At 38.1% G+C, this 288,358-nt stretch overlaps 2 protein-coding genes across 3 annotated transcripts; one reads left to right on the forward strand and one right to left on the reverse strand.

Annotated features, from left to right (window-relative positions):
* Positions 1 to 3,835: 3,835 nt before the first annotated feature.
* On the reverse strand, positions 3,836 to 17,299 carry LOC128608274 (uncharacterized). Its single transcript, XM_053625910.1, has 12 exons — positions 17,267 to 17,299; positions 17,115 to 17,176; positions 15,565 to 15,897; positions 13,899 to 14,117; positions 12,666 to 12,995; positions 12,381 to 12,587; positions 10,568 to 10,691; positions 8,964 to 9,000; positions 8,806 to 8,883; positions 8,637 to 8,725; positions 5,339 to 5,375; positions 3,836 to 5,054 (listed from the first exon to the last, which is right to left on the reverse strand). The coding sequence occupies exons 2-12, from the start codon at positions 17,164 to 17,166 to the stop codon at positions 4,971 to 4,973; spliced, it is 1,590 nt and encodes a 529-aa protein (XP_053481885.1). The 5' UTR covers positions 17,167 to 17,176; positions 17,267 to 17,299; the 3' UTR covers positions 3,836 to 4,970.
* A 6,744-nt stretch (positions 17,300 to 24,043) lies between these two features.
* On the forward strand, positions 24,044 to 233,035 carry nphp4 (nephronophthisis 4). Of its 2 annotated transcripts, none has more exons than XM_053625420.1 (29): positions 24,044 to 24,636; positions 28,962 to 29,111; positions 54,077 to 54,231; positions 54,726 to 54,790; positions 68,900 to 69,055; positions 79,226 to 79,362; positions 97,266 to 97,426; positions 101,553 to 101,667; positions 135,793 to 135,963; positions 137,255 to 137,384; positions 143,911 to 143,966; positions 155,185 to 155,319; positions 163,031 to 163,182; positions 170,734 to 170,925; positions 177,745 to 177,923; positions 184,947 to 185,107; positions 191,438 to 191,618; positions 197,499 to 197,633; positions 198,387 to 198,604; positions 199,981 to 200,207; positions 205,630 to 205,819; positions 210,443 to 210,517; positions 216,905 to 217,064; positions 217,301 to 217,365; positions 217,572 to 217,657; positions 219,708 to 219,879; positions 222,790 to 222,969; positions 225,054 to 225,197; positions 231,516 to 233,035. In XM_053625420.1, exons 1-29 carry the CDS (start codon positions 24,502 to 24,504, stop codon positions 231,654 to 231,656), a joined length of 4,224 nt encoding a protein of 1,407 aa, XP_053481395.1. In that variant the 5' UTR covers positions 24,044 to 24,501; the 3' UTR covers positions 231,657 to 233,035. The 2 variants fall into 2 exon arrangements, with proteins under 2 accessions (XP_053481395.1, XP_053481396.1); XM_053625421.1 differs by having other exon boundaries at positions 198,393 to 198,604.
* Positions 233,036 to 288,358: the final 55,323 nt, after the last annotated feature.

The raw sequence follows: 288,358 nt of genomic DNA on the forward strand, positions 1-288,358 counted from the left end.
GTGTTATAAAGAGCTCCCTGAAAGGAGGACAAGACGGGGAGTGGGAGTCAACAAAAACGCTCACAGCTTTAAAGATGATGTGAAAAAAAAATCAAAGCCACTATGGACACTATTGTATATGAATATGTGTACCAGTAAGTCCGTCTCTCAGTCCTTTAGACAGCTGCAGGATTGTCTATTTTTGCCCATTTTTTATGCTTAGATTTACACTCAGATTTTTATTAATATATAAACTGTCATGTTTCTTTCAGCTCCACAAAGCACTATATTGATCTCAGACTATGTTTATCATAGTGCTGTGCTAATGGCTGTCCATTTGTTTGTTTACATTTTTATCTGATCTTATCTTTATACGTATCTCTCCAAAAGATCACTCATTTTATTGGCTTATAAGAGAATGTGCTACTTGGACTCCTCCTACACCACTTAATTGGAGAAAATTATTAGAAGTGAGTGAGAGAGAGAGAGAGAGAGAGAGAGAGAGAGAGAGAGAGAGAGAGAGAGAAGGAGCGGGGAGTATGCAAGGTGAGCGATCAAATCAGCTGAAGATCATGAGAAGTTTGTTTCTATCCTAAGTAGTGTTTGCTAGCATAGATATTTCTATCTCGCTAAGACATGAGTGTAACTAGATAGTGCTAGGCTGCTTTATGTCCAGTGCCCAAAACATAATGTCTTCCAAGTATTTGGCTGGTTGAGTTTATCAGTTGCTGAATCACAACTCTCTGGTTCAAGCAAAAGTACTAGCAGAGATTTGTGTTCTATTTAGTACCTGGTACAAATTCATCACCTAGATTAGTAGGCTAGCTAGTTAGCACTTGCAAATGCATAATGCTGTTGTCGAACACCACCAGCAGATTATATACAGTAAATCAGTAGAAACTACAGGGACAATTTTGAAAAATCCAACTCCTGCCCGCTCCCACGGAAAGTGTGACTAATCCCACTCACTCCTGCAGCTATTATTTTCTATGTACTTGCCCAAGATCTTTTCTAGTTCTAAAAGATAAACAAATATGTATTTTAAAAAGCAGATCTGGATAAAGCATAAACTGAAGATGAATGAATGAATGAACATAGCCAATGCATGGTGCAGCACTAAGCAAGTGATTTGCTGCTTTCAGTGCACTCCTTTATTAATGAACATCATACAGTGGATATAGGAAGTCTACACACCGATGTTAAAATGGCAAGTTTTTGTGATGAAAAAAATAAATAAATAAACCAAGATAAATCGTCAGAACTTTTCCCACCCTCAGTGTGAAATTACAATGTATAAAAATCAAGTGAAAAAAAAAATTAGAAACATTTTATGGGGGAAAAAAAGGAAGAATAAAAAATGTACAAATAACCTGGTTGGACAAGTGTGTACACCCTTTTATATTTGGGGATTGCTGTTCAGAATGAACCGATCACAATCAATCTCATGTTCAAAAGTAATTATCATACAGCTGTCATCAATGAAATTATTCTGATTAACCCTAAATATATATCATCTGTTTCTGTAGGATTTTCGTGACATATTCTTGGTTTCATCTGACTGCTGAAGCCATGGTCTGCAAAGAGCTTACAAAGCCTGTACAGGATCTCTCTGTCGGAAGGAATCCAAAATTTACTAAAGGACAAGACAAAAACTTACCAGGGAGGCTGCCAAGAGACCAACAGCAACATTAAAGGATCTGCAGGAATATCTGAAAGGTACTATACTGTCTGCATCTGACAAATCTCTCTGACATGATTTATCTTAGTGTCATTCTTTTACTTCACAAAAAGCCTGGGGGTGTGAAAAATTTTTATATCTAGTGTATATGACTGCTTGCTCCCAAGACTTACCAGATACACACCTCTAGTAAAACCAAACACACAAGATGACGGAGAAGCTGAAGGAATGCTGCAGATTCTCAGGTGAGGTTTTTATAATACTGTAGCGAACTGGACTCTAGATGCTAGACTTTTTTGGTATTTGTGTATTTTTAATACTACTGTATTACTTAATACACAGAACAGATGAAATGGCATTTTTCTATTTCGACTTAGTCTTACCTGCTATTTGGCCCGTTTTACCAGAAGATGCCTAGTGTAAAGTGTGAAACAGAGCAGATGTGGCCATTAAGTACTATTAAGCTGTGGAAATGTTGAAACCAAACCCAAAACAGCCAAGCGATGCAAGACTACATGAAACAACGGCTCACAACAGCCCTTTGTGTCCTATTGAAAGATTGAGCGAGAGAGAGAGCGAGAGAGAGAGAGAGAGAGAGAGAGAGAGAGAGAGAGACTTCAACTGCCCATAGTGTACTTGGTCTGAAGTCACCCTTCTTAGACAGAACATTGGCTAATGCCATGACCTCACACCAACCTACGCACACACACCATCACAGAGCTCCCTCTGGAAAGTGTACGAAGAGACACAAAATGTTGTGCCCACAGTCCAGAAAATGTCACACCATGACTCTGTCTGCAATTTCCATTCTTTTCTCTCTGTTCTCTCTTTCTTCTCCATAGATGACTTACTGGTGAGTTGACAATGATGACAAACAGTCTGTAATGATAATAAGGAAAAGCAGAGCACAAGGCCTTATACAGGGAAAGACAGAGAGGTTTTAACTGGGAATGTTCGAGCGTTTTTCTTATGAGATCATTTATACTGCTTAAGAAATTAAGATATTTAACAATAACCTAAAGCCTGAAAGACAAACCAGAACAGATTATACTGTGCACGCAGTAGCCTCATCCTGTCTGGAATCTTATTTGAAAAAACATCGCCATCTAGTGGACAAGAGTCACATTACTTCAAGTTCATACTGTACTACCTTATAGGGATTTTATTCTCTCTCGACATAAATAAATGGCTAAAAGTTTTGTGTAATTTCCTCTGATCAGACATTTATTATACTTGTTTACTCAGTACATTAAGTCAGTAGCCAGTTAAAGTTTCAGAGATAACTACGCAGAATAATTTGCCATTTCAAGGTGGTGAAAATATGCAACTTTAACCATCAGTTGTTAAATGTTAAAATACTTTGGTATGTACATTTTAGTCTTGTAACCATGTGGGAAGTAATCCTCTCTAGTGCTTTTATGATTGACCATATATCACAGGAATGTATCCATGTAGATAATTTTAAATTTTATTGGTTTTCTGTATTTTGATAACTTATGAAAAGACCAACGAGATCAGATACTATTCCTTACTTAATTGCCCAAGTTGTGGTCCAAGTGGTGCAGAGAGATTAAAACAAACAAACAAATAAATACAAGAACAACAACACCCCTGGCAAGAAGAAGAAGAAGAAGAAGAAGAAGAAGAAGAAGAAGAAGAAGAAGAAAAAGGAGAAGAATAATAATAATAAGAAGAAGATGAAGCATTAAAGGAGAAGAAGAAGAAGAAGAAGAAGAAGAAGAAGAAGAAGAGGAGGAGGAGGAGGAGGAGATGAATTAGGAAAAGAAAAGCATATGACTATTTAAATATTTGTTTTTAAACTGTATGCCTGAAAGTTTGCAATCATGTTTCATGTTTCATCATGCTGAGTTTTCACACTTAATTTCATACAGCTGTGAATTTTGAATATATATTTTGTTTTCCAAGTGAAATGTTAGTGCATTAGCATTGCTTCATTGCCTCAATTGATCAGTAATGTCTCCCAAAAAATCAACTCCTGCTACATCATCTAAATAAATTCCCCTTTCAAGTTCAAAATCTGTATTAAACTGTAGTAAATTAAGTGAGAAGACACTTTGCTTGGAGTAATTGAAGTAATACCCGAGTCTGGAGCTGGATTTCTCAAGAATGGTACGAATCTACATTAAATAAAATAAAAGGCACAAACTCCAGAGCCAAAAAGCTGAACGTTGTTTTATTTCACTGTGACTGTACCAACTGTATATGGTTGAAATGACAATAAAATCACTTGAACTGAACTCAACTGAACTGAAGTAGACGGCTAAAGTAGTTCCGGTCACATTTTGACCGCATTACAGTCCCATATCACTTCGCCAAGTTAACTGAAATAATGGAAAAGTTAGCCTATTGTCCACCACAGCACACACAGCTAACAACAAACAAAACGACAGACAACTGAGATTTTACAGAAATATATAAGGAACAATTGACGACAGGCCGTTGAATTATTAGAAAATACTGCACACCCGAGGTGGTAATGCGGCCATGACACGAACACCGTTACACCTCAATGCATTATTTTCTAATAATTCCACGGCCCGTCGTCAATTATTACTGAGACTTGAGCCACAGATATGCAGTTATTGGGGTGAGACAAAGAGAGAGAGAGAGAGAGAGAGAGAGAGAGAGAGAGAGAGAGATAGAGAGGGAGAGTTCACAGTTTTTTGTTTTTTGTTTCATCCTGATAATATAAAAATAGAACAAATATATATAAATAAATTAATAAATATCGACAGGCCTACTTGTTCACAGGGTTTTTGAGACTAGCTAACCGGCTTTTCTGCCTTAGTACTGCAATCATGCATGCTCTCTCTGGCTCTCTTTCTTTTTTTCTTGCTCTCTTTCTCTCCAATAACTGCACATCAATGGCTCAAGCCTCTGCTTTGCCTCATGGCCGCATTACCACCTCGGGTGTGCATTATTTATCTAATAATTAAACGGCCCGTCGTCAATTATTCCTTACTTGTTTATCTATCTATCTATCTATCCATCCATCCATCCATGTATGTATGTATGTGTATGTATGTATGTATGTATGTATGTATATGTATGTGTATGTATATGTGTATGTATATGTATATGTATATATGTATGTATGTATGTATGTATATATATATGTATGTATGTATGTATGTATGTATGTATGTATATGTATGTGTATGTATATGTATATGTATATATGTATGTATGTATGTGTATGTATGTATATGTATGTATGTATGTATGTATGTATGTATGTATGTATGTATGTATGTATATGTATGTATGTTGAATGTATGTATGTTTTAATGTTTTAAATTTTGCATTCTACATTTTCATACACATTTCCGTAGTCTGAGGCTTCTCTCTGTACTGTACTGGCTGAAGACTTTGCAACCTAAAAGAGAGAAAAAAATTATAATAGTACTAATATAATTTAACAAACTACGACAATAACTCCCAGCAATCAGTTTAACACATGCACACTTTCTCTCTCTCTCTCTCTCTCTCTCTTTCTCTCTCACCACACACACCACACGCACAACACACACCACACACAGACACACACATGAAGGTGTTATGCATAGACAACAAATCATTTTATGCCTAGACAATAATAGCACATACATAATAAATGCACAAAAAAAATTACAGCATATTGCTAATAAATAAGGTCGCTACCTGACTGTGTGCATCTCTCTTTGTTCTGCTCATCATCCTGAACACACAAAATCAGCAACATTGCAGCTATGTAAATTTTACAGTTTATCTATTTGTTTATCTAAGTTTCTTATTTTTATCCCATTTAAGTCAGTATAAAATAATTTCATTACACCTGTAAAAAGATGAATGCATGAGTTTCTAGTTATCTGAGATTAACATCATGGTTAAAATGTATAAAAAATACAATGCAAAAGTGTTCAATTAATATTTTTATTGCTGCAAATACTTTGCAGGTATACCGTAAGAATTCATGTGTGTATCATTCATCTTCAGTAATCACTTTATCCTGGTCAGGGTCTTAATTAATGATGTATGGACGTTATACACTCCGTAATCCCCCTTTCACCTCTATCAATCTTTGCAATATATCTTACAATAGAAATAGATCAGTACATCATAGACACACTGTTTGTATTTACACTTTGCCTTTTTTTCAGAATCTATTAGATTTAATTTCAATGATTTGCTATAAAACAAGATCTTGGTGGCTGTGGAGTATTTTTAAACCAGCCCAAATTGTCCTGTACTCTGCTCCTCCCCTGAGCATGGGGAGGGCAAGAGTACAAGTGATTCCTGCCCCAATGGGCCTATATTAGCACTTTTTGCATCTGACATTTTTCTAGAAAGGCGAGGAAATCAATGGAACATTGGCTTACCACATACAGTTGAGGTCATTAGTTTACATACACCTTGCAGAATCCACTAAATGTTAATAATAATAATAATAATAATAATAATAATAATAATAAGAGGGATCATGCAAATTGCATTTAGTTTTTCATTTAGTACCGCCCTGAATAAGCTATTTCATTTTTTATTTTGTCCTCTGGGAAATATGTAAATATCTTATGTAGCCTCTGAAGGGCTGTACTAAATGAAAAAAAAAATCTTTACACATAATAATAACAATTTACACTGATCATCCAGCTCTTAATGTATCACGTTGTCTTCTTGAGCATTAGTGAATGTGCCTCAGTTGTCCTCCGTGTGAAAAGATGGATCTCAATATCATATAGCCGCCGTTGGAAAGGGGTCAAATATGCAGAAGATGCTGGAAAAGTGAAGAATGTGCAGGACCTGGAGGATTTTTCTGAAGGCAGTTTAACTGCTCAGGACAAACAAGGGACTCATGAACAACTATCACATTCATCATTGATCCTCCAGGTAACAACACACAGTTTTAAGAATCAAGAGTATGTAAACTTTTGCACGGGTTCATTTGTGTAAATTCAGTTATTATTGTGTCTTGTGGACTATATGGAAACATCTGTTATCTGAAACAGCTTATTCCGGGAAGCACTAAATAAACAACAAAATAACATTTATATGGTCCCTCTTATTTATTTATTTATTTATTTATTTATTTATTTATTTATTTATTTAAAATTATTAACATTTTGCAGATTCTTCAAGACTTATTGTATTTAAACATATGACCTCAACTTTATCTGTCAAATAACACCCTTTTCTTAAATGTTTGGTCACTCAAAAGAGGTAATTAATATTTAAACAGAAGTTCAAAGGTATAGAGTTGTGAATGAAGACTTCATGGAATTTAACATTTGTTGAATGGCTGATTTAATTGACACCATGATCACACATTCACACACTCATTCACAAACTCATTCAGGGGCAAGTTAGCATAGCAATCCACTCATTAGCTTGTTTTAGGAGACTGGAGGAAATTAGAGAACCTGCAGTAAACTCCACACAGACAGTAAGCCGAGTTCAGAAATGAGGGATGCTGAAGCTTAAACCTGCTTTCCTGCTATGCCACCCTTGTCTGTAGCATGTGTTTTAGCTTCTAACAAACATCCAAATTGGACCTTTAAACTCTTTAAACTCTCCCAAATAATCCCAAAAGTTATTAGAAGCTTTATTTAACAATATCTCAAATCAACAATCAGCGTTATGTCTACATTATGTTATTCATATAGTAGACTGACGCTGGGAAGAGGAGATTTCCCAATTCTCAAAAGGAGAATTATGTGCAAAAAGAGCCCAAATAGAGGATGTAGGTTTAGCCTTCCTCTTTTCTCATGGCAACTGCACATTTCTTGCATAATATTTTACATACATCTGCAATAACAATGTCAGAGAATACAGCTTCAGTGTGAGTAACAGGATGTGTGTGTCTGTGTGTGTCTCAGTGGAACATTTTAATGATGTGGCATTAAATATGCTTTAAAAATTAGCTTCCTGTCAATACACATCTTTGACACAGAATCTAACAAATATGTATTTTTTTTTTTTAGAATTACCCAAATATGAAACAATCTCTAATAGTTATTCACAAAAAAAAAATTAATTGAGGGGGGAAAAAAACCCAATACATTTTGTTATAGAAAAATAATCAACAATGATGCAGCTTGATCTCTCGTATTCTTCACATATCTGGGCTGTGAGGTCCAGTGGCTAGACAGAAGCCCTTTCACATGAAAAAATATCCAAGTCTGCCTGCATTTTACCAAACCATGTGGCAAAATGTGTTATGGTCTTTTTTGGGCATCATTTTAAAGGATTTTTTACTGCAAAAACAAGACAGCTTATTGCCTAAAGAACACCATACATGGTGGAGGCAACATCATGCTATGGGGCTGCTTCTCTTTAGGTGAGACTGGGGCTCTATTCCAGATCAACGGAATCATAGATCGCTCCAAGCTAACAACCCAAAGCACACATCCACGCCCACAAAAGAATGGCTTCAGAAGAAGAAGATCAAAGTTTTGGAATGGCCCAGTCAGAGCTCAGATCTAAATCCTATCGAATACCTGTGGTATGACTTATTGAGGCCTGTGTACAGGAGATCCCTTCACAATTTGATAGGTTTGGATAATTTTTGCAAAGAGGACTGGAATAAAATTGTCAAACCAAGATGTGCAAAGGGGTGCACACATTTGTTCAACCAGGTTATTGTTGTAAGTTTTTGGGGGGTTTTTTCCCCCTGAAACATATCTATTTGAAACATTTTGCTATATATTAACAGTGGGGAAAATTATTTGATGACATGATCTATCTTGGGTTCGTTTTTTTTTTTTACACAACAAAATCCTGCAATTTTAACAGCTAGACTTTTTATACTGTATCTTCGGTGCTTGGACCCCTATAATTATAGACTGAAGAAGAACAGACTGGCAGGAAAAGGTTAAAGGTACAGCAGTGGTAATTTTTTCTCTCTCTGTAGGATCTAGCTCCATGGATATTAAAGTTATGCGTGTTCCAGTGTGTTGTGTGTGGGTGGCTGAGAACATCATACCTTGAATAAGCAAACAGTGTGCTGTACTCAGCGGACCGGTTTGCAGGACTCAGAGAAGTGTAGGTGTCTGTTAGTGAAACCTCTACAGCCTGAAAATTTAAATATGTAGAGAAAAACTTAAACCAATGTAATACACATAGCATTTGCACACATTAAAAAAAATACTTACTCTGAGAGTATCATAAGTCGGAGACATGGTCATAGGGTCCAGACCTGTGTATATGCCATCTACAAGGTTTGAAATACCCTAGGAGTGCAGGGGGAACATACTTTTAAGAGCAGAAAGAGAACGAGAAGGACAAATTCTAGTTTAGAGAAAGTTCATACCTGAGTATCTGTATCATTCTTTGTTCGTCTTGCCCTCCTAAACACACAAGTAAATCATTTCTGTAACAATATACTGCAGTGACAAGGACTTTATTTAAAGCTCATGTCAGCTCGTTTTCATAATTAGATTCTTATTGTTATCTATGGCTTGTTGTTTTTAGACTGCACCTTCATGCAGTTCAGAGATTTCTGATTTTCTTTTTTCTTCAAATTGGATGAGACTATATTTGGTACAACTGACATCAATGCTTCCAAAGTACAAATCATAATTAGACATCTGCTTACCTCAGCTCCCTGTTTATACTGACTTCAACAAGTAAAGTGACTTCTTTCTTGCTGACTCTGCCCCTTTGTGCCTAACTGTGAGCAAAACTGTATATTTCTCCATTTCATATACACTTTTAGTGTAATAGTTTGTGTGTGGAAATTAATTTGATTTTTTATTTATTTATTTTTTTTTACAGTGAAAGGACTAAGAATTAGGATTATGGTTGAGGTAATCATGATCTACTATTAGTGTAGAAATGTAGGCAAGCTGTACTTTTTATCTAATTAACACATTTCTAATACACACTACGTACACAGTGGCACATTGAAATGGTTGTCATGTTTGTATAATAAATTCTTAATTCTTAAGAAATTATTAATGGAACAAATCCATCAGATCAGGCTGAGCTTCACCAGCAAAACTCACAACACTAAACAGTTAATAAGTCTGTAATATATATATATATATATATATATATATATATATATATATATATATATATATATATATGTTGCATCTATATGTTACAGTTCCATGCTCAGCTCATCCATATAATATCATGCTGCTAAAAATATGCACAAAATACACCAACACACCACACAACGTCCATGATTCATGTGTTTTTAAAAAAAAAAAAAAAAAGGAGAAAAAAGCATTGTTTTTCACATGCTTTTCTAGCACTAGCACTTTTAAATGTATGCTTCTGTGTACTGGACTAGAATTTAGCATCAGATCTATTTAAACAAGGGCAAACGTGCATAAAGATTGCAAGGTGCTTTAAGAAGTAACAACATTACATATGCACACTTTATGGCCAAACATTTGTAGACATCTGACCATCATACCCATATGTGCGTGTGGTTCCAGATTTATTCCACCTTTGCTGTTATAATAACATCCACTCTTCTGGGAAGGCTTTCCGCTAGATTTTGGAACGTGACTGTGAGGACTTGCCCATTCAGTGACAAGAGCATTAGTGAGGTCAGGCATTGATGTCAGACGAGGAGACCTGGTGTGTAATCTGTGTTTCAGTTCATCCCAAAGGTGTTCACTGGGGTTGAGGTCAGGGCTCTGTGCAGGCCACTCGAGTTCTTCCATATCAACCTTAGCAAACCATGTGTTTATGGATCTTTCTTTATGCACAGGCGCATTGTCATGTTGGAACAGGTTTTGGCCAGGTCACTTAGTTCCAGTGAGGGAAGTCTGAATGCTACAGTATTCAATGACATTCTAGACAATGATGTGCATATGTGTGGAAGGCCAACATATGGGTTTGATGGTCGGATGTCCACAAACTTTTGGTCATATAGTGTAAAGTATTTCTTCCCTCACTCACCTGATAAGCTGAATGGCAATAAGTAGAGTTAATACAGCCATGAATACTCCTGCTGCCCATATAGCATGCTGAATCCACCACCAATCACCTCCGGAAGCTGCTGAGTAGCTCTCTGCTTCAATGACTTTACAGAGAAACAAACACATAAAACACATAATGTTACACTCAGTGTGCAAGCCATACAGTATTTAGTAATACTGTCACACTCTGCTATAACCATGCTCATCTTTGCTTGTATATCATTGTTCTTTTGGTATCTAGTCATGATCTAGCCAGCCTGTTTTCAGTCCCAGAAAGACCAGATAACTGATCACTGCCTTTGCATCCTACCACATCTGGCTCCATATTGTTTCAAATGCAGTCTTTGCTTCGATAAATGTTGCGTGCTGTGTCTTTAGTGACTAACATGTTCTATGACAGAGGTTCCAAATATTTTACATGACCAATCATGGCTCACAACAATTTAGACGTCACTTATAGAAGATTTGTGACTGGGCAGTTTCTTCCCTAAACATAGCCTATTCTTTCTATCTGCCAAATGCAGTAAATGTCTGTCTGTCTGTCTGTCTATCTATCTATCTATCTACCTACCTATCTATCTACCTACCTATCTACCTATCTATCTATCTATCTATCCATACTGTACAAGAGTCTTAGGCACATGCAACGAAATGCTGTTGAGTAAAGATGCCTGCAAAAATAATGAAATTAAATGTTTCTTCATTTAAAAAGAACACTATATAAAGCAGTAAACAGTAATAAATGAAACAAAGGCAATATGTGGTGTGATGACCCTTTGCTGTAAATATAAAAAAAAGTAGTCAAAGGTACAATTTGTGAAGTTTTGTAAGAAAATTAGCTGTTAAGTTTTACTGAGCATCTTGCAGAACCACCCACAGTTCTTTTGGAGACTTTGACCATCATACTTGCTTCTTATTTTTGCAGTAAAACCCACCAGCCTTCATTATGGTCTTTTGTTTGTTTGTTTGTTTTGCTTCACTAAAAGTGATCTCTTACATACTGTAATATGCTTCTTTCTTTAACTATCTGCAGTCTGTTTTTTTTGTAAAACTGCAACTGTTAATTAAGATATTTTAATGCCTGCTTGTTTTAATACACTGTCATTTCTACAGTAACAGCTTACACAGGAACTTGTGTGGTGTACCCTCAAAATAAACACATTGAACACAAAAATAGCTATTGATGTGTAATTGATGATAAAGTGAACATTTCTTTCTTTTGGATGTAGTCTGCATTGTTAGCACTTTATAACAGTCAGAGAGGTAAAGCTGTATTCTCACACAGGACAGTCTTCCAGGTGTTTAAACCACACCTTCTGACCAATCAGATTCATGAATTCAACCTCGCTGTGATATAAGTGAAATTAAACACTTTGGGATGGGCTGTTATTAGAAAATAACCGACTTCAACATAGTAATTACACCACACTATCATTATTTGTTCTACTCTGTCATGTTTTATGCACTTTGTAGGTGTAGAGACTAGAGTTAATAGGAGGACTTTATCCTATGAAGAAACATTTCTATCCTCATGGATGTGGTCTTTCCAAGGATGATCCCACCCCCAATGAGGGCTCAATGAATGGTTTGATGACCATTGATGGCCTCAACCTGCTTGAACACCTATGGGGGGTTTTGGAGTGATGTGTAAGAGATCTCCCTTCACCGCCATCATCAAAACACTAACTGAGGTGTTTTATTTAATTGAGATGACATAAATCCTACTTGACTTGGGGTTGCTGAAGCTATTTTGGATGCTTAATGAAAAAACATGCATATAGATGGAATATTACCTCTCGCAGCACATGTATATTTGTCTCTATCCTTGTAGCTAGGTACATCCAGATTAAGATGGTTGTGTTTGGTGAGTTTGTTCATTATGCGTTGGCCGTTCTGGTACCAGCTAAACGTATGGTAAGGGAGAGTACAGCTGGTGATACAGCTCAGTGTTACTGTCTGTCCCTCGGACACGTTGGCAGAACTCACCCTGACCTGAACATCTACAATAGAAATAAATGATCAGAAATGCTATTTGGGCAATATTTACATTTAAATATTCACAAATGTCATTTATTCACCTGTAACAATCAACTGGACCCTGAGTGAGCTACTGAAAACTGGCTGTGTGGTATCATTGGTGAAGAGAAAGCGATAATCTCCAGAGTCGTTCTCTTTAAGGTCAGTCAGTCTTAGAGTGCAATTACTCTCTTTAGCTCCAACAAACTCCACACGGCCTGCAAACTGCTCCAAGAGTCTCATGTCAGTCCAATTGAATGTCCAGTAGCTTTCATGGAATTTTTCTCCACTGGGATACGAGTAAGTGCAGGGGATGTTCACTGATGAACCTTTTAAAGCACACACACTTCTCTGTGCGTAAGTCACATTCCAACAGCTCTTTTCCCAGATACCTGCAAGAGTCACAGATTTGAGATTAGTTTGAAAAACAAGCCTACACAATACAGTGCAAGCTCAGAGGATAAGGCAGTGGACTGCTGATTAGAAGGTTCTGAGTTCAAATCCCAGCAATGCCAAACTGCTCAGTTATAACAAATAAGATAAATATAAGGTCCTCCACGTCTCTAAATAGCTCGGGGTACGGGTGGAAGCCAAAATGCTGTAAATGTAATTCAGAAAACAGACTTTTTATATATTAGACTTTTAATATACAAGAGTGACTCTAATGAAACCCTTTTTTATTATTACATTGCATTGTTTATTGTAAAATATTTATTATAATAATATTCTGTACTAAAACTGGGACTACTCCATCATACATGCATCCCATTAAGATTTGAAACTCAAGTCCTTGTTATGGCGATATGAGAGACACCTAAAACATTTTGTTTTTTCCCAGCTAAAACAAATAAAAGTTGTCAAGGATGAGGGACCTGAAAGATGCATGTTTATTTTCACTTTGTGAAGTTTGACCTCGGTCTTGAGAGGCAGTAGAAAATGAGGGTGTAAAAAATGGCCGAGGTGCTGGACTTCTCGCCCTGTTTTTTTTTTTTTTTAACTTCTTATTGTTGTTTGGCACACATCTGGAAAAATATAGGCAACTCATCCACTTCATACACAAAGTTTTTGCAGCAATTTATTCTCTCTGCCTGCTAGAATTTCCTTTTGCAACGTCAGTGCACATCTGCTACTCAGAAGCATTTAAAGGGTGTGTCTTTGATTCACATATAGACACGCCCATTTTTACTACCCAAAGATCTATCCACCGATGTATTACTTTGCAGGCAGACCTTTCTTTTTTTGTGCAGTCTAGCATACAGTAACGCATTAGAAATGGAAACAGATTTCATACTCACATACTGCAGGGGAATGGATCACCTTAGCTTTGGTTTTGACTGAGCAGAAGTATCTGCCTCCATCGCCAGCAGATAAGATAAGCGGCTCGGTATATTGGTTAGCTTTTATACGTTTTCCATTCTTCCACCAGCTGTTCCAGTTTGCAGTCAGTCTGCACTGGGTGCTACAGGTGAGATTTAGCTGCTTCATGGTGCCAGGATGTATCCTCACCTGCAGATCTGAACACACTTACAGCATTTGTACAGCATTACGTTTTGTTTGGGTCAGAAGATTAGAATGGCACACAAAGTGGAACACTACGAATAATAAATTTGGCAGCAATTTTTATGCAGTAGGCTCAATTTTTTAAACAAAGGGAAGATCTTTAAGAATTGCACTTTTTTATAATATACAATAATATTCAGATTAGTTTAAAGTGCAATACAGGTTTTAATGGTTGGTTTTTGGTAACACTTTAACAACTAATACATGAGAACTAAAATAATCCTACGTAAACATTTACTGTATAAAGAGATATTCCAGCAGGTAAAAGCTGCCATAAAGACTTCTTTCATTAAATGCGGATTTTGGGATTTTTATTAAATTTGTGAAAATACATGGATGTATACATGCATGTCATTTTTAGGACACGATTTTGAACTTCCATAATCCTGACTACTCAAGCTAGTCAGGAGCCTATCCCAGGGAACCCAAGGCACAAGGTGGACGGGGTGCCAACCCATCGTCAAGCACAATCACACACATATTCACACACCCATTCACACACTACGGACAATTTAGAATTGCCAATCAGCCTACAATGCATGTCTTTGGACTGGGGGAGGAAACTGGAGTACCTGTAAGAAACCCCCGAAGCATGGAGAGAACAAGCAAACTCCACACACGCAGGGCGGAGGCAGGATTCGAACCCCCAACCCCGGAGGTGCGAGGCAAACATGCTAACCACTAACCAACATTTACACTTTAATCTTTTTTTTTTATCACTTGCTACAGCGATATGGGAGGCACCTTGAAAACTGTGCTTTTCTACTTTGTCAGGTAAAGCAGTGGTCAAAACCAAATGCTAATAAAAATCTGTCCAGCAGATAAAGCAGTTCCCTGAAGAGCAAAAGATGTGGAAAGTAAAAGACACACATTTACAATACGTACCTGTCTGTCTTTCCAGTGTCATGATTTTGTTATTGTTTTTTTCTCTTTAAAAAAAAATCTGGTAAATAGTGAAATTTGACTTACTGTACAAAGAAAATACATAATTTTGTCATTATGATGTAATTTTCTTGTACATAGGACATAAAATACTAGTTTATAAGCCTTATAAAATTCTGAGAAAAAGTAAATTAAGGAACTAACAAAATATACACAACACAACACAATACACAGCATTATGGTTTACAACCTCAAAAGCTTTCATTAGAAAAGAAGAAGAGGAATAAGAAGAAGAAGAAGTAGCAAAGCGGAACACACTTCCTTAAGACTACTGCCATTTTTGCATGGCTAAAAGAAAAACGTTTCTTCCATCATACTCAAGAACATACTATAAAAGAAAAAAGAAAAAATCAAATAATAAGCAGACACACATGATCAGAAGGAAAACTAGTAGAAAAACAGGTGAGGTTCTGAATAAATCCTCTTATCGATCAGAATGTTATTTAAATAACCTATCACCTGTCACTGTTAAATTCACGGCTATTGAGCTGAGATATTTCTCTCCGTTTGCTGTAACGAGCATGAAGTGATATTCTCCAGAGTCTCTCAGTCTCACGTCTCTTATTGACAGAGTGCTGGAGTTTAGGGTCTCTGTGTGACTCACTCGGCCAGCGAACTCTGAGTCTAAAGCCAGATCCTTGGGATATTGTTCCCTGGGATATTGGTTAGGACTGAACCAGATCACAGTGTGGATGTTGGTGTGTGTGTAAGAGCACTTAATGAGCACATGTGACGTTTCCAATGTACAGATGCTTTCATCATCACACGTCACAGTTTTCTGATTAGGAGAACCTGCAAAACACACACACACACACACACACTATAAAGTTATAGCAGTAACACTTTATAATAACAGAACATGAATAATTATTCATGTACAGAATACTCACTTAAATATGAACTAATGATGAGTTAAGGCATGTACTAATCATGAATTAATACGGAGCTAACCTTAACTATGGTGTGACTCTTATGAATTCATCCGTGAATAACGACCACCTTAAATAGTTAGTTAGTACGTGTTTGTTAGGTAATGTATGAATTCATTAATATGTACGGGTAACCTAAGTCAAACATGCTCTATAAGAAAGAATATGAATTAAACGTGCATAAGTGTTTATATAATTTTCCATATGCAGCTGTGTACAAAAATATCATTGGATGGCGCTTTTATAATTTACACTGATCCTCCTTATCGAACGTAGAAAGAAGCACTAATAATAAACACCAATAATTTCATCTCAACCTGTTTTGTGTCATTCTCCATCTATTTCTCTTTAAATCCCACTGTATTACTAGTACATGCTCTGGGTGGCTAGGGCCCAGGGCATTGCTCCTTTGCCCACAAGGGTGAAATTTGATTTAGTTTACCTGTTAATTAATACATTAACTAACAAGCATGTACTAACATGTACTTAAGGTGGTCGTTATTTACACATAGTTAGGTCATAGTTAAGGTTAGCTCTTCATTAATTCATGATTAGTACATGCCTTAACTTATCATTAGTTCATATTTAAATAAGTATTAATTCAGTTATTAGTGAATGATTATTCATGTACTGTTATTGTAAAGTGCTACTGCTATAGCTATAAATACAATTACTGATTCAGATTAAAAAAAAAAAAAGTTAAAAACGGTGTATGTAAAAATGGCTTATAACTTATTAAATATGTTACATTAAATATACAGTAAATATACAGTAAATATACACAATAATATTCTGTTCTTCCATCAACTCATAAAGGTGCTTATACAAAAACCAACAACAACATGTCTGCAGGTTTTACAACATAATGCAATTATAACAGCAAATGTTTCAGTAAAAGTGATCATTCCTCTCTGTGTCACGTTTTTATGAATATACCAGCTAATATAGTTGATAAAACATTTATCGATAATAAATGATTTTGAAACTTCTTTCTATTTTGGTATCATACAGTATATAATACAAGAATAGGTATATACAGTGCAATATGGCTTGAGAAATAAAGGACGAAAGAGACAGTACCTTGCACATGTATCAGAAAGATGAAGTACAGAACACCAGCAAATTCCAACATTTTAACTTTTCTGAGGTAAATACAAAATAGATTTTTGTAAAATTGTTGCTTTAATGTTAAGAAAAACAAAAGCATAAGTCTTGAGATTATAATTACTTACAGAGTTATCTTATGGACAGAGCAGAAGTGGACAAAGCAGAGTGTGTGTCAGTGTAATATAGACAAAGTGGCCACCCTTTTTTTTTATATTTAAAGGAGACTGTTTCCTTCCTGTTTTTGTTCACACTTCATGAAAGCGGTGTAGTAAAGTCAAGAGGTCAGCTATGGGAAAAATACAAAGATTTGCAATTAGTTTAAATTAAAACACTAGCAGCAAACACACTAGATTTGTTTATCGATAAGATAAAAACAACAACAAAAACTTGTACATATGAGTATATAATATAATATATATTTTCTGGCTGTGCTCATAAAGAAACACTGACTTGAGTAAAAGTACTGCTACTGCAGTAATAATAGCGAGTAAGAAAACTACTAAGTGTGATTAAATAAGTCGTCTGGTGAAACATTACTTTATAATTGATTTTTTAAAATTACATTTGAAACACTAATCTGCAAATATTCTCTTTTTGTTTCTGGACTTTTTTTTTTTTAAGAATAATGATGATCAAAAACATGCTCGATGTTCAAATTATGCACTTCTTCATTATGTGGTAAATGGTACAATTATTTTCAGTAGGCTTCATCTCTATTATTTAAATTTTACTGGGTATGACCAGAGCCCTTGGGAGAGAGAGTTTTGCGTCAACAGAAGTTCAAAATGCTTGATTGTCATGTGATTCATGTAGACTTCAAATAGTTCCAGGAAGTTCTTAGCAGGTCGTTTGAATCTATAGAGTTAGAGAGACAGAACTGTGATTTTTAGTGATTAGTAGCCAGTAGATGCATTGATTTAAAAAAATTATTCAACACACCAACATTTCTATGTAGTATGAATATATAGTTACATCAGTGTTGTTTCTTCAATCATCTAATGATCATCGAATTATTAACTAATCATCAAAGAGAACAAAATTGCCACAAAAAAACCCCCCACATATTTCAGCTAAGTCACATAAAACCAGGTAGATCTACCATATCTCAGGAATGCAATTTAGAATAATTATGTTAACCAACCAAGTGAGCTATGGTGAAGTGAACACCACTTTGAATATCAACAGAAAGGTAATGTTAGCTGGCTAGCTAACCTAACCCAATGCTGGTGGGGTTTCTGTAGCTTGATAGGTTTGTATTTTAATTCTTACATGGTACTAGCTACTTGTTAGCTACTGTATCTATAAAATCACTCCTAACACATTATCCTACAATTAGCAGGAAATTACTACTGAACATGGAAGTGACATCTTAAGTTTAATACAGAACTTTCATATTGTATTTAACTTAATGGACCCAGAGTGAATTCTCCCACCTTGTGTCCAGTATTCCCTGGATAGACTCCATGACTCTGAGCAGGGTAAAGTGGAGATTTAATAAATAATTGACTTTTTCCCATTAGCCGTGGAACTACTGGAATAAGTCTCCAGGATTAATAAAATTTATAAGCCCTGGAGCTGTGAGGATTCTGAGGATTTGACTCTTTGAACCGATTCCATCGATTGTTCGGCTGGTTAGCTAGCTAGGTCATGTTAATTCTACTGCTTCTGCTACTGAACATTGAATTAACAAGTTTAATAAAGAACTTTCATATTATAAAACATCAAAAGATCTGGCTAGCTGGTCTAGCTCGCTCAGCTAGCTAATGGTTTTCCTGTACGTTTCCACTGGTTGGATGTTAAGCTGTGAAATGCTGATATCTTTGCAGATCGATATCATGCTGTTTTCTTTGAAGCATTAAAACTGAAGAAAGCTGGTGAATTGGGCCAGCGATGTTCCTCTGCCTTCACTGTCTCAGACACTGCTGCTCAAGCATTTAGTACAAGAAGTCTAGACTTTCAGCAGGTAACTGCTTTATTTTTATTGGCTATCAAAATTGAATTGGTTGAAAAATTGGCACATACTTCCTTTTAATTGGCTTACAGTCTTCCAGGGTTAAATGAATTACTTTTATTTTACTCGGTAATGGTGAAAAATAATTATAGCAAAACTGAATATTTGATTGAAAAACCTCAAGCAATATCAAAGTATTTTGATTCATTGAACCATGAACCATGTACACAGATACTGTAATGAGAGTACATATAGTTTGTTACTGTCCACCCCTGCTCTAAATCATATGTGATCGACTCTTTTTTCTAATTTTAATAACCTGTTTTGATCAGTTTTGTTTGTCCATATTTGCTATTTGTATACATGTTGTATCCTATGATTATCTTATGATAATAATGTCCTACAGCTTAAAATGTTTTTTCTGTAATTTTACTATAGCAGGTCACAGTGTGTGCATTTTCCTAGAAGATGTTCACAGTTGTCATCTGCATGTTGAGTTACTGGAATATTCTTAGTGTAAATATATATCCACAATGTTAGCATTTATTAATGACTGTCGTAATTGTTGTCAACAGTCTTGAGCAATGGCCTTATCTTCGTGTTGATAATAGAATGTTAAGCATGCATAGATACATAATTAAAAGCAGCAAAAAACCTACTCGAACATACACCAACAAGTCGTTAGTATCTGACATACAGTACACCCACCACACTAATTACACACCAACTAGCCTATTTCTACACAAAGTGTTCTGCATGTTTTGACATAATTTGTCAAACTGATCATTATAGTACTTTAAAATGTAAAGAAGAAGGGAAAAAAAGGTAAGTGCATTTCATATTAAATTAGCAAAAGCAAGTACAATTTTATAGATTATACACTGTATGTTCAAAAGTAGGCTATGTGAACCCCAGACCATCACACCCATATGTGGGAATGCTGAGTACACACCAGACCTCATCACTTATCACCCAATCTCATTAATGCTCTTGTGGCTGAATGAGCACAAATCTAAAATTTAGTGGAAATCCTTCCCAGAAGAGTGGCGCTGTTATAAAAGCAAAGTGGGGACCAATTCTGTGTTAATGCCCTTGGTTTTTGGAATGGGAACATATGGGTGTGATAGTCAGGTATATCCACAAACTTTTGGTGTATATAATTAACCTTAAAACATTAAACATAATAAAAATTTAGTAGATTTTGTGGACTCATTTGACATCTTTGTGCATTTTTCAACACACTCCTTACTTAGGTAGTGTGATTACATTTTTTTTGTCATTAGATCACAAAAATAGTTGATTCTCCGATTCCAGGCACTGGGAATTGTGAGTCAACCTCAAAGCCACAGTGTATAGTATCATATTATAATTTTCTAGCGTGTTAATAATTGAGATTCAAGTTTTCTAGTACTACCATTAACATTTTTGGTCCTTAATGGTATCCAAATTACTAGTAGAAAGTATACAAGTCAACGTATACACACACACAAACTAATGTTCAGGCTTGCCACTCATCACGTTAATACAGGATTGTCACACATTGAAAAAATGCACTGTCCCGTAATCAATATAAGATGCAATTGATTTGTCCTGTATTTTGGTGCACAGAACAGAACTGTTGGTATAAGGATGGTGTGTTCCTCACGTACCGGTAGCTTGCATGATGTGCATCTAGTTGACGGAGCTTTGGCGCTTCGTACAACCAGATGTAGCTACAGCCTCTGACATGTTCGCAAGAAACAGCAAAGCCAATCCTATTAGCAATGTGGGTTAGGGAGGCAGGACTCGAGATCTGATCTGATCTGGAGAACGAGATCTGTTAACTGTTTGAGTACCACAAATTGTGCTGCTGCCAGTCTTGGCCAGGACGGTCTTGCAAAAGAGATTCTTAATCTCAATAAGCCTTTTCTTGGTTAAATAAAAAATAATAAAATCCGCAAGACACTGATACACAATAGTGGTTATATATAACTTTATTTTAATTGTTTGATCAAAATTATTGCTAGGGACAATTCAGTAGTTGCTGGATATTTGTAGGGACATGTCCCTAGCGTCCCTATTAAATTAGATGCCCCTGGGTGGACTGGCGACTAAACCGCTTCTAGGTGTGAATGAGTGTGTGAATGTGTGTGTGCATGGAGCTCTGTAATGGAGTGTCCCACTCAGCATGACTTCTCCCACCCTGCGTTCAGTGCTCCCTGGATAGGCTCCATGAGTCTGAGCAGTGGAAAGTGGAGATTAATAAATAATTGACTTTTTCCATTAGCAGTGGAGCTAATGGAATATGTCTTATTATATAATGGAATAAGTCTCCAGGGTTAATAAATCTTATAAGCCCTGGAGCTGTGAGGATTCTGAGGATCTGACTCTTTGAACCGAGTCCATCGAATTCTAGCGCATAGAATCTGAATCGACTCCAAAATTTTTGGAATCGAACATCTCTATTACTGCATCCCAATTCGCCTACTTACAGTATATTATGCACTAAAAGTATGTACTCTTTTTGTGAAGAAAAAGTGCATACTTGTTAATGTGTAGCTAAAGAGTATGCAAGTACTGGAATATACGCTGTCTCAAATGACGTGCTATACCATATACACTTGCACTATGCATTATATACTCTACCGTTTAGTCTATGAATTTGAGAAGGGTAGTATTTGTCTCAAATGGAACACTACCAGTTTTTTACTAACCGGAAGTATAAACTGATTCCCAGTCAATGGCAAATGACGTCAAACACACATAATGCTACGGTGCTACCTTCAGCAGAATACCCAGAGTTGACGTAAATTAATTTCTTTATTTTACTGTTTAAATCAATGTTACGGTTTATGCCCAACATGACCTTTTTTGATTCTGAGCAAATTTGAGCTGGCATCAGCGCCTTGTAGCCCCTCCCCTTTTCCGCTACATAAGCAAAGCTGCGACAGTTGAGTGCATGAAGTGTCCGACATTTCTCAATTCGTTTTTTCGGTTGAATAAGTGCATCATCTGGGTACTTGACGTGCACTTCTTTTTGTTGGAATTGTGTGAGTAGTGAACACACTACTCACACAATTTATACTACAAAATGGCATACAATAGTGCATAAGCCTTGAGCTACTCAGCATGGCTCAAGGTCCCTCTCCAGAACCTTCACACTAACTGTCCTTCAGTGGTTGAATGAACTTCCAACCTCAATCCGGACAGCAGAATCTGTCACTATCTTCAAAAAACTCCTCTGCACACTTTGCTTTTCTAAAACTCAATAAAAAAAATAAAAAAAACCTTGAATGGTAGTACTACTTGTACTGTTCTCCACTTTGCTTGTATTTCCTCATTTGTAAATCGCTTTGGATAAGAGCATCTGCTAAATGATAAAATGTAAATGTAAATGTAAGTATGTAATTTGGGATGCATCTAGTACATGATACTAACATGTCATGTAACGGAAGAGAGCGTTGTTGTCTAGTTACACACACTGTCACTGTAAACAAACTCCTCCTTGCATTTCAGCTTTTCTTCATTCATTATTCCTCATGTAATTTATACTACATCATTTAATGTACCATTCCCTTGATTTATTTTTCCACATTTAATTTACACCTCTCTAAAATACGCATCACAGACATTAGGCTACACTCGTCTATGGAAATATTTTCCAGACAATATTCAAAAGTAGTAGCAAACTGTATTTGCAATTGCATATATCATTAATAATTATTAATAAAATATATGCTATAAAACTAAATAAATACTGTATTATAATACTGCAATATGTTAGATATCATGTGAAGTAGATGACTCTAATATTGGTAGAATTTTACACAGTTGCCCAGGTCATGAATTTTTTACACGGCCCCTTACTGACTTTATTACTATAAAGCACTGGTGAGCTGCGTTTCTGAGAGATTAGCTTCAGGGGGATTTAATGTTAGAAAAATAAAAAATATATTCAATTGTACTTGGTTCTCATTCCACTTCAGAGTAAGACAATGCACATTTTTGCCCATTCTGTGTGTTTACTGTTTGAGAAACTTGTGACTGTGCAGTGACTCTCCAGTGACCGTGAGCCAGTCTAAAATGTGGTCGACTGTAAGTGACATCACTTCCAAATACAAACACGCCCTGTAGTATACTCCTACCCCAACACTGATAGGCAGGTTTCTGTGCAAGACATCGGAAATGCAAATGCAAAGGGATTTGCCGTTCCGTTTGAATATTGGCAGGCTCCATACGCCACACTGAGGAAATGAAATAGCAAACGTGGTGTGCTGCTATTGCTATTTCAATATGACCGGATCATAAGGCGTAACACATGGAAATTGCAATTGCAAATGACCTTTGCGTTTCCACTTGAGATTTGGCAGACACTGTACGTAATGAAAATTCAAACAGTAATTTTTATCGATTTGCGTTTTCATTTGGCACAATTTATGCGTCCACAAATAGGAAATGCAACTGCAAATACAGTTTGCAATCGCTTTTTAATATTGTCCGCAAAACCCTGTCCAGGGTGTACCCCGCCTTGTGCCCCATGCTCCCTGGGATAGGCTCCCGTGACCCTGTAGGATAAGCGGCAAAGAAAATGGAAAATGGATGGATATTGCCGGCAAAATACTTCCATACTCGTCTGCAGGTTGAATTCGGCGAAGCAAACCGTCAAAAAAATCCTCTTTGATTTGCCCTTTGCGCAAGAACTTGTAGGTAATATTAGCTGAAAAAGTGTCTACGGATCTGCACTGCAAAAATCTACCAGAAATAGTAGACCATACGGGAACCTTTGGGATACTCGTTTCAACATACTACGATTTGGGACGTACAAATTCTCATCTCGGATACTATTTAGGACGGATGGTACGCGAATTGGGACGTAGTTTTTGTCATTTCAGAGCCACAACACAAGATGGCGGCGCCTCGTCCGGCGAATACAAGTGAGGAAGAACGGCCCACACTGGTCACCCTGGTAACAGCTGCTAAGCGCTAACGGTAAACAACATGGCGGCGATGATATGATGGAGAGCTAGCTTTGGCCATTTCCCCCCCTTCTCTAAATTTCAGGGATTTTTAATGACGATTTTGTAGTGAAGTACTTTCGATAAGAGGATACGTTTGTGTTATAAATCTACTGAAGCTGAGATTACAGTATATAAAAGCCGAATACACAGTTAAAGGAGCTAGCTAGCAGGCTTGGCTAAGCACAAGTCATAGCAGAAGAGGTTGTGAAAAGCAGAGATTGGAAAGCGGTATCAGGAAAGACGATGGATTCGTTGCTGTGATGTTGATTTCTGATTTAAAATCAACAGAATGAGATGCTCATGGTGACTTTTCGGTTTAGGTTCAGGTTTCCAGGAAGATGTTGCAGGTTTGATTTTCTGTCATTGATCACTGCAGTCTAATGAGAGGAGAGATATAACGCATGCCGTCCAAATGTCGGAGTGGAAACGCATTTTCGATGAAAACCGAGTGATTCCTCCTCCTCAGCAAACATCCCGGGTAGCACAGGGTCCGAGCCAGGCTTTCCAGCTCGTGCTCAAACGATTGGATGGGCTTCACTTAAACCAGGTGAAACATACATACATACATACACACACACACACACACACACACACACACACATACACACACACACACACACACACACACATACACATACACACAATTAACCATTTAGTGCCATTATTACTCTATTAACATTAACACTGATACACTTGAGTGTTCATCCATGCCATTTTGTTAGGTACATACTAAAAAGTATGAGTAGCCAATAATATTGATAATAATAATAATAATAATAATAATAATAATAATAATAATAAGAGAAGTATCAATACCATTTCTGACAGCCTGAGTATGAGTTTTTCAGTACTCATCAATACCTGTGTTGTAAATCTTTCAGAAACTAGAATCAGGAACCAGGAGACCACCCGAGAGCCAGGTTGTAGAAGTGTAGGAAATGTATTAACTGTGCACGGAAAGTGAAATAAAGAAAAAGGAAGTGTAATAAGGTTCTGGTGTTTTCACACTTGAATCCTCTTTAAAAGAACCGAACTCAGACTCCTTAAAGTGGACTCTTTACGTTCACACTGTCCCTGCTCCTGAAAAGATCAAAACGTACCCAAATGTGTTTATGTAAGTCACGTGTGAGTAAACTGTCCTCTCATTAATCAGAGTGCGCCTGTGTATGTTCTGGGCTTCCGCTCATAGCGGTCATCCATCAAGATGGATAGACGGCAGCTCTGCGAGCTTATTGTGGCTTTCTTTTTAGCTATAGTTATCATAATTGATCTAATTTATATGTTCCACAGAGCGATTTAAAGCCCATCTCATTGAGACGCTCACTAAACACCTTGTGTTTTTATGCGTTTTTGAAAGTTGTTCAGAAATATGTTCATCAGACCAAATTTCAATGAGGCGTTTTACCTCGTCTTTGGTCCAAATTAAACCATGATTCATGATGCGAGCCATTAGTGAAACAAAAAGGCTTTTTACAAAACGCTTTTCCCATCATGCATTGCTATACAGGTTGGTTCGTTGGTCCATTGAATTGGAATGCTTTCTCACCACAAGCGAACCGCTGCAGAGTTTGTTTGCTATCAGGCCCGATTGTTTTGGTGTGGATCCGAGCGCTATTGCCGTGTTCATATTTGTCTAAACCAGGGGTGTCCAATCTTATCCGGAAAGGGCCGGTGTGGGTGCAGGTTTTCATTCCAACCAAGCAGGAGCCACACCTGATTCCACCTATTTAATCAGTCAATCTTGGCTTTCAATAGACTCAGGTGTGGCTTCTGCTTGGTTGGAATGAAAACCTGCACCCACACCGGCCCTTTCCGGATATGATTGGACACCTCTGGTCTAAACTAACCAAGCCAATGGACAAAATGCACCAGATTCTGAAACAAACGCTCCAAATGGGCCAAGGATAAAAACGCCCCAAGCGTCTGGTCTGGTCTCAAAAAACACAGCTTAAATACAAAAATCTTTAGGTACATTTCCATATATCATCACCCCCTTGTGTCAGGCAAACCTTTTCCTAAGCATAGCAAGAGAGCTTAAAGGACAATAAGAAAGCCCAAACAAAATAATAGGTCACCTTTGTAGCGCTTCTTCACACACCAAGGTCATCATACATATTCTCACAATAACATGTTTACATGTCACACAATGTGCAAGTCATCATGATCGTATTGATTTGGGTTAAAATGAAAAATTTACATAATCAGATAAAAAGGAAAACATCCCACATCTGTACTGATATGAGCAACCTACATACAGTAGCTTGACGAAATCTGGGGCATCGTGGATGGTTTTATTTAGATCTGTTTATGTTGGTTGCTGCCATGTGCTGCTACGTTTTATTTTTAAAGGTGCAGTAATCAATATTTTTCATTTCTTACTAGTGCAAATAATGTGGAAAATTATGTAGAAATGACAAGGCTCTACGGTAACAATTTTTTTAGGAGCACTTGTGCTTCTAATTGCAAAAATTTAGGAGCACAGTCAAAAATTTAGGAGCACAGTTGAAGTTTAGTTTTTTAAGAGATGGTAACGTTAACGTGCCACAATATAAAGCTTGGCATGAGGAAACTTGAGCTGGTCAATTATGACAGAATTTAGAAATATAGGTTGAGCCATGAGAAATTAATTCATTAATATTTCAGTTCATTTTACCTTGTAAACAAATACAAAAAACCTCAATGTTCAGTCTTAAATATATTTAAAGCTACAGTAGCCATTTTCCAAATTCTCCAAAGCTGATTCTTGAACCGCTCTGTGTATATTGTGTATATGTCTTAATTACTTTCATATAGGATGTGATTGTGTGAGTTCATTTATCCGCCAGATGCAAAGCGCTATTGTTTAACAGTATTCATTACTGATGCTCCGATCAGGATTTTTACAGCCGATACCGATTTCTTGTCATCTTGATCGACTGAAACCGATCCAGATATCACTGTTAATTGAATTAAAATAATAGTAGTGACAAATACTGTTGGTTAATTGATAAATAAACAAGCATAACATATTTATTTTTAAATATCTTAAACAATAAAGAGTCATAACTAAAAGTAAACTAATATAAAAATGATCCATATTAGGAAAAAGGCTAATAGCCTTCTAAGGAAATAGCCTACTAAGATATTCAAATTGATATTAAGTGCAACCTATAGTAATTAAAACATTTTAATTTCTCATTTTATTTATAATAAATTTATTTATAAAATAAATTTATTATAGTATCTATTTTGTATATTAAATGATTTATTTATAATTAAGCACATTTTCTGTCTTTACATTTTAGTAGTTTTTATTTTTGTTTGTTTATTAGTTGTTCCTTTTAGATCGGTTCCTCAGTACAGTGTTGCCATGTCTGCTGATAATATTTGTGTATTTTGGGGGATTAGATAGAAACATGGAAAGGGAAGTTGATTTTTCTAGTGATATCTGGCAACCCTGAGTTTAAATGAAGTGAATGCGCTGTCTATTAGAGTTGATGAAGGGAGTGAAGAGAGTGCAGCAGTGTACTGTATGTTTACAGACTGAACCGTTGCTACTCTTGTTTATGATTGGTGTGGAATTATTTAATAAAGAAGTTTGAATTAAACCCAATCTTGTAGAGTTAGCATTATTATTAATTTACTCGCTGTGTCTACATGAGCGGGTCACAGTTGCAGGTTCAGGTCATTTTGTGGGATCAATAAAAGATGGCGGTTTGTGATTCCGGCAAGTTGAGAGAAACAGATGATGTACAGTGTTACTCGTCTTCATAATGGCGTCTTTGCAGTATTTACACACTTGTTCGGTTGAGTGAGGTGATGAAAAGCAGTGTGAAAGTAACTTGCGCATTTTCTACTTCCTGTAGTTTTTATTCCGATTGTATTATACAACTCTGAACAGGTCACTTGCACTGGTGCAAATAAATATTTATTCACAGTCGCACAAAGTACTTCACAGTCGCAAATGCGAGTGGAATGGTCGCACTGTAGAGCCCTGAATGATGAGAAATAATAGTTTAAGCCACTGTCTCAGAACAAGTGTATTTCATAGTGAAAAAGGCAGGTTTCCAAACCTGGGCGGAAATGTTTTTGTATTTGGATTGGCATCTTGTCAGTCATTTTATAGACACGCCCCCATGCCCCTTCACATCCTCATAAATCATTATGAGGAGAGGTTGCATGTTTACAGAGTCGAAACGTGGCTTTCAAACATTATCTGAGTAGCTTGAAAGTGATGTGATGATAGTCCTTGCTAATGGTGACTATAGTTAGCATGCTAACACTAGTTGAACCATCATCATCATCATCAAGTTTTGGGAACAGAGCTTTGTGTACACAGGTGGAAATGTGGGCGGGCTCATTCAAATCTTATTCAACTCCAATCGTTTAACCTTAATGACATGTTTTATTAATGAAATTTTTTTTTAAAACAAATATTCTCTAATGTACCTTTAAGATGTTGTGGTGTTTAAACAGTATCACTGAGCATGGTCACTGAAAGTGAGTGGAATTACACCTTGACTTCCAAGCAACATGTAGACCCTGGTGAGCGAGGGGACAGGAAGCGTGTATGTCTCAGTGCTCAGTGCTCGCAGAACTGAAGTGCTCTCACATTCGACTCTCTGCATGTTCAGGAATACCATTGTGTCCGCACAATACATGGCACCGTGTGCTCATTTTAATAACGTGTCTGATACTGCTCTGTGTGATCAGGTTGGCAGCTCTACATCTATTTATTACAACTACTAATGAAGCACTAAAGGAATGTTTGATCAGATTACTTGTGTTTTAGGAAGATGCTGTTGCACCTCACTCACTCATTATCACTTGTCTATCCTGGAAAAAAAAAAAGCACAGTAATGGCTGAGTCTTGTGTGTTTTCATTGTGTGCAGGCAGAGGAGGTGAGATCAGACAGGTACGAGCTGCGCGTCTCTCTGTTTGATAACAGTCTGCAGCGTTTCTTTGGAAGGACATGGAAAAGTGAACCACGTGAGGCCACTAAGCGAAATCAAGAACAACCCAGCAAAGTGCATTTTAATGAGGTAGGAGACCTTTCATATCTACAGGTAGTCAGGTTGTAGCTTATTATTTAAGTGCATGAGCTAATGAGCTAATGTACATGTTATATAAAGCTTTAGGTATTTGATGGAACATATAGTAGATCAGCCTTTTCCAATTACATCCAGATTCCAATTAGATGTAGATGTTTTTTTTCCCTGAGTAAAATAAAAAGCCAAACATTTCTCATGTTACTTCTCACTGTTTCGTCCTTAGACTTTCTAATACTAGAGTACTGACCTGAACCCGTTTCTTGAAGTTGAACCAAAATAATGGTTTTACAGGGTGTTCAAATGCTTTCTAAAATAAATGTAAAAAAAATTTACTTGCTTGTGATGCTTAGTCAAAATAAACCTTTTTAAAACTAGTCTTTAGTACAGATGATTTATTAATAAGCTAATACAGTGGTGTCAGACTGCTGTCTTGCACTGTCACATCAAGAACTGGTTAAATAAATCTTGGAAAGCAACATTCATACATTTTTAATGACAATAACACATATCCAAACTAAAGATGGAGCCAATTCTGGCCATGCCATCATTTTTAAAGTCTAACAGATGATGTATGGATCATTAACTAATGCACAGCAAAGTAGTAAGGCCTGTTTATTAAAGATAAAGTTACATTTTCCATTTTATTTTAGCATACGATAAAAAATTACTTGATCGTTTATAACGGAATGTAAAAAGCTGTTATTTGTATTAAGTCTGAGATAATTTCATGGAACAGTGACGATGCTTGGTTGTTTTTTTGTGCTGCAACTTTAATAAATAAATTTATGCCACAACACTGTTGAATTCTCAAAACTGATTGGTCAAAAGGTGTTCATTCATTTTCTATACCAGCCTTTCTGAACGTAGTTCTGCCTGCAAGGCAAATCACAGGTTTATATGAATGTCCTTATTCTAATACATGATCGTTTCTATAGTAACAGCTTTCCCGGGGACTTGCATGGTGGCCGCGGAATTTAAATGGTTTTAAATAAGTATAATAGTTGATAAATGGATTTAAATAAGTATAATTATTGACGTGATGAAGTTTATTGAACGTTTTTGGAAGGAGTCTCCACTGTCAGTGCTTTGTAAGAGAGGTACAGCTGTAACTTTCTGACTTGGAGGAGGGCTTGGTGGTTTTTCGGTAACATGACGAGATGCATTTTTTTTGTCTGGTTAACTTTAGGAGAAATTAAAAATCCTAAACAATCCCATTGACTATTCAATCCATGACTAAAAATGAATTATTCTCAATTCCAGAACTTTTTGTGGCTCAATTCTGTATTTCTTTGCAAATTCCAATCTGGCTTTCCAGTTCTTACTGCTGATGAGTGGTTTGCATCTTGTATTCTGACCTCTATGTTTCTGCACTCAAAGTCTTCATTGAACAGTGTTTTGTGCTACCCTCACCCCTGCCCTGTGGGGGTTGTTAATGATGTCATTGACTGTTGTTTTGGGGTTTATCTTCACAGCTCTCATAATGTTTGTCAGCAACTGCTGTTGTTTTCCTTGGCCAACTTGTTCAGTGTTTGGTTGTTAGTACACCAGTGTTTTGTTTTTTTTTCTTTTCTTTTTCAGGACATTTCAAATGGTTGTACTGCCCAATGTCTTTGCAATTGCTCTGATACATTTTCCCTCTTTTCTCAGCTTCAAAATGTTTTGCTTTTCTCCCATAGATAACTCTCTGGTATTCATGTTGGTTTATCCTTTTTAACAACAAATGCTGACTTCACAGGTGAAACCCAGGGCTTAAACCAAGAGTAGATATTCAGAGTTATTCATTGTTTAAACAATCCGTCTACACCTGGGCGATAAGAAACACCTATCAGTCATATTTTCCAATATTTTTGATCAATTAAAAAAGGGGTGGGCTCAAACAAAAGGTGCCGTGCTCTAAGTTGTTTAACACATCTAGAGGTAAATATCAGGAGATGAAAGCTGAAATTCTGATCTATCATCTTATATTCATCTTTTGATCTCAAACCCAAATTTCTTAGCAAAGTGTATAGCCAAAAAAAAAAAAAGAATTGACTTTGCCATTCCAATATGTTCGGAGACGCCTGTGTATATATAAATCATGTCAGCTACTTTGTTAATGCTATTTATGGTTTATTAATGCGGTAGTTCATGGTTTGTTCATGTTAATGTGTTAAATAGTCTCAGTTAAGCGCCTCAGAAAGAGTGTAATAAATAAAAGTCTCCCATTTAAGTTTGAAGATTTTTCAATCCTGATATTAGGCGCAAAACCCGAGAATTCGTGTGAGGTTTAACCAAATCATGGTCCGAGGGTGAAATCATGTCTAATCAGAACTACATGCGCCCATCCATTTGCTGCATATCTTCATCTCTGTGCTTGTAGACTCCGAGCTGAAATCAGAACGCAGCAGCGGTTCTGCTACGAGTAACCGAGGCAGCGGGGGGACGACTGCGTGAGATTGCAGAAGAGCTGTCAGCCATGATGGATGTGTTTTAATATACGCCTCGCAGAAAGACTCCCAACAGAAAGAGTGATTAGGCAAGAAAAAGAGATAGTATTAAAGCAGTGCTTTCCCTCTGGCCTGCCTCTAAGCAAGGAAGACTATGACAAAACAAATGTTTGCGAGACACATTAGAGTTGGTGGATGAAAGTTAATTACCAAACCTCACTGTGATACAAGCTTGTTTTGCCACAACGGAGGTTTCGGAGAACTAAGTGTGGATTGAACATATTCAATTCACACACCTTGCACAGGATTTGCATGTGCTAATTTAATTCCCTGTTCAAAGTGCTCATGAGCATGCTAAGCAATGCTGGTTTGCAGGTTTCCCCCACATTGCTAAATTCCAATTCATCCGTAATGTAATACATTTGCTGCGAGTTTGCCGCTTCGGCCTGAGCTGTCTCTGTGAGGTCCAATCCATCTATGCTCCTGATGATTTAACGTCTAAAGCCCTGTCTAAGGAGAAGCTGGCGGTTTGCAGAGACCACTCATGTTTCCAGAATGTGACACACTGGCTGCATGTGTATTGATTCCACCTTTTAGACCCTCATGAATCACTGGTTTTCCTAACAAGCTCTTGGAAAAGGTGCTTCATTTTGCGCTCGTTCTTCATTCCTTCCTGACCAACAGAGGGCACTGTGGTATCACAGCACAGCTTGTTATGTGTTTGTATTTCACATTGCTGTGGATTACAGAGGGGCTGAACTCCTTCCCTTTGCTCCTTTATGTGTGAAAATAAGCACAGTAATTCAGCTCAGCCGCCTTTAGGCAAACTGCATAATGGCCGCTTCAATAGAAAGCAGACCATTCCTAGAAGCCTGCTGTTTTAAAAAAAAAAAAAAAAAAAAAAAAAGGTTGTAACTTCCGGTGGAGAGCTGCAAGTGGTCGATGTTTTCCACATGCGTTTGTCCTCCTTAGGCTTCTCACACAGGGTTGATTCATATCACCTGATAAAGTATGTGCACTCACCGAAGTGTTTCTCAGTTTTCAGTCACGTCTTTTCCAGCCTGATCTCTATCAAGCGTTTACCACTGATTACCACAATCAGGAAATGTCCACACGTCTCTGTCTACAATGAAAATGTCAAGTCAGATAACATAGTGATAATGAGTCTTTATTGGTCACAGTTACATTACAGCACAGTGAAATTCTTTTCTTCGCCTAACCCATCATGTCAGGAACTTGGGGTCAGCCATGATACAGCGCCCCTGGAGCAGAGAGGGTTAAAGGACTTGCTTAGGGGCCCAACAGTGGCAGCCTGGCAGTGCTGGGGCTTGAACCCCTGACCTTCCGATCAGTAACCCAGAGCCTTAACCACCAAGCCACCGCTTGTGTGGTTTTTGCACACAAAAAAATTAAGTTTCTCATCAAAATGTGATTTCATTGCTTATACTAAACTTAATTTAAAGAAGTTTCTAGATTACTAGAATTAATTATGTAGCGTGAGCATGATCAATTCATATAGCATTAATGTAAACCAATTACATTAGGAAATCTTATGAGGATGTTGGCACTGATGTAAACTACAACTATTGTATTAAATTACCATGATTAAAATGTGCTGTAAAATAGTGCAGGGGTAATGTCAGTGCTGCAGGGTTCGGTCTTCAGTTCGGATGAGAGTGTGAATTTGGGCTTTGTGCAGGATTTATATTTGATGTACAAAAACAGATTCAATCGCATGGAACTGAGGCACGCATTTGCTTTAAGTAAATTGAATTGAAGGGAAACCCACTGACTTGAAACTTACTTTTAATGGAATCTTAAGGGCAGTCTTAATGTTGAATTGTGTCAAGAAAAGTTTAAAATGTGCAACTATATCATGCAAATCCGACTTTACAAACTTAACATTCTAACAGTAAAGATTTCTGGATGAGCGAGACTTCCTGCACTTCAAATGACAGTGCTAAATACTATGTACTGGGGATGTAACCAAATACGAATACATTATTCAGAATGAATGTATAATGCATCCTGAACAGATACAAAGAGGAGGCACACTCGTTGAGAGTCTAGTTGAGACTAGAGACGTGTGTGAGACACGTGAGTGGAGGTTTTTACTTTCATACAGTGACAAATGAGTGCTCACATATGGAGCACACAGGACAAACCAAGTCCAGCGTACATTCATTCATCATCAGTAACTACCTGGTCAAGTTCTTGGTGGATTAAATTAGATTAAATTATTAGTTTTGTATATATTTTGAGGACTGTAACCAAGTAAATTTGCTAGAAAATATCACAGCCGGAAAAGAATAACAGCATGAGCAGGATTGTACAAAGTCCAATGCACTTACAGTCAGAGCCAGAATTCATGGATCATGCTGACAGTGCTGGCATTGTGTGTTTTCCAGTGTTTGTAGGGGGATAGTTGTAAGGTTCATATTTAATAAAATAGAATGAGTGAATGAAAGAAATACAGATATTCGGAGCACTAAGCAGATACAGATATTAGAGACTGACCAATTTATCAGTTTTGCAGATTAATTGGAACCGACAACCAGGTGCTGGAACTATCAGTTATCTGCAAAAATCTACACTGATCGTTTTTCCCAGCTGCGTCTGTTGCGGGAGTGGCTGAGAAGGGTCTGCTGTCATTATTATACAGTATGAGAGTGACCTCTAGTGGCGAAATAAAAACTATCGCTGACAAATTTTGCTGTGTTATTTGAAGTGTTTTTTTTTTATATTTTTTTTCATTCATTTTGGATGTCTCTATTTTTATTTGTTATTTGGATTGTTACTTTTTGGTTCAGTTTGGATGTATATCTTTTTATTTACGTTAATATATTCATATTTATATATTTATTTAATTAAATAAATTACAGTACATTTTCATGGTACTGTTTATTTTTGTAAAAAAGTTCAGCAGTATTTTGGTTTCAATGTCATGTTTTCATTCAGTATTTATTTTAAAAACTAACAGTTGATTAATCGGTTATTGGTACCGGTATAATCCACTATCGGTTGACCTTTAAAAGACATTGTGGCATTGTGTTTTACCCCTACGATATACTAAGCCCTAGTTACGCAGGGAACGTTCTCCATCATGCTAAGCCAGGGAATACTTCACACATTCATTCACACTGGGGAAGGAATATAAGGAAACTGGGGAACCCCATGTGGAAATGCAAAACTCCACACAAGCAGTAACCTGAGCTCAGAATCTAATTGTGGACCCTAACTGTGGACAAATGCATACTATGTGGTAAATTGTATACCTTTGACTGACAAAATCAGACATTTTGACTTCCATTATAAAGAAGTTTTGAGTTATTTGATCATTTTTTCAGCACAGGAATGTGGAAATTCATGTTCACACACAAATTCTACATTTCTGGTACATATAGTCTGGGCTGAAAAACACTGGAGTATCGCTTTAAACACAAATTGCCATTATGTTGTGCGGAGCCCCGCATGTTTGTCTGACGCTGATCCTTTCATGTTCTTCCCCTTTCCTTCTGTCAATACACACTTGGACAGCGGAGCTTAACCCACATGACATAATCCATACATGTCTCTCGTGTGCTGTTGAGCACTTTGTGACTACAGTAAATCCCCGTCTTCCTCCATGCAAGCTGGAAGACTAACTTCAATTATATATGTGCTGGACCGGCACACTTCTGACACGATCAATAATTCAGCTCCCAGGAGAGTAAACATCCCTGAGAGCAGCTGCTCCATAAAGTTTTTCTCTTGGACAGACACCACGGAATCAAGCTGCAGAAATCTCCACAGGATTTCGAGTTCAACGTTGGAGGAAAGAGAATCCGGAAAGAGAAGGAAGGATTAAGAAGGTGGAATCTGCATCTCAAGTACTGCTTCATCTCTGGTTGACATTCACCTTTTTTCTGTCCTCATGCGTGTCTGTCTCCTTCTTGTTTGTCTCACCCGTGCATCGTTTGACTTTTGTATGGGTGTGTTAGTCCTTATCTGAATATAAATGTAATTGCACTCCTGCTGAAACTGGGAAGAATAGAGGATAACGTGCATTGGCCGGAGAGCGCACGTTGCACTCCACTTTCCTTCCTCAGCCATCAGGTGGCCCCATCTAAGGATTATGGGATCGAGAGAGTTTATGACTCTCTGTATTTGCTTCCTCCATTCCATATTGTAATGTTTAGGGAAAATAAGGAGGAGCACGTTTTCACTTAATGGCTTCCCACACAGTCGAAGGTGCCAATACTTTATTCTTGATTGAAAATACAGAAGCGTTTGAGTGCAAACCTTACCAGATGGCGTTAAAAAGGCATTTTTATATACAGTGGCAAGAAAAAGTATGTGAACCTTTTGGAATTTCATGGTTTTCTGCATAAATTTGTCATAAAATGTAATCTGATCTTCATCTAAGTCAAGGGTATTGACAAATATAATGTGTCTAAAATAAGAACACAAAAAAAAATTCTGATCCCTCATGTCTTTATTGAACACACTCATTCAACATTCAAAATGGCAGTGGAAAAAGTAAGTGAACCCTTAGACTTAATAACTGGTTGACCCCCCCCTTGGCAGCAATAACCTCAACCAGGCGCTTCCTGTAGCTGTGGATCAGACCTGCACATCATTCAGGAGGAATTTTAGCCCATTCTTCCTGGCAGAACTGCTTTAGCTCTGTCGTATTTTTTGGACGTCTCATGTGTATGGCTCTCTTCAAGTCCTTCCATAGCATCTCTATTGGGTTGAGGTCTGGGCTCTGACTTGGCCACTCCAAAAGGCGGATTTTGTTTTTCTGAAGCCATTCTGTTGTGGACTTGCTCCGGTGTTTTGGGTCGTTGTCCTGTTGCATCACCCAACTTCTACACAGTTTCAACTGACATACAGACATTCTCACGTTATCCTGAAGAATTGTCTGATATACTTGGGAATTCATCTTCCCCTCAATGATTGCAAGCTGGCCAGGCCCTGATGCAGCAAAGCAGGCCCAAATCATGATGTTTCCTCCACCATACTTTACGGTTGGGATGATGTTTTCATGATGATATGCTGTACCCTTTCTACGCCAGATGTAGTGCTGTGTGGTTTTTCCAAATAGTTCAATCTTAGATTCATCAGTCCACAAAACATTTTGCCGATACCACTGTGGAGTGTCAGTGTGCTCTTTTGCAAACTTCAGGCGTGCAGCAGTGTTCTTTTTAGTAAGCAGTGGCTTCCTTCATGGTGACCTGCCGTAGATACCCTGCTTGTTCAATGTTTTACGTATTGTAGACTCATGAACAGAGATGTTAGCCAGTTCCAATGATGCCTTCAAATCTTTGGCTGTCATTCGGGTTGTTTCTTTACCTCATTGATGAACTTCGTTGTGCTCTTGGTATCATTTTGACTGGGCGCCCAATTCTTGGTAGAGTAGCAACAGTCCCAAAGTGTCTCCATTTGTAGAATGTTTGCCTAACTGTAGACTAGTGAAAGTCTTTGAGATCACTTTGTAACCCTTGCCAGCTTTATGTAAATAAACAATTCTTGATCGTAGATCCTCTGAAAGCTCTTTTTGGCGAGGCATGGCTCACATAAGCGTGTATTTCTTGTGCAGAGCAAACTCAAAATGTTTGAGGGGTTTTTATCAGTCAAAGTAGCTGTCCACACCTCCAAACTCATTTTCTTAATGAGATTCCAGGTATGCTAAAACCTGACTCCAATGAGCTTTTTTGAGGTCATTAACTCAAGGGTTCACATACCTTTTCCACAAGCACTATGAGGTTTTTTTGGTTGTTCTCAATAAAGACATGAAAGATCAGAATTTTTTTTGTGTTCTTATTTTAGACACATTATATTTGTCAATACCCTTGACTTAGATGAAGATCAGATCACATTTTATGACAAATTTATGCAGAAAACCATGAAATTCCAAAAGGTTCACATACTTTTTCTTGCCACTGTAGCTAGGGTGTTTGGTTCCATTATGTTAAAGCCTATTTAGAGTGCAATAGGAAGTGAATAGGAAGCCATTTGGGAGTTGCCTAGAAGAACTAGAAGATGGAGCACTTTAATTGGATCATGCAGGAGAAATGTACGATCTACGCTAAATAGTGATAAGAAAACATTACTCTTGGTAAATAGATAAAGATGAATCTGAGCCATTAAATCACTGTTTAACACAGCTTCAATTATTTAAATAGCTGGCTAGTTTAAAAGGACTTTTGGGAAGACTGAGACACTTTGACAGAGAAGCAATTCCCACGAAAGACGTAAATCAAGATGTTTCTGTGATGGCTGTGTTTGACCAGTCAGTGCACTATTTTTAACTCCATGTGGTTCATGTTGTATCATGGGCAAGAAGTGCAACCAAATTCAACAAGGGTGTTTAATAGAGATGAACCGGTACTAAATGTCTCAGCTGATAATGATAATCGATTATTTAGAGTGATATCAGCCAATACCGATAGTTCTGCCTTTTATGGCTTCTTTTAAATTAATAATAATTAATTCCACAATTCTGAAAGACATATAAATAAAAACTTTATTCTCTCCATTTCAACAAGTTGTTTCACAGTAACTGGTCTCATAAACAGAAAACACATCACTCACATTAACATTAACACATGAACTAAATTCTGAAGATTAAAGTAAGATTATTAACTTATTGAATGTTATTAATTCATATTAACATTGACTGAATTCTAAAAAAACAAAAAACAAAAAAAAACTCCTGTTAGTCTCACATTCACTCACCACAAACAAAAGCATTTCTAATTCATCACTGAACATCAAACTGGTAATATATAATATAAACTTTTTTATATATTAACATTAACTGGATATGAAATGCACTACTCTACAAATGTATTTTTCTGTGCTATATATATATATATATATATATATATATATATATATATATATATATATATATATATATATATATATATATATATACACTACTTTTTTGTAAACTCCCCTTTCATTTAAATCATTCAACGGTGTACTGGCCCTTTAATTCAGCTTGAGCAGTGCAGGGGGAAAAAATGGACCCGACGCTGAAACTCCCGCTTCACTGCTGCTCGTGTCCTCTGTAAAATTTTATCAGTTCAGAGCTTACAGAGATTACAAACCTCAGTTTTGCCGTCATTCCACACAAGAGACATCTTCTTTACATACAGCACGAATTCTATGTGTTTTCCCGCCCTCTTTTGATTGACAGGATATAATCGGCCCTGATCATCGGATTTCTAAATTATCGGCCTATGGCTGATAGCGTGAAAAATTGCCTACATCAGTGCATCTCTAGTGTTTAAGTATGTCACAGCTTACTTGGCGGTGGGAATAGCGACAAACATGGAGGAGTGTTTTGGTCAATTTGCAATTCATGTCGAACCACACATGGCATCGTAATATTAGAGTAGCTGATCCATTTACTGGCATATTTTCCAGAGATGGGAGGAAACTGGAAATCCTGGTGGAAATCTACATGAACACAAAGAGAACAGCAGATCGACCACATATTCCCTTTTCTCAGTGTAGCCAGAGGTCAGAAATCATGAGTCATGTGCTTTAATTGAATGTGACATTAGGTCCTGTAACTGTAGGCAGTTGATACAAACCCATAATAATAATAATGTTAAACTTTAATACAGATGTGGGTTATAAATTATAACACTATTTATGGTGATGCTAGCAGTAATGAAAAACAATTTTTAAACCTTGTTTAGTTACCTAATGTTAGCTATATGGGCCAGTAGCTTGCTAGGTTTGCTAACCAGCAAAGAAGAGTTTTAATGAACTATCTGGGCTAATGTTATCTAAAACAAGTAGGTAATATTAGATATTGGACAGAAGTTCCACAGGGGTAAATTTGCTGGCTCCATTCACAACATATGACATATGTACCCGAGTATATAAATCTCAGAATGCCTTTCAGTACTGCACACACATACACACACATCCAGGATGTCTGTTATCGGTGAAAGTGAAACACGTGACAGTGTTTTGTTCCTCTAATAGTACTATATCTTTCATTTCTTAACAAAACAGACCTGTAGCTTGGGAAGATTGGCATGTTTACAATTTTCCCATCTAGTAAGCTTAATGAAACAGTTACCTCCTGTCAATGTAGATGAGGCACCAGGTGTGTGTGTGTGTGTGTTTGAATGTGTGCGAGAGTGCTGACGCTTAGTAATGGCCTGAGTTCGTGCCATGTGCACAGGCAGTCAGCAGTTTTTCTGTATCATTAACCTGGGGCTTCATCTGACTTTACCGCCTCCAGCATTCACTCTCAGGCTATCAGTGGACCAAAACTGCATCACATATTATTGTTTAAGAGGTAGTGACTCATTTTCAAAAGTCCTAACACTCACATACATTAAAACGCCATTTAGACTACTTAGGCTACGTCTGGATTACATCTGGAACGCCCTCAAAAGAGAATCGGATGCAGTTTCTCAGCATTCATGTACGTGCCATATTAGCTGTAGTACGTATTTGACCTGAAAGAGGTTAGTGAGGGCTCATGTTATAAAAGTTTAAAGCTATTTTTGGAAATTTAGCTAGTCTTTAACTAATCAGTTCAAAATTGGACTGGTTTTGTGCATTGTTTTTCTCTTGGAAGTCTGCAATGAGCATTTTTTTTCATGAGCATGGCTTAATCGTAATCTATAAAAACCCACTGTTATTTCAGATGTGTTTTTATTTATTTATTTATTTATTTTCTTATGAAACCCTGCTGTCTTCTGAATAGAGCTGTTGCGGATGTAATGCGCTTCATGTAGCACGCCAGGTTGTTGATTTATCATATCTAAAATTCTTTAGCGTTTGGAATGCCGTAGCATCGACAGGAAGTGCTGTGTGTTTGTTTGCACAACTGAATTGACCCGAAGCGCGTATGTTATTGTCTGATGTACAGGACAAGGCCACGTTTTTGATTTGAACACCATGGAGCGCAAACCTCTTCAATTCCTGCTAAAATAAACAAAACCTAGTTCTAAGATTTCAAGGCCTCGGGCACACGAACAGAAATACCAAAGGCAGGGTAAATACGAGCCCGCAGCAGTCAACAGAGTTCCTCACAAAGCAAATCCGAGCCAAGCTGCTCGCAAACACACACACGAACACCCAAAACGTGGAATTTATGCAGTTTGCTGTGTGCGTCTGTGTGTTTGATAATGTAATATGTGTCTGTGTTCAGTTCTGTATTAACCATTGCAGCATAATGACTGCTTTTAGTTCCTGGTTTGGTTCTAGAATTTAAACATGGTGAATTGGTGCATTGAATACAATTAATGAGACCAAAATGATTTACAAGTATAACAATAACCATAATCGTTATGTATTCATCAGGTAAGGAATAAAATGTGATGGGACATGCTGTTACAAGAAAATAATCAATGACCCAGTGGTGGGATGCAGCCTTTTCTACCCTGAAGTTGATTCTTTTTCTATAGTGTGTTTTATTCCCCTTATTCGACAGCAGTTTGTCAGCAATTCAATTTATTTTCTTAATTCATGAACAACAATTTGTACTTTATATCCATTTTATAGTTACGTCTAATCTTGTGAAACAAGTTCATTCTTATTCTAACGTTTGTTATAGCAGCTCGTCATGTAACAGAGAAGCGGGAAAACCCTCTGCCCTGAAGACTTTCTTGTGAACGTTTGAAACATTTACCAAATGTTACATTTCTGCAAAAGGTAAATAAATAAATCATTAAGAAAAGAATTAGTCTAGATAGAAATTTGAAACATTTCTATCCTGATGGGAGTGGTCTCATCCAGGGTGACCCAGCCCCTATCCATACGGCTCGATGGCTCACTGAATGGTTTGCTGAGGATGGAAATGATGTAATCATATGCCATGACCCACACAGTCACCAGATTTCAACCCAATTTCAATCCAATCAACTGTATGAGAGCTTGGACCAAAGTGTTAAACGGTGTTCTCTACTTCCATCATCAAAACACACACATGTACAGGTGGATGAACTGCCATGTAGTGTTGTCTCCCCTTTACACAACATGAACGCACTGTTACTACAGCTCAGCTCAGACACACTGTAGTCCAACATGCCCTTTTTTGCTTTAATTACCCTGTCACCAACATTACAGCTTTCCAATAATCCCCCTCTCTCTCTTTCTCTCTCCATGATGGCAAAACTGCCTCTGCTGCACTAGATGACATTTTAATGTGTCCCCATTAGTATGCTGTGCTGCAACCTTTTTAATGCTTTCTCCCATTGAATGATTTGTTATGGCATTGTTATGAGAAGTCTTTTCATTTAAGACAAAGCATATGCTGTCATTGGCAGTAGGTTTCTAAGCCACTTGTTTACCTTTGATTAGAGATCAACCGATATTATATTATATTTTTTATAACAGATACCGATTATTTGCACGTTTATGTCCCCGATAACCGATTTGCAGAACCGATATTTATTCATTGTTTTACTTCTGTTTTTGACACAATGATAAAAACAGCACTGAACTAAACAAACCGTTTTATTTATTAAACTTTTGTCAATTTCACATCGTCCTTGCATTCAAAACAACTCTTATTTATGCATCAATAAATAGAGGGGTCTGAAAAGTGCAAAAAAGAAATCAAATAAGTGTACTGTTACTGAAGTGGCTTCTTTTGTTTTTTTTAAAAAGCTTCGATGAGATAACAAATCTTTAAAAAAAAAATGCAGTGCTGCAATGGTGGTCGTGCGCACAATTCTCAATTATCGGTAGATCCGTTATTACAAAACCGATATCCGATTATGTGAAAATGCTTAAATATCAGGAAAAATATCGGTAAAATTGATTATCGGTTGATCTCTACCTGTGATGGATGAGTTAGTGGCATTAAAAAGTCACACTTAGATTTATAATGATGATACAAGCATGATTTAGGATTGGAATAAAGGGTGTTGCATTTTTTTTTTTTGGAAAGCATCATTACACTGGAACCCAAAAGAAAGGAAAGATACGCCTTTCCGACTCAGTAGCTATGTTTATCATGCAGCCTAATAATCCATTAATAATCTGACTGATAGCACCTGTAAGAAAACAGTTCATGTTACAGATTTCATTTACTGTTTGTGGATAATTGTGAGGTTGGCTGGATGGTAGGATGGACATCAAACTAACCTTTGGAAGCTGATGCAGGGCAGGAACTGGTCTAAGTAAATTTCAGTGTTTAATATTGGCCCGACCTTTAGCGAAGATGCAGAAGATTTTGGTAAAAAAAAAAGATGAGTATAAGTAAAGGCATTTTACCAATGGATAATATGTGCATTTGATGTAATTTTCAACAAACAGAGTCCAAACAGGTCCACAATATCGAGCAGATGAAACTCTGAGCAACCTTATTGCTGTCACAAGCTCCTTTTCTCGCTGTCCACTCTGTAATCACACTTGAAGGACAATTTGCCTGGACGGAAATAATTTAAAACTTGTTTAAACCACATGAAGCATGATTAAAAAGCAGAGGGACTGGTCTCGCAAGCTCCTTATTAGGGTAGACAATTATCATAAACACTTGTCATAAACTTATTATCGTAGACACTTCACTCTGCATATGCACATCTTGTTGGATCAGATTACATGTAACCTGCATGTAAAGTGCTTATAAATGAAGACTGCAGTCTACAGAGTCTCCAATTTTGTCCAATTTCACCAATCAAATGGGTGAAAATCCCGGCAGCCAGTGTAACCTAGCAGATCGATATCAGGGGCACACCTGATTTGTATACAGTATTTGACCCAGTGTAGTATCGTAGCAGCTGTTCCAATTGTGCATCTGTGTCAGTGCATCTGTATGCCATAGGCACTTTCATTTGAAGCCGTAGGTGGCACAGATGCTGGGACTGAAGTTTGAAGCTTTAGTTTGTGTGTTGGATATCTACCCCAAGCTAGATCAGCTTGAAGGAGCCTGCTTTGAGGATAAAACATAGCAGCTAGTTGGTATTAATATTATGTTAACACACACACACAGGCTTGTTACAGCATATAGCAAAACATGATGCAAAAGCCGAGAGAGGTTAAATTTGTTTTTTTTTTTTAAATGAGCAAATCTAAAGCAGATCGCGGATCCCTGCGGTCGACATTTGGAGTTCCACAATAGCTCAATTGCTGAGTCTAATTCCATGTCATGTTGAGTTAAAATCAGTTTTAATTTCGTTAAAAGGCGATTCAATTTACTAGAAAGAAAAGCGATGTACTCCCGCTCTTGCTTCAGTAGTGCTGTTATTCTTCAGCCTGTTTGACATTCATTCATTCATTTATGTATTTATTCATTCATTCTGAATGGTTACATTTGACAAGTCCAATCACCTAATTCAAAGTTTGGCAGTGACACACACGCACCACCTAATTTCTCAACTCTAGAAAGTAGAGAGATGGATAAGAAGGAAATTCAGCTCCAGATAAAGAAGTCAAATGGTGAAAGAAATGAAGCTTGTTTCAGAAAATACTCATGCAATACAAACCTTAAAATAAGTTTTAAAGTTAAAGTACAACATCGTCTTTCAACTAGAAAACCTTAGACCTAAAAACAAACAAACACAAAAATGTTTTATGAGAGTGTATTAAATATATTTCTTTGGTCTGTTTTATTCATAACTGTACATTTGCCTGTTTTAAAGACTTCTCTTCTTCTGCTACTCAACAATCCATGAGAAAACTATACTAGCAGCTAATCATCATAAGCTAACACTAACTAGCCCTCAAAACTCCCGCTGTCTCATACTTAATAAACTCAACAGGTTGTTGTAATTGTTACTAATTTGAAATAATAGAATACAATACTTACACACTTATCTTGTAGACTCTTTATGAACATTATTAAAAGTGAGTGCCATTTAAAAAAAACCAAACAAACAAACAAAAAAAAAAACTGTAATCTTAATTACAGAATAATCACTGCAGTTATTATTTGCTAACACTTCAACATGGCAGCTAATTATAACCGCTGCTGTAGTGACCGTGACTCTGACTTGAGAAAGCTGTAAAGAGGTGAATAATAGATATCGCTGTATGTAGTCATTTGTGGGAAAATTCTATTTATACCACCGTGATGTTGAATTCTGAATCTGATTGGTCAGAAGGTGATTCATTTTCGGTAACAGCGCAGCTTTCACAAATGGATCTGCTTGTGTCATTGTGCTTGTTCTAATGTGTTATCATTACTATAGCAACATTCATGGAAGGAGTCTACAGTGTCAGCTGGATACATTGCTCACTTCAGGAAATGCTTACTCCATATCGGGCTGCATCGTTGATTATTTTCCTATAACATCATGCCCCGTTGTATTTTATTCCTTACATATCGTATCTGTATTAGAATAGTGTTTGAGTTTTCTCCTGCGCAATAAACCCTAGTCTTGAGAGAGCTTTTTTCAGCACTGCTTGTTTACACTGTCTAGCAAAATCTTCAAAGGAGCTTACACACACACACACACACACACACACACACAGACAGACAGACACACAGGATTAGAAAGTGCTGAGCAAAGCACTGATGTTTTGAGAGGAAGGTGGGAGGGTTAAGTATTTCCTTCTTAAATTGGAGATCAAATTGCAAAGTCTTGATGGCTAGCAAGAATCCGTAACTTTATTGCACTCTTGTGGCTATTGAGCTACAGCCTATAAACAGGCAATATATAATTAATAAGAAACTAAAAAGAATGAGCACACGTTTAAAAATAAAAATAAAAACAAGAAAACTAAAAACAAACTCACTATATCAAACCTTTGACCATTTTTTTTTACATTTGAGAACCTATGGAAATTCGGTGTTGATAACATCACTGGGGCGGCTCTGGTTCAGGTGGTAGAGCGGGTTGTCCACTAATCATAGGGTTCGATTCCCGGCCTACATGACTCCACATGCCAAAGTGACCTTGGGCAAGGCACTGAACCCCAAGTTGCTCCTGATAGCAGGCTAGCACCTTGCATGGGTGTGTGTGTGTGTATGTGTGCGTGTGTGAATGGATGAATGAGAAACAGTGTAAAGTGTTTTGTAGAACTGCTAAGGTTAAAAAGCACTATATAAGTGCAGACCATCCTAGGATTTCTGATTGGTCCATTTTTTTATAATAATTTTATTTTTTTCATATGGCGCAGACGAGTCACTTAGTTTTGTTTTTTTTTTTTACAATTTGATGGATGCAAAAATCATGTTTAAAATGCATATTTATAATGAATTTCTTTCTCTATTTACTTATTTATTTATCTTTTGCAGAATAGCTCTTTACAAATGCAACATGGTGTGTGTGTGTGTGTGTGTGTGTAGCTACATGCGAGTTCTTAAATGTGAAGGATTTAGAAAAAAAGCTATAGTGAAACTATTGTGCCAAAATAAAAATAAAAAGTGGATGTACATAAGTGAAGGTTGTGTCCATGAAATGTCCATATGTAAATGTACTGAAGTATTTAAAAGTAAAAAGTTCTGGGGGGGGAATCATTCATTCATTGGTTTTTCTGTTGCTTCTACTGATGATGGTTGTAAATGGTACAAATGAGCGTTTCTATTCTATTTAATAATCCTTAAAACACTGTATTGAAATCAGATTATATTGAATGCTGTGATTAGAGAGTGCAGTAACTCGTGTGTAATTTTGAAAAACACTTTCAAAAACAGCATGTAGTCTCATGATATATGTACTGTACACATAACATATAGCAAAGTGTTAACATGCTAGCATGTGCCGTTTTGGGCTTAACTCAATAACATCTCTATCTATTTAAGTAATGTCAATTAGATAATAATGTGAAAATACAAGGTGACCTAATGGAAACGTACCGGTTAGTGGTTTATTTCCAGCACATTACGGTGTGGGAAAGTACACCTGTGAGCGAGCCTTTTATTGTTTTGGTCTAAGAACCAAGATTTGTGTATTGATTTCTGGCTGTACGAGGAACACCTTACAGATAATTAAACTGCTGGCATAGTAGTTTAGTTGTTTGGCAGCATTATTCAGTCACTTTAAGATGAATAACACGACACCAGTGATACGACGTTTGAGGATTCGTACATCGTTTGTACAATAATCTTGTTCTGCATCACCGGGAAACATTTATACGTTTCAATGATTAGGAATATTATTAGGTGATGGATGAGCGTGCAGGAGAGACAGCATTTCTGTGCTATGAGCTTTTACGCTGCCAAACATTTTCCATTGGGGATGATTAAACTTTTTTTTTTCTTTTCTTTTTTTTCCCCCTCCTTTACTGATCTGCTTTTGGTTAAAAACTTCCCCAGTGAACACTCTAGCCCATAATCTTCACATCAAGCCTAATGATGCTTCATTTTTTAAGGATGAAATCTCAGCACAGGTTGCGTAATTACAAACCTGCAAAGCTTATTAATCAATTATTAATAAGCAGAAAACATCAGCCATGTCCAAGAGTACTTTATGTACAGTCAGGTCAGTGTCAGAGCAGCTGTTCCACTTGTGCATCCATGCCAGTACATCTGTAAGCTGTGGGCCATTTCATTTGAAGCCATTCCCAATAGGAGGCTCAGGCACTGGATCTGAAGTTTGAAGCTTTCGTTTGTATGTTAGGTATATGCAGGAGAAAAGTGTATCGATTCACTTTTTTGCTTCAAACTAAATAGACCTGAAGGAGTCTATGGGGTAATTCTTTGCTTTGAGGATAAAACATTGCAGCTTACTTACAGACTTATTACAGCGTATAACAAAACATGATGCAAATGCGGAGAGAGTCTTTGAAATGTGAAAATCTTGAGCAGATCCCTGTGGTGGACGTTTGGGGCTCCACAATAGCTCATTATTCCGAATAGGAAATGAAGTGAATACAAGGAGCTTAGCATATTTTTATGCAGTATGTTGAAGAGAGTGTAACTCTCCATCGTGTTGAGATTTCAAGTCCTTGAGTCAGTTCAGAGTAAGTGATTCATTTTGCTTAAACAGTTTGAATGAATCATTACCATTAGTAGTTTTAGCTAAGAGTAAAAGTAAAAAATTTTCCAACATAGTCTCAGACTTGCAAACTCATTAGGTTACAAGTGTTAAATGGTATGGACCTTTATAACGGCTGTGGTTCGGTTAAGGAGTGGGGCTGTCATTTATAACTTTTCTAATGGTATCGTTTTCTTAAGAAATCGAACGAAAACAACCACATCACACACATCAATCGTTTGAATTCTTACAAATTTTACAGTACCTTTCATGTATGAAGATGATTGGTTCAAGTATACAGGGGTGTAAATCATACGACCCATGGCTGGGCTTGACCCGATAAACGGTTCTAATCCTGGTCACCAAATTTAAATGTGCTGCCCCCTATCTGTGGCCTGAGGAGGTTCCCCATTGGACATAAAACACACACGTACGCAACATTTATTAACTCTTTGGCATTTATTTGCCGTGTAGAAATGAATAACATTTGATTATTTCATTACAATGGCATCTATCAAGGGGTAGGATATTTTAGGCAGTAAGTGAACAGTCAGTTCTTGAAGTTGATGTGTGGGAAGCAGGAAACATGGGCAGGCGTAAAGATCTGAGCGACTTTGACAAGGGCCAAGTTGTGATGGCTAGACGACTGGGTCAGAGCATTTCTTATCTGCCACACTGGAAACATTGCTCAGGAATGGTTTGAGGAACAAGTCAAATGTTCCAGGTGGTGACTTGGCCTCCAAATTCCTCAGATCTCAATCCAATCGAGCATTAGTTTGATGTGCTGGACACTGGACAAACAAGTCTGATCTAAGGATCTGCTGCTAACATCTTGATGCCAGATACCACAGCACACCTTCAGAGGTCTTGTGGAGTCCACACCTCAATGAGTCAGATCTGTTTTAGTGGCACAAGGGGAACCTGCACAATATTGGGCAGGTGGTATTAATGTTATTGATTATTGGTGAAATTAGCTAATAAGGAACTTTTTATTTATTTTTTTAATCCAGTGTTATTGTTCATTGTGGTTAGTGGTGCCAGGGAATAGTTGGCTTTTGTGTTAGCTAGCTAAATGTGTATGATCCTCACGATTGGAAAACAATGAAATAAACTTTCAAAGAGAAATTTCCCAGAAATATTGTATTGGGTGTTGTGTTATTGTTTAAACTAGCCTATTACAGTGAGCGCTACCAAGTGGTTCAGTTTTGCATTGCTCACTGTGGACCACACTGGCTAATAATAATAATTAACCAATTTTTTGGTCTGACCCACTTGACATTGGATTAAGTGTAATCATGATCTTTGAGATTTATTTATTTATTTAAGGTCTATATGAAAACATCCAACTTTTATTTATTTTTTTTCATGGAAATGTAATTGGGTGCAATATCTATTTTCAGGTTTGCTCAGGTAAAGTAAAATTCACAAAAATTATGATGTATAAAAATTATTATGTGTAAAAATTTCCAACAATGGGTAGAGGTGCCTAACTTGTACTCTCAGAGGGCCAGAGTCCAGCTCAGTTTGATGACTTCTCAGCTCAAATTGTATGAAATTGGAAAGAGAGTTAGAGGCTGTTGAAATCTGACTGGTTCAGCCAAGGTCTAGGTTTGATTGATGCGTCTTGTTTACGTGTATGCTGGGTAAAAAAAAAAAAAAAAAACCTGAAACAAAGTACTCTGTGCTAATTTCAGAACGGGCTGACTCTATAGCGTCTAGATCAAAGTTGTGTGCAGAAAGGGTATTTAGAGATCGAGTAACAAAAATAGATGTCCTCAAAACATTCTTTTATAGTTCATATTTCCAGAATAGCTCTCATTTTTGTAACTTTTGTGTAGACTGGTGAAACGAAAGAGAAGTAAACAAGAACGCAACATGCTGGTAATCAAAGACTAGCGAATGAAATGACCCTCGGAGCAGGATGAAGGGGATATTTTCTACCTGTCAGGCTTCTTTAGTGAAAGGCATCATTCAGGTTCATGCCACTTTACTTTCCCAGTGAAAATATATAACATATAATCCCTGAATCACCGAGTCCGCAGCTGAGACTATACACATATCCTCTGTGGAATATTGCAAGGTCTTTCAACAAGGCCTTTACCCAAGTGATGTTTGTGAAACGAGAATCAGATGGAAAAGATGCTCAATCTGAGAGCACTGCGTTTATCTGGGTCCGTCCAGCTGAAATGGAAAGTGTCAGAACGGAGGAGAGCAGAGGCAGCATCTGAATAGGAAATGTGTTTGTAGACGATTGACCTCAAGGCAGAGACTTGGTGAGAGAGGAACAGGGAGGCACTCCGAAAGAGACAGCGTCGATATATCAGCCATGCAATGTAAAATGTTATCTGCAGTCAGGAGTTAGCTCAGGGTGGATGTGGGCGTATTCTGTAAAAATTGCTTTATTTAATCCACAGAGGTACAGCTCAATGTGTTTCGCATGTTTGTTTTAAAACTAGAATGATAAAGTAGATATACGAAGATGCATATGATCTCAAGTGCTCTGAATATCTTTGAATGCAATTTTATTGTTGTAATCTAATTTATTTATTTATTTTTTTAAAATGATTGTCCTTGGTGTGAATTTTAGTCGCTAAGAAAGAGTGAAATGGCAAATCAGACTTCTGAGTGGCACAGCAGAAAAGCATTTGTCCTGTCATCCAGTCTAGACACGGTGAGTTTGACTCCTGGATATGCCACATCCATAAATGGCCAGGGCTCCAAGAGAGCAAAATTGACTGTGCTTTCTTTGTGTGTGGGAAGGATGGTGTTGATCTTTATTCCCTGTCAATCACAGCAACATCGACCAATCGAGGTCATCTGTGAGCTCATGTATGTGGAAGAGGGCTTTCCTCTGAGTGTGTTATGCTGCCCTGTGAGTTTGAAAAGCTGCAGTTGGCTGGCTCTATGCATCTCTGAAGATATAGATGCTTGCCTTCCCTCTCTCAGGTTGGTAGCTGTTGCTTGATAGAGGAGAGCTGGCTGTGGGTGGGAATTGGCTATGACCAAATTAGGCGGGGGGGGAATGGAAAATCAGTCACTGAAACAGAGTCAAGACACTGCTGTCATGCTGTCCACCATAGACAATATATACGGGCCATGAAACCAATGCAATTCAAAAACTAGTGGAAGTCATTGCAGGGTGTGTGTGTGTGTGTGTGTGTGTGTGTGTGTGTGTGTGTGTGTGTGTTGTGCGTTATGCGTTATGTGCAGTAAGGTGTGCTATAATAGTGCTCAGAAGTGCATCCCAATGGAATCCTTAGTTGTTATTTGGGGAAATAATTGGAATTGGTTTAGTTAGCATTATACGACCGGGCTCTTGAATTCTTGAATCTGATTGGCTGATTCATTTTCTTGTTTTGACACTACAGTAGTTCTGGCTGAAAGACAAATCCCAGGTTTATATTAACGCGCTCGCCAACTTACACATGGACTTGTACAATTGACGCTCCGCGTACACTGAAACAGAAAAGTGTGTAATTGTTGATATGGTAACATTTTCTGTGAGGGGATGTTTGTTCAGTATTTATTGAAGGAGCCTCAAATGACGGTGCTTTGCAAATTTCCGAAGTAAAGCTGTAAATTTAGGTTGCCAGGTATGGGAGAGTCTTGTCTATAATATGACAAGCTGAGTAATTTTGTCTTATTCACTTCCAGTGAGAGAAAACTGTAGGCTTTTTGGGAAATGAATGTTTATAGCTGCTATAAGGTAAGTGGGAACAGAAACTTGTTTCATAAATGTTCCAAGACATTAAACTTCACGATAAATGGATAAAAATATGACCTTTTTATTACTAAAATGAAAATTTGCATCTGCAAATTGCTGTGTGTAAGAGGAATACTGCGGGACTTGCTGTTGTTGGAAAAGTGGTGGCTCAGTGGTTAAAAGCTCTGGGTTACTGATCAGAAGGTCCGGAGTTCAAGCCCCAGCACTACCAAGCTACCGCTGGTGGGCCCTTGAACAAGACCCTTAACCCTGAATTGCTCAGTTGTATGAATGAGATAAATGTAAGTTGCTCTGGATAAGGGCATCTGCCAAATGCCATAAATGTAAATATAAAATAATCAGCTTTGCTGTGGTAATAGTTCACTCCGTTTCTCACGGAGCAACATCACACCACCCCATCGTTGATTATTTTCTTCTGTATATGTTAAAACTAAAGTGTTACTTAACTTTGCCATTCTTAGTTGGATCTAATGGTTTGTTGTGGTGCGTGTTGTCGTCGCCTCGCTCATTTGGATCTGAAGCATTCAAAACGACTTCCAATTTTCATCAGGAAAGAAGAAATATTTCACGGCTTGTATGCGGCTTGAACATCTGTGCTGTTCCGTGTAGAGATTTTTGGCTTTCTGTTCAATCATTGTGAAGATAGGACCTGTGCTTCATTCGACATGCCCAAGGAGACACCCGCCTTGCAGATATGGGGAATGAGACGCGCTTTACCTCTTTCCTTCAGGACTGAATAATTAGCTCCGAAATCTGCTCTCATCTCTGTGGCGCAGCTGCACCGCCGCAGAATTTGAGGACACGCTGTTTACCTCTGTGAACTCACTGCTGATTTTAGATAAGCTTGTTAATTAGAGGTGTCTTCTCCCTTTTTTTTTTCACGTTTCCGTCTACTTTTATAGACGTGCTATTTCATGTTGTTTCCCCCTCATTTCACAACTGCTCTCTTAAAAGTCACTAGTTTCTTCTTTTCATCTCCCTCTCAGGCTTTGCTATTCTCATTATCTCATTTCTAATTGACTTGATCTCAGATCAGATACAAATGTCAGCCCTTTATATGCAATTTATATCAGCAACATATGATGGGAGCGCATCACTACACATGAGACAGGACTGAATATTTATCAGTTGTTACCTATAGACAGTTGTTTCTGTTGAAGGTCCTGGCTCATGAAGGTAACCTGAGGTCAATCTGTTATTGCATGATGAGAGTATAGAAATGTAACAAATTGCCCAGAGATCAGGTGACTGAGCAGGAAATCTGTCTAAGGTCACTAAGAATGAGCACATGATCCAAAAAAAAAAAAAAAAAAAAAACACTCCAAGTTACTTTGTTATATTTATTCAGTACAGTTTGGTCTGGGTAAGATTTCCAGACATGCAATATATCTGTTAAGTAATGTTACCAAAGGTAAGCTTCAAACGAAATACAACATAAAACAAAGGCAACCTGAGTAAACACACAATATCGTTTTTATTTATGTATTTATTTTTTAATTGAAGCAAAAAAAAAAAAAAAGTTGTCCAACACCTATCGCCCATGTAAAAAACTTTTTGCCCCCTTAAAATATTGGAGATCATTTTGAGATAATGGCTCTCACTGGGGTCTTTTGGACTCTCGGAGCCTTTGAAATAGCTTTGTAACCCTTCCCAGACTGATGCATTTCAATCACCTTCTTCCTCATAATTTCTGGAATTTATTTCAACTTTGACATAGTGTGTTACTGGGTAAGACCTTTTAACCAACTTCATGCTGTAGAAAAAGTTGTATTTAAGTGTTGATTTGTTTGAACAGGGTTTGCAGTAATCAGGCCTGGTTGTGTCTAGTCCAGATGAACCCCATTATGAATGCAGTTTCATAGATTTTTGGAATTAGTAACTACAGGGGGCAAATACATTTTCACACAGGCCCAGTTGGTATTGGATAACTTTTTTTGCTTCAATAAATAACATTATCACTTAAAAACTGTATTTTGTGCTTACTCAGGTTGCCTTTGTTTTATCTAAGATTTTGTTTTTCATTTCTGAAACAGTTTAGCGTGAGATATACACAAGAACAGAGGAAACTGAATAGTTTTTCACAGCACTGTACACCTCATTTCAATACAAACTGATTGATTGTTTTGACCTTTATTATAAGCGTTTGTTGTAGGGCTTGTGGCCATGCTTGATTATTAGTAGGTCACATGACCTGTAGGCTGTACATGTGCTAAGAGCTTACCTAAACCTTGTCACTTTTAGACGCATATAATTCAAATTTATACAAAATTCCTCTTGAAATACTTTTTTCAGCTTCCAAGTGCCATTAAAACTGATCAATACTTAGTTTTGTTTTGTTTTTAGTGAAAGATGATGTACAAGAGTGAGTACCTCCTGTCTTTATACTTATAAGTGTAAGTGTAATACTACTTTTTTGTCCCAATGGATATAATGTAATTTTTTTTTTTTTTGGAATTGCATTAAGTAATAGTAATTACATTTCCACAGCTCTTCATATAAAAATAGTCCAATTCAAATGGTGGCTTTAGAAGATGGCAAAAGATGAAAATGAATTCTCATTGAAAGAAAACATATAAGTAATACAGTTTAAATCCAGGGTTGGGGGTTCATATCGAATTCTGTGTGTTCTCCCAGTGCTTCAGGGGTTTCCTCCTGGTACTTGGGTTTCCTCCCTCCAGTCCAAAGATATGTGTTGTAGGTTGATTGGCATTTCTAAATTGTCTGTAGTGTGTATGGGTGTGTGAACGTGTGCCCCGAGTCTCCTGGGATAGGCTCCAGGATTCCTGCAACCTTGTATCGGATAAGCGGTACAGTAAATAGAAGGATTGATGGATTATGTTACACCACAGAAGCTTTTGAACGTAACTATAGTATAATAATGACACGAGCAACAACAGAAATCTCTTTCTCTCTTGTTCTCTGTAGGTTGTATACTTCCACACGTCTCTGTGTTTGGCCTCAGTGGTGGCTGTTGTGGAGCTGGCCTCTCTCTCTCCTGGGGCAGACACTTCCCAGAATGCAGTGGGGCAGGGCTTTGGCATCCTGCATCTCTTCTCTGGACAAGCGCAGGGAGAGGGCAGGTAATGGACAGTGCTGTCCTTCAGAGCAGCAATGTGTGGTTGTGTCTGTGTGTTCGTGTGTGTGTGTGTGTTCGTGTGTGTGTGTGTGTGTGTGTGTGTGTGTGTGTGTGTATGGCAACTTCACACCTTTGTCTGACCGATAATGGGCCTCTTTTATCAAGCTGGATATGAATGGATTTATGCGTAAATCATTCATATGAGCATTTACACAAGAAATTTGGTATTGATGAAAATCCTGTAAGTTCGGAAAAATGTTCGTATCCTGCTGTGTGAGTAAATTTACGCATTAAGAAGAATAATTAATGTAAACCTTGACTTGATTGACTTTAAATAATATAATTTTCATGGATTACTCCACATTTATATATGGAATATATACGGTCATGTTTTAATTGCTTAGTTTTATTATGCTTACAGTGTGTGTTTGTGTGTGTGTGTGTGTGTGTGTGTGTGTGTGTGTGTGTGTGTGTGTATTTCTGTCTCTTCATTTGAAGGTTGAGTCTGTTCCATGGTACTCCTCGAGCTCTGCTACATCCAACACTGAGGGACCCACTGCAGAGTGAGTATACACACACACACACACACACACACACACACACACACACATATACAAACACACACTGGCTGCTCCTCAGGCAAAAAAAAAGGTTTCCCATTCAGCAGTACATTGTATTATATTGGCTATATATTTACACTGAGTGTGTGTTCCAGCTCCTGGTGGGTGGGTAATCAATAAAGAATGATTTTTATAAAGTGTTTTAGTTCACTTCTTCATGCATTATAAATCATGTTTTATGGCAGCTCAAGTATACCATTAGTAAGACCCTGGCCCTTTGGCGCTGTGGGTGCTTGCATATATGCATAGTTCTTTTTAAATATAAAAGCAAAGGGATGTACTTGTGACTCTCATGTAAGTAGCTGGCAAAGACAAAATACATGCATTACTCTACATCCAATCACCACCCACTTGAACAGGAACATCAGAACACCAGGTCTTTCATGAAATTATCCAGCCAGCCAATCATTTGGCAGCAGCTCAGTGCATAAAATTATGCCGATACAGCTCGAGAGCTTCAGTTCATCAGAATCAAACTTCAGAATGAGGGAAAAAAAAACATCTCAGTGACTTTGGCCATGGCATGGTAGTTGGTGCAAGATGGGGTCGTGTGTTTCAGAAACTGCTGATCTCCTGGGATTTTCACGCACAACCGTTTCTAGAGTTTACACAGAATGATGCGACAAACAAAACGGCTTGTTGATGTGAGAGGTCAGAGGAGAATAGCCAGAATGGTTGGAAGTGACAGGAAGGCTACGCTAACTCAAATAACTACTCTTTACAAACTCATGGAGCAGAAAAGCATCTCAGAATCCAGAATTCTTCTTCTTCGTCTTCTTCTTCTTCTCCCCCTCCTTCTTCTTCTCCTCCTTCTCCTCCTCATCTTCCTCCTCTTTCTTCTGCTACTTCTTCTCCTCCTTCTCCTCTTTCTCCTCCTCCTCCTACTTCTCCTCCTCCTCCTTCTTCTTCTTCTCCTCCTCCTTCTTCTTCTTCTCCTCCTCCTCCTTCTTCTTCTTCTCCTCCTTCTTCTTCTCCTTCTTCTTCTTCTTCTCCTCATTCTTTGTCTTCTCCTCCTCCTCCTTCTTTGCCTTCTCCTCCTCCTACTTCTCCTCCTCCTTCTTCTTCTTCTTCTCCTCCTCCTCCTCCTTCTTCTTCTTCTCCTCCTCCTCGTCCTCCTCCTTCTTCTTCTCTTCCTTCTTCTCCTTCTCCTCATTCTTCTTCTCCTCCTTCTCCTCGTTCTTCTCCTCCTTCTTCTTCTTCTCCTCATTCTTTTTCTTCTCCTCCTCCCCCTTCTTCTTCGCCTCCTCGTTCTTCTTCTTCTCCTCCTTCTTCTTCTCCTCCTCCTCCTTCTTCTTCTTCTCCTCCTTCTTCCTCTTCTTCTTCTTCTTCTCCTCCTCCTCCTTTTCCTCTGCCTTCTTCTTCTTCTTAGTGTGTAACAATGTAAGCACAGTAGCATAATTGCTAGTGAAACAATACCTCTATAAGTCACCAACACTGCTTACTTTGTTGGTGAACCACATGACCCCACGGGCAAACATCAATCTCTCCCAATGTATGTTTTGGTTCTTATCTACAATATTAAGGACAGCAAGTCTCAAGTTATTTAATCATTAATCTGACTTGGACCACTTTGTTTTCACAAGGACCAATAGTGCGGACTGCAAATCAAACCATACAGTTTGTGGGCAGTTTTTGATAGGTCTGATTTAATTTTTGTGTTTTCATGTGACAAAAATAGCTGAAACAGAGATCTGAGACCATCTGTGGAATGCTAAACTGCCTCAAGTGGGAAAACATCTTGCTACTTTGGAAATTTTTGCGCAACTTCCTTTTTTAACAAGCTGTATGTTGTTGTTGTTGTTGTTGTTGTTTTTTCTTTTAATCAGTCTCTATTGCACAGGTAATGTAACTCATGCATATTTTTATGCAGCCCACATCTTGCAAGATACATAGTAGAGGTAGTATAGTATATTGGTTTGTATAAACAGTGAAAGAGCACCAAAAGCACGGAGTGTATTTAAGGCTCAACTTGATGTGTATGCAAAATGGCTGCCACTCATGTCCTCCTGTCATTTGGAGCTTTGCTTGAATGCTACATGTCCACATGATGTAATACCAACATAAGTCATAGGGAGCGGTACAGCACCATGTGACACAGTGTCTGTGACTGACTAAACAAACTAGCTTTGAGTCTCAAATCACGTACTTGTCTACAATTCTAGACTGTTATTGAGTACCAACACTAACCAATTTCTTATAATGTTTAATGTTTGAATTTTAAAAAACTCTCGCAGTATCTTCAAAACCACTGAAAGGTCTATTTTGCGTACCATGAGATGCAGCTCATTACACAGTCACAATGACAGCAAAACAATTGAACAGGGACAGAGAGCTTCATTGTGTTTAACATCACTATGCATGAAACCACTCTACATTTTAAGAGTGTAATGATGCATGGTGACACAATGCATAAATGTGATGATGAGGTGCACCATGGGAAGGTGCGATTCACGTAATGAAAATCTGAATTTTTGTAAGTATTCCTCTAATGCAGTCGCATGGTTTGAACTCCAAAAGTCCCATTTTGCACATCCTGTAGATTTAAAATATATAGAGAGCACACTGGTCACATGACCACGTTCTTTTGCGTTCTTTCCTGTGCCGTAACAATTTATTTATTTATTTTTTTTAAGTAAACTAAACTGAGATACAGTATGATGAGATATTAAGATATGGGGAACCATTTTTATGTTTTGTTTACATTATAAAGTCTCTGTTCTTAGCAATTTTTTGGTTTCTTTAGTTTTATACACACAAAACATGCAGACATGCAGGCTCAGAAATACAAAAAGGAGTCTTTTCAGTCATAATTGTTCTTCATCAAACTTTTGTTCAAAATATTCTGAGAATAGAATCGAAGCGAGCCGTGAAGCCAGTGTTGTGATTCAAAAGGAATCTAGTCTTAGTCATCTGTATTGGTGGAATTATTTTTAATCGCTGTCTTTCAAATGATTAATATGAAACAACTGGATTTTATATATATCCATCCATCCATCCATCCATCTTCTACCGCTTACTCCTTCTTCAGGGTTGCGGGGGAACCTGGAGCCTATCCCAGAGAACATCGGGCACAGGGCAGGGTACACCCTGGACAGGGTGCCAGTCCATCGCAGGGCACAATCACATACACACTCACATACCCATTCATACACTACGGACACTTTAGATACGCCAGTCAGCCTACCATGCATGTCTTTGGACTGGGGAGGAAACCAGAGTACCCGGAGGAAACCCCCGCAGCACGGGGAGAACATGCAAACTCCGCACACACATGGCCCCAGCGGGAATCGAACCCCGAACCCTGGAGGTGTGAGGCGAACGTGCTATTTTATGTATATTATATGCTATATTTTATTTAAACTTGACATCAACGAATCATGCCAATTATACACATTCTGCACATGCTTAGGAGTACTTGTAGGAAGACAACCCTACTGTCTTCGTTGCGTCTATCCGTAATAGTCATCTTCCATTAGAATGCATCACAAATATTGGAAAGCCACTGTGATAAAGTAGCATAGTTAAAATGATCTGTATAAACAGTCCAGCATTTTTTGCTCCAGCTAACAAGTTGATTCTGTGGTCTTATTAAACTTGTGGCCAAAAGGTGAAGACTGACTTGGCTTATAACCACGCATATACAGTATAAGTCTTGTTGGCAAATTCGGCCGCTGGATTCATAGCGTAGTCTTGTGGAATGATTAAATCGGGATGCCGCTCTGAACACAGTCCTCAGGCAGTGTCCATTATGGAAAAAAGTGCTCACTTTTATATTAAATGACTTAAGGATTTGCGTGTGCTCTATTATGTGGTGGAGTTAATCGGGACTCTGCTGCTATCTTCTGCAAGCAGCACTGTGGCTGGGAGCAATGCCTCATCAGCAGCTGGGAGAAGTACAGAGCTTTTTTGTTTTTGGGATGGTAGAAAAGTGGAACATTTTGTCATCTACTGTTAGTACTGGGTTAAAATTCATTTGGACCTTAACCCAAAAAAAGAGTGTCATAGGAATGTCTGTTTCTTCTTGTGTGAGCACCAGTGGTACGGTATTGTACCTTAAGAAGGCAAACAGATTGACCTGTGTGTGGTTGTGTGTGGTTGTGTGTGTGTGTGTGAGTGAGTGTGCGTATGTGTGAGTGAGTGTGTATGTGTGAGTGAGTGTGTATGTGAGTGAGTGTGTATGTATGTGGGTGTGTATGTGAATGTGTGAGTGTGTATGCGAGTGTGTATGCGAGTGTGTATGCGAGTGTGTATGCGAGTGTGAATGTGTGAGTGTGAATGTGTGAGTGTGAATGTGTATGCGAGTGAGTGTGTATGCGAGTGTGTGTGTATGTAATCAACAATAGATAATCAACAGTTATTTTCAGCATGTTCTGAGTTGTTTTATTCCTCTTATATCACAGCAATTTGTCAATGATTACATTTTTAAAAATGTATTAATGAATGATGTATTTTTATAGCATTTTTTAGTTACAGTTAATGTTGTGGAACAAAGCTGGTTCCTGTTAACACTCAGTACTTTACAACAGCTATAAACAGTCATTTCCTCACCAGCATTTCAGGGATGAGAATGATATATCCGTGTACTGTTATTTGCCTGAATACACACTAAAACCGAGTGTGTACGTGTCCTGTACGCTGATCCGTCAGGGTTCAGGTTAGAGAATTGATTTGCATTGGGTGCAGTACTCTGCGTTTATGGCAGATCTCTAAAATGGAATAATACTTCACGTGAACGACGCTGCGTGCTTGTTAATTCATTGTAAACAACGAAACACCTTCGGAGCTGCTGTTGTACGTGACACATATAGGTTAAGTCCCTTTCACCTTAAAGAAAGGAAGAATGGACTTTAAAGGGAGGAAGTGGAGGAGATGAGAGGAATGGGATTGGGAGCGCCCCTTTACTCCCCGCGTGAAGAGGAAGTGTTTTAGAGAATGAGCGTGTGCCCTCTGAGACACTCACGAGTGGAGTGTTAATGTAGTGCTGCTGCTGTGCTCTCAGTGCTGCTAATCTTACCACTAATTCCCTGTGTCCCTGTGACCCTCCGACACACACGCACACACACACGCACACAGGCACACACACATACTCACTCACTCACGCACACACACTCACATACTCACTCACTCACTCACTCACTCTCTCTCACACTCACATACTCACTCACTCACTCACTCACCCTTTATCTCTCACACGCACACACAAACACTCACATACTCACACACTCACTCACTCTCTCGCTCTCTCTCACATGCACACACACACTCACTCTCTCTCTCTCACACACACACAGTCACACTCAAGCATGCACACACACTCACTCACTCACTCACTCACTCTCTCACAGACACACACACTCACATACTCACTCACTCTCTCTCTCTCTCTCTCTCTCTCACACACACACACACGCTCACATACTCACTCACTCACTCACTCACCCTCTCTCTCTCACACACACAGTCACACTCAAGCATGCACACTCACTCACTCACTCACTCTCTCTCTCTCTCTCTCTCTCTCTCTCTCTCACACACACACACTCACACTCACTCTCTCTCTCTCTCTCTCTCTCTCTCTCTCTCTCTCTCTCACACACACACACGCACGCTCACATACTCTCTCTCTCTCTCTCACACACACACACACACACACTCACTCACTCACACACACACACACACACACACACACACACACACACACACACACACACACACAGTAGTATTTAAGCCAGGGTCCTGTGTTCCACAGGCTGATGCCAGGCAGCACTGTGTGGGTTCCTTTGCCCACTGGGCCACCGGCCACTAAGGAACACAACCTAATGCTTTCTACTGGACGGACCTGACACTCTCTGGGCTAACACTATCCACAGAGCGTGTGTGTGTGTGTGTGTAGGAGGAGCGTGGGGAGGTTAGAAGATTTCAATAGCGCCAGGCTAGCCTAATCATTCTCAATCAAATCCACTCATCTGTTAATGAATCATCTGTTTGTCTGGGCCGAGTGTGGATGTGACCAGCATGTTAGAGAGAACTACACAGAGAAAAGGACAAGGTCTTTGAATTTCTATTATGATATATGTGAAATGTGGCAAAAAAAAAAACCGAACAGAACGAACACTCTGTTTCTCTTTGAAGGTTGGTCTGGATGTCTGAACTGCTCGTTATGTATGTGTCCAGAACTCTGCTGTTCAAAAGAAGGCAGGATAAGAGTGCTAGATTGAATTGATTCAGCAGTTCTTAAAAGCTGGGTGTAATTGTATCTGATTCAGTGGAGACGAGCGGTGAAGTTCTCTCCACGTCCGTTCGCTTTTCACCCAGATGGAGAGGTGTAATTAGTTGCGGCATTTATTGAGTCATTGGAGTGAGCTGAGATGAGCTAACTGAATTTACATTCAGTGGAAATCCCCCCCATTAGCTGTGTAAAGGAAGCCAAGAACGCGCCGTAGTCATTGTGCATGCTTTGTTGACGAGCACGCCCGCGTTATTCTGCCGCACCTCTCCGCAATTAAGATGTCAGTGTTGCTTATTTTATATGAGTGTAGCTAATTTAACCAGGCTGCTAGAGTTGGGTTTCCAGAAAAAAGCACACAGACACACACACACACACACACACACGTGTGTGTGTGTATATGTGTGTGTGTGTATATATGTATATATATATATATATATATATACACATACACACACGACCTAGAGAGACACTGGACCTCGCAGATGTTATATGGAAGTGTAGCAGAAGCTATTACTGCTGCTGTGATGGCTTGCTGCTACCAATTGTGTTCTTGTTTTGGGCATGCGTGCAACTCATTTGTTTCTTGAATGAAAAAGTGTTTGGTGGCACCTGGTTTGTGTTTGTGTGTGTGTGTGTGTGTGTGTTTGTGTGCGTGTGTGTGTGTGTGTGTGTATGTTTCCTCGCCTATGAGCTAAGGTGTTTTAGTCCAGGCAAGTGACTGATTTCTTGCTCAGTGGGATCCAGACAGAGTAAAGAATTGCTGTGTGTGTTTGTGTTTTTGTGTGTGCGTATGTTAAAGCTCCCTTTAAATCAGGCTTATGTGAAACTGTGATGTGTTAACAGCCAACAGAGCAGGTGATGCCTATTTAATGTCCAGTTTTACACACACACACACACACACACACACACACACACACACACACACACACATGCACACATACATGTCTTCATATCTCTGTGAGGACCTTTAATGTAATTATTACTGTACAGTTTCTTATTTTTTAATTTTTTTACAGTTACATTTTTATAGTGCTTTTCTAGACACCATCACCACTAGTGTGTAGCATCCACCTGGATGATGTGACGGCAGCCATAGTGCCGTCACCGGCTGTTAGTGGAGAGGAGAGAGTGATGTAGCCAATTCAGGGATGGGGATTATTATGGGGAAATTTCACAGGACACCAGGGTTATACCTCTACTCTTTTACCATAAGTGTCCTGGGATTTTTAATGACGCACAGAGAGTCAGGACCTCTGTTTCATGTCTCATCCGAAAGGCCATGCTGTTTTTACAGTGTAGTGTCCTTGTCACTATATTGGGGCATTGGGCCACACACAGACCACATGGTGAGCGCCCCGCCCCCTGCTGGCCTCACTAATACCACTTCCAGCAGCAACCTTAGTTTTCCCCAGGAGGTACTGGCCAGGCTCAACCCTGCTCCGCTTCAGTGGGAAACCAGGCACGAACTGCAGGGAGATATGGCTCTGGCAAATTTAGCTAATAAATGACTAGCTGACCTTAACCCCAGAAACCAAACGCAAACATTTTTCAGTTTTCTTTCTGAGGACCAATCACATGACCTTTTCTTCCTTTCTTCCCCCTCCTCTCTCTCTCTCTCTCTCTCTCTCTCTCTCCCATTTTTTCCCCCATCCTTTTGTTCTTTCTTTCTTTTTTCTTTCTTTCTTTCTTTCTGCTCTCTGCTTCTTTTTTCTCCCTTCCTCCTTTCCTTCCTATCTTCATACCTTCCTCTCTGCTTCTTTCTTTCTTTCTTTCCTACCTACCTTCATACCTTCCTCTCTGCTTCTTTCTTTCTTTCTCTCTTTCCTACCTTCATACCGTCCTCTCTGCTTCTTTCTCTTTCTTTCTTTCTTTTGTTCTTTCTTTCCTTCCTACCTTCATACCTTCCTCTCTGCCTCATTAATTTATTTCACTCTCTCTCTCTCTCTCTCTCTCCTTCTTTGTCCTTCTTTCCTTCCTTCCTTCCTACCTTTTATTCCTTCCTTCACTCATTCCTTAATTCTTCCTTCCTGTTTCTTTTTCTTTCTTTCTTTTGTTCTTTCTTTCCTTCCTACCTTCATACCTTCCTCTTTGCCTCATTAATTTCTTTCGCTCTCTCTCTCTCTCTCTCTCTCTCTCCTTCTTTGTCCTTCCTTCCTTCCTTCCTTCCTTCCTTCCTACCTTTTATTCCTTCCTTCACTCATTCCTTAATTCTTCCTCCCTGTTTCTTTTTCTTTCTTTCTTTCTTTCTTTCTCTCTCTCTCTATCTCACACACACACACACACACACACACACACACACACACATGCATACAGCAGTGAGCTTTCTGACATTAGTCTGTAATGGAATAGGTTGTGAGGTCGGTCTCTGTTTATATAACAGTTGAAAGTCTTGCATCAGACTTATGCAAGATGTGGTGGTGGGTGGTGTTGTGGTAGAACTGAGACACCGGTACAAATTTGTCAACCAGTAAAGATTTTCACTACACCGTGGGTGAGTAAACTTCCAAAGGCAATGATGCTCTTCATCCCGATGCTCTACCTCTGCTCCGAGCTTCTGCACTCATGACTCACCTTCTGCTGCTCTGGATAGTCCCACATGGATACACTAAAGTTCTGCATTTCCCAAAAACACTTTATGTCCAAGTCTCATGCTTGCTTCAGTGGATAATCTCACCTGAAAACCTACTGGTGTAATCTTCGAGACTTTGTTGTGCTCAACCCAGTTCTCAATATGCTCACACGAACATGCTTTCAAAACACTTAGTGCTGTTTGCCTTTACTCCTCTGCAGCTGCAATGATTTATAATCCCACTATCCAGTGTCACCCTTTTGAGTCTGCTTCCTCTAAGCATTCCTCTCAAGATTTCTTTGGGGAATTTTTCCTTGCCATGGTCACCTCTGATCTAAATCCACAGCTTTCTGTAAAGCTGCCTTGCCTATTGTTAAACCTGCTAAAATAGCCGAGGTCTATTGTTAAAAGTGCTATGGAAATCAAGTTGGGTTGAACTGAACGGATATTTTTACCTTAAAACTTTACTTGAAAAACTGCAGCATATCCAGTTATGGATTTGCAAATAGTGGATGTTTTATGGGTACATTTAGACTGTTCGATACTTTCTGCAGTGAGTTTTACGTGAACAAATGTGTCCAGGTATGCATGTTATTGTTACCTGTAAGCAAAATATTTTTATGAGGGAAATAATTATGTCAGCCACATGGAATATCTATAATTACCAAAACTGTTTTCCACTCTGACAATATCTGCGTTTCAGTAGCCACATCCTTCAAACGTAAACGCCTCGCTGCGTAACATTTGAACCGGACAGGAACCTTGGCTGTTATTGCATTCAGGCTGATTTTCAAATGTCATAGTACATTAAAAACATAACCAGAAAATCCATCCATCCTTTTTCTATACCACTTATGCTACACTCAAGAAACCTGGAGCCTATCCAAATTATGGTCTGGGACACCCTGGACTGCGTGCCAACCCATCACAGGGCATAATTGCACACACATTCAAACACTATGGACAATTTGGAAATGCCAATCAGCCTACAATGCATGTATTTGGACTGGGGAAGGAAGTCGGATTACCTGGAGGAAACCCCCGAGGCATGTGGAGAACATGCAAGCTCCAGGCGCAGTGGGCGGAGGAGGGATTCGAACCTCCAACCCCGGAGGTGTGAGGCAAATGTACTAACCGACCAGAAAATCTTGCTTACTAAAGCTAACTATAAGTCAACCACACAAGTTAGCTACATAAGCAGAACATTTAATATATATGTTATGCTAGCTAGTTAATTTTATCCACAGAATGACTTCTGTTGATCTAGGACAATCGACATATTAATCTGGAATGATTGACGGTTGCACACGTGTTTTGAACTGTCCTGTGTTAACTGACCCCCTGGGAGCCCTGTCCCCTTCCCTCATTTCATATTAGGACTCTCATTCTCCATTTACCTTGACAGATCGCAAGGGCACATATTTCAAATGGGGAAATTGAGTTAATTCATGTAAAATAAATTCTATTGTTGTACATTATATGGCCTAAAGTATGTGATCACCAGATCATCACACCTATATGTATTTGTTGAACATGCCATTCCAAATTTGGTCTCCACTTTACTTTTTTGGGCAGGCTTTCTACTAGGTTTTGGAACGTGGCTGGGGGAATTTCCCATTCAGCCACAAGAGCATTCGTAAAATCAGGTACTGATGTCGAGTGAGGAGGCCTGGGGTGCTGTCAGTGTTAGAGTTCATACCAAAAGTGTGCAGTGGGGTTGAGGTCAGGACTCTGTGCAGGTCACTCGAGTTGTTCCACACCAACCTTGGCAAACCATGTCTTCATGGAGCTCGCTTTGTGCACAGGGGCATTGTCATGCTGGAACATGTTTGGGCCTCTTAGTTTCAGTCAAGGGAAATCTTAATGCTACAGAATACAAATACTGTACATTCTAGACAGTTGTGTGGTTTCAACATTGTGGCTACAATTTGGGGAAGAACCACATATGGGTGTGATGGTCAGGTGACCACATACTTTTGGCCATACAGTCTATGTTCAACTCGGCTTTGACTTAACCATAGACAAATACATAGTTAATGTCAGTTAGCTATATATATATATATATATATATATATATATATATATATATATATATATATATATATATATATAACCAATACCAATTAAAATACATGGAAAACTATTGGATCAAGTAAACAGTTACATATATCTTGGACAAAACATATCAATGGAACTGAATGGCCTTGACGAAGTCAACAGGAGGGCAAGATCAGGATGGCAAACTTTTGGCCGCCTCAATTTCATCTTCAAACACAACTTTCCTCTATGTCTCAAAAGAAAAGTGTTTGATCATTGTGTTCTCCCTGCTCTTACCTATGGATGTGAAACCTGGACCTCAAATACTAAAATAATTCAAAAATTAAGGGTCACTCAACGAAGCATGGAACGCCACATGCTAAACATATCGCTATTAGACCACAAGACTAATGTGTGGGTGCGAAGTCAAGCCAAAGTAATGGACATAATCAAAAGGGTGAAAACATTAAAATGGAAGTGGGCAGGACACGTAGCAAGAATGAAAGACCAAAAATGGACATCTGCAGTCCTAAATTGGACTCCACTGGAAGCCAAACGCCCAAGAAGAAGACCTAAGGCCAGGTGGGCTGATGACATCAGAAAGTTCGCTGGAATCAATTGGCAACAAAGGGCACAGGATCGTAGTTGGTGGCGGCATTCAACAGAGACCTACGCTCTGCAGTGGGCCGAGAACGGCTGAAGAGAAGATATATATATATATATATATATATATATATATATATATATATATATATATATATATATATATATATATATATATATATATATATATATACATTTCTACTGTAAACTTGTCTAATTTTCTGCAAGTAAACTTTTCTAGCCTCTGCATCTTAACTAAAAGAGATAAGAGTTTTTGTGTTGTGGTTATCGTGAAACCCTGCATATACACACACTACAGTTTCTACCTTAGACCTTACCTTAGTGAAGTCTTTGAAGTACTAAGGGAAATACCTTCTTGCCTACCTACCTAAGAAACTGCCTTCTTATTGAAATGCACTGCATGCTTCTGCCATTTTGACTATGCACCCTGCATCAAGCATAAATTAAGCATTATGTTCAGTGACTACTTGATAAAACAGAGCCGTTGTAAGTCTCGCAAATCCACTTCACAAAATGAAAACGAGGAGCTGCTAGGAACTTGGTTTGAAGTGCTGGACTTTTAGTCGTAGCTGTTTTTTTTGTTTTGTTTTTTTTGCATTGCAGCAGGACTGGTCTGTGGCTCGGGGACTCTTGATTGCTCATTATGAAGATTTATAGCCAGCATTTAAAGAGGTGCACATGTTCGAATGCATTCTTGACACACGTACACAGCTTGAGTATTCATTCCTACTTTATAAAGTTGCATAGAAATGAGCACAGATTCAAGCACGACATACGAATGTGGACTGCTCTTTTCTTCTTGCAAAGCTCTTCTTTTTTCTTATACTGATAGCCTAGCAGTTTTATTCATAACATGGATTTTCTTTCAAAATAGTATGACTTAATAACGAAACGTTTTTGTTTGTTTGTATTGACTTGTATTTTGTTTTTCAATGCAATTTACATGCAACACTTGAATGCACCAACCATTTCGAAACTTCTAGTTTGAAATATTATATGTGTAAAATATATGTACAAATGTGCAGATAAAATATGTCCCACATTTCCTCTTGGGGATCAATAAAGTACATCTATCTATCTATCTATCTAGATCAGCCATAATATTAAAAGCCAAGTGAATAACATCGATTATCTCGTTACAACGGCACCTGTCAAGGGGTGGGGTATATTAAGCAGCAAGGGAACAGTCGATGTGTTGGAAGCAGGAAAAATGGGCAAGTGTAAGGAGCTGTAACTTTTCTACATGGTCAGGTTTAAATAGCCAATTTATTTTAATTGAGCAACCTAAATCCAAAAATTAAGAGAAATAAGAGTAGTCATTCAATTAAGAAGAAATGTTGTAAAAATGGAGGTGTACAAGGTTCCATTTCCCATGGCATCTTTTTTAATTCTGTGCAACACTTTATTAGAGCCAGCACTAAGTGACTGATGCAGTAAGTGACAGATCTGGTATGTCTCAAGCTGCAGTGTGTCATATACTCCCTAGTGTGCTGCATGTCAACTTCTTATGACACATGGCTTTCTGTTGTTAGGGGGGATTTTGTCCTACTCAAGAGGTTATGCTGTTAAATAATTTATATTTTTATTGCCAAATGCAAGTCAAACAACTTTAGCCTGTTTTAACCTGTAAAGGTTTTTTTTTTGGCCATTTACTTTTAATTTAAGATCTGTGAGGGTTGCCTTTTATGGAGTTTTGTGGGTATTACCAAATGCAAATCAGCCGTGCCATGCTGGGTGACTGGCATTCATCGCTGTATATATATATATATATATATATATATATATATATATATATATATATATATATATATATATATATATATTTGGAGATACTGAATTTTTGATTTCCATGAGCTGTAATCATGAAGATTACAACAAAAAATGGCTTGAAATATTTCACTTTATCTGTAATGAATCTGGAATATATGAAAGTTCACCTTATTGTATTAAATTCAGGAAAAAAATTTTTTTCGACAATATTCAAATTCAGTATTCAAATATTCGAAGAAAATTAGTTTTTGTAAACCTGAAGGAAATTTTTTGTTTGGATTGTGCAAGTTATTGTACTTTTAAAGTTTGTATTGTTGTAACTGTAAACTTAAGGCGCATATTCACTCAACGCTTATTTTTGTGCCTTGAAAACATATGGTATCGATCCACCACGGTATTTAAATCATATTGAATTTTAATTTTCTGTGTCATTACACTCCTAAGACTGTCGATTCTCAGTTGTTGTTTTGTCATTAGTTTTCGTAACTGGTTTGCTATGTTCAATAAAAGCATGTTTTTTTGCTTAGCAGTAAATTTTGTTATTGTCTAAGATGGAGAAATGTTTGGAGGAAAGGGAGAGAACAAATCTATTTTAGAGGTCACAGGGCAATGCTGTCTGTGCTGGTGTTAAGCGTTTCAGCAAAAGCATGGACAATTCATTCAATTATACAGTGCTTTGGCAAAAATGTGTATTTTATGGTGAATTATTGTGGTTATGATACACTGTCAGAAAGTGATACTGAACTTAATATCAGGAGGAAAAGCGCTTATGTTCAAGGTCAGATTTCTGATTAATCCTTGCTATGTGCATTTTACTTTACAGTGAATGCAGTGCTGTCAGTGATAGAAGGAACTCAGCTGCTGTATTCTCTCCAGCCACACCCTGCCCTCAATCCCATCATGCACCTACTCCCACCCAATATCATGGTCTCTGGCCATGAGCTCATCCCTGGAGTCCTTCCTCCAACTGACAGCACAGGTAAGATTACCCATAATGCTATGGCTCTCAAATCGCTACTAATCCAGGCAGCAAATGATTTTAAGGTTTTCATGTAGTCCCCAAAGTGGCTTAAAGGATGATATTGCTCAGAACCATCAGGGGGAAAAAAAAAGATCAAATTAGATCCATAACTGCTTGGCTGAAGCAGGACACCCTTTGTTGTCATGGGGACAGCTCGTGATATCTTGGCAGGGAATAGACTCTGACAGAATTTTGCTGAGTCGAAAGTCAAGCTTCGGGCATAATCAGATGCTCTTTAGTCGTCTTGTATATTTCTTGCGTTTGCTGCTAGGGGATTTGTGATTCATCTCCGCTGAAGCTCGATCATAGGAATTATCTGCACTGAATAAAACCTGAGTTGTTGGGAGTGTGTAATGGATGGTGGTGGGTTTGACAGAGCAGAGGAAAATATGCAAAAAAGAGCTGATCGTGATGCCAGGCTAATCCGCCAACACTCCAGACTGGAGTTTCAAAAGGACGACTCTGTTCCCTCAGTCTGCCTTTCCCTTTTTTACCTCCCAGCTTGCACTTTCTACAGCTGCACTTCAGCCTCCTCACTGCACCTCATAATTCCTGAATTGCTAGTAAGAAATGTAAAATTCATGCTAAATATCAGTGACAAAAAAAAAAAAAAGGATAACTGTGGGTTCATTGACCTGAATCATTAATTATGTACGTGATACTTCTTTGGTATGGAATAAAATTTTTTTTGCCAAATGTATTGAACGTAACTTTTCAAGAAATGAATAAAAATATACAGAGAAGAAAAACACTCTGAAACTGAAACTGTGAACTCAGTGGCAAACGTTTAACAGCCAATGAGAGTAAATCACTTTTAAGTTAAGCCCACCCACATGAGAGGTTTTTGCCAGAATGGCGAACGTAAACTTGCGGAGTGTAAGCAAAAATTTAAATAAAAGCGTAAATGAAAACTCTGACAGCGCATTCATAAACCATAATTCGTGAAAAGGAATCTTGCAAATCTGTTAACAAAGAATGATTATTTAACACCATGTTAATTTTTTTTTTAAGTTCACTGTTTTCAGTCTTCAGAGTGTTTTTTTTTTTTTCTTTCTCACTGTATATATTTGTTCATTTCTTGAAATGTTACATTCAATACTTTTGGCACAAATTTAATTCCGTAATTTAGGAAGTCAGTGAGATCTCAATATATCATGAATGAAGGAAAAGTTAGCTAATATTTCTCATTTTAAGGTCATTATATAACAAATATAAGATCATTTTATAAGCCTTTTTTCGAGACATTTTTACTCATTATTCTATTGCCAGATAATTTTGCTTCTTTCTTGAAAGGCAATTTGAAGCTTGAACTGAGTACTTATCTAGAAATAGGCTTACTTTTCACTTAAAGAGTATTTCACTTAAATATTAGCTGAAGTTGATTTATATTTAAGATGCTTTTACTTGCTAAGATAGTCTTTTTGCAGTTTAGGATAATTTTACTTAACATTATTTAAACAAAACATCAATTCAATAAAAAATATATATATTTAATAAAAATAATAATGTAAGTACACTCCAAAAAGTGCCTTTCTTGAAAAAATCAAGACTCACTTAAATATAGTTAACATGTAATAAAATAAAAATATAATAATACTAATAATAAATAAATAAATCTGCCAGTGGGGTAAGCAAAATTGATTTGGCAATAATTCTTGAAAATAGTATAAATATCTTGTCACTAAAACTGCTATTGGATCTTAAAACTAGACAAAAATGCCAAATTTAAGCATGTTGTGCTTATTACAAGCATTGAACATCTAGTTATTCAAGACAGACTTACTTAAAATGAGTATTTTGGTTTCTTGATTGAGCTGACTTTAAGAATTCATCCCTTAATCTAAAAGAGAAAAAAAAAAAAAAAAACTTGCAATAAGACACAATTTCTTCAAAGTGCATAATAAAAACAAATGACTGTCGTAAATTAAGGCACCAGGGGGGTATTCTAGAAAGCAGGTTATGCGACTTACCTAGGTAAGTTCAGTCAGAGTAAACAGATAACCTCAACTTTCGGTTCCAAAAACAGAGGTAACTTTCAGGCTATCTAACTAGCCATGGCAACTTACTCTCTGAACATAACCTGAAGCAGGTTATGTTCCAGGGTTAGTTTGTTTCAGAGAGCTGACAGAGCGTAGCGTGCCCTGTGGACGAGGAAGCCCGGATTACACAAAATCTTTTTCACTGTGAGAGGGTGATAAGACCATGTATAGATGTGTTTTCATATCTGGATGAATATTTCGGGAGTGTTACCATTATTCACATAAATCATTAATTTATTTAACAAACCTTTCGAAACCTCACATCGCCAACGTGACACATCGTGGATCAGCGTTTAACACCGAGCACATTTTATGCATTGTCCTTCGTTTTTCTGCCAGAGGGAGCTTTCTGTATAACGTGGGTGATGCAGAGCATGTGGGAAAGGCAACTGTGTGTAGGGCCGTTCGTACAGTACTCCTTGCACTCACACGGTGTTGTTGAGATGTGATCTGCCAGAATCACTCCTAATTAAATGACTAATGCACAAAGTGAACAGTTGAGTGTGGTAAATTGTTTCTTGATTTTCTGTCATTGAAAAAGACATTTGAATTCATTGCTTTACCATTCAACAGTAATTGACAGAATAATAATAATCACTAGCAAATACTGTGACCACCTTTAACCAGTGCTTTAGCAGTTCAACTTCAACTGGTCTTTATGTTCAACATTTTCCCCCCTCATTTGAAGTTGTAGAAGGTCCATCTCCATGTCACTTTTTCTAACTTGCATTTGAAGATGGACCTTATACGGCTCCATTGCAGGAAGACAGAATGGCAATTCAATATAATTGATATTATAAATGTCTGTAATGCATACACAGACGAATACATACATCAGACAACTGCAAAGGATTTTGTACACTGCCAAGATTCAGTGTGGACGTAGATGGACCCTCCTCTGTACAGGAATCCTCAGCCATAATCTTTAAGGGGACATTGACAAAGTTTTCATAATCATACATTTTTAAAAAAGGGACTGTATTATATATGTTATACCTCTGTGGGCCTCCCAGCATCTTCATTTTGTACCCCTGTCACAGCAGAGGTGGTCTCCTCATCTTCATCCTGCAGTGCAAATTACTAATGATGTTTGGTCTAGCAAACAGAAACAATACCTGAAGACAATAATCACTTACCATTGTGGCAGGACGTGTTGCAGGAGGGTCAGTTCATGCAATGTTTCCATCAGCAATGTAAGAAAACAAAATCATGATGTACATTCTCAAGCAAGTACAACTAATATTCACCGACATAAGGAACATCTAGACGGGGCACTGCAAGTAAGATTACAGTACACACGAACATACCCAAGTGAAACATTGCCAATGAAGAGCTATTTTAAAATTCCTTTTTTAGACTGTGTCAGTGTTTATTGTCATCTTGATTGTTTAAGGATAAATCACTTAAAGCACTGGAAACTTAAAATAAAAGTGTTAATATGCTACACATACAATTTACCAAGCCACTTATCATGGGAGGTACTGTAGCTGACGCTGATGAACTGCCCCCTTGATTAAGGGACAGTGGCAGCCCCTCAGCCGGAGTGAGTGAAGTGCTGGTGGTCCCCCAGGCCTCTGTCTTCTTCCTGCGGCTATATAGAACAGAGAGAATGGTTATTATAGATGATTGGGCCAATTAGTCAGGTTACACTTTACAAAGTTTTATGAAATATGATCTTTTTTGTGTTTCATTTTGACTTGGCTCCAAGTTCTTCTAGGTCCAGAAGGATTACACCTGCTAAAATATAAAGCCTATTGTATTATTAGTACTCTGTACAATGTTAAGAAATTTCAGGAGGGCTAAAAGTAAAGGCATATCTATTAAATGTTACGGCACGGGTCTAATAGGATCAGTGTTCAATTTTGTGTCATAATGAAAGGAAACTTATAAATTCAAGCATTTACTCGATCCGTTACTTTATTCCAAGCCAACTCTCTGTCCGATGCAGCAGTTACTTTTTTTTTTTTTTGTTATAAATGGCTTATATTCCTCATAATCATGCATTAAAACCTCTAACTCTGCTTCTCTGAAGTATGCAGCTCGTTTTTTTTCTGCCCTGGGTTTCCATAGTGACTCCTGAAATAGACGATCCATTGACATGTACTCACCGTGTGCGCGCATTACCTCTGAGTTACCAACTGGAGGTTGATTGAACTAACTCCTAACTGACTACGTTTACATGGACAGCGGTAATCTAATTATTGACCTTATTCTGAATAAGACAATATTGTAATTAAGGTGTTTACGCGAGTTGCCTTTAGAATATTCCTTTCATGTTCCTGTTTTACATGTTATAGAACGGAAATCGATTAACGGCTATATATATATATATATATATATATATATATATATATATATATATATATATATATAATGATATTTAAAATATATTTAAAGATGGTGCTGTTAGACACAATTCTTTAAACACATCCACATGAATTTTGGTAGAGACACCAGTCGCTATAAAATGTTACTTCCTGTATGGCAGTGTTCCTGTTTGTTTTGTTTATAAATGAGATGAACCTATTATCACCTTTATTCCACCCTATCCTTTTTTGTTGATTTGATTAAGGAAAGGATTAAAAGCAATTAGAACTAATTAGCAGTGTTTACATGCAGCCTACTAATCTATTAAAAATCCAACTGATGGTTCACACACCTCAATCAGAATAGAGTAACGCGATTTAGGGCAATTTGAATTAAATTTCTATCTGACTGAATGTGGTAATCATTTAAATAATCTGTTAAATAGAAGAACAATGGCCACATAAACCTTATTGTGTTTGTGATTGCTCTCACTCTCACTCTCTCATGGCCCTCAAGCTTCCTCTTCAACCCCATTTTTTTATTTATTATTTTTTTTGCTACACTGCTTCAAGGAGTGTGTTTTGTTGGATGGCTCTGTGTGTGTGTGTGTGTGTGTGTGTGTGTGTGTGTGTAAACCAAAGCTCGAGTTCTGGCTGTAACTGAGATAGACCGACTGATCCTTGAGAGTGAAGCACCACTGGCTGTGACTCACACAAATATCCCAGCTTATAGTATCTGTCTATCATGACAGTCCACTCTTCTATACACACACACACACACAGAATACACACTCACGTTATACACAGACAGACTTACACACAGTGTGTCAAGCTTCACCTCACCACCATGAAACATGTCTCACATGACTCACATGTCTTACATCTCATGTTACATTTAAACATCTAGGTATTTGTTTATGTTTATAGGTTGCAGTGTGTGTGAGAGTGTGTGTATGTATATGTATGTGTGTATATATATAATATAGGTTAAAATGTTGGACGTTGGTCGCTCTGGACAAGGGCGTCTGCAAAATGCCATAAATTTAAATATCAAATGCATTGATTAAGATGTTGGCTTTATATTCAGCTCTTTAAAGCTGAACATTATGTGCTCTTCAACAGTGTCTCTGAACATTTTCATCCATCAGTGTGTGTATTAATGCAGCTTGTTGCCTTCAGGGTGAGCCTCTATCTGGCCTTTCAGAGAGAATTTTAAATTAAACCGCAACAATGGGTTATAAAGTGAACACTTTGGCTGGTGGTTTTGGCATTGCTGTGGAATAGCTTTGTTCAAGAGTGCTGTGAACAGCAGGAAATTAATGATAGCCAAAAGGACTGACAAACAAAAGTCTAAAATTAGGTTCAAAATAAGGTTCACCTAGTTTGTGAAGTTGAAACAGATTTTTTCAAGATAACATACTTGTTAAATTCCCATTTTTGTATGATCGCTCATTCTGAATAAGACGATATCGTGATTAAGGACTTTACGTTGCTTTTAGAGTATTCCTTTCATGTTCCTGTTTTACATGTTATAGAACGTAGATTGGTTAACGGCACACGTCATTACGTCCCCACCCAACACCGTCCGTTGTCTCAACATACGGTTCGTCTTCGTTATGGTACCATATAGACTTCTGGATGTTTCATTTTTGCTTCAAGCTTCAAGTGCAGTTAATTATCTGTCATGCTATTCGTGCAAATGGACGACTTCTTGAAGCCATGGGCTGCGTCCGAAACCGCATACTTACCGGCTATATAGTATGTAGAAATACATTTATTTCACCTACTATGTAGTAGCTAAGTACTTTCGGCGGTTTCAGACGGAGCCATGCTCTCTTGTTTGCTGCCAAACGGTTGAGCACTGCAGTGTGTGTACATGTCCTGTCACAAAATGCGGTGAAAACTCCCAAACGACGTTAATAGTGTTATTAAGGTGTGTACATGTCTATCAGTGCGTTTACATGGACAACAATAATCCGATTAAATGTCTATAATGCACTTCGTTAATGCGACTAAAACAGGAATACTCCACATGTCTTAGTTTGATTTGTGTTTACTTCAAGTATGACTTTAAGATTAAGGTAATCAATAATTGCTGTTTACATGGTAGTTTCTTAGAGTATTGTCTTAATCGGGTTAATATCGGATTATTGTTATCCATGTAAATGTACACTGTACACTAGAACTGTCTGGTTTTTACTAGAACCTCATCTATTTCAGGAAAAGTCGCAAGTGCCAAAATTTATTGGATTCTCTTGAACAAGACATTATGTGAGGAATAACACACAACATTCTGTAAAATATGCACGCACGACACCCAAGCATAGTGCCGTTTCCCTGGAGTGTGTCTTTCCATTTATATCTCAGGGATTTGGTAACAATTACAATACTTAATTTTTAAATAAATGGCCCATCACACATTTGAATGATTTTATAGTTACATTTTGTCATTTTACCAAGAACCAGACTCCTCTGTCCTGAACACTTTCCTGAGCTGGGAACCTTTGAATGCTTACATCAGTGATTTATATGTTTTATTTAAACAACAATACATTTTTAAAATCCATATATTATTAGTCTTAGATTATGTGGGGCGTCTGTCATACAAGTCTGTTCGTATGAGCTGTTACTATAGAAACAATAACATTAGAACGAGTGCTTTAATATAAATCTATCATTCATGTTACAGCCAGAACTACTGTCCGAGTTGTGCTGTTGTATGAAAATAATGCACACCTTCTGACCATTCAGATTCAAGCAACAGTATAATATTTGTTACTTAATATCATATCTGATCGATCAGCTCTAATGGCAGTCCTGGCTGTAATTCAAAACACAGGTTTATATTAATGCGCTGATTGTAATGCATATCGTTTCTATAGTAGCAGCTCATTCACAGGGGGTTTATTCACATAATCTAATGCTATAACTATCAGATGTATTTATTTTCTTTTTTAAGAAAAGAGCACACTGAAGGAAAATGTATAATTGTTGAAATAACATTTTCTGTTATGAGACATTTTTTTTTTTACATTTATAGAAGGAGTCTCTAGTGTCTATTCTCCAGTTTTCTGCCATGAAAGAGGAGATCTGCGTATCCCACGACTGTTTATAGCTGCCATAACTTTTGTGATTCAGGAACTAGCTTGTCTTGTTGATGTTCCTCAACGTTACTTGCAACTATAAACAGTGAAAAAGGTGCAACATGACATAATTGAATAATTGTTGTAGTATTTAAGAAATAAAACACTTCAGAACACTCTGTTATAGGAAAATAATCAACGTTGGGGTCACAAGAGAAACTCTGCTTCATGTTGGGCTGTAGCACACAACCCAGGCATGGATTATGCTCCTGTAACAGAACTCCCCACTGAGTGTCATTTCTTACTTCATTCGGAGTAGCTTTAGTGGTCCAAGTGATTCCCATAATGCATTGCGGGTGATGGTTTCAACATTGGTTTACAAGTCTTACATTCGAATTATTGTGTAATGCTTTAAAGCACAGTGGTCTAGACCTGCAGATGTACTTTATTAATCCCAAAAAATAAACCAACCTGTTGTTAGCATTCTTGTCTTAGCTGTAGATGAGTGATCCCCAACCCTGTTCCTGGAGATCTACCTTCCTGAAGATTTTAGCTCCAGCCATTATCGTGCCCACAGGACCATCTCATCATTGCCTTAAGATGTTCTTGTTGGCTGTGGCTCAGGTGGTAGAGCGGGTTGTCCACTAATCGTAGGGTTGGCGGTTCGATTCCCGGCCCACATGACTCCACATGCTGAAGTGTCCTTGGGCAAGACACTGAACCCCAAGTTGCTCCCGATGGCAAGTTAGCGCCTTGCATGGCAGCTCTGCTACCATTGGTGTGTGAGTGTGTGTGTGTGAATGGGTGAATGAGAGACAGTGTAAAGCGCTTTGGATAAAAGCGCTATATAAGTGTGCCATTTACCATTTAACTAAAACAGGTGTGTTCGATTTTTGGTTGGAGATGAAACCTACAGGAAGGTAGATCTCAAGGAAGGGTGTTACATGTAGCTGGTGGTTGTATTAGCATAGTGTCTTTGTGCTCTTACAAACTGCTACATAGACAATTAGCAAGCCATCTATTAGATCGCTGAGCAGTAGGCTGTTATGGTGTAAGGGCACTCATTTCTTAGTGACTATGTGCTACCCCTTTTACATTTTCTTGATGACCCAGTCTTGTTAAAATGAATTCTAATAAGAAGTCCTCTCTCAGAAACTACCCTAATATTTCTTACCTCATCCTGAACAATGAAGTTTGACTCATTCATTTTCATGTCTGATTAAACTGCGAAATGCTAAGAGCCCCAGTGTTCTCGGGTGCCGGTTAACAGCATATCTGCCCCGCTAATCAAATCACTCGTTTAAGTGGTCTAAAAGAAGAGCAGCTGTCTCATTGTAAAGGAACTGTATATACATTTTAGATGGGCAGATTGGGCTTGATGAGAAGATGTTCAGATTAGTAGCAAGACAGACATTATAGGTCTAGGACTTGAGTAAATTCTGTGCTGCTAAGCTGAATAGCTGACAGTGTAGAGTCTTAATGTGCAACCGTCCAAAAAGCAGACACTGGCTTTCACCTACCGTGAATGAATACCCTACCTTACTAATGAAAACAATCATTAGGAGATGGTAGATTGTTCATTCAGGCTAGTTAAAAGCCTGATAAACAACCAGCTATTAGGAAAACCTATACATTTAAATTTCCTGTGAAACTCTCTCCACTAGCAGTGGTGCTGTTCTGATTAAACTGTTGGTGGCTCACTTGACCTCGTGATTACATAATGTACTTTTTCCTGTTTCAAGATTATTATTATTATTATTATTTTTTTTTTTTACAATTTTGTTTCCAGCCAAAATAGAAAAATCATGATTATACTCAAAACTAAAAACCAGAAATGTGTGATGCTTTGGGGAGCGCATTTTTGGTTTTAGTATTTTGGGTTCATTTGCTATTTGGTTTGGTTTAGTTTCACACCATACGTAATTTTGAATTTAAATAATTATTTATATATCATTTATTTACCCTCTCTGGTCTGATTAATGGCAAAGCACATTAACTACTAATCAGGAGTGCCTTGCACCTCCAGGGTTGGGGGTTCAAATTCCGCCTACACCCTGTGTGTGCAGAGTTTGCATGTTCTTCCTGTGCTTTGGAGGTTTCCTCCGGGTACTCCGGTTTCCTCCCTCAGTCCAAAGACATGTATTGTAGGCTGATTGGCATTTCCCAATTGTCCGTAGTGTGTGAATGTGTGCGCGATTGTGCCCTACGATTGGTTGGCACCCCATCCAGGGTGTCCCCTGCCTTGTGCCCCGAGTTCCCTGGGATAGGCTTCAGGCTCCCCCATGACCCTGTGTAAGATAATCGGTATGGAAGATGGATGGATGTACTGCATCCTGTGTTTTATTTATTTGTTTGTTTGTTTGTTTGTTTGTTTGTTTGTTTATTTATTCCTGTTTTTGTATATATTGGTCCAATATCCAGAACATGTGCAATTTCTGCAGTATTACAGCTCTGTCCTTTGGTTTACAGCGTCTACAAAATCTACAAAAACCCCAAAGACATGCACTGTTTGGCTGGTTTTACTGGGCTGATTCAGAGTGGAATTGCCTTTTCACTACTATTGAAAAGACCCTTTTATTCAGACTGTCTCCACACCCATGTGCGATTGTTGTGTTTCGCACCTGCCAAACATACCAAAGTTCCATCAATTCCCCTTTTATTGAAACTCTTCTTTTTTTTGGTTTGTTTGTGCGTATCCAGCAGATGCTCTGCAGAGACCTCGGCTGTTGCCGGCATTCTCATGTGCACTGGAGAGGGTGTGTGTGTGCCTCGCTCCCTCCATACAGGCCTTCGAGGCAGACTTGCTCGAGAGGCTGAACAATGAGCGCAACAACACGGTAACACACCCATCACCATAATCTCATAATGCACTCCAAGGGTATTTTATCTGCTCATATGGGTCACTTTGCATGCTACAAAAGAAATGAAGATGATTTTATTTCTGGAAACCAATAGAAATGATCTGCTAGTAAAACAATAGAATTTGTGTTGAGGATGCAAACACGATGTGCTACTATGTAAATCGTTGTTCTACAATGATAATCATACAGATACTGAGTCATAGGTGCATTTAACTTGCTTGTTATATGGTATTACATTACTTTAGCTACTACTTTACCTTTTAGCCTAGTCGGTTAGGGCAACCAAAACATGAGACTGGGCAGCACACTGGAGCTTTTACTTGCTTGATGGGCTAGCTAATAGATTTTTGATTTCCCAAGCCCTGAATTAGACCATCTCTTTCTATACACAATTTATACTGTATTTTCTATACTGTTAATTAGTAGAAGCAGATATTTACCAGATATTGGATGGTGAATGATAACTCATTGACCCAGGAGTGTCATGTTGCCATTTTCTGTGACAATTTGATACATATTTGATTCAGGAACGTTACTAATATGTATGGTGGTCTGAGGCTACGTCCACGTTAATCCAGATAGATCCGGATAGTTTTAAAACGCTCTCCGTCTACACTGGCATTTTCGAACGTTTTCCAAAAATTGCTCGTCCACACATCAGATACGTGTGAAATCGCTCACTTCCCTATACTGTGCGTGTGTAAAAATGTAAGAAGCATTGGTATCAGGCTTACAAGCTTTACTTACGTCTCTTTGACTTGACGCGGCAATGTCAAGGAAAAGCACCATGTTATTTTTTTTTTATTATTATTTATTATTTTTTTTAAAAGGTTATACAAAGTGACATTAATCTTTTAACAAAACTATCAAACTGTAGAGATTACAAATGGATTAATTGTTGATGATGTAAGCACTAGTATACAAACAAACAGTGATCAGTGGAACGATAATGCTGGTCAGTGTACGTAATTATTTATGTTGTTTTTTTTTTTTAATTATTATTTATATATTTTAGTTACTACATATTAAATGAAATGAAAATTTAATTAATAATTGCTTTTGGATATCGGAATCGTAACTTTAGTTCTATAAGTTTACTTCCGGTTGAGATTCATGTGAAATTGTTGCGACCCTTTCATGATTCAGGATTCATTTTGATCCATGGATGTTCCTAATATGCCTTCGTCGTCCTCTTGTAACGATGAGCATGATATTGCCTCGGTTATACGTTATCGTTTTCAGTTATTAGTAACAATACATTTTTGATTTATGAGATTTGGTGAGCATGAGCATGCCTTACTCATATTTCACACACTTCTCTAACTCGGTTCTCATAATCACCATCCACTCACAAATTCTCTGGACAGATGTAATGATCTAACGTGGGCTAAACCAGCCAAGCCGTCATTGCTGTGTGTGTGTGTGTGTGTGTGTGTGTGTGTGTGTGTTTGTGTGTATGTATGTTGCTGTCTCATTGTTCACTGCTTTCTCACTCAGTGTTAGTGCTGTCATTATCACACCCACGTGGGGAACAGTCTGTATGTCTTATATTGAATACAACGCAGCATTATCATTACTCACTCTGCACTGGGCCCCGTCGTCACAAAGTTCTCATAAAGAGTAATTACAGAGGCACATTTGTTCGTTCTGTCGTTCGGGAGGTGAGAGGAGCTGCACCGAGCGCTGATGCATTTACACGCTTGCACTTATTCACTCATTTGAGACGGGGAGAGAGAGAGAGGGCGGGAAAGAGGACGGATGGATGAAAGTGAGAATCGATATCACTGTCACGATAAAGCTCTCATTCCTTCTCTCACTCTCATGTGCATGTGGGTGTGTCTGCATCAGCTAGCTTGCACATCAGAAGGTGTGTACCTATGTGTAGTGCTTTTCATTTAACTCTCTCTCTCTCTCTCTCTCTCTCTCCCTCTCTTTCTCTCTCTCTCACACACACACACACACACACACACACACACGCACACACATACAGAGATGCACTGTCTCAGTTTAAGTTAGACTGTTCATACCACTACGTTACATGCAGCATTCCTTTTTCGATTCACTACCAATCAATAATATCTGAGTATTGTAAATGGAATTGAAAATGAGTACCATCCCGTACTCAGTTAATTCTGACACAGGTATGTTGGCTGTGGTCTTCTTGATAATTTATGTCCGGTGTTCATGTGCATGATCCATGTGTCAGTCAACATTACAGGCTTTGACGGTATTAACATCAGAGGATTAGATAAGAAAATATGTGAAATTTGATCTGATGATAGAGTTACAGACCTGAATCTGCCCTGATACAATACTCAGTATTAGATTGGTACTTAACTAAATATTGCATCATCATCATCATCATCATCATAATCATCATCATCAAAGCCGCAAGCAACATTTGCAGGGGCCAAGCACCTAGACCCGGTGAGCCGCACGTTCACGGATGCGCTACAATTGTTGACTAAGCAATCACAGGAAGGCGTGCCATACCGTTAAGCAAAAGGATTTATAGAGTGATTTGTAGTTTCACTCATGATGTGCTAATAATAATAATGTTGATAATAATAATAATAATACCCATTATGCAGAGGGGTCACGGTGCCTTAGTTATTAGCAAGTTTGGCTCGCACCTCTGGTGTTGGGGGTTCAAATCCCTCCTCTGCCCTTTGTACACGGAGTTTCTTCTGCTTTGGGGGGGGTTTCCTCTGGACATGCATTGTAGGCTGATTGGCATTTTCAGATTGTCCATGCTGTGTGAATGTGTGTGCGATTGTGCCCTGCGATGGGTTGCCACCATGTCCAGGGAGTCCCCCGCCTTGTGAGTTCCCTGGGATGGGCTCCAGGCTCCCCTATGACCCTGTGTAAAATAAGCAATACAGAAAATGGATGGATGGATGGACGTTATGCAGAAACAGGGATCAAATTTTTATTGTGGATGATCAGATCAGATGAGACATATTCAAGCCATTTTTAAACTCCAATTTAAACCACAATTTGCCAGTTCCTAACCATTATCTCCATCCTATCATGCGACAGCTACCAACCAAGAAGAATGAAATCTAACATGTGCTACCTCCAAGACATGTGAAGCCAGCCCCCACACCTTTTTGAACTGCTGCTCATGCAACATCACACACTCAGAGGAAAGTGCTATCCGCCCTCTTCCGCATACAGTACATGAGCTCACAGACGCCCACGACTGGTTAGTGTCACTTGGCAGTTGAGAGAATAACTCTCCTCCCACCCAGACAGCACAGCCAGTTTCGCTCTCGTGGACTCCCGGCCACGGATGACTGTGGCATAGTTGAGATTCAAGCTCAGTTATTCCGATGATGAGGGTGAACGCAGAGAGAGTTCAGAGAGTTGCCTTGGTAACTAAGAGGATGTCAGGATCAGATATCAGCAGATAATAAAAGTGTTGGTATCTCTGTTTTTGTGTGTCTCTATCAAAATTGGGGAAAATGGGATGGATGCATATGTAATGAAAAGAATATAATATAGAAGTATTATAGATGTCCCTCTCTCTATCATTTTCTCTCTCTCTCTCTCTCACCCTCACTCTCTCTGTCTTTCTTTTTTATTTTCTCTCGATCACACTTGTCTCTGCATGCACACAAGCATGCACATAATCCCAGTGGGTAAAGCCCCATGAACATCACTGTGATTAGCAGTGTTAAAGTGAGTTTCACCAGCTGTTGTGTGTGTGTGTGTGTGTGTGTGTGTGTGTGTGTGTGTGTGTGTGTGTGTGTGTGTGTGTGTGCACATGCATGCTGGTGTTCTATTCCACACCAGTTTAATTGTGCTGTTCTTTCCATCTCCCCCGTGTCCACAGTCTGTCCACATCATCACTATCAGACCAGCACTAAACCTGTTAGCAGATAAGCCTGTTCTCACAGCACATTGCTAATGCATGATGGGAAACAACCTGCTGCAAGTGGTAGCAGGGGACCAAATCTACACATCAGTAGTTTTTGAGCAATTTCCAGTCATATGTGTTTTATAGAATTTCTCAGTAGGACATCATGGTCCAGAAAATGTGGTTCAGATGTGTTTTTGATGGCTACTTTGGATGCTGTGATGTGGGGTTCCCCCCCCCTTCTAATCAAGTAATTAACTCAGGCCTGGAGAAAGGCCATCAACACCAACTGCAGAAAATTCATTTGTCTGTTGTAGTTTGGACATTTCTAATCTTTGAGTATCAATATTCCATTAGCATCTTTCTCGATCACCATCTCACACATGAGCATTCATCATTCAGAAAGTGGGTGGAAACGATGAAGAAGAAGAAATAGAAAAGAAGAACCACAACCACCACCACCACAGTAACCATCACAACAACAGCAACCACCACAACAATAGCAACAGCAACCACCACAACAGCAACCACCAGCACCACAACAACAGTGACCACCAGCATCACAACAACAGCAACCACCACCACCACCACAACAGTAACCACCACAACAGTCACAACCATCACCACCACAACAGTAACCACCACAACAGTAACCACCATCACCACCACGACAGCAACCACCACCACAACATTAACCACCACCACAAATAAATGTTAAATGTGATAAATAAATAAAGTGTTAAATAAACATCTCCTTACAGAGAAAAATTCACCATAGCAACTATTATACATTTTTATACAGCTTTGTTAAATAATGTGCTTTAATATGTTTATTATTAGGATTGGTTTCGGAGTTAGTTGTTACTATAGAAACAACAGCATATTAATAAAGAGCACATTACTACAAGCCTGTTTTAGGAACACGTTTTGACCAATCAGAATCGAGAATTCAACAAGGATTTAATGCTAATGTATCATTCCTGCAGCTAGCCTCTTTTGAGAATGTTCAGATCTAGAGATCTGAAGTTTGTTGTTTTTATTTTTGTCCCTCCGCCAGCTTAATGATTGCATAATAGCCTAATGGCTCAATAAATCTACATCATCAAGTAGCCACATGAGCCTCTTAGAGTATGTGAGATCTGTGAATGACACTCAGAGCCCTACAGGTGCCTCTGGTCTCTGTAAAATCCTAATGAGAGATACAGAGGCAGACAAAGGGAGTGAGATCGAGAAGGAGAGATTGATAATCAATCTTCCCTGGCGCTTGTCTTTCGCTTCTTGCCTGACGTGACCTCCGCGCCGCCACCTTTTGGAGGCGGTAATTCAGCTGTGATTGCGGTTGACGGGAGTCTCTAATTGGCCCTCATGTGGGAGGGTGACCTTTTCAAGGGGGTGACTCCTGATGCATTGTCTCTTCATCTAGCCGAGCATCTTCTCACAACGTGCTCACACACACACTTGCATTCCAAAAACAATAGCCGGGTTTTTGACTTCTGAGAAGGCGTAGTGGAAAGAGTCAAGGCAAGTTATTTTCTTTATTGAATAAAAATGAATAGATCCGGATTCCATGAAACGCACTGCTTCACAATGCTTCTTTCTCATGCCTTTTTTTTTCTTTTTTTTTTTTTTTGGTAGATTGATCGTCTCTTCCTTGTCTCCCATTCATGCTCGTCCTCATTATAAAAACTAGAGCATCCCTGTCTGCCAGAGGCTGTAGAAAACGGAGGAAACACTTTGAAGACTTTCATCCTAATTAGAGTGGGTAGCCAATTAATACTCTCTTGGAAAGAACTAGGATGTGCTCTAAAATACCAATCACTTTGTTTGCTCATTCAAATTGTCTTTCTGCTGTCTCTCTCAGCCCCTACAGCTCCTTTGAGCTGTAACATTCCACCTAGCACCCTGCTTTATTTTATCTTGTTTTCTGGCTTCTGTGGAAATAATTTACTTCTAACTTCTAACACACCATGTCACTTTTAGCACACTGAGACCTAATTTGTGTCTGCTTTGGAATAATTGTGTGCACTTAGTGGGCATGTTGTGGGAGATTTACAAAAATAACTGCATGAGTGATGTCGCATGGAAAGTTAGGTAGAACACATTAGGCAAATGATATATATATATATATATATATATATATATATATATATATATATATATATATATATATATATGTATATATATATATAATATGCATGTGGTAATTGTTCTTCATAGTCACAGCTAGCTCAAATCTCAAGAAGACTCCTGGACAAGTAAAACAGAACTGAAATCATTATATGTGGTGAGAAATGTGATGTGAATGTAAAATAAAGGTGGGCAGAAGTGATAGAAGTGTGAAGTGCGAACGTTCGGTGCATTTCTAATGCAGTGAGTCATTTTGAGAAAAAAATTCGGATTCCTTACTTTAAGACGTAATCTCGATAACCTATCTGGTTATTAAGGCTTAAATGGTATCGTTTTGTTTTCAACTTGCTGAAATGGGCTCCTGCAAATATAATACCTGCTCATCAGTGAAAGTATTTTGCACGTGTTTCGAAAAATGACTTCCAACATTAGCAAATCGCGATTGAAAGTTTTAAATTGATTCACGTAATCACTGCCCTTTACTATGTCTTTAGGTAGAAATGACCTAAATACTGAGTGGTGCAACGGTAAAGCGTTCACCCCATCATTATGAGATCACAAGTTCAAATCTGAGTGTAACCCAGAAACGCTAGCCAATTGTGTCTGAGAGCTCATGGATATGGAAGAGGGCAGTTAGTGCTTTCCTCTGAGGGTGTTACCCCCTAAAAAAAAAAAATCAACAATATGCACCACAAGGCACAGAAACTGGTAAGGACAAAGTGGCATTGTCCCTACATCTCAAATAGTTTAAACCATGTCCAATGGCCTACAGTTTTAATTGTGTACGAGATCTCTTTGTACTATTAATGAGAGTAGTGTATTCATACTGTGAAATTCACACATTTTAGGTCTGCTATTGGTATTTTAAGGTCAGGGTCTCCCACACCCAGCTGAAGTTCTGGGTTCTGATTGGCTGGAGGGAATTAGACTTCTTAAGGTAGCCATTTGAGGAACTCCAGGAACTAATGGAAGAGACCAAAGTACAGAAAACAAGAAAATCCATAAAGGCATGTGAGCACTCCACTTTTGAACAGTTTTGCACTGTGGAAGCAGGAGCAGGTAAAGTACGTGGGCAGAATCTAGTTGCAAGAAAGAATGGAAGACGTGCCAGAAACCAACACGAGCAATCTTTTTTAACAAACAAGCTATATATGCCTTGTTGAATTTCAGCACAGATTTAAACTGAGCTATGCATTTACATCGACGACTAAAATATGGTACTCCAGGACGGCAGTTGGGAACCTGTGGAATGCATTGTTCTGGAAATCTGATTACAAGTAGTCAGTCAAGGCAATAAATAGAGGTGTGAAGGGCCATCCATCTCTGCTTGTGATCAGATCATTTGCTGAATGGATCAAAATTCAGCCCAATCTCTTGGCCAACTGAAACACTTCAGCCAATAGTAGTACAATGCCGAAACCAGAGAGCACTGGCATGCACGCATACCACCATACTGCAAACAGCAATGTTAGCATTCAATTTTACATACAACATACAAGTAGATAACTATCTTCACCATTAGACACAACATGGACCATGTTCTTATCAAGTCTTCATATCAAGTCCTTATTCTGATCCTTCCTAATTATGCAAGCATGTTTTGCAGCAACCATTCAGTATTAACTTCTAATACTTGTTGTTGTTTGTTGTTTAGTTTTTTTTGTCCCCCTTAGGGGAAACTAGTTTTGCTGCAAAAGGTAACAGACATACAGACAATACATAATATATAATACAGACAATTCATAATACATAATACTAACGTTAGATTTAAATTTCATCAGATCCATTACCTTTTTCGGACCATCATTTCCATTTGAAATTGCAATGAGGTGAGTGCTTTTGAACATTGATTTATGTTTTATTCAATTCATTATTGTATTACTTTCTTCCTAAGTGCTTCAGGCGGGCCTATTTAAGATATATTTTTTTTAATAATCATAGACGTACTGGCAAAGGAACTCTTTGGCATCAGAGTTTATGGAAGTGACCCAAGCCTTTCTTCATCTTCTGCCTTCCCTAGTCCATGAATACAATCTATCTGAAGTTCAATACTGTAGTATTGTAATGTAATCGCCTATTGAACGGATGACGACGAGTCATGGTCAGTGGTAGGGCTGGTTAGTGCTCTGGTGTTATAGCTATAGCTCAGTATGTCCTCGGAAATTAGAATTGCAAGGTTGTGCCACCTTTTTAGCTTTGTGATCCGAGTCTAGAGCTTATGAATGAGCAATTGCTGCCACGGGTTGTAATGAAGCCATCGCCTCTGGATTAAAAGCAAAGCTGACAGTGTGTCACTCGGTCTAACCTTTAAATAAGAGATCGCATTCAGTTCTTTCTTGCCGACATTTCTATATTTTCAGGCGCGCAAGGGTGAAAACTGCTTCAGATCAGTGATAATCAATGCACAGTTTCATTCATTCTGCAGTGCCATTTGCTTTATTATTCATCTTTAACTTCATTCACAGTAGTGGAGAACTAAAGCATCAAAGCAGGTTAGGGTTCAAAGCAATGGCACTGAGAAGAGGATTTTCTCTCATGCACTTCCTGGCCCTGTAAAAACACACGGGATACATTTCGCTGAGAAATGACAAACCCCAGTAATGTCGTGAAAGACCCATTTTCCTTGACATCAAAGCTGTTTTGGACTAAGGCAACAATTTTCACTTTTAATGGGAACATGTTCTAAACTAAACTATACAGTACCTTGTATTGGGGTGGTATCCTCAAGGGTACATTTATATGTATGTAACTTTCACCTAGAAACATGAATATTAAATACCTTTAAAATTGATTTAAATTACATAACTGAACCTTAAGTATCACTGGTATAGCTTGAATTAGTTTTAATAGTAAAGCTTTAAAGATACACTACATTCTTGGGTGGAAAAATAAAAGGCTTTTAAGAGTTCATTGGATAATGACAGTACACAGAACCTTTCAAGCCCCTGGTAGTATGATTTCAAATGTTAGAAACAAAAAAAGCACCTCATTAAAGACTTTTATACCAGTAAGAGATTTAATAACTATATATCTCCAACTTAATTATGACTAACAGCTACTAACAGGACTTTTCTATCTGATCAGAACTCTGTGGGTGTGCATAATGAATGACGGTACTTTTTTAGTACTAGAACATTTGTAAGCATGATGCAAACAACAGTGCCTTGGCTTTTCAGTGCAAAATTTTAAGTAAAGAGTTTTTCTTACATACATTTTTACAGATCACAGTACCTCTTGACTCTGCTAATTCTCGTTCTCATTAAAAAAGAAACTAACAAACACTAGGAAATTATTCAGCATTGCCACACAAACTGTTGAACTAAATTAGTGTGTATAAAATGGTACAAATTCTAACTAGACACAGATTTTCTGAGGTGCAAAGAAAACGTGCAAGCAGGAATGAAGTCATCTTAGTGGTTGGGGAAGTCATCATTAACAGATATAGAAATACCAATTTTCAAGAAATCTGTAAAAAAAAAAAAAATCCTTCTTCTTCTTTCGTTTGCAATCTGTTGTAAATTCTTTAAGCTGTAGCTAACTTATTAAAAAATGTGTTACAAAAATGAGTTGACATGGACTTTAAAGGCTGAAGAACCTTTAAGATTTGAATTTTTTTCTAAGACTGCACATGCACCTTCCCAAATAAAGGATAGTAAAGGTACAGATGTGGCCATCGAAAATGCGCGTCAAAGGATAAAGGATCCTGCGATTTCTTGGGGAATCATGCGCAAGAAAGACGAGACCAGTAGGGGGCAGTCATGTTTCATTTGTATAAACACGGCTTGCTAGTAGATACAATAGTTCTGCCAGGACATATACTGTATACAGCATACATTCTTTTACCGACCAAACGGTGCTGTTTCTTGGGCATGATCTGCTTGTGGTTGGCCTGCGGATCTGTGAAACTCTCTCAGAACCGTTTTCAACAAGCAGCAGAGCACGTTAAGCGTTGTCGAATAGAATGTGTCGGTTAGATTTAAGAAAAAAAAATTACGTATGGTTTACATAAAAAATATTACATTTCTCATCAAAACTTATGCTTAAGCCTAATTTAAACAGGTTTCTTATGACAAGATTCAGTTATACAAAGTAGATGTTCCCATAACATAAGATGTTCCCTTAATGGTACCACCCCAGTAACAGAAGGAAATAAAAAATTAAAAACCCACAGTTTGGGACCTTTTTTTTACGGAGAGTGTTCATGTGGGGTCTGAAGTATCTTGACACATTCTCCATGACCGAACACCATTACACTTATTTGATAAAATGAACTCTTTGGGCTCCTTCCTGAATGCTTTCTCTTTTGCCATTGTTATGTGAGGGCACTTGTCTACTTTTCATCTTCATGTAATGTCTGAACTGTGGCTCAAGCAGTGGGCTGGTGGCTGTCTAGTCAGACGACCTTTGCTACAGCAGCTGGGCTAAATGACGTGTAACCCTTCGGGATGAGACATTTCACAGTGGAGAGGCTGAAACCACAAAGGGAGGATGAGCGTCATCACGACTCTGTATTCAGTCAAGACTACTTTTCTGCTCTCTTTCCTAATATTGTTAAATTTGATTCCATTCATGCCCCCCCCCCCCCCCCCGTCTGTCTCTCTCTCTCTCTCTAACTGTCTGTCTGTCTCTCTTTCTCTCTCTCTCTCTCGCTCTCTCTAACTGTCTCTCTCTCTCGCTCTCTCTCTCTCTCTCTCTCTCTCTCTCTCTCTCTCTGTCTCTCTCTCTCGCTCTCTCTCTCTCTCTCTCTCTCTCTGTCTCTCTCTTTCTCTGTATTGCTCTCATACTCCCACTCTCTCTGCTCTGTGGCTATGAAAATAGGGTATAATTTAACTGCAGGCCATTTCATTGTTCCCTTTAAGCTTCTTAGCTGTAAAATATTCATATTTTTGGGGCAGGAAACAAAAATCGTGACAGCACAAAGAGAGCACGCATGAGAGAGAAGCAGAGAACAGCAGCTGAGACGAAAGGAACAGAAATAAAAAGATGTAACAGATGTGCCAGGTTAAGCTACTGACATCAAACTTCCTTTCTATTTTTCCCCTCTCTATATCTCTCTCTAGCTCTCTAACTCCCTGTCTTTTCTGTGACTGACTCACATCGGTGTTTAGGTACGAACAATATGACCAAAGTATCATATAAAGATGCCCGAAAGCCATTTTGCGAAGTTATGCTGCTTATCGGATTGTTTAGATTTACTAACACCTTGGCTGCTAAATGCACAGCTGTGACATCCTGTTAAACCTGTGAAGTCTACAAAAAATAGTTAACAAGAAAATATAAGAAAAAATAAACTGGTGTGAATGTATACACTGAGTGTAACACAATGCCATTATCTGTATTTGGATTTAAACATGAAGGGGGTGTGGCCACTATGTATATATGTATTTTTTTAATAGACTAAATATGTTTCTACCTGCCCACAAAAAAAAAAATCCACCCCCAATTTTCTCACTAATTTACCAGTAGTCTTGTCCAATTCCCACCCACCTATCATATGACAGCTACCAACCAGGGAGGGCAAGGAATGTGAAACCAGCTGATCAGGGACTGGTATAACACTCTTGGAAGAAAAGACGCCCGTGATTGGCTAGTGTTGCTGTGATTGATGAGGGAGAGAAAGTATGCCACCCCTCCCACCCAGACAGCATTGACAATTTTGCTAACTGTGGCATAGTCGGGATTCGAGCTCACACTATCTGGATGATCGGGCGAATGCTTTTCTGTTGCGCCCCTTGGGAGCCCCAATATAAAACCAGCCTAATTTAAACCCGTCCTGACCAGTCAGTTACTAAAGATGAATGAAAGAACAGTGTAAATGCATCACTTTAAATGCACTGCTCAGATTCACCTTAATGAACTTGGTCTTTCCTTGTCCTGCAAGCTTCATGTTTGACCACTTACTGGCATGAAACTAAAAATATCCTGCTTAGATAACTTTTAATTGCGTCCCATGGGTCCCCGGTCTCGATGCATGCCTCTAGTCCCGACTAGATATCCAATAAACCTTTCTGGCAAGCTTTATTTAAAAAATGCCTGTTACATACAGTTACAAGCTACATAATATATTTACTTTTTTCCCAGAAGACAAAATAACAATTTTCAAAGATCATTCTGTTCAAAAGTTTACACCCCCCTGGGTGTGTTGCCTTCTTGAGCATCAGTGTAAATCTGCACCTTTGGTAATAGTTGTGTACGAGTCCCTCAGTTGTCCTCAGTGTGCAACGATGGATCTCAAAATCATATAGCCACTGTTGGAAAGGGGTCAAATATGCAGAAAATTCTGGAAAAGTGAAGAATGTGCAGGACCTGGAGGATTTTTCTGAAGAACAGTGTGGAGTTTAACTGATCAGGACAAACAAGGGACTCACGAACAACTATCACAAAACATAAAAACAGTCGTATTAAGAATCAAGCGTATGTAAACTTTTGAGCGGGTTCATTTGTGTAAATTCAGTTATTATTGTGTCTTGTGGATATATGCAAACATCTGTAATGTGAAATAGCTTATTCAGGGCAGTACTAAATAAAAAAAAACTACTACTTTTTTTTTAAAAAATTATTAACATCTTGCAGCTTCTGCAAGGGGTATGCAAATTTATCAGCACAACTCACAACTGTATGTAGTAGACGTGCAATAAGTTGGTATGTATTATAAAAGTGAAATGATTATCCCAATGCTCTTTTAATACTCCCATAAAAGAGTATAATAATATAATGTAGTTAAATATTAATATTATATCTTCATATTGTTTCTTGTCACCTGGTTCTGGTTTGTGTTGTTAGAACTGGAAAACTTTTGAAACTTATACCACACCCAGTCATAATGGTTTTACGGATGAAAGGAAGAGTTTGGGTTGTGTGTCTTGTCCCACTTGATCCCTGGTGTCTGGAGACCTCTGAGTGAAGCCCTCCTGTAGGGAGGAAATTGCCTGTGATAAATGGAGGAAGCAGTGCATAACAACCTGGAAATGTAAGCTGCTATGAGCATGTCAGCATCTTATGCTGAAACTATGACTCTATGACTGTCCTTAAATAGCTACAGACAACAATTTAAAGTTGTCTATTCTTAAATTAAAGCATTCACTAAACATGGACCGTGTTCTTCTTCTGGTTTGAGAAGGGAAAATAATGGTAAGGCTGTCCACTGAAGTGTGTGCCCTTTTCTATCTTTCTTTTCTCATGATTTATTGAGAAATCCCACAAAATGAAGAGGAAGATCCAACTCAGTCATGAAGAAAGCCAAATACAACAGCATCTTGAATTCTAATGAGTTTATTAATGCAATTGAGTCTCCGCTGCTCTTTTAAATTGCTGGCATTCGTGGCAGGCATTTGCTGAAGCCAGTCACAACACTTCCTGATTTAATTACTTGATGCGTCTCCTCGAATACCTTAATGTCCCAGAGATCAGAGTGTAAAATATCAGAAACGCTTGTTTGATGGCAAACCAAAGTGCTACATTAAATATTAAGCAAAGTATTTCAATTAAAACGAAAGATAAATCTGTCAAAATACTCGGGTGTAATGGTGGTGCAGAGGGTTAACGTCACCTCCTCATGGCTTCAGGATCCTGGGTTTGTTCCTGAGCCCAGGTTACTGTCTATGTGGAGTTTCTCATGTTCTCCGATGTAGGTTTAGGTTGATTGGGTATGTTAAATTGCCCCTGAGTGTGTGCATGGTGCCCTGCGATGGACTAGCATCCCATCTTACACCCGGTGTTCCCGGGATAGGCTCCGGATCCGTTGCGACCCTGACCCTGTTAAAGCAGCCACTGAAAAGTCGCTCAAAAAATACCATGGAATTCCATATTGTGGCAGCATTAAATACAAAAATATGACACTATTAATTCAGTTAAAGTCATGGGAGACATGGATCTGAGGCAGCATCTTAACTGGAGGCATTGCTTATCTCGAGGACTGAATATTTTATGGATGAAAGTATGAGTTCCACTTATATAAAGTGAGCTATAAGTGTAGCAAATGGCTACTCGTTCAACTTATCTTTCAAACCGTGGGCACATTTTCTTATCAGGAGTGCTCATCAAATTTACAAGAGTGGCACTATTTTATGCATCTGACAACTTAAAACAAAAAGTTAACAGTGTGATACATAGCCTATATCCTTTGCACACATTACTATTCCATGACCTCAATTTAGTATTTCGTAGCCACATTAAGTTGTGTATACAAATAACTGTTGGTACATGATGTAGTTTGTATTTTCTATTGTGTTAAATGCGAGTGTTTAAATACTACTGAAAAAAGTCACCGACTCTGTGGATTGTGTGCCGGTTCTACCTAAATGTACCTACATTGCACACCTTCACTTTACAAAGCTGCATCAGTCACTTTTTATTATGGAGCTTGTTTTTGCTGCCAATATTGCTGTTATACTTATTGCTGCTACGCTACAAAATAGTTTACAGTTTACAGCCCATGTTCTATGTATTTATTGTCCTGTGCGTCTATTGATCTGTTCTGTGTATTTATTGTCCTGCACTCGTGTCACACTGTTGTGTATTTGCACTATATATATATATATATAATATAATATAGTCTTGTGTATATTGTCCAGGGTTGCACCATGGTCTTGGAGAAACGGTATACAAGATATATAGAGGAATGACTATAAAAGCCCATTTGGCTAGACTTGTATCAACTTGCCGAGTTATAAAATAATCACAGGAGGCTAGGTTGCTCTGATTCAAATAGACTGTTCAATCAAAGGCATGATTTTGTAAATCATAGGATTTAATAAACGCTATGAAGGACAGAGCTCGTCCTTTCCCCATACCTTTAAGCACGTTTTCTGGGATTGCTTGCTTGCTTGCTTTCTTGCTTGCTTAAGCCAAAGCCATGGTTTCATAATACCTTGTGAGTCACATGTCCCATTCTCCCTTAACTAAACCAAGGTCTAAATTGCATTATGTCTACTTGATGAGAGGTTTTGGCGCTCTTCTTGCTGACTGCTGCTTCTGCTGTATGAATCATAGTTTAGAGTAGGGTGTGTTCGTTCGCTTTCTCTGTAGCCCTGCATATAAACCCTTAGCACAATTGATATACTAATTGGAGAAGCGAGTGCGTGGGAGGCCTGGGTAGAAAGCAGCCAGAGGAAAAGTGTTCGAGAAACGCTGTTCATCTTGAACGCAGGCTCACATAAACCCACCACTGTGATAAACAACTTCTGACTGCTTCTGCCACCGAGCTTAGCAGTTAATACATCTTAGCAGCAGCAGGTGTCTGACTGTAGAGCCATGCTGCGGTGGTGCTGGTGTCCTCTTTCACAAATATGTTTGGTAAACATGGAGGGATTTTGATTAATGGACAAGTGCAAGAGCTCAGACAATTGATGTTTAGTGTTTTAGCCAGGTTTTCTGTTTAACATCCTTTGATAGAAGGTAGTATTCATGGAAGAAAATATCCAAAACCATAGAGCAGACATTTTGAAATAAATACTCTCTCTTTCTTTCTCTTTATTTTTTTGGCTGGTACAGAAAATAGGCATCCTTAAAAACCTATTAAAGCTCCTCACACATACATTTTATCCAGCCAATGGAACAATGGAGGTCTTTTTGATTTCTATCTTGTATTACAGTCCTGTTGAATTCTCAATTCTGATTGGTCAGAAGGTGTGATAGCATGGCTCTGACAGTAGTTCCAGCTGTAATTCATCCATTACACAGGTTTATGTTAATTTACTCCTTCTAATATATTGGAGTTTTTTTGATAGATGCGTCACACAAATTGGTAAAAATGTACGTAATTGTTGATATGGGGAACTTTTCTGTGAGGAGACATTTATTTAACTTTGTTGGAAGGGGTCTCCAAATTCAGCGCCTTGTAACAATCAGAGGTAAACCAATAATTATGACGAAGTTTTCCGACATGGGAAAATCTTCAATTTGGAGGGCTTTGTGGATTCTCTGTAACATGACAAGCTGCGTTTTTTGGGTTTGGTGTCTTTTTTTGGCTTATTATCATCACAAGAGAACACAAAAGGCTGGTGAGGAAATGACTACTGTTATAAATGGCATAAATTATATCAGGAACTAACTTGTTTCATGGATGTTCCACAGCACTGTATGTAACTATGAATTAGATAAAAAAAAGGACAGTAGGTCATTTTTTAATATAATTTCAAGAGTTACATGTTGAGTACAGGCCAAGGTCAATAACTAATATGTGGGGCTACTAAATGGTGCAACAGAAAAAGACCTCGGAGTTCAAGAGAGCAAAATTGGTTGTTTTCTCTGGGTGTGAGGAGCAATACTCTCTCACCCCTGTCAATGACAGCAACACTAACCAATCGTTGGTGTCTGTAAACTCATGTATGCAGAAGAGGGCAGATAGCACTTTCCTCTGAGTGCTCAGCTTCCCTGTGACGCAGCATGAGTAACAGGTCGAAACATGTGGTGGCTGGCCTCACGTGTCTCAGATGAAGCATGTTCTTGCCTTTAATCTACTTAGTTGTTAGATGTTGTGTGATAGGTGGGAATATCAGGAATATAATCAGGAAGAAAAGGGGTTAAAAAAATTTAGACTAAGTCAGTTGTTTTTGTTTTGACAGCTTTAACAGCTGCAGGTATTATAGCATAAACTTCTTACTATGAACAAGATCTGAATTATTTCTTAACACAGGATATAACTAATTTTTACTGCTGGGGAAAAGGGGGAGAAATAATCATTGTTTTTTTTTTTGTTTTTTTTTTTGGTTCTTCTGAAGGTTTTCCTTTTCTACTTGAAATCCTTCTTTGAAACAAGACATTCAACACAGTTTTATTAACTTAATTAGCGTGGGCTAAACCAAAGAAAACCAAAGTCTTTATATAAGTACTTATTTACCAGTATATTTATTAACCAATAACAGTTTTGAATTAAGAATCTTTCGGTCAGTCAGTAAGTCTGGGAATCATGGTGTAGCAAAGTAGTGTAATTCTTGAGATTAGTCCGTGCAGACTCGCTTTGTTTAAATCTGGTTTACATAAATATGCAAATGGCTCGGTTTTTCTTCTGGCTGTTTTCCGCACCGCTTCTTTCTCTTCGGTCAGTGCTACAACATGCACTTCTTTTAAAAGAAAATAAGTCCTGCTTTGATTAGAAGCAGAGGAGAGAGCTGATCGATAAAGCACAGAGAACCCCAGAGGACAGAACTGACAGGATCTCAACACAATCATGTGGCCATGACAAGCGCACATTGCTCCATTCTCCTCTGAGATTTAAACACAAACAAGGCTTGCCAAAGGAGATGCTCCTGCTCGCTAAACACGCATATAATTGATGTGGAATGTGTGTGTGACTCATTGGGTGTGTTGTGTCGAGTTGAATCTGTCACATGTGCTCCGCACGTGTTTATTATTTCTACACACTTACCATCACGAGAAACGAGAAACCAGTCAGACATACTATCAAAGAGCATCCCAAGACCTCTATAGTGCCTTGCATAAATATTAAATATTTTTATAATATAATGTAATATGATATATAATGTAATATAATATAATATCATGTAATATAATGTAATATGATGTGACATGATATGTAAAAATATATAAAATATTTTTCTGTATGAAACTGTCATCTTTAGCACTACATATGTGCATTAAGCCTACAAGCATTAATTTAACATTAACCGTATAAATGAATAACAATACGATAAATAGAGATGATGAAAAGGTTGTGCGTAGGTCACTGGCAGTAACGCACTTGTTTTTGTGTTGTTGTAGCTGCAGTCATCACTAATGAGAAACGTTTTAATGTGTCTCTCAATATAGTATGCTTTTTCTATAGTGCTAGCACTTGAGATGGAGATTAGTTTAGTTTTACTATGTTGTGAACCTAAAGAGATAAGGTCATCATGTTTGCTCATACGTGTCGGTGTGTGGGTTCACTCTTTAGAGAGTGGGTGCGGAGGTGCGGTCGGTGGTGGTGCAAGAGAGAAGGCTGCACATCGGTGTCCATAATGGCCTGTGCTGGGTGGATGGACCTCAGGTGATGGTGCTAGAGCACATGGCTGGGGGAAGCGGTGGCCTTAAACAGAGTTCTACAGAGACACACAGGTGGGTCAATTTTCCAGATAAAATTCTGAAATTAATTTCCCCATAAAACATGTCTGTTAATATCGTGTAATTCAGAACTATTAGACTGGTAGTATAATCCCAACTGTGTAGGTTTTGGAAGGGTTTTCAATATTCGAAAAATTCATGGATGGACCTTCATAGACAAATGTTTCAAAGAGGAATGCCATTACTTTTTTTTCCCCTCCAATGTTTTCCCATATTAGTTATCAAGTTTGTACATGCTAGCTACGTGAGACCTATCATATGGCAGCTACCATTTCTGTTCAGTAAGAACTAACAAAAATATGTGAAGCCATCCACCAGAGCTTCTTCCAAGGGACCAAGTCCAGACTTCCCACCAGTAGAAGATTCTCTTTTGAGTGTTGTATAGAACTTTTTTCTTTTTTACATTCTTGAACAAAACACTACTGCATCTGAAATTTTCAGTGTCAAATATAAATACTGACCTGACCTCACTCAGTTCTCTCCACTTATCACTATTCCTAAGGTCTTACGTCTTCTGGTATTCATCTTTACAGTAGATTTATACTAGTTGACTTCTTATCACAGCAGAATCCTTAAACTTTTTTTTTTAAAACTTTTTTTTCCCCTCCACTCCCCTCATGCTCTACCTTCCCTGCACCTGAGTTACCTTTGCCTCAATCTTTTCATTCATCACACCTTCTAATTGATAGCAGATATGAATTCTTCTGTGTGAGCCATAAATAATGTATGGCACAAACCTAATCTGATTTCAGAAATGCATTTTCAGACGTTTTCACTTTGGCCAGATGAGGATCCCCTCTGCGGCCACTTTTGCTTTAAGCTTTGCTTCATTAGCTCGTGCTGGATGTCAGCCCAGCAGAAATGCCACGAGGTGAAAAAGTCAAGAACAGAGTGCCGAACTTTCATACAGCTCGTGTGCACCAACATGCCTGGAAACAGGGCTATATTTAAATCCTGACGAGCATGAGGAGAAGACGAACAGTAGAGAGAGAGTGAACTGACATCTCCCTTATGTTGTCTCTCACGACTTCCTTTCAGCTCTTCGCCTCTGACGTGCAAGATCTCGAAGTTCACACCAGAACGTGTTGCAGCTACGTGCTAACGGGAGACCAACCGCAGCTTCCTGTCATTTACGGCTAGTTTAGGGTGCAGGAGTCTGGCATGGAGGAGCCGACGCAGTTCTCGGGGTGTCGAACAGAGAATGTGATTAATTAACAATACGTTTACAGCTCGACACTGCCACCATCTTGATGACTGGGTGTGTATGTGTGAGAGAGAGCATGAAAGAAAGGTGAAAGCAGACTGTTGGGATCAAATTAGCCATGCCAGACTGTCATGCATGACGAAAACATGACAGGTGTTTTGGGGGAATTAATAGATTTCTACACTGCAGATGTATAGTAGCACTAATTGTGCCAAACTTTAATATGGCAGTCTTCTAATTGTTTTTCCTCATTATCTTTCTTCTAGCACATCTGTGCCCATTCATGTACCCAGTTTGGAAACCAGTAGGTTGTTTGTATGGTCTATTGCAGAGCCCTGGCAGATTGAAACGGTGTTCATTTTGAGTATTTCAAATCCTTCTGCTTGTTTTTTTTTTTTTTCTCTTTTTCCCCTTTCCCTAGAGGGACTGTAACATAGCCCTCCAAATAAAAGAAAAAGCTCTATCAATTTCTATGTCTGAGTGTGTAGATGTCCAGCTTTGGATTGCACAAATGCATAAAAAATAAATTCCCTTAACCTCACGACACTTTCCAGGGAGCTCCAAGACCCGCTTTAATATATTTACTTACACTAATTAAATGTATATTAAATTTTGACTCCTTAAGACCCCTGAGATCTACTGTATGCCTCTCTTTAGAAATTTATTCCACTAAAGTCACACACACACACACACACACACACACACACACAAATACAAATTATTCTCTCACTGTAATGTATTTCCACTGATGTGCTACTATATTTAAATAATGCAATGCCTATACCCAACCGTAACCTCAGAAGCTTAAAACAAATCTGTTGGCTGTTTTAGGTTTTCTTTTTCAATAAAAACAGCACCAAAATAAGCTATTTTCCTAGTGGGGAATCAGCCCAGGTCAAAACTGTGACATATTCTTATCATTACTGGGACTCCATAAAGAGATGAGGAGGGGATTTTTTTTTTTTTTTACATGTATATTTACCTCATTTGATTGCTGTTTCCTATCCAAAGGGACTTAATTGGCACAGGAAACAACTGAGGCTAGGTTTTAACTCATGACCTTTTAATCAGTAGGCCAACAGCCCAAATCCTTACCCATCGAGTCACCACTGCCCTATTTTATTCCCCTAATAATTATATGCACAGTGATACCACTACACAAGCTTACCGGCTTACACATGTAGTTATTTCAGCACACTTCCTGCTTATTCATGAGTCAATTATTTCCCTCATTAGTGCCAAGTGGTTGTTTAAGGGTGGGATCCTAGCCCCGTACACAACTGTAATCTCTCATCGCTCTTTCCACGCTGGGCTCGATTGGCCACTAATGAGTTTGGTTCTCTCTGCAGCTATTTAATTTGTTAAAGCCATGTTTAGTGTACATGCTTTAACAGGATAGATTAGCAAAAATAGTGTCTTTATAAACTACAGCTGAATTAAAAAAAAAAAAAAAAAAAAAAAAAACATTTTAAATAGTAAGTTAGTTGCACTCCTACATTGCTTTACATTGCTACTTTACTTAAAAAAAAAAAAAAAAAAAAAAAAAAAACCTAATCTCTCATGTATAGTGCATTTAGAAAGTATTCAGCTTCCAAATGGTACAGCAGTAATATGTTTTTGAAATCGTCTGTAGATGACCAGGGAGTCCAACAGCAAATTTATTTGTGCTGTCTTTATTCAAGTGTTACTATGTCGTCTGCCAATTAGAGCGACACATCTGTGGGCCTTGTGATATAGCACGAACAGTAGTAGTTCAAAAAGGTGCAGTGGCTGGCTTCACATGTCTCTGAGGACACATGTGCTAGCCTTTAACCTTCCTGGTTGGTAGTTGTCATGGCAGGGAAGAGTTAGTAGGTGGGTGGGAATTTGAAAATAACTAAATTGTGAGAAAATGGGCTTTAAAAAAACCTTAAGTCATGACTTTAGTATTATAAGTTTTTGAATGTTGATGTCTTTTAGAGCTTTCTGATTAAAGTTTACATGTGATAAGTTCAGTTGATCAGATTTGATTTGGAAGCCACACCTCTGCTTATATAAAGTGACCAAGGTAATTGTTTACAGACTTCTGATCAAGGATTGTAACAAGGAAAAGATCTGAGGAAAAGGTAGCAAAACATTTCTACAGGTTTGAAGATTTTTCCTTGAGCTTACTGTCCAACCAAACTGAACAAACCACCAGAGGTAGAAAAGCCAAACAAGCTATTTCTTAGTAAAAGGCACATTACATTCTCTTGGAGGTTGTCAGAAAAACACAGAAATTATTCTCAGACCATGAAAAAAAAAAAAAAAAAAAAAAAAGATTTTATTGTGTGATGCAACCAAGAACTCGTTAGCCTAAATGCCAGGTTTTATACGTATGAGGAAATATCCAGGTATGGCTCATCACCTGGTGAGTTTCATCCCTATGTTGAGCTTGATCTCAGGGAGAATCTAGATACTACCTGGGACTTGAAGAAAATCTGTGAAAGACAATGACCCGAAACATGAAGGCATGAGACAAGTCTGTAAATGTACTTGTGTCCCACAGACTGCCCGTCCATTGAGTTTTGACTAAGCTGGTTTTCTGTTCTGTTCTTTAAAAGCGTTTTACTGTTATACAGTACAAATACATGTGCCATACCCTTCAGCCATGAGGGGCAATTGTGGAAAAATATGTTAATTTTTGGAGAGAAAAAAACAAAAAACAAAACAGAAAACATTTAAATAAGTAGTACTGTTTGAAGCACGAGGGTGTGGCGGCAGTACAAACTGCTTACTGTGATATAACAGACATGAATGAATCAGGACTCTGAGCATCTGCTGTGAGTCACCACAGTAAATAGATCTCTTTAATCGTGGTAGACACACACAGTTTGAGTTTTGCTGGCTGATAATGCATGTGCTGAGCATTCATGGCCATCTCTCTCTCTCCCCCAGTTCCGTCCTGATGCTACAAGGTAACGTGGAGCTGAGAATGATAAGGCACCCAGCCTTCAGTTTGCTCTTCCTGCTGGAGTACGCCTTCTCCGTTCCCCTTGCCAGAGATGGGAAGGTAACACGCGTTTATCCAAGTGTTAAATCAGGTTGGCTCTGTTTGTATAGCACGTTTCACAGTCAGAATAGTCTCAAAGCAGCACTACAAAGGAGAAAAGAGTAAAAGGAATGCATAAATAACACAGCATAACAATGGTTGAACCAAAATAAAATCTGATAGACACAACAAGTGATGCAAATAAAAACTTGAAAAACAGAACAAAAAGAATAAATATAGAAAGATAAAAGAGTAAAAGTAAATGGGGGGGAAAAAAGAAGTAGAACAGATGGTACAGTATTGTAGTTATTTATACTATTGCACCTGGTTATAAGCTTTCATGTAGCCTTGTGAGTTTGTGTTGATTCCATAAAAGTGAAGTAAAAGCCATACCACCAGCTATGCTTTATTGAATGTGCCACTGAAATACAAAAAGTGTGATTTTTGGTTGGGTTTTTTTGGGGTTTTTTTTTTTTTGTTGTTGTTGTTGTTGTTTGGCTGACGCTGATTATATATAGATTGGTGTTTGGGTCCAACTTGTTAACACTGAGGTACAATATCCAAGCTAGATTACGCACTGAAGCAAGGGTGAGTCATGGGCATAAACAGGTTTTGGGAAGTACAAATCTTGAGGGTATCTATGCGGAATCATACACCACAGCAGAAGGTGTAGAAAGCTCCGGAAAGAAACAGAACATCAGGATGAATCTGGCAGTGGTTTAAAAGACTGTATAATGTGATCAGACTGAAAGTAGGGATCTCAGTTGTGAAGTCTTTCAGAGACTTCAGTGTGTGCATTCCCATAAATCTGCAGCTAGAGCAACATTTCATCCTGTCACACCTGTTTAAAAGCAGGCTTAGGTCCCTTTACGCTATACTATGAAGTATGAGTTCAGTATGTTTAAGATGAAGGAACACACTGTATGAAATACATGGTGGCAGCTGTGTTATTGAATCAAAGCCCCATAGGGAGAGGTGTAGGAATGTGCTGCTTGTTACACACACACACACACACCTATACAGGTGAGAAAGGGGATCTAAAAGATGTCTCAACTACTCTTTTTTTTTTTATTATTCTTTTTATTTTATGTCTCTCCTCCTTTCACTCTGCTTTACTCAATTTTTGCTGTTTCAGTCTGTCTCCCTCTGTCTGTCTCCTTCTCTCTGGTGTATTAGTGTGTCTGTCCCAGAGGAAATTAAACAGCCATCCCTGGCAAGAGAGCCTCAGTAAATACACACATTGTAAAGAAAGAGGGAGAAAGAAAGAGACGAACAGAGGAGGCGGACTATGGGATTGCAGATAGCAGGTCTGTAGTGATCCCAGCAGGTTCCCACTGCTCTTCTTAGCTCTCAGTTGTGCTCCTACATGGATCCTCTCTGGATTAGTGCTTCCATAATAAAACCCACACAATCACAGCACTGTGCTTCAGCAGGTTAATCTACAGGGAGTCCTCATTATAGACTGATGCCACGTACATGGTCCAGAAGTCTGAATGTTGAGCCAAGAACTGTTTTATTCCATCGTTTATCAACAATGAACAAATTTCACTTGATACTGGTTCATTCAGAATTGAAACCTACACATACTGTTGAGTAGCTGTTTGGGAAACTCTGACAATTTTCAGAATATCCTGGTTTTTGTTTTTATTCTCAGACACCGTATGTCCATCTGTTTCACCCGAATGTTCACATTAACACTAATGGTATACCCCTACCATGGAAGGTGTCTCCAAAACAAAGAGCTCTGCTGTTAATGTTTTCTCATGCGTCAGCGTGTTGGACTGCTTGCAAGGACATTTTGGCATCCGATAGAAAACGTTGAGTTTACAGCATTCGTTCATCTTCAGTAACCGCTTTATCCTGTCTGGGACATGGTGGATCCAGAGCTTCTCTTGGGAACACTCGGCATGAGGCAGGAATACACCCTGGATGGGACACCAGAACATCACAGACCATAATGAACATTAACAACTCACTTATTTATACCTATGGGCAATTTAGCATAGCTGGCATGTTTGTGGGAGGTGGGTGGAGACTGGAGAACCCAGAGGAAAAATACATAGACATGGGGAGAGTAAACAGAGAAACTCCACACAGTCAGTAACACAAGTTTAGGTTCAAACTACGGACCCTAGAGCTGTGAGAGAGTTTGAAGCAATATTTTGCGAACACATGTACTATAATATCCTATAGTGCTTCATTTTAGCATGTTCTTTCATAGCTAGTGTTCAACTTCCAAGGGTTCACTGTTGGCTGTCCTTATAGATTTCTCCACCATCTTGTGCCATGCAGACTTGAATTCCTGAAGTCCTGCCCCATACCATATCCTACAATTATACTCCTGTTGCATTATGAATGCTCACATCAGAGTGCTTTCTGTCAAACTTTTCGACTCTGGCATCCTCTTTTTAAAGCACAATGGAGCAGTTTAATAACAGAATCTTTGAAGACAGCAATAGGTCACAATATTGCCTGGATTGCCAAGATATCAACAGCCCACAGGCGACAGAACATCTGATATCGTTTGTACACTTTTCCGGCTACAAGTTTCAGAATTTTGAAGGGTGCAATTCTGAATACTGTGACACGTTGAATGCTTAGTGGTGAGTAAACGAGATAATTAATCTCGCATGTTTGCTGATCGGAAAAGGTTTGCAGTTAGATATGTGCCCTGTCAATCAAAATTCTGTGAACATTGGTGGTTCTTGGGGATTTTAATTCTATCTATCTACATAATCATTGTTGCTAATTGAACAAATAGCTATTTTTAAAGCTGCAGTACTGAACTTTTGCCTCTCTATCGCCATCTCTGTTTGAAACACAAAACTGCAAGTTACTTGCGGCGTTATCTTTTTTACGTGGGTTGTGTTTTTGCACTGCTCCTCTGTGCGCATATATCTGATGGTTTGAGGTATTCGTATGGGTTGTATATTAGCTCCAGTACTTGACAACAGAGGTGGTTGAATTTGCTAACAAGCTATAGAATTTGATATCCCTTCTGCTTTTGAATACTGCCCAAGTATAGTTTTGGACACCCTGACAGACTAATCATCATGTACTGATCAACACCTAATAATTGCTGCATAATAACCAATAAATAACTTTAATTATTACGGTTCTATGAATCTTGCATTTTTTTAGTAAATAAGAATAAACTTCATTTCCTTACTTTAGCAACGAATGAATGGAAATCTAATTTAACAGTGTGGGATAAACGATCAATAAAACAATGGTAGTGGACTCAGAGTTGTTGGACCCTATTGTATGACTGTAGCAGGACACTGCACTCACACACAACCTGAGACCAGGTACACAACAGGCCAAGAATACAAACACAAACACACACCCTACTGCAACCTGACAGCACACACACAAACACCCTCCCACACATGCCCCACTAGAGCCTCATTACAAACCTATTGCAGTCCAATCTGACACATACCCACCCTTCCACACAAAAGAAAGAGATGCACATTGTATAAAGCAACATGTCCCCTAAGAGCTTGTTTTCTTTCGCCACATGGCGCAGACTGTTTTATGAACGCACGTCACCTCACTTAAGTCATGGAAGAGCTTCAGTCAATTATGTGCGTAGGTGAAATTTCACTGCGGTGTGCCGGCAGCATGGATGCTGTTAGCATGGCGGCGCTTCCATTTTCCACTGGCTCAGGTCACAGGAGTCTCCAATTAAAGGGAGAAAACAAGCCGGCGTTCAGCTAATAGCTAACTGCATGCTCCATATAGCAATTCGCTCCAGCAGTGATGAGAAGGGAAACCTGTACACAATGTTTCCTACATGTTTAAATTGATTCCCACCCTACACTCTACACCGTTTGTCATCGTATGTTATATTGTGTATATGAAATGTTCAGAATCCATAATTTTTCTCTCACTACTCTGCTCTCAAATGAGACTTTCAGAACTATTTTTAAAAAAAAGGCATGTGTAAATGTTTTATGAAGGGAGGGAAAGGACGTGGGAGAGAGACAAATTGCGTGGGATTCTGTATTTTTAGCTCGTGTTAAAGGATGATATCGTGGATGTCACTGTGCTGACGAATATAGCAGGAATAACTGCAGCACAGAGACAGCAGGCTTTTCACTGCTCTGAGTTTAGAATCCAACTGTCTGATTGGTTAAAAATGTGTTCAAGCAGAAAGCTCTGTGAAAAAGCTTTAAAGTGCCGGACTTTTAATTACATCAGCTGTCAACACGTCATAGCGCTGGGATTTCTGAGCATCGCTCTCCTAGTAACAAGTTCAAATGAAAAACATGGGGATGGTGGTTTAAAGTACCATGAAAATATGGTATTTCTTGATATTAGTTCATTTTTTTGAAGAATTAATGGAAGGATCTTTGTTACATGGAAATAACCATATTGCTATGTATCAGGTTTATTTAGAGTGAACATTTACATTTATTCATTTAGCAGAGGCTTTTATCCAAAGCTACTTTCAAATGAGGAAATACAAGCAAAGCGATATATCAAGCGGAGAACAATACAAGTAGTGCTACTGTACAAGATTTTTTAATTGAGTTCTAGAGAAGCAAAGTGCGCAGAGTAGAGATGTAAGAGCCAGAGTTGTTGTGGTTTTTTAATTATTTATTTTATTTTTTTTTAAGGATAATGTGGGGTTGGCGTCTTAGAGGTTAGTTACTTACTCACGGAAGAGGTGGGTCTTTAGCTGTTTTTTGAAGATAGTGACAGATTGACAGAGTCACGCTGAGTAGACACTACTAAGTGTCAGTCATTAACCAATAGCAGATTGCGTGAGGGAACGTAAGCTTTCAGTGTTGAGGTAGGGGGGTGCTGATCCAGACAAGGTCTTGTACATGAGCATCAAGGCCTTGAATTTGATATGGCGGCTACAGGAAGCCAGTGGAAGCAGATGAAGAGGGGTGTGACATGGGTCCTTTTGGGCCGGTTGAACATCTGTCTGTCCCTAACCCTAACCCATTTCAAGCAAATATGCAGTGTTAAGGAAAAAAAAAACATATATATATATATATATATATATATATATATATATATATATATATATATATATATATATATATATATATATATATATAATTTTTTTTATTTTTTTTCAGCACAGATAGGGTAATGACAAACATAAACCTATTGCTGAATGAGCAGACTTCTGATTGGTGTAGGGACTGCATAACAAAATGTATGATTGGTCAAGAGATTGAAAGACTTATAATCCACATTTTTTGTTTTACTGCTTAACTGTGAAGCTATGATTGGATATCACGTTTGCCTCACACCTCCAGGGTTTAGGGTTTCATTCCTGCCTCTGGCCAGTATGCGCAGAGTTTGCTTGCTCTCCCCGTGCTTCGGGGGTTTCCTCTGGGTACTCCGGTTTCCTCCCCCAGTCCAAAAAACCTGCGTTGCAGGCTGGTTGGCATATCCAAATTGTCCATAGTGTATGATTGTGCCCTCTGATGGGTTGGTACCCTGTCTAGGGTGCCCCCTGCCTCATGCCCCGGAATAGTCTCCAGGCTCCCTGCAACCCTGTGTAGGATAAATGGTACAGAAAATGAATGGATTTTTTTCCCCCTTGTTAAACCACAGATTTCTGGAACAATATGCAAATTAAAGACAGTCTTTACACTAAAAATGATTTTATATGCTTAAATTGTTAAGAAACGTTGTAATATGTGATCTTTTATGGCCATTTTGTATGAATAGTACAGTCATTAATGACATGGTTTATGATGTAGAGGATCATGTTGAAACTTCCAACACATTTCTATGCTGGTGGTACCTTTTCATCCCTCACAAATGTTTTAAGATCCTTTCCTGGTCCACATGCGGCCTTCTCTAAGTAAGGAAGCTTGTAATGTAATATGTCTTCGTTTCATACCTGTAATAAATCTTCCATTGAGTTGCTAGTCCACAGTGAAGTGGATCATCAAAGAGCTTTTAGCTGTGGCTGTTACTTGTTCTGATCAAAATGGATATAAATCATCTCCTGTTCCAGCTGCTGTTGCTGAACTGTGTTTTGAGTTAAAGGCAAAGCTTGTGAACACAAGGACAGCTCTTGTCTTTAGATTGGGGCTGTGAATTAAACAGCTTGGTAATAGACGCACTAAATTCTGGGTATTAGAACTTCCCTTTGCTCTTAGAACAGCCTCAGTTCTTCATGGGATGGATTCCACAAGGTGTTCAAAACATTCCTTTGAGATTCTGACTCATCTTGCCATGAGTGCATTGCTGCCAATTTTTCAGCTGCACATTCATGCTGGGAATCTCCGTATAATTATGTACTCTATTGGATTCAGATCTGGTGTCTGGGAAGGCTATGGAACCAGTTTGAGGAACTGGTTTGAGACGACTTTGTGACATGGTACATTATCATCCTGGAAGTTGATATTTGAAGAAGGTAAATTGTGGCCATGCATGTGGTCAAGAACAATACGCATGTACTGCAGGCTGTGGCATTCAAAGATCAATTGATATTAATGGGCCCAATGTGTGCCAAGAAAACATTCCCCACACCATTACACCACCTCCACCAGCCTGAACTGTTGAGACAATCAATTTCTCAATTTCTTCCCAGGTTAGGAACCTTGGTATCATTCTGGACTCAGAATTATGTTTAACCAAGCACATAAATTTGGTTGTTAAGAATAGTTTTTATCAATTACGGATTATTTCTAAACTTAAAACATTTTGTCTTTCCATGATTTGGAGAAGGTTATTCATGCTTTTATCACTTCGCGCTTAGATTATTGTAATTCATTATACTTGGGTCTTCCTCAGTCATCTCTGGTTCGTCTCCAGATGGTTCAGAATGCAGCTGCAAGGCTGTTGACCAGGGCAAAAAAATATGATCATGTCACCCCAATTTGCGATTGGCTCCCAGTCCATTTTAGGGTTCAGTTTAAGATTCTGTTGTTTGCACCCTGTCCAGGGTGTACCCTGCCTTGTGCCCGATGCTCCCTGGGATAGGCTCCAGGTTACTCCTTGACCTTGAAGGAAGGATAAGCGGTATAGAAGATGGATGGATGGATGGATGGATGGATTCTGTTGTTTGTTTTTAAAACTCTTAATGATCAAGCTCCTTCCTATCTCAAAGATCTTCTTACACCACATTGCAGTGGTGGCTTAGCGGTTAAGGCTCTGGGTTACTGATTGGAAGGTTGGGGGTTCAAGCCCCAGCACTGACAAGCTGCCACTGTTGGGCCCTTGAGCAAGGCCCTTAACCCTCTCTGCTCCAGGGGCACCGTATCATGGCTGACCCTGCGCTCTGACCCCAGCTTCCTGATAGGCTGGGGTATGCAAACAAAACAATTTCACTGTGCTCTACTGTATATGTGACCAATAAAGACTCATTATCATTATTTATCAAACAGACTTCTAAGATCTTCTGATAGGTTTCTTTTGCATGTCCCTCGTTTCCGGTTAAAAACAATGGGGGATAGAGCTCGTTTAGGGAATCAGTTGCCACTGGACATCCGCCTTGCACCTTCTATTACCACTTTTAAAAAAGAGGCTTAAAACATATCTCTTCTCCCAGGCATTTTAATCTAATTTTTAATTTTTTCTATTGTCTGTTATTGTTTGGTTTTATTCTGTTTTCTTACTCTGTTCAGCACTTTAGTCAGCTTTGCTGTGTGAAACGTGCTATACAAATAAAATTTACTTACTTACTTACACAAGGCAGGTTGGATCCATGGATTCATTTGGCTGTTGAGGCCAAATTCTGACCTTACCGTCTGAAGAAAATTGAGATTGATAGCAGAAATTGAGATTCATCAAACCAGGGTAATTTTTTTCCCAAACTTTACCTGTTCATTTTGGGTGAACCTTTGCCCACTGAAGCCTCAGATTCCTGTTCTTGACTGACAGGAGCAGAACCCGAACCTGGTCTTTGGCTGTTGTATCCTGTCCACCACAATGTTTGACGTTTCGTCTGTTCCGAGATGCTTTTCTGCTCACTACGGTTGCAAAGAGTGGTTGTTTGAGTTTTCATGTCAGCTTGAACCATGCTGGTCATTTTCCTCTTGTCAACAAGGTGTTTCTACCTGTAGAACTGTCGCACACTGGATGTTTTTTGTGCCAATCTTTGTCAACATTAGGGACTGTTGTAGGTGAAAATTCCAGGAGATCAGCAGTTTTTGTAACACTCAAGTCAGCTTCTCTTTCACCAACAACCATGCCATGGTCAAAGAAACTAAGATTACATTTTCCCCCATTCTGATGTTTGAATTGAACATTAACGGAATGTGTTGACGTGTATTTGCATGATTTTGTGCATTGTGGTGCTGCCACATGATTAAATAATTGGACGAATGAGCCGGTGTAGAGGTGTTACTATTAAGGTGGTTAGTGAATGTGCATGACCACAGTAGGATCAGATGGCTGGTTTATTTGGATGAGTATTTGTTTCGTTTGTACACGTTTCTTTTAACTCTCCAGCTCATCATATTGGGTTAGCACTGACCCAGAAAATCATATTTCCCTAATCTGGTAGGAAAACTGAAACCAGTTTTAGAACAAGCTTGCTGACTGCCACTGGATGGAGCTGTGTAGCTCAGAAGTGAGAAATATAGAGTTTATTTTCACTTCTCTCTCTGTCTCTCTCGCTCTTTCTCTCCCTCCCTTCCCTCTCACAGTTATGCCTAAGCTACTGTTTACTGTGTTTCACCACCATGCAATTATTCCTCTAATATGTTTTGAAAGATTTGCAGAATGGAGTATTGCAGAGCCAGTGACTAATTAGCAAATCACCAGATTGTGACGCCACACCTTTCTGAACATGTTCCCAACTGCTCCAAACTGAGTGGATTAAACACAGCCATTCTGAAATACTGCCCTTGGGATAAAACACAGTCATCCATTAAACTATTCGGAATTGCGCAGATCAGGAGAACTATCAGCCTTTGTTTTTTCACCATTTTGCAAAATAAGCACCATCAACAAAAAGAAAAGGAAAGTCCACCCACTAAGCTATGTTTTATTATTATTATTATTATTATTCCTAACTACAGATGCTTGACAGATGGTTCTCTTATGGGTGGAAGCCTCACCACTTGTCCTTCGTCTGTGTTTCAGTGAGAACTTTTTCTGTTGTATTCTTTTGAGCTAAGCCAGTAAACAGCTGTAACATAGTGCCACAGAGCTGTTACATAAATTTCTCAAATCTGATTGCTCAGAACTTCTCGCAGAAGTTCTGGCTGAAATAAAAATGATGGGTTTCTATTAATGTATTAATCTATGAATAGAACTAGAATGTATTCTATTAACACTGATTCACAGTGACTTGCATTGTAGATGCCCCATGTTATTTAAGCCTAATAATAAATGGATTAAAAAATATATTTGTTATTAATGAAGAAATTTGTTATTAATATCATTGATTTGGTGAAGCTCTCTTTAAGGAGTCGTTTATGTAACATTTACTGAAGTTGAGGGAATGACTGTTTATAGCTGCTGTTATGTAAGTAATAATGGGAACTAACTTATTTCAGAGGTGTTCCACACAAGCTATAAATGGTTAAAAAGCATGACGTGTCATTCATTGGTAGAGTTAAAATTGCTAGTGGCAAATTGCTCTGCTATTAAAGGAATAAAATACTTTGGGACATGCATCACACTACACTGTTATGGATTATTTTCCTATAACAGCACACCACATTATGTTTTATTTCTTAGATAGTCCAGATTAGGGAAAATAAAAAGTCAACTTCCTGGCATCTTGCAGTGCAAAGTAATGTCTGACTGGTAATTATTCTCAGTTGAGCAAATACTGCTTTATTAACAGTGAGGGCTGAGTCAATAAAATCATCCTGGTCTCAGTGTTAATATTAATTTCCAAACTTACTAATTTACTTATTATATTCACATTTCTATGAAGTAAACCCCATGGAAAAAAAATATATTTTCTTGTATTAATTTTTTGAGAAATTGCTCTTCATCTAATCTAGGATGTTTAGGATGGTGTAAGCAGCCAACTAATATATATATATATATATATATATATATATATATATATATATATATATATATATATATATATATAATTACCAAGAGATACACCCTTGAGGTACACCACAGCTTTCATACAAATTTGCCAAGGGTTACAGCATTCATTTCTTCCCATCAGTGAATCAGGGTCATTAAAACCTTGACCAGTTTCTGTAATATGACCTGTTCAGAACCCAGAATTTAACATAACTCCGTTGTTGGTAACTAGTTTCTTTTCGGACTCCGCATTTTCCAGTGATTGTCAATGTCATATTAATGAGAAATATAACATAGAAGTGGAAGTAATGGACTCATTGGACCAGAATTCAGTGCAGCTAGAATGCAGTGCAACTAACAATGCATGTTAGTGCTTAGTTAAGGCAGAGACTCGGCTCAGGTAGTTAGCAGTCCACAAGATGTCAAGCACAATGGCGTTGATGGGGGTATTGACATGAATTTTGAACATTTGGAACTTATCTGGTTGACAAAGGGTGTACAGAGTGACATTGTTGGAAACAAATAAAAATGTCAAAGAAAGAACATGTCAATGAAAGAAGATTAAACTGAAAAAAAGTCAACTCAGAATTTCATTACAAAATAACCCTGGACACCAATGAAGACCAAATGCTTAAAAGATTAATATGCAAGTCATTCAGGGTGATTTTTTTTTTTTTTTAAGTGGCACTTAAACAGTGACGGTGAACTTTAGCTGACTCCTCACATCTTAATAATGAGCCCTCAATGGTTGCCGGGTCAGAGGTTTAATAGAAAGTCGATAGTAGAGGATAATATCCTGGGGTTATTTCCATTAAAAATTGTAGAGCAATACTGCAATACTGCTGTGTTTCAATGTGACAAGCGTTTAAGACACCGGAGCTGTTCATCCTTCTTAGGTGCTACCTAATTTTGGTTGTTCTTGTGCATCTAATATCTAACACGAGCTGGTGCTGAAGATTGTTGTCATAGACTGTCAGCAGATGAATCCGGGATTTTCTTTAGAATGTTAACAAAATCAGTTGCAGCAGATATTCTTATAACAAATTTTCTTTACATCTATTATTTTGTAATATACTTAATGTTATATATGTGGCGGGGCATAGTAGTTTAGGGGTTAGCACATTTGCCTTGCACCTCTGGGGCTGGGGGCTCGAATCCTGTGTGCACAGAGCTTGCATATTCTCCATGTGCTTCGGGAGTTTCCTCTGGGTACTCCGGAGCCCCCCCCCGCCCATCCAAAGACATGCGTTGTAGGCTGGTTGGCATTTCCAAATAATCCGTATTGTGTGAATGGGGGTGTGATTTCTCGCGCCCCCATCCAGGGTGTCCCCCGCCTTGTGGTCCAAGTTTCCTGGGATAGGCTCTATGTTCCCTCTGTCCCTGTGTAGGATAAGCAGTATGGAAGATATATGGATAGATGGATGGATGGATGTTTTATATGGTTGCACCTAATGCATGGAACTATACTGTATGTGAGCTTTTCTGAAAGCCTCAACATTTTCTACTATATATATATATATATATATATATATATATATATATATATATATATATATATATATATATATATATGTATATGTGTATATATATATATGTATATGTGTATATATATATATATATATGTATGTATATGTATATGTGTGTGTATATATATATATATATATATATATATATATATATATATATATATATATATATATATATATATATATAAGTTAATTAATTAGTTAACATTTAAAGATTTCATTCCAATTAGACTGAAAGATGGCCTTCCTACCTCTACATCTATAACCTAATCTGCTTATGGAAAACAACATGACTGCTAAGTTGTAATGAATTTAAAAAGTTCACTAAAAGGTTTAACAGTGAACGAGTCTCACTTTATCAGCATCAGCATCATCCACATCACTCGCAGCCTTTAAACCTGAGCCTCATCGTCATCCCTTCACTCAACTCACCTCTATTCATGCTAACATCAGTGGGAATTTAATAACGGATTTATTCACTCAGTTCTTTTCTGTTGCCTAAATGTCTTTATCTATGTCTTTTTATTTTTTATAACATTTTAAAACTTTGTTCTCTGTCCCCTCTAAACAGCGTGTAAGTACTCTTCTCTGTTTTGATGATGACAATCATTGTGTACAGTTTGACAGCCGGTATCTGATTACAAACTGAATTGATTAGGCTAATGTCCATTTTGCCATTGTGCATTGCTATCCAACAAGTAAGACATTCATCGTGTGAGAAAAGCACACTTAGCTAACGAGGTTTTCGTCATTTTTAGACAGATTCCCAAGACAAGGTTAGATCTTAATCTAAATAAATAATAAGTGCATGCTTTTAGAAAACTCAAATGTTTTTGAGAAAATACATTTTTCCTGTAGTGTATTTTCACTCCTGTCCTCCCTCTCTCTCATTCTCATCCCCCCCCCCCCCCATTCTCTATCACTCATTCCTCTCTTACCCATGGCTCTGTGAGACTGACAGTTCATCCTCCACACAGATAGCCCCTAATACTAGTCTGTCAACACCAATTTTCCCAAGCGTCAGATGATGTGTGAGCTGTGTTCAATCCGAAATGGCTGCTTTTAACGTGCTCTGGATCAGTTTCTGTCAATTGATTGCAATGAAATAATAACAAGGGGCTTGGCAGTGTCTGATATACTGCACTGTTTAATAGAACAGCTTGGGTATGTGGGTAATGGGGTGTAAGCCAGAGGGGTAGAGTGGGGTTCGGAAACAACCGCATGATGTGCATGATGTTTTCTGACTCAGTTAGGCCATATTCTGAGTGAAACTCTGTATGAGCCTAAGCATGCAGTTTAAGCACTGTGCATAACAACATGTAAAGTGTGCCTCATTCTTATGCATTTGGGGGAAGATTGTTCAAAAAGTGTGATGGCAGCACAAACAAAGGAGGACAAATTCCAAGTGCGACTGGTTAAATATTCCTTTAATTTAATCAACTTTGTGGCGTCGACGTGCACACATGATTTTTCCCACCTCTCAAAGCCAGGTGCAACTTAGTGGCATGTGTGTTCCTCAGAGCGGTGAAGGCAGTGTTGCCAGATGCATTGTTTAACCGCAAAATTGTGCTATATGAGCTATATTTGTACTGCCCGTGTGGGTTATGATCAAATGTGTTATAATACAAGACCACTTAAGGAACTTTAGCCTGATCTGGATTGGATTAGTTTATCAGGAGGACATCTGTAATAATTTTTTTTTTTTTCATTTTAATTTTTTTTTTTTTTTTTTTTTTTTTACACGTCTCTTGATAAAACTCATGCATCCGAACAGCAATACAGTGGTCACAGGAGGAGTGTGTTTCTAGCAAGTTGTGTACTCTATGAACTCTATGAAGAGTAATCCCAAAATTTAACAGAAGCATCCATTTTTCGTTTCACATGTTTAATATTCAAGGCAGAGTCACTGATGCACACACTATGAGACTAAATACAGTAAGTAGCAGCAGTCAATTTCTTTATAATTTATTTCTTTATTTATTTTTTCAAAGCGAGGTGATTTCTGTATAGAAAATCATGGACATGTGCATCCGGATGGCACGGTGATCAGATGACAGCTGAGTTTGGTGAAAAACAAGCTGTAGGTCATCCGGCCTGTAATTTTCTAAGAGGAAGATGGAGAAAAAAAATGATCCAGATGGATATAAAATTCATCTGAACCCTAGGACCCCATATAAACCATGACCCCATGTAAAGTTAATCCTGTCCAGATAAGGCATTTGTGAAATAGCTATTCGGGGAAACTACTTCTTTTAATTCTGCTCGTCAGTTTTGTCATGTAGATCTCACAGCGCTGGTCATAGCAGCTAAGTCAGGATATATAAATTTCTTACATGTATCAGAAGAACTTCTGATAGGACTTTTGTGGCAATTTTCCAAATGTTTCAGGAACTGAATTTGACCACAAGAGTAATGCAAAACAGATTAGCTGGACTTTTAGTAGCTAGTTTATTCTGTACAGTTATTTTAGTTAGTTAGTTACAGTTACATTTATACAGCACTTTTATAGACACTCAAAGCGCTTTACATAGTATGGGGGGGGGATCTCCTTATCCACCACTAGTGTGTAGCATCCACCTGGATGATGCGACGGCAGCCATAGTGCGCCAGAACACCCACCATACACCAGCTGTACAGCCATCTTTTAATTAAAAACCAATTACTATTCAAAATGGAACATCAGCCGAATTAATGCCGTCCAGTCCGTCTTCACTAAAACCCAGTCTTTTTTTTTTCTTACTGAACTTTCATTTACCTTTTAGTCCAGAGCTTTTTGATGGCTCAGTGGTTGACCACTTTGACTATTTCGGCTTTTAAACCACAATTTGCACTTCATGCAGAGTGCACTTAGTCGGCATCCCAGGCGCAGTTTGCGTGATGAGCTTCAGCCTTAATAAACTGAACGTTAATTTCAGATGCACTGCGAACACATTGTACAGCTGCATCAAGTTGCGTTTTGCCTTCTGAACTACGTACATCTGTCCCTGTGGCTCTTCTGGGTAGCAGGACAATGCCGGGCACTGCCAGTTTAATTGGTTTGATCTGTTGCAGCTAATGGGGTGAAACAGGTCTAGAAGACACACTTACGCATGCAGAGCCTGACGGCATGGTAATTAGCAGAGAGTTAAGGCATTGGGTACACTGTCTACAAGGGGTGGCAGTGTTTCTCCAGTGTGACTAAGCACGAAGCAGCCGCGTGTGACAAGAATGATGAAATTGTGCATGATAATGGTGTGCCATCTCATCAGATGACCTCTGACCTTTGTGGGTTTAACTGACAGCTCCGACTGATTACAAAGTTGCTGTGGAAGTAATAGCTGTTAAGGTTAACCCCCCTTCGCTCTCTCTTGTCTCTCTCACTTTCTCTTTTTATTTTTTTTCAGAACTTTGCCAGTCCCTGTAAAAATTTCACACATAGGAGGCAATCACATCATGTAGCTAATCCTTCATGTTTTTAATTAATGTGATGCAGTGAATTTAATTTGTACGTTTGCAAATATTTGCTAAAATATTGCTATATTGATAGGTAATTCAGTAATTTTCTATATGTAAGTCGGCCATATTTAAGTATAGTTATTAATGTCACTCGAGGAGCAAGCAGACATTTAGCAGATATGAGGCGGGGGGGGGTTGCAATACACATGTTTGATAAACACTGGTGCAGTGCAGTTAATTTTATTGGACGTTTGACTCATGAACAAAACAACCAAACATGAACTTCTGTTTAAATCCAGAGAACACAGAGGAGAAACTATAACTAAGTGCACTCCAAAATATACTTTAAACTCATGGGAATGTTCCAGAATCCCAGATTTACCAATGCTTTAATATTTAAAGGAGTTATTAAGACCTGAGCAGTGCCTGAAATGGACCATTTTACAAGATCCTTTTCAGATGGATTTGGCTATAAGGTTGCTGAAAGGGTTGTAAAATAGGACAATTTCTTTTGCTACATTGACTTTTGTGTTTAGCTTTCTTTTAGCCAAATCCACTGGAATTTCATTTTTGTAAAATTTGTCAAAAAAAAAAAAGATTTAGTGCTGGCAATTTCAGAAAAAAATACTTTCATCAAGATTTAACAAGGTACTGTATATTTTAAAATATACTTGTTCATACTTTGTGCTCTGTTGTTTCTCTAGTGTATGAGAAATGGAAAAGGGAAAGTTCAATCTCTGACTTTGTAATGAACTCGCAGAATCTCTGCCATCACACTGTTGATGGTCTCTCTTAATCTCTGACTTTGCAGTGTTGCTGATTTCCCAGAATCTTTAAATTCACAATATTGATTGTCTTCCAAAATCTCTGAATTCACAATATTGATGATCTCCCAGAGTCTCTTACTTCAGACTCCCAGAACATAGTAGACCCCAGATAAGAGCCTTTATACTTCTTCTGCTTCTTCTTCTTCTTCTTCTTCTTCTTCTTCTTCTTCTTCTTCTTCATTTATTTCTCTTTATTAAAATACACACTACTCCTCTAGCAGTTTGAGATGATAAACCACCCTTGGGCCACTGTTCCTTTTTAACAGTTCTGATCACAGTCCCCTACTTTCCCTCTGATAAAGACCTGTAATCTGGGACCTGTAATTTATATTAATAAAGGAGTCCAGATAATTGCCGTGTTCATGTGCTATTGGATTTATTGTAGATAGTTGCCCATAAGCATCGCCTTCAAGTCTGAATTACAAATTGCAGCTTGAAAAACTATATTGATACCAGAGTTTCATAGTTCAACTTTGAGTCTTTCATTGTGGTGAAGAAATGGAATGTTTCCATCTTTATTATAAAGTAATTCTTTATTTTTCTAAATGCAACTTGCTTTACTTGCATATGCAATAACTTACTGGGAAATTGGAATTATGACTTTGCAAGTGGCAAATAAAATCATCTAATGCATGTTAAAAGCAAAATAAAAACCAGCGTTTTATGTTTGACACAGATTGCAATCCATACTTGATCGTTTTCAGTTTAGATTACAACTCGCCCTTAATGATTTTTTTTTCCTCTCAGTTGAGGTTACAGTTAATCCATCCATCCATCCATCCATTTTCCATACCGCTTATCCTACACAGGGTCCCGGGGGAGCCTGGAGCCTACCAGGTTACAGTTTATCTCTATTATTATTATTATTATTATTATTATTATTATTATTATTATTATTATTATCTGAAAACATGTTAAACCACATGTCCTGCTTATCATACCAGAAAATAATGAATGTCTCTTACAGGCCTGATTAATGCTATAAAATCACATGACCTATTTATCATTTCAGGTCAAATGGAGGTTAAATTAGAGAAGGTTCCCAATTCTCATGTTCCACATTGTTTTACATTTTCCCTGCAATAACACAATTTGGCTCAAACACATTTTTTTTTGTTGTTTTTAAATTACCCTCTTACCACCTTTACCAAGTTTGCAAAGTTTACACAGTTCACCAAGTTGTATTTGTTTAGTATGTTTATTAAGAGAAATGCATTTTGTATGTTTATTTTTCTGACATATTAATGAGAGATCTTTAATAGTTAAATAGTTTTTATTAGTTTAATATATTTAGATATTAGTCAAATTTGCTGCATTAAAAGCTCTCTCTCTCTCTCTCTCTCTCTCTCTCTCTCTCTCTTTCCATCCTCTCTCTCTTCCCATCAAGCTTCTTGGCCTCAATGCCATTAACTTGTGGCATAAACCAATAATTAAATAAATAAAATTGTGTTTGTTTATTTCTTTCTCTTTTTTTTTTGTTCCTGACGGAAATGTCACAGAAATGTTAATGAAATGTTAATTAAACAAGTAAGAAAACGCATGTCTTCAGCATTGTGCTGAGAGGTCACTCCTCCCCGGGCTCCTGCACTCCGTCCACAGGGGGTGCACATTCAGCGAACAGAGCAGGGAGGAAGCAGTGGCACCCTAATTAAAGAGAATGTCACTCCTTCCCACTGAGAAGTGCATCAATCTCCCACATGGGCCTGCTGCGAGTTTGCCCCGTTGCATTCTCTCCTGCAGAGGCGACACCACAGGACCTGAAAATACCTTTTTTATGTCTCTGTGTGTATGTATTTGAGTGCCACATGTCCAGGCCATTTTGGTGGCTCTGCCAAGCCCAAAGAAGTTAATGTTGGCCAACAAATGCAGCCTTCTGTTTCTTTTGCTGGCAGCCTGTTAGGCACCTGATTGAGAGATTCATATGGACCCCCCCCCCAATCATTCACTGCTTCATACACAGAGAAGAGGAGTTCTAAAGTTAACTTATCACTGCACTGTGTAATACACGCAGACATGCCAGCCTTTATGCATTGTGCGTAGGAGCTCTGCAACATCGGAGTATGCTAGTATGAGTTATCATTCAAAAATATGCCAAGAGAGCAGTCTTATCGACATACGAGTCTGGAATGATTGACAATTACATAACTGTTTTGAACACTCTGATATTAATGGCCACCCCAGTAGGCCCACCCCTTACCCCTATTTCACAATAGTAATTTTGGTTGGTGATCGTGTCACACCTAGATTGACATGTGACGTGGTGCCTTCACTTTCTGTCAAGGTAAAATGAGAATTTTTGGGGTTTATTAATAAACGTGAAATAATATCTATCGATACACGTTCGACTTAAGCAACATTGGACAAATAGAGACATGGGCAAAATGAATGGTTCCTTTGTACTTTAATCATATAATGCACCATTTCTCCTCAATAATATTAAAATCAGAATTTTTTTTTTGGAACATTTTAGTCAAACTTCAAGCAGAAACCAGTATCTTCAGTGGTATAATCAACAGATCAGCCAGTTTGAATGTAGGTAGTACCCCTGCTGTCACCGTGTGTAACACACTAAACATGGAAAAGAGAATAAAAAACAGAGAGTTGACTGAGGAGGTTAGAAAGAACGTAATAATCAAGCATGATCAACCTGAAGGCTACAAGACCATCTTCAAAGAGCTTGATATTCCTCTGGCCACTGTTCCCAACATTATTAAGGCCCATGGGACTGAAGCCTGGATGTGGCCTCAAGATGAAAATTGACTCAAGATTGAAGAAAAAGATTGTTTGAATGGTGGGGAAAGAGCCCAGGAAAACTTCAAGACGGATCCAAGCTGACCTTCAAGCTTAAGGTATATCGGTTTCAAGTGGAACCAGTCATTGCTGTCTGAATGAAAATAAGCTGTGTATTAGAAGATGCAGAGAACTTCTTACTGAGAAACACACAAAAAAATGCCAGACTGGAGGTTGCCAGCCTGCATGTTGAAAAGCTCTTCCTGCAGAATTTTCTTTGGAAGGATGAGAAAAAATTGAGTTGTTTGTTAAAAAAACAACTCTGTCTATGTTGACAGAAAATTGAAGCTTTTAAAGAAAATAACACTATCCCTACTGTGAAATGGTGAGGCTCATTGATGTTTTGGGGTTGCTCTACTGAAAATGTTCCATGTTATGTTTCTCAGTCAGTAATCCCTGTCGAGTTAGCAGGTCTGAACACATTACAGCCCAGTGTCAGCATCCTGCCTTTTAAAGATAAATTAGAAATCCCGAACAGTTCTAAATGTTACAAAACAGATGGTTAATATTTCCCTTTTGAAGGGTAATGCAGTGGGATTGTGTGTTTTGCTTGGCTCTACTCCTCACCCGATCGTCATTGACACATTAAAGGCACACTGTGGCTGAGTCGTGCGCTCCTCAAACACCTCTCCCGTCTTTAGTGATGCTCGAGTGCCTCTGGCATCCCCAACCACACTCCTGCTGCTGCATATTTTTATGCCTTTGTGAATTTTTGACCAGGAGGAATACATGAAGAGGATGTGAAGCAATCTGCTGTGCTGGATCAGTGCCAAAGCCAAGATGGCTTCCCATGAAGCTGGGCTTATGGCTGATAGGGTTAGGAAGTTGGTGTCAGTGCATTCTCGTCATGTTTTATGAAAAAATAAGGTTCTGTTTAGCAACAGTGCTAGATGGGATGGTAATAAAGGAACTTTTCTAGACAGCAAAGCAGAGCAAGACTACATTTACATGGTAGATTGAAATTATAGAAGTTTTGAGGTCATTGTTTCTGCAGTGGTAGCTTTAATAGTTTTGATACACAAAATTCCAACCTACTGGTTTAACACGGCATAGTTCAGTTCAGTGGTAGGAGTGTCATGATTCGCCAATATTTGGACACACCAATATTCAATATATTTAACATTTTAAATTCTTAACAGCATCCCTGATGAAGCTTTGCCCACTCTTGGCATCTTCTAAACCAGTTTCATGAGTTTCACTCAAGAGGCTTTTCTTAAAGTCCTCAACTCCAAGCACTTTTTGTTTGCTGTTTCTAAATGTAACATGCAGATTGATGAAGCAGGACACAAGGGCAAAGCCAGCAATTGTAATGACAGTACAAGGCATGGGTCAAATCACAGGCAGGCAGAATTATTGTATCGAGTATCCATAATCATCAAACTGATCAAAACTGGGAAGTTATCTTCCAGGGACCATAGAAACACATTAATATGGATGCACTGAAACAATGAAATACAAGGGCTTAAATAGATAAACGAATCAGTAACTAGACAGGTAACAGGTGGCTACAATAGTGAACAACACCAATCACAAGACACATGATAATGTAACAAAGAGACACAATAATGGAACAAATATGCACATTGAGGCCAAAAACAAAATAGTATTAGGGAAATTTGTGACACTAAATTCTAAATAAAAGCACTTTTTTTGATTAAACAAGTTATTTATGTAGAAATACTTCTTATTAAAAATTAATTTTGTTTCAGAAAATGTGGTCAAATAATTGTCAAGTTTGACAAATAAATATACACATGCATTAATTTAGTATAAACTCATGCACATTTTCAAAACAGTGAAAAATATAACTTTGGTTACATTATTATTGTTGGAAATAGGAAATAGGCCCTTAACGCTCAACTCGTCAGTTGTATACGTGAGATAAATGTAAGTGGCTCTGGATAATCACGTAAATCCACACAAAAACAATGCTTCCTGTCCATCATGTTGATTATTTGTCGTCATTTCGAATTCCTATTTCAGTTAGAAGCAGTATTATATTGATTATGTGTATAATATTTAAGATAGATTTATTCCTTATATATATTGCTTTTGTTAATAGACCTAACTTCTTGCACATGTGCTTGTGCCTCTGGTTCATCAGGGTTGTAACAGAGAGTCACATACAGTATAAAGCACTGTTTTATTTTCGCTCGGGCAATGCATTTCTCTTGTAGAACAACATCGGTTGTGTTTGTGCTCAGGTTAGGTTCGGGTCGAGCTCACTGCGCACAGGTTCCTTTCTATTACTGCCTCACTCGGTTTCTTCGAAAATGTTTATTACACTCTTGAATGCCTTTATGCATTGTGAGATTTTATGCTGTCATACTGAACATATCCTTTGTGTAAATGGAAAAAAAATGGAAATAAGCAGTTTTGTGCATTTTCCTTTCTTATTGTTGTAGACGGTTAAGTTGGTCTGTATTGAAATGTCATTGTGGGATGCAATCAAATGTTTTTAGCATTTGCTTGTGTAGGCGTTGTAATCAGCCACACAGATGATAGATTTCCTCTCCTGTAATAATAAGCCACCTCTCTTGTGGAATTACAGTCTTGGTGTTATTACTCGGCCCGTGCTTAAATCAGCAATATCTTTTTTTTTTTTTTTTGGACCGTGCGCTCATTTACCTAGTACTTCTAGTACTTTATTTAGTGTCTACATATTTTATTTATTCATGTTTGTTTGTTTGTGTTGTGCAATGCTCTTTAGCATATTTGTATTTTTGCAGCTGCTACTGTATGCAACAGTACTACTCACCTACTGCACTTTTCATTTCTTTTCACTTTTGAGTTGGCGCCATCCTCAGAATGACGTCGTAACCTCAGTGACTCACCAGTGGCCAGAAAATGGAATTTCCAGGATTTCTTTGTGCTGTCACACTCTAGTGTAGTAGTGTAGTGCTTAAAGAATCTTCATTTTTTTTTTTTTTGTACATTTACCTTTTTTCCATCCATCCATCCATCCATCTTCTTATCCTTCCTTCAGGGTCACAGGGAAACCTGGAGCCTATCCCAGGAAGCATCGGGCACAAGGCGGGGTACACTTTGGACAGGGTGTTTACCTTTTTTTTCATTTTTAAATCTAGCGTACTAGGTTTAAAAATTGATGCTATTATTGTGACAGTTGTATACAGTGTTTGTTTTAGTATCAAAAACGCTTTAGTTGGACTGTCCATTTTATCTCTGTACCAATATTACTATGGAGAGGTGTGAATTGTTTGCTTAGCATGGAGCTCACATCCCTCCCCTTTCCCTTCACCCCTGCTCACCAGCACCTAAACACGGAGTCATGATACTCTAAACACAGAAACCCAACAGTGCCCTGACTAAACTCATAACAGATTTGCAGCGATAAAACAATTCATCGTTGTTACCCAGAGGAGGATGGGTTCCCTTCTGAGTCCGGTTCCTCTCTAGGTTTCTTCCTCTTAACATCTTAGGGAACTTTTCCTTGCCACTGTCGCCACCGGCTTGCTCAATTGGGATAAATTTGCACATTTAAAATCTGTATACTGTTTATATGTTTCTGTAAAGCTCCTTAGAGACAATGTCCATTGTAAAAAGCGTTATACAAATAAAATTGAATCGAATTTGTTTGTTTATACTGATTGAAATCCGATATCCGATAAGAGGATTTCCATTCCGCCGGCAGAATAGAATGCCAGTTTACTGCTAGGAAGGGTTAAGTGAACACTTAATAGTGCTGGGATGAGTCCTAAAACCTGGAAATTAGTTAGCATTTTAGCACTAACAGTTCCCAAAGTCAATAGTTTTTTTGAATGGATTTTTGGTTAAATGCCTGAAATAAGGTCTGTGGTTAACACAAGCTCAAGATATTTTCACGTTTTATTCTACAACATAAAATACATCAGTAATTCCCAACTTGTGATTTCTTTTTTTTATAGCTTTTGCATGTCTTGAAAAAGACTGCTGCAAACAAGTGGCTAAATGGGACTAAAGAGGTTCTCGGGGACATTAAAGGTCATCATGGCGAACAGGAAAACTCATCTACTATAGCCTCGTTGTGTTTATACTTGTGCTCTTGCAAACTATTCCAACTCTAATTTTCCAACCTATAGATTTACCAATTTATAGTAATTTCCAATTGTACTGTTTGTTAAATAAAAATCGAAAGAGTTGTCGGAAGCTTAGTGGTAGTGACGTTGAAGGCATGCGACCGTGGTGTAGTTCATTTATAGCCTAACAATAGCTTTTTACTTCTGGTGATTGTATTTAGGCTTCAAAATACATAAAACTCGTGTTCATTTGTGAAGATTAAATTGATGAACAAAACGTGAAAGAGTCATTGTTGGTCACACAGCTTATTTTCTGCAATAATCCAAAAGCCAATGGGAAAAATCCGATTGGATTTTTGTCGAGGGAACCAGGGTGATACTAACTTCCAGGTTGGCGTACAACAATGCGTCCTCCCTACAACACACTATTAGCCTGCATTATCCCCTCTTGCTGTGAATAGCATGAGATTCAGCCAATGATTTTCACACTCTCGTTCACATTCTGTACATTGTGAAAGCTTACAGCATTATCAAGTCTTTTTATGTTGCAGCGGACTTGTGGATCATTCATATTCTAGTGAGTTGTTTTATTTTTTTTTACCCATCAGTCATGCTGGCAGCTCCAAGTAGCGTAGCATGTAGCATAACACTGCATAGCTTGCTTCTGTCAAGCTGATGACAGCCCTTCATTCAGTATACGTCGCCACGCATTGGCACTGCAAAGCCGAACCCAAGCACAAGCCTCCTGTTTATACGGAAAGTGTCTTTCATTTTCTTAACGCAGCTGTTCTCTTTCTTTCTGATTGCGTTCTGTTTTCATGTGTTTAGAACAGTGTTAAAAGTATAATACTTTTAAGATTTTGGACATACAGTTCTGTGCAAAAGTTTTAGGCACCCGATTTTTCTTTTCTTTTTTTAAGTGCATTCGAACTTTGTTATAGATTTTTATTTTATGACTTCTACATTGTCAAGTCAGTACAGAATCTTTTTAGATTTCCAAACATTAGAGTTACAGCACAGAATTAAATGTTACAGAAAAATGTTTGGATGTCAGTAAAGAAAGCAGCATATTGAGTGGTAAGAGACACTTTTCAGACAAAAAAAACCATAATGAAGGCTGCTGGGTTTTACTGCAAAAATATGAAGCAAGTGCAACAGTGAAAGTCTCCAGAAGAGCCATGGCTGGTTATACAAGATGCTCAATAAAACGTACAGCTCCTTTCCTTATAAAACTGCACTAATTCTACCTGTAGCTACTTTTATTTTTTTAAAGCAAAGGGTCGTCACTCCAAATATTGCCTTTGTTTCATTTATTACTGTTTACTGCTATTCATAGTATTTTTAGATTGAAAACATTTAATTTAATTATTTTTGAAGGCATCTTTGCTCTACAGCATTTCTTTGCATGTGCCTAAGACTTTTGCAGAGTACTGTAAGTATGTATTCGATAGCAGATTGTTTCACATAAGTGATGACATCATTCTGTACATTGCGCCATTAAGTGAAATACTTGGCTGCCGTACTGGTGCTCATTCTCCCTGCTTTGAAATGAATGTCTATGGAAGTTAAAAAAAAAAAAAAGGAACTCTTTATCCGGATATCCGCAAAGCTGCTTTGTGACAGTGTCCATTGTTAAAAGTGCTACAGTATATAAATAGAATTGATTTGAATTCAACATATTTGCAGTAATGAAGCTCTGATCTTAAAAATGTCAATCATACCCTGCAGATAAGCAAAAATGGAAGAATCTATAAATCATGACAAATTTATTGATTCATATTGATATTAAAGAGCACCTATGATGGTTTTGAAACGTGCCTAATTTTGTTTTAAAGGTCTCATACTGTAAATTTGCAAGCATCCAAGGTCAAAAAACACTTTAATGTGCTCATAATTTAAACTGCAGCATTACCTTTTTTCTCCAACGTCACAAACGACTCTTTCAATGATCTGTTCTAAAGCATTCCTTCTAAACTACTCCTTTCAGAGAGCATACTCTGCTCTGATTGGTCAGATGTCCCAGTCTGTTGTGATTGGTCTACTGCTGTCAGCGTGTGTCGAAAAGGAAAGGCCCTCTACCATAACGAGTTTCAGTTACGTCTGTTTGTGAGCAGCCGATGAAAACCAGAGGCGTGGCTTTTTGTTACAAACCTACATAGGTTAGTACAGGAAGTAAAGTCTGGAATCACGTTTCAGCTGTTCAGAATCGCTTCCTTCTTTTGGGAGTCAATAACCCCGTTGTCGTGCACTTTGATTTTTGAAACTTTGCAGATGTTTTTACATTCACAAACAGCTCTATAACACACTACATGAAAGGTAATATTTGAAAAAACATAATAAGTGCACTTTAATTAGAATGATAAGAATCCTTTTACAACTCAGTCTTTAGTTTGTCTAAGTCAGTTTCCATTTGTTCACAAGGTAAATCATTAGTCACACCAAATAAACATTCACCTAAAATGAAGAAATATTCTCTATATCTTTCATTTTACCTTTGATGTGTAAGGAAGAAAACATGATGGAATTTGCTGTTATAGGAAGATAATCAGTGATGAGGTGATTTTATGCAACCCAATGTGATTATATTCCCATAGCAACATGTCCTGAGGTGTTTTCTTCCTCTTATACCACAGCAATTCCACAATGTTTACAGATTTTGTTTTATTATTATTGTTTAAGGAGGCACGGTGGCTTAGTGGTTAGCACGTTTGCCTCGCAGTTCCGGGGTTGGAAGTTTCGAATCCCACCTCCACCCTGTGTGCATGGAGTTTGCATTTTCTCCCCAATGCTTCAGGGGTTTCCGCCGGGAACTCTGGTTTCTTCCTCCATTCCAGAGACATGCTCGGTAGACTGATTGGCATTTCCAAATTGTCCTTAGAGTGTGAGTGTTTGTGTGATTGTGCCCTGCGATGGGTTTACACCCTTCCCAAGGTGTTCCCCGCCTCATCCCCCACAACCCTGTGTAGGATAAGTGATATGGAAGATGGATGGATGAATTATTTATTAAACAACCACATCATGCATTTTATCCATTAATAATTACGTTTAATGTTCTGGAACATCTGAGAAACAAGTTAGTTCCTGTTATCACTTCTTATGACCAGTGTTTTTCTCGATCTCGAACTTAGGGGTGGATGTTATGACAAAAATTTGATATCACAGTTTGATATCACAAACAAATATATAGGTTGGCTAACAATTTTCCAGCAATACAAAAGAGTTTGCCTGCAAAACCAACAAAACAAATGTTACATTTTGTTAATGAAATGTAATTTTTCATATTTTAAAATAGCGTTTTTTTGGTCAAAATAAATAGAAAATATTTAACATTCAAAAGGGAAATTGTAACGTTTTATAGATTCATTAAAACAGCTTAAACACTAATCAGCTTGTTTGTGATTATTAAAAAATACATTTTAAAAATATCTAACAAATTTTAATTAAAAAAGACATCACAATACTATTTCATAGACCATACTATTTCAGAGAACATACTTTGAAATAATTTGTCACAATACCAATGCTGTATTGTTTTATCACCCCAGCCCTACTTAAGCCTACTTAAAAAAGTAAATTGTTAGATAAACAGTAAAGCCTCCATCGTAAAGACTTTGTGAAGGAAAACTCAAAGAAACAGCTTTACATCTGATTGTTACAAAGCACTGACACTGGTGACTCCTTCCATAAATGCTAAGTTAATGTCTTCACCATATCAACAGTTTTTTACATTTTCTAACACGTTTTTAATCCATTTATGTGCCGCGTCCACTATACAAGGTACTTGTGTAAATTATCCGTGCTTTGCCTTACATCCAAGTTTGTATTAATATAGAAATACCTTCTGACCAATCAGAATTGAGAATTCATTAGCACTGTGGTATAAATATGAACTCAAATACTGGCTCCAGCTCACCAGCAAATCCGAACTCCTACGTGTCCACATTATGGCCAAGTACCTTTATCTTGTTGGACCTGGTTTATCTTATTTGATGATGAAGTGTGTGTGGTATTGTGTTATCATTTTCCCAGGGTGAGCTATTGAGGAGAGTAAATTTGTTTGAATGGCAGCGTGCAAGCCGAACTCAATTGCTCAGTCTTCAGTGAAAATACGCTTCATTGCTACATGCATGCCTAAATGCAGTCAAGTGTGCCAAGTTAATCTTCATTGAAAATTCAAAGCAATTGCGTGAAAAATAGAGTGGATAAGAATCCTTCTGGGGTTTGGCCTAAATTCCAAGAGAAGCCAAGAACTGTAAATCAAGCCATAAGAAAACACACTGTGGGTAAATAAATAAAAACTACAGTTCTTGAAACAATCACTTGTTGATTTTGGATCCCAAATCTTGTGGAGGAAAAAGTAGCTGTGGCAGACAGTCAGTAACACTACTGGATATTTGTGAGTCAGTAAAAAAGTTACATTAATCAACCAGAGACATAATAAAGATATTTCTGTGATGGATAAATTTGACCAACGGAACATTCGTTCTGCACTGTTTTCAGCTTCTCCCATATGTCCTAGCTTGGTTTGCCTAGTACCTTACTACCGAATCCTGAGTTTGAATCAAATTTCATTTGATAGCTTCAGAAAACCATATTCAAAACAACAACAGCTATTATTATTATTATTATTATTATTATTATTATTATTATTACGCTTACTCTCTTGGCCAGGAATAGTTGTGGCATCATTCGGATTCGATTTCGGGATCTCCAGATTATTGTGTGAATGTTTTTTTGTTCCGCTGCTTAGGAACATTAGATGATAATCCATCCATCCAACCATTGATTTTATGTACTGCTTATTCTACACAGGGTCATGGGGGAGCCTGGAGTCTATCCCAGGGACCTCGGGGCACAAGGCAGGGGACAATCACACACACATTCACACACTACAGGCAGTTTGAAAATACCAATCAGCCTACAACACGTCTTAGACTTGGGAGGAAACCAGAGTACCCGGAGGAAACCCCCAAAGCACAGGGAGAGCATGCAAACCCTGCAAACGCAGGGCGGAGATTTGAACCCCACCCCACCCCCACCCAATTAGATGATAATTGTATCATTAAATTCTTCTTATTCTTCTTCTTATTATTATAAACCAAAGCTATCAAATAAAGTTCCAAAGCAAAAGAAATAATAATAATAATGGCAGCGCACTTCCCTAGTTGTAAAATATCCTGCACAATACCCCTAGCGGTCAAAAGCACACAATAACACCACTGAATGTATGAATGTGCACAACGCACCATTGTGTAGACCTATATGCAAGTTATTCGAGGTTGTGTTGTCCTTATTTGTCCATTGCTATCTAAAAGGCTTTTGAAAAATTTCAGTTTGAGGGTAACCAGCAGTCATAGAGCATGTATCTACATAGTCTTTCATGAGAAACGCTTTCCGAATGACTCTCTATGATCTGTGGCCCAATTTTGAACTTTGTATCATGATAAACACAGATGGAGAGTTGATCTTTAACGATATCAAAGCTGTTATGTTGGGACAATAATAAATAAGTTGTAGTAATAGTCATACTACGAAATCTATTATTAATGATTGTTGGTAGTGAAATTGCAACGCATTATTCAAAATCCTTTGAAATGTGACCCGTCTGAGTGTGACCCAAGTATTTGGCCTTATTTGTGTCCGCATGCCACGAAGATGCTCTCAGCTGAAACGCAGCGTGCTTATGATATCTCATTTTCGACAGATTATGCGCCTGAGCCCTTCCAAGCCCTCCAAGCAGTTATCACCTGTGTCCCTGCCTCGCGCCATCTGAGCCCTAACCCATAAAATCTGGAAATCATTTGTGTTAGTGTGTATAAAGTGTGTCCTCCGTTCCACAGCCCCTCTAGAGAGGGGTGCGAGCTTGATCATCTTCATTAGCTTACGCTCCTGCGGGAAAAGCTCCAAAATGAAATGTGTGTCGCCTACATTGGCTCGAGGAGCAGGTCTGCACCCGGCAATGAAAGCACCCATTTGGATCACAAAGAAAATGACTCATTTTTCAAGGTCGAAAAGTTGATCAAACAGAATATATACTTTCGCTTCTATCGTTGGCTAGCGTTTAATAGAGGAGATAGGCAGCATGAGGAAAGATCTGGAAGCATGTGTTAAGTATAGAAGTGCAGTTGATGTCATAAGTTTATATACGCCTCGCAGAATCTGCAAAATGTTAATAATTAAAAATAAATAAATAAATAAATAAGAGGGCTCATAAAAATTGCATTTTGTTTTCTTAATTTTTTTTTTTACTTTGTACTGCCCTGAATAATCTATTTCACGTCATTGTGAACAGGATGATTGGTGTAAATTGTATTTGTTTTGTTTAAATATCTGATTTTTTTTTTTCATTTAATACTGCCCTTCAGAAGCTACATATGACATTTACATGTTTCCTAGAAGATGAAATAATAACTACACTATATAGTAAATAATTTACACCCATCATCCTGTTCAAAAGTTTACACCCCCCTGGCTCTTAATGTATCGTGTTGCCTTCTTGAGAATCAATGAACGTGTGCACCTTTTGTAATAGTTGTGTACGAGTCCCTCAGTTGTCCTCAGTGTGAAAAAATGGATCTCCACATCATATAGCTGTATTGGAAAGGGGTCAAATATGCACAAGATGCTGGAAAAGTGAAGAATGTGCAGGACCTGGAGGATTTTTCTGAAGAACAGTGAGCAGTTTAACTGCTCAGGACAAACAAGGAACTCATGAACAACTATCACAAAACATAAACACAGTCATAGATCATCCAAGTAACAATACACAGTATTAAGAATCAAGGGTATGTGAACTTTTGCGTGGGTTCATTTGTGTAAATTCAGTTATGCTTGTGTCTTGTGGACTATATTTAAACATCTGATATGTTAAATAGCTTATTCAGGGCAGCACTAAATGAAAAAAACAAAATAATATTTTTATGATCCCTCGTTTTTTTTTTTTTTTTAATTTATATTTTATTATTAACATTTTGCAGACTTATGTAAACTTATGACCTCAACTGTATATTAACACTCCAAGTGTACTGCTTAAGTAAAACTTTTTTTTTAACCAAATTAAATTTTATCAGTCAATATTATCAGACATCAGACTTTTGAGCTGCTTAGTATTAGTGACCAAATGTATTTTTTACAAACAGCCAGAAGACGCCCTGGTTTTCAGAGAAAAGATTGATGAACGGCTGAGCACAGCAGTGTCTTTTCTGGTGCTATATTGTGTCTCGCCACTCTCTCCGTGTACACATTTAGGCATGAGACGTGTAGAACATGCTGCGAAAGCCATTAGTGGTTGGACATTAGTTAAGATAGCGAGCACGTGAAATGCGCAGTGGTCTTGGCAGGCGTCGTACACGTTAAGCCAGTGCGGGATGTTTTATTTCCGAGCACTCTCTTTGGCCGCCTGATGGATCTTTGTGCCGAAGATGAATCTCTACCATTAGTGCTCTTTGCTGTAGTGCAGAGTATTTATCACACAACAGATATATCTCAGACCAGATACATCACAATGCCATCCTTATATCACACTGCGAGGCGTCTCTGTGAGTGTGTGAGGATGTGTTAGAGAGAAGGGAACGTGAGGAGAGAGAGAGATTGAGCAATAGAGTGACATTAAGAGCAAGGTAGATGGAGGTGTAGATGAGGAAAACATGAGAGAGAAGGAAGAATGAGGGCCGACTTTGTTGTTCTTCTTTTCTCTCTCTTTTTTGTTCTTGATTGATTACCTCGTATCGAGTCTGACCAGCTTGTAAAGGGTTGGCCGTAATGTTTTATCCCATAAAATGGCTGTTAAATCAGGAGAGAGTGAACAGCTGTTGTTTTTTTCTTTCTTTCTCCATGCTGTTCTGTTTCCTGTGCATGCTAGTGCAAATAAAGTTTCCTGACTAAACTCAGTTACTGGCCCCAGCGAGAAAGAGATTAAAGTGAGTTTATCTATCTATCTATCTGTCTGTCTATCTATCTATCTATCTATCTATCTATCTATCTATCTATCTATCTATCTGTTTATTTGTTTGTTTGTTTGCTTTTTTATTTTATTGTTAATGTATTCATTCATTCATTTATTTGTGTCAATTACATTTTTCATTTGTTTATTTGTTTATCTGTTGTTTATTTATTTTTTGATGTTACTAAAAATTTTTGTTTGTTCATTTAATTCTTTTTTTGTTTTTCATTTAATTAGTCTTTTATTTATTCATATTTTCTTAGTAATCTCAGTTATTGACCCCGGTGAGAATGAGACTAAAGTGGTTTATTTTATTTTATTTTATTTTATTTTCATTGATTTCATTTTTTTTTTCTATTCATTTTTCTTTTCTTTTTTCTTTTTTGCTTGTTTGTTTGCTTGTTGGTGTATCTGTTTATTGGTTTAATTGTTCACTTATTTATTTGTATTTTGTGACTGTCAGTTACTGGTCCCAGTGTAACTGTGATGAAAGTGCTTCAGCTCCATCTCTCTCCTCCTGATGATGATTATATACTGTAACTGCTCAGGCAGTTCATTATGAATGGATACACCTATATGCAACACAGTGTCAAGAGAGGCCTGTTAATCTGTCGCGCTCACAAGTGCCTTGCCTTCTCTCAACATACATACGCACGTTCACATTCAGGCATTCTTTCTCTCTCCCAGTTTCTTTCAGTTTTTCTGGTAGTAGTGATTATGCAGTGATGTGTTTTGTCTGAAGAGTTTATGCTAAACTAACGTATATAAACCCAGCACTTTAGACCTTTCAGTATGTGGGCTCTATTTTCATGCAGATATAAGTACAGCGACATATTGCCTTTTTTTTTGGCTTTTTCTCTTGTGTTCACTTGCTCTACTTTTATCCCAAAACTGTGCTAACATTGTAACCTCTCGGGACTCTCTCTTCTCACAGACACAAGGATGAAACGCTATTTTTCTTACTTAAGCCAAGGCCTTAAAAGCCATGTCCCATTTCTTCCAACCTGTTTTAGTGAAGGCATAAGGGCACTCTAATTTCAAAAATACATAGGCTGCTTCACCCAACTGCTAACTAAATACTCCTAGCTGAATTATTTTAAACAAAGGCTATTTGCAACTGGGTGAAAATAGTTTTTTAGTTCTAACGCTTGATCACGAACTTGGCTATTGGTTTGCACATTATAGTAACCTAACATTAGGTAGCTACCTAGAGATTTGTTTTAATTGCATGATATAATGCTTAGCCTGACATTAGTCAGCTATCGTTAGCTGTAATTCAAGTCACAGGTTTATATTAGTGTGCTCATTCAGATGCGTTTCTATAGTAACAACTCATTCACAGGGACATGCATGATGCTAATATGATCATTTAAGACTAATAATAAAATGTGTTATTTAACAAAGAAAGAAGTATAATTATTAAACACTGAATCATTGATATGGTGATGTGACATTTTTGTAAGGAGTCTCCAGTGTCAGCACTTTGTAACAATCAGAGTTAAACCTTTTACAAACATATTTACAGATTTACACACATAATGTTGTTGGACTGTATACATATAAACATGAACTAAATGTATGTATTCATATGCATAAAAAGGTATATTTAAAATGAAATTGATAGGGAAAACCACCACAAATTATTAGTATTTATACCATCGCAACATTAGTATTTTGGTGCAAAGCTGTTTTTTTGGGGGGTTTTTTTGGTGTGAAGTACAGCTTCGAGACATCTACGGTAAGATGCAATTAGCATTTTGTTGTATCGTGGTTCAATTTTGGACCAATCCTCTCAGCAAATTATCTTCAATGCCCCAAGGTTATGCGGGTCCCTCTCGCAATTTCAAAATCCTCCATGCATTTTCAATGGGATTGAAATTAAAGACTGGCTTAGGCCGTGCATGGCGTTCTTGACTTCTTTTGGCTGTATGTTTGTGGTCATTGTACTGTTGAAACATCCATCTAATACCCCAGTACCATTTACACAGCCCCAGATCATGGTGCTCCCACTTCTGTACTCTACTGTAGGTATAGTGTTCTTGGGATAATACACACAACCTTTTTTTTTAATTATTCTCCAAACACGGTGAGCTTAATTATTGCCAAAGTGTTCTATTTTTGTTTCATCTGACCTGAATATATTGTTCCTCTAATTTGTTTAAAGGCTTTAAGATCTGCATCTCTGTGCTTCTTTTTTAAATAGAAGAGTTCTTCCTGTGCTTTGGGGGTTTCCTCCCCCAGTCCAAAGGCATGTGTTGTAGACTGACTGGCATTTCCAGATTGTCTGTCTGTATTGTGTGAATGGGTGTGTGAACGGGTGTGCGATTGTGTCCTGTGATGGGTTGGTCCTCCATCTAGAGTATCCCCTGCCTTGTGCCCCGAGTTCCCTGGGATAGGCTTCAAGCTCCCCGCGACCCTGTGTAGGATAAGATGTACAGAAAATGCATGGATAGATGGGAGTTTCGCCTGAGGTGTAGGATTAGAGATTGCGGTGCAGTTCATTGCTTATTGTTCTCTGTGTAACTGTTGTTCCTGCTGCTTTCAGGCCATCCTGCCACTCTTTTAAAGTGACTGCTGGTCTCTCTCTCTTACATTCCTTATCATTAGAAATCCAGCATGGCACACTTGTCCCCTGTAATTAGTTGTAATTAGTTGTAGTTCCAGGACACCTGCATATTATTGAACCAGTTCTACTGATGGGGATGTTTGCTATGCCGCTATACCTTTTCCATTCAAGCATTGCTTAATTTTGTCCCTGAGAACATTAGGCAGCTCCTTCACCTTCACAGTGATTGATACTTGATGGAAATCTTCCCAACTTAATTATTATTATTATTATTATTATTATTATTATTATTATTATTATTTTTAATAATGAATCTTATATATATATGCCTGAATACTTTTTCCTCATCAGTTTTTTTTTAAACATATCTTATTTTTAAGTTTTTGAGTCTGTACATTTGCATACAAATCTAGAAATAAAACATCAAAATATTTTATGTTTAAATTTGAGGTGGATATATGCACTGGAAGTACTGTAAATGAAACAACAAAAACAAAAGTGAATATTTATTTCTTCTCACTACAGCTTCTGTCACATTGGTAGACCATTAGTGCAATTTGTGTTACTAAATAAGAATATTCTATTTCTCTTATATATATGCACTTCTGTTTTATTTTGGTGTTTAAAGGTGCGCATACAATGTGGCCAATGCTATTTTTTATTTTTATATTTTATTTTATTTTATTGTTGTTTATTATGTATGTTTTGCTAGGGCACAGATAAACACATCCTTAACAAATAAGAAGTGGCTGCTAAATGTAATTCAGAACGATGGCACATCTTTACTCACTGAATATTATATAAATGACTGAATCAATCGAATGTGTGACAAAGCTAATTAAATGTCTCACTAAATATATTGTTATCATATAAATGAAGAGCCAGTAAACACCCACATAAGCGTGCGAGGAGACAGAAAACATATTTATTACTAGTCATTATGAAAATGTCACTATGGTGAGCCACTACTGCGCAATCTCTTCTGAGTGGAATTGGGAAGAGCTGATTTGATTGGACATTGCAGCAGCACGCCTAGTCATTCATTTGAATGATTCATTTTCTCTCTCTTTAGATGCCCTCCATGGCCGTACAGAGGGCGGTGTTTATGCAAAGTGTGCGCTGGGGCGTATGGAGTCCTTTCTCTGATCCCGATGGCCAGTATGAAAGTGTGTGTGTTAGTCTGCAGGGTGGCTCCCTACCCAACCCCTATGGAGTTATGGTTTACACAGCACACACACAGCAGGTAAAGATTTAACACATAACGTACAAATTTCACAACACTTGATACAAGAAAGACATCATTTGAGCCAAACGTTTTAGTGCTATACTTGGGATCGAAACCAGAAACTTGGATGGTAGTGGTGGTGGTGGTGTGTAAATTTTAAACCAGTGCCAAGCTTAAAATAAAAATATATATTATACCCTCTCATTAATGCATTCTGCTTCCATCTAGATATTTCACAAATTAAACAAAACAAAAAAAAAGTGTAAATTGTGGACAGTGGTGCTTGAAAGTTTGCGAACCCTTTAGAAATGACTGTATATCTTCATAAATATGACCTAAAACATTGTCAGATTTTCACACAAATCTTAAAAGCAGATAAAGAGAACTCAATTAAACAATTGAGAAAAAAATATTATACTTTGTCATTTATTTGTTGAGGAAAATAATCCATTAATACATATCTGTGAGTTCCAAAAGTATGTGAACCTTTGCTTTTAGTATCTGGTGTGACCCCCTTGTTGAGTTTATCTTTATCTACCTTTAAGACTTGTGTAGAAAATTCTAAAGGGTTCACAAAATTTCAAGCACCATTGTATGTGCCCAACTACTTTTGGGAGAATATCCTGAGGTGTAGTAAAACAAAGCATACCATCCAATCATGGAAAACACTGTCATCCATCTTGTTTAAAAAAAAAAAAAAAAAAAAAGTTTGCGATCTATGAATGCATTTGCATTCTTCTTTTTTTTTCCTTTTACTCTACACCACACACACACACACACACACACACACACATCCACACACACAAGCTCAAATCTTATACTGCTACAATTATAATAATGGTGCTAGTGTAATTATGTAATTACCGTATTCATTATTGAAGTCTAGTGAAAAAGCTTCACTGTCCGGACAGATCAGTCCAGGAGGAGTGCAACAGATCTCCGCGAGTCCTATGGGCCGACACTAACCGCCATTACACCCTCATTATTGTATTAGCTCCATCCTGTTGTGCTACTGTCATATTAAAGCCAATTAGCATCATTAGACGAAGCCCTGCAGTAACATCAGCGTATCAGCTCCTCCCAGGCAGCTCAGCTCTGGACCAGTGCTGCAGCTAACACGCCGTGGTACAGAGATAATCCACTGCATATTTCCTCATTGGATGAAGTTTTGCTCACTAAAACAATGGCATGCGAGTGTTTAGTGCAGTTTAGGGTTATGGTTCCTCTGATAGGTTTGTTAAGAATGATACATTAAACTTGTGTAAACTCCAACCAAACTGACACATTGTGCTTCCTCGCTCTCTTCCAGACCGATGCAGAAGGAAGCGTTATCAAATTCAAGTTTACGAACAACTTGGAAGGCGCCACTTCCACTGTGACGTCAAAATCAATCTCTCAGGAAAAGCCTCAACCTAAGAAGTGGCACGCCACATCCCACGGTAACTTTTTTTTCCCCTTAAGAATACATTTTTCACAGATTTTGAGCCAAAAGGTCTAGTATCTAATACATCAGTCTTCAATCCGGGATTTTTGCGACCACATAAATGAATGCAAAATCAAGCAAACTCCACAATATTTGGAGGAGCTTGCAAATTTTGTAAATTAGCACAGATTTAGGCCAAGACGCATCATGTGACGTCATCACCAAAGCCCTCTGTGATTCACGTGCATCGAACAACTAAAAGGCCTCGTTTACCAACAAACATCACTGTGAAAGGAGGTGCAATTTTGTCCAATTCAAGTAGTTTTCCACAAAAAAAAAACCTCTGCAAGTTGCATTGGCAATTTTGAGGAAAAATAAACACAGAAAAATCAAGCATTTCTGGCCACAACAATCACAAGAAATCTCTGCGAAATCCTGTACGGACTGTAACAGCCAGTCTAATTGATAAATTGCAAAGATGTGTGTCCTCTATTTTTAATTAATTATTTTTTTTCTGAATGGGGAAAAAAGAAATGTACCTCTATTATAAGATTTACTTACAAATAAGAACAGTGAAGGTTAAAAAAAATTAATGTGTGTAGATGCAACAAGACAACAATCCAAAGAATAAGATAAGATCACCAGAAAAATATAGTTTACCAAAGAAAATATAAAAAATAATGAACAAAAAGCATGAAGTTGAAATTTCTCGCTCGCCCTCTAGATCTGATTAGAAGAAGGAAATTTGTCAGGGAACATGATAACAGCTATTTCAGGAACAATAGGGGATGAATATTGCAGGAGAGGATCCAAATGTGGCTTATAGATGATAGAGGTTTCAAAAGGTTGTACTTTCAGAACAGGAGATGCAGTCTTTTGTACTGCTGATTAGTTTGTTTTTGTTTTTATTATTAATATACATGCATCATACACTTTATTAGAAACACCCGTACCCCTACCCATTAATGCAGTTATCCAATCAGCCAATCATGTCGCAGCAGTTCATAAAATCACAAAGATACTTGTCAAGAGCTTTATATTCACATTTAATATTAGAATTGGGGAAAAACAATCTCAAGTTATTTTGACTGTGGCGTGGTTGTTGGAACCAGACTGACTGGTTTGAGTATTTCAGAAATTGCTGATCTCCTGGGATTTTCACACGCAAGTCTCTAGAGTTTGCACCGAATTGCACAAAAACATCCAGTGAGCAGCAGTTCTGCAAATGGAAGCACTTCGTTAGTGAAAGAGCTCAGAGGAGAATGGCCATGCTGGGTTGAGCTGACAGGAAGTCTACAGTAACTCAAACAAGCACTCTTTACTACCATGATGAGCAGAAAAGCATCTCAGAATGTACAACATGTCAAACTTTAAGGCAGATCTACAATAACACTAGAAGACCACATCAAGTTCCCCTCCTGTCAGCCAGGAACAGGAATCTGCAGTTACAATCGGCTCATTGAACCTGCAAATCACAGGCTTTTCCAAACTGGAAATGTTAAAGTTGGAAAAATGTTGCCTGGTCTAGTTCCAGTTGGTCTTGAACTGTCTAGGTTGGGTTCACCTGTGCTATTTCACACAGCAACAGCTCCTCTTAAATGTGTCCGTTTTGCGTTATACAGTATACTATTTATACAGTTATATATATATATATATATATATATCCTCAAATGGAAGGTGGAGGAGCACAAGGTCTCTAACATCCACCAACTCCGTGATGTCGTCATGGAGGAGTGGAAGAGGACTCCAGTGGCAACCTGTGAAGCTCTGGTGAACTCTATGCCCAAGAGGGTTAGGGCAGTGCTGGAAAATAATGGTGGCCACACAAAATATTGACAGTTTGGGCCCAATTTGGACATTTTCACTTAGGGGTGTACTCACTTTTGTTGCCAGTGGTTTAGACATTAATGGCTGTGTGTTGAGTTATTTTGAGGGGACAGTAAATTTACACTGTTACACAAGCTGTACACTCACTACTTTACATTGTAGCAAAGTGTCGTTTCTTCAGTGTTGTCACATTAAAAGATATAATCAAATATTTACAAAAATGTGAGGGGTGTACTCACTTTTGTGAGATACTGTGTGTATATATATATATATATATATATATATATATATATATATATATATATATATATATATATATATATATATATATATATTTCACTTGAAAAGTGCTCATCCACTTGAACTTGAAATCAAAATTGGAACAAAAAAATCCATATAGTTTGCAAAAATATTTCCAAGTTTTCAAGTGATTGCATAAATATTAAGCCCTGATTTAGAATGCTAAATTAGTTCTTTTGGAAAGAGACATGGTTACAGCATTCAATTCCTAGCCTGTTAATGAAGTACTAGATTATTAGCACAATTTTTCAGTAGTTGAATTTATAGCCCTAAGTTTATTGCTTTATTTTGGAATCATAGAGACTAGCTCCTTTTGGAATTTTTGGAAAATTTGGAATATTACAGTATGAGCCACAAGACGATTTTAATTCAAAGCACAGATTATAAATTTGTTTGGTGGTCCAGTATCTTGTTGATATAAAAGTAATTTGACCTCATTTTGTTCTATGGCAGGGATTTCCTAACTGGGGAAAAATGACCTCAAATTTACACTGATCAGCCATAACATTAAAACCACCTACCTAATATTGTATAGGTCCCCCATGCGCCACCAAAACAGCACTGACCCTTCGAGGCATGGACTTCACAAGACAAGGTGTGCTGTGGTATCTGGCACCTATGGTACTGTTGTTAGCAGTACACCTTTAAGTCCTGTAAGGTGCATCCATTTTTATTGCTGAACTCCTACGCTAGTGCAGCATGGCAGGATGTTAAAAAAATTATGCAACAGCACATACACTCTTCATTTAAATGGCTTGTTTGTGACTCCCAATAACATTTCCATTTAATAGCACACTAAATCCTTGTTCATAGTTAGAGCAATATTTGTAATATTAATTTGTAAAATAAATGAATAAAACAAAAGCAAAAAAAAAAAAAAAACCCATTCCTAAATCAAATGACCTCACATAGGGTTTATACAAACTGTAAACATAGCCCTTATATAAACTCCAGCCAGATTGCTGGTCACTGTGGATTCCTTGCTTCAAACTACACTGTGGGTTTCACTGTGCAATAACAGCTATATGCAAGCTTGATTAAACCTTCTTCAATATAAAGCTGAGTGCTTCTTATTAAAGTTTTTTCTGAAGTTTGACTGAGTTGAAAGTCAACATGGCCCTGCAGTTCCTATAGATCTGTGTATTTGATAGAGAGCGTGTTCTGCTGAGGCTGCACAATGTGTGGACCATTAAACAGGGAATCCGGTATTGCCAGTCAAATTCACCTAACACTGGTTCAGATTTGGATTAGTTTTAGCAGGGGAGGTAATTTAAGTGATTACCAACAAGATGTGTGATTTTAATCGGCTCCAAATTGGTAATAATTCCAAAGCAAATTACCTTTTGTATTTTGCCGAACGCAAAGCTCCCAGAGTGAGAGTATTCTGGTTCAATCAATCTCATGGTAATTTTATAATTAAACCCAGTAATACTAACAGCCGTGCCTGCCCCTCCTGACAAGTAACATAGAAATGTCTTTTCGGACTATGATGTGCCTACATGAGTTATCTGTGGTAATTTAGGCAAATAGCATACATATTCTAATTCTAAATCCAACCAAATCACGTACCTATTTTTAATAAATCTACCGGATCTTCTTTAGTAAAACTAATTCCACTTAAAAAGGGATTGCGTTCCATTCTGTAGGCTTCCTTTAAAGGTACCTGATAGCATTCTCAGCGGCATCATGCATGCTAACATCGCCATGGATTCAAAATGTGGGTTTTATGGAGTTGCCTACATTCAGGTAAATACATGCGATGCTGCCTGAAATTCGGCCAATGTCTGAAAATTCATGGGGTAACTACCTTGCAAATGGGACAGCCTCTATCTCAGGAGACATCTAGGTAGTTGGGTTCAATTGCTAGTCAGTCCATTTGTTGTTATGAGTGTCTGTCTTGTTTCAGTACATTTGAGTCCAAGTGTGGGTCTAACTGATGCCTTGTGTGTCAGTCTCTGTGTTGGTCCTTATGTCAGTCATTGTGTCTGTCTAGGTGTTTGTCCATATTTCATTCCATGTGTCTGTATGAGCATTGGTCTGTAGTTTGGTCCGGGTGTTGGTCTGTAGTTTGGCCCGAGTGTTGGTCTGTAGTTTGGTCCGTGTGTTGGTCTGTAGTTTGGTCCGGGCGTTGGTCTGTAGTTTGGCCCGAGCGTTGGTCTGTAGTTTGGCCCGAGTGTTGGTCTGTAGTTTGGCCCGAGTGTTGGTCTGTAGTTTGGTCCGGGTGTTGGTCTGTAGTTTGGCCCGAGTGTTGGCCCACATCTTGGTCTATGTGTTGGTCCAAGTGTCAGTCCATGTGTTGGTCTGAGCGTTTGTCCATGTTTTGGTCCCTTAGTATGTCCGTGAGATTGTTTGAGTGTCATTCTGTCTGCATGTTTGTCTAAGTGTCTGTATGTGTTTCAGTCCAAGTTTTGTTCCAAGTGTGGGTCCTATTCTCAGCCCGAGAGTTGATTCCTATGTTGGTCCATGTTTCAGTCTGTTTCCATTATAAGTGTTAGTCTGTGTTTCTTGGTCCATGTGTCTGTTCGAGCGTGGGTCTGATGTTCACTCCATGGTTTGGTCCATGGTTTGTTCTGTGGTTTGTCCAAGTGTCGGCCTACATGTCAACCCACTTGTAAGTCAGAATGTTGGTCCATGTATCAATCCGAGGGGCAGTCAGAGTATTGTCCCTGTTTCTATCTGGGTATTGATCTATGTTTCACTCCTAGTGTTGGTCCATGGGACTGTCTGAGTGGTCTGCATGTTCTCCAGAACTTCAGTCTCTGTGTCACTCCATGTGGCAATCAGAGTGGCAGTTAGAGTGGCAGTGTGATTGTCATTTTGACCAGTTGAGTTACACAAAAAATAAGAATAAGTGGCTGGGCTCAATAACAGACTCTACTTCAGAGAGTAGAACATTTGAAAGTTCTTCTTCATTCCTCTCCTCTGATTTTGAGTGCTATTAAAGACCTTTTTTTTTTTTTTTTTTTTTTTTTTTAAAAACCTGGCACTTTAGTCATCAATTATAAACCACAAACTCAAGGTGATTGATCACATGGTCTTCATGTAATTCATTATTATACATTATTATTATTCTAATACATTATTATTCATTATTGTTTGCTGAACTAATGACAATGTTAATGTTTAAAAAGAACAGGCAACTCAGTAGCTGCCCATGGCAGAGACACACATATTTCTTTGAGGAGTTGCTGAATCAACAGCAATTTTCTTTTTTTATTCTCTGGAATGATGGTGTGCTTTGTTATTTTGCAAGCTAATTGAAGAGGATGAGGGTGAGGAGAAGCAGAGGCGTGCTCTTGTATGACTTTGATGTTAGTGGGTTAGGATCTGTAACATCCTATCACCACTGATCAATACTCAGACAGTCCCATTATCCTCACTGCTTGATATGCTTACAAATTCAACAAAACCCATGATTAGAATAAGTAATTAATAATGGTGGGATAAGTATCAGTTCACAGGCACTTCTGTAGGAAATCAGTAATTCCACTTAAACCCATACTGCTTATCAAAGCAGTCAGATTTGTTTAATTACACACAGATTACAAGATGTTGGAGTGGTGGCATTTCGCATTTTTCTTGTTTCGTTTTGTAGTGATCTGAACTGTGTCAGACACTTCTGATTTATCTGATAGTTTGTGATGGTAAAGCATCCTCTGCTACTGACAGCTGTGGTGAAGAACCCAAAGACTGCTCGTCCGTCATGTCAAGCTTAACGAGGTGTCAGTGCAGCTCACCAACACTCTCCTGATTAATTCATGCGAGACGCAAAGAAGTTCCACGCTGTCTGGTGAACGAGAGTGTGAGGAAAGGGGTGAAGGTGTAAATAAGAAGGATGGTGTAGTGAGAACATGGAAGAGAGAGTGTGAAAGACAGATCGAAGAGTTTACATGCGTGTGAGGATAAACAGATGGAACATTAGATGGAAAGATGATGATTATATATATATATATATATATATATATATATATATATATATATATATATATATATATATATATATATATATATAATTGTTTTTACAGCATTTCTTTTAAACGACATTTTAAACACATGAGTGCAGCTTTATAAGTTCATTCTGGGAATTTGCGTCAGTGATTTGAGAGCGAATAAATTAAGTAGGTTTCAGTGCAGTTTCCGAAGGCTGATTTGTTTTAGATGATGTGAAAGGAAAATACAGTGAAGCCCGCCTCATGATAAATGTGTAGTTATTTATAAAAGAAAAGAAAAAAAAGACCCGTTTTATATTAAGTACCCTAATGTCTTTGTCATTATTTGTGTTTAAAGCATTGTTAAATTAAAAAATAGAAAAAAATATATCCTGCAACTGAAATATTGATCAAACCCAAATGGAAGTATGGATTTTTGAAACGGAAGTGAGCTTGCTCTGACTACTTGTTTTTCTTCTCTTTCAGATGGAAGCAAGCTTGGACTTGAAGCTTCACCACTGTGCACCATCCGTGGTCCCGGAGTAAGAAATTCACAACCCGTTACCTCTTCTCTTTTCCACTGCTCGTTAAATATTAATTTTGCTATAGGCTTTCACTTCTGTAGTAATAGCAACTCATGCAGTGTTCACTAAGGCACCTTGCTATAACCTTTATTTGAGGCAGCGTCTGGGGAGGGGGAAAAATCATGATCGTCTGAGTGTGGATGCAGAGTAGTTGCCATTGGTTACAGTAGAGTTGCACCATGAAAGGTTGGGAAAGCGTCCAGGAGTCAAGGAACGTTCTGCTTCCCCAAAAGCTCAAAGGATATGAACTTAAAAAGCACTATGACGTTACTCAGTGATCTAACCTTACTCTTCCTCATTATAGCAACTCCACTCCTCAGTAGATTTTATCCATACTCTGTGTATGATTCTGCACTATGCTCAGTATTCGCATCATGATTATTTTCTTCACTTTTCTTTTTATATCTTATTATTCTACACCTCTATGTTTATTATTGTTATTACTATACACACTATTCCCATTAATATTTAGATATTAATATATATTAATATTTATAAAATATTTTATTATACTCTATATTCCTATCATTATTATCCATATTGTTTGCAATTTATTCAGCATTCCATAATTACTCCACTATACTCACTAATCACACCATCATTCTACACTATCATTCTACACTATACTCACTATTCTCAGTTTTATTCTCCACTATACTCACTCTTCTCATCTTTATTCTCCATTATTCTCACTATTCTCATCTTCATTCTCTGTTATACTCACTATTCTTATATTTATTCTCCACTATACTCACTACTCTCATCTTTATTCTCCATTATACTTACTATTATCATCTTTATTCTCCATTATTCTCACTATTCTCATCTTTATTTTCCATTATACTCACTATTCTTATCTTTATTCTCAGCTATACTCACTACTCTCATCTTTATTCTCCACTATTCCCACTATTCTCATCTTTATTCTCAACTATTCTCACTATTCCAATCTTTATTCTCCACTATACTCACTATTCTCATCTTTATTCTCCACTATACTCACTACTCTCATCTTTATTCTCCACTATACTCACTACTCTCATCTTTATTCTCCACTATACTCACTACTCTCATCTTTATTCTCCACTATACTCACTACTCTCATCTTTATTCTCCACTATACTCACTATTCTCATCTTTATTCTCCACTATACTCACTATTCTCATCTTTATTCTCCACTATACTCACTACTCTCATCTTTATTCTCCACTATACTCACTACTCTCATCTTTATTCTCCACTATACTCACTACTCTCATCTTCATTCTATGCTATTATTACTGAAACACTAATTCCTTACTCTTCACTATACTCACTATTTCCACCATTATTTTCAGGTATACTCATCATACAACTCTTTAAACAGCTATGGCTTTGACGTGAAAACAGAAATGCTTTTCTGTACCTGTTGAATGAGTGCATTTGGCCACAAAACTGAAAAACATGCATACATACACGAGAAAGTTAATGAATATAACCATCTGTTGTAGTTATGGAGATTCCAGATCGATTTAATTTGTGTGCTAATTGCCTAGTCTATTTTGTGGAGAATGAGGATTGATTCAGTTATTTAACCATCAATCTATTCCACACATCTTTACCAACATACAAGCCTGAGCTTCAGCTTATGGAGGAAATTGTCAGACTGAATTAAATAATACGAAAATAACGGGTAACTAAACTGTATAACCATACACAAATACTTAATTATTCTTCAGTCTCAGACAGTCTGAGTTAGTCACTGAGCTTAGCACAAGTCTTAAGAGTTCAAATCCAGGAGCTTGTATGGTATGAATTATGTGAAAGTGGATAATTCTCAATTTAATGCCTAATTCCATTTCAGTCCTAATTTAATAGTTGCATTCTGTTTTTGGTTTTGTTTTCTTCAAAGGCAAACTTCAGTGGAATATGAATAAGAAATTGCAAACATAAAACACTTCACTGAAAAGAAACAACAATAAAAATTACATTTGAGGATGAGTGCTCCATTTAGCAGGAACATGGCTTTGTGAAATCATCTGTCCTTTGCTGTGGATCTGTGAGCTCAGATTTTATTTTATTTTATTTTATTTTTATGTTTTGGCACCATACTAGGGACAAGCTTGATGTTCTTGTTTTTGTGCTTGAGTCCTGCTAAACTCATGGTTCTTAAATCCATATGCAGTCAAGGCCATACATATCTGGACATTGACACAGTTATTGTTACTTTACCTGTATTCTGTATATTGTTAGTTTAGCTGTACTATATATTGGAGCTGAAATTAAAAAATGTATATTTTATTTCAGCGCTTTAATTTGAGGGTGATCAGGTGAAAAAAATCAGGTGAACAGTTTACGAATTACAGCACTATATATATATATATATATATATATATATATATATATATATATATATATATATATATATATATATATATATATTGTCCCCTTCTTTTTAAGAGACCAAAAGTAATTGGATGTTTGACTGCTCAACTGTTCTGTGCCCAGGTGTGTGTTATTCCATTATTTCACTTACAAGTAAACAGATTAAAGGTCTAGAGCTGATTTGTTGCCGTGAACTCTCAATATGAAGTCCAAACAGCTGTCACTGTCAGTGAAGCAAGCTATCATTAGGCTGAAAAATCCAATCTGAGCCATCAGAGACATAGGAAACACATTAGGTGTGACCAAATCAACCATTTGGTCCATTAACAGCCCAGAAACACCAAAAGGCGCCTGAAAACCCCCAGGGGGGTGTATTGACCTCTGGTAATAATTTCTCTGGTGAAGAAAAATGCCTTCACAACATTTGGCAAGATCAAGAACACCCTCCAGGAGATAGGCATATCTGTGTCAAAGTCAACAATCAAGAGAAGGCTTCACTAGAGTAAATAGACTGAACACAAATTTAGAGTTTGTGGGGAAAAAAAAATTCTGTACAGTAAAAGTCCTGTACAGTTCTGGAACATCATCATGTGGACACATGAGACAAACATCAACTTGTACCAGAATGATGGAAAGAGAAGAATATAAAGAAGGGAAGTAACTGCTCATGATTTGAAGCATACCACCTCATCTTACGACATAGGTGTGTATGACTGCCATGGAATTGGTTCCCTTGTGCAGGTGCATCTCAAAAAATTTTAATATTGTTGAAAATATTCCTACTCAGCGTGGCTCAAGGTCCCTCTCAAGAACATTCAAACTAACTGTTCCTCAGTTGTGGAATGAACTTCCAACCTCAATCCGGACCGCAGAATCTCTCACCATCTTCAAAAAACAGCTAAAGACCTACCTCTTCCGTGAACACCTAACCAACCCATTAAAAAAAAAAAAAAAAAATTGCACTTACACCTCTACTCTGCGCACTTTGCTTCTTCTGGAACTCAATTAATGGATCTTGTACGGTAGCACTACTTGTATTGTTCTCTGCTTGATATATCGCTTTGGATAAAAGTGTCTGCTAAATGAATAAATGTAATGCAATGTAAATGAAAAGTTTTTTTTTTCCTGTAATTTAATTCAAACAGTGGAACTTTCATATATTTCATACACCGCATTGATACAGTAATTCATGCAGAACAAGCCCCGACCAAGTATTAAGAGCATAAATGAACATACTTTTCAGAAGGTCAACATTTCTGTATTATGAATTCTTTACTCTAATATTATGAGGTACTGGATTTTTGATTTCCATGAGCTGTAAGCCACAATCATCAAGATTAAACAAAACAAAACAATTTTTTTTTGTAGATGCACCTGTATTTATTGATGCTGTGACTGCTGACAAAAGCAGCAGGATGAATTCTGAAGTGTATAAGGCTATGTTATCTGCTCAGATTCAGCCATGCTTCAGAACTCATTGCATAGTATTTAACAGTGCAGATGACCAATGCATACTTCGAAAGCAACCCTAGACTTTATTAAGGCAAAGAAGTGGAATGTTCTGCAATGGCCAAGTCAATCACCTCAATGACCCGAATACAACTGAGCATGCATTTTACTTGCTGAAGGCAACACTGAAGGCAAAATGCCCCAAGAACAAGCAGAAACTGAAGACGGCTGCAGTAAAGGCCTGTCAGAGCATCAGCAGGGAGAAAGCCCAGTGTCTGATGATGTCTCTGGGTTCCAGGTTTCAGGGAGTCACTGACTGCAAATGAGTTGCAATCAAACATATAGAAAGTGTTGTAATTCCTACATTGTTCACCCGATTTGGATGTCAATACCTTAAAAATATAGCAGAAAGTCTGTACCTTTGAGCTCCTCATTATTTATTTTCAACTCCAGTATATTAAGGTAGACAGCTTGAATAACAATAACTTTGTCAGCATCCAAATACTTGTAGGCCTGACTGTAAATATCACATTATCAATACTATGCACTTTTTCCAATGCTAATGCCATAACAAACTCATGTTTCATAAATTCATCTGTGCAATAGTAAACTCACAGTTCTTCACTCAGTGCTCATGCTATGCTAAATAGTTGGTTCTACAATCAGTTCCTTTATCACAAAAACATCATGGGGAGTAATTTGCTGGTTAACACCAGTGTGTTTCTCATGTTTTTTCTCTGTGTGATTGAGCCTGTGCCCTGCTACACTTACTGTTTGTCCATGTGATTGTGCCTGTGCCAATCTAGACACTACTTCTCTGTGCAGTTGTTGCTGTGTTATGCTAAAGGCATGGTTTCTTGTGTAGTTGTGCCTGTGCCAAACTCAACTCATGTTCTTTGTGCAGTGGTGTCTGTGCCAATATAAACACAACGTTTGTCTCTGTAGTTGTGGTTATCTCAAGGTAAAGTCTTGTTTTCTCTGTGCAGTTATGCCCATGCTAATCTAAATGCATCATCTCTTTGTGCAGTTGTGGCAATTTCATGCTAAATGCATGGTTTCTCTGTGCAGTTGTGCCAGTGTCAATCCAATACTTGTTTTGTCTGTGTGATTTTGCCTGTGCCAGTCTAAGCTTATAATTTCTCTGTGCAGTTGTGGCATTCTCATTCTAAACTCTTGTTTCCTCTGTGTGCTTGTGTCAATCTAAACTTGTTTTCTCTGTTCAGTTGTGCCTGTGCCAAGCTAAACGTATCACTTTTTTGTGCAGTTGTGGTTGTCTCATGCTTAGGTATCTCTATATGGTTGTGCCCTTGTCAATCGAAACTTTTGTTTTCTCTGTGCGACTGTGCTTTCTCATTCTAAATTCTTGTTTCCTTTGTGTGATTGTGCCTCTGTTAGTCTGAACCCTTTTTTCCCCCATCTGTGATGGTGCCTGTGTCATTCTGAACTCTTTTTCCCTCTGTGATTGTGCCCATCAGTCTGAACTTTTTTCCCCTCTGTGATTGTGCCTGTGTCATTCTGAACTTTTTTTTTCCCTCTGTGATTGTGCCTGTGTCAGTCTGAACTCTTTTTTCCCTCTGTGATTGTGCCTGTGTCAGTCTGAACTCTTTTTTGCCTCGGTGATTGTGTCTCTGTCAGTCTGAACTCTTGTTTGCTCTGTGATTGTGCCTCTGTCAGTCTGAACTCTTTTTTCCCTCTGTGATTGTGCCTGTGTCAGTCTGAACTCTTTTGTCCCTCTGTGATTGTGCCTGTGTCAGTCTGAACTCTTGTTTGCTCTGTGATTGTGCCTGTGTCAGTCTGAACTCTTTTTTTCCCTCTGTGATTGTGCCTGTGTCAGTCTGAACTCTTTTGTCCCTCTGTGATTGTGCCTGTGTCAGTCTGAACTCTTGTTTGCTCTGTGATTGTGCCTGTGTCAGTCTGAACTCTTTTTTCCCTCTGTGATTGTGCCTCTGTCAGTCTGAACTCTTTTTTCCCTCTGTGATTGTGCCTGTGGCAGTCTGAACTCTTTTTTCCCTCTGTGATTGTGCCTCTGTCAGTCTGAACTCTTTTTTCCCTTTGTGATTGTGCCTCTGTCAGTCTGAACTCTTTTTTCCCTCTGTGATTGTGCCTGTGGCAGTCTGAACTCTTTTTTCCCTCTGTGATTGTGCCTCTGTCAGTCTGAACTCTTGTTTGCTCTGTGATTGTGCCTCTGTCAGTCTGAACTCTTTTTTCCCTCTGTGATTGTGCCTCTGTCAGTCTGAACTCTTGTTTTCATTGTGATTGTGCCTGTGTCAGTCGGCACGCTTGTTTCCTCTGTCAGTTTGAACTCTTATTTCCTCTGTGATTGTGCCTCTGTCAGTCTGAACTCTTTTTTTCCCTCTGTGATTGTGCCTGTGTCAGTCTGAACTCTTTTTTCCCCCTCTGTGATTGTGCCTCTGTCAGTATGAACTCTTGTTTCCTCTGTCAGTCTGAACTCTTTTTCCCCCTGTGATTGTGCCTTTGTCAGTCTGAACTCTTGTTTGCTCTGTGATTGTGCCTCTGTCAGTCTGAACTCTTTTTTCCCCCTCTGTGATTGTGCCTGTGTCAGTCTGAACTCTTTTTTTCCCTCTGTGATTGTGCCTGTGTCAGTCTGAACTCTTTTTTCCCTCTGTGATTGTGCCTGTGTCAGTCTGAACTCTTTTTTTCCCTCTGTGATTGTGCCTGTGTCAGTCTGAACTCTTTTTTCCCTCTGTGATTGTGCCTGTGGCAGTCTGAACTCTTTTTTCCCTCTGTGATTGTGCCTGTGTCAGTCTGAACTCTTGTTTGCTCTGTGATTGTGCCTTTGTCAGTCTGAACTCTTGTTTCCACTGTGATTGTGCCTGTGTCAGTCTGAACTCTTTTTTCCCCCTCTGTGATTGTGCCTGTGTCAGTCTGAACTCTTTTTCCCCCTCTGTGATTGTGCCTTTGTCAGTCTGAACTCTTTTTTTCCCTCTGTGATTGTGCCTGTGTCAGTCTGAACTCTTTTTTCCGTCTGTGATTGTGCCTGTGTCAGTCTGAACTCTTTTTTCCCTCTGTGATTGTGCCTGTGTCAGTCTGAACACTTAGCTGGTTTCACGGCATTGTGAAACCAGCTAACGTTATGCTCCATGTAATGTTTGCGATAGCCAGTTATTTGTTAACGACTCTAACACATTGCAATGTTATAATCTACCTCCGAATGGACCTCCATGCATCGCCATTCAGCCCGTGTCCTGTCAGCAACATGTCCTGTTAGCCTAATGTCACTAATAATTATTCAAATGTTTATGCTTTTAATAAATCTTTTTGGCCTGCCACCATATCAGTGAATTTAAACTAATGCTTGCATTCAGAGTATAAGGTGTGTGTACGCGCGCGTCTGTGTGCATGTGTGTGTGCGAGTGTGCGTGTGTGTGCGCGCATGTGTCTGTCTGTGTGTGTGTGTGAGTGCGCACACGTGCGTCTGTGTGTGTATGCGTGCGCACACGTCTTGGAGTGCACCTCCACTCATTGTCAGACAGTGTTTGATAACTAAAATACCCCCCCCCCCCCCCTGCCAGTATCAGCCAGAGGAGGATGTCCTCCAGGAGAGTTTTTAATTTATTTTATTTTATTTTATTTTCATACCACACTGTGGTATCGACTTTTTTTCCCTGTGTGATCGTCCCTGTGCCACATGCAACACACCATTTCCCTGTGTAGTTGTGGCTGTCTTATGTCAAGATATCTCTGGAGGATTCTATCTGCGTCAATCTAAAGTCTTGTTTTCTCTGTGATTTTGCATGTCAGTTTCTCTGTGCTGTTTGGCTGTCTCATGTTAAACTCAAGGTTTCTCTGTGTCATTGTGCCTGTGCCAATTGAAGTGCATCAGCTTGTGCTTATAATAGCACAAACAGTGCATTTATTTGGCTGGAAGGAGAAAATGTGTTCAGTCTGTTCTCTCTCTTTCCAGCTATGCCTGCCGTATCTGAAAAAAAAAAAAAAAAAGGCAGAACAGATGTCCGCAAACTTGTCAAAGAGGCACACTTACACTCCTCTCAGCACACACAGTGTAGACTTGCACGACTGATTCAGGCTGCATTGATTCTGGCAAGGAGCTAATTTTGCGAAAAAACTTAATACGTGGCCATGTGGTTGAGTTAAATGTTATTTCACAACTCCTTCACTGTGTGTGTGTGTGTGTGTGTGTGTGTGTGTGTGTCTCTGTCTGTCTGTCTGTCTGTCTGTCTGCAGGAAAGCTAGAATGTGTTTGTCTCAGTCTGACATTGGCTGTCTAGGCTGCATCAGAGCACTGTGATTGATGGGCTGCTCTAACCTTTCTTTTTCCATCTCGCCCTCTCTATCCGTCTCATTCTCCCATAATATCGCTGGCGTCTTCATACTCATCAGTCCATCCCTAAATGGAGGAGCAGAGGATCACCTCTCCTCTCATCAGTGTGAAAGCTGCCTGATAACGAGCTCCCACCTTCACTCATTATCATATCAGAGCAATGGCACATGACCGGCTTAGGCATTTTTACACTAGTCCTCCATGTTGGGGTTCAGCTAAATGTTCACAAAGCAGATCTGATTTCGGGCTAGGTGTTTGAGAAGTGTGAAATTGCTCCCTATTAATAGCAACAGCTGTTAAAAGATCATCTAGGTTTTAAAAAATATAGATATATATGCAATTCTTTCCCCATCTTGGCAGCTTTCCAGGCAATTCCTGTGATATTGATTTCAATATTTTAAGCATTCAGGATAGTGAGTGCATGGCAAACAGAGGCAGACTTTGTGAATATTGACAGCCATACTTTTTATTCTAACCTTGTACTTTTGTGTTGGCAGCCTCTCAGCAGTTCACATGTCAACTGTCTCTCTCACGCTCATTTTTTCCCTCTTTTTTTTTATTTGACCCTTTCCACCTTTTTATATTTTTCATCTCTACCAATCTCTGTGTTAATACTTCTTATTTCTGTATGCCATACTGTTGTTGTTATCTTTTCTCCATTTTTTTTTTTTTTTTTTTTTAAGTAGTCAGATGGTGTTTGGGATTTTGATAATAATGATTTATTCTCGCTGAGTAGTAGTCTTTGATTATTTAAGAGAAAAACCAAAACACTGGTGCACTTGCTTTTGAGCAGAGCGGGAATAACTCACAGCAATTTATCTGCAGCTTCGATTAAGTATCCTACAATCTTGTGCTTTCTCTTTGTTTCTCCCTGCTTCATCTAGACGGATGCTGTGCTCTTTCAGATGTGTGTGCGTGTGTGTGTGTGTGTGTGTGTGTGTGTGTGTGTGTGTGTATGGATGGCACCACGACATAGCGATAACAGTGGACAGTTTGTGATAAGGACTAGCTTTTTCGATCCATCATTGTGAGAAGTGCTGGAGCCTTGCTGGGTTGTGATTAACCAAACTGCTCCAAGAAAATGAAAGAGGCTATGAAGTTGACAAAGGATTACTCAATTTGAAGAACAATATAAACAGTCCTACTTTTAATAATATTAAGTGTCCATAACAATTTAAAATGTTAACATATTCATCAGTTATTTATCTTTAACATAATAGATACAAATGTCAGCGTAGGAAATGAGGTGTTAAGAATGATGATCGATTTAGTACAAATTAAAAGCATAGTAAAGATGTTTAATGTAATATGATTTAATACAACCTGTACTATAAATGCATTTTATTGACTGAATTCAGATGGGATGTAAATGATATCTTGTTCAGAACATTTATCTCTAGTGGAGTTTTCAGAGTTCACTGTGTGCCATATTACATCAATATATAGTCTTTTAAAATGAACTATGATGTGTTGTTAACACTCTGTGTTATATAACTGTTATATTTTATAATGAACAGTCCATGGATTAAACCAATTGAGGTATAAATGACATCACAACAGCCCTAACGTTAATTATTGTCCTATAACAGCACATCCCAAAGTGTTTTTATTTCTTTTCCTAATTCTAACCAGTTTATATTGTTATTTTATTCATTTAAGAATTATTGTTATCCATTTATAATTACATTAAAATGTAATGATTGGCCATGGACCATGAAACACGTTAGTTCCTAACAAGTTATGACAAATTCATACATTTTAAAATCTATATTATGAATTTGTATATTCCCGTAAAGCTGCTTTGGGACAATGTCCATTGTTAAAAGCGCTATACAAACAAATCTGAATTGAATTGAAGTGAATTGTTATCACTTACAGTTATAAACAGTTGTTCTCTCACCAGTCTCTCTTTTATCTCTCTCTATAGTAAATTAATAAGAGTAAAATATAAAAGAGTGGGGGAAAAAAAAAAATATGCATCTTGCCATGGTACCATGAAACCAGTAATCAGAACACCATGAACAATTCCTGATGTAGGAAAACCTACAGGGGAAAAAAAAGCTAGTTAGCAAGTATAGCTCTCTGTAGCATTGGTTGTGTTTTATTAATCTTGCATTCTCCACTATGAATATGAACTTTCAAATGGCTATGTTTTTTTTGTTTTTGTTTTTTTTGTTTTTTCATTCTTATACTGTATATAGACATGCACATTGCTTAAGATCCCGAGACTCCACCATGACTAAACACAGGGCAGAAATTCTGTGTAAAACATCACATATCAGCAGAAAAAGCTGAAATCACCAGAGTGGTATTTTAAACCTCCAGAGAATCATTGCTTAATACACAGGCCTCCGCTCCAGCTCACTTCTGCCATGCAATAATGAAACTGGCCCGTACCCATGGAGCTGGGCCAGTTTCATTATTACACTGTCACATTCACCTACTCCTTGTATTTATTTTTAACAGAGAGGAAGAGGGAAAAAAAAGATAAAAGTACCACAGGGATCTGAATATATATCTATTTGACCATCTCAGTAACCTTTGCTTTACTGGACTTGCTCTCTAAAGAAGTGCAGTTTTGAAATGTACTTTTGCTGATGTGAAGTCTCTGCGGTCCGCTGCGGCACTCCGGCTCCGAGGAGGAAAAGCGCGACTACCAAAACGAGCTGCGTGAAACTCGGAGGCTTCTCTACAGATCCCGTTTGATCTGCATTATTCATTATATTAATGACCCCATTAAGATGCTGAAGCTGATGACTATATCAGTGCACAGCCATGTGGGCGTGTGGAGGAGGTTGTGTTTTATAAAGCTTATCTTTTTGTTAATAGACACAGTATGGAAGAGGAGGATAGGAAAATAAAGAAAGTGAGGCTAAAACCAAGGCATGGGAAATATCCTGTTTATAAAAATAAAAGGATATTTTCTTCTTTGTGTTGGCTGTATTTTGGCATTGTCTTAACGCCAACTACAGCTGCTCACTAAGCTTTATATGCTCGTGGCTTGTGATAAACGTGTGTTCGTTGCATATGTTAATTTTGCCTTTCTGTCATTCTCTCAGCTCTCGGTCTCTCAGCTGGCTGTGGCTTCGCGCTATCCAACTCTGAGCCACACGACGGGGTCGCCATGGCAACAGCAGCTTCCCGCTCCACTCGCTCTCTCCCCGATGGCGTCGGCCCACCAGCTGTCACACGTTGTAAGATTTCCTCCCACACACTCGTGCACCAACACACAAAACATACAGTTGCAATCAAAATTATTCAACCCCCATTGCAAATCTAGTTTATTGTCAAAATTTACAGACTTTCAGCTGTTTGCAATGAACAAATCAAACAGAAGCAATTGAAATAGATCAACACAACAAATGCTTCAAGTGATTTCCCCAAATTCAACTGAAAAGGAAACTTATAATGATTTCTCCAGTTTCAAAATTATTCAAACCCTTCATGGCAAGCATCTTTAGTACGTAGTAGAGCACCCTTGTGCTGTTATGACCTGCTGCAAACGAGATGCATAGCTTCTGGCAGCGTTCCTGAGGAATCTTGGCCCATTCCTCTTGAGCAATGGCCTCCAGTTCAGTAATATTCTTGGGTTTGTGTGCTGCAACCGCCTTCTTCAAATCCCACCAGAGATTTTCTATGGGGTTCAAGTCAGGTGACTGTGATGGCCCTGTAGAATCTTCCAGGACTTCTTCTGCAACCAAGCCTGTGTGGAATTTGAGGTATGCTTGGGATCATTGTCCTGTTGGAATGTCCAATGATGCCCAAGCTTGAGCTTCCTCACAGATGGCATGACATTTTCCTAGGATTTCCTGATACTTCAATTAATCCATCTTGCCTTCCACACACTGCAGGTTTCCAGTGCCAGAGGATGCAAAGCAGCCCCAGAGCATCACCGAGCCACCACCATGCTTGACTGTAGACATTTCTGACTGAGTGTTCTTTCTTCATTCTTTTTCCTCCAGACATACCGCTGATCACTTGTGTCAAAAAGTTCCATAAGTTTATATGATTTTGAGCTGGCTTTTCTTGTGCTTTAGGGTCAGTAGTGGTGTACGTCTTGGAGTTCTGGCATGAAAATCTTCTGCGTTTAGTACACTCCTTACTGTGCTCGCTGAAACCTCAGTGTCTGTTGCCACCAAGTCTCGCTGCAGGTCTTTTGTAGTCACTCGAGGGTTTTTCATAACCTGCCTTCTCAGAAATCTGGTCGCAGCCGTTGATATCTTCCTTTTTCTGCCCCGTCCAGGTAGTGTACACTCAACAAACCCCTAGCCAGTTCAGGTATTTCATGTGTTCCAGCTCAAGCACACCTGGTGCAACTAATGAAGCCCTTGATATGTTGCATCAGGTGTGCTTGTGACAAGAACTGTTTTGCATATTTGTGCTGTTGTGAGTGATTCTATTCAGCGGGTTGGATAATTTTGAAAATCGAGTAGTCATTATAAGTTGCATTTTCAGTTGAATTTGGAGAAACCACTTGAAGCATTCATTGTGTTCAACTATTTCAGTTGCTTTTGTTTGATTTGTTCATTGCAAACAGCTGAACGTCTGTAAATTTTGACAATAAACCTGATTTGCAGTGGGGGTTGAATCATTTTGATTGCAACTGTACATAAAAAGTACAAAGTATACACTAACACTCACACACAAACAAAGGTGATTTGTTACACCATAGCACTACATACAAGTACTAAAAGGATGAAAGTGCTTACACACCCACATTAGTATATGCAAGCACATATTTTGGCATAGAACAATGCTTCACTCATATTCTTTCTGTTCCACACACACTCACACACAGAGCTCAGATCTATAGGCAGATCTATACCAGAGTAGATTGTCTTCATTATTATTTTCTGTTGGCTCTTTCTTTTCTTCGCTCTCTGTCTCGCCTTTTATGGAGACAGGAGGCTGTCTTCACCCACGTTTAATGTAGATCGTGGGACTGTCAGACAGCCGCTTTACAGAAATCTTGGGCTAATGAGACCTCTAATGAGCAATCCGAAGGTGGTGAAGACAAGGCAAAATTCCCTGAGATGTCATGAGGAGAAACTTTTTAGTTAAGTCCCAAACATAAACCTTTCATTATCAGGATTAAAAGGAACTGAGGCTTTTAACTCTTTGGATGATACATAGAATGTATAAGAAGCAGCACCTATTGATTAGGGGATGTTGGATGTACAAGGTTCCTTGCGAGGGAATGGTGCCAACTGCAGACATAAACATAATGGTTGTGTGATTGGTGAAACTCGGCTTGCAGCTGAGAGTTGGCAATGATTAAATTGAGTAAAAAAAATTAAATAAAATGAAAAAAAAAACAAAACAAAAAAAAACACATAAATCTGAAGTTGATGCTGAAATACAAAACAAAAGTAATGCCAGCAGCGTAAGCCTGCATTTATTATCACCATGTTTTCACTCAGGAAATTGTTAAAACCTGCACAGCAAAGTCCCTAGTTTTCAAACAACACCTAGAGTGCTAAATTCATCCCTGCAGTGTTTAATTCATGCTCTGCAGTGCTGTATTACCTCTGATAGTAATGCAATTACATTTGGGTCCAGCTAGATTTATGACCACTGTACAATAGGTCTTCAGTTTAAGACAGCAGGTGTTAAACACTAGGCGTTGTGCTGGGTATGTTATTTCAATTCAAACTGAAAAACTTTTTCACTTTATATCACTATTACGGGGGGCACGGTGGCTTAGTCATTAACACATTTGCCTTGCACTTCCAGGGTTGAGGGTTCAAATCCCACCTCCACCCTGTTTGCTCGTAGTTTGCATGTTCTGCCCGTGTTTCAGGGGTTTCCTCCTGCTCCTCCGGTTTCCTCCCCCAGTCCAAAGACATGCATTGTAGGCTGATCGGCATTTCCAAATTGTCCATAGTGTGTGAATGGGTGTGTGAATGTGTGTGCGATTGTGCCCTGTGATGGACTGGCACCCCATCCAGGTTGGCCCTCGCCTTGTGCTCCGAGTTATTCGGGAAAGCTTCAGGCTCCCCCGCGACCCTGTGTAGTATAAGCAAGACAGAAAATGGGAAGATGGATGGATATCACTTTTATTTACTGGAATTAAGTAAACAGGGAGTAATGTTATAGGGCGATAATCAACGATGGGGGGATGTGATGTGGCTTGAAGTGACACAGAGCTATTGTTATAACCCTGAGGTTGATTATTAACCAGTAACTACACATTCTGAAATGTTTTATTTCTCTTATACCACAGCAACTTTTTTTTCATCATACATTTTATTCCTTTGTTGTTGCATTTCATGTGAAATGGTGAAACAAGCTAGTTCCTGCTAATCTTTCTTACAAATAAACACTTGTTCCCTTGCCATCCTCTTTGTTTCACTCTCTTGAAGTTAATCAGATAAAACCTGCAGCTTGTCATGTCACCTCATGTCATGTCAAGCTCATAACACTTATCCTGAAGATTTTCATTTACATTTTGCATTTATGGCATTTTTGGCAGACACCCTTATTCAGACTGACTTATATTTATCTCATTTATACAACTGAGTAATTGAGGTTAAGGGCCTTGGCCAAGGGCCCAACAGTGGTAGCTTGGCATTGCTGGGGTTTGAACTCCTGACCTTCTGATCAGTAACCCTTTAACCACTGAGCCACCGTTTTCCCATGCAGAAAATGTAAAGGAACAGCATTTTCTTTTAAATCCATTTATGTGGATCATCTGCCATTCACATCCCTGTGTTACTACATGCTTCATTCAAGTCATGTTGGAAAGATCGTATTTACCAGTTGAACGCACATGAATGCCACCATAAAGTCATAATTACGAGCTGGAAACCCGGGATTTTCTTTGCGCTCTGAGTTTCCGAGTTGGGGGGCGTGTCAGTAAGAAAATATGGTGGAATCAATGGATCTAACATCTATAGTTGACGGTAAATGTGAATGTTTACCTGTCTCAGAAGCTGATTTTAGTTATTATAGTTACCTACAATTAGGATGTAATATGCAACGATGTAAAAAAAAAAGTTTAGAGTGGCTTCATAAATGGCTTCATAAATAACAACCAAGCTTCAACCTTCAAAAGACTCAGTGTATGTTTCCGAGCATTATACATATGAAGTTTCTACTCTGTTTGACCTGTGACTTTAACTTACTTTACCAAGCTGCTGCCACACATTGAGTGCTATACACTCCAAAGATCTTTAACCCTGTAGCTGACCTTTTTTTTAGATTCTGCCAAGTCATGTGATAGTCCTTTACGTGATCTTTTACACTCTCTGTATTTTTCTATTTTTCTTACTCTACTGCAATTCTAGCGAACCCCCCCCCCCCCCCCCCCCCCCAGCTCTCTCTTTGTGTGTATGTGTGTGTGTCCAGTTCGCTCTTCATCTCTTTCCATCCACCATTTTATTCTCATTGATTTAAGGAGCTTAATTTGCAGCAGGTAACATTACAAAACTCCCTCAATTACCTTTAATAGTGATGGACATTTAGAGGAAAGAGAAATGCTCACTGTTATAACGGTCAATGCATTGCTCATGCAGGTCCATGAAGTGAGTTTACAGGCTGTCTGCTTGGCTCTGTGTGTCATTGAGACCAATTACCATAAGCTGTCTGGATCAAAGACAGTATAGGAGAAAAGGCTTCTCAGTTATGATGCTTGCAGTGCCATGTTAAGTCCGAAATTTGAGGCCGGGCTTTAGCTGTTCTACTTTCTGGCATGATAATGTAGGATGTATATGATAGGGGTAGAAAGATCAGGCTTCACATGGTACAATATGATTTTGATTCTTAAGGCAACAATTTGATATTTGATGAATCTTTGATACCGCTGTATCTGCTAATGTATGATACGATTTGGATTCTTAAGACAACCATTCAACAAGGGATACTCCACGGCTAGGTGTGCATTACGCTATTTTAATGCACAGAGTGGACTCAAAGAACCTCCTGACACGAAGCGGAGTACATTAAAATCATCTAATGCACACCTAGCCATGGATTATCCCGCAAAATGATTCAACCCCCTGAATAGAATCCCTCACAACAGCACAAATATGCAGAACAGGTGTTGCCTCAAGCACACCTGATGCAACCAATCAAGGGCTTCACCAGGTGTGCTTGAGCTGGAACACATGTAATACCTGAATTGGCTACGGGCAGAAAAAATATGAAATACCTGGACGGGGTAGAAAAAATGTGAAATACCTGGACGGGGCAGAAAAAATATGAAATACGTGGACAGGGCAGAAAAAGGACACTATCGACGGCTGCAACCAGATTTCTGAGAAGGCGGGTTGTGAAAAAACCCAGAGTGACTGCAAAAGACCTGCAGCGAGACTTGGTGGCAACAGGCACTGAGGTTTCAGTGAGCACAGTAAGGAGTGTACTAAACGCAGAAGGTTTCCATGCCAGAACTCCAAGATACACCACTACTGGCCCTAAAGCACAAGAAAAGTCGGCTCAAAATCATATAAATAAGCCACAGAAGTTTTGTGATTCTGTTCTGTGGTGTGATGAAACACGGCACGACATGATGGATCAGCGGTATATCTGGAGGAAGATGAATGAAGAAAGAACACTCTGTCCACAGAAAAGACGATTCGTAGTCAACATTTCATCAATTAGCAGGAACATTAACATTCTTTGGGGCACAATAATAGTTGCCTTATACCCACCCCCTCCCAAAAAAATTTTATAAAAAAAAGGGGTCTTCCCATAAGTATGTGAACTTTGATATAATTCAAAGCATTACTTTAAAAAGAGTATATTGTTTCAAATTAGAACTTTAAGGATTTAGCTTTAAAGAAGTATTTGTTGCAGTGGCCAAATCACCAAATACCTCACATTTCACAAAAGTGCATAGTGCTTTAGCCAGTTCGCAAAAAGTGTGCCAACGTCAAAAAAAGTGAATACTGGCTCTCTTCTTCTTCTCAGTGATAAGCGGGTGTCAGAAACGGAAAGTTGTGCAGCGCCTCGTTGTGTACCGGGGTGTTTCTGCATTTCAGTAAGCGCCACCTACTGTCAGGGAGTGAATTTACACTTTCATTCAGCGCGTCGTCCGCGTTTAATGGCTGGGTGTGAGCACAAAAAAAAACAGCAATGACGGACCATTTAACGTGCTGCGAAAAACGTCCCAGTGTGAACGGGCTCTTGGAGTGTATTTTCCTCCCCTGACTCAATGTTTTTTTGTTTTTATATTTAATGAATGAAATATGGAAATGAAAATATCCTACATTGTGTAGTTTTTTCCTGTGTGGAAATGATTGTAGCTTAGTTCACAGCCTGTCTTAGCTGTCTAAACAAATGCTGGAACAAATGCAGGAAAACAATAAAGAAGCTGAATGGAAGCTGAATTACATTTTCTTCTCTCTCTCTTTTTTTTTTTTTTAAAGCATTTTTTTTTTTCCATTGACACTATTTCCCAATATATTTGCATACTGAAATGTGTTACAGGCTTAAAAAAAAAAAAAAAAAATACTACTCCAGTTTTTCCAAAAAACTTTGCATGCAGACCTCGTCAGAACTAAATATTGAAATATTGTGATGTAGTCGGTGTAAAAATATTTTCACATCTGCAAGTATTATGATTTGATATTTTTGCCTGTCAGGTGGCAGGACAGACATAGATATGGTGTTAACAAACGTATAAATGCTAATCACAGCATGTGAGTCCATGTTTGTACCTGTGTGATGAAGTTGCAGGGTTTTAACCCCTTAAACACCTGGTTTATTATTCAGTTACAATGAATTATGCAGTGCAGTGAAAGCAATAGGAAATGTCTGTAGTTCCATGTAAATCACAAACTTCTACCCACTCTTAGATGCACGCACTTTGGGGTTTTGGAGAAGTTCGTACACAAACACACTTCTGGTTAATAATAATAATAATATGCTTTATTTGTATAGCGCCTTTCCAGAGCTCAAGTACGCTTCACATTTTAAGACAATAACTGTACAGTACAACAGTAGAACATATGGGTCTTATGGACAATGGACATTTTCCCAGTCCAGAACAAGAAACAATACAGTTGCATAGTTATAATAAATCATACAATAGTCAAAACCAGAACAAGGGACAGACACTTAGTGTCCTGTAGACAGCACAGAAAGTGTAAACATCCATCCATCCATCTTCAACCGCTTACTCCTTTTCAGGGTTGCGGGGGAACCTGGAGCCTATCCCAGGGAGCATCGGGCACAAGGCGGGGTACACCCTGGACAGGGTGCCAGTCCATCGCAGGGCACAAACACATACACACTCACACACCCATTCATACACTACGGACACTTTAGACACGCCAATCAGCCTACCATGCATGTCTTTGGACTGGGGGATGCTGTGGGAGGAAACTCCCACAGCACGGGGAGAACATGCAAACTCTGCACACACAGAGCCACGGGAATCGAACCCCGACCCTGGCGGTGTGAGGCAAACGTGCTAACCACATATTGGGTGAACAAATGGGTTTTGAGCTGAGTTTTGAATTCTAAGCTAGAGGTAGTGCCAGTGTGAATGAGTTCCATAGCATAGGTGCAACAACAGAAAAAGACCTTCTGCCCATTGACGCTTGTGCTTTATAAATAAATTACTGACATACACTCGTATAGGATGCTGCTGCTGTTGTTGGTAGAGGTAGAGCAGATGGTTTCAGACCTCTACTCTCAAGGTATAGGAGCTCTTCTGTTTACTTCTGTACTTCTAGAACATTTTTCCGCTGACCTTTGTACTTCTGAACTCCCTGCTGGAAACGATGCCGACCTTTATAATAATCACTGTTTTTACATATCTGAAACAAAATGTGTGTTGCTCTGCAATTTTCAAGAATACCTTCTTACATTAAAATTATTATTTACTCTGCACAATCTGATGTGGTTTTAACGTACATGTTATGAACTGCGTGTGTGTGTGTTGTGTGTATGTGTGTGTGTCAGGTACATCCTGCTGTAGGCATAGCACACCTAGAAGTCAGCGCGATGGAGAGAAAGGGAATGGGGGATGCCCCAGAGGAAGAGTATGATCTACATGAACTGACCTTCACCCCTGTCCATGCTCCTGTCATCATGCTGGGAACACACACAACAGGGTTCGTATCTCTCTCACTCACACACACACACACACACACACACACACACACACACACTACTGCTGATGTTTACTCTGTCTTTCTCTCTGTTTATACTTCGAAACTTTCGAATCAATGCATTTAATAATGCAAAATCCATTTTACTATAGTTCCATACAGAGAATTATTCTAATACCATGCCAGTGTTGTGCAGCTTAATATATTTCATATTATTTGTAGGAAAACAAGTCATTTTGATTTGTTCTGAATGAGGTACGGCACTGTCAGTGATTCCAAAAAGCCTCAGAAAGCTGCACAGCAATAACATTCATTTGAAAAGTGATTTTAAAATCCCAAGGCACATATTTTACTGAGAAATGACTACACATAGATAATTGCATTTCATTGTTAAGAACCAGAATGAAAAATACTGAATATATTGAAAAATACGAAATAAAGTGTGTTACTTGTTACTTGTGGTGAGAGACTGGACGCAACTCTGTAAATGTATTTGATTTTTTTGGGTAAAATCCAAGAATCATAATCCAAGTCCATAGTGGGCGTCAAAACACATGCAGACAAAGTTAAACTTGGACAATATACACCGATCAGCCATAACGTTAAAACCACAGACAGGTGAAGTGAATATCATTGATTATCTCGTTACAGTAGCACCTGTCAAAGACTGGGATATATCAGGCAGCAAGTGAACAGTCAGTTGTTAAAGTTTATGTGTTGGAAGCAGGAAAAATGGGCAAACGTAAGGATCTGCTCAACTGTAAGAGCCAAATTGTGATGGCTAAACAACTGGGTCAGTGCATCTCCAAAATGGCAGGTCTCGTGGGGTTGTTTCCAGTATGCAGCGGTTAGTACCTACTAAAAGTGGTCCAAGGAAGGACAACCGGTGACAGGGTCCTGGGCACCAAAGGCTCATTGATGTGCATGGGGAGCAAAGGCTTGCGTGTTTAGTGCGATTCCACACAAGAGCTACTGTACAACAAATTGCTGAAAAAGTTCAGCATCATGTGGACAGCCAGATGTGTGTGCATCACTTAGCTGGGTAAGAGATAGCACCAAGATGCAATATGGGAAGAAGGCAAGCCAGTGGAGGAAGTATGATGCTCTGGGCAATGCTCTGGGCAATGTTATGCTGGGAATCCTTGGATCCAGGCTTTATTGTGGTTGTTACTTTGACATGTACCACCTACCTAAACATTGTTGCAGACCAAATACACCCCTTCATGGATAATGTGCCCTGCCATACTGCAGAAATTTTTCAAGAATGGTTTAAGGATCTTGACAAAGAGTTCAAGGTGTTGACAAATGTGCTGGACAAACCAGTCTGATCCTTAGAGGCCCCACCTAACAACTTACAGGACTCAAAGGATCTGCTGCTAACGTCTTGGTGCCAGATAACACAGCACAGAGGTCTCGTGGAGTCCATGCCTTCGACGGGTCAGAGCTGTTTTGGCAGCACAAGGGAGACTTACACAATATTAGGCAGGTGGGTTTAATGTTATGGCTGATCTGTGTACAATAAAAAGCTAGAAAAATAGGCGAAGGTCATAACCAGAACTAGAAAACTTGGAAATCAAGGCTTGGAGGATGTTGCACAGAGTGCAAATGCACAAACTAGTTAACATTAGGCACAGAACAGTTGAACACAATCAGGCTACAAAGCAATGAAAGGATAGGGGCGGAGACAGGACTAAAACAAAACCCAAAGCAAACACAAAGGCTGCGTCCGAAATCGCATACTGTAACAGTACGTACTGCATTCGATGCAGTTCCTACTGCACGGCCGTTGAAACAGTACGTACTAATCAGTATGTGTGTGTAGTATGAATACAATCCCGGACATACTAGATCCGCCATGTTGGCATTGTCATGTGACCTTCGACGTCATCATAAACACAAAAATCTTAAAGGGACCACCAGATTAAAGCAACCACAAACGGCAAAATGCACATTAGGAAAGTTAACTGAATTAGCAATTTAATGTGGGTGGGGTTAACAGGCTGAGGTAAATTTGTTGCTGTTAGCATTAAGGCATGATGGCTTGTCTGCACCAATCCTGTTGCATTATGGGATTTTTGACTCGCGTAGTGTCCATCGATTGCACACTGCAAAATCTCGCCAGAAGCAGTACGCCATCCGGGTATTTCTCACCTAATGTTTCTCGCCGACTGAGAATTCGGATGTACTACCCCTCTGGCTTACTGCTGTTTGCTTACTGTGTAGTAGGATAGTAATTTGTGATTTAGTAAAAAGCGATTTCGGACACGGCCACAGTGTTCATTGCCTAGAGCAGTGGTTTTCAAAGTGGGGGCCGCAGCCCCATTGGGGGCTGCCAGGGGCGCCCGGGGGGCCTCAACAATTTGGTGTGAAAAAAGAATTCTCTCACTCAGACAACCACACACACACACAATCAATTCCTAATGTAATGTAATGTTAAGATGTAATTATTAATTAAAAAAAAAAGGGGGATATATTCAGAAGTCTGTATTTTTAATCTGTTTTAAAGACATCTTGCAAAAGGGGGGCCTCGGTCAAATGTTAATGCCATTTGGGGGGCCTTGCCCTGGAAAATTTTGGGAACCCCTGGCCTAGAGAACTTCTGTGTGAAGTGGGATATGTAACACACATTATTTACATTTTTTCTGCATTGTCTACTTATACAGTATTCGACACTTCCAACTGTATATATGGATGTATGTTTGTGTAAAACATTTTTGCTCTATATAGACTCAAATACCTCTGTTGTTCACAACATATGAGCTCTTAACATAGCTCACATTACTCAGGACAGTACCCTGCGTCTTACAGAGAAGTGTGCTGAGTTTTATAAATCCAATAGGATTTATTTAATTTTATTTTATTTTATTGTGAAAGAAGTTGAATATAGTTTGTCTTCCTGAGGATATTCCTGCACGTCTACTTCATCACTGGCTTATATATAAAATCTAAACGTCACTGCATCTGAGCAAGCATGCAAATCTAACATTGTGTTCTTTTCTGTAGCTTTTCATGCAGTTCCTTAAAGGTCACATATTACTAGAAATACATTACTTTCTATAGAAGCACTGTGTTGAAAGCAAGGCGTGGGGAAATATGACGCTAATAAGTAGTCTGAGTTATTAATGCTTAACTTTGCAGAAAATTGTAGTGATCTACATGTTGTATTATTTCCTGCTTTGTATATAGCAAATTAAAAACCACTGATGGAAGAGTTGGTATAATGGCTTCAAACCAATAATTATATACAGCGAGTCCAGGAAATGATGCTATTGATCACTGCATGCTTATTATACTGTTGACACGAACTCACTCGAGCTCTTACACTAATGCACTGCTATTGAGCTGAAAGTCATAGTGTGTGTGTGCATGTGTGTGTGTGTGTGCGTGTGTGTGTGGGGGTGTTTCATGCTGTAGCGATACTTAGATTACTGCTGGAGGCTATGCATGCTATTCACACTGCTGCTGTATGCAAGCACGGCACATTCATCTGTATTCAGCGACTCCACTGGCAAACGAAGCTCGCTTCTATAAAAAAATTCACTGTCATAAATCTCATATAGAGCTTATTGCACACTATCACTTCAGCCAAAGGCGGCGTTTTACTCTTTCTCTGGCTCTGTGGATCATGTTTTTGGGTTTTTTTTTAGGAAAAAAAACGCAGTTATTTGCTTGTGTGGATTCGATTTTAACTGAGCACGAAAGAATCGTTTCTAAATGCAATTCTAACAGAGTTTCAGAAGAATATCGTCTGAGATCCTATATAGTAAATACTGAAATTCTACATAATGACAGACCAAACCATAATTGCTTAAATTTAAGCTCGTATGGCAACGTGTAATGCTGCACAACTGCTTGACTAATGTGAAGTATGTAACAATGTGACGTATGTAACAATGCTATTGCTACTGTTATTATTATATTTTAATATATTCACTATGTTTGTAATTTTTACAAACATACCACTCCTTTAGTAAACACTTGCTTCATGCCTGGATATGGCTGCACAAACTACAAAGATAACAGCAGAACCTATGCACAGTCATGCATTTTACTACAAAACAGATGTCTTCCCACTATTTTTTTTTTTTAAATTCTGGAGGGAAGTCTTTAGGTATAAATTGAATCTTTGCTTTGCCTCACTGACTACTCGTTTCATACTGAGCCAAAGCAACATTTGCTATTCGAAATCGGCCTCTATTGGCCTCTATTGGCCTCAATTGGCTGTTAAAACAAGAAGGAGGGAGGGACCAGGCGGTGAGGACGCACGCCTGGTACTCGATAGGAGAGAATGATAAAGGAGCAGCTGGAAGCACCAGAGGCAGAGAGATAGTGATGCACATGAAACCCAGGAAGGAGGGGTGACACGCTAACAGAGAGCCCTCGCCACTGTGGGAGGATCGCGGAACCGCTTCAGCACTACTGTCTCCTCGGTGCCGCGGTCCTCCCACAGTGGCAAGGGCTCTCTGACAGCGCATACCTCCTCCTTCCCAGGTTTTGGCACCACTGTAACACTTCAAAGATGGCGAGGTGGAGGCAGGAACCGGCTGAACCTAAACGTAATATTTAATCATAAACAGAACATAAAACACAACAGAAACACACAAACAGAACTCAAACATAAAGCACACATGCGTCTTTCTCTCTCTTTGACTCTCTCTCTCCGTATCGTGCTTCCAGCCGCTCCTTTGTCGCTCTCTCCCACTGATTATACAACTCAGTGCCAGGCGTGCGTCCTCACAGCCTGGCCCCTCCCTCCTCCTCGTCACACAAGTATAAGTGGCTGTTCAATATTTGTGACTGGAAACAAATAACAATTAACAAATAAACAAAGTAAAACTCAAAAAAACTTTTTTGTGTGTGTGGCCCAGCCCACTTCACCTTATCACTTCAGTCATGTTTCTGAAAAGGACCTCTACACGCTTTGTTGTATTCTACTTCTGCTGGTATGATTTGGTGCTGTTCGAATTGCAGTTAGTAATGAAAACATTGACAAATCTTGTGTTGAAACTACTTACCCTAGGTTTACACTAGCATGGGATGGTGTGTTATAGTACATGCTGTTTATCTCTTGTGGGCATGTAGCAGCTGCTAAAGTTGTCATTTCTGGGCGTGCACTGTTGACCATGTCTTTTGTTGTTTTCTAGTTCTAATGAAAAACAGTACTAGCTACATATCGTTTCTAAAACGAAATAAATTATGCACCAATCAGAGAAAATTGGTTGTTCATTTTACACGTTACGTGCTAGACTCGTAGATTTGTTGGATAGCAAACTAGACTAACTGTACTAGCTATACACACTCACCAGAGTCACCAATGATCTCCTCCTTCAAAGCTTTATTTTTTTTTTCTTTGTAATGTCTCTGTACATATTTACCGAGATGTTGTATGTAACAGGAAAAGATGAAACCATGGTTGTATGGTTTTTCTTCCATTTTTCTACATCAAACACTAAAAGGGAACTAATTGAAGGGAAGAATTAAAGCTGTGGTTGGGGAATTTTAGAAAGGTCAGCCCACACACGCCATAATTCGAGCTCATGGTTTTGATTTGTTGCTGGGGGTGGAGCCAGTTTCTGGGCCAGAAAAAGTGTCAAGAAAGCCTGGAATGAGGAAACTAATCAAATCCACTCCATGCCAATTTTGCGACTGTAACAAACTTTAAACGATGGGCAAGGACGAGGCGGGAACTGGCCGAACATAAATATCATGTTTAATAATAAACGAAACTCAAACTTCTCCCTCCTCCTTGTCACCTGTTTTTAAGTTATCTTTGAAATTGTAGCATTATTTTAGGTCTATAAATTCAATTCAATTCAACTTTATTTGTATAGTACTTTACAGAAACATATAAACACAGGATACAGATTTTAAGTGTGACTTTATCCCTATTGAGCAAGCCGGTGGTGACTGTGGCAAGGAAAAACTCCCTAAGATGATATGAGGAAGAAACCTTGAGAGGAACCAGACTCAGAAGGGAACCCATCCTCATCTGGGTAACACCAGATAGTGTGAAAGTAAAAGAAAGTTCATTATGGTTTTTACATGAAGTCTTTGTTGAACTAGTCCACTATTCATGAAAGGAGACCTGAGTGCAAAACTGCATGTGGTAATTGCAGTCCCAAGGCCATAGCAGCAACCGTCTACTATAAACCCTTTTAAGCATTGTAAACTGCACCTGTAAACAGACTAGAAGGTCTTCCTGAGTTTGACTGATACCTGAGATTGACTGATACCTTTCAAAGCTTCAGAGCATAGGTCAAATTTGTGGAGGAAGATAGTATTCAGTTGCAGTTTGTTCTATAATGCGTACCATTGTTTTTTTGTTTCATTAGTAGTCCACATTATTACTGTTCTCAGGGCTCTGTTTCAGCTCTGAATGCTTCATCGCTGCTATTGATGGTGTAAGTTTATACTGTTCTGGTCCTTTGGGTCTTTGCAGTATATTGTGCTTGCTTGTTTATGATGCATCATATAGCTCTAGCTCCACAGCATGGTGTAACGGCCAGTGGCATAGCAGGCTTGTAGGTGGTGTGATGGCATTGGCTATCAATCACTTTGCTTGACAAAACACATTATTATTTTAGAATGATGACTATTCATATCCAGTCATCTTGCGTACTGAGTGGGATACAGTTTTACTTCGAAATTAAGTGCAGTGAGACAGATGGGGGTAATTCAGAATCCAAGCCTGCTCTGTTTTTTTTTCTTTTCTTTTCTTTTCTTTTCTTTTCTTTTCTGAACCACTTAGCTTTCCTGCATAGGAGTTTTCCATGCATATCTGACACATACATCTGACTCGTGGAAATCAAAGCTCTGACATGCAGGAGGAGTCTGATCATTGTTTGAATGGAGACGTATTAGAAGCAGAAAGATGTTCTAGCCCCGGGCTGTTTTCTTTACTCTCATGGGCCTCTCTTGGGCTTCTTCATGCTCACTTAAGTGCTGTGCTGGAGTTTCTGAGGAGCTGTTAGCATGTGGACTTGTGCTTGGATTGCAGTGTGGGAATGTAGAATGAACTGTAAAAATATTTTAGCAACTGGCCTGCGAGTTTGAGTGCATGCGTATTTAATTCTCGGTGTGGTGGTGTTTCACCATATCAAGGGAGACTTATGGATGCTTATTGATCTATATGAATTATGTATAAAAAAAAAAAATGGCTGGGATGCACAGGGAATTTGAGTTTGCAATCTGATTAGAACATCACCACAATTACCAGAGTATTAACACAACAGTCCCCTCTGAAAGTATTTGAACAGCGAGACCAATTCTTTTGTTCTTGCTATACACTGGAGACATTCATCTTTTGATTTCAAAACCAAATGTCTTTGTCACTATATACAGTAGCGAAAACAAAATAATTGGCCTTTCTGCTCCAATACTTTTGAAGGAGACTATACTGTATGTACAGTTACATTCACCATATGGCACACATTGGATCTAATACCTTTTCCTACAACTCCATTCATATATGAAAGCCAATGAAAACAAAAATCCAGCCTTGTGTGTATAAGACATGCATAAAAGTGGTCACAGTTGCTCTCCTCCCCCCTTCAGGTCCAGCAGGACGAGTTCTCGAGGATTACTCGCTCATCTCTTCTCCTCCCGCTTCCCTGAAATCCGTGATGACCTCAACCAAGTAGCCGAACTTCTCGACCCAGATGAGCCTGTGAACTTTGACCCCCACAGAGAAGAGGCAGATCCACTGCAAGTCAATAGACTCCTCCTTCAGTTCCTGGCTTTTACCAGGTATTTATGTATTCGTGTATTTAAACTACATGAAATCTACATGGTCTTGTGAAAATTATATTTTAAAAGGTTTCAGAAGTATACTAATAATGTGAACGTTTTCAGCAGGTGACATTGGTAATATTATAAGTCGCAAAGTAAAATATTGGAAATAGAAAGCAATAATAATTCTTTGTCAATGTCTTACTTCACATCATTGGTATGAGCTGCCATTTTATTTGTGAAAAAAGACAGAAACAGAGTTTCTATCTCTTCCTAGGAAGCGTGTGACACTTTGATTAAGTTGTCCCTTTTGACATACAGATACAGATTCCTCACTCACCTGCCTGCTGAAGCCACAACCAAAATGCCAACCAGGAAAAAATCCCCTTGGGCTTATTATTTAGGACATGATTCTAATATTATTGCAAACCCTTGCTTTTTTCATTACAAAAGAGATGCATTGATCTCAAAACTGATATTAGGTATTGGTCAGATACCATGGCCAATTACTCAGAATGCTCCAATACCAACATCCAATACCACATGATACTAGTGTACGCGTCACACTCATGAATAGACGAGATGAAAGGGCAGCGATCTGGGTGTATTTCACAACTAATGATAGCAGGCCAAGAAAATCAGACTGCACTGAAAAATAATATCTAGTGGAGGAACTACAGCATCTTTGTACAATGCAAGTAAGCTATTAAAACATCTTTAAGGCTTTTTAAGAGAATCTTCCATTCAGATTGCAATGATGGCTGACCTGAGAGTGCAGAGCAGTATCAGCAAGTGTGAGCAAAATGTGTGGGGGGTTGCCGTGAATTACATGAGCATGGAGCAGCGAAGCAGAACACGTTGCACATGAGAGCACTTCAATTCTGCGAGCACTGAGACATTTGCTCATGATTCACGGTGCAATTCATGGCAAAGACATAACATCAGAAAAGAAAATTTAATATAACAGCTCTTACCCAGTATGTTGTTCTTGACAATCAGTCACTATTGGTTATTGACAGTGGGGGATCCTTACACAATGAAAAAAATAAACATACTTTATGTTTAGCTGTTAAGAAGCACTTTTAAATGACTATAAACCGAAAGCAAATTCCTCATACGCTGAGGGATACTTGGCCAATAAATCTGATTCTGAGTCTGACTTTATGAAGTGAAACAAAACTCATGCTTCTCCACTGCAACCCTGCTCCCTCTAAAGTAACTAATGTAGGTAGCTAATCCCATTCAATTAAAGTAGCTTTTAACTAGTGAATGCTACATCGAGTGAGCCTTTCCAACTGTTTAAACCAGAGAAAACAAAGCTGAATAAAAGGCCATTTGACATCCACGATTGATTTAACACTAATTTCGGTCTCAGCAGGGGCAGCTCAATGGGTCTTTCAAGGATTAAAAAAAAAATCAACATAAGATTTCATTTTTGGTATCCAAATCATCCTATTTGTGGTTATGTAAGATTTTATGTTTTTTTTTTTTTTTTTTGATATTTGTCAAACTGAGTGCAACAGCACCACCAGCATTCGTAAAAAACTTATTCTTGTGTTATCACCAGCAATGTTAAATTAACATCTTAGTCTTTGTCGTGTTATGTGTGACTATCCTTGTGCAGAATAGTAAGACTAGTTTAAAGAAATGATTTAAAAATATATATTTGAAGGAAAATATGTACTATCACACACACACACACACACACACACACACACACACAGAATGTTCTTTCACACGGCTGATCTTTTTTGCATTAGTATAGGATGAATTTCGCTACACAAGGGAATATTGCTGCACTGTACATCCCTGATTACTGATATTAGTGTTTACAGCAGAGAGCAGGACAGTGCAGTACAGGCAATATTTGTGCACAGTTTCACAATCGATGAATGTGAATCTATGTTTTTTTTTGTGTGTGTTTGTTTGTTTTTATCTTGAAGCTTAAGCTATTTTTATCCTTAAAGCATCCCTGAATGCAGTAACAACATGGACGAAGCTGTACAGCTGCACAACTACACAACTGACCCATGTTTTTAATGCTAACCTGCTACTCCAGAGGGATTTTTCACACGCAGCTTATTTACAGGGGCCGGACAAATTCTAGAGAAAATTTGGACGAGTTCAAGAGTTGCATTCTCAGACCCCACTGTGTCTGTCCACGTGTGTGTGTGTGTGTGTGTGTGTGTGTGTGTGTGTGTGTATATATATATATATATATATATATATATATATATATATATATATATATATATATATATACCTACACACACACACACACATATATAATGTGTGTGTGTGTGTGTATATGTGTGTGTATATGTGTGTGTGTGTCTATAGCACCAGGTGACTCATACACAGAGCTCTAAAACAGCTTCTTTTTTTTTCTTTTTTTCTTTTTTTTTTGTAATTCTATGTCCTCTAGTCTGATGCCAGTTCATTTGCCAACCAGAATCACTTTTAGGCCAGAACTGGTGTTTCAAAAGATATTCTGCCATTCTATGCGTCAATGATAATGTATTGTGGTGTTATTACTTATTTATTACATTGTTATTACATTACTTAGGCTGAGACTATAGCTAGGGCATGCTGAAGTTTTACTTGTAAAGTAATGCTCCAAAATAGGACTAGTCTCAAGTGAGTCTGGTAGAGAAATAAAATATTCACAGCTTCAAATTTCAGAGAGTGTAACAAGCTTTTTCCATTCCCTAACACTCACTGTGTAAATCTGAAGCTCTCAGCACTTATCTGGCATGTCAGGCTGTTTTTAGCCGTTGATTGTCTTTCTCTTACTAACAAACACATCATCCTGTCAGCTTGTACAGTAAAAGGGACATGAGCAGAGTTTGTGTTTCTGTTACCCACAGCACCGACTTTTTGGTTTGTTCTGTTTTTTACTAAAACTGCTAAAATATCACAAATGCACAGTACTTCCCTGATATCAGAGAAATGAGAAAGTGATGTATGAGCTTATGCCCATTTTACTCTTATGTTATCATGTCTTTTTAGCCTTTTTTTCAGCAGTATGTGAAAGGAAAGAAGGGTAATATTTGGTTTTATTGCTCTTCTCTGTGCATTGTGAAAACAGATAAGCCTGGGGTAGAGTTTTTCACAATTTCTCTTCTTTTTCATTCTTTTGTTAGCCATCTGTAATAGACAACACAAATTGTCAATGGTTTGATGGTTAGATCATATATATATATATATATATATATATATATATATATATATATATATATATATATATATATATATATATATATACACACGCGCACACACACACACACAGAGTAATAAATCAGGATCATATGTGGCTATATTTCCTGGATATATTTCCTAGAACGGACGTTATACAAGCTAAAACATAAATCCAGTGTTTTTCGTACTGCAGCATGCATTCTGTGAGGGGAAAAATGACACCTGCGCCTTCACACGTACACTCTCATTACCTAATTATATTTGAAAGTGATTTTTATTGTTGGTTTATTTCAATAAGCTTTCCTATACCCTCAGGCCTTCATGCACTTTTTTTTTTTTTCACACAAATGCATAGATTACGTGGAGGGTCCACCATACAAGTCACTATGAATTATTATACTATACATTTACATTTATTCACTTAGCAGACGCTTTTATCCAAAGCGACTTACAAATGAGAAAGATACAAGCAAAGTACTATAGAACTATACTATAGTACTATAGAAATGAGAAGTAAAGAATTACACGCATCTGTTTTTTTTTTTTTTTTGTTTTTTTTTTGTGTGTTTTGTTTTATTTTTATATATATGTACAAGTCTTATATTTTGTGGAGCTTCTGCCATACAAGTCCATGTTGCAATAGAAACTATAACCATTAGCGCGAGCTCATTAAATATTAACCTGTTATGCTACAGCCAGAGCTAGTGTCTGAGCTGTGTGGTTATACAAAACCAATCTGACCAATCAGTTTCAAGAATTCAACCATGCTGTTATATCATGTATTATAATGAGCATGTTAATATAAACCTGTGACTTGTCTTGCAGCTGGAACTTCTGTCAGATCTGCTGATATAGAAAATTAATCAACACCAGATTCGAGAATCCGACGTCACTGTGATATAATTAAGAATAAGAGGAGCTTGTTGTAAAGGATTTTGTTATAATGGATGAATCCAATCTGGTTGATTGGCTCAGAGGTCAACTCGCATTCGGAGTGAATAATATGTAAATTTCTGTGTTCTGAAACCGTTTGTGTGTACACATAAATGTGTGTGTGTGTGTGTGTGTGTGTGTGTGTGTGTGTGTGTGTGTGTGTGTGTGTGCTCGTTCAATTTTGGCTTTATCTAATGGTAAGTGATAGATTGCTAATCTTCCCACAGAAGGCAAAGAAAGCAATCATCCTTCCTTAATCTGCCTCTTTGTTCTAATTTATCCTGTCTAATAGAGAGATGCTCTTTAGCCCTCTCAGCTCAGAAATGTCACTGCAGTCATTGATTAATTATTTTTTTTCCCCCCACTTCTTTTATTTATATATTTATTTGGTCTTGGAAGGTGGAAGGTTCAGGGCTGCAAGGCCATACGGCGATGAAAAGAACGCAAGGCTGAGTGAACATTAGTTATACTGTATAAAGTGCTGCTGGATCATAATGGACATAATTAATTTTCATTATGTTGAGTCATGTTTTGGGTAACAGATCCAGGAGGGAAAAGCACACTTCAACAAATCACACCTAACTGTATTTATATTGATTTTTCTTTCCCGGGACAGCTAAAGGCCAAGGAGCAGTGCATTTGCAAGAAAACAATCCATCTTGTGTCCAGGAATTGCTGAGGCACCGCACGGTTTAAACTTCCGTTATAATTTACTCACTCATTCTGACAGAATTATGAGATCATAAATATAATGTCACACTGGAATGTGGGAATTTTAGTGACCTCCATAAAGGATGGAATTTTTATTTGTGATGAAAGCCTCTGCACTTACAGTTACATAAATCATCACAGCTTCTGTTGAAGCCATTGACTATTAATACTTTTAGCTTCTGTGCCTTTCATTTACCATTCCAGTTTCATATTCTTTTTTTGTTTTGTTTGTTTTCCAAGAAGTGTGGAATAAAACACTTCAAGGCATATAAATGCTATAGAAAATGAATCAAGGACCGGGTGGTGTGCTGTGGCCTGATGCCAAGTGGAGCTACTGTTACCATCGCAAAGTAGATTATTTTCCTATAACAGCACACCCCAAATTGTTTTACTCCACATGTACCACAGTGATTTGCTAACAAGTACCATTTTTAATTTATTAATGAATGTCACGTTGTGCTTTTTAACCTCTTATTGTTACACTGCAATAATGCAATAGTGATCACTTATTATAAACAGTTGCTCCCTCAACCAGCCTTAAGGTTGGTAAGACAGAAAAGCGTTACAGAGAGAACCAGTGGAGACTCCAGTGGGGGAAAACCTACTGGCCGTGTCCATAGTTTGGAGACATGTCCAAAAATGTTAAATATTGTTAAATGTCTCCTTACAGAACAACTGGTGTTTTTTCTTCTTCTTTTTTTTTTTATCTGTTTGTTATTAGCCTTGAATTATGTGGAACATTAGCCATACAAGTCTCTGGGAATGAGGTGTTACTATCGAAACAGTAGCATATTAAAACAAGTATAAAAATATAGGTGAAACTTTCTGTGATATAAACTTGTTATTTAAATTACAGCCAGTTAGCTAGGTAAGTACAGATTTAGTTAGCTAGTTAAGTGTAGACTAAGGAAATAGTGTTACGGCCGCAAAAAAAAAAAAAAAAAAAAAAAAAAAACCCACGTTGAACCTTTGGTGAATATTTAGTCCTTATATCAAAAGTAAAATTATTATTACAGTCTAGCTAGAATCTTTATTTTTTCTATATATATTTAAGTCTGTGCTAGCCGGGGAGTTATATGATGGCTTTGTGCTGCACTTTATTAGTCAGCTTAGTAAAAATACTTCTGCTGCTTTGGTAGATGTGTGTAGTGCAGCAGGCAATTCTGATTCGGAAAAGTGTGCTATAGTGGCATCATTGAGGTGCGTAGCTTGAAAACGTTTATTTTGCAAAGTCAATAGGAAGTATGGGTTCATTTCTGTTTCTGGTTGTTGAACCTACTTGTCCGCTGAGTAAGTATGAAGGATTATCCCAGGCACCCAAGATATTGATTCTCCACACCTTTTTTCACATTAGAAAAATCTTCAAGTAGATAAAGTACACTAGATAGTATGGCCAAAAGTATGTGGACACCTGACTATCATACCTCTACTGTATGTGCTTGTTGAACACCTCATTCCAGATTTAGTCCCCCTTCACTCTTCTGGGAAGGGTTTACACTAGATTTTGGAGCATGGCTGTGGGGATTAGTGCTAATTCAGCCACAAGAGCATTAGTGAGGTTGGGCACTGATGTCTGGTGAGGAGGGCTTTAGCACAGTCAGCATTCCAGGTCATCTCAAAGGTGTTCATTGGGGTTGAGGTCAGGGCTCTGTGCAGGCCACTCGAGTTCTTCTACACCAATCTTAACACACCATGTCTTCATGGAGCTCGCTTTGTGCATAGGGGCATGGTCATGCTGGAACAGGTTTGGGCCTCTTAGTTCCAGTGAAGGGAAATTGTAAATCTACAGCATACAAAGACATTCTAGACAATGATGTTCTTACAACATTGTGGTAACAGTTTTGGGAAGGCTCCCATATAGGTTTGATGATCAGGTGTCCACTGGGTAGCTGTGGAACGATAAGTAATCATTTTGTATGGCTTCAGTTGTTTTTGCATTCAGCACTAAATGGCATATTTGCTTACCCAGAATTCTTTGAATTCTTTGTTTCCCAGGGTCCATCAGGCAGGTGTGGATATGGAATGGCCGAGCATGGTACATTTTACTTTTCAGCTGTACCGCTTCCCTCCTGTCACCACACAGCGCCTCAAGCTTGTGGCATCTGAGGCCAGTTCGAGGCCTGATTACCCCTGCATTCTGTCTGTTACTAACAGGGATGGCAGCATTGGATCAGGTGAGATCAACCTCATCATGCTACATCCGCTTGGCATTATTTAACCCTTATTTTCTGCTCAGTACTTAGCAAAGGATGTGTATTTACCCATACAATCTGTTATGATTTTATAGCAGAAGTTATATTTATTCCAGAACATAATCTATACTAATTTACATTCTTCACTGGATAATTATGGGCTCTTAGCTTCAACAACAAAAAAAAAAACTCTGTTTTGGGGTTTTATATAAAATCTTCAAGGCTTGTGCTAGAACAATAAAAATGTTGGAGAACATTAACAACAGAGCAAACTGAAGTTATGTCTCTGACAAAGATGGCATGCTTTCTGAACATATCAGGTTTTGCAAAATTGGATGGGGATTTGAGCAGCTGGCAGGTAACTGGTGCACTGTGCAGCAAAATGAACACATATGGTGCTGGTGGAGCTGTCGTTATATATAATCAATATATCGTGCCTTGCATAAGTATTCACCCCCGTTGAATTTATGAACAATTTGTGTTACAACCAGGAATTAAAATGGACTTAGCTGAGATTTTGATTTTGATTTGCTTAGTAAGTCCAGCCTTTGCAGCTGGTTAATTCAAAACTAAAATATAAAGGTTAATTAAATAAAAAACAGCATGTGATTGGCCGATTTGATAACTGCAAAAATTAGCAGAGGTACAGGTGTTCCTATTAAAGTGAACAGTGAGTGTATTTATATATTCATTTAATGGAATAGAATATGAAGCATTAGGTGATGAGTGTATGGTCACTGTAGTTCTTTGCAGTCCTGTTGGCAGTTACTGGGTATCAGAAAACAACTGCCTGGTGCTTAATATCATCACAGGTCTCTCAAACCACCTGAAACCCACACTAGTTCACTTCAAGGGTTTCCCACGCAAGCAATATTTCAGTAGAAATACTCTTTTATTTATTTATTTATTTATTTATTTTTATTATTATTTTATTTTTTTTTAAGGTAAAGAGAAGCGGCCAATGTGTCTGTGCTTTTATTTTTAAAGATAGCTTCTCAAACACACAGGACCTGCTGAATAGTGTTAAAAGAACTAAAGCAGAATGACTCAGTGATGCTCTTGTTGTTAGTGAGACACCCAAGCTGGCACGGTGGGCTTGTTCTCCTGCCAGGAGCACTCATTAGCCTCTCTTCTTGTGTCCGCCATTTATTAGCACTAACTGTGACCCACAACTCAACGAGGCTGCAATAAAACTGTACCTTTTTTTCCCCCCCCTTTTTTTAGTCATTAGGAGCCATGATGTGTGTTTGCCCACCTGCCACACATGTATTTGGTACTTCAGCCTTTTGCAATAATGAATGGGCAGTGGTAGGCAGGAAACATATACACTGTGTGTGTGCGCGTGTGTGGTTAGGCTGCTTTCACAAGGACATTTTTGGCATCAGTTAGAAAACACATTAGTATGCATGGCTGGTTTGTTGTAGGCGTGTTTCAGACAGACTTTTCTTTTTCAGAAATATAAATGCTGTTTTATCCTCTAGCTATTATTTCTCACATTTTCAGACAAGCACCCAGTGTCGAGATGTGTATTCAAGATCTCATTCAGAATCCGAAGCAATATTTATCAATTCCGCCTACCTATAATATTCCTATAATACCTATAATATCTGTATTGCTTTATTTTAGAAAGAAGGTTTCTTTGTATTTCATCATAGCTCAAGTGCTGTTATTATGCCAGCCACACATCTGCCTCCTCAAAGTAAAATGTGTGTATTTCTGTGTATACTCTGACAGGCCCTGATTTACTGAGATCCCACATTTTGATAAATTGTCTGTGCTGTTAATGGGCATGTATGTAGTGGGTGTATTTGAGTTCTCAGGGATGGGGATCTTCTGAAAAACTTACTAATGCAGCACATTGATATTAAAGTCAGTAAGTCATTAAAGTCAGTAAGTTTGTAAGTTTTATTGGTAAAACAAAATCGGACTTTGGGATTTTGATATTCTGTCCTTGCATTGCACTTTTGAGATATTACTCAATTCTGGATAGCGTCTCTCAATGTGTTTCTCTTGATACGTGATATAGTAATATGACGGCTTTGCGCCAAACGCGTGTTCTTGCCTGTTCCTGATTCTGAAAATCATCTTAGTCATCGGTGCACATATAGTAAAAGCTGATATACAGTAGTTTGTGTCCCGACGATCTGTGGCTGGATGGCAAGCCAGCAAAGTTCATCTCTGGGTGGGAGGCGTGGCATACTCTCTCTCCCCTGTCGATCACGGCAGCACTAGCCAATCACTGGCATCTGTCAGCTTGTGTATGCGGAAGAGGGCAGATAGTGCTTATACACTTCCCTTTGTCGCAGCATGAGCAGCCATTTGAAAAGATGCCATTGGCTGGCTTCACGTGTCACATGAACATTGCTGTCGACTGTTATATCGGCAGCCTACTGAACCTACTTGCTTACTGGGCAACTATGAATAATTTTAGTTTTTGTTTTTTTTTTAAACACAAAATCTGCTCCTCCTGAGGCACCTGGGTTACTGAATTGTCCGCTTCTTAACCACCATTTTCAGCCATAACCTTGCGCTGGCATTCTTCTCACTCAAATCATTGGCAAAAGGTGTATTTCCTGACTATCAAAATGCTCTTGTGAACATTTGTTGACCAGAAGCCCTTAAACAACAGCCTCTGTGTCCATTTACAATCCCGTGTGTACAGTACATCTGACCATTTCTTCACTTCTCCTCTTCTCGCTCTGTCCTCATCTCTGACTCAGTGTCTTGCTGAGACAGTGTGCAGCTCTGCGTTGTCATCCCAGCAGCCCTCTGCCTGCCTGCTGAGAGAGTTAATGGTGCGAACAGTGAGGGGGAATGGAGAAGCTGAGATAGGCAGCAGGAGCAGGGAAAGAACATGGAGGACAGTGAGAGAGAAAAATGGAGAGCGAGAGAGAGTGAGGGGAAAAAAAGTACTACAAATGTACTGCAATTGAAAATTTTGGAGTTCATATGGGGTGTCATTTGTTCCCCATGCTCTCACTTGCCCTATTTGTGTGGATTGGATACAAGCTATAAAAATACATATTCCTGCTATAGATTGCATGTTATTGGTGGCAGCAGCAGTGAGGATAACTTCCTCCCACACAGCCAGTTGAAATACTCAGCTGTAGATTAGTCAAGACAGGGGAATGTAAAAGATGTGAGTGTGTGTGTGTAGGAGGCCATTTTTCGAGTTAGACCGGGTTACACGTGAGGCCTGGAGGATTTGATTCTAGCTTTCAGAGACCTCTTTGTTCCTCATTTGAGTGCTTACTCAGAAGTGAATTTACTGTTATGGGTCAGATGTCATGTGTGAGTCATGTTTAAGTGTGCCTGACTGACACCAGGTTATATAGACATCACGCATGAGACAATGCACTAAAGCCATGATATGAGACATATCCCAATACAGGCTTCATGAAAAGATAGACTATTACATTTTAATACATTTCATTTATAATGACAAATTGAATCACTGCAATATCAATACTATTGTATTGTATGAAAAGTAGGTCAGGATTTATATTATAAGGTGTATCTGCCCCCTATTATTAACCTTGTTTTGATCGCTTTTCAATATCATAAATATATTTCATGGCAACATTTTTATTCTGAAAAGATTGTTGGGGACAAATTCATGTCGTTAGCACTCCTATTGCTGTGTGACATCCACCTGAAATGCAAGACTGTATCACACTTAACAATTTAACTCTACAGATGAGGAAAACAATCATGATTTCATTTTGTATTTTTCCTCATTCCACCAAAATGAACACACAATGTGCTTCTGAATCATTTTTAGATGCGAGTATGACTTGCATGAAGTGCAGCACACAGGTGTTGATTTCAGGTGTTGACAGCTGCATCTCAAACACACAGTCAAACCAGCCATGGTAGAAACCAGAGTGCATGTATATATGGTGGTTTGCAGTAAATGCCCTTTGGATGGTTACACTATGGATCTTCTGTGAATTCTGAATAGTCTGCAAACGTTGCACAGTAGTGTAATGTTTCAGTATTATTTTTTTTTTCCAAGTTCATATGGGCCAAATTTTATTGTAGAGGTGAAAGACTAGGTTTTATTTCTTCTGTATTCTGAATCATTATAATTTCTCTGTACTGACTATTCAAAGGCAATCGTCACAAAAATTGTCCTGATAATCACTTTAACGGAATAAATGTTTCTACTAAAACAGAGATCATGAATAATAGTGTAGTAATATTAACCCAAAGTTTCTGTCTGTTTGTTTGATGTCTTTTTATCAAGTGAATTTTACGAAGCAATAACACAATTTAATAATACTCTTTTTTTTTTTTTTACTAGAGTATTTGAGATCTACCCATAATACTGTTTTCTTGTTAATTATATTTACCGTGCTTTTATATTTCTCATCAGTGATTTACATAAAATCCAAACGTTAAGTTACGCGAAATCCCAAGCTTCTTGTGTACTTTGTTAAAAAGTTTACAGGACAGTATTCAGAGTTGAGTTATGCATATGTAATGAGGATTTAATACTGAAATTGTGCACATCGATAATCAGTCCTCTGATTTAACTACAGACTTAAGCACTACTTGGACGGTTGCGCGGGTGTCACAAACACAGGACAGAGTTTGACAAAAACAAAGGCACGTCTCAGTTACAAGCAATTCTGACCATGATCTTAAGTTGAGCTTAACTCTCAATAGCAGATGCAGCATTTTTCATCTCTGCATAAGCTTCACACTTTCTGTCACTGTACTTCTAGTTCATCATGCAAAAGCAAAAAAATTAAAAAATGAAAAAAACCAGAATGTGCTATCAAGTACTATTTTATAAGCTGCCAAATACTGAGGGTGGAAGCCATATTCTTAAATTAAACCAAATTTGCTGTGATACACGTGTTCAATTAGACTATTCATTAAGCAAAATATTGGTGATATACTATACCCCTGTTAGATATTATGTTTGCGGGTTACAACAAAGAAAAATTCAGTCTGCTACTACAATCCGTATTTTCTATCCTCATATTTTTTGGCCCCAAAGTCAAGAACTTTCCCAGGTTAAATATTAATGTAACATTTGAATGTTAGTCATTGAATATGGCCCATAAAGTATATTATAATGGTGATGTAGACTGTGTGTTGTGCTCTACATTCCCAGAAAAACACCAATTGATATGCAGCCCCAGTAGACACCATTACAATACACCACTGTGTGTCTTATTTTTAAATAGGCAGGTGACCGTGTCTATGCATATTTTCATGTTAAATAAGACATGGCTTTTTGTTCAAAATTTATTCACCACTCCACCACTGAACTGTGGTATGTTATCAATATATATAAATATATTGACTGTAGTTGAAGCTTGAAATTGTCCTATTCTTTTAACATGTGATTTTTTTTTCTTCATTCTAAAAATAAATGCTTGATATGAAGAAAGTTATCTGCCAATAGAACAAGAAAATTAAGTAAATCTCTGAATATAGGATTAAGATTTTCACTTGCAGTGCAACTTTAGGAGAACTCTTTCCAATGTCATGGGTGATGTTATGCATTTGAAAATGACAAAGAAATTCAACCAAGGAACAGATAGTTCTGGATTAAAATGAATAACCGCACTGTGCTGTACCACAATATCCAGGGGGAAAAAGAAGAAAAAAAAAAAACCCTTTTAATTGCTGCAGTTTCAGCTGACAGACTTTGGAGTCAGTGTTATTCTTCAGTTATTGTAGCTTATTGTCTTTTAATGAATGCTATATTTGCTATTGTTTGAACAGTCAGATATGGTTATTAGAGACAAAAATAACTATGGAAGCGTTAATGAATAAATCCTTATAACCGATGCATTTACAGTGTTGCAGTTACCATGACACCCCTAATCTTAAACTCTGTCCGCTATATCATTATACATTCATAAGCAAGCTGTAGGGATTTAACATAACAATATAATGCATGCAGAATAGTTGCATTCATTTTTCTAAGAATATACAACGATCAGCTATAACTTTAAAACTACCTGCCTTATATTCTGTAGCTCCCACTTGTGCCACCAAAATAGCTCTAACCCATTGAATCATGGACTTCAGAAGACCTCTGAAGGTGTGCTGTGGTAACTGGCACCAAGATGCTTGATTGAATTGAAATTTGGGGAATTTGGAGGCCAAGTAATACACCTTAAACTCTTTGTCATGTTCCTCAAAGCATTCTTGAACACTTTTTGCAGTGTGGTAGGGCGCATTATCCTGCTGAAAAAGGTCACTGCCATTAGGATTACCTTTGCCGTTAAGGTGCGTACTTTGTATGCAACAATGTTTAGGTAGGTGGTACATGTCAAAGTAACATCCACTTGAATGCCAGAACCCAAGGTTTTCCAGCAGAACTTTCTTCCATTGCTCCATGGTCCAGTTCTGATACTCGTGTACCCATAGTAAGTGCTTTCGGCAGTGGACAGGGGTTAGTGTGGGACATGCAGATACATATGACCTTACGCAGCAAGCTGTGATGCACTGTGTGTTCTGACACCTTTCTATCATAGCCAGAAATAACTTTTTCAGCAATTTGTACTACAGTAGCTCTTCTGTGTGATCGGACCAGATGGGCTAGCCTTCTCTCCTGATTCGCGTCAGTGAGCCTTGGGCGCCATGACCCTGTCACCGGTCGTCCTTCCTTGGACCACTTTTAGTAGGTACTAATCACTGCATACTGGGAACACCCCACAAGACCTGCCATTTTGGAGATGCTCAGTCCCAGTTGTGTAGCCATCACATTTGACTTGTTAAATTGCTCAGATCCTTACACTTGCCCATTTTCCCTGCTTCCAACACATCTACTTCCAGAACTAACTGTTCACTTACCGCCTAATATATCCCACCTCTTGACAGGTGCCACTGTAGTGAGATAATAAATGTCATTCACGTCACCTATCAGTGATTTTAATGTTATGACTGATCAGTGTATTGATCTTCTGGGATACTGTATATATGTATATTAATTTCTTCACTATATCCTCTCATCTAGCTGTTTCGTGTGTGTGTGTGTTTCAGGTCCTCCTGGGCTGCAGTTGCAGTACTGTGTCGATCCTGCCTTCCTAAAGCCTGGTGAGCGTATATGGTTTCTCCGCTACCTGGCACTGCACACCCTGCACATAGACGTGTGGGACAGCGACTCGTTACTGCTCATCGGATCTGCCGCCGTTCAGCTGAAGGTTCACCATTTACACACCTGAGACACACTAAATCACTGTTTCGAATTACACTAATACAGCTTTAACCATGTTCACATTAGTGAGCGACAGCTGGCCTGTCATTTCCTCTGAGGGTGCATGACTCAGCGCTCCTTTTCCGACATCATTTACATTTATTCATTTGGCAGGTGCTTTTATTCAAAGTGACATACAAGTGAGTTACAATCAAGCATGGAGCTGAACAAATGAGTAGACCTAAGGGCTAGAGTAACAGTGATATGTTTCAAATTTATTTTAGCATAAAATATGGCTGCATGAGACAAACTTGTACTGACAACTTCCTCGAACTTTTTGAAAAACCATGGATGTTACAGGCTCTCTGAAACACCTCTGATGAAGCCTTAACCAGGTGTAACAAAACTACAAAAACGGATTTCTATATATAATATTTCTATAATACCTACACAATGTCACCTCAGTTACTCTTCTGACAGTTAAACAGATAATTATACCACAACATTGCTGAATTCTTAAATCTGATTCATCAAAAGGTGTTGATTAATGCCACATAACAAACACAGGCTTATATTAATATGTTTGTTCTAATATAATACTGTTTTTATAGTACAACACGTCAAGTGGCTTTTATTGTCATTTCAACCATATACAGCTGGTACAGTACACAGTGAAACAAACAACGTCCTCCAGGACCATGGTGCTACATAAAACAACACACTAACCACATGAGACGACACATAACTAAATAAGACCTACACAATCTACATAAAGGGCACATGCAAATGTGTGCAATAACACAAGACTACTAAACAGTAACTAATAAAACAGGACAATAGGGACAGTAAGTGACAGTGTAGTGCTGTGAAGTACACAGTTCTAGTGTGAAAGTGTCAGATATAACAGGTAGTGCAAAAAGAATAACAATATAATAAAAAATGTGGTGAATATAAGCATAACATAGTATGACATAGTATTCAGCAGATTAGCTTATATCATATGCCTTTGCAGAAAGTAGAGAGGCCTCTGGGCTTTCTTACTTATGGAGCCAGTGCTGAGGGACCAGGTGAGGTTCTCTACCAGGTGAACACCAAGGAATTTGGTGCTCTTGACAATCTCCATGGAGGAGCCGTCGATGTTCAGCGGAGAGTGGTTGCTCTGTGCTCTCCTGAAACCAGCAACACCTCCTCTCTGTATGCAGACTCGTCGTTCTTGCAGATGAGACCCACCACAGTCCTGTCATCAGTGAACTTGATGATGTGATTGGAGCTGTGCATTGCTGCACAGTCATGAGTCAGCAGAGTGAACAGCAGTGGACTGAGCACACAGCCCTTGGGGGTCCCCATGCTCAGTGTGGTGGTGCTGGAGATGCTGTTCCCAATCCGGATTGACTGAGGTCTCCCAGTCAGCAAGTCCATAATCCAGTTGCAGAGGGAGGTGCCAGCAGGTTCAGCTTTCCAATCAGGTGCTGAGGAATGATTGTGTTGAACGCTGAACTGAAGTCTATGAACAGCATTTGAACATAGGTGTCCTTTTTGTCCAGGTGGGTGAGAGCCAGATGTAGGGTGGTAGCGATGGCACCATCTGGTGAGTGGTTGGGACAATATGCGAACTGCAGGGTCTTGATGTGCCTCATGTTAGCCTCTCGAAGCACTTCATGATGCTGGGTGTGAGTGCAACGGGACGGTAGTCATTGAGGCAGGATACTGAAGACTTCTTCGGCATGGGGAAAATGGTGGTGGCCTTGAAGTACGTTGGAACATCGGTGCTGCTCAGGAAGATGTTGAAGATGTCAGTGAGAACATCTGCCAGCTGGTCTGCACATCCTCTGAGCACTCTGCCAGGAATGTTGTCTGGTCCAGCAGCTTTCTGTGGGTTGACTCTACATAGAGTTTTCCTCACATCAGCTGTGGTTAGACACAACACCTGGTCGTTGGGAGGATGGGTAGTCTTCCTTGCAGTCACATCATTTTGCGCCTAAAACCGAGCGCAGAAGTTGTTCGGCGCATCTGGAAGGAAGGTATCACTGTCACAGGTGGGTGATGTTGTCCTGTAGTTGCTGATGGCCTGAATGCCATTCCACGTGCACTGTTTGTCGCCGCTATCAGTGAAGTGACTGTGGATTTTCTGGGCGTGCATGCACTTTGCTTCTCTGATGGCCCAAGACCGTTTGGCCCTTGCTTTTCTTAGGACTGCCTTGTCACCTGCCCTGAAGGCAGAGTCTTTGGTCCTCAGCAGTGCACGCACCTCTGCAGTCATCCACGGCTTCTGGTGGGAGCGTGTGGTGATGGTCTTGGAGACAGTGATGTCATCAATGCGCTTGCTGATGTAGCTGGTCACTGATGCCGTGTATTCCTCCAAGATGGTGGAGTTGCTGTTGGTTGCAGCCTCCCTGAACATGTGCCAGTCAGTGTGCTCAAAACAGTCCTGAAGAGCAGAGATGGCTCTTGCTGGCCAGGTTTTCACCTGCTTCAAAACCATTTTGGAGCATCTGACGAGTGGTCTGTATGCTGGGATTAGCATAACAGAGATGTGGTCTGAGTAGCCTAGGTGGGGGCAGGGATGTTTGTGTAGACAAGAAAGATCCAGTGTGTTCGCCCCTGGAATTTAGGGAGCACTGATTTGAGATCCACATAGTTGAAATCTCTGGCGATGATGAACAGTCCATTTGGGTTTGTGTTCTGCAGTTCGCTAATAGCCCCATACAGTTCACAGAGCGACTCCACAGAGCTTAGCGCTGAAGGGAACGTCCTTAAGTCTAATAGTAAACAGTTATTAGACTGTTATACATGTGGTGTTAAATGTGTTCTTTTACAAAGTTAAATCACTGGTGTATCAGTATTTTTTTGCCATGTAATGTGAGCATGGTTTTAGATGCCACTCCAGTCACCAAAATTTACCCAAGACTTGTTGTCTCCAATTGTGTCTCATGGCACATCACCAAAAGCTGAGTCTAACACTAGGCTAACCTAGTGTCTAAGAGAGACTACCATCCATTCCCATCCTGATCTGACTGCAACTGGGTGTTAAACTGTCCAGAACACCCCCTTCTTCCCAGTCCCTCAATGCTATGAATGTTTTATACCTGACCTTTGTCGAGGTGAGCAGGGACAGCAAACTGCTGCAGAATTAATGAGATATGGATTTGAGTGCTCTGGATAATGGATTTAAACAGCTCTCTTAGGTAACACTCCCAGACTTTTAGTCCATGACTACTCTGCTTGGCTGCGTGCCCAGTGCTGGCATCCTGTTCAGTAGGCACATGTTAAACAGCAGATGCTGAATACCACAACAAAAGTAAAACACATGCAGGGACCTCTGTATCAACGTCATCAAAATGACAGCACCGAACAGAAATGGTGACCTTTTCAGGAAACACACAGGGGCAGATCAGACTTCTGATAAGCCTTTAGCCTCTTGTCATCAGATTGTGGCATTTGTCACCCAGCTGTGGACTACATGCTTGTTGCAATTGCACTTGTCTTGGTTTGTTTGTCTGGTGTGTGTCAAGTGTCTAGTCAACAGCTAGGTTAGCCACAAAGACTGTTGGAAGAATCCTTCAAAAAACATATTCTGATTCTTTAGGGGAAAAAAAAATTCTGATTGTTTTAATTACTTAAAATTACATGTAATGTGAATATAAACATTGTAAGCACGCCAACCAAGCTCTACATGTTCTCATTTAGTACCCAGAACTGAACAGTGTGTGCAAGAGGATCTTCTCAATTGCAAAAAAGCAGTGCATGTAGAACCTGGATCCAATTCTATCAAACATTTCTTCGGACATTATTGTCAAATGTTCAGTGATCTACACTCCTGGGCAACAAAAATAGGCCAAGTGGTCTTAACAACAAATTGGCAAGAATTAAACAAATGCACTCCTGAGACCTGTGCCGACATTTACTTTGACTGCAGTGAACTGTTTGGGGGAAAAGCTAGAAACAGGGAAATTCACTTCTATACTCTTTCTGTATGAAACGGTAAAATCATGATAATGGTTAAAATGTTTGATGTAAAATTTAAACTAACACATGTCTGGGTGTGTGAAATTCAAATAAAGTAAAAATAAAATAAAATAAAAAGCTCTCCGCAGGTTTACCCACAAAGCTTAAACACTTCACAAAATCAAAGGGAAAAGCTATTCCAAACTAGGTTACTTTATCTATTTGCTTAATTCTTGCTAATTTCCTGACCAATGATTTGTTGTTAAGACCATTAAAAGCTTAATATTTTTGCCATTTTTGGATTGGCCCATTTTAGTTTCTTTTTTTGCCCAGAAATGTAGTCTGAAGGCATGTCAGGAAGCACCTGAATTAAGAAATGTCCAGCAGTGAAAATCAGGATATGAGAACATAAAGTGGGCGAATTCTGAAGTGTATGTTGATTAAGCATGATTAAGCACTTAAAATCCCAGGGGTGGGGAAATCATTGACTAGCTCACTGGGCAACTCAAAGCTTCAATGTGCAACCCAGTCCAATGCTGTTCCTACCCAGAAGTCCAATTAACTAGACTAAAAGGTGACTAAAGTAATTTAATGCAAAAGTATGATGAGGTAATTATGTGCATTAATAAAGACCTGGGAGGATGTGACTTTATGCACCTTCAGTCTTTATACTCTCCTGGTAATGTCTCAGCGTGGCATGGTAGTGCAGCAGGTAGCATTGCTGCCTCACAGGGCTTCTCTTGCTCTGGTTAATGTCTTTACATGTTCTCCCTAGGCTACCAATTTGCCCATCCCTGCTGCGCGATCGTTTGAGTTATTGGTACAATTGGGCAAGAATTAGCATGATAATCTGCTCAATTAGCATTTGACTTTACGGTATCTTCAGGTGAGCTTTACTTGGCTGAAAGGATAATTTAGTAACCCTGTGAGAAATCACAAGACACTTTACTGCGTATTTGCCCACAAGGAGAAAAAAATCTGGCAGCGAGGGAAAATTAGAGAATTTTAAAAACCTTCTTCTCCCTCTTGTATGAGGAGAGCTTTTGGGTGATTTTATTTTATTCAGAGCAAGTCTAATATGCACAATATGCCACACTGTATAGAATCTGCCCTTTCTCTTGTCCATATGTCTTCATGGACCTCACTTTGTGCGCTGGGGCATTGTCATGATGGAACGGGTTTGGGCCTCTTAGTTGCCGCTGAAGGAAAATGTTAATGTTACAGCATATAACGACATTTTAGACAATTCTTAGCATCCAACTTTGTGGCAAATATTTGGAGAGGGCTCACATATGGATGTGATTGTCAGGTCTTCACAAACTTTTGGCCGTATAGTGTAGCTACAGTACATTTTGTAAATCACTTCCAGCTTTTTTTTCCTCTTATTGTTTGTCAATCCAAATATCCAGAGGACATCGGGTTTCTGCAATACTACTGTACAGCTCTGTCCTTTGGCTCAGTTTGCGCATCACAGCTCAGGTTTGCAGCTCACATCTACAAAAAATACATTCTCACAGTCAGGTCAATTTATGGTCAAATCGCTTTCTCACCCGAATCGAACACCGATAGCATTTCCTTGGGGGTGGGGGGCACCAGGATTGGATTGGATTGGATTGGATTGGATTCAAACTGACTAAACACTGCAATTGTAAAAGCACTGTAAATCAGCAAAATTGTCTTTTGCATTTAACAAGTAATGAACCAACTCCCAACCATAATTATGTTAATGCCTTCAAATGACACTTCATTTAGCATCTGTCAGTATACTGTAAAGGTACAATGCTGAAGTGTGCTTAATTCTATACAGTCACACTATCCACACTTATTGATTATTCCAGTGCTTCACAGGTCTAGACTGTCTTAATTAGGCTGTGGATAAGAAGCCAGACAGTGTTTTCTGTCACTCATTCTCTCTCTCTCTCTCTCTCTCTCTCTCTCTCTCTCTCTCTCTCTCTCTCTCTCGCTCTGTGGCCATGCATGGCCAGCGTACAGACCTCTCTGCCCACTGGGAGTTTTTTTTCCAGATGGCTGGTCTGCTATTCAGCCATACTTCCCTGAGATGCTTAATGAATATAGTCCCTGGTTGTGAGTTGTGCCTTTATCAGTAATAATCATCTTTATTAAATTTTAGTGCTACATAAAATATTACAAACGCAAAACACAAAGGTAATATAAAAACTAGTGAAGTGTCCGATAAGCTGTAAAATGTCGTTTAAAAAAAAAGATGCAAAACAAACATTTGTGTGCATGCATTAGATAGAATCAGTGAAGGAGTAAATTATAAAAGATAAAAATTAAATTAAAAAGTAGTTGAATGCATTAGTTAAACCAGTGAGGGGAAGAAAAATCTGAAAATATGCTGACTTGTTCTGTGTGTTCTGTGTGTGTGCAGCATCTGTTGCGTCAGGGTCGAGCCGCTGTACAGGTGATTCATGAGCTGGAGGTCATTAGCACTGAGTATCTGCAGGATGCCAGTCTGGCAAGAGAGCATGCAGGTGGGCAGAGGGCCATCCCTGCCATGAGTGTCTATACCATTGTCAAAGGCAGGCTGCATATCCGACTCGGCAACATCGGTAAGCTATGTGCTTTCGGTTTGGTCTTTCCATATGTGCTTTATGCTATTACTCTATATTCTTTTATTTTCATAACAGTACAATGGTGACATTTTTTTTCAGCTGATATAGGTACATGTACAGTCCCGAAAGTATTGGAATGCCAAGGTCAATATTTTTGTTTTTGCTATAGACTGACATTTGGGTTTGAGATCAAAATATAAATACAGTTACATTTATATAGTGCTTTTCTAGACACTCAAAGCGCTTTACATAGTATGGGGGGGTGGGGAATCTCTTCAACCACCACTTGTGTGTAGCATCCACCTGGATGATGTGATGGCAGCCATAGTGCGCCAGAACGCCCACCATACACCAGATATTAGTGGAGAGGAGAGAGTGATATAGCCAGTTAAGGGATGGGGATTATTAGGGGGCCAATGGGGGAATTTCACCAGGACACCTGGGTATACCGCTACTCTTTTACCATAAGTGTCCTGGGATTTTTAATGACCACAGAGCGTCAGGACCTCGTTTTAACGTCTCATCCAAAAGACAGTGCTGTTTTTACAGTGTAGTGTCCTTGTCACTATACTGGGGCATTAGGCCCCACATAGACCACATGGTGAGCGCCCCGCCCCCGCTGACCTCACTAATACCACTTCCAGCAGCAACCTTAGTTTTCTCCAGGAGGTCTCCTATCCAGGTACTGGCCAGGCTCAACCTGGCTTAGCTTCAGGGGGGAAACCAGGCACGAACTGCAGAGAGATATGGCTCTGACATAACTGAATACGAGATCAGAATTAGATAGATCAGAATTTCAGTTTTCATTTCCTGATATTTACATCTAGATGTGTTAAACAACTTAGAACATGGCACGTTTTGTTTGAACCCACCCGTTTTTCAAGTGTTCAAAAATACTGGAGCATGTGACTGATGGGTGTTTCTTGTTGCCCAGGTGTGCGCAGTTAGATTGATTGTTTAAACAATTAATAGCTTTGGATATCTACTCTTGGTTTGAGCCCTGGATTTTGACTATGAAGACTGCATTTGTTGTTTAAATGGATAAAGCAACATGAAGACCTGAAAGCTGTCTATGGGAGAAAAGCATTTTGTAGCTGAGAAAATAGGGAAAATGATCAGAGCCATTACACAAGCATTGGGCATAGCCAATACAATTTGGAATGTCCTGAAAAAGAAAGAAACCACTGGTGTACTAACAACCAGACATAGAACTTCTACAGACTTTCAACCATCTCCTTACTCCTACATACACTTTTGGCCAATATCACCCGCTCCTACAAATTCTCTAGACCAATTTTGCCCCCTTCCGCAGTCATTGTTTCTGTCCCCTTTGTTGGTTCCAAAATAAACCAAACTATTAATTCAAACCACAATGACCCTGATCAGGATAAAACAGTTACTGAAGATGAATGTCTGAATGTAGTAAATGCATTATGCACCACCACAAGAGTAAAGTGTCACATCAAGTGTGCAATCATGCTAATGAACCTGGCTGTTCTTTACTCTACAAGCTTCCCTATCCGTGACTTCTTTTGTTGGGTCCCTTGGGATGTCAGTTCTGATGTACACCTCTGGTGCCATTGGTGCTGTCTGGGTATCAACTAGTTGTGAGCTGTGATTATTGCGAGACTAGGAATTGCCTATGTTGTCATGACATCCTCTTTTATCTGGTGAATTTGTAAACTGTGACAATGAAGTTTATTGAGTCTTAATGGATTTTTGATTGTATATAAACTGAGATGAGTTTATTAGTTTATTTTTGAAAGTCTCATGTCTCTCACAATACATTGAGCAGTTTCAGTTTTTATTGCTGTGATTATAGAGACCGATAGCTGATTACTAAATCATACAATCAATTCAGGCAAAGTATACTTAACCCTAGGCAAGCTCCATAAAGCCATATAGATATGCATTAGAATATTTCTGCTAATTAGTATGGATAAGTTATGTTTGCTGTCACTAATTTATAGAAAAGGTGCATGTGCAGGATGTCTTAGTATAAAAGACTCAAATTATCACTAGAATCACAGGGTGACATTTATCAGTGTAGCTCTTTTTGTAGGTATGCTCCACAGCATTTATTTTTATAGCTCACTAAAGGCAAGTCACAGCTCTTTCCAGCCACAATCAATTAATTCATCCAAGACTCTTGAATAAAGAGCTCAGGCCTCTTTATCCAGGATTAGTGCTTTTGTCTGCAGTATTTGTTTCTTAATGAGAAATGGTCATTAGTCTGTTTGAGAACTCGATTTGGAATTTATCAGCTCAAAGAGTGAAAGCGATTTTTATCAGGCACGTCCCAGACTCCGTGAGGTTAAAGCTAAGGTAATTACCGGACAAATAATAAAGAATGACAAGTAAAAGAAAGCAGTAGGTCAGTTGTTCGCATATTTGTGGGCCTCTATCTGATTGCCATGTATTAATGCATAAATCAGAGTCCTGATTATTTTGAGTTAGGTTTTGATTGGGTGAAATGATATGAGGCTCTTCTGCTGGGTGATGCTCTTTGGCAAATGGGAAAACCCTTCATATGAAATAAAATTGTGACGTTTTCTAGTAGATATTGTTGTGTAGTACAGGTTTCCTGAACTGAAATATGTTTCTCTTTTGCACGTTTCTTCTTTTTTTTGCACCACAAGTCAAGTTTTCAAGTCACCCACAAAAGGGACATCACATTTAAAGATTTTACTTTAGATAGATGGTATCTGATTGCAAAGCAAGTTAATTAGGTTCATTTCAATTTCGCTGTGGCACCTAACTCTCCAACAACTTGATCAAATCGTGACAGTGACTGTATGAGCCAATACATAGCAAGGTTTTAGACATCTTTAGACAGACTGTTTTTAACAGCATGTTTGTTAAACTGGCACCTTACACAATATCTTTGCAGGAATATTGCCAAGGCAAGATTTAAAAAAAATAAAGAAATAAAAATAAAAAATTCCCACAAATTTCTGGTGCAATATTAATAGTTGCCTACAGTACGTGCGTCAAAGTATATTAGGCAGAGAAATACATTTTTGCCAAAATGTGTTTGTTTATTTTTTGTCTGTTTTTTGGCTGTTAGATTTCAGCTACACTGACAGCCAATGGGTTTTCCAGATGGCCACACAAATATACCTTTTTATTGCTTTTACTTTGGATCAGATGGCTAATGGACCATTCTCTTTGGCAATAACTTCAGGTTCTGTCTCCATGCTAAAACCACATACTGGCGTTTATGAAAACGAAACGTAGAAAAGCCTAATCGAATCTTCTTTCATTAATTTCAGCTCAAAGCAAACAGACAAGCTGATAATTAAAACAACTTCAAATCCTTAGGATGAATTAATTAAAGTATAATGGAGTAAACAAAATGCATCGTGGATGGATTTCGAGAGTTGAGCAGTTTAATGAGCCATCGCTGTAGCAACCGGCTGTTTCACCTGCATTCGGCAGACTGTTCTTTCCAGCTTTGAGAAGATGAACGGAGGCAGATGGAGCGAATGAAGATTAGGATTTCGTTCTTCTGCCCGCCTCTGGCTCCTCCACCACTCGGCTGCAAAAGCTTGATAAGCATGGCAGACTCTAAGCTGAGAGAGTTGACGGAGAAATAGCAATAGAGTGAGATTGAGCTTGAAGGAAAGCTTGATGTATAAAATTGTCTTTGTGCACTAATTTTTCCTTCAACGTGCCCTAGTTCTGTTTCGATGGGGAAAATTAGAGTACAATAGCATGCATTTGAAGTGAGGAAGATGCGAGAAGATGTCTTTACAAAAAAAAGCAATGCAGTTTTATTTGCAAGATAAAGCATGTTGCTTCTAATGGAACCTGGATATTCTCTGCACTTTTGATAATGTAGTAAAAATGTAAACATCAGCATATTTGGTTTTTAGAAAACTACTTTGGGGTTGGGTTCAGGTTTAGATAACTTTCCTTGTTTCCATTTAGAATGCTAAAGCATAAATTCTCTGAGGTGGTATCACCAGGCATACACCTTTCTGTACCTTTATTTCTTAGAAATGTGAATATGGTGTACCTTTTAATTTTTTCTCTTTAGAAAATTATGGTCCAATTATGTATCTTAAATTGTTTTAAAGGTATACTCTATCCACATTTCCAGATGAAAGATACTTATTAAAGGTACTGATAAAGATAAAGGTCCTGCCACGGCAACAAGGAAAGAAGTTGTCTGTGTTTAGGACCCTCTTTTGTAAATCGGTGTCATTGGGGTACAATGTTTTGTTACAAATAATGCAAGTGTGTGATACAGTAAACAAAAGTTCATACCAGGGGTTCAGTCCTAATGCTAAGAATTATTTGTATTGCTTTGTATTTGCTAGATGCATGAATAATAGCCTTCTAGCCAAGTTACATCTTCACTGCAATCAGATGTCAGTTGTCTGTATCCTAAAAGATGCTATATTGTTGTTAAGGCTAATGACCTAAAATTCTTTCTTCTTTAGGCACAAATCAAGACAAGAAAAGTTCTTTCCACATGGTATTTCCTACCAGAACTTATGTTTCTTAACTTATGCTTATGACTTATGCACTTAATTACTCAATACCTTCTGACCAATCAGCACTATGGTATAAGAAAATATTGTAAGTCTGTAAGATTTATATGTTCTAGTATTACGGTGGTTGTCACAGATGGATTTGCTTTTTTATTTTCCATGACTTGATGTGAAACTTGAAAATGTTTTTGAATGGAAAAACTGAAGGACAATCGTGAAGCTCCTAGTAATTGGGGTTTTTTTTTCCTATTAATGATATTGAAATTGAATTTTGGAGAATAATTTAGAATCTCAGTCTCAAGTAGTTATGTGTAGCAGCTGTATTTCCTATAGAACATGGGAGACATATTTCAGTATTAAATGCTTATAACCCCTTTCTGAACGGAGGGAATGAAAGTGAAAGCTCTCTGCACACATGTAGATGATAGATGCCTGTTGTTAGATGTTTCACAAGGACACGAGGCAATTCTGTGTGGCTTGTTGTATGTTACGGCAAGACATTTCTCTGAAAATCCTTGTGAAAGAAACAGGCTTCAGGGTCAAACTGATTGTGAGCAATGTTTCAGCATGCTTGGCTCTCCATCATCCCTTAGGTTAGAAAAAGAGCTGGTGCTCCCTGCCAGATCTGCGCTGCGTTGACAGGCCAAAGCCTCGGGACTTTGTAGAAAGCATGTACACGCTGCTGGTATTTTTTTTTTTAATAAAGGCTACTCAATCAAAAGCAGCATGCCAACACACCTTTCTCTGAGATCTGACCTTGTTCTCCTTATACGCTCCAATTACAGCCCTTGAATAGCCGTAATCAAGCGTAAAGCCAATGGGACATTTGGAGCTGTTTATATTCGTGTACCCATGAGAATAGGGTATTAATGCAGCTAATGTGGTCATTTAGAATTTGCTCCGAGCTGACAGAGAGAAAACAGGACCGGAATTGTGAAAAGGTTTGAAACACATGTGGCAGACGCTTTTCTTTTGTTCATCTGAAAATCACGTCAGGTAACTCCTGTCCTTTACATGCTCGCTTCATCATTAATGGCATCGCATCTTATTTCATTTTGACCACTGAATAGTCTCTGAAGCTCTGATCAGTGCAATAACAACAACAACAACAAAAAAACAAAAACAAAAAAAAAAACACAGGTATTGGAACAAAAAATTGCTTCACCCATGTTCTTGAGTCTTGTAGCCATTTTGTTGAGAATGGTATTAAATAACCTACAAGATCTAAACTAGTTATGACATTTTAGTTGTTTATTTGTCTCAAGCCATCCATTCAAATGAAATTCTTCATGAGGATATCTCAAATTGACCTGACAAAATGAAATGAGAAGGAATAGGGTCAAAACCAAATTGAATCAGGCCTGGCTCTTGTGTTTAACAGGTGGTGTGGTGCAGAAAAACCCGAACTCGTCTGTTCTTCTCCCTCCATCTCGCTCTCATGTCATTCAGCCCAGCCAGACTCCCACAGGCTTTCAAGGAGGCAGTCTGTCCGCAAACACTGTCCTCAACCTCAACGGTACTGGATTTCTCCCATTTGTTTGTGAGTTGTAGTAATAAAGAATTATACTACAGTTCACAAATGCACTCAATAGCAAGCATAATATTAAAGGATATTAAAGGCTTTAAGAAATACACAACACTTATACTAATGACTGATTTTAAGCATTCAGTTGGTTATAACTGCTTGTAACTAGCCCTCATGTGATGATGTAAAGATACTGATTCTGAAAAGAGAATAATTACTGAACATTCTAATTTTGAAGAGAACACCTTAGGGAACATTCTGGTTTTGTACAGAGAACCTTAACTGGATATACCTGAATATACTGAACAGAGAAAAATGTACTTAAGGTAATTATTTTACAGGCAAGAGCCTTTAATTATGATTTGATAACATAATCTGACGAAAGAATCTTTAGTTATGATACTGATTTTGCAGAGAACCTATAGTGAAGATTCTGATTTAAAGAGAGAACATGAAGAAAGCAGACTTCCTTTTGTAACAAGTCTGGCATATTTATTTTATAGAAGGCAGATCAAGCTCTGTCACTAAAAAATTACACCACAGTCTTTACACTGCCTCTGGCTCTTTAGGCTTTACTAAAAGTTTGGCTCTTCTAAATGGTTTCACCTCTCAGTCAAAAGACCATTGTTGAATAGTAAGTACTGGAACACAGGCACAAGTATGTTGTATAGTATATGCAATACACTCAGTCTCTATAGACTGAATATGAGTGTGTGTGTGTGTGTGTGTGTGTGTGTGTGTGAGTTGTAGCACGGAATGCGAGGCGGGCCCAGCGTCTGCCAGATATTGATGGCGAGTTAGCTAGTCTTCTGCAGAGTCGGATGAGAGGAGTGGATGATGCCTGGCTGCAGAGTCGAGGTGAGACAGAGGAAGTGCGTCAGAGGAAGAGTGACAGGATGGCAGCTGTCCGTCAATATGAAGAAAACGCCACATCCAACACACATGAGAAAGCCAGCTATATGGTAAGAGAAAGAACACTCAGTGAACATTAATGGCCAAAAGCCTCACCCTACTACTGAAAACTATTTGTGTGTTCATCAGTTATCATGGATGATTCAGGCAAGCTTTATCAAACCAAGCATTTCTTGATGCATTTCAGATTCTTGCAAGGTTTATCGTAATGACTAAAAACAAGTTCTCGAATCTGATTGGTCAGAAGGTGTTTTCTATAACAGCAGCTCTGACAGTAGTTCCAGCAAAATATAGGTTTAAATTAAATGCGCTCGTTCTAAATATTGTTAATCATTACTGTTATAGGTTCTATAGTAACAGTTTGTTCATAGGGACTTGTATAGACGATACTCCACATCATCGGATAATAATAATAATAAAAATGTGTTGTTATTTAACACAGAAAAATGTATAATCATTGATACTGCAAAGCTTTCTGGAAGGAAATGTTTCTTTAACATATAGGGAAGGAGTCTCCAGTGTTAGTTCTTCATAACAGTAGGGTTTCTGCAATCGGAGAGACTTCAGAACAAAGACTTTGTGCTTTCCAGTTTCTGTGGAACATGACAAGCTGCATTTTTTTGTCTTATTAACTTAAAGAGAGAGAGAGAGAAAAAGAAAGTCTGCTAAAGGGATTAATAGTTGCTATAACATAAATGATTATGTTCAAACAGGAGCTTATCTTGCAGATGTTCCACAGATATTGAAATTATAAAAAGATGAAAAGTATGACTTTTTTCATTAATAAATAAAAAATGTTAGTCTGTGGTATGAGAGGAATAAAACACTTTGGGACATGCTGTTATAGGAAAATGCTCCACTCCGAGGTAACTCCACTTTGCATTGGCCTGCATAACACCAACCTGTTGTAAATGTTTTAATGGTTTTTGAAAAATATTATTTAAAAAGATCTTGCTAGTGGACGCAAACTTTTGGACTGCTGGTACTCCCAGTGTATTGTAAAAATGAAAATACTATCTTTTTAATCTGCTCACAAGGCTGTTTTTATTGCATTCACATCATATTCCAGAGCATCACTTGCTCTTCAGCAGTAACTGAGCTTGGCACTTACATCTGTGAATGATATATGAGATAAAGCACTCTGGATCGTTGCCTCCCTCTTCATCTCCACTTCACTACGCACTGTCCTAAAATCCACTCTGCTCTGCACATATCCTCTTTACTACTTTTTAAGAATGATAAAAGAAGGTGTTTTAGATGATTGATTGATCATTTCTTTATAGTTAAGCACTTTTTTTTTTATCTTTTGTTGCTGAACAAGTTGTTTAAATAGTCAGGGTTTTGTAATTTTTATTTCTTTATTTTTTGTGTGCTCTAATCTCTTCAATGACATTGTTTCTTCTTCATTTATCTGCTTCTATTCTAGAGGAGAAAGGAGGATCGGACACAGCACTCTCAAGACCTGCGTTTGATAGAGGCCTATCGAGAGCGCTGCAAAGTGGAAGGCATTATTAACATGCTGAGCCAAGCCATCACCACCACGCACACAATCTATGCAATGCTCGGTACCGCTGAGTTCTTTGAATTTGTGCTTAGGAACCCTTTCAACATTCCTCAGACTGTTACCATCGAGTGTGAAGACCCTGAGCTTAGGTGGGACTTTTTACATACCCACTCTTTTCTGAATGGTTAAGCCACTAATGTGTTCACGATGTGTTTATTTTAACGTATACAGTGCAATTCCAGGGTTCTAGGATCAATCAAGGATAACCTGGTTGTATAAAAGAGAAATGGGCTTACGCCAAAACAATTTAGCAATTTTCCAGTGTGCTACCAGCAAATTACCTATCCGCCTACATGAAAATAGAGCCTATTATGTCATAACTTCCCTAAGCCTTGTTCTGAATCCTGCTAAATGACTATAATAAACATAAGGAAGGAGAAAACATTTTGCAAAGAGGAGAGCCAGAGGAGTCATCAGTCTCCAGGCCTTTAATTAAGAATGCTCAAGATCACATTTTGGTGCAATATAATATGGCATCCTTGGCTTGGAGTCTGAACCGAAGCCTAGCAATGATGTCCAAACCTACGCAGTCGACATTAAGTTGTTGTTTATACCCCAAGCCATAGAGTGTAATTTGGCTTTGAGTGGAGGAACACCCTGTATGTTGAAGCTGGGATGATAATTGAGAATGTGGATAGCAGTGGTTTGTAGTTAGGCATAAAATATATATATATATATATATATATATATATATATATATATAATTTTAAAGTCAAACACTAATGCTGCTAGTATGCTCATTTAACCTGAATGGAGTTAAGACCCACCCCCACAATATTTGAATGATTACACTTTTTGTTCATTTTTTCCATAAAAGTGTTTGTGCATTAAAACTGATTGCTAATGCACTGAATGTGTAAATGTCAATGTGAAGTTTTGGCACAAAAGAAATGTTTGATTAGTAAGGGATAAAACATGACAGAGCATGCTGTTATAGGAAAACAGTCAATGTTGGGGTAGTGTGTTACATCAGTGCGAAGTGGAGTTACTATACTGTTACCACCCTGAAGTTCTTGGAAATTCTTTTCCAATTATAACACAGCCTGAAGTGTCTTATTCCTCTTGATTTACAGTGATTACAATGCTTATTTATTAAAGAACGGCATCATTCTTTTTATCTGTTTATAGTTACATTTAATGTTGTGGAACATCCGCAAAATAAATTAGTTCCTGCTATCAGTTAAGTTGTAGCGGCTATAAACAGATGCTCCCTCACTTTCTCTTGAAGTTAATAAGACAAAAAAAAAAAAAAATAGCTTATTACCGAGAAACCATAAAGTGCAAAGTTCTCCAGCCTTAGACTTTTTTATTATTTAATTTTATGTTATTATTAGCCATAGATTATGTGGCGGATCCTGCACAGGGAATTGTACCCTGTGAATGAGTTATGAAGACACATTAGAACACTCTTATTGTTCGTTTTAAATGAAGATTTAAAATGGTCACCATGTGCCATTTTGCTACTAATGTGCTAATGCTATAATTGCAGGAAACCATGCAACAATCCAAGTCTGTTTGCATCAGCCATACAAGTCCATGTAAACACTAAAATATTCGAATGAGTGCATTAATATAAACCTGTGATTTGAACTGCATCTGCTACTATTGTCAAAGCTGCTGTTGTTATAGAAAATTAATCAGTACCTTCAGACCAATCTGATGCCCCCCCCATGCAAAACATGGGCACTGTTACATTTTGGATATCAGGAATGCAGCATAAAACCTCAAAGGCCAGGAAACTGAGGCTGCAAATGAATTGGAATCAAAGCAATCAGTTCAAAACAAGAGAGAAATTAGCAGTAAAGAACAAAAGCCTTCATCATTTCTGCAAATTGTTGTGTAAATGATTACAACAAAGATCATGTAATCTGTTGATAGCATTAGAGTGCTTAGTTTTCCAGACATGCAAAATTAGAAAAAAAAAAGCGTGTGTCTGGTTTCTGAGTGTAGTGACGTAGAAGCAGTAGTTAGGGTAACATATCTACACTGACATCACTATGGGGTGTGAGGAGCACACTCTGCCATGTTGCTGCAATACCTGTAATATGACTGAAATCCTTTCTTTGAATCTGCACAACCTGTGAATCAGTCATGTCCTTCTGGGTTGAGCAGACACTGTGTTGTGTTTAGACTTTGATGCTGGTTATCAAACAGTTCTATATGTGGCACGTACGTCACTGTGCTATCATATTCAGTCCCCTCTGAAATTATTGGAACGACAAGGCCAATTCATATTTTTCGATGTAGACTGAAGACAGTTCAGTTTGAGATCAAAAGATGAACATGAGAAGAGAGTTTTGAATTTCTGCTTTTATTTCCTGGTATTTATATGTAGATGTGTGAAACATCATAGAACATAGCGCATTTTGTATAAGACCACCCAATTTGTAGGTGAGCAAAAAATATTGGAACATGGGACTGACAGGTGTTTCTTGTTACCCAGGTGTGTTCTGTTAGATTGATTGTTTAAACATTAAATAGCTCTGAACTTCTACTGGTTTTAGCCTTCAGTTTCACCTGTGAAGACTGAAATTGTTGTTACAAAAGGACAAGCCAACATGAAGATCAGAGTGCTGTCTATGGGAGAAAAGCAAGCCATTGTGAAGCTGAGAAAAGACAGAAAATCAATCAGAAGCATCGCACAGACATTGGGCATAGCCAATATAATCATTTGGAATGTTCTGTAAAAGAAAGAAACCGCTGGTGTACTGAGCAACAGACACCGGATGCGTCGGCCAAGGAAAGCATCAGCAGCTGATGATAGAAACATTGTGATTGCTGTGAATAAAAACCCCAAAACAACAGTCAGTGGCATCATCAACAACCTCCACAGGGCAGGGTTGAAGGTATCACAATCAATCATTTGAAGAAAACTTTGAGAACAGACATATAGAGATCCTACCACAAGATGCAAACCACTCATCAGCAAAGTATTATTTATTTCAATTTACATCGAGACTTATCTGTTCCTATACTTTTGCTCTACTATTAATTGATACAAAAGGTTCTATGTTTTATGTTGTTTAACACATCTAACAAGACATAAAAGCTCTATCGCATATCCATCTTTTGATCTCAAACCCAAATGTCTTCAGTTTACAGCAAACACAAATGAATTGGCCTTGCTGTTCCAATAGTTTCGGAGGGGAATGTATGCACTCCTCTGGCATTTACTGCAAATATATACACATTTCCAGTTTCTTCATCTGACAGAGGCTTTTAATCAAAGCGATTTACAAATGAGGCAGGATCAAATCCAAGCATATAGCTGCTAAAAAGCCGAGAACAGAGTACTAGTTTTCACCACTAAACACACTTTTACACACAAACATATGCACTCAAAGAAAGATTACACACGCTAGTGCTTAGGAAGTGTCTTATTCCTCTTGATTTACAATGATTGCAATATTTATTTATTAAAGAACGGCATCATTCTTTTTATCTGTTTATAGTTACATTTAATGTTGTGGAACATCCGCAAAATAAATTAGTTCCTGCTATCAGTTAAGTTGTAGCGGCTATGAACAGTTGCTCCCTCACTTTCTCTTGAAGTTAATATGACAAAAAAAAATGTAGCTTATTACAGAGAAACCATAAAGCGCATAAAGGATCAAATCCAAGCATATAGCTGCTAAAAAGCCAACGGAGTACAAAGTTTCACCAATAAATACACATATACACACAAACATATGCACTCAAAGAAAGATTACACATGCTAGTGCTTAGGAATGCTAGACATTAAAAGCATAACTTATAATGAACAGATTAAAATGTTGTTATTTAAAAAAAAATAAAAATATAATCATCGAGATGTTGAAATTTTTTGTATGAAGATGTGTATGGAAGGAGTTTCCAGAATTAGGCAAAAATATTTGTGTTATTAAAAAGAGGGGGAAAAAAGAGGCTGGTAAGGGAATGAATCTTTGTTTTTGGTCAAAGGTCTTATATGTAACATGGCGCTTCACATTACTGTTGATTAAAAAAAAAATCTTTTAATGTTGTTGTTCAAGAAAAAAAAAACATTTTTATATGTTTATAACTTGGTATGAACTAACCCAAGCCTAATTTTTGGTCAATCAGCAGTTGTTTTGATGATTTGATGGTGATTTAATTGTGGCTGTTAATGACCTGGATTGTTTCCAATGGCTTGCATGGCTTCCCATGATAATCACATTAGCAAAGTAGCAACATGGCCAACACTGGCCATTTTAAATCCACCTGCAAAACAAACCAGGCATCTGTGTTTGAAAATTTTATTCCTAGGGATGTACAAAGATACCTTGCAATGTAGTTTTTTTTGACAATCTCCAACTACATAAAATAACAACAGAATGTGAAAAGGTTGTGTAAATGATAAAAAAAATAAATAAATAAAAAATAAAAAAATGTGAGAAGAAAGCCATTATTGAAAAAAAGCCCTGTTAAATCCTGTGTGGAAAACACAACAAAAAATGTTTTAAAAGGTTCTTGGGTTTCATTAGACCAAAACGTAACCTTTTGCTCGCAGAACAATGCAATACTTTTGGCAGAAACCCAACAGTGTTCACCATCCACATCCACAGTGAAGCATGGTAGTGGTAGCCTCCTTTTATTTGATCATTTTCCCAAGAAGAATGGGCAAAAATATCAGGATCCAGCTGTGCAAATCTGACATAATTTATATAAAAAGATATATTTAAGCTGGATTGCAGCTGTAATTGTAGGCAAAGGTGGTTCTATCAAGTATCGATAACAATTGTTCAAGAATCATCCCAATTAAATATATTTAATTAAATGCTTATGTGAAAGTGACTTGAACACTGATATTTTTTGACCGGGTTATCATACTGTGAAAATGTCAAACCATCATAAAATAGTCAGATAAATTATATTAGTTCTCTGGAATTACTCTGTGTCTGTCTTTTCTACAGTTTCTACAGATCTTATTTACCACCTGTTTGGATGCCGAATTTTGGATAGAAGAGCTGAACATGTTTATCTCTGAGAGCTGTCTGCCTACAGCTCTTTTCCTATTTCTAAACCATGAAATGTCTTATTGTCGCTTTCAACTTTTCCCCTCCTCGGTAGTGTGTGCGAGTCTCAGAAAGACATGCCGCCTTTAGTGCTGGGTATTATGGAACAGAATATGATAAAACATGATGAGACTCAATTTCAAGTCTCTGTCCTTTGTGTGCAAGATGGAGTTTTGAAACCCTGGAATTCTTTTGATCATCTTTTACGAATATTCACTTTCACATGGCCCGAGGTTCAGCCTTTGATGTCTCAAGCAACCTTTTCCTTCATATATTTGTGGATGAAATTTCTAGTGTGGAAATAATATTTTATTCTCAGCCCATGTTATCTTTTTTTTTTTTTTTTTGTAACAGGCAATACCTTTAGAAATCGAGACTTTTTTCATCTTTGTCTAACAGTAAACCAAATCCACACTGCTTATTTAACCAGCAGCATAAAATGTTGGAAAGAGAAAGAAAAGCCCGAAGCTGTTCTTCACTTCTCAATTTCTGTCTGTAGTGTTATAGTGAACGCTGAGGAATGGAGGTATTTTAAAGACTTGACAAAGATGTGCACTCCTTTGGAGGTGGAGATGTTTCACATGAAGGAGGACAGCTCAACACCTCAGGTGTACTTGCGGCCAAGAGAGAACGTCCACATCCCTCTGAAGTACCAGAGCTTTGTCTCTGGGCATGTCATGCTTTGTCAGGTAAACGTCTTGTCAGGTACACTCTTTTTCTCAGGCAGTCTTTCTGTAAGATGAACATGAAGCATGGACAGTTTTCTTGGAACTTTCACCCAAATGCCCTGATCCTTATTTTTTATCCAATACAAGGCACTGTTTATTCTGCAGATATTGTACTGAAATTCTTTCGGTCGTGATTTTGGGCTACAAATGTTGATTCTGTTGCAGTGTCTGAATTTATTCCCTATTTACCAAGTAGTGCACTATTTGGGGTGCAGCCATTTTGTAGTATCATCCAGACACTCAGTGGACAAATTACAGTGGGGGAAATAAGTATTGAACAAACAAAGGCTTCTCCGCTAAGTATTAAATAAATTCCAGTTAGCGTGATCAATACTTATTTCCTCTGTCGTTCCACTTTATTATACATACAACTTTATTTATGGACTTTAATGTTGTGAATTCTTTATATTCGTGGATTTCTTGAGTTAATACTGATGTCTAGTGAAAATTTCATGTGAATAACCTTACTGGAAATATATTTACTGAAAAACATGTTGACGCGTTCAATACTTATTCCCCAGACTGTACAGTGCATCCGGAAAGTATTCACAGCGCTTCACTTTTTCCACATTTTGTTATGTTACAGCCTTATTCCAAAATGGATTAAATTCATTATTTTCCTCAAAATTCTACAAACAATACCCCATGATGATTACGTGAAAGAAGTTTGTTTGAAATCTTTGCAAATTTATTAAAAATAAAAAAAAACAACAAAAAAGCACATGTACATAAGTATTCACAGCCTTTGCTCAATACTTTGTTGAAGCACCTTTGGCACCAATTACAGCCTCAAGTCTTTTTGAGAATGATGCTACAAGCTTGGCACACCTATTTTTGGGCAGTTTCTCCCATTCATCTTTGCAGGACCTCTCAAGCTCCATCAGCACAGCCATTTTCAGATCTCTCCAGAGATGTTCAATCGGGTTCAAGTCTGGGCTCTGGCTGGGCCACTCAAGGACATTCACAGAGTTGTCCTGTAGCCACTCCTTTGTTATCTTGGCTGTGTGCTTAGGGTCGTTGTCCTGTTGGAAGATGAACCTTCGCCCCAGTCTGAGGTCCAACGCGCTCTGGAGCAGGGTTTCATCAAGGATGTCTCTGTACATTGCTACATTCATCTTTCCCTCGATCCTGTCTAGTCTCCCAGTTCCTGCCGCTGAAAAACATCCCCACAGCATGATGCTGCCACCACCATGCTTCACTGTAGGGATGGTATTGGCCAGGTGATGAGTGGTGCCTGGTTTCCTCCAGACATGACATTTGCCATTCAGGCCAAAGAGTTCAATCTTTGTTTCATCAGACCAGAGAATTTTGTTTCTCATGGGCTGAGAGTCCTCCAGGTGCCTTTTGGCAAACTCCAGGTGGGCTGTGGCTTCTGTCTGGCCACTCTACTATACAGGCCTGATTGATGGAGTTCTGCAGAGATGGTTGTTCTTCTGGAAGGTTCTCCTCTCTCCACAGAGACACGCTGGAGCTCTGTCAGAGTGACCATCAGGTTTTTGGTCACCTCCCTGGCTAAGGCCCTTCTCCCCCGATTGCTCAGTTTGGCCGGGCGGCCAGCTCTAGGAAGAGTCCTGGTGGTTCCAAACTTCTTCCATTTACGGATGATGGAGGCCACTGTGCTCGTTGGGACCTTCAATGCTGCAGAAATGTTTCTGTACCCTTCCCCAGATCTGTGCCTCGAAACAATCCTGTCTCGGAGGTCTACAGACAATTCCTTGGACTTCTTGGCTTGGTTTGTGCTCTGACATGCATTGTTAAATGTGGGAACTTATATAGACAGGTGTGTGCCTTTCCAAATCATGTCCAATCAACTGAATTTACCACAGGTGGATTCCAATCAAGTTGTAGAAACATCTCATGGATGATCAGTGGAAACAGGATGCACCTGAGCTCAATTTTGAGTGTCATGGCAAAGGCTGTGAATACTTATGTACATGTGCTTTTTTTGTTTTTTTATTTTTAATAAATTTGCAAAGATTTCAAACAAACTTCTTTCACGTTGTCATTATGGGGTATTGTTTGTAGAATTTTGAGGAAAATAATGAATTTAATCCATTTTGGAATAAGGCTGTAACATAATAAAATGTGGAAAAAGTGAAGTGTTGTGAATACTTTCCGGATTCACTGTATATTCCCTGGATAGTTCCACTGTATAGTTCCACCCATAGTGCACTGTAAACCCAGTGTACAAATGATGCACGTCAGTGTACACTTCTTTCATTAACATGTTAGTCTATTTTCACTTTGGTTAACTGTTTTCTACATTACCCACAATGTCATTTAACTACCTGCTGATAGTAGTGCCAGCTCTTGCTTCATCTCTACCTAAAGAGGCTGATACAGCAGTGCTTTAATATTTTAGTATGCCCAGCGTCCTCACTTCTCTCTACAGTACACTACTGCTCAATATTTTCACTATATCCAGAATTCCCAGCAGATCTGTAGAGTACTGACTGCCACATTGCAGTGCTTAACTGAAACTGATGAGCCATTTTTTTGCCATCCAAAGGGCAGCTACCATAAACTACTGTGTATATTTGCACTCCAGTTTCTATTATTTTCTTGATCTGTACAATTTGTTATGAATTTGAAATTGAATTTGCTATTTAATCATTTAATCTGCCATTAAACAATTTTCCCTTATTAATTACACTGCCATGAAATATCTTTGACAGTGCCACTGAAAATTATTAAATTAATTAATAGTGTTAATAGTAGGGGGAAATTATACCTTATATTATCAATCCTTTCTTTTGTACTTTACTTTTACTTTTGTTTTACAGTAAACAAAACAGAAACAGGAAATTGGCTTATCATGTTTCTCATCACAGCAGCCAGTATCTAAAATATTAAACAGAGCCATGCATTCTTTAAAAAAACATTTATTATAATAAATATAATGTTATTACCTAATAGTGCATACACTTATAGTTATAATAGTTTCTGTTAGCCCATCCTATTCTAATTTTAGAGCCTACTGTATATTATATTATGGTGTTATATGTATATTATTGGTGTTCGTCGTCAGAATATGTTAAATATGTAATAATAATAATAATAATAGGCTTCAATTATGGTACTTCAGGGTCTCAAAAAAATGCTGATGTGGCCCGGGCAGAATAGGAGTTTGACACCCATGTTGTGTTGATATTGCTGTGATTTGATTTGTTGTCATTACAAAATATATGTATTCAAATTTAAAATGTAACGTTTTGTGTCAGTATTGTCTTGTGAAGCCTGTATCGTGATACGTCTTGCATTGTGGCTTAAGTGTTCACCGATCAGCGATAACATTAAAACCACCTGCCTAATATTGTGGAGGTCCCCCTTGTGCCTCCAAAACAGCTCTGACCCATCAATGCATGGCTCCACATGACCTCTGAAAGTGTGCTGTGGTGTCTGACACGAAGACATTAGCAGCAGATCCTTTAAGTCCTGTAAGTTGTGAGTTGGGGCCTCCATGGATTGGACTTGTTTGTCCAGCACATCCCAGAGATGCTCGATCAGCTTTAGATCTGGGGAATTTGGAGGCCAACACATTGAAACATTTGTCAAGTTCCTCAAACAAATTTTGCAGTGTGACAGGGTGCACTATCCCGCTGAAAGAGGCCACTGCCATGAGGGAACACCGTTGTCATGAAGAAGTGTACTTGGTCTGCAACAATATTTAGGTAGGTGCTACATGTCAAAGTAGCATCCACATGAATGTCAAGACCCATTAGAACATTGCCCAGAGCATTAAACTTCCTCCGCTGGCTTGCCTTCTTCCCATAGTGTGTCCTGGTGCCATCTCTTCCCCAGGCAAATGACACACACACACCCAGCCATCCACGTTATGTAAAAGAAAACGTGATTCATCAGAACAGGCCACCTTCTTCCATCGCTCCATGGTCAAGCTCTGATGATCACGTGCCCGTTGTAGGTGCCTTTGGCAGTGGACGGGGTCAGCATGGGCACTCTGACCGGTTTGCGGGTATGCAGCCCCATACTCAGCAAGCTACGATGCACTGTGTGTTCTGACACCTTTCTATCATAGCCAGCATTAACTTCTTCAGTAATCTGTGTTACAGTAACTCTTCTGAGGAATTGGAGCACCTTCATTGGATCACCTTTGATAGGTACTAACCACTGCATACCGGGAACACCCAACAAGACCTGCTGTTTTGGAGATGCTCTGACTCAGTTGTCTAGCCATCACAATTTGTCCATTGTCAAAGTCGTTCAGATCTTTACCCTTGCCCATTTTTCCTGCTTCCAACACATCAACTTTGAGAACTGACTGTTCACTTACTGCTTAATATATTCCAACCCTTGACAGGCGCCATTGTAACGAGATACTCAATGTTATTCACTTCACCTGTCAGTGGTTTTAATATTTTGGCTGATTGGTGTATATAGTAGCATATAGTTGTCTCATGCCTACTATATATATATATATATATATATATATATATATATATATATATATATATATATATATATATATATATATAATTATTATTATTATTATTAGAGTAAATAATCAAGCCATTTCCGACAAATACTGTGTGCTGTTGACTAATGGCCTATTTGTTGATATTTTAGGACTCAAAGACTTCTAACAGTCTACACTGTGCTCACCACCAGCAGTCTAACACAGTGATGGCTAAATTTATCAAGGTAAGAACATTAATCCTTGTTGCCTCTATCAGTCTCATGCAATTTTCTGCATGGCCTTTCAGCAGTATGAAAAAAAAAAAGTAATATTCTGCAGCTCCTGTGTATCAAACCTTGAAAGCAAGTAGGAGCTTCTCTGAGTGAATACATACTTCTTAAAGGACTGTAACAAGCCTTTAATAGAAGCACACAATGCACTTTTATATCACTACTAATTAATTTCCCTAACCAAACATGAGCACAGTGTACCGAGGAACATTGAAGAAAGATGTTAAAGCAAGAACACTACTGTTCAAGATACGGTCCATGTCTAAACAGTTCAAATGATTCATTAGCAGTAAGTGACAGAATCCGTACTAACTGATGTATAAATAAATGCAGTGAAGACCACCATGTGTTGGTAATACTGCAGTGAGGTTTCTGCTTAAAAAAATATCAAGGATCCTTGCAGTAATATTTCCCTAAATCAATCTACATGCACATTGACATTTTTGTTTGTTTCAACATCTCTCTGGAGAGTGCTGTCTTATACACTGCACATATAAGACAGACGCGTTCACTTGATGATTATGCAATAAAGAGGAACATGGTGTTAGACATGAAATCTAATTGACATCAACAGTGATGATAAATAAAAAAAAACCTCTGTAACAAAAATAAAGAATCAGAATTGTGCACACATCTGGAAAGTCAAGAAAATTATTGAAGTGAATTGCACAGAAATATACATTTTAAACCTGTTGACCTCGGATATCACAATTCATGTTTACTTGGCAAACTTACCTGGGTTCTGTCACAAGCAAAGAGTAAGAACCCTGTAACACCTGCCCACCCACTAAATGCACTGACATGTAACTCTACTCGATGGCCCTGCCACATGGGTAGGTAACCTTGCAATGATTCTGATGTAAATCTTTTCTGGATGATCGAAATGCTGAAGTAAGATATTAAGAAGTAAGAATCAGGAGACCAAGAGCCATGGTAGAGTCAAAGAGATGGTTTGTTATGCACGCAAAGTCAGCCTGGGCACTCCATAGTCTAAACATACTGATATGCACTTATACTTATGTAAGTACTGATTTCTGTACTTATACTGATTACTGATATACTAAGAGAAAAACACAAGACAAAAACATAATCAAGAACAGAACCCCAAAACATCACGAGACCATGAGTACACATGGAAAATAACAGGAAATATATATATATATATATATATATATATATATATATATATATATATATTTTTTTTTTTTTCCTCCCCATTTTCTCCTCAACTGCTATTTGCCCTCTTCCACATACACAAGTTCACCACAATTTGCGAGTGTCTCAATGATTGACAGGGAAAGCCATCCCTCTGACCCAGACAGCATGGCCAGTTTTGCTCTCTTACACCACTGGCCATGGGTGGCTGTGGTATCATCTGGATTTAAACTCTCAATCTCCGGACAATAGGGCGAACAAGTTTCTGTTGCCCCCACTTGAAAGCCACATGAATGATGAAATTTTTTTCTTGTTCTGCTTTTTTTCTTTTTTTCTACAGTCTATTATTCTCAACATGCTGAATTGTATTGTTGGCATGTAGTTTGACAGAAACAATGGAAGAAAAATTATGAGATGCTTTAATGAAAATCGGCCAAGAGCTTACCCTGTGTTATAGAAATAAATTTAAACTCTATTCTTTTAAACAACTTTCCACAGTAGCTACTGAGCTACACACCTAATTAAGAGCCCTGATATGAAAGTGCATTTTCACACTTTGGTTTACCTAGGATCAACCACGGGCCAAAGCCCAGACCACTGTTTTCAAGTGGACTGAGATCAGATCTTGAAAACCAACCAGGGCTTGAAACTTTTAATCATTTGGTACACGGATCCTTTTTGATGTGAAACTTTGCATCCAGACTTCCTGCCTTTATTCCAATTACATCTCACTGTGTGTTAGCCGTTATTCCACTCAACTCTCAGAAATGTTCTGTTCCTGATGATGCCTGATCAGTGACACCCTCCATCTTGGTTGTGTGTTTCTACTGTAGGCTGCACTAATTTTTAACAGACCTTAAGAAATCAGCACTTGAGTATATTCAATTCTCGAGTACACAGACAGGGCAGTATCCAGTGTTGAGTTACATGTGCATGGTGAGGAGTTAATACTGAAATTGTGCACATCGGTATTCACATAAGTACAGGGCATTGGATGAGACAGCATCCTTATTAGAGACACTGATTTTGATTATCTCAAGGATCTCAAAAAATATGAACAACTCTTACTTCAAGTGAGCTGTAAGCATGGCAGGTGTGTGTTTGGTCAGCTTATCCTTTAAACTAATTCAAAATAACAATTAAAATAGCCTACATCCAACTAAAATAATAGAATGTTCTGTTTTATAAGCTGGCACATAATTAGGGTGGTAGCCATTTTGTTCAATTAAACTATTCGTTTAGCAGTAAATTGATATATCACCATATTATCATTATTTATTAATTTGTTAAAAAAATAAATAAATAAAATAAAAATCTTGGTTTCACGTTAAGCCCTACTACATTTGACCACAACAAAAGTTATTTACTTCTTCAGTCCACATTTTCTCTCCAAGCTGGCAACCTCAGAGGCCTGAACTATATGCAGGTCATTTCAATAATCTGAATAAGCTGCCCAAAATAAATCAACTTATTCACCCGCATAAGCGTACTCTGAATACAAGAAGTTTTCCCTGTATAAATATGGAGTAACTTTTGAACTTAACTCGCCGACTCTGAAAAAAGAGGGAACCTGTAAATGGTATTTTTGTGCTTTGTGGCTACAGAAGGCCAATGCTAGGTCGTATTTGATTCTAAGTTTCACATAAAATTAGGGCAAAAGTCACTCGCAGTACATAAATGGTTTGCTGATTTATATATATATATATATATATATATATATATATATATATATATATACATATATATATACATATATATATACATATATATATGAGCATGTAACATGGCTTAACACTTAGACACCTGCAAACATTTTTCTAAAGTGCTGCCCCTTTGAGATATTTTATGTTTGATAGAAATCAAAAAGCCAAATTCTCCAAATTTCCCAGAACAGCTCTCTTTATCCTGGGTAGTGAGTATGCTTTTAAATCATAAACTGTGCAGATTCTCTCCCGAGGAACGTCAGAGCATGTAAGCAGAAAACAACTCAGCACTTAGCAGGTTGTTTAAGCGCAGTTCTGTTGGCTGTGTTTGAATATCAGGCTCAAGCACTCTTTCTATATTCCTGGCTCTTGTGTTTAACATTTGTAATGGGAGCTGACTTGTTCAAATGAGTTTTTGTTACCTTGATAATTTCCAGCTGATTTGATTGGGCAGTAGGAATCAGTGAGTCCTGTGTGTGTGTGTGTGTGTGTGTGTGTGTGTGTGTGTGCGTGTGTGTGTGCGTGTGTGTGTGCGTGTGTGTGTGTGTGTACACAAGTGTACATGTTTGCAGAGAGGGTGACAGAGAGAGTGATGTCTCAGTCCTCAAGTGACCATATTTAACTTTGTGTGTGTTTCTGCAGTCTTGCCTTCAGGCTTGAGCTGCCATATGCAGCCTAGAGAGACTTACCCTTTAAGGTCCTGCTGACACTGGCAGACAGTCTCATACACTTCTCTTCATACTCTCATACTCAGTCAGGGTCAACTGTTGTTGCACTCCTCATGACACCACCTCGAGTCATGTGCAAAAGTGTCAGTGCAACTGTAAAGCTGACAACACACTTAACACACACATTCAATGAGGGATATCACACTTGATCAAGCTCTGGGGTGTCAAACATGTGGGCAGTGGGCCAGGGCTAGCCCCATAGTGGTTCAAATCCTGCCCACCAAATGAATTTAGAGTCCATGTTCTGAATTAAAATCCTCATGCGGTCTTTAATTGAATTGAAATTGATTCTCTTGACATTGGACTCAATTACCTAATAAGCAATGAGAGCGTGTGTGTTACACTGATTTTATCATGGGTGAGGGTGTTCTTGATGCATAACGCAATGCAGAGTGTGACAAAAACAATGTGAAACAATTAAAAATGTATTTACTATATTATTAATAATACCCATAATAAAGATTTCTTCTGTCTGCTAACAATAAGCTTTAATTGCTAAGGAACATTATTGTAATGATGAGTGTATATCAAGGATTTTACAACTGCTTTGAACGTGGCTCAGCCAATCATATTTTAGAACTGAAATTATACATTTTATAAAATGAGATTGACACCCCTGATCTAGCTTCAGCTTTCAGATGCACTTACCAAACGAACATTATTCCAATACTCTGACGACACAATCCACCATTCCTACAGGAGTGCTCAACCTTCAAGGTCTTATTGAGTCATTTTGTTCTTAGATTAGCAAGGTGAATACTCACCACTGTGCACAAATGCACACCTGCTATTAGCATGGCCATCAAACATGCGAAAGGCGTTTGTAAACCTATGTCCATAAATTATGTAAATATTATGTAAATATGCTGAGATTTAGCTAGTAATCTCTTGAGCCCGACTGTATATTAAACATCTAGGACTCATTCTTTTCTTTAGCCGTAGAATCCTTTTTCCCCTTAAGATACTCAAAATACTATATACCCCTAATGCATGATATCTGTTTATTCATCTTTATAATATTTCATAAATCTAAATAACTGTTTTGTCAATTATATGAACACGGCACCCACAAATTAGAAGAGAAAATCATAAGTTATGAATAATATCACTTATAAATAAATTCCAGAAATGATAAAAATGAATTAAAGTTGTTAAAATAAAAATGCATGTATCCAATTTCCCAGATTGTACTGTATGTTATGGAAATGTAATTGTGTGAATGCATCACGGAACTCATTTTTCGTTTTTAGATCATTGCAATCACTTGTGTTTAGTCTGTGTCCCAAATAAACTGTAAAATCCTGTACTAAATAGTGTGTAAAAATTGTTCAACACTTTTAGTGGACTAATATTAGTTCCTATGGCAGCTTATGATTTACTATAATACTATGTGCTTTAGGACGCAGCCTTATTCGCTGGTGAAATACCATTTTCATTATGATGCATGGGTAGCTTTTGAGTCTTTTTTTTTTTAAATAATGGTCAAATTATAATAAAATAATAAAACAGTACATAAAATATTCTATTTAGAAAAACAAATGTGGTACTGGTTAAAAGTTTGGAATTTGCACTTCTCAAGTTTAAATCACATTAAAACACCTTCTTCTGCTTATAAACCTAAATTTGGGGTCAAGTGAAACTGAATCTGCTCTTATGACAGATATTTCTGGTGAATTTGTGTGAGCTATGACAGAAATGATTGATTTAAACATGCCTCTTGTTATTTCTGTGTGACTTCAGAAGGTTGAGGCTTTAGTGTGTCAGTTGCAGATAATTTCATCACAGCAGCAACACGTCACTGTGATTCCTCTAGCACAGGCGATAAAATATGCCTACATATGCCAGTTTGCATTTCTAAATAAGACGCTCTGATTGGCTGTAGTGACCTTCCAGAGCCAGAACGGGGAAAAAATCTTCAGGAATTGATCTATGTAAGGAATAAAAGCTAAGTGGCAAGCTTTTATATGAAAATAATACGATGGGGTGGTTGTGATACGGCCTGGATCAAACCAGAGTTACTGTTACCACCCTGGAGTGGATTATTATCGGATAACAGCATGACCCATATACCACAGAGATTTTGACAACATTAATTACATTATTAATTAATTAATGAACAGAACATTGTGTTACTTAACCATTTACAGTTGCATTCAATGTTAGGTCTATGAGACACATTCGTTCCTGTTATTAATTTTTTTTAAACAAATGTAAACAGTCGTTTCATTACCAGCCTCTTTTTTTCTCCCTCTTGTAGTTAATAAAAGAAACAACAACAACAACAAAAACCTCAGTTTGTCCTATTGCTGAGAAACTGGAAAGCACAAAGTCGGCTTTTGTGAAGATTCTACCACAGTAGAAAACGTCCTGACACTGGAGACTCCTTCCCTGAATTTTAAATTAACATCTTCTATCAGAACACTTCATGTGAAATGAGTTTAGGTTTTATTTTCTCAGTTTATTATTAGGTTTAGATTATGTGGAGCATCTGACATACAAGTCCCTGTGAACGAGTTACTACTGTATAGAAACGTATCATAACAAGCACTTTTAAGGAGTTATTAAGCATCTATATACTAAATATATATGACATGTCATCCTGTTGGGATAACTGAGATAGAGATATGATAGTTTTTCAGGTTTAAAGTTTACAATAACAAGTCTGTTAATAATTAGTGAATAAGTAGTAAATGTTCTTTACATGTCCTCTTCCTCAGGGGAGTTTATGACCTATTCTGCTTCTACTCGTTGCACAGGTATTTTTCCGAGCAGAGGACAGTCAGCCACTGGCCATCTGCCAAGTACGAGTAGAGCCGACTCCCCACATAGTCGACCAGACCTTTCGCTTCTATCAGCCCGAGCTCTCCTTCTTTAAGAAAGCCATCCGGCTGCCTCCTGCTGAACCCGGCACACCAGGTGTTGCTCATTATCAGCCTTACAACTGTTCCAACACACACACTTTCTTTCTCTGTTGCTTTCCCTCTCTGTTTCTGTCTCTCTAACACATACACATTTACACAGTGCTGTTCTGTTCACTATTACTGATCTAAAGACCACATTTGTCCTCTGTCTCCTCTCTCTCTCTCTGTCTCTCTCTCTCACACACACACACACACACACACACACACACACACACACACACACACACACAGATGCTTGTTCCAGGCTCCAGGTGCGCTGCAGCGACCCCAATGTGATCTGCCACGTCATCGCTACGGTGAGCCAGTCACACGCCGCCTATCAGAGTAGTCAGCCAACCGGAACTGAGACTGAGAGGAAACACTTTATTAATTCACTTATATTTGGTGCACTAATGATGTTCATTAAAACTGCTCTGCTGAAATGGCTTGTTCTTGTATTATTTAATTGGAGAGTAAATTAGTCAAATAAATACACTGATTATTATGTTTTAATGCACTGCAGGCTCCAGGAGAACCTCAGGACATTTATCTGAAAGTGCCAGGGGCTCCCAGTCCCCAGATTAAAACATTTGTCATCACTGTGTTCAAGTATGTGCCATTTCACCTTGGCTCTGCATGTGTGTGTTTGTGTATACACGCATGTGTGTGAGTGGGCATGCCTGCATGTAGCTGCTGCATCCTTGATTAATCTCTGCTTGTGTGATTAATGTCATTTGCTTAATCAAGGTTTCTCATTTACTGTCTGATTGCATCATGTTGCAATATTCATTTATTCATCACAGCCAGAGTCAGACATTTCTCAGTCAAGGAAATGGATTAAACAGCATCATGACAAAAAAAAAACAAAAAAAAAAACAACTCTGCTTCAGGAATCACTAAAGAATTTGGTGCTGTTGTTCATCAATGCTAATACAAATCAATTAATCACTAATTAGTCATTAATACATTAATTAGTTAGCTAATTAGTTCTTGATATGTACACTCAAGTCTATATACTGTACATTTTAATAACCCTTCACATGGTGAGATTTTGTTGTCATTTCTATACATATACCTAGTTCTACAGACATTCCTAATATCAGATTGGCTGAGAAGCTTTCGTTATGTTGCTTAGCAACCAAAGCTTACTGTTTGAGTACATTGCATGGTGTTTATTAAGAATATTATCCATAATAAATGTAATTATTTACTGAACACTGGATTTTAGCATTTGATCATGGGTAAAGGTAAAGGTTTTAGGCACTCCGCTTAGTGTTAACTTGCCCATGATGAAACCACTGTAACGTATGCCCTATCATGGATTATTGCTTTATAAAGATTCCATTCGTACTCTTACTCTGGTGCACGAGCATCACAAACATTGTGTCACGAACGTTTGATTAGGTTTATCTCCATTTCACGATGGCATCTTTAGACAAATTGACTATTCTTACCACAGCGTTTGTTAAAATGATTCCTTAACCAATGTGTTCTTTTCAGGAAGATAGCCTAGGCAATTAATAAAAAGTAAATAACCCTTTCCATGTCATTTTGATCATACACACAGTATTTATGATTCTATGATTAAAGTACACGTCAAAGTACGCTATAAGGTTTGTGGAAACATGACCATCAAACCCATATGTGCATTTTGAACATCACATTCCAAATTTAGTCCCACCTTTGCTGTTATAATAACCTATACTCTTTCTACTAGATTTTGGAATGTAGCTGTGAGATTTTACTCATTCAGCCACATGAGTATTAGTGAGGTCAAACATTGATCTTGGGCAAGAAGGCCTCGTGCATTCAGGTTCATTCCAAAGGTTTTCACTGGGGTTGAAGTCAGGGCTCTGTTCAGGCCACTCAAATTCATCCAATCTTGACAAACCATAACTTCATGGAGCTTCATGTTAGAACAGTTTTGGGCCTCTTAGTTCCAGTGAAGGGAAATTGTAATGCTACAATAAACAAAGACATTCTATACAATTCCACCTTTGTGGCAACAAATTGGAGAAGGCACACATATGGGTGTGATGGTCACAAGTCCTCATACTTTTGCTATATAGTGTATGTTATCGGTTCATTTGCTTTTTAGTAGCTAGCAGTAAAACCTGACTGCTATCCCTTAAGTTGGAGATTCAAGGTGGGCCATACCTTTATTTTGGAGAAAAAAAAATTGTAATAAGAATAAGAGCAACAATAAAAAATACTGCCATAGAACATCAACAAAGATTCACTATTTTTATAAACTTTAGTAAACAAAAATAGCTTGTTATTTTTTAATCTGTTTTTCATGACCAATTAACCTGGGCATGCAATAAACATAAAGCATAAATAGCATAATGAATGAAATATACCTTTTGTCTTAAAATCAAAGCAAATATTCAGAAAGCATTTCAAAGATTTAAATTTGATTTACATGCAGCAGGGAAGATGGTGAGTTAAGAGTGGCAGAGATGTTTGCCTCCTCTTTATTAAATGTATAAGATTTACATACATGAATACACTTACTGCATGTAAAACAGTCCCTATATATATTGTATATGTGTTTTTGAATTATTTCTTAGTATCTCTGACCTTGCACATCCAAATGTTAAAACGTCTTTCTGTTCAGACTGGTAGATGAATAAATTTTGTGTGTGTGCGCGTGTGGTAGTGATCCCTGGCTGGCCTCCCCTACTCAAACGTGGCAGGTGTACATGCATTACCTGCAGAAATTGGACATTAGCTGTGTGTGTGGTACGCTCAGCTGGCACTCCCTGGTACTGCGTGGCACACAGAGCATCCGCAAGGTCAAGTGCTACACTTCCCACCCTCTGGAGCTGCAGGTACACACAGTGGGGTCAAAGGGCAACAAAAAATTGTGACTTGCTCTTTGGGATTTGTCCCTATTTATTTAGCACCGCAAAAAATGACATCTTATGAAGTGAAAATATCTTGACTATACTTATTTATCTAGTATTTACTATTATACGATTACAATAAACCAAATATAATAATATTAAATCTATCTAAAGACATTGAACTCATTTTAAGCTTTACATTTTCTTGTTCTATTGGAGGATAGTTTTGCTTCTTTCTAGAAATAAATGCTTAAAATGAGCAAAATTATTTGCCAATAGACCAAAGATTATTTCAAGCTTGAAATTAGTTAAGAAAAGTCTAGAAATATGTTTAATGATCCTATATATATATTTTATATTATGTTGTAATCTTATAATAGGAAATGCTCTCTCTCTCTCTCTCTCTCTCTCTCTCTCTCTCTCTATCTATCTATCTATCTATCTATCTATCTATCTATATATATATATATATATATATATATATATATATATATATATATATATATATATATACTGTATTTGACTATATTCAAAATATCTTCACTTGCTAAGATGTCATTTTTTGAGATGAGTGTGAGATGAACTAAATCACAGTTTCAGTAACGATGTAGGAAGAAGAGATTACTGACTTGATGAGGAAGACCGACACAATAAGGCGAGATTACGGTGAAATGAAAACATTCAAACATCAAGAAACAAAGGCAACACAACATCCTTTATTTGATTGTTCAGTGGGACTTATTTTAGGTTCCACTCTGAATGCAAGGATATTTTTTATAGCAATTATTTATATTGCAGCTAATCTATTTACAGGTTTTAAGCTATCAGTGCAAACCAGCATGAAGTTTTGACACGAGATGAATATAATCAGTTTAATATACAAACAATAATCACTAGAACAATCACTCACTGAATGCATTTAGCACTAATCATAATTCCCTGCCGTACAGAAACATAATTAACTGAATCTATTAATCCTAGTTTGTTTGTTTTTTCCCCTGTTTTTCCTGTATTATAATACTATGCGTCCATGGTTAATAAATTAGTAGTCATGTGCTGTATATATTCTGCTTAATTACAGACAGTTAGAAGGTAGTAAACTGATAGCTCTTGACAGCTGTATATTTACATCATAACAGTAAAAACTGTAGTAATAGACATATGGGAGAAGCGTTTCCTGTCTTGTTAGACAAGCTACCCAAAGCGCTTTGATATTAAAATGCTTTAATTTCTCATGATAATTTTAAGTAGAAAATAATGTTGCCACCATGGGACCTCTGCACACTGCATACCCTTGCTGCAGTAAAATTTTCATCACATGTAGTGTGCAAAAATGTAACCACAGGCACATGCAGTAGCAGCAGTAGGAAGCGTAAAATTTATAGTACACATTTTCACCATATAGTTATTAGCACTATAAAAAAATATTTAATCATGCACACAACTCAAAGCATGACATACTGTATAAATAAGGGATATTTTAAGCTCAGGAACATACTGTATGTATAGTTTATGTATAGTTTTATTTAATCTATTTAGTTATACATTTTAAGCTCCTTTATATTCTTCAGTTCATTCCCTCTTGAATACAGACCACTGGTTTTCAGTAGGGTTCAAATGCAGAGACTGAAATGCCCATTGCCAACATTGAGCCTTGTTTATCAATCTTTTGCACATTTGCGTAAAGTTTGCGTAAACCAATCTGAAGTACAAATTTTACAGTGAATTTACAAACATTTCGGAAGCGCTGATTTTCTTCATACTTGCATGTGTATGTTGATGAATGCCAATCACCCGTAAACTACCATGTGTATGCACAGAAAAGATGATTTGCATGTAGTGACGCTCACAAAACTCCATAAAATTTCAAGTGCACAGACAGCTATGAGCGCATAACTATTGATCGGAGTAAAGACTGAAAAACAGAAATGGGAATTATTTTGACTCACTACTATGCCAATAAATATATTTAATAACATATAATAATAATAATAATAATAATAATAATAATAAAACGTGAGTGCTGAGGTATTTATGTATGGCTTACATCTATGTGCACACAAAGAGACATCTTTTGTCATAACTAAATGATTTATGAGTTTCTTTTGTCATAACTGAATGATTACTTTTATTTGTCTTAATTTATGGGTTTGAGGTACTGTAGCTGCCTTTCTTTATGGTATTCTTAGTCACTGACCTAGTGAATTAGCGGATGAGGATTGAGGATGTGTTTTTTATAGAGACTTAAAAGCATAATCTGAAGTCAATCAAGTGGAGGTTAAATTGGTTAGTATTCTTATGTGTAAGTTTACACACAGGAGCAGGAGTAAGATACAAACATTTTTCAGAATTTTCATGAATACCATACTGTAAAAAAATGACATCTTAGCAAGGGGATATAGCTTGATTTTCTTTGTATTTTCTTTTATATGATTAAAATAACCCAAATAAAAGATTATTAAGCCTATTTCTAGCCATTTTTGTGCTCACCTCAAGCTTCAAAAAGTTCTTTTGGCATCAGTGATCATTGATTCTATTGGCAGATCATTTCTAGAAAATGATCTGCCAATAGAATAAGACAGTTTGTAATAAGTAAAAAAAATATCTTGAAATAGGTTTATTGCCATCTTATAATAGGAAATACTAGATAAATCTGTAAATCTATATTTCAAATATATTTAGTTGCTAAGATTATTTGCAGTGCAAATTTGTTGTGTAAACAATTGTATGAACGATTTATGCATAAATCCATTCTTATCCAGCTTGATAAATGAGGCTCATTGATTGGGTGGTTCTGTTGCATTTCTTTGTTGATTTGGAAGTATATCTGGCTCATAGTCTCTAGTACTTGGCAAAATTCATGATGTCAACAATGTGTGTATGTGTGTTGGCCAGGTGGACCCAGAGGAAGTGTTTGCTCTCCCTGCTCTGGGTGTGCAAGACATTAGGCTGGGAGTGAAGGCTCTGCACTCTGGGAGCTGCTTCCGCTACCTTAATGTGGTGGATGTGGACACAAGACAGCTGGTAGCATCCTGGCTTCTGTGCCTCACCTTCAGGCAGCCTGTTATATCACGGGTAACGGCTTTTTATTGGCATGCCTTTACCAGCATCATTTACACAGCCTTGATATTTTTCTGGAATGCACACCTGAAGTCCACACAGGATATCACAAAAAATAGTAGATTCACATAGTAAATGGGTGTTTCAGGCAGCCAGCTAAATAAATGAAATAATCAATCAGGCATACTACATACCCCTGTACACCCTACGTAGTGCACTATATGCCCATTAGAACTCCATTTGAGTATCAGACACAGGAAAAGTGTAAATAATGAATTGTAATGTCACTTTTCATACAGATATGTGCATTTTTGTCTGACATTAAGTGACACAAGTCCTTTGTCCAAACACATGTTAGGTACAGTACTGTGTAAAAGTCTTAGGTATGTGTGTAGAAATCCTGTAAAGAAAAGATGCCTTCAAAAATAATGAAATTAAATGTCTACATAATTATTTTCTACATAAAAATCTACTATAAAGAACAGTACACAGCACTACACTAAACAAAACAAAAAGTTACTATTTGGCATGACAAGCCTTTATTTATTTATGTATTTTAAATTTTTTTTTTTTTTTTTTTTTAAATGCATCAGTAGTCTCGGTACACTTTATGCCATTTTATAAGGAAATTGGCTTGTAAGCATCTTGAAGAATCTGCCACAGTTCTTCTCCTCCTTTCACTGACACGCTTGCTTTTGTTTTTTGAAGCTAATCCCTGACAACCAGCAGTCTTTTTTTTTTTTTTTTGTCTGAAAAGCAGTCTGTTATGTAATATGTTGCTTGCTTTGCTGACGTACTTTTTTTCTTTTTATTTTCTTTTTAGATTTAATTTTGCTTGGAAAGGTAATGCTTATAAATCTTAAATGTTGTTTTTACTGACCCTGATGTAATCCAATAAACATATAAGACAAACTTTGTATATAAAAAATGAAAAATTAGTTTGCCTAAGACTTTTACACAGTACTGTTGTAACTACAGCCCCAGGGCATATTTCAATTTTGATCATTTTACAAGGCTATGTCAAGATAGATTGGTGCGTCAATCATTCCAGGATTTCAAATCTGTCATCCTGATTATTTGCTGCCAAAACCCACGCAAAGATGCATGTGCCAAGGGAGATGACTGTATGATAGTCATGAAGCATAAAGTTCATATTGACATCTTAATATCTTACCTTCATATGTTTCAGTAATCTTAATTGCCTTTGGACTCGACCACTTGCTGCAGTTTTGTTCTAAGTGTGAATGATGTATACATGTCCAGGCTTGATTTGTATTCTTTAACACACACATGTGTCTTTTAGGCTTTTCACAGAAACAGTGGCCTTTTTTTCACATTTTCACATTTTCCATTAGCTCCCGAATGCACTTGGGCTGTCCTTTATGTCTTAACACTTTCGAGACGTACGTAACATTTGGACAAGCTTGGCCCAGGGGAGTCCATATGCTTTTAACTTAGCTGTGGATCTGCTGGTTAAGTGACACATAATGTTCTTTTAATTTACCAGAAATAATGGCACCATTTGCATGAAGGACAGATGGTGACACAATGTAAGTAATGTGGAACATAAAAAGTGTTCTTTAATATGGCCACCTCGCCTGCCTGTGTGTGGCAGAGCAGCTCAGAGAATGACAGGAGGAAACATGCTTTCAGATCAAGCTGAGCAAAATGGAGCCTCGGGTATTCTTAGATGTTAAACTCTACTTTAATCATGCTGGCTTTCTTTCTGACTCAACTCCTTTCTCTTAAGCTTTCTTGCTACTCATACTTTACACTCATTATTTGATTTTTTTTTTTTTTTTAAATATTTTTGTTTGCCTTTTTTCTTACATCTCCCTTTGTGTGGCTCGCTCTAATCGTTTCTTTTGCCAATACTCTGTCTCTCTCTTCGGCTGTCCCCATTTCTCTTTCTCCTATTGCGTAGATCTGTATAGCTTCCTCTTGCTTTTTTACAGCTTGCCAGAAAACATGGCACAATATAAAACACTTTGAGGTGGGGGAAAAAAACCTGCAGATTTGCAATACCAAGGCTTTTTCGAAGCTAATGTGTATTAAGAATATTGTGAACACTACTTTTGTATGCTGTATCACACTTGCAGGCCTTTGAGATCCAAGTGCCTGTAGGGGGTGGAAGAGGCAGCAATAAGAAGATCGGCTTCACCAATCCCTATCCTTCCAACAGAGGATTCAGGCTGTGCTCGGACCATCCAGACCTACTGCAGTTCAAAGAGGAAAAGTTTCAGGTTAGATAAAGCACCTTGCATTAGACAACTTGTGTTCAGGGTTATTTTATCTTTCAGTCTGCATTTGCTGGGATCTAAAACCGTGAATCCTTAGGCGACTTCTTCCCTGAACCACTAGCTTGTTAAAGGTAAAGGCAGAACATTCTGTAATATTTAGCAAAGTTTTCACATTCCACAAGCTGTCAATAAAATCTGTTGAGGTGAGAAACTCTGGTTTCTTTGTATGCCCAAGGTTCTGTAAATGAGAGCAAAAATAAATAATGTGGACCACCAACATCCAACTAGTCACGACACAGAGGCGTGTCTGCATCCCTATCAAGTTGTTGTAGTTCAGAAAGCTATGGTCATTCAGGTGTTCTAGCATATGCAGCGTGTGTGTGTGTGTGTGTGTGTGTGTGTGTGTGTGTGTGTGTTTTAGTGTGTAGCTTCAGGGACATACTGGAGGAAGGGTTCTGTATCTATTCTATTTCTCTTTTAAAACAGCTATCTTCAGAAAACGTATTCAAAAGTTCTTCACTCTACCTTGACAAAGCGGCTCCAGCAAATTTCATGGAAAATGAAACAAAAAGCTGTTCTGAGACTGCAGTCTCTATTATCTCTTATTATCTCTGATCATGTCTCACTGGGAAAAAATAATGTCTTAGCAAGTGAAGATATCTTGAATAAAGGAAAGTTTGTGTAATATTTCTCGTTATGAGATTATTATGTAAGAAATATACGACCATTAAGCCATTTTCTAGACATATCGCTAAAACTTCTAATTGTCTTATTCGATTGGTACAGTGCCCTCCACTAATATTGGCACCCTTGGTAAATATGAGCAAAGAAGGCTGTGAAAATTGTCTTTATTGTTTGTTCATTTGTTCAAATAATTCACAAAAATACTCTGCTCTCATGGATATCAAACAATCGCAAAGACAATTGCACAAAAAATATCTTCAAGAGCTTAACAAAATGGGAAGTGGCTATAAGAAAATAGCACAAGTATTGAAAATGCCAATTTCCACCATGAGGGCAATAATTAAGAAGTTCCAGTCAACTGGAAATGTTATGAATCAACATGGAATTGGACGTGTGTCTATATTGTCTCAACACACTGTGAAGAGGATGGTTCGAGTGGCCAAAAAAATCTCCAAGGATCACAGCTGGAGGATTGCAGAAGTCTCCAAAACTACAATCCGAAGTCACCTACATCACCACAAACTGTTTGGAATGGAAAAAAGCCTCTACTCTAATTCAAAAACAAATTCAAGCGTATTTAGTTTGCCAGACACAACTGGAACTTCAAATGGGATTGGGTTCTATGGTCAGATGTAACCAAAATAGAGCTTCTTGGAAATAAACACTAGAGGAGGTTTTGGCGCACACAGAGAGGTAGCCATATGGAAAAGTAGCTAATGCCCAAGGTAAAATATGGTGGTGGCTCTTTAATGTTTTGGGGCTGTTTTTCTGCCAGAGGACCAGGACATTTTGTTAGGATACATGGCATCATGGACTCTATTAAAAATCAACAGATATTGAATGAAAACATGATTGCCTCTGCCAGAAAGCTTAAAATGGGCCGTGGTTGGATCTTCCAGCAGGACAATGATCCAAAACACACATCAAAATCAACACAAAAATGGTTTACTGACCACAAAATCAAGGTCCTGCCATGGCCATCCCAGTCCCCTGACATGAAAACCATAGAAAAACTGTGGGGAGAACTGAAGAGGTGGATTTGAAGGATCTGGGGAGATTCTGTATGGAGGAATGGTCTCAGGTCCCTTGCCATGTATTTTACAACCTCGTCAGGCATTATAGGAGAAGACTCAGAGCTGTTATCTTGGTAAAGGGAGGTAGCGCAAAGTATTGACTAAAAGGGTGCCAATAATTGTTGCACACCTATATTTAACAAAGTTTTTTTTATATAAATCTGTGTTTTCTTTGCAATTGTTTGATATCCATGAAAGCAGAGTATTTTTGTGAATTATTTTTAACAAACAATCAAAAGATTAAACATTGAAGACAATTTTGCACAGCCTTCTTTGCTCATATTTACCAAGGGTGCCAATATTAGTGGAGGGCACTATAGATAATATAGCTTCTTTCTTGAAATAAACACTTGAAGTAAGCAAAATTTTGTAACAACAGAATAAGAACATTTCAAGTAACAGACTTCATGATCTTATATTTATTTAAAAACAATCTTATAAAAAGAAATGTTTGTTGAATTTACTTGATAAGATATGTTTCATTTTTAATTTTTTAACAGAACTCGTTTTTATGTCTCTGCCACTTGATGGTGGAGTGATTGTTTTCAGGTTGTCCGTTTTTTTCTGTCAATACATGTGTCCATCCACGATCCTGATTAGCATAATTTCACAAGATATTGTGGGTGAATGTTTGTAAGATTTATATGGAACTATCAATGTAACCAGCAGGTTAGATTTTGGAATCCATCAAAACATGGTCAAAGTGAAACGTCTGAAATAGTTTTTCTTCAATAACTTCCTTCCTGTTTGAATTATATTTTCAGGTTATTTCGGGCATACAAATTAATACCAAGAAGCACTACACTGCAAAAAAAAAGTCATCTTAGCAAGTTGATAGATCTTGAATATAGTAAAATGTATCTAGTATTTTTATATATATATATATATAAGATTAGCATTCTTGATAAATGCTTAAAATGAGCAAAATTATCTGCCAATAGAACAAGACCATTTCAAGGTGAAATTAGTACAAGTGGCTTGAAATAGGTTTAATAATCTTATATTTAGTTTATTGTGATCTCATAATAAAAAAGTACTAGATAAACATGCTAAGATGTAATTTTTTTGCAGTGTAGACTTGTTGGCAGTGGAGGAATCCGTTTTGATGCTGTTGACACCGAGTTCCACTTGTTTATTGCTAGTGTATTTCCCAGGAAAATTGTCTTTGTACTAGTCAAGAGTCAAAGATCAGGATGTCATCTTGAGCAAAGGGCTTAGGCTTACTTGATTGACAAGTTATCAAGGTGCATCATTGTGCTCATTTGTCTGAGAGATCAGTAAAACTCATGCATTGCCGCATCACATCTCTAGGGTTCCCTGTTTGATCCTGAGCTCATATAACTGTCTGTGTGGAATTTTGCATGTTCTCTCCATGTCCATGTGAGCTTCCTCTGGGTTCTTGGTTTCCTCCCACCTAACAAAACCTTACTAATAGGTGGATTGGCTAGGTGAAATTGCCTCTACAAGAATGTTGTGTGCATGCTAGACTGTGATTGTCTGGCATCCTATCCAGGGTGTATTCCATCCTTGCTCCTAGGGGTCCCAGAATAGGGTATCCCCCTGGCCCTGACCAGGATAACGCTGTTACTGATGATTCATTAGATTTTCCCAGTGAGAACTTTTCACAGAGTTTCAGCTACACACTGAAATATGTCTCACATGGTATTAAGTTTATGGGCCTAGGAGTACAAGAAGTGCTATAATATCCAATATTCACATCTCTCTCTTCTATCATTAAATAAGAAGTGTATTTGAGAATGTATTTTTGTGGTTTCATGCCAGTAAGTATGTCCAGTAGTCCAGTAGCTGGTGTGGCAAAAGATGTTGGAAGAAGAGGGTGCGAGAAAAAAGTATATAGTCTACTATAGTTGCTTTTATTGGTATTTGTATATCAGTATTACAAGTTCAGAAAAGTGCACATAATGTGCCGCGTATCAGCACTGTCACTACTGTAAACATTAAGTCCCCAAGCAATGTTATGGGTCAAATAAAACTGCTGAATCTCATAAAGAAAGGAAATGGGAAAATATGTGGCTCTCTTTCCAGCAGCACAAAATGGACCTACCTTTCATAAAGGATGTGCAAGGGAGGGAGCAGGGGACGTAGATCAGACAAATGACTTGGGGAAAGTCACTTTATTGCTGAAGTTTAAACTCTTATCAGTTTTTTTCTCCACTGAGCCATTCTGTTATCTTTGAAAGCTTTAGAGATTACGTTGAATGTTATTTAAGATTGTGTGTGGCCCATACCTTTCCTGCAGTGATATATACTACATTGTTTTTTATTCTGAGAGAAGGCGTGAACCATGGAGGAAAAAAACAAACAAAAAAACATGCCGTTACCTTTATACCTGCTCCATACAGAGCAAAGGATGACACCTCTAGCATGAACTCCTATATGCAGGACTTTAATTAGACACTGTTGATGAATTGTTTTAGCATCGTTTACTGGTAGCATGCACTACAGTCACCCTTTACTGTTCTCACAGAATCACCCAAACAGCTTTCATAACTTCTAACGCCTATAGGGTCAGGATATGATAACTCATTACTTTCTTCCAGGAGGGATATTGCAAATGGGAAAATGTTAATTTCATCACTGAGTGCTTCCGCTGATTTGCTCAGGCGCTCACTGAGTCTCATGACTGCGTATGTGCTCTGTATCCAAGTGTAAACACCTGGGCAGTGTGGAATACTGTGCAGACAGTGCTCAACAAAACAAATTAATCATGGTTATGCATCAAATAAAAATGGTGAAACTCATAAAGAAAAGAAATAGCCGGAGTCATTTCTCCAACTGGTCAATGCTGCTTCAGTTTTATTCCCTTCCAAAAAATTTATGGCATTTTTTAGGTGGATTTGTTGTGGGTTTGTTTTTTTACTTATTTATTTATTTATTTTCAACAGCGAATAACTGTGTCATCATAAACTAGTTGCTGAGCTGAAAAAAAAAAAAAAAAAAAAATCGATATTGCTGTGTTTTGAGGAGATTACTGTATAAATCCAGAGTACAGGGCAATATGTCTCAGCCAGCCATTAGATATAATACAGAGAGAGAGAGAGAGAGAGAGAGAGAGACAGACAGTGAGAGGGGGGGAGAGGTATGTCTTATAGAAATCTCTAAAACAACTAAAATGTGTGAAGGTCCAGTAAATTTCTTAATTACAAAGGTCTGAATAAGTGACTGAATGGGAAAGAAACACTTACCTTTTAATGCTTAACCATTAATGATGACTTCATGTCTATATATAAGACCTTTATAAGTAGTTATATTTTGTTTCTTGCTTCATGTCATGAAACATCCTGCCTGGTTCCTGTTCCAAAGAAGACAACTCCCTCCACCTTAAACGATTATAGACTATTAGCCCTCACATCACATGTAACGAAGGTCCTGGAGAGACTGGGGCTGTTCTATCCCCAGCTCTTTTCTGGACCCCCTGCAGTTTGTTTACTTGGCACAGGTAGGCGTGGATGATGTGGTCATATGTCTACTTCAAAGGCCCCACTCCCATCTGGACTACAACACCACCATAGTTAGAATCACCTTCTTTGATTTCTCAAGTGTATTTAACACCATCCAACCTCTTCTGCTGAGAGAGAAGATGAGAAGAATGCAGGTGGACACTCATCTCCTGGGACAGGTCAGGTCTGACCTATCGGACAGACCCCAGTTTGTGCGGTTGGGAACCTGCCTGTCTGAGCGCCTGCTGAAGGAGCACCACAGAGAACTTTGCTCTCCCTGTTCCTCTTCACCCTGTACACCACAGACTTTCAGTACAGGTCAGATATCTGCCATCTGCATGAATTTTCTGATGACTCGGTGGTGGTCGGGTGCATAAGGGGATGGACAGGAAGAGGAGTACAGGGACCTGGTCAACAACTTTGTTGAGTGGTGTGGGAAGAACCATCTGCCCCTCAATGTGTCCAGGGCCAAGGAAATGGTGGTGGACTACAGGAGGAAGAGGACCACAGCCAACCCCATTACTACCATGGGTCAGGACATTGACAACAGTCTATGGTAGCCAGTGCAGTCTTCTTTGCAGCAGTATGCTGGGGAGGCAGCTTTAGAGCTGGAGATGAAAAAAAACTCAACGAACTGTTCAAGAAGGCTGGCTCGGTCTTGGGCTGTTCTCTGGACACTTTTGAGGTTGCGGTGAAAAAGGGAACACTCAAAAAAATTCAGTCATTCTCGACAATGAACAGCATCCCGTCCATGACACACTAGTTAAACAGAGGAGCTTCTTTAGTGCGATAAGATTACATTTATTGGAATGAATTATAGTTATGAGAGAAAGAGGTTGAGATTGTACGTGTGTGAATTACCTGTGTCTGTGCGGCATCTCTACTAATACTGACTTACTCTGTATGCAACTCTGACTGCATGTTACCACTGTTACAGTTGTTTATAGGCAGCGCATTAATTTAGCACATCGATTAAACTGACTGGAACTACCTTCCAGCCAATCAGAATCGAGTATTCAGACAGACCATGGTATAAAACTAGTGATTTTTCAGCTTCACCTCATAATCACATTGTTTGTGTGTGGCTGTATTTGTGAACGCAGATTGACGGAGGTGCGAGCTACAACATCGGGTTGCGTTTTGCTCCCAGTCAGAGTGCCGGTACAGAAGAGATCCTCGTCTTCATCAATGACCTGGAGGATAAGAACGAGGAAACATACTGCATCAAAGTTGTCTACAGATAACCCGAACAAACTGGCACATGAAGCTGTATTGCATCAACATCTTCATCGACATAACCTTTTTGAACTGATAATCTATTTTGTAATGAAAGTTCCGTTTTGATAGAACTGTGATAGAGATCTCCTTAAAGTACGTCAGTTGCATCTGATCCTCAAGCCAGCTGTATGTATGAATCGACATCCAACACAGGAAAACAGATGAAAGTCAAGCAGAAGGGTGTTTTTTTTTTGCTTGTTTGTTTTTATACACAAATGCATATGGATGACACCTTTGAGATCTGTGCACGCATGAAGATCGTGTACTAAGGAAGAGATGGAATAGAAATCATCAGCATAGGTATATACCATAAATAAACATTGAAATCTGAAGCAGAAGGACTGTTCTTCACAAATTCTGTGCCTGTTGTAGCCTTGTTGTTGTTTTTTTTTGTTTGTTTTTTTTTCCCCAACAGCTTCCTGACATCCCATATTGAGACTCTATAGAGAGCAAGCGTTTTTATTTTCTTCTTTTTTCGATAAACCATTTCAAATGAATATTTATAACCTCAGGAAGTGACATCAGTGTTCCTAGAACATATCTGGTTGCAAAGAACCATACTCTGCACGCCTCTTTTTATGTGACTGGCAGCTTGATTTAATGACAGGATATCCAATTTAAAATAAGGACCATGTTGTTCAGTTGTCTGTAGCTAGCTAACTCATCCAGCTCTACATGAACAGCGCCCACTCGCAACATCTTCTTCCTTCTTAGCCACGAACCATGCTGAATACTATTTAGACACCATTTGACATACTCTAGCTTCACCATACACAACACAAATGCAAATATTTCCCACCTTTAAGGAAGTAATTGTGATGAACTTTAACCAACCAATAACAAGGTAAAGAATCACATCAGAACAGGTCACCTCAGGTAAAAGTTTTAAGTCTGATCCTTTAAAGGATGGGTAATGACAATTATTCATTTATTGTTAAGTTTTGTATGTATCTTGTTGTTTTTTCTTTTTGTTGTGACAGCGTTACATTTGGTACAATGGTGCCAACCAAAATACTTTGGGAAGGGACATGCGCAGTAATGTTGTTGTTTGTCAATGTTACTGTTTACCTCATTGAAATGATCTGTAGATTTCTGTTAGAGTTGTTATTGGTGTACACAAAATTCAAATTCGATACAACACAGTTATGATACATTTTTGGTACAGCATAAATAACCAAGTTTCCAATTTACAACAATTCACAAGTACAATAACTGAAAGTCTCTACTGATAAAGTGTTTGTGGGCTCCATTCAGACTCTTAGCAGCATATAACCAAAGAAAAGCTGTACATTAAACTGTAACTGATTTAGACATGGTTAATTAAATGTTATCGCTCTGGCTAAGAGAGCTCATGTGCGGCGGTGTCTCTACAAATGGTAGTCACATTTTTTCTTTATTTGGAAACAAGTTAACTGTGGTATGAACATATTTCTAATCTGTTGTTTCAAAACTAGTTCAAGTTGGTGTAAAATCCGCAACCCTGGTAACCCTACAGTACATGTCATTCTGAAGGGGGTGTGTCTGAAGAATGGGGCACTTTATTGCACATAATTGCACATATGGTGGCTTAGTGGTTAGCACATTTGCCTCGCACCTCCGGGGCTGGGGTCTCGAATCCTGCCATGGGGAGCTTTCATGCTCTCCCCATGCCTCTGTGGGTTCCTCCTGGTGCTCCGGTTTCCTCTCCCAGTCCAAAGACTGCATACAAATGCATTGTAGGCTGATGTATTGTACAGACTCTCTGTATTGTGTGAGTGGGTGTGTGAATGTGTGTCTGAGTGTGCCCTGTGACTCAAACTTTGGGGCGAGGGACACCCCCAAAGTCCAGGGTGTCCCTCGCCCCAAGTTCCCTGGGATAGGCTCCAGGCTCCCCCACGAACCTGTGTAGGTTAAGTGGTACAGAAAATGGATATTCACATTCAAAAGGGATGGCTGGATGGATAGTCGTATGGCTTGTAGGATAATAAATTTTGTTTATATAGACATCGATCATTTTAATTTCCCTTAAAATATCAATGTGTTGTGTTTCCCTATTAAATCAAAATCTCACAAACCTTCCCTATAGAGAGGAATCATTTTTGTTCTCAATAGAGAACACAGGCAGCACACATTGTGCCTTAGTGTTTAGCTCCAGCTCCAGCAGTGGGTTGCCTATTTCCCTATTGAGATTGAGGGTGTTACTTGCAGAGATTGAGCATGTTCTATACAGGGTTTGGGGAGTTTCTCTGTTTAACAGAGGTAGACGCAGTGGACTTTTATGCCTAATCACACTGAGCTGAACCTCCTACAGTGGGTCATTATCACCATAGCTCAGAAGAGACACTGTTCTCCCAAAGCTCCTGCTCCAGCTTTCTACTACACCCAGAGTCCTGCTACAGAAAAGCTCTCTGAGAACTGGGGACCTGATTCACTACAGCCATTAATATGCACAGATCTGACAGCAGTTGCTGAACTGGCAGCAATTCACAATTTTTTTTTTTTTGCTGGAATTTAAAATAGAATGGAACACAAGGTATATAAAATAGAACACGAGGTGGACCAAAGTTTTGTGTCTGTGTGGGATGTTGAGCATTACTTGATGCAATCTTCTACTTCTACTTCCACTGTGATTACTCATGATGGTAAATTATAAAATAATACAAAAGTGTAATGATGGCTGTAGACCACCACAAAAGTGTAATGGTGGATGCAGACCATCACAAAAGTGTAATGGTGGATGCAGACCATCACAAAAGTGTAATGGTGGATTCAGACCACCACAAAAGTGTAATGGTGGATGCAGACCACCACAAAAGTTTAATGGTGGATGTAGACCACCACAAAAGTGTACTGGTGGATGTAGACCACCACAAAAGTGTACTGGTGGATGTAGACCACCACAAAAGTGCACTGGTGGATATAGACTATCTGACCTGAGGGCTGTGCGCAGGTTAGAAGCAAAGGGCCTTTTTTTAAGTTATTGCACAACAGGCTAATTTGCAAGATAACATGTTCTGCTTAGTGTGAGAACAAATCTGCTACTGGATCAGTTAGCTAACTTACAGTGCTTTTCACACGTCGGGAAAAGTATTGGAGGCACCCATTTCAATTGTTTGGTATGTTGAAATGCTTTTGGCATCGAATACACACACCATTTAAGCACTTATGGTTGTGAGAACACTATTTGCTTGGTAACTGCGAAGTATGAATGCCAAGCATGAAAGCTACCTAATGACTGCAGCCAGGAATTTACCTAGGTGTTAATTCTTCCCCGCAAACACTGAAAAACATAGTGACTGTGGAAACACGTTGAGAATATAAACATTTTCCTCAGATGTGTTGGTAAGTTACTAAAAAAAGATTTAGTATTATGACCAATATTACACTTAGCACCTATACCACAAAACCGAACTTGTGAAACTTAACTTTGAATAAAGAGAGAATTTGCTGTGTGTAGACTTCCATATTATCACTAACCCCTAATACATATCACATTTTATGTTTTCTCATTTAATGATACCATTTAAATATTAAGAACACACAGCATAGAAGGTCTAAAAAACAGCAGAGAAAGTTTGTTTAAATCAATTTAAAAGGGTTGTTTTCTCAAAGAAAGAGGCAAGAACCCTGCCTTAAGGTTAGACACATAGACACATATTGGCAAATGGTTCAATGTTTTTTTTTTGTTTTTGTTTTTGTTTTTTTAAAAGTACAGACTGTAATAGCTTTTGGGTTTCTGTATCCTGCTTTGTTCTCTCTGACTTAAAAGTATTTGACTACACAAAGCATTGGATTGTTGTCTCTCATGAAAATGTGCAAATGTGAAATCTCATTAGACCCCCCAGAACCATCACTGGTTGTACTAACATAATTATAGACTTCACATAGAGCAATATTCAGTGGTCTGATAGTTCTTATTGGGTTAAAAAAAAAAAACACTCTAAAAAGATTTCCAAGCATTACTTTTCCAAACAAATGAAATGTTACAGAAAAATGTTTGTATGTCAGTAAAGAAAGTAGCATTTTCAGTAATAGACCATTTTTCAGACAAAATAAATAAATAAATAAATAAATGAGTGCTTGCTGTCAGGGATTAGTTTAAAAAAAAATAAAATAAAAAACAGATGCAAGTGTGGCATTCAAATGTCAAATCAGCCAAGCATGTCTGATTGAGCTGACAGGAAGGCCTACAGTAACTCAAATAATCGCTTTTTACAATTGTGGTCAGCAGAAAAGCATCTCAGAATGAACAACAGGTCAAACCTTGAGCTGGATTGACTACAACAGCAGAAAATTGCATCGGTTTCCAGTCCTTACAGGATTTCAAGTTTTTTTGTGATTGTTCCGGCCAAAAATGCTTGATTTTTCTGCGACTTTTTAAAAAGTTTGTAATTTGCTGAGTTTTTTGTGCTTTGTTGCTGAGAACTACTTGACGAAATTTCAATCGCACAAAATAGTTTTGCACAGTCATTCGTAGCGATATTTGTTGGTAAATGAGACCTTTTAGCTGTACTCATGTTCACCTCATTTGAATCGTAGAGGGCTTTGGCTGACGTGTCTTGACCCGAATGTGTGGAAAATCTGAAAAATTGTTTTGCGGTATATTGTGGAGTTTGCTTGATTTTGCCTTTATTTCTGCAATCGCAAAATTGTGAAATCCTGGAGGGACTGTCTTTTAGCCAAGAACAGGAATCGGAGGCTGTAGTGGGGACATGCTCACAGAAACAGGACAAGGTTGGAAAAGGACCAAGCGATGCTTTTTCAATCAACTATCCAGTTTAGATGAACTTGGACCCACTGTAGACTCCACTGTAGTTTCCTGTTCTTTGCTCAGTGAAGATCACGATTTGATGAAGTTAGGATAAGTTGGATGTTGTACATGTAGTAAAACAGATATAAGTCTAAGCCACTTTTTTCCCCCACTTTTAGGGATAACCAGAATTTAAAATACCTCAACTTTACGTCTGTCTAAGATACATGTAAAAGATAATATAATATCGTTCAGCTCAAAACTATACATAGCAAAAATGTCACAATGTGAAGGGTTTTTTTTAACAACAACAACAACAAAAAAACGAACATAATCAGCCTCTGAAAGCACACCGTTTTGAGCTGAAAGTGTGAGGTCAAGGCGAAGCAACTGAATTTGTGTTTAATTTGGACAAAGTGGTCTAAAGGAGGATCACTTTAAATGGAGAAACAGTGGCATGATTGCTATCATTAACATCAGGGGGGGCTTTAAAATGCCCCTGCTGGATATCAGGGTCACAGCTTCTTTTGTGACAACAAGTGTTTTATTTACTCAAAGCTATGTTACACAACAGATCTGTGTTTAAAGTGCACATGAGAGGAGCAGAGAGATACTCTGAGGGTTAGTGCAGTGCGTTAAGAATCACTGGCTCAGGACTCGGGTTATGTAGTGTTTAGGTAGATAACTAGGGGGAGCCCTTGAAGCATCTCTCTTATTGCTAATGAGTTCTGAAGAGCACAGTGACATCACTCAGCATTTCTTCCTCTTCTCTCTCTGCTCACCTCGGCACTCTGTTGTTCACCTACTCCTTATAGCGTTTACTTTCTCCTCTTTTCTTTTCTCTGTGTCCTCCCTTCATTATCATCTCATTTCTTCGCCCAGTTTTGTCGTTCACGTCTCAACATCCTCATTTCTCCATGGTTCTCCTGTCCTTTTCTTTTCTCTCGAGCCTCATCTCATCTTCTCTCATGCAGTTTCTCTTCTCTGTTGTTCGGATTTCTTGCATTTTCCTTTACAATTTCTCTCAATTCCTTTCTCCTTTCTCGCCTAACTTGCTCCTCTCCTGGTTTCCTCCTCTCCTTTCCTGATTCTCTCCTCTCCTCTCCTGGTTTCTTCCTCTCCTTTTCTCATTCTCTCCTCTCCTCTCCTGGTTTCCCCCTCTCCTATCCTCATTCTCTCCTCTCCTGGTTTCCTCCTTTCCTTTCCTCATTCTCTCCTCTCCTCTCCTGGTTTCCTCCTCTCCTTTCTTAATTTTCTCCTCTCCTCTCCTTATTTCTCCTTTTGTCTTTTCATTTTTCACCTCCCCTTTGCTCTCTTTATTTCTACTCCCCTCTCTTTTTTCCTCCCCTCTCCCCTCCTTATTTTCTCCTCTCCTCTCTTCATTTTCAGATCCTTTCTAGTCATTCTCTCCTTTTTCTCTGCTCACTGTCTTCTCTTATCATCTCATTTTCTCCTCTCTGTTGCTCCTCTCTTTTCTCCTTTCCCCTGCCCTCCTCATTTTCATCTATTACTTTCCCCCTTCTCATTTTTTCATATCCTTTCATTGTTTCTTCCATCTCCTTCCCCTCTTCATTTCCTCCTCTCCTCATTTCTGTCCTGTCCCCTTTCCACTCCTCATATTCTCCTCTCCTTGTTTCCTCTCCACATTTCTGTCCTTTCTCCTTTCCTCTCCTCAGTATCTTCTCTCCTCTACTCTCCAGCCTTTATGCTCTCTCCTTTCTGACAAAAAAAAATATAGTAAAAGTTTCATAATTTCATTCTTTGTGCATTTCATTGTTTCCCAGTGCCACATGTGAGTATATTGCAGCCCATGTAGTTATATTCTACGGCGAATTTCTAACTTTTGAGGCTGAGGAATCATTGTTTCAGTGACAGTAGCAGTAGATAATGAGCTTCCAAACCAGCTTTAACAAAAACATCTTCTGTGTGTGATGTGTCATAGCTCTTTAACCTACTCAGTAGAACAGGAAGCATGTATGTGTGTGGGTGTGTTACTGAGACTGTGTCTGGATGAAAGTAAAGGGAACTGGGTTAGACTCATTGCTCAAAAAGATGAGGCAAGTATGAGGTTAAAAAGAGCTCTCTCTCTCTCTCTCTCTCTCTCTCTCCCTCTCCTTTACACACATATAGTGTGAGCAGTAGAACAGCAGAAGCGCAGTGGTGGTTTAACGAGCAGAACAGGGGAACATATGGAGCATGAATGCAGCCAGCTTTATTCCCAGCTTCATCATCAGCTTCACTGCTGTAGGCCTTAAGTTCTCTCTCTCTCTCTCTCTCTCTCTCCCTCTCTCTCTCTCTCTCTCTCTCTCTCTCTCTCTCTCCCTTTATCTTGCTTTCATTATTTTTGCACCCACACTCAATCACTCAGTGTCTCAACCTCTTTGTCCATTTTTTTTTTGTTTTTTATAATCCAAAAATGAGGAGTGCATTGATTGCCACTTCATATTTCATCAAACACGTTTTTTTTTTGTTTTGTTTTTTTTTCCTTTACAACGACTGTGTTTTGTAAGACCTTTTTCTATTATACTTTTAATCCAGGAGCAATAAAATAATTTATACTAAATGTGCATCTTTTGATATATGTGTGGATAAAGAAAAATAACAAATGCATCTTAAAATAGTCATTCCTGTTCAGAATCCAGCGTAGTATGATTTGAAGCAAAACTAAGTTATGAAAGCAAAACTAAGTTAGAGCTTCCGGCCCTGCTTCATGTTTTTACCTTTTAAACATTGAAAAATTTTCAATTAAAATCAATATTAACTGTTTAGATTTTGAAGTGAACTTTCTGAGACTTTATAATTGAAGTGCCATATTTCTTTCCTCCTTTCCCCCTGACAGTGTGGCATAATGAAGCTAACCCTTGAAAATTACACCCAAATGTCCATTACACTCATCAACTCAAACATAATTCAATTAAATGTTTTATTAAGTTGTGATGAACAGAGTGAAATGGTTTTCTCTTCACCAAACCAATTTTATAGCCAGTTTTGAAAAACAAGGTTATTACATTTTCATGAAGCAGCGAAATTGGATTTAATGAAGGGAGCTTTCCCATGCAGATGAGCACAGCTCAGGCAGAGAGATAAGAAGATGAGAGAAAAAGGATTTTAAAAAATAAATGGCATAAAAAGGAAATTAGTTTCATTTCAACGTGCTGTCATTTCTAGCAGTAATTATGCATGATGTCAAGTTTACAGTTCTCAAAACAAGGTCTGGAGAACTGTTATGTGATCGTGTAACTGAACAAGACTAGACTTTCCTTTTTGGAAAGAAAATAAAAACAAAAAAGCAAAATGATCCTCTAAATCTTTCAACAGCTACCAAAAGCAAAGCAATTCACCAAAACTCTGAAAATATTATAATAAACTGCAACATGAAGTTTATCTTGAACGTTTTACACAAATCCAGATCTCGGTTCAAAATAAATCTTAGAGCTTCTCGAATCTTAGAGGAAGCACATGGAACCCATCACCAACATGAATTATATGATGATCATCTATGATAGTGGAGCCAAAATAATTGGGTAAAAAATAATCCAGTGTCACCTTCTAAAAACATATTACATACACCAGTCTGAATTTCTTCATACACACTGCTTCTTGTTCATTGCCTTCAACACACACAATAAATACAGTGAGAGGAAATAAGTATTTGGACACTTTTGTTTTTGTTATTTAACCTCTTAAAGTTTCTGTAAAATTAGTCTAAAAAACTATCTAAGGCATAACCTAAATAAAATAGTTTCCAGTATATAAATCCACTTGTATGAATAAATATAAACAGAAAAACAATAGATTACTAAGCATAGACAAAGGTATATATATATATATATATATTTTTTTTTTTTTAAAAAAAGGAAATTGATATGGAAAAATTATTCAGACACCAAATTACCAACTTTGAGACATCTATGGTAAGAGGTAATTAACTGTTTGCAGTATTGTAGTTAAATTTTGGCCCAATACTCTCAGCAAATCATCTTCAACTCCCCAAGATAATTAGGGTCCCTTTGATGGACTCAGAATTCCAAAATCCTCCTTAAATTTCAGTTAGATTAAAGTTTATATTGTGTGTGTACACACACACACACACAAAAAAAATAATTTTTTACTGTAATTTAATTCAAAAAGTGGAACTTTCATATATTCTAGATTCATTATATATAAAGTGAAACATTACAAGCTTTTACTGTTTTAACATTGATGATTACGGCTTACAGCTCAGAGAAATCAAAAATCCAGTATCTCAAAATATTAGAGTAAAGAATTTATAATACTGGAAGTTCAACCTTCTGAAAAGTATGTTGATTTATGCACTCCATACTCGGTCAGGGTTTTAATCCTTTTGCACGAATTACTGCATCAGTGTGACGTGGCATGGAGGCAATCAGGCTGTGGCACTGCTGAGGTGTTCTGGAAGCCCAGGTTGCTTTGATAGCGGCCTTCAGCTCGTCTGTATTGTTGGGTCTGTTGTCTCTCGTAGACTCTCTATGGGTTTCAGGTCAGGCGAGTTGGCTGGCCAATCAAACACAGTAATACCATGGTCAGCAAACCAGTTACTAGTAGTTTTGGGACTGTGGGCAGGTGACAAGTCCTGCTGGAAAAGGAAATCAGTATCTCCATAAAGCTCATCAGCAGATGGAAGCATGAAGTGCTCTAAAATCTCCTGGTAGATGCTGCATTGACTCTCGACTTGAGAAAACACAGTGGACCAACACCAGCAGATGACATGGCACCACAAACCATCACTGACTGTGGAAACTTCACACTGGACTTCAAGCAACTTGGATTCTGTGCCTCTCCACTCTTCCTCCAGACTCTGGGACCTTGATTTCCAAATGAAATCCAAAATTTACTTTCATCTGAAAAGAGGACTTTGGACCACTGTGTACCAGTCCAGTTATTGTTCTCTTTAGCCCAGGCAAGACGCTTCTGACATTGTCTCTGGTTCAGGAGTGGCTTGACACTAAGAATGCGGCACTGTGACATTTCTGTATTATGAATTCTTTATTCTAATATTTTGAGATACTGGATTTTTGATTTATATGAGGTGTAAGCCGGAATCACGAAGATGTACTTTGGACACAAAACTGTATGGTACATTCACTTAAAAAAAGAATTACACAATGTAAAACTTCTGCATTTTACTCAATAAATGTGAAAATCTATTCACTCACATCAGTATTGTATTACAGGCTTGTGAGTGGGTGGGGTCCTGACCAATGACGGCACTTGCCTGGGACATAGTTTTAGTACATTTGGTCTTTTAAGCTCAAGTGCTGCTGCAGGTAATTGTCTAGTATTTTCCCCTCCTTTGAAGCATTTCTTGTAATGTGAAAAAAAAAAAACTTCTGAAACAGTATTTTCTGCATTTTTCTAACAGCAAAAAAATAAAATAAAATAAAATAATAATAATAATCACACAGCATGTTTTAGGTATTCAGTGATGGTTTCTATAAGCTGTTCAGATACCGAGACAGTGAAGGGGCCTCGTATTAGCAGACATGATAATACAAAAACTTATAATTAGCTCATAGAAGTGCAATGCAGAATACAATAGAGCCAAATCAGTATATATTCACAGACTCATCTATATTGTTATGCTTTGTTTTTATTATATAAATAAATCAATTGCAAAGTGGTTAATGGGTGTTTAGAAGCCAAGAAAAAAAGAATAAGTAAATAATATATTGAATTAACTAAAGAAAAATGCATATAGCTTACAAAGAAATAGAGACAGATAGATTAAAGAAAGAGAAATCAAGAGTCTAAAATACTCAAAAATCCACACAACCACATAAGAACTTCATGATTTCATTTGTATGAAATCAAACCAAACTCGATCCTTGCTTGTTCATATTTGTACCAGTTTTTCATGAGATCAGGCTTAGATTACATTTAATGTCTTTAGAGTGTGAACTCTCAAGCATACATGATTAAACAACAGAGTCAGTCAGTAGTATGAACAAGCTTCTTGTCTAGCCTGCTCTGGTGACCTCTGACCTGTTCTGCCTTATCCTACAGCTTGATGTGTCCCAGCTGTCACAAGGAGAACCAACTACAGAAACATTTTGTTTCTCATTTGTCATGTATCTCTTCAGGAAAGGAGTAGTGCTGACGTCTTTCGAGCAGAGAAATCGATATTGCATGGATCTCCTGTTTACATGATTCATAAATAAAACCACAAGTAGATTGGAAGATATGCCTCCTGGAGCACATTTGTACAATATGTAGTTTTTCACTGCACATTTCTCTATAACAGTCAGTTTCAACACTGTTGCCACATCCTTGCGTGTTGCTGATTCAAATCGTTAAAAGAGAATCTCTTAAACTAGTAAAAAAAAAAAAAACAAGTTAGACCTTGTCCTTGCTTGTTGAGTGTAGTTTAGCAGACAGTGGAGTTCAGGAATTCGCGGTATCCACTTGCAGAATGTGTGTGTGTGTGTATGTATATATATATATATATATATATATATATATATAATTTATACCAACTATATATAAACCAACTAAAATGTTACATTAGAAGATATTAAGTAACATATTAAGTATACATTGCTTAAAATAAGGTAACTTCCAGATGGATGGATGGATGGGGGGACATCGTTTAAATATCAGTTGCTTACTTGCCCAAAATATAACAAAATAAAATCTTGTAGCCACAGAACTGGAAAAATCAGGAATCCACACTAGTGATTTGGCATACAGATGGGTTACAAATTAACAAAAAAATCAGAAAAGGCCACCATGAGCCACTAGAACAACTTCAATGTATTTTGGCATTGATTGTACAAGGGATGGCGCACTAATTTTTAAAAAGACAATCCCTCACTTCTTGTTTTCATTATGATGATGAAGAGTGGTTTCTAACACGTCACCCCAAACTTTTTCTTGAAGGTATTCAGTTGGGTTGAGATCCGGTGACTGTGAAGGCCATAAGATAGGACTTATATCATTTTCATCTTCATCAAACCAATCAGTGAGCCCTTGTACACTGTGGGTGGGGGCGGAGTCATCCTGGAAGAGACTATTTAAGACCATAGATAATGGATAGGTGAGTCTGTTGTTGAGTCCATATATGGAAGTCTTCAAGTAGGAAAAAAAAAAAGTCACTGGCATGTACAGTTGCAATCAAAATTTTTCAACCCCCATTGCAAATCAGGTTTATAGTCAAAATGTACAGACTTTGAGCTGTTGCAAATGAACAAATCAAACAAAGACAATTGAAATAGTTCAACACAACGAATGCTTCAAGTGCTTTCCCCAAATTCAACGAAAATGCAACTTATAATGATTTCTCCAGTTTGAATATTATTCAAGCCCCTGAATAGAATCCCTCAAACAGCACAAATATGCAACACAGGTAGATAAGAAGTTCGGAAAAGTGCTTCTGTAGAGCTGTAAGTAAAGTACGTTTTATTGTCTGTATTACATTGGAATCCCTCTGGGTCAAGGAGTGATAGTGGCTAATCATCAAGAACATGGTACTGGGTAAGAGTTATTTTACTCAACTAAGCATGTCAGTAGACATTTTTTTATACCTAGCCAATGTTTATTGTAGTGTGCTGATAATAATAAACTTTATGCTGAGTTGTATCAGGTTACTTGTATTGTTGTATGATTAAATTTTTACATTTATGGAATTTGGCAGGTGCCCTTATCCAGAGCAACTTATATTTATCTCATTTATACAACTGAACAGCTGAGGTTTAAAGGGCCTTGATCACAGGCCCAGCAGTAACAGCACTGAGATTTGAACTGATGACATTTCATTCAGAAATCCAGCATTTTAACCACTGAGCTACCACTGACCTACTAGGTGGTTTTATTTCTTGTCGTCTGTTATGGCTTATGCCACATGGCATCAGCTGTTGGTATCAGAGCATTTTGTATAAGTACACAATACTGTTAACCCATTTAAAACCATTTAAGTCAATTTCTCAGTGAATTCTGAATGGGCAATGTTTTAAAGCCCTGACCCCCAAAATGTAATTGCTACTGTTTAATATTTTCTTACTAAAGTGGGAAAAAATGATAACAAAAACAACAGTAAAACTTGGTAATCAAATATTGTACAATATAATTTTTAAAGTGCTTTTATTTATTTATTTTTAGTTTCATTTGTAGTTTTCTTGTATCCGTTGAATCTGATTCTGGATTGTTAAAGGGAAATAAACAGTATCATACTTGATAACAAATGTGAATTAATCAGTACTTAGCATGATGTCATTTACACAGTGCTAATTGTGACTGTTTGATTTAATTTCTTACTAACAAATTAAATTAAAGCAAAGCTTTTTTGAATGAGCAATTTTTTAAGTACCTTAAAAAGACCAAAGGTTGTGCAGTAATAATTAATAATTCACTTAATGATGATCAAGTAAAGCGTGTGAGTGCTTTCAAGACGGAAAAGTCTTTCTATCCTTCCTAGTTCACCCGTTTGAGCTAAATGTTCAGGAAACATGGGCTAACGGCGCTAATGTTAGACTCTCTAATGAGCCTCAGAAAGCTGTGTTCACACTTGCAACACCTTGAACATTTACTAATTTACCTCATGCTTTGTTCTTTTCAGTCCATATCAGAGGTGCTGTTATTAATAATGTGAAGGCAAGTGTGTTTGATCTTTAGTTGATCATTAAATAGTATCATTAGGAGACATTTTCTTCTGTGTTCACATTTTATGTAATGACCATGTGTGTTCTTGGCTGAACTGCATTGAAACACAATTACGTGACTTCAGCAAGTAAACAGAAATAATAATAAAACAAAGCACCAATTAACCTTTTATGCTAAGAATATCTAATTACATGTTGAGTGCATTAGTGTGGTGTTGAATGTAACAAGGAACATGGTTTTGCTCACAGCCTTGAGATCATGGACAGATGGATTGTTATTAGCAGATTTAGCTCAAGATAACTGATGTTTTACATAAAGGAATATAGTAAATACAGTAAATACAGTACTAAATCCACAGAAGTAACTAAAAGATGTCTAAAATAACATTAAAAATTTTGCGCAGAACGTATTTAGTTTCCTTTTTTTAATCAGTCTGCAATCATATACCATAAGGAAATAAAAAGCATAGTGGCTTAGTGGTTAGCACGTTTGCCTCACATCTCTGGCTTTGGGGGTTCAAATCCTGCCTCCCCCTGTGTGCGTGGAGTTTGTGTGTTTTGCCTGTGCTTCTGGGGTTTCTTTGAGGTACTCTGGTTTCATGAGACATGAGTTGTAGGTTGATTGGCATTTCCAAATTGTCTGTAATATGTGCGCGATTGTGCCCTGTGATTGGCTGGCACCCTGTCCAGGGTGTTCCCCACCTTGTGCCCCGAGTTCCCTGGGATAGGCTCCAGGCTCCTGTGATCCTGTGCAGGATAAGTGATACAGAAGATGGATGGATGTACATTTATTACAAATAAAGAACTAAAATATCAAATTTAAACAGATTTTTTTTAAAGTAATGTGAAGACGTGATATGCAACGGACAGCCAAATAAACAACAGAATTTTTAGCAAACAAATGCGATATTAATGTGCTCATTCCAATACATTATCATTTTTAACATCTTACACAGGAACCTGTATGATGGATGCTCTACATGAATGGATTAAAAACATGTGTAATTCTTTATATGTTGAAGTTTTCTATGAGGAGACTTTTTTTTTGGAAGGAGTCTCCAGAGTCAGTTCTTTATAACAGTCAGAGGTATAGGTTCTATACCTTTAAGTTTTCCAACACAGGAAAATCTGCAGGTCAGGTGTGGACTGGCCTCTGGGAAGTTCGGGAATTTTCCCGGTGGGCCGGTCTTATGAGGTGTTTTTTTTCCCCAACCCTGGCATTATACAGCCTATATACAGATATTCAATAGATCATTTTAGGTCTCAGGTAATCATTACATTAAATCAACTTTGAATTTTTGCTTTCTGTACACACAAACATGAGCAGGAAATCCTTTAGAAAAAAATTGCTTCATCGTTTTACATATTAGCTTAACACAAACAATACAAAGGAACAGATTGTGTTTTTTTTTTTTTTTAAATTAATGATTCATTGATCGAGAAACATGCCGTGCCAATTCAAATTTGATGTATCAAATTGGGGCTGCTTCACAGCAAATTCCTGGGCTGCTTTTTGTTGCCAGTCTGCCCCTGCTTCAGGCCTGACAGCTTTGCAGTTTCTCTGTAAGATGACACTACATTTACAAGAGTGAGATAAAAGAGAGGCTGTTGAGAGAATAACTGTTTATGGCTGCTATAATGAAAGCGATAACAGGGACTTACTTGTTTTACGGATGTTCTACAAGATTGTAACTATAAACGTAACTATAAATGGACGAAAAGTATAACGGGTCATTCTTTAATAAATAAAAAAAATAACTGTTAGTGGTGGCAAAATATTGTGGTATAAGAGGAATAAAACATGTGCTGTTATTCAAAAACAGTCGCTTCACGTAGAGCTGCATCACACCATCCAGTCACTGATTTTTATTTTCCTGTAACAGTATGTCCCATTGTGTTTTATTCATTGCATTGAGCAAAGCAGACTATTTCCTGTCATTTATGCTATCCCAAATCAGTGAATACAGGTAATAAAACCAACACTGCTATAAACACAGCCTTTACTTATACACAGTACAATGGAATAATTTTTCTTCACATATCCTAGTTTAAATGGAAGTTTAAGTTTAATGTAATTATTGCACGAGCCTTTCTTTTACTCATATTTCTGCATTAGCAGATTTAACTTTTTATTTTTGCAAATCTCTGTAAGCAGAAAGATCCAGAGTTTGCCCGTGTTTGCTCTGATGTTGAAGGCAAGAGGAACAAAGAGTAGCTCATCCATTTAAGCTTTACTTCAATCCTCTAAATCAACGCAGTCACTCCTCAAATATGTCCTACAATATGTACAGACAAAGTCTGTTGGCATCCTTTATGAAAATTAGCACAAATTTAGTACATTAGATAATGAATAACACATGCCATGAGTTATACTGTTAAATACATCTTTTTCTTCTGTAAAACAGAAAAAGCTTCTGTAAAGAATAACAGCCTCTTACCGTAAAGTCTCAACGTTCTCGGATTGGTGTCTTATGGTTGATTTTGAAACTCAACAACCCTGAGAATCAATTCAACACTGCAATTATGAAACTGTAATCTTTTGTTTCTTCTTTACCTTTATCTTTGTGAGGCGAGACATTATATTTATGGATCTAATTCTTGGCAAATGTTCAACTGTTCCAGAGTTTTGAAAATATTATTATGGCTCTGATTCTTCTCAGTGGCCTTTTTCTAAATGTCAGTGAACTGAATTGTGTGAGTCAACAACCATATGTCTCTTTCATGATGAAAGCTGTTCAGTTTTCTCTGTGATGCCGGAATAAAAGAGCTTGTACAGTCTACTTCAAACTTCTTATTTGGTCAAAGGCAGCAAGTCCTTATTTAGAATACTTCTTAGTAGTGTCAATCATTTTCCTACACACAATTTAAGCGGCGGGGGGGGGGGGGGGGGGGGGTCATTCTTGTTAGAATAATTTCTGATGGAGGAGAAATTAATAGTCCTGTTGTTTGACTAGAAAATATGAATGATTATATATGGAACGTTTATTATATACTATATACACATTTCCGCTTCTAGAACAGTGGTTCTCAAACTTTTTGCAGCCACACACCACTTTAAATGTAGACCTCAAAATCAGATTTATTTAGTTTGTTAACAGAAACTAGTCACATAGTAGGCTTATTATTTAAATGTGTACAATACAAATTGTGGTTAATTATTGGCACCAAACAGCTTTTTAGTCCTGAATCTTCCACAGAACACATTAGGTTGATGTCTATTTGTTTTTGAGTCACTGAGGTGTAAATGAAAGCCATTCAATTCAAGTGACAATCAGGCGAATAACTATAATACCTCATTCATAAATATAATACTGTAACTTTAATAATGGTGGTTTATGATTTTTGTCACTGTAACAAAAAAAAAAAAAAAAAAAAAAAAATTACCCCCAAACCCTTGTTTATGCTTCACAGACCCTTGAGGGTCCCCAGATCACACTTGGAGAACCACTGTTCTAGAGTACCAGGAATGGCATGGAATGTCTGAGGAAGTCTGTCCTAAGTTTTAAAGGTGTAAGAGAGGATCTTATTGGGGTAGAAAAGACAACAATTGCCTAACAAGCAAACAAAAAAAAATCAAATTCAACTGTACTGAGGTACTCTAAGTGAAAGACAGAGTGCTATGACGGGGTGGGGGGAATCAATGAAAAACATTTATGGACTCTATTCCAGTGCCTGATTATATTTTGATTGGAAATATATTTTTTCTTTCCGTAGAAGAAAGAATCAAACATGTCATACTGAAAAGACTAAAGAAGCAGCAGGTAAGGGACAAATTTGATTCATTTTTGAAGTTTGGAGCAGCAAAGAGCTGAAAGACTCTAAGTGTTTCCTCATTACCATTTATATGTTCCTGCTTTCTCTGCCTCTGATTAAATCAGGGTGTTCTGAAAAGCACCTGCCAGAGATTTTTAGGTCTCTTTATTCCTCCTCTCTAACAAGACTGAAGACAGAGGAAATGAGATGGAGGTGTTTGTGTGTGGGGGGGTGTGTGTGTATGCTGAGAGGAGGGTGTGTGTGGGTGCGTCACTCCTTTCTGTGACCTGTTCTAGCTGAATTAGCTAACTGAAACAATGGCTGTATCTGTTCAAAGGGACAAAGCCTTTCATCTCACCACAGTGCCGCTTTGCACAATGTGTCGCGATTATGTAGATATGCTGAGTGATTCTCTCTCTGTCTAACCTGACCTGCCTCACCGTGTCACACATACATACATACATACATACATGCACACAGGGACTGGAACACATGTTTCATTCAGCAAGAGATCGTCCAGCTACAAAAACAGATGAGAGCTTCGCTGTACATCAGAGTTTAGACTCCCTGCAGAATAACAGCGATGATCTGAGAGCCTGTCAGTCTAGCAGGTGTGAAGAAGCAGACTGACAGATGAGTACATACTCTTTAATTATAGTCTCGCACTAGCAAATGGCTCCTGTTTGACACCAAACCTTGTTAGTTTTAATTGAAAGAAAACTCATTCAACATAAATACTGACATTTTTGAGAAAGTGAGAATTTTATTTGTTCTTGAAAATAGGCAATGCATGCCAAAAAATTAGTTGGATAAAGTATAATTAGTCATCCAATAGCTTTTTGAGTACAAGTACAAAAGAATCCAGTGATAAAACATAGCTGTTATGCAGATTTACATTTCAAAACAGTTTTGATGATAATTTCCTGTTAAAAAAAAACAAACACAACATACTAGCCACATCACATACTATGCAATACATTCTACAAAAGGTATACCTTTCATCTGTGAAGGAAAATTCACATTATGAATAGCATTTTCTGCTTGTTAGTTTGGTGATATATCTAATGTTAGCATGTAGCTTTATCAACAGACCACAACATTTTATGTTTGCTCATATACATGATTTTAAAGGCATAAAGTAGACGCTGAAGAAGCAAAGTATGTGCAATGATATGCAATGAATTTATAAATTTCCCTTTGGGGATCAATAAAGTGTTATCTTCTCTTAATTTTTCATGATGCATCCAGTGATGTGAAGCCACCAAATCACCAGCTGCCTCCATAAATACATCCATCTCAGCCACTGTAGAAGTTAATGCATCATACAAGGCAATGTGAGGATGTGATATGCAACAACTAGGCAAAGAACAAATGCAAGCAATATTAATATGCTCGGTTTAATACTATATTGTGTCATGTTAATCGAAATAAAACTGATAAAAAAATATAGACCCCACTGTATTGGTTTTTCAATAATACAGGCTTATGTTGAACTTTCTTCTTGTACATACGAGCACTGTATTAACTTAACCTATTCAGTGAAAAGTGTTTCTGGTCGCTACATGTAAATTTCAGACGTCTGTTTATATGAGGAAATATTACATCTAATCCACTTTGTCTGCGATAAAGAAAGCAAACACCACACGAGCATCACTACGGGAAGCAGAAAGTGTCCAACTTCACAGCTTCGTTTTCAACTCCTCCCTCAATTGCAAGTGGAAACTCTCACTAATCAGTTACATCCAGCCTCAGCCAAAGTCGAAAACACCTATTAACACCTAGGGCAATTTGATGTATCCAATTCACCTAATGGCATGTTTTTGGGAGGTGGGAGGAAAATGAAGAAACCAAAGTAAGCCCACACAGACACAAAACCTGGACAGGCAGACAGTAACAAAAGCTCAGGAGGAAACAGGGACCATGGAACTGTGAGGTAGCAACACTACCTGCACTACCAACACTACAGATTTTATTTTTTTTCTTAGATAACAAAGCTAAGTGGAAAGGTGCAGCATAAATAAAACAGGGGATCCAACCCCCCCCCCCCCCCCCCCCCCCATGTTATGCTGCCTTTTTCTCCTATGCTTGTCTGTTAAGAGACAGATAGAGAAGAGGCTTTTATTCCAATCATTTCCTTCTCTCGGTTTGGAGCCTTGACAATAATTGTATAATCAGTAATAAAAGTTAGGAGCTTGCTGTTGTAGTGAAGGAGAGAAAGGTGGCAATTTGAACGTCCCTTTGGCCTCCCAAACACACACTGAGACTAATCAAATCTGACAGTGATTCCTCAGCATGCCTCTGATGCTGTTCAACACAAAAATAATTCCCGAACAATTGGATTTAGTCAACCCTGCGCACTCTGCCTCTCTCTCCCAAGATGCTTCCCACCATCATTTTTCACTTTCCTCACTTTCACACACAAACAGCAGGCTTATTCCTCTGAAATAGAGGGAGACGCATAGGCAGAAGACAGAGGCAGAGTTATATGTTTAAAGAGCTGTGTTTTTAATCATTACTCAGATAAATGTAATTAATCAAGCATATGGATGCACACCTGCTGCCATGATCCTATGATGATTGCAGAATCATTTGAGATTTACACAGACTTTCCTCATTACAGATCTAACAGAACTGCTGTGAACATCCATCCATCTATTTTCAATACCACTTATCCTATACAGGGTCGCGGGAAGCCTGAAGCACATCCCAGGGAACTCAGGGTACAAGGCGGAAACACCCTGGAGGGGTGCCAACCCATCGCACGGCACAATTGCACACACATTCAAACACCCATTCATACACCACTGAAATGCCAATAAAACCTACAATACACGTCTTTGGACTGGGGGAGGAAACTGAAGTACCCGGAGGTGTGAGGCAAAAGTGAGTAATATAAAGAAAATTCTCAACAGTTTACATTAAGGTACACTAAACTAGTATTATTTACTGCATTACTTAAGGAATAAAAGCTATTCAGAAGTGTGCTATTATAGGAAAATAATCAATGATGTGTTGGTGTGATGCAGCAGGAAGAAGTTACTGTTACCACCTCAAAGTGTTTTATTCCCTGGTATTGGTTATCCTGACACTCTTGTCCGGTTGCCTTGCAGAAGCCGAAGCAGAAGCAGAAGCAGAACAGATGCAGAAGCAGACACAGATGCAGACAGTGCCAAAGAACATACTCCCTGGCCCCGCTGCACCCCTGGCAGGCATCGTCTGCCAGTGCCACGCTCTCTGGGACCCACCTCGAGCCTGCTCCAGCCAGCTTGCCGCTCCCCACTACAGGAAGACAGCACCATGCACAGCCTTCACTCAGAGTACTCACACTCTCCCCTTTCCCCTTCCTCCACATACTAAAATAAAAACACTTCCTGTTTTGCATCCACTCCTGCCTCCTGAGTGTTTGTATTCATCCTGCTGCAGCCTTGAATTGAAAAATAAATCAACACCTTTTCACCAATCAGAATTGAGTATTCAACAGCGCTGAACAATGAACTTGTGAAAAAAAAAAAGAACTAATACCATAATTATTAATCTGCTTGTGTTGGCAATTGGCAAAATTTTAAAGTGAAGCTGAATTGTAATTTTGAACAGTTCCACTCACTGGCCTTATTATCAACAATTAATAGTAATTTAATTTAAGCTGTTTAACTTTTACTTATTTTTTATCCTGTAGTAGTATCCTACTACAGGCATATTCATTTAACATTTCCACAAAAAGTAGTAAGTATTAATGTACTTTTTTCCCTTGGCAACAATCATTATTTTTGTATTAAGGTTGAAATTCATGATTTTTTAATGTTAAGTAGTGCAGTGAATGATGTTTATTTAGTGTACCTTAATGCAAACTACAATGCAAACCCTATAGATAGGGTTTATGGGAAACTTAAAATCACATGCCTTTAGTTCATTTTTAATCAAAGTATCGTTGTCATGCTTGTATTTCATATACAGTACAGTAGTAATAATATTCTTCTCATAGCTTTAATTACACTTCCTCGCTTTCTTCCCTTATTTCTCTTCCTTGTGTCATAGCTCGTCCCACTGAGTGAAGAGATACAAGAATTATAAGCAACAACTAGAGGAATCATCAACAAACATATTTGCATATTTGCCAAACAAGACGTTCTCACTCACTGAAACATCACTTTAAAGCGATGTCACTAATTGATGAGTTGCTGCACAGCAGTATCTCCTGTCAGTGGGCATAACGGATCTGCGCATATAGAACACGGTGTAATTACACACTGAATTAATATCAATTAAAACAGTTCACGAGTACATTACACACTTATTCAGAAGTCTACTTGAACATCTCCTGATTTCACATGATGCTTATATGGGTTTTATGATCATTCAGAAAATCAGCTTTGAGCCAGTGTTATGATGCGAATTATTTTTATACACTGCATTACAACTATCATTAATTTAGCAAATCATGTAATTCTTATTGTTTACACAATAGTTAATTTCAGACCACTAATTTGATTAGATAAGCGGCATCCCAAGAGCACTGATATGCAATCTAACACCGCTGGTACATTTCACTGTTCACTGTATTTGGGAAGTATTTTCATTGACGGAGAAAAAAAATAAACAAAAAATAAACAAACAAATTATTTGCCCATATTGTGTCTGAAATGTCAATTACTTGATATTTATTTCTCGCTTATAGAACTATTAGAAAGAAAAAAAAAAAGCAATATCACACTTGCAATCACGCTGTTGTACTGAATACCAGCATGGTCATAATTACCTGCAGCACTCAGCCTGGGGCCGAATCACATCCATGCTGATATTCATTAAAACAGCACTCTTTCTGGTGTGATATTGCATGAATGTCACATGCTACAACAATAGACCCTTCCTTGTAAGAAGTATAACCTCACTCGTTCCACTGAGTACATTTAAACAATTGGTACATCCTTAATAACAGTGATTTATTTTCAGGTCATGGTCTTAAGGACATGGGTCCAAGGAGTCAAGAAGGCATCAGTGAAAGGATTGAGGAAAGACCATTTTCTGAAAGCTATACTGCAAACGCTATAATTAAAAGGAGAAAAATTCATAATATTCTGTTGAACTTTAAGTGTTCAATGTTGCTTAGAAACTGCAAATTACAAGTAAGGGCTAGTTTCTAGCCGCAGGATGCTCTTATGCACTTACACGTGTTGTAAGTTGACAGGCACACTCACTCACTGTCCTTTATATCACCTTCATTGTATAACATGCTCAGTAAGAGCTTTCAACTCGCACACTGAGCATGGTATGAAAATAGCAGTCGAATCAAAGGCCATTATGAAAACATCTCATCTCACTCTCTCACCAAAAGGAGGCAAGTGGCAAATGTCTTATGGTGGATTATTTTGCACTTTTGTGGAACCATGCGCAACAGCACCACAAATGGTTGTGAGAATGCATACAAAAGCTGATTTCTTTCTAGCCCAGATGATAATGTCATACCAAACTATCAACAAATCATCACTGAGTAGCTGAGAAGGTGCTTGTGAAATATTATTACGTATGCTATAATAATGTTCCTCCCATAATACCTTTCGAGTAGAAACTAAAAAGTAGATAGACTATATATAGACTATAGAAAGAACACACTGTTCAATCAAAGTACACATTGCACAAAAGGGCAGATGACAGAACCGTATGTGCAATGTTTTTTTTCTTTCTTTCTTTCTTTCTTTTAAATTAATGGATGGATTTACAATTTTTTTTTGTGTGTGTAGCATATTTGAATACAGTAGAGCATTACAGACTTGAAAAGTTTGTCTCACATCATTTTTACTATGTCATCAGTACGACTACATGAGATAATGCATTCCTCAACCTTAATAGTTTCTCCAAAAATTTCTAGATATTTTAAAATGGATGTGTTTTAAAATGTTTTTAATTATAGAACTTGCTTTTTTCCTCATATTTATTGTCACTGTCTTGTTTTGGAAAGGAAGAAAATCTCAAACGTGATACAAAGCTGCATTATATCTGGCAGCGGAACAGTAATAATAATATTCTGTCACACACACACACACACACACTCACACACACACACACAAAACACAAGTTGGATTGCCTTACAGCTTGCCAGCAGACAATAATAAAAAAAAGTCAAAAAGTTTCTCTTTTCTGCTTGTAGCACCTCAAATGTCAGATCTCGGCTCAGTGTGATACTTGCGATGCACAGCAATTCCCACTGTGCAAGCTGGCAGGCTTCAGACCTCTGAACTGAGCCCAGTTTGCTTGATTACAATAATCATCTCACAATTTTGGAAAACGAATACAATAAAGTCTTCTGCAACTGCAAGCCAATTTTCAACTTCAGTATGTGTCAATTATAGGGGCTAAACAAAATATCAGAAACCCACAATAATTATTAGGTCCTTTATAAACATTGATTTAAATGTCAAAGATGTGTAATACTGAATTGTCATAGATTACACCTCTTTTTCACTGAAGATATTTACGCATGACCAGAGAGGTTGGAGTCACAGGATTGTCCTGCTTAAGTAGGCTGAGCCGATTTACTGCATTCTCCACAGATACGGGCAACACGGAGAGGACTTGGGCTGCTAAAAATGGTGTTTTGCTGGAATGTGAGATGGCCTGGAGAGGGATTGGATCAGCCATGAAATGGCTGAATAATGGAGTGAGAGATGAGTGAAACTCACACAGATGGCTTGTTGAAGAAGTTCTCGAGTGGTGCTTCTCCTAGAGCCGGACTACGTTTAACGTCACATCATAACCATACACATGACCAGAAAGAGGACACCAACTCTATAACGCTCTATGACTCAACCATGGAATACAGTAATCCTTGTTTCCCCCAAGCACCTTGCTTCATAGTTTCCTGGCCTTGACCCTCACCAGTTTGCTTCTCTTATGTTGATGGAATATTCATAATTGATGTTGCACCTTGTTGGATTTCCATGTATCTCAGGAATCTCAGATTATGCCTTTCAGATCTTCCGTCATGCCTTCCAGCCTGTTCTACAATTACTTCTATTAACTTTTAGTTCTGTGCTTAGAAAGTGTGGTTCTCCTCAGAGCGTTTCAGATCGATCTGGGGAGCCTTAATGAACACACACTAACACATGCAAGCTCAAATAGACATCCGAGTTTATTCATGCAAACCAAGAGTATTTATACACATTGATAACAAGTAGTGCATGGATGGTTTCTACTGGTGCAGGGGCCAGACAGATTTAGACAAAACACACAGTACCCAGGGTCATACTACAAAATAAGTCTACTATAATAAAGATGGCAGGTGATCAGCTTATTCAAAGAGGTAATTAAATGTATACATTCATCATAGGTATTTGATAGCAGTTCATAATATAAGAGAGTACATGATATAAGAGAATTTCCTTTCACACCTACATGTTAGCTATGACTATGGCTAATCTTGGATTGTATTATTCTAAGTATTATTCGAAGTATTATTCTGTGTTTATGTACTTTTGACCTGCCTATTCTCCCTGCATGTCATCATGGTGGCTTAGTGGTTCGCACGTTCGCCTCACACCTCCAGGGTCGGGGGTTCTTCCCGTGTTGCAGGGGTTTCCTCCGGGTACTCTGGTTTCCTCCCCCAGTCCAAAGACCTGCATGGTAGGCTGATTGGTGAGTCTAAAGTGTCCATAGTGTATGAATGGGTGTGTGAATGTGTAAGTGATTGTGACCTGCGATGGACTAGCACCCTCTCCAGGGTGTACCCCGCTTTGTGCCCGATGCTCCCTGGGATAGGCTTCAGGTTCCCCGTGACCCTGAAAAGGATTAAGCGGTATAGAAGATGGATGGATGGATGGATGGACATACGATTGCAACTGATAATTACTACACTTGAAAAGTAGATAATAATCTACAGAATCCTCTTTTTCATTTTGTTGACGAACATTCTTATCCTTCTTACTTATTAATTTGTTTTATTTTGTATTCAAGTGGGTGAAATGGGCTTCCATGTTAGAAATACCTCTTTACATGTTTTATTTGTTGATACTATATTAAATTGTGTGGTAGCTCAGGAAAACAGTTCACACGGTGACATTTTGAACAATATGACATTCTGATAACTACAAACTTCATTCTGACCTGAAATGTTGTTTTTGTTTTTTGTTTTTCTTTTGCACATATATTTCAACTACAAGTAAAGTTACTGTCTGGTTACCCCCAAAACTGAACAGTGAGAAAATTGCATTTTAAAGATTTTTATCATTTAAAGAGTCCATTACAATTCAAAAGAAAGAAAAACACAAATAGTTTAAAAATAAGTACAATGCATTAATGTAAGTTTAATTAAATGTAGTATGTAAAAAATAAGATAATAATCAAAAGTCCCCTCTGTACAGCGGTGATTCAATTGACATTGTCACAAAGCAGCTTTACAGAAATATATAAATTTCCAGTCTAAATTTTAAATTGATAAATTTGTCCCTAATGAGCGAGCCAGAGGCGACGGCGACGGTGTCAAGGAAAAACTTCAATTCAATTCAATTCAATTTTATTTGTATAGCGCTTTTTACAATAGACATTGTCTCAAAGCAGCTTTACAGAAATATCAACACGGTTTACAGATATTAAAGGTGCAAATTTATCCCAACTGAGCAAGCCACTGAGTGGCGATGGTGGAAAGGAAAAACTCCCTAAGATGTTTTAAGAGGAAGAAACCCTTAGAGGAACCAGACTCAGAAGGGAACCCATCCTCATCTGGGTAAAAATGGATAGTGTGAAAAAGTTCATTATTGACTTATATGAATTCTGTATGGCCATAGAAACAGCCGTAGTCCCAGAAGTCTGGAATTGGAGTAGATTAGAGCTCCATCCAGAGGCAGGACATCCGAAACGGATCAGGCAGGTCCGGAGATCAGAAAGGATCAGGATCTCTAGTATCTCCATAAAATCGTGTGTGGCTCGGCAGAAGGAGAGAAGAGAGAAAAGATTATTAGGACTGGGAATTAGCATAATAGAGAGACTAGTCAGGGTAGGCGTGAGTAAACAAATACATTTTAAGCCTAGACTTAAACACTGAGACTGTGTCTGAGTCTCGAACACTAATTGGAAGACTGTTCCATAACAGTGGGGCTCTATAAGCGAAAGCTCTTCCCCCTGCTGTAGCCTTCACTATTCTAGGTACCGTCAAATAGCCTGCATCTTTTGATCTAAGTATTTGTGGCGGATCATAGAAAACCAAAAGGTCGATTATATACTGTGGTGCGAGACTGTTTATTGCTTTATAAGTTAATAAAAGAAGTATTTTATAATCAATGCGAGATTTAACTGGGAGCCAATGCAGTGTGGATAAGATTGGGGTGATGTGGTCGTATCTTCTGGTTCTAGTTAGGACTCTAACAGCTGCATTTTGGACTAACTGGAGATTGTTTATGTTATGTTATGAGATGATATGAGGAAGAAACCGTGAGAGGAACCAGACTCAAAAGGGAACCCATCCTCATCTGGGTAACAACAGATAATTATATTTTTAAAAAAATCCCTTTTATAACTGTGTGCTACATGATAAAACAAAAGTGCAGATGTGTAATCAGAAGAGTCATCACAGCCTCAACATGAAACTTATTCTGCTGAACTTATGCACTGTCTACTGATGGAGATGCAGACACAAATAGACATCGCACCAAAACTGCCCGCATCAGTTGCAGTCCACAGCTTCCAAGTCTCCCTAGGCTGTCCATATGGGGCCATCCTCAGAAACAGTGACTGGCCACCAAGCAATGAGAACTCCAGAAGCAGGGCACTAGGACAGTCCAGGCCGGCCCAGAGAGCAGAATGGTTCAGACCCACTGCTATCCCAGGAGCAACATGTGAAGAGCGTTGGTATCATCCAAAGTCTTCGCAGGCGTTGGCGTCAGCTGAAATCTTCGTAGAGGCTGGTTCTGAGCTGGAGCTGGCACATTCACTGAGTAGGAACAGGAAACAATTGATGAAGAATTAGTGTGGCTGATGTTCATTAATTCCAGCTTTAATAACAATATCCATGATAATCTATCCAATATCAATATTAACTGTGCATATGCATATGTGGTCAATATAGATTCATTATCATTATCATTATAATTAAAAGCAAATAACATGTATATATTATTTTAAATCTCTATTTTAACTCTATAGTGTCTCTATATTATCTCAACTGGAATGATCTTAACTGGATATAATATCATCCTATACTGACAAGCTATATAATTTTCATTTATTTAAGAAGCTTTCCACCACAATTATTATTTTAGAAAACATTAATTCAAGCTTTTTTTTCTACCTTATTTAAAATTTGCATAAGCACATATGAAAATCTTAACTCCCTGTTTTTATGTCAGATATAGACATTCATTAGATCTATTCTTTATTCTTCAAACACTTGGCTGCAACGTTCTATGCTCCCAACATTTCTTCATCCCCTCTTTTACTAAATGAAAGTTCCCCTTATAATGCTGTTTGCGCTGCATTATTAATATCCAGACAAATGTCGTTCGGTCTATTGGGTGCTTTATTGAGTGTGCGAGAGACAGGGTTGAGTGTACGAAGCAAACGGAAATTAAATTATTTGTACTTTTACTGATGTGGAAAACTCCCCTTTGTGAAAATGCTAAATACGGCTGCTAGCTAATAAATTCACACAGCCATAAATTAACCCGTTACGGATTTTAAATAAATTAGACTAGGACACTAAAGAGCATAGAGATTTTGTAATGGAAAACATTAGGGAGTTTTAAATGTCCTTTTTTGCATTAATTATTTGTCACCAATTAGGTGTAGGTATTGGTAGTCTTTGCTGAAATGCTGTAATAAAATGATTCTTTTGAGTCATTTTTGGATTCTTAGAAAACCCTTTGATTAATGGATATTTATAATTTTTTACTGGTGTCACACTATAAACTTTACATTATGTGGAAAGATATTTGTAGTGGAAAATTTATTTCAGTAACTAAAAATGGTTAAAGTTCATAGGCTGAAAGGTTCTTTAGGGAAAATTGTTCATGGCTCTTTACAAAATTTTGTTTGGAAATAAAGAGTTAACTAAAATAAAGAGTTAAACAAACTAAGTGTGGAAGTGGGGGCGGGCTTGAGTGCCGGTTTTTGAATGGAGGGCAGAGCTGGAAGAGGTGAGTGGTAAGGATTGCACACCTGTGGGGAATTATACTAATGAATGTTCTGTGTTGCAGTGAGCTGAGGCGAGAATTAAAATGGGAGAGACGGGTGCCTCGAAAGATAGCGAGAGCCAACCAGTACAGAGCCGTGTGTGCGTGTGTGTCTATAAGTGAAAGTGAAAGATAAAGAATATAACGCCTTTGGAGTTGTTCCAAGCCTGCCTCCAGCGTCCTCATTCCCTACCCAAATCTGGGAAACTGTTACACTAAGGTTTGAGTTATTTTTTTCTCATGTTTCTACAATAATATTTCAGTAAGTTATAAACTGAAATAGACGGAAAACATCAGTTGCATCGTTGACAAAGCAGTCATCCCCAGGGGTCACTGGCCAAATCTGACATTCATCCAATGGCTGTCATTGTATTGAAGCCTGTCATCAAAGGACTGTCAGCTTTCACTCAAACTGGGCGCACGTGACGTCAAGCCATAGAAATCCTTTTTTTCCACTTAATTGTTTTATGCAGTAATGTTTCTCGTTGTTGCATTGTTTGATACAAAAGACATAAATACAAATGGGATGAGTGAACATGTTCCTTATTCATTTAGATAGACATCAAAATGGTAGGCCTTTGGGTGTCGGAAATATGTCCCACATTGTCTCAGACAAACTTCCTACTTGTCCCACATTTAGTCTGTTTGCATCTAGTCACCCTACCAGGACAGGGTGCCAAGAAATGACAGGGCACAATCACACACACATTCACACACTATGGATAATTTGATAATGCCAGTCAGCCTACAACACATGTCTTTGGACTGGGGGAAGAAACCTGAATACCCAGAGGAAACCTCTGAAGAAAGAGAAGAACGTGCAAAGTCCATTCACACAGGGTGGAGGCAGGATTCAAACCCACAAACCCCAAGTCAGTCTACAATAATATTTTGGATATTTCTTTTCTGAACTTTCCACTAATAGAACCCATTAAAATTATCATTCGATTCAAGTTAACATTATTTAATTCTAAAAAAAATAACCAAAAACAATATCCACCTAATAGTGTATTGTGTTTTCCACCAGTCTAACAAAATTAGAAAATCGCTGACCCCCTACCTATGCTTCATGCACCCCACTTTGAGAACCATGTCACTAAAGAACAAAAGAAGGTGTCTTAATTTGCCACACTATATAGTATAGCACCTGTTGAATTTTCAGACTGTCTAAAGCACAAGTTCACTCACTGATGAGCTAAAAAGATGCAGCAAGAAGAGTTAATGGCTCTGCAATATCTCTCTGAGTCTGTGTTGCTCATTTTCTCTCTTTCCCTTCTCTCTTCTTTCTTTCTCAGAGCAGATAATGGCACAGTCTATCAGTGCACAGCGGGGGGAGCAGCAGCAGCCTGCCACAGCGGGACCTAATAGCTATAGGAGTGTAACAACAGATCTGTGTGTCCTGTGACTTTATGTCTCATCCAACTACAAACACACACCCAGCGTCTATGCTAACAGTAGCCTAGAGATATATACCTATAAATGTTGCCAGCATATTAATCGTTTGTAATTTATAATTTGTCATCCACTGCTTTTCTAATGCATACAGTGTATGTATCAGGATTAGCAAAGAATCTTAATAACTATGTAAACAAATAGAAATTACGTATGATATTAACATATTTATAGAATCACTATACCTGAAGACACACTCTAGAGCAATTAAAAATAATGTGCTGTAATTAAAGTTTGCAAAGTTGGCAAGTTAAGTTACATTATTTAGATTTGCAGGAAAGTTTTCTGTATTCAGAATGAGACTAAGTGGGCACTTAATTTCCAGGCAGCCTATTGCACCCTCTTTAAAATAAGCACATGCCTACAAAAACAAACAGACCAACAAACAAACAAAACAAAAAGGCCCCATCCCCCAAATAAAAAGTTTAGTAGAATATGTGGACTGATAAAGTAAGTAATATTATTAGTTACAATAGGATGAAGCATAAATTTGTTAAAACCATAATGAACTTTCCTTTATTTTCACACTATCCGTTGTTACCCAGATGATGATGGGTTCCCTTCTGAGTCTGGTTTCTCTCAAGGTTTCTTCCTCATTTCATCTTAGGGAGTTTTTCCTTGCCACCATCGCCATCGGCTTGCTCAATAGGGATAAATTCACACACTTAAAATCTGTATCCTGTGTTTATATGTTTCTGTAAAGCTGCTTTGAGACAATGTCTATTGTTAAAAGTGCTACATAAATAAAATTGAATTGAATTGAATTAAATCCATCCATCCATCCATTTTCCATACCATTTATCCTACACAGGGTCAAGGGGGGAGCTTGAGGCACAAGGCAGGGGACACACTAGACGGGGTGCCAACCCATCACAGGTAACAATTGCACACACATTCACATACTACAGACAATTTGGAAATGCCAATTGGCATACAGCACATGTCTTTGGACTGGGGGAGGCAACCGGAGTACCTGGAGGAAACCCCTGAAACACGGAGAGAACATGCAAACTCCACACACACAGGGAGGAGGTGGGTTTCGAACCCCTTACCCTTGAGGCGTGAGGCAAGCATGCTAACTCCTAAGCCACCGTGCCCCCAGGATGTAGTATAAATATGCTTTTTTAATTCAAACGTCAATAAAAAAGCTGGCAGAGTGGGTAGAGATGCCGTCTCACGCCTACAGCATCCCTGGTTTGATTCTGAGCTTAGGCTATTGTATCTGGCAGTACTGTGCTGTCTCTTTTTTTCCTGTAGTTTCTGTGGGTTCTCTGGGTTCCTCCAATTTCCCTTAAACATGCCATTAAAGTAGAAATGCTGGTGTGTGGATGTGTGTGTACATGGCACCCTGCATTGAACTGGCGTCCCATCCAGGATGTATTCCGACCTCACACACAGTGTTCCTGGGATTGTCTCTGCATCCACTGTGACGAATGAATGAGATGAATGAGTGAATAAAAAACAAAACAAAATATGCTAATGTTAGGCAAGATTCAAAGAAACATTTAAGAATAGCTGAATATATTGAGAATATTAGTCATCATAAGCATGCCAATTTTTGTGATTTGTTTCAATTTTGCAATTTAGAATTCATTCCGAATTGTCTGAAAGTCTATAATGTGATAACACAATAGTGCAGCAGATCATGTATAGGATATTAGTTCAGCAGTGCAGCAGATCTTAATCAATAGTAAATCAAAAGATGAACTAGAAGTGCTCATGACTGACATATGTAGCACACACCCGGCATTTGCATGCTAGCAGATATCGATTTGTCTGCTTACTTCACAACTCATTACTACAGATACTATTTAAAGTCCATACAAAGGTAAAGAATGCCATGGCTATTGTTGAGAGTTGCGCCAGGATGATTCATACAGTTATTCACGTTATAAAGTTGTATTTATATACAATATGTAACAATGTCATTGAATGGTGTTACTCATATTCTTGTCTTCATTCATATTAAGTAACTGTTTTATCCTGGTCAGGGTTTTGGTAGATCCGGAACCTTGGGAATCAGGTGGGAATTCACCCTGCATGAGAAGTCAACTCATTACAGGGCACCATGCACATGCACGCATGCACGCACGCACGCACGCACGCACGCACGCACACACACACACTTACACACACACACACACACACACACTTATTCAAAACTAGCTATATGGGCAATTTAGAGTCAGTGATCCACCCACTGCCTTGTTTGTGGAGGTGGGAAGAAATCAGAGAACCCAGAGGAAATCCACATCGACACTAGATTTTTTTTTTCAACTTTTAGCAAAAATATGAATTCCCTTGCTACATCATGTGAAAATATGCTTAAGTTCAAGGTTTCAGAGAGAGAGAGAGAGAGAGAGAGAGAGAGAGAGAGAGAGAGAGAGAGAGACTGTTTTAGGGCAAATTCTGACCCTTTTGTGCAACTGTCTAAACAACACATAACAAGTTATGATGTCTAAATACACATTTGCACAAACATATTATTATCTGCTTATAATTCACACTTGAAGGTTTTTTTTTTTTTTTTTTTTTTTTTTTTTTTTTTTTTTTTTTACAGCATTCACACTGGAAGAAGTGTAAAAAGCAAAGCACGTGAGAGAAATTCCAAGCTGGTTTTCAATCATCCAGACATTTTTAGTAGTTTTGGTTATGCATATCTTACAGATATGAAGCACCGTAACCAAAACTAAATTAGCTATCAGACCATGCTGTGAGTTTCTGTCTGAAAATGCTGTTTAGAATATAAAATACAGCCTAGAGGTTTTTATTGCATTAGAGATTTGCTATTCTCTTGATTTTACTTCAGATTTGACAGTAAGAAGAGGGTCAAGGGTCCTGAATGGCACTTGAATATGTAAATTCATGATAATAGTGTCCTTTAAGAAGCTTCTTGTTTTCCACAATAGATGCAATAGTATGTCTCTGACCTGACCCCCACCCACCAAACTAAATCATTATTTACTAAAAGCTGCAAAGCTTTTAGAATATGGAAGAAAAAAAAATGGAGAAAAATCATTGTCATTGTAATGGTGAAAGAAATAACTCTCTGTTTCAGCCTTCCCTATTATGCAGTGATCACATATATCACATATCCTTTCATTCTTTTTGTGTCTGCACACTGGAAGTACTGATTATCAAGCTTTACATGTATGAAAGTGAGCCTTCTTTCTTCTGCTATCCACTTCCTTTGACCGGATATACCATGGAGTCTTCAGAATTGAGTACTGAGTGAATGTGAAGCTGAATCATCAGAGAACATCTGTCCTCTATGCAGCTCTTCAGAAACACAACAGGCCTGTCAGACAGACCCATAATGCACCCTCTGATCAGCAACATCAGAGCAACAAGAAGCCCCTACCACTGCCATGTAGGTGATAGATCACACGCATCAGTGCACTAGTTACCAGAGCACAATACAGGTGTTGGGAAAACTGGGCAGATTCAGACCTGATCTACACTTCAAAACATTCACTCACCTCAGACAAGATATTTTCAGGCCATGGTCAGGTCATGTTCAATAATAGAGGCTTGATTATAGCTCTGGAAAGATGATCTGTAAATGAAGGTTAAATCACCATATCTCTTCTCCGTTAATGGCATAAGCTTTAACGTACACATCAATGACATTATCTCATGATATCCACATAGCAAAAGTTGTTTTCTCTTGATCATGACTTAATTTGTCTGTCCTCGACATAACTTCATTAGATATAACTTCATAACTTTCATTATTGTTCTGGAGGCAGCAAAATCTTAGCGCAATCCCACAGCATCATGAGTGAATGATGCTGAAATAGCTCTATGTCTGTCAGTGATTGACAACTTTCACATTACTATCCAACACTTCAGAAAGGGCCACCCCTTTCTCTTAATCCAGAAGTATGCGACGCCAGTCTCATTCACCTAGCACAATATTTTCTCGTGAACAAAATTACACTGTGAGAAAAAAGCTTTTGGTTATGTCAAGATCAAGAGAAACTCCTTTTTTTTATGTCCAAGATCAAGAGAATATTAAGTCAAGCTCTAGACAAAACAACTTTTGTTATGTCTAGATTACCAGAAAATTACTTTGTGATCACAAGAAAACAAGAAAGAAAAAAAGTAATAATGCGTGGCCGCTTAGGGCTTCCGTACAATACATTTTCTGTTTACCAACAACAGTACATCTGTCAAGCAGGAAAATTAAGTCAGGAAGAGAACACTGGCCAAAAGATTACTAATGTGAGAAGGAGGTAAGGGGTCTCTTAGTTTCGGAGTATTTAAAACCCATGCATTTGTCAATCATTCCAGATACCAGACATTGATTGATACAGCTGACATTTTTATTGGATGGAAAAAAGAAGGCTATTCTTGGTAAGTAATAACTCATACTAGCATACGCCAACATTAAACTGTGAAGGTTGACAGGCCTGCATTTATAATTGATTAACAAATCATCTATTAATAGCTTATAAACATGTTATAAACTGAGATTATTATAAATTTAAATTGAGGTGGATTGGACTGGTATTAAAAATCATTTTAATTTGGTTTGCTGTTATTGTTGTTAAATTCTAATGGGTGCTGTCTTTAGGGATGTCTCTGGCTGGTGGACTCATCAGACATGAACAGAATATCTCCGGTTGTAAAAATTAAAGATCAGGTTACATTAAAAGGCTCTAACTGATAGCTGTACTACATGGGAGGCAAAAAGTTATGCATGCTATTTATTAACTCTCGTATACACACGGATGACAGTAAGATTTATTTTTTTTCCTTTTCAGGCATAAACCGGAAATATTGCTCTGGTCACAGTTCCATCTCTACTGTAACAGTGATGTGGGTGGTGAATATAAGCCTTTATATAATTGGTTTCTAACCTTGAGTCCAGAGTTTACACACACACACACACACACACACACACACACACACACACCCACCCACACACACACACACACACACACACAATTGACTGAATCTGATAAGCAACCTTCATTATTGTGTTCATTGAGAAATGATGTCATCAGCCCAAAAAGGAAAAAAAAAAAAAAAGATGTTTAGAACAGGACATTCTGTGGGCTGAGCAAAGGATAAAAGTTGCAGAAAACACTAAAAAGGTCCTGTTCACAGTGCTTGAATCAATAATACCAGCCTTCTAATCATGATCTAGATTCACAACCTGCATATAGAGTTCTTAATTGCACTGACAGGTTGTGTTTGTATCAGGTGAATCCTACTGGGAGCTTGTTTTTCCTAGTCACAACAGGTTGTGCTTTACCATGTGTTTTGAAGGTGCATGAAAATCGATTTAAAAGCTGGAGTAAACATGTTTGTAGTTTATCTCAGAAATGGAGTTTATGTAAGGACTGGAGAAGAGATGGCAAGAAGAGATTGGAGAAGAGACTAGCATGTTGGTTAACTACAGTATATTGTTTAATAGCATGTACACTGTTTTGCATATATCAGTTTTATAGTAGGTTTCACACTTGTTTATTGAATCTAGTGTATATATGTGGCAGCCTGGGAAAACCCTTCACATGGTCAAATGTTTGCCATTTTCTAGTATATAGTTCTACTGTAAATAGGGGGCACAGTGGCTTAGGGGTTAGAACATTTGCCTCGCACCTCCAGGGTTGGAGGTTTTAATCCCACCTCTACTCTGTGTGCATGGACCTTGCATGTTCTACCCATACTGCAGGCTTTCATCTGGGTTCTCCATTTTCCTCCCCAATCCAAAGACATGTGTTGTAGGCTGATTGGCATCTCTAAAATAATCCATCACATTGGTGTGTGTTTGTGCCCTGCGATGGGTTGGCACTCTGTCCAGGGTGTCCGCCTGCTTTGTGTCCCAGGCTCCCTGGGATAGGCTGCAGGCTCCCCCGTGACCCTATGTAGGATAAGTGGTATGGAAAATGGATGGATGGATTTCTACTATAAACAATTACATGCTTTCCTGAACTTGCTCATAGCTCAAACACAAGCAAGGTTATAGAATTTTAAGATCTCATCACATATCTACAGTAGGCATTTTATTACAAACTAAATTGTTTTGGCTTATGTCCATTTTGCTTTGGAACTTAACTTTTAACAACTTGATATAAGCCTGACATTCATTCTTCATTGTAAGAAGAAATCTCCCTCAGCTAGGCAGGTACTATAGGTGTCATATCTCAGCCCAGCCACGACTCAGTTTCCCAGGAGGCACAGCTAACTACAAACATGGCGGCTGAGGACTACACTTCCCACATACGCATGCGCTCGCCTTCCCCGGAGTTCTAATCACATACACCTGCATCCCATTACAAACACACTCACACCACAGCATAACAGAGAGACTTTGGAAACGAATAGACTTTGCGAAGTAATGTTCAGATGACTTGTTTCTCTGCCATTCTCTAAGCCTTTTTCTCGTGCGCTCATTAAATTACTTTTGACCAGTGTTTCCGTCCCCGACCTCGATTTCTGCCTAGCCTCGTTTTGTTCGTTTGCCTGATCACCGACCACAAACTTTGTCTTTTCCCTTTGGATTATTCTGCCTGGATTCTGTCACCCACTACTGCTTCCGTCTCCACCCACGGTATGTGACACTAAGGAAGATGAAGAAGAAAGAAAAAAGTGTTTTCACAATTTTGGTATGTATCTATGGTCCCTTAAAGTTGATGTGTCAAACTATATTATAGGCAGAAAAAAAAAACTATTTTCCATCTTTTATGGTTGTTTGCTTGAATTCAACCAGAGACAGATTTTCCCAGACCGCCAAATGTTTATGTTGGATCCTGATGTCCCTTTTCATCTTCAACTGACCAGCTTTCATATTTTAAGCCAAAAGTTATACTCCTGAAGCGTACTGCATAATTTGACATTTCCACTGATCATGTAACTAACAGTTTATATATACTATTCTATATATACTAACAATTTTGAACTAGGAAGTGCAATTTGACATGGTGAACACAGACAAGTGGAGTGATACACACAGTGAAACATCCAACCGTGGTTATACTAAATATAAGCATTCTTTGAATACCACTCAACCAATCAAATTAGTGGACCAGAACTAACTGCTGTATAAAAACCATATAGTGAGCCATATGGTTCAATACATACATTATTATTATTATTATTATTATTATTATTATTATTATTATTATTAAGGAAATCCTGGCAAGCTTGATGGTATGTACTACACAAAGATGATTTGTGTAATCTGAAATGGGGCTCACAGAAAACTAACTTAATCAGCTGCTTAACCTGTACAAATCGTTTAGACTTAAGACACCAACTCTGAATATGGCTCAAAGTGTATAATAAAGCTTAATAAAGCATTATGTTGCGATTATACTGAAAAGGGTAGCTAGTAGTTGGCTAAAGCAGCAGCATGCAGTAAAACAGAATCAAATTTCTGAATTCACACCCCAATAAACACAGGATCCGAAGGTTAATTTGATTTGGCAAGTTGGCAGATTCTTGGTATTTAATTCTAATTCCAGTTCATCTACTCAATTACAAGCATACTATACCATATAACAAAAAGAGCTTAGATTTTAAAGCTTTTGTATCTACTAGTCTATAACTCTATGAATGCAGGTGTTTAAAAAGTGTATTGGTGCTGGATTGCTGTAACCAAACTCATTAGAATGTGCAGTAAACACAGAAAATCCCATACGTTTTGAACACACTTCACAGATATGCATAAGAAAAATGAAAAATTCTGAAATACCATAACACCAATTAGAGGCTTTTTGTTAAAATCCACTCCCATTGCAGTGAGAAATGAAACCTCTGTTTGTGTTTGTACCTGTATGTGGTAATTACAGAGTTGAGTGTTGATTGTTGCTCTTATTGACTTTTGCATGGAGTGCGCTGTTCAAGCATTGCTGATTTATGTGTCAAATTAAAGCAGGAAAGAAACAGAGAAAGAGAAAAAAGACAGCTAGATGTGGAGAGAAAGCACAGCTGTCAGTGCGTCACAATCTGTCAACATTCACCATCATATATGGAAAAGCTTTTATGTAGATTTTTTTTCCTTATTCAAACCAGTGCATTCTAAACAAAATATTCATTATTTATGGCCTGCAATGCTGTTTCAGTAATTCAGTTCAATGGAGTGTAATGAGGAGTTCAATTCCATGACCTCAGATGTGCTGAGTGAATACTGTAATCATCATTGCATAAGCACCAGGGCAGTACACTGCTATTACATTAGGAGACTATGGTTTAGTGCCGAGAAAGAAATTATACAAGTTTTTAAATTATGTATTGAAACATTGCTTCATTGTATTGTTTAGTGCAGAGGTATTCAGACTGTGGGGAATCGCAGCGGTTGTGAGGATGAGATGGAAAATAAAAACAAAAAATAAATATTTAAATGACAGTATCAAATAAATATTTAAATTACAGTATTTTTGCATAGGCATGCCAAATTTTAACATCAGAGTACACGGGGACTCCAAAAGAGTAGTCTTTTTAAATAATACAATTTTCAGATAAGCCTACTGACATTTTTACAGGTGATTCAAAATCTCTGATATTAATTGACACTCTATAGACGCCCTGCCTTTTCCCCCTATTTCACACTAGTAATATTTTGGCCATGCTCTCGGTGCTTGAAAGGTGCCCTTGCTTTCTGTCAAAGTAATTGTTTTGAATTCAATGAAAATGGTCATCTAACAATTTACAAATAATGCTAATGTTCATGATAATTGGAGAGCGATTAAGACCTTTCATTGTTTGTTTTGCTATCTTGCACCATGCTATCTTGTTTGAGCAACAGATCAATCTTTTAGGACTATTCATAATTTTTCTTTGAGGTTTTCATGGGGTTCTATTTTATTTTATTTTATATGCTAGTTAATAATAGGCAGTAAAAGCGATGGGCAAATGGGGTGACTTGGAATGTTTTTATGTGTATAAAATTTATAAAAATTTTTAATGGGATGTACATTGGATTACAGGCATTAATCAGTTTTACTATACATACTATACTGTATGATTTATTGACATATAGCCTAGATGGTTTATAGCATGCATTAAGGTTATTACACTCATCGACGTAGGGTATACTATCTGTTGCTTATTTTTTGGCATACCTTGTCTTGTCCTGTTTGTGGAATTACTGGTTTACTAATATATCTGGCTTTTTGGTAAATGCATTGGTTAACCTAAATCAGTACTGCTTTGCTGGCATTCACATTTGTTGGTTTATATTTGGACCACTTATCCCACCAAATCAATGCTTATATAGCAGTATACCTTCTCAGATATGTGGTTCCTCATACCAATTCAGATTTAATGGTGTGTACATTTGAGAATACATATATTATTTTTGTTGCTTGTGCTAGGGTAATGATGTATGTATCGAACCATATGGCTCACTATATGGTTTTTATACAGCAGTTAGTTCTGGTCCACTAATTTGATTGGTTGAGTGGTATTCAAAGAATGCTTATATTTAGTATAACCACGGTGGGATGTTTCACTGTGTGTGTCACTCCACTTGTCTGTGTTCACCATGTCAAATTGCACTTCCTAGTTCAAAATTGTTAGTATATATAGAACAGTATATATAAACTGTTAGTATATATATATATATATATATATATATATATATATATATATATATATATATATATATATATATATAAGTGAAGCGCTGTGAATACTTTCCGGATGCACTGTACATGTGCGCAAGATGGTTTCAGTTATCCTGTGGTTATTTTACAAATTCTCACATTTTCAAGGTAAAAGCCTAGCACACTTCTGTGTGACACAATATCAGCAACAGACAAATGGCATCTCCATTCCATTTTGGAGCAACATACATGCTGTTCCGAATAAGTGCAACTCACTAGCATTTTATTGGTCAACATGGAAAATTGTCCACTAGTCAAATAATGTTCACTAGTGGAACTCTCCACATATGTCTTTCATTTGTAGCTTGTTCACTTTTTTTTTTTCTTTTCTTTTTTGTTCTGTTACCTCATCAGCACACCCTTTCAGAGGACAAAAAGGACAAACAGTATAAAAAGGTGCAATTTTATGTTTTTTTTTTTTGTGTGTGTGTGTGTGTGTTAAACCCACTCCCATAAGAGGGAGAGTCCAAATAAATAAAAAAAGAAAGAAAGAAAGAAATTCAAAAGTAAAGAAAACAATGAAAAAGGAGAGAAAAGAGAAAACCAGCCTTATGAATATGTTAACACAATTAGAATCACAAGTAATGAAGATCAGTAATAATTATTTTTATACACCAGTAGCCTGTCCTTTTTTTGATAATAATCAATTTAAATTGTAATGAACAATAATCAGAATCTTCTAATCATTACACCCCAAAAAAATAAGAACAAATACATGGGAGAAAAAAAAAAGAAAAACAAATACTAGTATCACAATTTCCCCTCGGGCAAAGCGCTGGAGCACACAGCACACTCTGAAGCCCGAAGCAGAACGGCATGCATTTGACATTGACTTTGTTTACTTGACACATGTGCATTTGTTATGGTTTATGTCCTGTCCCCACCCTGTTATGTTGTTGGATGTCTCCCTCACGTGTTCTTGTTAATCACAGATGTTTTGTGTTATAACCCTGATTATGTTTGTTATTTAAACCCCTTGTGTGTCGCTGTTCAGAGGTGAAGTATTGAGTGTTCTCACTGTACCAAGCCTTTGTCCTGTATTCTCGGTTCCATTTTTGATCTTGTTTCTAGCTTCTTGTTGTACTTTGCCTAGCCTGATTCATGCCCATTTGCTGATCGCCTGACCTTTGCTTGTCTTTGTTTATGCCTTTTGCCTTGCCCTTTGGATTACCTGTTCTTAATAAAACTCTAAACTGCTCTTTCATCTGCCCCAAGACTCACTTCATTACAACTAGGTACTATACAGTGCCAACAATACAATAGGGCGGACAATTCTAGAAAGCCTTTCCATTTTCTACCAACTTCCTTTCATTCCGAATTTCCTCAAGTACTGCTGTTTTCCTCTTCCAGACCCTGGTGTACTGTATAAAAAATCTCTCATTTGAACAGTTCTGTGTGAATCAGGACTGTAATGTAGTCATGCTTGACAGCTCGTGGTAGGTGGCAAGTGTATAGTAGTGTTAGTGTGTGGAGTTTTTAATGCTCAGACCCAAGCAGGGGGCAAGACTGAAGTTTTAATTAGTCTTATTATAACTGAATTCATTATTAGGAACCCATTAAAAGAAAAAGTAAAAAAACAAAAAAGAAAGAAAGAAAGGAGAAAAAAGGTAAAGCTGCAAACCCACAATAACATTAATTCATCAATCATTTTCATTCTAATTTTCCTGCTGGTGGTCCTGATGAAATGCATAATTACATTAATTCTGAATTCTGTGGGGGGACGAAGGCTTAGTGGTTAGCATGTCTGCCTCGCACGTCGAGGGTTGGGGGTTTGATTTCTGCCTCTGCCCTGTGTGTGTGGCGTTTGCATGTTCTCCCCATGCTTCTGGGGCTTCCTCTGGGTACTCCGGTTTCCTCCCCAGTCCAAAGACATGCGCTGTAGACTGATTGGCATGTCTAAATTGTCCATAGTGTGTGAATGGGTGTGTGTGTGCGTGATTGTGCCCGGTGATGAGTGTGTCCCCCATCTTGTGTGCCGAGTCTCCTGGGATAGGCTCCCCACAACCCTGTGTTGGATAAGTGGTACAGAAAATGGATGAATGGATTGTTGAATTACAGTTAGTAAAGTGTTGATATTGAGACACAATTTCTGTTTTTTTTTTTTTTCCTTCTAAATTTTTGTATTTAATTCATTTAATTTTTGTATTTACGAGCCAAAAGTCTGACACCACATTGAAAATCTGTTTGTTTGTTTTAATTTAAAACTGGAAATAAAAAGTTTTATAATTTAAAAAAGTAAAAGAATTTAATGAAATTAATGAAACTTTCTTTTATAATCTTTTAGTACAGAATTGTGAATAATTAATATTAAATATATAGATTATTGAATGTTAATTATTCAAAATCCTGGACTATTTCTAGGTCACGATTTAAATTTAAGAAAATTTGTTATATTGACCATGTTAACTCTTATCACAATTGAAGCACATATTCAGACAACAATGAATTCGAATTTGATCGAACATGGATCATCGGGTTTTACACAAACATGAATCCATGCCAGCTCGACTGCCAAATACTAAGATATTCTGAAATTCATGTAAATGTAACATTTCTAAGAGTTGTTGCTGATAATATCATTTGTAATACAATTCTTTGTATTAATAGAAATGCAATATAGAAGTTATTTCATTAGTGGTTTCAGTTTTGTGGATAATAAGTATATAATACGCCTTATTTTATCATTTTTATTATTAAAACTCTCCAGAGAACAAAACGTGTTGCACTGCACAAAATGGATCAATCACTTCTGTTGTGTGTTTCCTTTTCTTTCATCATTTTCTATGCAATCAAAACACAATAGCTTTTGCAATCCTCATTGCTGCTCACAGAAAATGTGATTCCCTTGACCACCTTTAACACAGTTATTAATTCATTTACCATTTATATATCCTTATTTCTTCCCATCCCATTTTGACTGACATGTCCCTGAGGGCTCTCTCTGTTCTGCTCTGTTTGTCACACCATGCTTCCTGTAGATCTCAGACTCAGCTCTGCTTGTGTAACGCACCGATCGATAGAAAGTCACTCGAGCTGAGCGATCTGTCAGTGGGGAATGTCAGCATTGCTGGCCTCACTCACTGCGGACCCCTGATTGTATTTACCTGCATTGATGTATATTGTGTGTGATCTTTCTAATCAATTAGTGTGTCTGTCAGGTAGAATAATGAATGGCTATAGGCAAAGACCACACTGTGCTTCAGTTAGAACAGGTTTATGTTTAAAAGAAATGAGAAAAATGTGGTGTGGGTGTGTGCTCTCAGTTTTTTTTTTTTTTTTTTTCAGGTTTGCTTGCTTGTTTTCCATGTAGCCTTCTATTTCTACACTCTGGAAAATGTTTAAATTGTTGCAGGGTGGAAAACATCTTTGTGTTTTTGATAAGTTAAATACATAAGTTGTATAGGATACTTGAAATGTAATTACACCTAGAGGGTGACACGTTGGTGCATCAGGTAGTATTGCCTCTTCACAGCGCCAGAGTCCCTGGTTTGATCCTAAGCTCAAGTTAATCTGTGGAATTTCCCATCTTCTCTCTGTGTCCATGTAGGTTTGTCTGCATTCTATGGTTTTCTCTCACCTCCAAAAAACATCAGTTCATGGAACAGCTATGCTAAATTGTGTGAATGTGTGGCATCCCATCTCACCTTGCACCCAGTGTTTTCAGGATAGACTCCAGATCCACTATGACCTTGATCTGGATAAAGCAGTTTCTGAAGTTGAATGAATGAATGAAACCTGATTAAAGCTGTGGTAAGATTTTCTACATTGTTAAGATAAATTACTCTAAAACATCATGCTCCTACACAATACCAATTGATGCTACATCTAATGCATGGAACAAATGAAAATTTATATCCTCATTAGACACTTGTCCAATCGTGAAAAGATGAATGCTTTAGGAGTGTCTGCCAACACTTTACTTGGTATGGGTCTTATAATTTCATCTTCATTCTGTCTAAATCAGGAGCCCTTCAGGAGAAAGAAATCAGGAGAAAGAAAGTAAACTCGAGCAGAAAAGCACAATCCCACAGGCTGATTAAAGGGCTATTTTACTGAGAGATACAAATACCGTATAAAACATTTCCAATATCTAGAAACATTTATTTTGAAATAATATAAATGAAGGGAGGCACAATGGCTTAGTGGTTAGCACATTTGCCTTGCACCTCTAGGGTTTTGCGGTCAAATGCATGTTCTCCCCGTGCTTTGGGGGTTTCCTCTGGGTACTCCGATTTCCTCCTCTAGTCCAACGACATGCACTATAGGCTGATTGGCATTTCCTAATTATCTGTAGTGTGTGAATGGGTATGTGAGTGTGTGTGCAATTGTGCCCTGCTATGGGTTGGCACCCCATCCAGGGTGTCCCCTGCCTCTTTTCAAATTCAAACCCCCTTCAAATATAAAACACCTAAACCTAACAACATTGATAAAAAGAATTTTAATGCTGCCAAAAATGAGAGGTTTCCTTAGCTTTTCTGTGGCTGTAGCTATGGTGGTAGAGCAGGTTGTCCACTAATCGTAGGGTTGGAGGTTCGATTCCCGGCCCGCATGACTCCATATGCCGAAGTGTCCTTGGGCAAGCCACTGAACCCCAAGTTGCTCCTGATGGCAAGCTAGCACCTTGCATGGCAGCTCTGCTACCATTGGTGTGTGTGTGAATGGATGAATGAGACACAGAGTAAAGCACTTTGTAGCTAAGGTTAAAAAAGCACTATATAAGTGCAGAGCATTTACCATGTACCATCACAGACATGACAAAACAGTTTGAGCAGCAGATGAATAGTGAAAATGTCGGCCGTGTGGAAGGATTTCACACTACAATTTGTAAGCACTAATCATGCCAAATATCAAGAGGGTGCACAATGCCAAAAGACTTCTCTACTATGGGTTTGAAACACCACTTGAAAGCATGGCATTCCACTCAATATGCAGAAAAACAACAGAAGTAAAAACGAACGTGCCTGCTAGCACACTAAGACCATCTGTAGCCACAGAGATTCACAAATGAAAAATTCACAAATGGCAATGCTGAAGAACAAAAATATAAAATGGAAAAAAAAATGTATTTAATTTCCTTAGATGAGAAAACAGTTGATCTCTGTTTTCAAGTAGGCTAGATTTCATAGGCTATAGAGTAACATATCTACCGCAAATATGTCTACCAGAAATGTAGTTTCAGCTGACACTTTCAGTTTTAGGATTTGGTTTTCAGCCTAGTGTGTCCTGAAATGTAGTTTCTGTTTTGTTCAGGAATTTTCATTTCATTACATCAAGGAAAATCAACCTAGTAGAAACATTCTCATCCCATGTTAATTTAAAATATGTTGTGTTTTTTTACAGTCTGAGCAACAAGTAGAACAGAAAAAGAAAAACAAACAAAAAAGTCACAAAGCAACAAAAAGAATGACAAAGGATGTCAAAAAGCCATATTTTCTGGGTAACCCCAACACTCAAATTGGAATCTTTTCCCATTACTGCCAGCCATGGTGGATTCGAGGAAGGTGAGCAGTTTAGAAGAAGATTTATTGAGGGAAGTGAATCCACTTCTCACACACACACTTTTCATTTAAAGCACTGCTGAGTAACCAGCAAACCGGTCTGCAGCCAAAGAGGTTTACATTAATAATCTCCTTCTCTCTTTCACCTCTTTCTCTCTATCTCTCTCTCTCTATCTCTCTCTCTCGACCTATCACTTCCTTCAACTTTCTCTCATTCACTTTTCCTGTTTCTCATCATCTCTCTCGCTCTCTAATTTTTAATCACCCCTGTGCATTGACACTCTGTCTCTTGACGAATTACCACCCTGCTTTTGCCAAATTTTATGCTGCTATAATAAATATTTTGATTGTGACCAGAAGGCATTTTTTAAATTACAGTTTGAGTTTGAGCAGCTGAATATTGTTTTTTTTTTTTTTTTTTTTTTTTGTTCTTTTACTTTTTTTTCAACCACTCCTGCCTTGTATTATTAAAAATCCCAAAATAATGGAGACGATATGTAAAATGTTATAGACAAGCTTTTTCAAGCCCCTTCCAAAAACAATTTCCAAAAAAAGTAGCCAACAAAACTGAATGAATCCGTGATTGCAAGAACAGACATAAGTGAAGAGACGATGTATTTAATTGTTAACATCTTTTTCCTCAGGTGATGAGACAGAGACTGATGTGATGTGGATGATGATCATAATCTGATTTGCCCATAGTCAGTTAATTTTCCGAATTTATCTGCACTGTTTGTCATTTGACATGTGGCGTGTTGGGGGCCAGTGATGCCCAATTAATTGCCCAAATGACCTCCAATTGTGCTGTCAAATGATCAGATAGATTTCTAATGCCAGCTTTCCTGTAATTTCAGCAGTCATGAATAGTCATGAGTTCATTTTCTGAAATTTGTGAGTATGGCAACAGTAATAATGTCCACAGAATAGTGCATTTGATGGATGATACTTTTAAAGGCCTTCTCAGTCAAGCTGTGGCAACAACATATGTTATTTGCCTGTTGGATATTTCCTCATCGCGCTACCATACAATCAGGAGGAACAGGGGAAACTTTAGAAGGAGAAACGTTGTCTCTGCTGTAATAAATTGAGCTCAAACTGTATCTTATGAGTGCACTATAGACTTACTTTGGCAGGTCCACTAAGGTTAAAAGAGAAAATCCTTTATAATCATCAATTTCCTGTACAACCACAATTCTGAAAAAGTTGGGACAGTATGGAAAATGCTAAAAGGAGTGATTACAAAGAGGAGTGATTTGTAATTGTACTTTGACTTGTATTTAAACAACAACAACAACAAAAAACATATAAAGACAAGTTATTTGATGTTTTACCTAATCAACTGCATATTTTTTTTTTAAAGATAAATGTTTATTTTGAAATTATGCATGAAACATATTCCAAAAAAGTTGGGACAGGGGCAATTTAGTTCTAATAGCGATGTGACAAGTTGAAATCCCAACTTTTTTAAAGTGTGTTGTAGTCATCAGATTTGAAATGAGTGTATATTTTTCAAAAATATACATACATATAATATAAATTTTCAATATAGTACAGGGTGAATTGAATTTTCAAATGACTTTTTTTTTTTCCAATTTTCCATACTGTCCAACTTTTTTGGAATTGGGGTTGTAAATTGTGAATATATACTGTAAATTATAAGCTTTGGCTATAACCCAGCTGGCAGAGAACATAATATTAACATAACATAATATAATGTTCATTAAGATGTTTTAATAAAGTTCCAAGATAGAAAAAACTACATTCAGGTAAAAGTTAATTCCATAGTGTGCATATTTCTGTGTTAATCTTACTACAACTTAAAATGTTGCAGTAACATTGTCTGAACATTCACAACCATTTTATAAAACTTTTCTCAGAACATCGAGAAAACTTTACAGATGTTTTCAGCTCCAACATGTAAAATTCCTAAAATCTCCTGCTAACCTAAAATAGTTAGGTGTGATTCAGAGATAGAGTGTGATTGGTCAAGATTTCAGAAATGGTACAGTGTCTGCCAGGCCTTTTACATCAAGTTAGAGGCTTGTATAGTGTGCAAGTGCAATAAACATTTGGGAGCCAGTTCCTGTTATTCGTTTTGTCAGGACTGGGAATTGGGAGTTGATGGCTCAGTTATTAAAACTGTTTATCACAAGAAGCTATTTCAGAAAGAGTACATCCAGTGAGGCTTATGTATCTGGGAGACTTAACAGTGGACTAAGCTAAAACTGCAATCTTAACCTTTGCTCAGAATATAATAATGGACCAATAATATTGGTGAACCAGAGCAATAACAATGCACAATGAACCTCTTTCTAGCAGTGTGAAAGTGTCAGGAATTTCTTAGAGAATTATAGAGCAATTGTAGTCATTTCAATTTAATTTTTACAGTGCTTTTTCAATAGATATTGTCTCAAAGCAGCTTTACAGACATCTGGAAGTTTATCTAGATCCCTAATGAGTAAGCCAGAGGTAACTCCCTAAGATGGAAAATTCCTTTTGAGGAACCAGACTCAAAAGGGACTCCGCTTCTGGGTTGTGGGATTTTAAGTCATTACAGAATGAAGGCGTAAAGAGTAAATTCCAACATTACTAAGAGTGTTGAAAGGATGCTCAGTATAAGGACATTGTGAAAGAGTCCTGGGATGAGAACAGTGCGGTCTTTATGATCACAGCAGCAGTTCTGTTCAAATCTACAGAATTCAGGTGAGATTGCACATTGAAACAAGAGTGAATCTTGGACATAAACTGTTATTTTGGAAGTGCAAATCTTTAGGGCCAGAGAGCAAGAGGTGCCACAGGAGTAGACGTGTGTCAGGATCTGGTGTGAAGCATCACATCAAGAAACAGGAGTGCACATACAGCATGACAGAGAAAGAGAGCAGATTATTAGCTATGCTTGTATCCTACAGCAACAAATGCAACATGTCATGCATGTAAACATAATGTCTGTGGTGTGTGTATGTGTTGCATGTTAAAAGTTTAAGAAACATTGCCTGAGTTGTATTACTGTTACTGCTGTAATTCTTCATGACAGAAGGAAGCTGGAAGTATGCAACAGATAATATCTTTAACCAAAAAAGCGATTGCAGTCCTCCAAAAAGGATCAGACAGAGTGGAGTATATTTACAGGTCCTGTCTGCATTTTACTGCTGCTTTATTTCATGTAAATAAGCTCCAGTAATGGTTCACTCCATCTGTGTGAGAGTAAGAAAGATGATGCACAGACTGAGACAGGCTGTTTTATAACTCCAAATATAATTTATTTGTTCCCACTCCGAGAATTCAGACCCAAGGATAAAGCAAAGGAGCTTGTATATGAGTATAAGTCAGAAGATTTGATAGAACCTGAGCATCTTTGTACCTTACGTACATTCTCTAGTTTACGGTTTCACTCTGAATAAACACACACACCCAAGTGTCTCTTATGTACTTCTAGGATTTATTACAGAGAAAGTGCACTGGCACAATATCAACTCTTACTTTCCTACTTTATAACATTCAGGTGTCATCATTTGGCCTATTTGGAAAAAAATCCTTACCCATGGCTCATCATTTGTACATGCTTGGTCTTAAGATTGCACAGCTATTCTCTAAAAATTGCTGACTAATTGCTTATTATGGCTTTGTGGAACTGGTCCATGTTGTGCATTTGGTTGTGAAGGGAGAAAAATGGTAATCATATTTCATCTTTATTAATCTGTTTACTGACAGAGGCCCTTTAGGAGAGAAAAGCTGAAGTCAAACAGGAAATACATTTGTAACAAATTAGACTGCAAACACCAAACATGCCTCTTCAGCAAATGTACGATCTGCTCAGGGCCAGAATATACCATCCACACTGAAGCACTGCTGGAGCAGAGCATATATTAAGGTCAGACATCCCCGCCTCTGGAATATTAAATGGACTTGGAGGATAAATTTGTTTTACATTTCAGAGACTGGGAGATCAAATGATTAGATTAGAAATGATAGAGAAAGTCCCATTTTCCCTAACCTTTAGCTTTCTTGTTTCTCAGTACGTTTAGTATGCAGTGAGGTCCAAATGTCTGAGAGCGCACTGAAAATCTTGGATTTATTATTATTTTTATTTGGAAGGAAAACAAAGAAAGGAAATGCTCAGTATATTGAATATTCATTATCAAAGATTCTCCACTATTCTAGTTCACTACTGTATATAAATTAAAGCAAATGTGTTATTAGATTTTCCACGAGTCTTTCAAACCCCCATCCCCAAACTGAAAAACATGTTCAGACGACACTGTGATGGATATGATCTAACACGAATAATCTAGTTTTACACAAACTAGTGGAGTTAAAGCAAAAAGGGATATACCGTATACTCAAAAATTCTGAAATTCATATGAATTCTTCGTGTCCAGTGTTCCCGTGTTAGTCTCCACCATGCTTCCAACCAAGTTAAAGTGGTTACTGAAGATGAATGAATGAATTCATGTAATTTTGTTCTAAAAGTCATGAACTACAAACTTAAAACATTTATTTTAAGGTTTGTTTTCCTCCATCACCACTCACGACACTCCTGCCAGTTACACCAGCTTTAAAGCCTGCATTATTTTTTTCTTGGTTTAAAAACACAGGCAGTTTTTCCCTTTATCCTATTTTGTTAGCATAAGTAACTAGGTTAAACCTATACTTGCAGATCATTTTCAAAGTAAATATTAAAAATAAAGATGCCTTTCCTATTGTAAGTAAACAAGAAGCAGATGCCTTCCTTTCAGACACATATGGATATAGGATTTCCCTAAGGAGGGTTCTCTTTTCCTTTTCCTATTCAAAATTTCCAAGATACATGAGGTACAGTAGGCAATACTATACCAATACTGTCCTAGATGCTGTATGCAATATTTAAAGAGGGTCTAGTTCTGAAATAATCATAGAGTTTTAAAGAAACCATGCAAATAAATCAATGATTAGCAATACTGCCATGTTTTGAATCTTGCTAATATCTGCATTTCAGGCTTCTGCTTTTTTTTTCTGGCCCACAATTAACTATGATCCCAGCTGAACCAGAGGTGCTCATCCCGAACCATGTTCTCTAAGAGGATACACACAAATCATGCATAGTTTCAACAAAGTTGTGTAAGTGATTTAATTAGGCAGTAGAGGGCTCTAAAAATGACAAACTGTCACTTTAATACATTAGCAAATATTTATTGGAAATGAGGAAATAATTAGATGTGACAAAATCAGCCTTTTAGGATATGTTACAGTTCTGAGCCAGAGGCAGTTCAGTATAAGTGCTGAGTTTCTTTATTACAGCTGTTCTGAAAGCCATAGTCATAATCTACAGTGGGGGGCAAGTTGGTAAGGTATAAAATAGATCCATACTCATAATCAAAAAGACAGGCAAAGACAAAGACCAGAAAATACTAAAATACACAAAGAATGAAGGTAATCTGGAAACTACACTAGACAACCAGGAAAACTGAGAAATTGTTGCACATGCAAGATTTAATACAAAAGGCCTGTGATGCCTGTATCTCAACAAGGAAACTATTATGATTAAGCAATGCTTGATCACATAATGTGTTCACATAATGTGTCAACAACATAGAAATCAAACTAGGGGGTGTTTAACTCCCTGCTGTAATCGCCTGATACAACTGTCACTGATAACTTTACAGCCTGGGCTGGAACGAAATTAGCCCTAGCCTCGCTTCTTCATACCACTGTGTGTATTTTTCTTACAATCATCTGTGATGCTGTTGCACTTGGTTCCACAAATAAACAAAAGAATCCTCCTTAAAACACATGCTAACAGCAAAAAATCTGATGTGGATGCCAAAAATGAAATCTTATATTGATGTCTTTGAAAGAGTGGCCTCTGCGTGAACAAGTGCTGGTATTAAAATCCCCAAATCTAATTTTTGGCCATGCTACATATAGTGCTGCATGCACTTGGTGGATTGGCCACTCAGCCAAATACTGGTTCCACCATATCCAATATATAAAGCAGTGTGTGATCTCTGAATACAAACAGTCTGATAGAACACACATCATTTTCGGTAACTTTTAATTCTTCGTCCAGGTATTAATAGTAAACTAAAGTATCTTTGCTGAGCTTCTCAGTGTTATCACACTACTCTCACTGAAATCCATGAGATACTCTGTGGTTACAGATTAATAAGAGACAGTGATGCTAATTACAAGAAACATATGCCAACACTGATCAGAGGACTTGCAAAAAGCAGAGCTGGAGCAGGAGTAAGGAAACCCAGGAAGGAAACCAGGAAGCTTCTATGACAGGTCTATAGAGTAAAAAAAAAATTATTAAGAAAAAAATCTATGTCCTAAAATGCTGTTGTTGGGGCAGCTGTGGCTCAGGTGGTAGAGTGGGTTGTCCACTAATCGTAGGGTTGGTGGTTTGATTCCCGGTCCACATGACTCCACATGTCGAAGTGTCCTTGGGCAAGACACTGAATCCCAAGTTGCTCCCGATGGCAAGTTAGCACCTTGCTTGGCAGCTCTTCTACCATTGGTGTGTGTGTGTGTGTGTGTGTGTGTGTGTTTGTGTGAATGGGTGAATGAGACACAGTGTAAAGCTATTTGGAACCGCTAAGGTTAAAAAAAGCGCTATATAAGTCCAGACCATTTACCATGTTAGAGACATCTCCAAAATTAGATGTTCCATCTCCATGCTTGAAGCCTGTTTGGCCTTTTCTTGCTGTCTGTCTCTGGGGATACCCAATCGCCCAACACTCACTCACAAGATTAGCTCTGTTTTAGCATTTTTCTGGATTTTACTGTACTCTCTCTCTCTCTCTCTCTCTCTCTCTCTCTCTCTCTCTCTCATACTTATTCACTTACTCACACACACACACAGCTGCTTTTGGAGACTTCTGACCTTGCATTCTTAAAATACACTCCTAAAATCATCACTGTTCTAAGCCATTGTCTTACTTTATGATGATGGCAGCAACCCAAAAAACATTAAAATGCATTTTTCAAATGTGGGCCTGATTCCAAACATCTGCCAGAGTAGGTCAATGTGAGGGGGGATGTGTAATATGTAAGAAATAAAACACGACAGTATGTGCTGAAATAGGAAAATAATCCTATTTTGTGCTTCAATAAAAAAAATTAAATAAATAAAACTTTATTGTGTGTTTAATCAGGTTACCATTGTTTTATTTTGTATTTCGTTTGAAGTTCTAAACTATTTAGTATGAGATATACACAAAAACAGAAGAAAGCAGGATTGGGGGAAAAACCTTTTCACAGCACTGTAGCTGCTGCAAACAGTTGTTCCCTCACTAGTCTCTTTTTTCTATCTTTCTTGAAGTTAATAAAACAAAAATTGTTAAACAGATTCTGGGAACTCCTTCATAAATTTTAAATTAAACTCTACTTCACCATATCAGATATTATCAATTTTTCTTTGTTAAATATTGTTATAGAATAGAATATATAAGATAGTTTGTACATGACGGCCTTTTTTCGGTCATTCCAAAATAAAGTGAATTTAATGTAATGGGGAAATGATTAATTAAACATCCATGAGTCTATAGCTATATTTCCATCCAAGTTGCAAAAAATTTTTGGAATATTGCATAAAACATTTGCGCATTTGTACTGTTCCCATCCCATGTGTTCAAGAGGACAAAATCATCACTTCTGGGAAACTGGTGTAAAGTGTCAATACAAATGTATCCCAACTTTTTTGTAATTCGGGTTGTACAAATAGAAGAACATGGAGGATATGCAAGCAAGCAAACAACAAAACAGAAATAAATAAATGGCAAGCAAAAGGGTTTGTGTTCTGTTGATTTGTGTATTATTGCAACTAAAGTGATTTTTTACATAACCCAACATAGTGTTTAGCTAAATATCATATCTGGTTAATGGCACTATATAAAATTTGCTACAGTTACAGTGCATTCTCCATGCTAATCAGAGCTACAGTTAAACATCATAGCACTTTCACACCAGCTTAATTTTTATATATGACTTTCTTTTAGTTCCATGGGTTTTTATACCTTAATTTTTTCATAGACAAATCAGAATCATTCCCAACCACAAGTTGCTGTTATTAAAGTGCTTAAATTCTTAAACAAAAGACAGAATGAGAAATGGGATCTGCAGTAGGTCTGTGTTCACCATAAAGCTGCTGAACTGTGTTGTTGGAGGTCACAGCAGCTTTGGCTGCAATATCACTGAGCCCAGTATTAATTATGCGCTGAGTGGTGTGAATGGCCATCTTTAGCGTTCATTTCTCTGGAGAACAGGAACAGAAAAGTGTTTAAAAATGCATTGCCTCCCCTGGAGACTCATGCTCTGTGCTCTGACAGAGCCTGGTTTTCAACTGCGGTCAAGGAGAGGAGCAAAAATAGAAGCTTTAGAGAGCACACACATTAATGCAGTGGGACAGAAGAGGGGGCCTGTCTCAATCAAGCGTCTTGGTGCATCCTAGCAATTACATATAACAATTTCCATAACAAAACACACTGCTAAACTCATACGAAACTTGCAGGAAAACCCACTTCTTATTGATTGCAGTGAGTTTGGGAATGAAAATGACCTCTGAGGCATTTTTAGATGGCTGCCATGTAACTGGAGAGGAACGGAGCTGTTTTCTATGGATGAGGAATGAGCAGAATGTTAAAGGTTGAAGGCAACTTGAGAGAGGCATCTAACAAACTTAGTGGTGTGATTCGTAACTGACAAAATGACCGCTGTCGGCAGCTGTTAAAATAAATAAATATATTCTAACCCACCACACCAAAGCATTACTTTTATTATGAAGTATACTTATGAAGCCATAAGGTTCATTCTTTTCTGATTGTAGTAGTCTTACTGGCAGCAGGTAACCCTTTATAACTTTCATTAATGCACCATTAATAGAAAGGAACAAATCATTAGTTGCTCAGAATTTGAACATGTTTATAAATGATAGCTCATGCCATTGTTGATGTTTGTATCCTCGAGATGTAATGCATTTACATTTACATTTATGTAAATGTAAATGAGAAAATACAAGCAAAGCGATATATCAAGCAGAGAACAATACAAGTAGTGCTACCATTCAAGATCCATTAATTGAGTTCCAGAAAAAGCAAAGTGTACAGAATAGAGGTATAAGAGCAATTTTTTTTTTTTTTTTGCAATCATATAATCTGTGACTAATAATCAGTTTAATGCACTCATATAATCTGTGACTATGGAATTAAATACTAAATCATTAAATGAATAATTTACATATGGGTTAATTCCATCTCAAGTGGTCCAACACAGATATTGTGGCTTCTGTAAACAGCTGTTTATACAAACTTTGTTGTGTGCCATGACACAAAGATGACCGTCATGGTTAAACCATCTGAACTGAACGTAGTTACAGTGGCTGTGATGTGACTCATAATTGGTTGATTTTGAATCATTAAAGTAAATTGCATCTCTGTCCCCCATCTACTTTTAAAATGATTGCTATGCCTCTGTGTTTATAGGAGATTTGGATCTCAGATATATGTAGCCTCAGTCCTACCGTTATTTCCAGCTTAATGTAAAATACAAGCTGATGTATTATATTATGTGATGTTATGTGAAAATGATTAAAACTGTATTATAATTAAACTAGGTAAACCTGAACCTTGACAGTCCAGGGAAACAGAACCATGTGAGGAGAAAAAGGAGAAGGAGGAGGACGGGAGCAAGACAGCAATATGGAGGAAGACGAATTGGAAAGTCTTCCGGTTCGGGGGCCGCTGAGAAAGCTGTTCCGGACATTATGCACATCCAGTAAGACCTGAGAGATCTACAGCTCGACACGTTGGATGTAAAAAGAACTGAAAACCTGATATGGAAAAATGATTGTGTAGTAAAAGAATGTGATAGAATATTGAGTGCCTTAAATCAAATGACAGCTGAAGCTGAAATGTTAAAAGAACGTGCTAAATACAGGAGGACTGAATACATTAGGAAATTAAGTCAGAGACATGGGAAAATAGCGAGACTCTCTAATCTTGCTAGACAAATAGATGAAATGGAAAAATTGATAGAACGCTTAAATCTGAAGAAAGCCCAGTAAAAACATACATCCTGTTTTTACTTCCTGTTTTTTACAGCCAGCGCTCAAAAACACACCGCTTTAAGGCGAGTGCTCAAAAACTACAACCAACCTCTGTCTCGCTGTTAAAGACCCAAATAAGGAGATGCTTTCTGTTTTCTACATGCAGCTTCAGAGTTTTCACTCGTAACCGCATCTGGACACCATTGAGAAGGCGTTGCGGTTTTGAGCGAAAACTTAGACCAGGAGTGTCCAATCTTGTCCGCAAAGGGCCGGTGTGGGTGCAGGTTTTCATTCCAACCAAGCAGGAGCCACACCTGATTCCACCTGTTGAATCAGTTGATCTTGGCTTTCAATAGACTCAGGTGTGGCTTCGGCTTGGTTGGAATGAAAACCTGCACCCACACCGGTCCTTTCCGGATATGATCGGACACCCCTGACTTAGACTGTAGCGCTTGAAACCACAAGAAAAAGATGTATATAAGCTTCGAACAGGTGAGTGTTCAGGGCCGCACCTCGGGCGAAGGTTACTCGTTTTAGTTTCTTGTGAAGGAAGAAAAACTATCTGATCCTGCGTGATCTAAAAGATTTATTTATTTTATGTCTCTTCTTAAAAGAAAACCATTTTCAGACTCTGCATAGTCACTGGTTGTTGTTCTTTATTTTATTTTTCTTTATATTCTCGGTTAAGGTAATTGTAATCCTTTTTGTTCTTTAATAAACCGAAGTCCATATAAAGGACGATTCGTATATCTTACTCTGTGAGTAAAATTCCTTTGGAACATACCCCTTCAGCGAAAGGGAAAGGATTTCATTGGTTTTCTAGCCCAGTGGCACGAAGACTCCGCCTTCTGAGAAGGTAAGAGGAAGTGTTTTTACATGTTCTATCAGTTGTATGACAGAGTAGCGAGTAGAGGATTAATATTTGGGATATTAATTCTGATGAAATTCAACATCTGACTTCATCATTAAAAGCCTCCTCTCTGTGTGATGAGAGAAATATCAGTGGGTGAGCAAGAAATCACATGTTCCCCTATATATTTGCATTTAGTCATTTGTACTTATGAGTAATAGCACCATGGTTTTAAAGCTGTCTAATCACACTGTGACTGCCCTGACCAAATAAATCCATAACTGGTGTGGGTAATGTGGTATGCAGAGGCTATGCCTTTCTTAATGATGGACAGATGGTTTCATTGGAAGCATCATTTTAATATAGTGCTGCACAGCCTTCATACTGTATATATAATGCATGACAGTATATTTAATTATCTTTTTAGTTATAAATTAAAATATGACAATAGTCTTGATAAATGCAATGCATTTGTTTGATGCTTAATTCATGCCTCATGTATTCTATGCATTGTGTCTATGCATTTAACAAACTTATAGAAGAAATTTTTGGTATGTTCATATGCAATTGCTTTCATGTTTTCCAGAGACATATTATTTAGGACTTTCATCATATAGGAAATATGGATTTTATGAAGTTTAAAGCATACCAATAATCACATATTTACTCAGTTCACTTCGCATTTGATGAAGATGTTTAATATTCAAATATTTTGAATATCACCTGGTCTGCTCTGGCTAATAGTGTACTAGCAGCACATATTCCTGTCTTTTCTAACATTACTGTGCTTAACCTACATCATTTCTCTCTACATAGGGTAAAGTGTGATCTAATTTATCTGTTGTAGATAGAACAAAACCAAATGCAGACTCATTCTGCAACACATGTTAATCTTTGCTTCCATGACAGACACTTGCTTAATTCTCTGGCTCAGGCATGGGTGGCTTAAAAGGGGAAATTTATATTGGAATTAAGACTCT

This window comes from Ictalurus furcatus, chromosome 5 (genome assembly GCF_023375685.1).
Source record: "Ictalurus furcatus strain D&B chromosome 5, Billie_1.0, whole genome shotgun sequence".
In the NCBI taxonomy this organism is placed as follows: domain Eukaryota; kingdom Metazoa; phylum Chordata; class Actinopteri; order Siluriformes; family Ictaluridae; genus Ictalurus; species Ictalurus furcatus.

Coding starts and splice junctions, on each gene's coding strand:
- LOC128608274 (XM_053625910.1), bottom strand. CDS start 17,166: ATGTTGGAATTTGCTGGTGTTCTGTACTTCATCTTTCTGATACATGTG. Junction 10,692..12,380: donor ATATACATGTGCTGCGAGAG/GTAATATTCCAT, acceptor TTCTCTGTAAAG/TCATTGAAGCAGAGAGCTAC. Junction 5,055..5,338: donor AGAGAGATGCACACAGTCAG/GTAGCGACCTTA, acceptor TCTCTCTTTTAG/GTTGCAAAGTCTTCAGCCAG.
- nphp4 (XM_053625420.1), top strand. CDS start 24,502: ATGTCGGAGTGGAAACGCATTTTCGATGAAAACCGAGTGATTCCTCCT. Junction 217,065..217,300: donor TGCTGAACCCGGCACACCAG/GTGTTGCTCATT, acceptor ACACACACACAG/ATGCTTGTTCCAGGCTCCAG. Junction 219,880..222,789: donor CCCACCCTCTGGAGCTGCAG/GTACACACAGTG, acceptor TGTGTTGGCCAG/GTGGACCCAGAGGAAGTGTT.